Source organism: Mustelus asterias, chromosome 20, assembly GCF_964213995.1.
Source record: "Mustelus asterias chromosome 20, sMusAst1.hap1.1, whole genome shotgun sequence".
Lineage (NCBI taxonomy): Eukaryota > Metazoa > Chordata > Chondrichthyes > Carcharhiniformes > Triakidae > Mustelus > Mustelus asterias.
Window position 1 is genome coordinate 283,180 of NC_135820.1, and position 248,460 is coordinate 531,639.

Here is a 248,460-nt window from a genome sequence, read left to right on the forward strand (position 1 = left end):
GGTTATGGGGATCAGGCGGGTAAGTGGAACTGATCCACTTCAGATCAGCCATGATCTTATTGAATGGCGGGGCAGGCTCGAGGGGCTAGATGGCCTACTCCTGCTCCTATTTCTTATGTTCTTATGTTCTTAAGTTCATCCTATTTGCCTTCTTGATCACCTGTTGTACTTGCAGACTGAGTTTTTGCGACTCATGCACAAGGACCCCCAGGTCCCTTTGCACAGTGACATGTTGTAATTTTTTTCCATTTAAATAATAATCCAATTTGCTATTATTTCTTCCAAAGTGAATAACCTCGCATCTGCCAATGTTATACTCCATCTGCCAGATCCTCGCCCACTCACTCAGCCTATCCAAATCTCTCTGCAGACCTTCCGCTTCCTCCACGCAATTCACTTTCCCACTTATCTTCGTGTCGTCAGCAAACTTTGTTACCCTACACTCAGTCCCCTCCTCCAGATCATCTATGTAAATAGTAAACAGTTGAGGCCCCAGTACCGATCCCTGTGGCACGCCACTAGTCACCATCTGCCAACCAGAAAAGCACCCATTTATTCCAACTCTCTGCTTCCTCGGATAGCCAATCCCCAATCCACGCTAACACCCTACCCCCAACTCCGTGTGACCCAATCTTCTTCAGCAACCTTTTGTGAGGCACCTTATCGAACACCTTTTGGAAATCCAAAAACACCACATCTACCGGTTCCCCTCCGTCAACCGCACTAGTCACATCTTCATAAAAATCCAACAAGTTCGTCAAACACGACTTTCCCCTCATGAATCCATGCTGCGTCTGCTTGATCGAACCATTCTTATCCAGGTGCTCTGCTATTTCTTCTTTAATGATGGATTCCAGCATTTTCCCAACTACAGACGTCAAGCTAACCGGCCTGTAGTTACCCGCCTTTTGTCTACTTCCTTTTTTAAACAGTGGCGTAACAGTAGCCGTTTTCCAATCAGCCGGCACTACCCCAGAGTCCAGTGAATTTTGATAAATAATCAATTAACTTGAGGTTCGGTTGATTGGCCATGCTAAATTGCCCCAAGTGTCAGGGGGATTAGTGGGGTGAATGTGTGGGGTGACAGGGATGGGGCCTGGTGGAATTGTTGTTGGTACATTTTCGATGGGCTGAATGTCCTCCTCCTGCACTGTGAGGATTCGATGATTCAAAGGCCAAGGGAGGAGAAACACTTCATGACATTGACCCTGGATTTGGTATCAGACCAGAGGGGCATGGGAATGCTGGCTCTCGGTGGAGGCTGGTGTGGAGCAGGGACACCAGCGTGGCGCCGATGGGCTGAATGGCCTGTTTGTGCAGTGGGGCCTCGGTGTGATCTCTGGCAGTGGGCTCGGGGAGTGTCGGAACGATACAGACCGGGCGAAGCGGGGAGGGAGTGACGGTTTGATGAGGACGGCCATACGGCCCCTTCCCGGAGGCTAACCGGCTGCTGTGCTCTGGCAGGACTCGGTGCGGCTGCTGGCTGTCGAAGGTTGTGTGAGCATCGCGGAGCTCCTGAAGCGGGAGGAGGTGGAGAAGCTGGTGATGCCCACCCTGCGCCAGGCGGTGGAGGACAAGTCATGGCGCGTGCGCTACATGGTCGCAGACAAATTCACCGAGGTAAGCGGGCGGGGCGAGAGGGGAATGTTGGCATCACCATCGCGCGGGGGAAGGATTTCCGTTCAGTCACCGTCTGCAGTTTCGAACGCCGCAAGCAAACCGCCAGGTCCACTCCACGGATCCCAACCTCGAGACAATCGTCATAACCGAGCGCAAACGGCCTTCGATCTAAAAACAATTCCCAGTCCACACCGAACAATTCCCATCTCCCATTGAAATAACCGTCCATACAGCCTGTTACACAGGAACAGGAGGAGGCCATTCAGCCCCTCGAGCCTGTTACACAGGAACAGGAGGAGGCCATTCAGCCCCTCGAGCCTGTTACACAGGAACAGGAGGCGGCCATTCAGCCCCTCGAGCCTGTTACACAGGAACAGGAGGAGGCCATTCAGCCCCTCGAGCCTGTTACACAGGAACAGGAGGCGGCCATTCAGCCCCTCGAGCCTGTTACACAGGAACAGGAGGAGGCCATTCAGCCCCTCGAGCCTGTTACACAGGAACAGGAGGCGGCCATTCAGCCCCTCGAGCCTGTTACACAGGAACAGGAGGCAGCCATTCAGCCCCTCGAGCCTGTTACACAGGAACAGGAGGAGGCCATTCAGCCCCTCGAGCCTGTTACACAGGAACAGGAGGAGGCCATTCAGCCCCTCGAGCCTGTTACACAGGAACAGGAGGAGGCCCCATTCAGCCCTCTCGAGCCTGTTACACAGGAACAGGAGGAGGCCATTCAGCCCCTCGAGTCTGTTACACAGGAACAGGAGGAGGCCCCATTCAGCCCTCTCGAGCCTGTTACACAGGAACAGGAGGAGGCCATTCAGCCCCTCGAGCCTGTTACACAGGAACAGGAGGAGGCCATTCAGCCCCTCGAGCCTGTTACACAGGAACAGGAGGAGGCCCCATTCAGCCCCTCGAGCCTGTTACACAGGAACAAGAGGAGGCCCCATTCAGCCCCTCGAGCCTGTTACACAGGAACAAGAGGAGGCCATTCAGCCCCTCGAGCCTGTTACACAGGTACAGGAGGAGGCCCCATTCTGCCCCCTTGGGCCTGTCACACAGGAACAGGAGGAGGCCATTCAGCCCCCCCTCGAGTCTGTTACACAGGAACAGGAGGAGGCCCCATTCAGCCCCCCTCGAGCCTGTTACACAGGGACAGGAGGAGACCCCATTCAGCCCCTCGAGCCTGTTACACAGGAACAGGAGGAGGCCCCATTCAGCCCCTCGAGCCTGTTACACAGGAACAGGAGGAGGCCATTCAGCCCCTCGAGCCTGTTACACAGGAACAGGAGGAGGCCATTCAGCCCCTCGAGCCTGTTACACAGGAACAGGAGGAGGCCATTCAGTCCCTTGAACCTGTTACACAGGAACAGGAGGAGGCCATTCCGCCCCTCGAGCCTGTTACACAGGAACGGGGGAATGCCCCATACAACCCCCCTCCATACTCTTTCTCCAATCTATCCAATCATGGTTGATCTGTGTACAACACCCTCCGAGTTTATCACTTTCAGCCCTGGGGAACATTCTGGAAAATCTGAGCTGGCCTCACCCTCCCAGGGGGATATCCCCTTCCCAACCGGAGGGGCCCAGAGCTGGACCCAGCGACTCCGGATGCGGCAGGGGGGAATTCTCATCGAGTCATCGAGGTTTACAGCATGGAAACAGGCCCTTCAGCCCAACTTGTCCACGCTGCCCTTTTTTTAAAAACCCCTCAGCTGATCTCAATTGCCCCCGTTTGGCCCATATCCCTCTATACCCATCTTACCCATGTAACTGTCTAAATACTTTTTAAAAGACAACATTGTACCCGCCTCTACTACTACCTCTGGCAGCTTGTTCCAGACACTCACCACCCTCTGTGTTTAAAATAATTGCCCCTCTGGACACTTTTGTATCTCTCCCCTCTCACCTTAAACCTATGCTCTCTAGTTTTAGACTCACCTACCTTTGGGAAAAGATATTGACTATCTAGCTGATCTGTGCCCCTCATTATTTTATAGACCTCTATAAGATCACCCCTCAGCCTCCTACGCTCCAGGGAAAAAAGTCCCAGCCTATCCAGCCACTCCTTATAACTCAATCCATCAAGTCCCGGTAGCATCCTAGTAAGTCTTTTCTGCACTCTTTCTAGTTTAATAACATCCTTTCTATAATAGGGTGACCAGAACTGTACACAGTATTCCAAATGTGGCCTTACCAATGTCTTGTACAACTTCAACAAGACGTCCCAACTCCTGCATTTAATGTTCTGACCAATGAAACCAAGCATGCTGAATGCCTTCTTCACCACTCTGTCCACCTGTGACTCCACTTTCAAGGAGCTATGAACATGTACCCCTACATGGGCGACACAGTAGCACAGTGGTTAGCACTGCTGCTTCACAGCTCCAGGGACCTGGGTTCGATTCCTGGCTCGGGTCACTGTCTGTGTGGAGTTTGCACATTCTCCTCGTGTCTGCGTGGGTATCCTCCGGGTGCTCCGGTTTCCTCCCACAGTCCAAAAATGTCTGGGTTAGGTTGATTGGCCATGCTAAAAAAAAATTGCCCTTCGTGTCCTGAGATGCGTAGGTTAGAGGGATTAGTGGGTAAATATGTAGGGATATGGGGGTAGGGCCGGGGTGGGATTGTGGTCGGTGCAGACTCGATGGGCCGAATGGCCTCTTTCTGTACTGTAGGGTTTCTATCATTTCTATGATTTCTATGATCTCTTTGTTCTGTAACTCTCCCCAACGCCCTACCATTAACTGAGTAAGTCCTGCCCTGGTTCGATCTACTAAAATGCATCACCTCGCATTTGTCTAAATTAAACTCCATCTGCCATTCGTCAGCCCACTGGCCCAATTGATCAAGATCCTGTTGCAATCGGAGATAACCTTCTTCACTGTCCACTATGCCCCCAATCTTGGTGTCATCTGCAAACTTACTAACCATGCCTCCTAACTTCTCATCCAAATCATTAATATAAACGACAATTAACAGTGGACCCAGCACTGATCCCTGAGGCACACCGCTGGTCACAGGCCTCCAGTTTGAAAAACAACCTTCTACAACCAACCTCTGGCTTCTGTCAAGAAGTGGAGATGCCGGCGTTGGACTGGGGTAAACACAGTAAGAAATCTCACAACACCAGGTTAAAGTCCAACAGGTTTATTTGGTAGCACGAGCCACACAAGCTTTCGGAGCGCTGCTCCTTCGTCAGGTGAATGGGAATTCTGTTCACAAACAGGGCATATAAAGACACAAACTCAATTTACAAAATAATGGTTGGAATGCGAGTCTTTACAGGAAATCAAGTCTTAAAGGTACAGACAATGTGAGTGGAGAGAGGGCCAAGCACAGGTTAAAGAGATGTGTATTGTGTCCAGACAGGACAGTTAGTGAGATTTTGCAAACCCAGGCAAGTCGTGGGGGTTACAGATAGTGTGACATGAACCCAAGATCCCGGTTGAAGCCGTCCTCATGTGTGCGGAACTTGGCTATCAGTCTCTGCTCAGCGATTCTGCGTTGTCGTGTGTCGTGAAGGCCGCCTTGGAGAACGCTTACCCGAAGATCAGAGGCCGAATGTCTGTGACTGCTGAAGTGTTTCCCGACAGGGTCGCAACGGACACCTCCAGACGCTGAAAGATGCCCTCATAAGAACAGGATATGGTGCTCGACTCATCGATCGACAGTTCCGACGCGCCACAGCGAAAAACCGCACCGACCTCCTCAGAAGACAAACACGGGACACAGTGGACAGAGTACCCTTCGTCGTCCAGTCCTTCCCCGGAGCGGAGAAGCTACGACATCTTCTCCGGAGCCTTCAACATGTCATTGATGAAGACGAACGTCTCGCCAAGGCCATCCCCACACCCCCACTTCTTGCCTTCACCAACCGCACAACCTCAAACAGACCATTGTCCACAGCAAACTACCCAGCCTTCAGGAGAACAGTGACCACGACACCACACAACCCTGCCACAGCAACCTCTGCAAGACGTGCCGGATCATCGACACGGATGCCATCATCTCACGTGAGAACACCATCCACCAGGTACACGGTACATACTCTTGCGACTCGGCCAACGTTGTCTACCTGATACGCTGCAGGACAGGATGTCCCGAGGCATGGTACATTGGGGAAACTATGCAGACGCTGCGACAACGGATGAATGAACACCGCTCGACAATCACCAGGCAAGACTGTTCTCTTCCTGTTGGGAAGCACTTCAGCGGTCACGGGCATTCGGCCTCTGATCTTCGAGTAAGCGTTCTCCAAGGCGGCCTCACAACATACGACAACGCAGAGCCGCTGAGCAGAGACTGATAGCCAAGTTCCGCACACACGAGGATGGCCTCAACCAGGATCTTGGGTTCATGTCACACTATCTGTAACCCCCATGACTTGCCTGGGCTTGCAAAATCTCACTAACTGTCCTGTCTGGAGACAATACACATCTCTTTAACCTGTGCCTAACCCTCTCTCCACTCACATTGCTTTTGCTACAAATAAACCTGTTGGACTTTAACCTGGTTTTGTGGAACTTTTTATTCTGTCAAGAAGCCAATTTTGTATCCATTTAGATACCTCACCCTGGATCCCGTGAGATTTCACCTGATGCAACAACCTCCCGTACGGTTCTGACTGAGGCGGGGGTGAAGGGGGAGTGGGGGTGGGACACCAGCCAGCTCTGTCAGTGCTCGTAGTTTAACCCTTTCAGCTTTGCTGAGGGTAACGGGCGATATTCACCCTGAGGTTTAAGAGTTTCTTCTTTACTTTTCCCCCTGTTTTGTTCTCCCGCTTCCTCCCCACTCCGTGTGTGATGACTGACAGTTGCAGAAAGCCATCGGGCCGGAGATCACCAAGAAGGACCTGGTACCGGCCTTCCAGAACCTCATGAAGGACTGCGAAGCTGAGGTACGCGCCTCAGCGGCCAGCAAGGTCAAAGGTCAGTGTCCACAAAGAGGTCAAGGAAAGAACCCCTCCGCCTTTCGCAGTGAGGACGACAGAGCGAAAGGAGTTTTATTTCCACGACAGGTCACAGTTTGGAAAGCAGGAAACGCGGCAGCAAACAAGTGCACAGCAAGATCCCACAATCAGCCGTGTGATAATCATAGAATCTTTAGTACAGAAGGAGGCCATTCAGCCCATCGAGTCTGCACCAACCACAATCCCACCCAGGCCCTATCCCCGTAACCCCATGCTTTTACCCGAGCTAGTCCCCCTGACACTAAGGGGCAATTTACAATAGCCAATCCACCTGACCGACACATCTTTGGACACTAAGGGGCAATTTAGCATGGCCAATCCAACGAACCTGTACATCTTTGGACTGTGGAAGGAAACCGGAGCACCCGGAGGAAACCCACGCAGACACAGGGAGAATGTGCAAAATCTGCACAGACAGTGACCCAAGCCGGGAATCGAACCCCTCAGTACTGACCCTCTGACAGTGCGGCAGCAGTGCTAATCACTGTGTCACCGTGCCCCCGGGAATCGAACCCGGGTCCCTGGCGCTGTGAGGCAGCAGCGCTAACCCACTGTGTCACTGTGCCCCCGGGAATCGAACCCGGGTCCCTGGCGCTGTGAGGCAGCAGCGCTAACCACTGTGTCACCGTGCCCCCGGGAATCGAACCCGGGTCCCTGGTGCTGTGAGGCAGCAGCGCTAACCACTGTGTCACCGTGCCCCCGGGAATCGAACCCGGGTCCCTGGTGCTGTGAGGCAGCAGTGCTAACCACTGTGTCACCGTGCCCCCGGGAATCGAACCCGGGTCCCTGGCACTGTGAGGAAGCAGTGCTAACCACTGTGCCACCGTGCCCCCGGGAATCGAACCCGGGTCCCTGGCGCTGTGAGGCAGCAGCGCTAACCACTGTGTCACCGTGCCCCCGGGAATCGAACCCGGGTCCCTGGCGCTGTGAGGCAGCAGTGCTAACCACTGTGCCACCGTGCCCCCGCAGTGGCAGAGTAGGTTTAGCTTTATTAGCTGGACGGCTGCTTTACGATACCAACAGCGCGGGTTCGCATCCCGGACTGGCTGAGGTCACTCATGAAGGCGACGCCTTTCGCACCTTTGCCCCTCACCTGAGGTGTGGTGATCCTCAGGTTCAGTCACCACCCGTCAGCTCTGCCTCTCGAAGGAGAGAGCAGCCTCTGGTCCCCTGGGACTGCGGTGAATTTACCTCCCCTTTACTGACCCAGATCACCTGCTTTTTTTCACTGATGTTGATTGAGGGATAAATATTAGCCCCGGGACATGGGCGAGATCTCACCCCCACCCTCCTCCCCTCCGCCACTCCCAATCTTCTTCCAAATAGTGACCGTGGGATCTTTATACCACCCCGAGAGGGCAGACAGAGCCTCCATTTAATGCCTCATTCAGAAAGACAGCACCTCTGACAGTGTGGCACTCCCTCAGTACTGACCCTCTGACAGTGCGGCACTCCCTCAGTACTGACCCTCTGACAGTGCGGCACTCCCTCAGTACTGACCCTCTGACAGTGCGGCACTCCCTCAGTACTGACCCTCTGACAGTGCGGCACTCCCTCAGTACTGACCCTCTGACAGTGCGGCACTCCCTCAGTACTGACCCTCTGACAGTGCGGCACTCCCTCAGTACTGACCCTCTGACAGTGCGGCACTCCCTCAGTACTGACCCCTTGACAGTGCAGCATTCCCTCAGTACTGACCCTCTGACAGTGCGGCACTCCCTCAGTACTGACCGTCTGACAGTGCGGCACTCCCTCAGTACTGACCCTCTGACAGTGCGGCACTCCCTCAGTACTGACCCTCTGACAGTGCGGCACTCCCTCAGTACTGACCCTCTGACAGTGCGGCACTCCCTCAGTACTGACCCTCTGACAGTGCGGCACTCCCTCAGTACTGACCCTCTGACAGTGCGGCACTCCCTCAGTACTGACCCTCTGACAGTGCGGCTCTCCCTCAGTACTGACCCTCTGACAGTGCGGCACTCCCTCAGTACTGACCCTCTGACAGTGCGGCACTCCCTCAGTACTGACCCTCTGACAGTGCGGCACTCCCTCAGCACTGACCCTCTGACAGTGCGGCACTCCCTCAGTACTGACCCTCTGACAGTGCGGCTCTCCCTCAGTACTGACCCTCTGACAGTGCGGCACTCCCTCAGTACTGACCCTCTGACAGTGCGGCACTCCCTCAGTACTGACCCTCTGACAGTGCGGCACTCCCTCAGTACTGACCCTCTGACAGTGCGGCACTCCCTCAGCACTGACCGTGTGCCAGCTTGAGGGTAAAAGTCCCTTTCTGTTTTTGATGCATGAGCTTTATTGATGATTGAGTTCGCATTGAGATATTCAGCAAGAACGGAATGAGAATTACGAGTTCCTGACTGAATCCTGCTCTCTTTCAGAACTCTGCGAGAATCTGCCCCCTGACGGACGACAGCAGATCATCCTGACCAACATCCTGCCCTCTGTGAAGGTGAACCTCCACAACCCCCACAGACACCACCTCCACCTTTCCCTTGTATAACTCTGACCTGTATCTAACCCCGTGCTGTACCTGTCCTGGGAGTGTTTGATGGGGACAGTGTAGAGGGAGCTTTACTCTGTATCTAACCCCGTGCTGTACCTGTCCTGGGAGTGTTTGATGGGGACAGTGTAGAGGGAGCTTTACTCTGTATCTAACCCCGTGCTGTACCTGTCCTGGGAGTGTTTGATGGGGACAGTGTAGTGGGAGCTTTACTCTGTATCTAACCCCGTGCTGTACCTGTCCTGGGAGAGTTTGATGGGGGACAGTGTAGAGGGAGCTTTACTCTGTATCTAACCCCGTGCTGTACCTGTCCTGGGAGTGTTTGATGGGGGACAGTGTAGAGGGAGCTTTACTCTGTATCTAACCCCGTGCTGTTCCTGTCCTGGGAGTGTTTGATGGGGACAGTGTAGATGGAGCTTTACTCTGTATCTAACCCCGTGCTGTACCTGTCCTGGGAGTGTTTGATGGGGACAGTGTAGAGGGAGCTTTACTCTGTATCTAACCCCGTGCTGTACCTGTCCTGGGAGTGTTTGATGGGGACAGTGTAGTGGGAGCTTTACTCTGTATCTAACCCCGTGCTGTACCTGACCTGGGAGTGTTTGATGGGGACAGTGTAGAGGGATCTTTACTCTGTATCTAACGCCGTGCTGTACCTGTCCTGGGAGTGTTTGATGAGGGACAGTTTAGAGGGAACTTTACTCTGTATCTAACCCCGTGCTGTACCTGTCCTGGGAGTGTTTGATGGGGACAGTGTAGAGGGAGTTTTACTCTGTATCTAACCCTGTGCTGTACCTGTCCTGGGAGTGTTTGATGGGGACAGTGTAGAGGGAGCTTTACTCTGTATCTAACCCCGTGCTGTACCTGTCCTGGGAGTGTTTGATGGGGATAGTGTAGAGAGAGCTTTACTCTGTATCTAACTCTATGCTGTACCTGTCCTGGGAGGGTTTGATGGGGACAGTGTCAAGGGAGCTTTACTCTGTATCTAACCCCGTGCTGTACCTGTCCTGGGAGTGTTTGATGGGGACAGTGTAGAGGGAGTTTTACTCTGTATCTAACCCTGTGCTGTACCTGTCCTGGGAGTGTTTGATGGGGACAGTGCAGAGGGAGCTTTACTCTGTATCTAACCCCGTGCTGTACCTGTCCTAGGAGTGTTTGATGGGGACAGTGTAGAGGGAGCTTTACTCTGTATCTAACCCCGTGCTATACCTGTCCTGGGAGTGTTTGATGGGGACAGCGCTGAGGGAGCTTTACTCTGTGTCTAACCCCATGCTCTCTGTGGTGAACCACTGTAGTTGTCTGTTGATGTGATAGTTTGTGTGATGTGCCTGGACACGCCCCTGCTGCCTCAATCCGGGGCTCCGCCCTCCTCGGGGTATAAAGGTGGCTGCTCTCCGCCCCTTTTGCCTCAGTTTGGATTAGCTATCGGTTCGGGAGTGCTCCAATTCTTTGTTAATAAAAGCCTGTTCTTTCGCAACAACGAGTCTTTGCGTAATCGATGGTGCATCAATTTTCTTAACAAAAATTTTGGGCTGGAGCAACTCCTGAAATCTGACAAATTGGACTTGGACCCCCAGGCTGTTGGGGCCTCAAACGGTTTTGATCACTGGCTGCGCTGTTTCGAGACCTTCATCGCCTCCTCCTCGTAACCGACATCGACAAACTACACGTGCTCCACGCCCGCGTCAGCGCTCACGTCTTCGCGCTGATCCGAGACACGGAAACTTACCAGGAGGCAATCGATCTCCTAAAGAGCCAGTACAACCGGCAGCCGAATGAGGTCTACGCCAGACACCTGCTGGCCACTCGCAGACAGCAGCCGGGGGAATCGACTGAGCAATTCCTGCGCGAACTGCGTGCACTCGGCAGAGCCTGCAGCTGCAAGGCCGTTTCAGCCGCCCAAAACGCCGCCAACCTGATCAGAGATGCCTTTGTCGCGGGCATCAGGTCGACCGATATCCGGCAGCACCTGCTGGAACAAGGTGGGCTGGACCTGCAGAAAACTGTGGCGCTTGCCGACTCGCTGGAGGTCGCGTTCCAGAACCTCGAGGCCTCCACCCTCGACCACGAGGGCGCACCGTGGACACCGCGACCGCAGCCATCGCTGTACCCGGGAGGGCCGCAAACCTACGCCACGTCCCGTCCCGACACCGAATTGACCACTGCGGCAGTCCCCGGAGGCCCGAGGTGCAGCTTCTGCGGCCTGGAGAAGCACCCACGACGACGCTGCCCGGCAAAAGACGCGATCTGCTCTGGCTGCGGTAAGAAGGGTCATTACCTGAAAGTTTGCAGGGCAAAATCGGCCCCCAGGCCCAGCAGCGCCGCGTGCGATCCGTAGGAGGCACTGTCTTCGACGCCATCGGCCGTGTGCGATCCGCGGGTGCCGCCATTTTGGACGCCATCGGCCGCGTGCGACCCACGGAGGCCGCCATCTTGGACGTCATCAGCCACGTGCGACCCACGGGAGCCGCCACCTTGGGTGACGTCAGCCGAGTCACGGGGGCCGCCATTTTGGGAACCGTCCACGCATCGCCTAATCCGACGGTGGCCTCGGTCACGTTGGACCAGTCCAGGCCTCAGCAACTCGCCTAGTCGATGATGGACATCAAGGTAAACGGCCACACTACAAACTGCTTATTTGACAGTGGGAGTACGGAGAGTTTTATCCACCCTAACCCGGTGAGGCGCTACGCACTGCCAGTACTGCCAATGCAGCAATCAATCTCCATGGCTTCAACGTCCCAGTCGGTGAATGTCCTCGGCTACTGTGTGACAACTCTGACTGTACGGGGCACGGTGTAGCCGTACGACAAGTGCAGGCTCCTCGTGCTGCCACAGCTCTGCGCTGCCGTACTACTGGGGCTAGATTTCATGTGCCACCTTCCTAAAGTGTCTGACTCCACTATCACTGCAGGCAGTCCATTCCACACCCCAACCACTCTCTGCGTAAAGAATCTACCTCGGACATCCCTCCTATATCTCCCACCACGAACCCTATAGTTATGCCCCCTTGTAATAGCTCCATCCACCCGAGGAAATAGTCTCTGAACGTTCACTCTATCTATCCCCTTCATCATCTTATAAACCTCTATTAAATCACCTCTCATCCTCCTCCGCTCTAAAGAGAACAGCCCTAGCTCCCTCAAACTTTCCTCATAAGACCTACCCTCCAAACCAGGCAGCATCCTGGTAAACCTCCTCTGCACTCTTTCCAGCGCTTCCACATCCTTCTTTTAGTGAGGTGACCAGAACTGCACACAATATTCCAAATGTGGTCTTACCAAGGTCCTGTACAGTTGCAGCATAACCCCACAGCTCTTAAACTCAATCCCCCTGTTAATAAATGCTAACACACTATAGGCCTTCTTCACAGCTCTATCCACTTGAGTGGCAACCTTCAGAGATCTGTGGATATGGACCCCAAGATCTCTCTGTTCCTCCACAGTCTTCAGAACCCTACCTTTAATCCTGTAATCCGCATTCAAATATGTCCGACCAAAATGAATCACCTCACATTTATCAGGGTTAAACTCCATCTGCCATTTTTCGGCCCAGCTTTGCATCCTATCTATGTCTCTTTGCAGCCTACAACAGCCCTCCACCTCATCCACTACTCCACCAATCTTGGTGTCTTCTGCAAATTTACTGATCCACCCTTCAGCCCCCTCCTCCAAGTCATTGATAAAAATCACAAAAAAGCAAAGGACCAAGCACTGATCCCTGTGGTACACCGCTGGTAACTGGTCTCCAGTCTGAAAATTTTCCATCCACCACCACCCTCTGTCTTCTGTGAGATAGCCAGTTATTTATCCAATCGGCCAAATCTCCCTCTATCCCACACCTCCTGACTTTCTTCATGAGCCGACCAGAGGTACTGCTGTACCTATCCTGGGAGTGTTTGATGGGGACAGTGTAGAGGGAGCATTACTCTGTATCTAACCCCGTGCTGTACCTGTCCTGGGAGTGTTTGATGGGGACAATGTAGAGGGAGCTTTACTCTGTATCTAACCCTGTGCTGTACCTGTCCTGGGAATGTTTGATGGGGACAGTGTCAAGGGAGCTTTATTCTGTATCTAACTCTGTGCTGTACCTGTCCTGGGAGTGTTTGATGGGGACAGTGTAGAGGGAGCTTTACTCTGTATCTAACCCCGTGCTGTACCTGTCCTGGGAATGTTTGATGGGGACAGTGTAGAGGGAGCTTTACTCTGTATCTAACCCCGTGCTGTACCTGTCCTGGGTGTTTGATGGGGACAGTGTCAAGGGAGCTTTATTCTGTATCTAACTCTGTGCTGTACCTGTCCTGGGAGTGTTTGATGGGGACAGTGTAGAGGGAGCTTTACTCTGTATCTAACCCCGTGCTGTACCTGTCCTGGGAATGTTTGATGGGGACAGTGTAGAGGGAGCTTTACTCTGTATCTAACCGCGTGCTGTACCTATCCTGGGAGTGTTTGATGGGACAGTGTAGAGGGAGCTTTACACTGTATCTAACCCCGTGTTGTACCTGTCCTGGGAGTGTTTGATGGGGATAGTGTAGAGAGAGCTTTACTCTGTATCTAACTCTATGCTGTACCTGTCCTGGGAGTGTTTGATGGGGACAGTGTCAAGGGAGCTTTACTCTGTATCTAACCCCGTGCTGTACCTCTCCTGGGAGTGTTTGATCGGGGACAGTGTAGAGGGAGCTTTACTCTGTATCTAGCCCCGTGCTGTACCTGTCCTGGGAGTGTTTGATGGGGCAGTGCTGAGGGAGCTTCACTTTGTATCTAACCCCGTGCTGTACCTGTCCTGGGAGTGTTTCATGGGGACAGCGCAGAGGGAGCTTTACTCTGGGTCTAACCCCATGCTGTCCGTGTCCTGGGAGTGTTTGATGGGAACAGTGTAGAGGGAGCTTTACTCTGTATCTAACCCCGTGCTGTACCTGTCCTGGGAGTGTTTGATGGGGACAGTGTCGAGGGAGCTTTACTCTGTATCTAACCCCGTGCTGTACCTGTCCTGGGAGTGTTTGATGGGGACAGTGTCGAGGGAGCTTTACTCTGTATCTAACCCCGTGCTGTACCTGTCTTGGGAGTGTTTGATGGGGACAGTGCAGAGGGAGCTTTACTCTGTATCTAACCCCGTGCTGTACCTGTCCTGGGAGTGTTTGATGGGGACAGTGTAGAGGGAGCTTTACTCTGTATCTAACCCTGTGCTGTACCTGTCCTGGGAGTGTTTGATGGGGACAGTGTAGAGGGAGCTTTACTCTGTATCTAACCCCGTGCTGTACCTGTCCTGGGAGTGTTTGATGGGGACAGTGTAGAGGGAGCTTTACTCTGTATCTAACCCCGTGCTGTACCTGTCCTGGGAGTGTTTGATGGGGACAGTGTAGAGGGAGCTTTACTCTGTATCTAACCCTGTGCTGTACCTGTCCTGGGAGTGTTTGATGGGGACAGTGTAGAGGGAGCTTTACTCTGTATCTAACCCCGTGCTGTACCTGTCCTGGGAGTGTTTGATGGGGACAGTGTAGAGGGAGCTTTACTCTGTATCTAACCCTGTGCTGTACCTGTCCTGGGAGTGTTTGATGGGGACAGTGCAGAGGGAGCTTTACTCTGTATCTAACCCCGTGCTGTATCTGTCCTGGGAGTGTTTGATGGGGACAGTGTAGAGGGAGCTTTACTCTGTATCTAACCCCGTGCTGTACCTGTCCTGGGAGTGTTTGATGGGGGACAGTGTAGAGGGAGCTTTACTCTGTATCTAACCCCGTGCTGTACCTGTCCTGGGAGTGTTTGATGGGGGACAGTGTAGAGGGAGCTTTACTCTGTATTTAACCCCGTGCTGTACCTGTCCTGGGAGTGTTTGATGGGGGACAGTGTAGAGGGAGCTTTACTCTGTATCTAACCCCGTGCTGTACCTGTCCTGGGAGTGTTTGATGGGGACAGTGTAGAGGGAGCTTTACTCTGTATCTAACCCCGTGCTGTACCTGTCCTGGGAGTGTTTGATGGGGACAGTGTAGAGGGAGCTTTACTCTGTATCTAACCCCGTGCTGTACCTGTCCTGGGAGTGTTTGATGGGGGACAGTGTAGAGGGAGCTTTACTCTGTATCTAACCCCGTACTGTACCTGCAGTGTGAAAGGTCAGATGAGTTTCTCACCTCACTGTGTTCTGCTTTATAACAGGACCTTGTATCGGATGCGAATGAGCATGTGAAGTCCGCTCTGGCCTCTGTAATCATGGGACTGTCCCCAATGCTGGGCAAGGACCACACTGTGGAACATCTTCTGCCACTCTTCCTGGCACAGCTGAAAGATGAGGTGAGTTCCCCGGGTTCCGGAGGTCTCTCGGGTTCCGGGACCCCTGCACCCTTTGACCTGTTGAGGTGAGAGGTGCCAATGGACTGGGTCACTGTCGGTTTTCCCCCTTGATGCCCGGATGGAGCAACTGTTTACAGATGGATTCTGACTGAGGGGGAAGACACAGCTCCTGTGCGGGGGTTATGCTGAGTTCACCGGGCTATGATCCCTGTGGATTCCCCTGCTCTGGATGGGGTCTGAGTAACATTCTCATTCTCACCGCTCCCTGACCTGTACCTTACTGGGCTCCTCTTGCTGTCCCCCTCTGTTGAAAGATACTGTTGAATCTGCTTCCACTGCCCTTTCAGATCACAACAAGCTGCTGTGTGGAAACTATTGTGTCCTCACAGTGGATTGTGTCACATGGTTTAATCTTTCCTCACACACTTATTGTATCCTTTCTCCTCTGTACCTGTGTGTCTCTGCTCTCTCTTTCTCTCTCACTCCATCTCTCTCTCTGTGCTCTCTCTCTGTCTTTGTCTCTCTCCCTATCTCTCTCTCTCTGCCCTGTTTCTGTCTCTCACCCCTGTTTCTCTCTCTCTCCTGTTTTTTCTCTCTCTCTCTCTATTGGCCCGTCTCACTTTCTCTGTGTCTCTGTTTCTCTCCTTATCTATTTGCTGTCTCTCGCTGCCTTCTTGCTCTCTCTCTCTCACTCTCTCCCTCTATCTCGCACACTCTTTCAATCTTTCTCTCTCTGTCGCACTCTCTCTTCCTGAACAAGCTTTCTCTCTCTCTCTGTCTGTCTCTCTATCTCTGTGTCTTTCACTCTCTCTCATGCTGTCTGTAAAAACTCTTGTTCACCAGTTGAGGGAAAACAGCAACAGGTTTATTTACGGGTAAAGGCTGTACAGAGGCTTGTTGGTGCTGGCTCGATGGGCCGAATGGCCTCCTTCTGCACTGTCGGATTGTACTATTCTGTGATTCTATGGTTCTATTCACCCCGCAGATTAATCTGTCCCACAGCATATCATTCAAAGTGGCTCTAAAGTCGCAGCGCTCCGAGATTTGCTCGGTGATATGAGACATAATAGTTTCCCCTGGGACTCACCCCTGGAATGAAATTGAAATCTCTACAATATGATCGACGGATTCGGATGGAAATGTGACTTTATAAATTCTACGGTCTCACTCAATGACTTGGAGCCAGGGGCGCTCAGTGAGATAGCGAATCAGATTGTACCTTTGGGTCCCACACACACTCAGGTGGATTGCCTTTCTCTTCCCCGATTACATTGGCCTGAAAATAGTAACCCAAACGTTCCATTGATTGTGTCCTGTCCTCCACGGAGACACCAAAAGGATCGAACCGTCCAAATAAGGTACATATTTTTAATGACCCTTCTCCGTCTCAACTGCAACACAAACTGTCCACTCTCAGTTTGAGCCTCGATTTTACCCTCGTCGCCAATGTAATCCTTGTTCACCAGTTGAGGGAAAACAGCAACAGGTTTATTTACGGGTAAAGTTTATACAGAAGCTTCCAGCCTCGTGACTGCAGCCAGCTCCCGAGAAGGTTCCGGAACAGAAACCTGAGCTCCCCAGAGTGACTCCATAATTGGTTCCCTGGGCCATGTGACCTTTAGTCTGCAGGTTGGTCTGGAAAGGGATAATCACCACACTCTCCAAAAGACCTGCTGGTTAGGGTGCATTGGCCGTGCTAAATTCTCCCTCAGTGTACCCCAACAGGCACCGGAGTGTGGCGACTAGGGGATTTTCACAATAACTTCATTGCAGTGTTAATGTAAGCCTACTTGTGACTAATAAATAAACTTTTAAAACTTTAACTCTGTCTCTCTCTCTCTGTCTCTTTCTGTCTGTCTGTCTCTCTGTTTCTCTCTCTGTCTGTCTCTCTCTGTTTCCATCTCTCTATCTCTCTGTCTCTCTCTCTCTTCCTCTCTTTCTCTGACTCTCTCTCTCCGCCTCCCTCTCGCTCTCACTCTGTCATTATCTCACACACTCCCTGCACGCTCTCTTTCTCACTCTCCCTGCACTCTCTCTAACTCACTCTCTCTCCCCCTCTTTCTTTCACCCTCTGTCCCCCTCTGTCTCCCTTTCTCACTTTCTCTCTCACTGACTCTGTCTCACTCTCTGTTCCCCCCTCTCTCTCTCCCTCTATCTCTCTCTCTCTCTCCCTCTGTCTCTCTATCTCTCTCTCCCTCTATCTCTCTCTCTCCCTCTATCTCTCTCTCTCTCTCTCCCTCTATCTCTCTCTCTATCTATCTATCTCTCTCTCTCTCTCTCCCTCTCTCTCTCTCCCTCTCTCTCTCTCCCTCTCCCTCTCTCTCTCCCTCTATCTCTCTCTCTCTCTATCTCTCTCTCTCTCTCCCTCTATCTCTCTCTCTCCCTCTGTCTCTCTCTCTCTCTCTCTCTCCCTCTCTCTCCCTCTATCTCTCTCTCTCCCTCTGTCTCTCTCTCTCTCCCTCTATCTCTCTCTCTCCCTCTGTCTCTCCCTCTCTCCCTCTCTCTCTCTGCAGTGTCCAGAGGTCCGTTTGAATATCATTTCGAACCTGGACTGTGTGAACGAGGTGATTGGCATCAGACAGTTGTCGCAATCCCTGCTGCCCGCCATTGTTGAGTTGGCAGAAGATGCCAAGTGGCGGGTACGACTGGCCATCATCGAGTACATGCCCCTGTTAGCCGGACAACTGGTAAGCATGTGACCTGATTCCATGATTGTCAGGCATTTTTCTAGCACCTGTCCCCACCACAGGACATCTCCACTTGTTTCACAGATAATGGAGACCAGTTTTTCACCTATGGAAATGTGGCAGTCATTTTGCACAGCAAGATCCCACAAACAACAGTGAGATACGGACCCAGATAATCTGATTCTTTTATCTGTCCGTTAATCGCTGGCCAGACCCAGCATTTACCCCCCCATCCCTAACTGCCCCTTGGGAAGGGGGTGGGTGAGCCGGCCATCTTGAACCCACTGCAGTCCCCATGTGGTGTAGGTACACCCATAGTGCTGTTAGGGAGGGAATGCCAGGATTTTGACCCCAGCGACAGTGAAGGAACGGCCGATATATTTCCAAGTCGGGATGGTGAGTGACTCGGAGGGGAGCCTCCAGGTGGGGGTGTTCCCAGGTATCTGCTGCCCTTGTCCTTCTAGATGGTAGAGGTGGTGGGTTTGGAAGGTGCTGCCTAAGGAGCCTTGGTGAGTCGCTGCAGTGCATCTTGTAGATGGTACACACGGCTGTCACTGTGCGTCGGGGGTGGAGGGAGTGAATGTTTGCGGTTAGCGTGTCGATCGAGCGGGGCTGCTTTGTCCTGGATGGTGTTGAGCTTCTCGAGTGTTGTTGGAGCCGCACCCATCCAGGCGAGTGGGGAGTATTCCATCACACTCCTGACTTGTGCCTTGTAGATGGTGGACAGGCTTTGGGGAGTCAGGAGGTGAGTTACTCTCCGCAGGATTCCCAGCCTCTGACCTGCTTTGGGAGCCACAGTATTTATACGGCTGGGTCCAGCTCAGTTTCTGGTCAATGGGAACCCCCAGGATGTTGATAGTGGGGGTTTCAGTGATGGTAACCCCCAGGATGTTGATAGTGGGGGATTCAGTGATGGTAACCCCCAGGATGTTGATAGTGGGGGGGGTTCAGTGATGGTGATGCCATTAAATGTCAAGTGCAGATGTTAGATCTTGCTATTTCAGTATTAGCAAATTTAGCAACTATACCTTCAGTCCCTTCATCCAATTCATGTATATAAATGGTATAAAGCTGAGGCCCATGCGCTAAACCCTGTGACACACCACTTGTAAAATCCTGCCATGCAAAAAAGACCCATTTATGCCTGCTCTCTGCTTCCTGGTAACTATGATGTGGAGATGCCGGCGTTGGACTGGGGTAAACACAGTAAGAAGTCTAACAATACCAGGCTAAAGTCCAACAGGTTTATTTGGTAGCAAAAGCCACTAGCTTTCGGAACAGGCTGTTCCTTTGTCAGGTGGGTGGGAGACTCACCAGATTCACCATGGACTACTCTCCGCAATCGGTTGCATTCTTGGACACACGCGTCTCCATTAAGGACAGTCACCTCAGCACCTCACTGTACCGCAAGCCCATGGATAACCTCACGATGCTCCACTTCTCCAGCTTCCAACCTAAACACGTTAAAGAAGCCATCCCCTACGGACAAGCCCTCCGTATACACAGGATCTGCTCGGATGAGGAGAATCACCACAGACACCTCCAGACGCTGAAAGATGCCCTCATAAGAATAGGATATGGGGCTCGACTCATCGATCGACAGTTCCGACGCGCCACAGCGAAAAACCGCACCGACCTCCTCAGAAGACAAACACGGGACACGGTGGACAGAGTACCCTTCGTCGTCCAGTACTTCCCCGGAGCGGAGAAGCTACGGCATCTCCTCCGGAGCCTTCAACATGTCATTGATGAAGACGAACATCTCGCTAAGGCCATCCCCACACCCCCACTTCTTGCCTTCAAACAACCGCACAACCTCAAACAGACCATTGTCCGCAGCAAACTACCCAGCCTTCAGGAGAACAGTGACCACGGCACCACACAACCCTGCCACAGCAACCTCTGCAAGACGTGCCGGATCATCGACACGGATGCCATCATCTCACGCGAGAACACCATCCACCAGGTACACGGTACATACTCTTGCAACTCGGCCAACGTTGTCTACCTGATACGCTGGAGGAAAGGGTGTCCTGAGGCATTGGGGAAACTATGCAGACGCTAGGACAACGGATGAATGAACACCGCTCGATAATCACCAGGCAAGAGTGTTCTCTTCCTGTTGGGGAGCACTTCAGCGGTCACGGGCATTCAGCCTCTGATCTCCAGGTAAGCGTTCTCCAAGGCGGCCTTCACGACACACGACAGCGCAGAGTCGCTGAGCAGAGACTGATGGCCAGGTTCTGCATACATGAGGACGGCCTCAACCGGGATATTGGGTTCATGTCACACTATCTGTAACCCCCACAACTTGCCTGGATGTGCAAAATCTCACTAACTGTCCTGTCTGGAGACAGTACACATCTCTTTAACCTGTGCTTAATGCTCCCTCCACTCACATTGTCTGTACCTTTAAGACTTGATTAGCTGTAAACACTCACATTCCAATCATTATTCATGTAAATTGAGTTTGTGTCTTTGTGCCCTGTTTGTGATCAGAACCCCCACTCACCTGACGAAGGAACAGCTGTTCCGAAAGCGAGTGGCTTTTGCTACCAAATAAACCTGTTGGACTTTAACCTGGTCCTGGTAACTGACCAGTCTTCTTTCCATGTCAATATGTTACCCGTACACCATGAGCTTTAATTTTCCGCAATAACCTTGATGTGCTACCCTATCAAATGCCTTCTGGAAATCTGAGTACAGCACATCCACTGGTTCCCCTTGATCTATGTGACTCTGTCATGGAACTCCAATCGGGAATAGTTTTCAGTTCCGGATTAATGATCTGAGTTCAGGCTCCACCAGCTGCTGTGGGGGGATTTGAACCCATGACCCCAGAGCTTAAATCTGGGCCTCTGGGTTACTAGTCCAATGATGTCACTATATCACCATCTCCCCGAACAGAGTAGCTCGGCCTTTTGGCTAAGATCAAGTGTAGTATGGATTGGATGCTGCGCTTGGTTGAGGTCATTAGGTTACATTTAAGCTTCATTTTCATATGAAGCAATTTTTAAAAGCGGCATCTCGGCCTTTTGGCTAAGATGCAAATGAGCTCAAGCCTTGGAGGAGGAAACCTCCCCCTCCTCCAATCAGCTTGGCTCATGTAGATCAGGCCCAAGACAGGAGGTGAGAGCCCTGTCTTGTCAGCTTGGATCGGGAACGTCTCAACTTGTTGAGACTCTGAATTGGACTTGATTTGATTGAATTGGAAAAGTATTTTAAAAAACTCCAATAAATTAGTTAAAAATGATTTCCCTTTCACAAAACCACGTTGACTCAGCCTTTTTGTTTGGAATTTTTCTAAATGCCGTTATAACATTTTTAATAATGACTTAAATAATATGGATGGCACAATGATACTGTGGTTAGTGCAGCTGCCTCACAGCACCAAGGACCCAAGTTTGATTCTGGCCTTGGGCGAGTGTGAGGAGTCTGTACGTTCTCCCCATGTCTGTGTGGGTTTCCTCTGGATACCCTAGTTTCCTCCCACACTCCAAAGATTAAAATTTATTTTTTAGTGTCACAAGCAGGCTTACATTAACACTGCAATGAAGTTACTGTGACAATCCCTTAGTCGCCACACTCCGGCACCTGTTCGGGTACACTGAGGGAGAATTTAGCACGGCCAATGCACCCTAACCAGCACGTTTTTCAGACTGTGGGAGGAAACCGGAGCACCCGGAGGAAACCCACGCAGACACGGGGAGAACGTGCAGAGTCCACACAGACAGTGACCCAAGCCGGAAATCGAACATGTGTTTCTGGCGCTGAGGCAGCAGTGCTAACCACTGCGCCACCGAGCTGCCCATATTATTAAAGTCATTATTAAAAATGTTACAGTATGTCATATTATGGCATTTTATATTAAGAGGATTGGCTATGGTAAATTGCCCCTGAGTGTCCAAAGATGTGTAGGTCAGGTGGATTTGCCATGATAAATTGCCCCTTTACTGTCCAAAGATGTGTAGGTTAGGGTGGATTGGCCGTGCTAAATTGCCCCTTAGTGTCCAAAGATGTGTAGGTTAGGTGGATTGGCCATGCTAAATTGACCCTTAGGGGACGATTTTGCCATTTTCATTCTGAGTGCTGAATCTGGGTGCAATTCAGATCTGACTTGGAAACCTGTTCTCAGGCGCCCCCCCATACACACTCAGCCTGAAAAAAAAATCACGAGTCTGAACTGTGCTGTGGGCGGGACTTATCGCGCCCGAAACGCTGCTGCTCCGATCGGAGCCTCCAACTGCGCTTGCACAGTAAAAGAAAATTGAAAAGCGCTCCCCTGCCACATCGCGCCCGGGCCGGTTTATGCCTCCCCCTGGCCCCCACAGACATTGCCCCATCCCCACGACATAACAGACCCACTTATACCCGCCCCCCGCCCCCCCCCCCCCCGCCCGTGGAGCAGAGGAACCTTGGGGGAATGTCCATAGATCTCTGAAAGCAGCAGGACAGGTCACTGAGGTGGTGAAGAAGGCAAGTGGGATACTTGCCCTTATTAACTGAGGCAGAGAGTGTAAGAGCAGGAAGGTTATGGGGCTGTATAAAACCCTGGTTAGTCCACAGGTAGAGTACCGTCCGCAGTCCTGGTCACCACACTACAGGAAGGATGTGATTGCACTGGACAGGGTGCAGAGGGGATTCACAAGGATGCTGCTGGGGCTGCAGAGTTACAGCTATGAGGAGAGGCTGGATAGGCTGGGATTGCTTTTCCTCAGAGCAGAGGAGGCTGAGGGGGGACCTGGTCGAGGTGTGCAAAATAATATGGGACAGAGATGGGGGAGATAGGAAGGAACTTTTCCCCTGAGCAGAGGGGTCAGCAACCAGGGGGCAGAAATTATAGTGATGGGCAGGAGATTTAGAGGTGATTTAAGGAAAAGTTCTTTCAGCCAGAGGGTGATGGGAATCTGGAACTCGCTGCCTGACAGGGTGGCAGAGGTGGGAACCCTCACAATATTCAAGAAACATTTAGATGAGCTCTTGAAACACCATAGCAAACAAGGCTACTGAGCAAGTGCTGGAAAATGGGATTAGAATAGATAGGTGCTTGATGGCTAGCAGAGACTCGATGGGCTGAAGGGCCTCTCTGATGTAAAGTTCTATGACTCTATCTTTGTGATATTCAGTCCCTTCATCCAAGTCATTTAGAAATTGTGAAAAGTTGAGGCCCCAGCACTGATCCCTGAGACACACCACAGGTCACATCCAGCCAACCAGAAAAAGACCCATTTATGCCTACTCTCTGTTTCCTCTGAACCAGTCAATCTTCAGTCCATGCCAAAACATTACTCCCTACACCATGAGCTTTTGTTTTTCACAGTAAGTTGACCTTTCCACAAGGCAGACTGGTACAAAAACTAAATTCACATGAGATTCGGGATGGGGGTTGGACAGATGTATACAGAATTGGCTGGTTATAGAAGACAGAGAATAGTGGTGGAAAGGTGTTTTTCAGAATGGAGATCTGTAGCTAGTGGTGTTTCGTAGGGATCAGTGCTGGGACCTCTGGTGTTTGTAATATATATAAATCATCTGGAGGAAAATGTGGGGAGTCTGATTCGTAAATCTGCAGATGACACGAAGATTGGTGGAGTTGCTGATAGTGCCGAGGATTGTCAGAGGATACAACAGGATATCGATAGACTGGAGACTTGGGCACAGAAATGGCAGATAGAGTTTAATCCGGACAAATGCGAGGTGATGCATTTTGGAGGATTAAATTTAGGTGTAAATTATACTGTAAATGGCAGAACCCTGTGGAACATTAACACAGTTAGAAGTCTCACAACACCAGGTTAACATACAGAGGGATCCGGGCGTGCAGGTTCACAGTTCCCTAAAAGTGGCAATACAGGTGGCCAGGGTGATTAAGGCGGCATATGGCATGCTTGCCTTCATCAGCCGGAGCATTGAGTATCGGAGTTGGGAAATCATGTTGCAGCTTTATAAAACCTTGGTTAGGCTGCATTTAGAGTATTGCATGCAGTTCTGGTCACCACACTATTAGAAGGAGTTCTGTTCACAAACAGAGCATATACAGACACAAACTCAATTACAAGATAATGGTTGGAATGCGAGCCTTAACAGGAAATCAAGTCTTTACAGGTGCAGACAATGTGAGTGGAGAGAGGGTTAAGCACAGGTTAAAGAGATGTGTATTGTCTCCAGCCGGGACAGTTAGTGAGATTTTGCAAGCCCAGGCAAGTCGTGGGGGTTACAGATAGTGTGACATGAATCCAAGATCCCGGTTTAGGCCGTCCTCATGTGTGCGGAACTTGGCTATCAGTTTCTGCTCAGCGACTCTGCGCTGTCGTGTGTTGTGAAGGCCGCCTTGGAGAACGCTTACCCGAAGATGAGAGGCTGAATGCCCGTGACCGCTGAAGTGTTCCCCAACTGGAAGAGAACAGTCTTGCCTGGTGATTGTCGAGCGGTGTTCATTCATCCGTTGTTGTAACATCTGCATGGTCTCCCCAATGTACCATGCCTCGGGATATCCTTTCCTGCAGCGTATCAGGTAGACAACGTTGGCCGATTTGCAAGAGTAGGTACCGTGTACCTGGTGGATGGTGTTCTTCTCGTGTGAGATGATGGCATCCGTGTCGATGATCCGGCACGTCTTGCAGAGGTTGCTGTGGCAGGGTTGTGTGGTGCCGTGGTCACTGTTCTCCTGAAGGCTGGGTAGTTTGCTGCGTACAATGGTCTAAGGTTGTGCGGTTGTTTGAAGGCAAGTAGTGGAGGTGTTGGATGGCCTTGGTGAGATGTTCGGCTTCATTGATGACATGTTGAAGGCTCCGGAGGAGATGTCGTAGCTTCTCCACTCCAGGGAAGTACTGGACGACGAAGGGTACTCTGTCCACCGTGTCCCGTGTTTGTCTTCTGAGGAGGTCGGTGCGGTTTTTCGATGAGTTGAGCGCCATATCCTGTTCTTACGCGGGTGTTTTCCAGTGTCTGCAGGTGTCTGTTGCGATCCTCCTCATCCGAGCAGATCCTGTGTATTCGGAGGGCTTGTCCGTAGGGGATGGCTTCTTTAACGTGTTTAGGGTGGAAGCTGGAGAAGTGGAGCATCGTGAGGTTATCCGTGAGCTTGCGGTACAGTGAGGTGCTGAGGTGACCGTCCTTGATGGAGATGCGTGTGTCCAAGAATGCAACCGATTCCGGAGAGTAGTCTATGGTGAGCCTGATGGTGGGATGGAACTTGTTGATGTCACCATATAGTTGTTTCAGTGATTGTTCACCATGAGTCCAAAGGAAAAAAATGTCATCGATGTATCGAGTGTACAGTGTCGGTTGAAGGTCCTGTGTGGTGAAGAAGTCTTGTTCGAACCTGTGCATGAAGATGTTGGCATATTGAGGTGCGAATTTGGTCACCATGGCTGTTCCGTGTGTCCGGATGAAGAACTGATTGTTGAAGGTGAAGACATTGTGGTCCAGGAGGAAGCGAATGAGTTGTAGAATTGTGTCTGGAGATTGGCAGTTGTTGGTGTTGAGTACTGAGGCAGTTGCAGCAATGCCATCGTCGAGGGGGATGCTGGTGTAGAGTGCCGAGACATCCATTGTGACGAGGTGTGTTCCTGGTTCAACTGCACAGGTTCGAACAAGCCTTCTCCACCGCACAGGACCTTCAACCTACCCCAGTCCAACGCTGACAACTCCACATAATGGCTCCGTTTGAGAGGGGCCCTCGGTTTATTGTCTGATGTGAAACTCGAGTGAAGGGAGTTTTGCCGTTACCTCAGTTAGTTCCTCTTTTTACATTTAGCTGAAACATTGCAACAGTAAGTGAGTTCAAAAGCTGTCTTCCCTCGAATTTAGGAGATGAATTGGTGGTTTGATGGAAGAAGAGAACGGATCAGGGTGGAGAGAGAGAAACTATTTACACTTGTTGGGGGGAGTCTCGGACAAGGGAGCAGAGTCAAAAGTTGGGAGGCAAACCTTTCAGGAGTGAAATTAGGAAACAGTTTGGAACTCAGGATGGTCGGAACTTTCTTGTTCCATATAAGAATATTTGATGTCTCCTGTAGTGATGTAAAGAGTTTTTTCTGTTCCTTGGTTTTGGATTTCTAGGGCAGTAGAGACTGACAGTGTGATGTGGGGAGGGGGTAGTGAGACACGGCCAGTGCGATATTTAACCCGGGCGCTGATGGAAGTGAGGCCTCTAATCGTGCTGTCCCTTTACTTCCACAGGGTGTCGAGTTCTTCAATGAAAAGTTAAACTCCATCTGCATGGCGTGGCTGATAGACCACGGTGAGGGCAGGAAGAGGTGTCGCCATAAGTCATCATCATCCTCTATCGATATGGTATCATTTCATTCAGGAGGAAGCCACCCTGTGAGGGTCGTTTTGCCCGAGGCCCATCGTGTCTGTTCTGGCTTCATCCAGTCCCCCCCCCCCCCGCCGCCCCTGACCTTCTCCCCGTGGGCCAGAACATTCTTCCTGATCAGATTCCGATCCAGTTCCCTTTGGAATCCCTCGATTGAATCTGCCTCCCCCACATTCTCGGGCCGTGGATTCCCCGATCCTAACCACTCGCTGGGTGGAAAAGTTTCTCCTCGAGTCCCCCTCGCTTCTGTCTCCAATCACCTTCCATCTGCGTCCCCGTGCTTCCCGATTCCTCCACCAATGGGAACAGTTCCTCCCTCCCCCTCTGTCCCGGGCCCCCTCGTGATTTTGAACACCTCGATGAAATCTCCCTCTCCACCTTCTCCCTCCCCAGGAGAACATTCCCAACTTCTCCCATCCATCCACCGGACTGAAGTTCCTCATCCCAGGAACCATTTCCGTCAATCTTTTCCACACCCTCTCTCTCTCTCTGTGTCTGTCTCTCTCTCTCTGTCTGTCTCTCTCTCTCTCTCTCCCTCTCTCTCTCTCTCTCTGTTTCTCTCTCTCTGTCCTCCTCTCTCTCTGTCTCTCTCTCTCTCTCTGTCTGTCTCTCTCTCTCTGTCTCTGTCCCTCTCTCTCTCTCTGTTTCTCTCTCTCTGTCCTCCTCTCTCTCTGTCTGTCTCTCTCTGTCTCTCTCTCTCTCTGTCTCTCTCTCTCTCTTTCTCTCTCTCTGTCCTGCTCTCATTAGGTCTCCCCTCAGCATGGTTTTGTAAGAGGGAGGTCGTGCCTTACAAATTTGGTGGAGTTATTTGAGGAAGTGACAAAAATGATTGACGAAGGAAGGGCCGTGGATGTCGTCTATATGGATTTCAGTAAGGCATTTGACAAAGTCCCTCATGGCAGGTTGGTTAAGAAGGTTAAGGCTCATGGGATACAAGGAGAAGTGGCTAGATGGGTAGAAAACTGGCTTGGCCACAGGAGACAGAGGGTAACAGTTGAAGGGTCTTTTTCCGGCTGGAGGTCTGTGACCAGTGGTGTTCCACAGGGCTCTGTACTGGGACCTCTGCTATTTGTGATATATATAAATGATTTGGAAGAAGGTGTAACTGGTGTTATCAGCAAGTTTGTGGATGACACGAAGATGGCTGGACTTGCGGATAGCGATGAACATTGTCGGGCAATACAGCAGGATATAGATAGGCTGGAAAATTGGGCGGAGAAATGGCAGATGGAACTTAATCCAGATAAATGCGAAGTGATGCATTTTGGAAGAACTAATGTGGGGGGGAGTTATACAATAAATGGCAGAGCCATCAAGAGTATAGAAACACAGAGGGACATAGGTGTGCAAGTCCACAAATCCTTGAAGGTGGCAGCACAGTTGGAGAAGGTGGTGAAGAAGGCATATGGTATGCTTGCCTTTATAGGACGGGGTATAGAGTATAAAAGCTGGAGTCTGATGTTGCAGCTGTATAGAACGCTGGTTAGGCCACATTTGGAGTACTGCGTCCAGTTCTGGTCGCCGAACTACCAGAAGAACGTGGAGGCGTTGGAGAGAGTGCAGAGAAGGTTTACCAGGATGTTGCCTGGAATGGAGGGTCTTAGCTATGAGGAGAGATTGGGTAAACTGGGGTTGTTCTCCCTGGAAAGACGGAGAATGAGGGGAGATCTAATAGAGGTGTACAAAATTATGAAGGGTATAGATAGGGTGAACAGTGGGAAGCTTTTTCCCAGGTCGGAGGTGACGATCACGAGGGGTCACGGGCTCAAGGTGAGAGGGGCGAAGTATAACTCAGATATCAGAGGGACGTTTTTTACACAGAGGGTGGTGGGGGCCTGGAATGCGCTGCCAAGTAGGGTGGCGGAGGCAGACACGCTGGTATCGTTTAAGACTTACCTGGATAGTCACATGAGCAGCCTGGGAATGGAGGGATACAAACGAATGGTCTAGTTGGACCAATGAACGGCACAGGCTTGGAGGGCCGAAGGGCCTGTTTCCTGTGCTGTACTGTTCTTTCTTCTCTCTCTCTGTCTCTCTCTCTCAGTCTCTGTCTCTCTATATCTCTCTCTGTCTCTGTCTCTCTTTTCTCTGTTTCTTTGCCTCTCTCTGTCTCTCCCCCTCTATCTCTCTCTGTTTTTCTGTCTCTCTCTCTGTTCCTCTCTCTCTGTGTCTGTCTCTCTCTCTGTCTCTGTCCCTCTCTCTGTCTGTCTCTCTCTCTCTCTGTCTCTCTCTCTGTCTCTCATGCTCTCTCTCACACTCTCTCTCTGTCTCTTTCTGTCTCTCTCTCTCACTCTCTGTCTCTTTCTGTCTCTCTCTCTCCCTGTTTCTCTCTCTGTCTCTCTCCATCTCTCTCTCTGTCTCTCTCTGCCTCTCTCTCTGTCGCTCTCTCTCACTCTCTCTCTCACTCTCTGCCTCTCTCTCACTCTCTGTCTATCTCTGTCTCTCTGTCTCTCTCTCTCTCTGCCTCTCTCTCATTCTCTGTCTCTCTCTCTCTGTCTCTCTCTCTCTCTGTCTCTCTCTCTCACTCTCTTTCTCACTCTCTGCCTCTCTCTCTGTCTCTCTCTCTGTCTCACTCTCTGCCTCTCTCTCACTCTCTGTCTCTCTCTCTCTGTCTCTCTCTGCCTCTCTCTGTCTCTCTCTCTCTGTTTCTCTCTCTCTCTCTGTCTCTCTCTCTGTCTCTGTCTCTCTCTCTGTCTATCTCTCTCTCAGTCTCTCTCTGTTTCTCTCTCACTCTCTGTCTCTCTCTCTCTGTCTCTCTCTCTCTGTCTCTCTCTGTTTCTCTCTCTCTCTCTGCCTCTCTCTCTGTCTCTCTGTCTATCTCTCTCTCAGTCTCTCTAACTTCACATCCTTCCTCTAGTGCGGTGCCGAGAATTGGACACAATACTCTAGCTGAGGGTGAACCAGTGTTTGATATGATGTTAACACAACCTCCTTGTTCTTTTACTCTGTGTCACTGCTAATAAACCCCGGAATGCGATCTGATTTATTAACTGCTCTCTCCACCTGTCCTGATCACCTCCAATGATCTCTGTACAGATGCACCCACCTTCCTCTGCTCCCTCACCCCCTTTCAAAATTGTAACCTTATTTGGGTGGCGGAATGCTCTCCCCCAGAGGGCTGTGGGAGCTCCAGCGTCGAGTACATTCGAAGTTGGCTGAGGTGGGTTTTTGGGGATGATGGGATATGGGGAGCGGGCAGGAAGGTGAGGTCCATGCTCGACCACGATAGTATTGAGTGACGGAGCAGGCTCGATGGGCCGAATGGTCCACTCCAGATCCAACCTCTCATGCTCTGGAATTCAGTGACATGTGCTGTGTGCTCAGCGATCGGGCCTGGGACAGCGAGTACTGGCAGCCAGTCAGTGCCCCTCTCAAACCACACAAGCTCAAGACACACTGCGAGCTGGGGGGAGGATAGTGTCCGAGTTCGAGAGGACACAGAGAGGTCAGTGTCATGGCGATTAGATTGAAAGCAGGGAAATGTGACAGGGGAGTGTGAGGAAATACACTGAGGTAGGAAGAACGTGGAGAGACAATTCTCTGTGTCCTCTAGAACTCGGACACTATCCTCTCCCCAGCTCGCAGTGTGTCTTGAGCTTGTGTGGTTTGAGAGGGGCACTGACTGGCTGCCAGTACTCGCTGTCCCAGGCCCGATCGCTGAGCACACAGCACATGTCACTGAATTCCCGAGCATGAGAGGTTGGATCTGGAGTGGACCATTCAGCCCATCGAGCCTGCTCCGTCACTCAATACTATCGTGGTCGAGCATGGACCTCACCTTCCTGCCCGCTCCCCATATCCCATCATCCCCAAAAACCCACCTCAGCCAACTTCGAATGTACTCAAAGCTGGAGCTCCCACAGCCCTCTGGGGGAGAGCATTCCCACCCTCTGAATGAAGACATTTCTCCCCATCTCAGTCCAAAATGGCCACCCCCTTATCCTGAGACTGTCTCACCGCCCACCTCCGCCCCCCCCCCCCCCCCCCACCCCCCGTCCCCCCACCCTCTGTATTTTTCATTCACCGACCAGCGGAAACAATGTCTCAGTGCCCACCCTCCCAAACCCCCTGCAGCAGCTTTCAATACGATCACCTCTCATTCTCCTAAACTCCAATGCTTTGACAAAGGGTCATCTGGACTCGAAACATCAGCTCTTTTCTCTCCTTACAGATGCTGCCAGACCTGCTGAGATTTTCCAGCATTATCTCTTTTAATCTTACTCATGTAACTGTCTGAAGGTGTTTTAAAAGACAAAATTGTACCCGCCTCAACTACTACCTCTGGAAGCTTGTTCCAGACACTCACCACCCTCTGTGTGAAAGAATTGCCCCTCTGGACCCTTTTATATCTCTCCCCTCTCACCTTAAACCTATGTCCTCTAGTTTTAGATTCCCCTACCTTTGGGAAAAGATATTGACTATCTAGCTGATCTATGCCCCTCATTATTTTATAGACCTCTATAAGATCACCCCTAAGCCTCCAGAGAAAAAAGTCCCAGTCTATCCAGCCTCTCCTTATAACTCAAACCATCAAGTCCCGGTAGCATCCGAGTAAATCTTTTCTGGATTCTTTCTCGTTTAATAATATCCTTCCTATAATAGGGTGACCGGAACTGTACACAGTATTCCAAGTGTGGCCTTACCAATGTCTTGTACAACTTCAACAAGACGTCCCAACTCCTGTATTCAATGTTCTGACCAATGAAACCAAGCATGCTGAATGCCTTCTTCACCACTCTGTCCACCTGTGACTCCACTTTCAAGGAGCTATGAACTTGTACCTCTCGATCTCTTTGTTCTGTAACTCTCCCCAACGCCCTACCATTAACTGAGTAAGTCCTGCCCTGGTTCAATCGACCAAAATGCATTGCCTCGCATTTATCTAAATTAAACTCCATCTGCCATTCATCAGCCCACTTGGGCTGAGTTATAAGGAGAGGTTGGATAGACTGGGACTTTTTTCTCTGGAGCGTAGGAGGCTGAGGGGTGATCTTATAGAGGTCTATAAAATAATGAGGGGCATAGATCAGCTAGATAGTCAATATCTTTTCCCAAAGGTAGGGGAGTCTAAAACTGGAGGGCATAGGTTTAAGGTGAGAGGGGAGAGATACAAAAGGGTCCAGAGGGGCAATTTTTTCACACAGAGGGTGGTGAGTGTCTGGAACATGCTTCCAGAGGTAGTAGTAGAGGCGGGTACAATTTTGTCTTTTAAAAAGCATTCAGACAGTTACATGAGTAAGATCCCATTGCAATCCAAGATAGCCCTTTTCACTGTCCACTATGCCACCAATCTTGGTGTCATCTGCAAACTTAGTAACCATGCCTCCTATATTCTCATCCAAATCATTAATATAAATGACAAATAACAGTGGACCCAGCACCGATCCCTGAGGCACACCGCTGGTGACAAGCCTCCAGTTTGAAAAACAACCCTCTACAACCACCCTCTGGCTTCTGTCATCAAGCCAATTTTGTATCCATGCAGTACCTTCTAAGGGGAGTGAGGAGAATGTGGGACTTGCTCCCACAGGGAGTGGGGAGAATGAGGGACTCGCTCCCACGGGGAGTGGGGAGAATGTGGGGCTCATTCCCACAGGGAGTGGGGAGAATGTGGGACTCGCTCCCACAGGGAGTGGGGGAGAATGTGGGACTCACTCCCACGGGGAGTGGGGAGAATGTGGGACTCACTCCCACAGGGAGTGGGGGAGAATGTGGGACTCGCTCCCACGGCGAGTGGGTAGAATGTGGGACCCGCTCCCACGGGGAGTGGGGAGAATGTGGGACTCGCTCCCACGGGGAGTGGGGAGAATGTGGGACTCGCTCCCACGGGGAGTGGGGAGAATGTGGGACTCGCTCCCACGGAGAGTGGGGAAGAATGTGGGACTCGCTGCCATGGGGAGTGGTTGATGTGAATAGTATCGATGTGTTTATGGGGGGAAGCTGGATGAACACGTGAGGGAGAGAGGAATAGAAGGATATGGAGATGGGAGGTGGGAAATAAAGAGAGAGGGGTGGGCGGAGGCTCTTGTGGAGCATGAAGACCAGCATGGGATAGATGGGCCGAATGGCCTGTCTCTGAGCTATGGGCTTGAGGTAATAGATTTGGTGGAACTGAGTTACATTGCCTGATGTCATTATCATTATGAAGCTCTGATGTTTGGTGAGAGGTTGTGCTGATGAGAGTGCGGTACGGTGAGGGGGGTCTGGCCAGCATGGGTTCCGGATCGAGATCTGTCCCGCTGAGTTAGTCACTCTCTCCTTTTTTCCCCCTCCTTCAGTCTTTGCTGTTCGCGAGGCGGCCACCAACAACCTGAAGAAGCTCGCCCAGAGGTTTGGTAAAGTTTGGGCCCAGAACATTATCATCCCCAAGGTCCTGTCCATGTCCACTAATCCCAACTACCTGCACAGGATGACCACTCTCTTCTGTGTCAACGTAAGTTTCTACGATGGACCGGGTTGTTACCCCGCCCCCCCGCCGACTTCCCCCCATCCACAGGCCCCATATTCCCCATCCTCCCCCCGTTCCCCTGGTCGTCACTTGATAGGTCAGCATTCTTATTGCCCATCCCTATTTTCCCCTTTGGGAATGTGGTGGTGAGCCACCTTCCTGAATCTCTGCCGTCCCCCCGGTTACGGACTGTCTCGCTCAGCCATTTCAGAGGAGGCGGTTGAGAGTCAACCATATTGCTGTGGCTCTGGAGTCACATGTAGGCCAGACCGGGTAAGGACGGCAGATTTCCTTCCCTAAAGGAAACCAGATGGGTTTTTCCAACAATCGAATGATAGCTTCATGATCCCAGTTGCTGAGATTAGCTTTATAATTCCACAATATTATACAGGTTCTATTCCTGCCACGGCAGGTGGTAAAATTTGAATTTCGTGATAAATCTGGCATGAAGAATATAAGAAATAAAGAGAGGGGGGTGGGCGGAGGCCCTTGTGGAGCATGAAGACCAGCATGGGATAGATGGGCCGAATGGCCTGTCTCTGAGCTATGGGCTTGAGGTAATAGATTCGGTGGAACTGAGTTACATTGCCTGATGTTATTATCATTATGAAGCTCTGATGTTTGGTGAGAGGTTGTGCTGATGAGAGTGCGGTACGGTGAGGGGGTTCTGGCCGGCATGGGTTCCGGATCGAGATCTGTCCCGCTGAGTTAGTCACTCTCTCCTTTTTTCCCCCTCCTTCAGTCTTTGCTGTTCGCAAGGCAGCCACCAACAACCTGAAGAAGCTCGCCCAGAAGATGACCATGAAACCATTGTTGATTGTCGGAAAAACCCATCTGGTTCACTAATGTCCTTTAGAGAAGGAAATCTGCCGTCCTTATCCGGTCTGGCCTACATGTGACTCCAGATCCACAGCAATGTGGTTGACTCTCAACTGTCCTTTGAGTGAGACACTCAGTTCAAGGGCCAATTAACGATGGGCAATAAATGCCCAGCGATGCCCACCTCCCATGAATAAATAAAAATAAATTACTTGAATTTACCAGCGGCTGACGTGATGAGACTTGAACCTTGAACCTGTGTTGGCCTTCCCGGGGCGCTTGGATCACCAGTCCAGCAATCACACCACAGTCCAGCAATCACAAATCTACTTCCCCCCGCACAGTTGATCAGACCATGTGGAGGACGTTGGCTGCACCCAAGTCGTTGACATAATTATTAAATTGATTATGCAACAATCAAAGTCTCACTGACACTCCACCACTCGCAGTCTGCCAACCCTGAAAATGTCCCTGTGTTTGCAGCCCGATTGCCTTTCTGTGAACCGATTGCCGATCTGTAGCAGTCGATCGCCCCAATCCCCTGAACTCCGAACAACTTTTCCCGAGCGCTTTGTGGGACAAATTGTGAAATCACTGAGGCCACATCCGCTGGTTTACCCTTTATTGACTCTGCTGCAGACACTTCAACCAAAACCTCAGGTTAATCTCTCAACCACAGTTTCCTCTAGGAAACCGACCCTGCCTTTTACGATTTCTCCGTTGCCACATCCTCCAGTAATAGATTCTCGCATTTTCGCACTGACTGACGCGTGGCGAACAGACCTACGGTTCCTTGCGTTTTCTATCTCTCCTTTAACAGCAAAGTGACATTTTCGAACCTCCCATCTGCTGGGACCGAGGTTCCGGGATCAAGGCAGAAAACGGAAGGAATAATCCATCGTTCCAAAGCCATCAGCGTCCTGGGGTGTGGGGGTTAGCACTGTCCACAAACTGAACTGGGCCAGACGTAAATACTGTTGCGACCACAGCGAGTCAGAGGCTGGGAATCCTGCAGAGAATAACTCAACATGGGAATCCTACTGAGTGTAACTCAACATGGGAATCCTACTGAGTGTAACTCAACATGGGAATCCTACTGAGTGTAACTCAACATGGGAATCCTACTGAGTGCAACTCAACATGGGAATCCTACTGAGTGCAACTCAACATGGGAATCCTACTGAGTGCAACTCAACATGGGAATCCTACTGAGTGTAACTCAACATGGGAATCCTACTGAGTGCAACTCAACATGGGAATCCTACTGAGTGTAACTCAACATGGGAATCCTACTGAGTGCAACTCAACATGGGAATCCTACTGAGTGCAACTCAACATGGGAATCCTACCGAGAATAACTCAACATGGGAATCCTACCGAGTGTAACTCAACACGGGAATCCTACTGAGTGTAACTCAACACGGGAATCCTGCAGAAATTAACTCAACATGGGAATCCTACCGAGTGTAACTCAACATGGGAATCCTACTGAGTGTAACTCAACATGGGAATACTGCGGAGAGTAACTCAACATGGGAATCCTACTGAGAGTAACTCAACATGGGAATCCTGCAGAAATTAACTCAACATGGGAATCCTACCGAGTGTAACTCAACATGGGAATCCTACTGAGTGCAACTCAACATGGGAATCCTGCGGAGTGTAACTCAAGATGTGGAGATGCCGGCGTTGGACTGGGGTGAACACAGTAAGAAGTCTCACAACACCAGGTTAAAGTCCAACAGGTTTATTTGGTAGCAAATACCATAAGCTTTCAGAGCGCTGTTCCTTCATCAGATGGAGTGGAAATGTGCTCTCAAACAGTGCACAGAGACACAAAAAATCAAGTTACAGAATACTGATTAGAATGCGAATCCCTACAGCCAGCCAGGTCTTAAAGGTACGGACAATGTGGGTGGAGGGAGCATTAAACGCAGGTTAAAAGAGATGTGTATTGTCTCCAGACAGAACAGCTGGTGAGATTCTGCAAGGGTTACTGGTAATGTGACATAAATCCAACATCCCGGTTTAGGCTGTCCTCATGTATGCGGAACTTGGCTATCAGTTTCTGCTCAGCGACTCTGCGCTGTCGTGTGTCGTGAAGGCCGCCTTGGAGAACGCTCACCTGAAGATCCAAGGCTGTATGCCTGTGACTGCTGAAGTGCTCCCCCACAGGAAGAGAACAGTCTTGCCTGGTGATTGTCGAGCGGTGTTCATTCATCCGTTGTCATAGCGTCTGCATGGTTTCCCCAATGTACCATGCCTCGGGACATCCTTTCCTGCAGTGTATCAGGTAAACACAGTAAGAAGTTTAACAACACCAGGTTAAAGTCCAACAGGTTTATTTGGTAGCAAAAGCCACACTTCTCCAGCTACCAAAAAGCTACCAAATAAACCTGTTGGACTTTAACCTGGTGTTGTTAAACTTCTTACTGTGTTTACCCCAGTCCAACGCCGGCATCTCCACATCATGTGTATCAGGTAGACAATGTTGGCCGAGTTGCAAGAGTAGGTACCGTGTACCTGGTAGATGGTGTTCTCACGTGAGATGATGGCATCCGTGTCGATGATCCGGCACGTCTTGCAGAGGTTGCTGTGGCAGGGTTGTGTGGTGTCGTGGTCACTGTTCTCCTGAAGGCAGGGTAGTTTGCTGCGGACAATGGTCTGTTTGAGGTTGCGTGGTTGTTTGAAGGCAAGAAGTGGGGGTGTGGGGATGGCCTTGGCGAGATGTTCGTCTTCATCAATGACATGTTGAAGGCTCCGGAGGAGATGCCGTAGCTTCTCCGCTCTGGGGAAGTACTAGACGACGAAGGGTACTCTGTCCACCGTGTCCCGTGTTTGTCTTCTGAGGAGGTCGGTGCGGTTTTTCACGGTGGCGCGTCGGAACTGTTGATCGATGAGTCGAGCGCCATATCCTGTTCTTATGAGGGCATCTTTCAGCGTCTGGAGGTGTCTGTTGCGATCCTCCTCATCCGAGCAGATCCTGTGTATTCAGAGGGCTTGTCCGTAGGGGATGGCTTCTTTAACGTGTTTAGGGTGGAAGTGGAGCATCATGAGGTTATCCGTGGGCTTCCGGTACAGTGAGATGCTGAGGTGACCGTCCTTAATGGAGATGCGTGTGTCCAAGAATGCAACCGATTCCGGAGAGTAGTCCATGGTGAGTCTGATGGTGGGATGGAACTTGTTGATGTCATCATATAGTTGTTTCAGTGATTGCTCACCATGAGTCCAAAGGAAGAAAATATCATCGATGTATCTAGTGTATAGCATCGGTTGAAGGTCCTGTGCTGTGAAGAAGTCTTGTTCGAACCTGTGCATGAAGATGTTGGCATATTGAGGTGCGAATTTGGTCCCCATGGCTGTTCCATGGCCATGTTCCCCATGGCAGCGCTCCGAAAGCTTATGGTATTTGCTACCAAATAAACCTGTTGGACTTTAACCTGGTGTTGTGAGTGTAACTCAACACAGGAATCCTGCGGAGAGTAACTGAACATGGGAATCCTGTGGAGAGTAACACAACATGGGAATCCTACTGAGTGTAACTCAACATGGGAATCCTACTGAGTGTAACTCAACATGGGAATCCTACTGAGTGGAACTCAACATGGGAATCCTGCAGAAATTAACTCAACATGGGAATCCTACTGAGTGTAACTCAACATGGGAATCCTGCGGAGAGTAACGCAACACGGGGATTCTGCGGAGAGTAACTCAACATGGGAATCCTGCAGAGAGTAACTCAACATGGGAATCCTGCGGAGAGTAACAACATGGGAATCCTACTGAGAGTAACTCAACATGGGAATCCTACTGAGTGTAACTCAACATGGGAATCCTACTGAGTGTAACTCAACATGGGAATCCTACTGAGTGTCACTCAACATGGGAATCCTACTGAGTGGAATTGATGGAAAGGGTCCTTAGGGATGGGATTTACGACCATTTAGAAAGATGCGGATTAATCCGAGATAGTCAGCACGGATTCGTGAAGGGCAAGTCGTGCCTCACAAATTTGATAGAATTTTTTGAGGAGGTAACTAAGTGTGTTGATGAAGGTAGGGCAGTTGATGTCATATACATGGATTTTAGTAAGGCGTTTGATAAGGTCCCCCATGGTCGGCTTATGATGAAAGTGAGGAGGTGTGGGATAGAGGGAAAGTTGGCCGATTGGATAGGTAACTGGCTGTCTGACCGAAGACAGAGGGTGGTGGTCGATGGAAAATTTTCGGATTGGAGGCAGGTTGCTAGCGGTGTGCCGCAGGGATCAGTGCTTGGTCCTCTGCTCTTTGTGATTTTTATTAATGACTTAGAGGAGGGGGCTGAAGGGTGGATCAGTAAATTTGCTGATGACACCAAGATTGGTGGAGTAGTGGATGAGGTGGAGGGCTGTTGTAGGCTGCAAAGAGACATAGATAGGATGCAAAGCTGGGCTGAAAAATGGCAAATGGAGTTTAACCCTGATAAATGTGAGGTGATTCATTTTGGTAGGACTAATTTAAATGTGGATTACAGGGTCAAAGGTAGGGTTCTGAAGACTGTGGAGGAACAGAGAGATCTTGGGGTCCATATCCACAGATCTCTAAAGGTTGCCAGTCAAGTGGATAGAGCTGTGAAGAAGGCCTATAGTGTGTTAGCTTTTATTAACAGGGGGTTGGAGTTTAAGAGCCGTGGGGTTATGCTGCAACTGTACAGGACCTTGGTGAGACCACATTTGGAATATTGTGTGCAGTTCTGGTCACCTCACTATAAGAAGGATGTGGAAGCGCTGGAAAGAGTGCAGAGGAGATTTACCAGGATGCTGCCTGGTTTGGAGGGTAGGTCATATGAGGAAAGGTTGAGGGAGCTAGGGCTGTTCTCTCTGGAGCGGAGGAGGCTGAGGGGAGACTTAATAGAGGTGTATAAAATGATGAAGGGGATAGATAGAGTGAACGTTCAAAGACTATTTCCTCGGGTGGATGGAGCTATTACAAGGGGGCATAACTATAGGGTTCGTGGTGGGAGATACAGGACGGATATCAGAGGTAGGTTCTTTACGCAGAGAGTGGTTGGGGTGTGGAATGGACTGCCTGCAGTGATAGTGGAGTCAGACACTTTAGAAACATTTAAGCGGTTATTGGATAGGCACATGGAGCACACCAGGATGATAGGGAGTGGGATAGCTTGATCTTGGTTTCAGACAAAGCTCGGCACAACATCGTGGGCCGAAGGGCCTGTTCTGTGCTGTACTGTTCTATGTTCTATGTAATTCAACATGGGAATCCTGCGGAGAGTAACGCAACACGGGGATTCTGCGGAGAGTAACTCAACATGGGAATCCTGCAGAGAGTAACTCAACATGGGAATCCTGCGGAGAGTAACTCAACATGGGAATCCTACTGAGAGTAACTCAACATGGGAATCCTATTGAGTGCAACTCAACATGGAAATCCTGCGAAGAGTAACTCAACATGGGAATCCTGCGGAGAGTAACTCAACATGGGAATCCTCCTGAGTGCAACTCAACACGGGAATCCTGCAGAGAGTAACTCAACATGGGAATCCTGCGGAGAGTAACTCAACACGGGAATCCTGTGGAGAGTAACTCAACATGGGAATCCTACTGAGTGCAACTCAACATGGGAATCCTGCGGAGAGTAACGAAACATGGGAATCCTACTGAGAGTAACTCAACATGGGAATCCTGCGGAAAATAACTCAACATGGGAATCCTGCGGAGAGTAACTCAACATGGGAATCCTGTGGAGAGTAACTCAACATGGGAATCCTGCGGAGAGTAACTCAACATGGGAATCCTGCGGAAATTAACTCAACATGGGAATCCTGCGGAGAGTAACTCAACATGGGAATCCTACTGAGTGTAACTCAACATGGGAATCCTGCGGCGAGTAACTCAACATGGGAATCCTACTGAGAGTAACTCAACATGGGAATCCGACTGAGACTAACTCAACATGGGAATCCTGCGAAGAGTAACTCAACATGGGAATCCTGCGGAGAGTAACTCAACATGGGAATCCTACTGAGTGTAACTCAACATGGGAATCCTGCGGAGAGTAACTCAACATGGGAATCCTACTGAGAGTAACTCAACATGGGAATCCTGCGGAGAGTAACTCAACATGGGAATCCTACTGAGAGTAACTCAACATGGGAATCCTGCGGAGAGTAACTCAACATGGGAATCCTACTGAGAGTAACTCAACATGGGAATCCTGCGGAGAGTAACTCAACATGGGAATCCTACTGAGAGTTACTCAACATGGGAATCCTGTGGAGAGTAACTCAACATGGGAATCCTACTGAGAGTAACTCAACATGGGAATCCTACTGAGAGTAACTCAACATGGGAATCCTGTGGAGAGTAACTCAACATGGGAATCCTACTGAGAGTAACTCAACATGGGAATCCTGTGGAGAGTAACTCAACATGGGAATCCTACTGAGTGGAACTCAACATGGGAATCCTACTGAGTGGAACTCAACATGGGAATCCTACTGAGAGTAACTCAACATGGGAATCCTACTGAGTGTAACTCAACATGGGAATCCTACTGAGTGGAACTCAACATGGGAATCCTGCGGAGAGTAACTCAACATGGGAATCCTACTGAGAGTAACTCAACATGGGAATCCTACTGAGTGGAACTCAACATGGGAATCCTACTGAGAGTAACTCAACATGGGAATACTACTGAGTGTAACTCAACATGGGAATCCTGCGGAGAGTAACTCAACATGGGAATCCTGCGGAGAGTAACTCAACATGGGAATCCTACTGAGAGTAACTCAACATGGGAATCCTGCGGAGAGTAACTCAACATGGGAATCCTGCGGAGAGTAACTCAACATGGGAATCCTACTGAGAGTAACTCAACATGGGAATCCTACTGAGTGTAACTCAACATGGGAATCCTGCGGAGAGTAACTCAACATGGGAATCCTACTGAGAGTAACTCAACATGGGAATCCTACTGAGTGTAACTCAACATGGGAATCCGACTGAGTGTAACTCAACATGGGAATCCTGCGGAGAGTAACTCAACATGGGAATCCTACTGAGAGTAACTCAACATGGGAATCCGACTGAGAGTAACTCAACATGGGAATCCTGCGGAGAGTAACTCAACATGGGAATGCTGCAGAGAGTAACTCAACATGGGAATCCTACTGAGTGTAACTCAACATGGGAATCCTGCGGAGAGTAACTCAACATGGGAATCCTGCGGAGAGTAACTCAACATGGGAATCCTACTGAGAGTAACTCAACATGGGAATCCTACTGAGTGTAACTCAACATGGGAATCCTGCGGAGAGTAACTCAACATGGGAATCCTGCGGAGAGTAACTCAACATGGGAATCCTACTGAGAGTAACTCAACATGGGAATCCTACTGAGTGTAACTCAACATGGGAATCCTGCGGAGAGTAACTCAACATGGGAATCCTGCGCTGCATATCTCAACATGGGAATACCTTGGTGAGTAACTCACCTGACTCCCCAAAGCCTGCCCACCATCTACAAGGACAGATGTGAGGAGTTTGATGGAATACTCTTCACTTGCCTGGATGGGTGCAGCTCCAACAACACTCTGGAAGCTCGACACCACCCAGGACAAAGCAGCCCCGCTCGATCGACACGCTAACCACAAACACTCACTCCCTCCACCCCCGACGCACAGTGACAGCCGTGTGTACCATCTACAAGATGCACTGCAGCGACTCACCAAGGCTCCTTAGGCAGCACCTTCCAAACCCACCACCTCCACCATCTAGAAGGACAAGGGCAGCAGATACCTGGGAACACCCCCACCTGGAGGTTCCCCTCCGAGTCACTCACCATCCCGACTTGGAAATATATCGGCCGTTCCTTCCATCTCGCTGCGTGAATATTTTGGGACTAACAGCACTGTGGGTGTACCTACCCATACAGACTGCAGCGGTTCAGAAAGAAGGGCAATAAGTGTTGGTTTTGGCAGGGCCTGATTGAATGCTACATTGCTCTGTGACATTCACATCCCACTCGTGCCCACTGGAGGGAAACATTGTTCAGCAGGTTGAAGACTTTGTCTCTCTCTCTCTGTCTCTCCCTCCCTGCCTCTGTCTCTCTCTCTCTGTCTCCTTCTCTGTTTCTCTCTCATTCTGGCTCTTTGTCTTTCTCTCCCTGTCTTTCTCTGACTTCCGCTCTGTCTCTCCCTCTCCTTCTCTCTGTCGCTCTCTGCTTTTCTCTCCCTTTCTCTCTGTCTCTCTCTGTTTTTCTCTGTCTCACTCTCACTCTGTCTCCCTCTCTCTGTCTCTCTCTCTATATGTCTATCTCTGTCTCTTCGTCTCTTTCCCTCGGCCTCTCAGTCTTCCTTTCTCTGCCTCTCACTCTTTCTCTCCCTGCCTCGCTCACTCTCAGTCTTTCTCTCTCAGTCTTTCTCTGTCTCGCTCACTCTGTCTCTCACTCTTTCTCTCCCTGTCTCGCTCTCTCTGCCTCTCACTCTTTCTCTCCCTGTCTCGCTCACTCTGTCTCTCACTCTTTCTCTCCCTGTCTCACTCTCTCTGTCTCTCCGTCTTTCTCTCCCGGTCTCGCTCACTCTGTCTTGCTTTCCGTCTCACTTTCTGGATGGGATGTTTCCGGCCGCCTTCGCCCCAAGACTGGAAAATCCTGCCTGAGGTCAATGACCTTTGCATGGACCGTCCTGCCCGCTATGGTTCCTGTAGTGGACGGGAAAGCTCCACCCCTGTATCTCTCTGTCTCTCTCAGTCCCCCTCACTCTCTGAGTGTCTCTTTCTCTCTCTTGCTCTCTCACACTGTATCTCTCTGGCTCTCACTCTCTCTGGCTTTCTCACTTATCCTTCCTCTCTCTCCCTGCCTCTCGCTCACTTTCTCGATCTCCCTTTCTTTCTCTCTTGTTATAATTCAGGTCAGAGACTCCAAAGTGTTTCACGAGGTCTGCCTGGATCATAGGTTTTGCAATTTGAATTTGGCTGGAGAAGCTTGAGATGTTTCACTTCAGGTATGATTCAAATGACCCACTAGGGAGCTTTTATCAAACAAAGCTGACTTACGAGTATAGTTAGCATGTATAAAAATTAGCAATAACTTTTACCAATTACAAACAAAATATAACCACGATATCGGATAACCCTTAATGAATATAGGAAATGTTCCAATCAAACAAATCTCATAAACAAAACCCTTGCCACAGGTTTAACACAGCAAATACAAACGCTCACGTGATACTGGAACTTAGTCCTTTGGGTGGAGAATTGAAACCCTGGCTTCCCAGCCTTGTAACTTCGAGCAGCCTCTGGATAAACACCCAGTACATTCTGAAATCAGAACAGCTTCCCAAAACACCAGGGGAAGAGAGACTTGAGGCAAGCCAGCCACCAACGGCAGGTTCCACTCCAGGAAGGCCAGGAGACCTGCTTCCAGCTCGCCAGCAGACTCAATAATACCAGGGAGAGAGAGAAACACTGCTTTCCATCTGATGTCCACCCCCTTCTAAACTAAAACCGCTGCCAGCAACCAAATTAAAAGTGAAACCCTGAATTCACTAGGAAGAAAAAAACCAAACCTATGACCAGTCAATCCCCCTAACAATGCAGGGTCATAAAACCGATCCCAGAAAGCACCCGAGGCCCAGAATAAAAGTAAACAAAACCCCATTTAAGCCATTGAAGGAGCAATAAAAGTACTTCCAGCAGGCAGCCCGGCACAATGAGAGAAAAAAACTGAAAAGGTCTGCTTACAACTGCAGAGAACATGATTTAAAAAAAACCTTAAAGGTGCACTAACATCACACTCTCTCACACCCACTCCCATTCTCTGTCTTACTTCCTCTCTCGGTCCCCCTCAGTCTGTCTCTTTCTCTCTGACCCCTCTCTCTCTTTCTCTCTCTGTCCAGTCTCAGATTCAGAATGTCATGACTTAGAGTCCTATCTCCTGAGACTGACACTCTTAATCTAAGAAGACACTGCAGAGTGAACATGGTCAGGAAGTCTGAAAACGTTCTGTAGTATTTTAAAATACGGTTGTAATGCGGGAAACCTGACAACCAATGTATGCACAGCAAGATCCCACAAACAGCAATGTGACGATGCCACAGGTTATTTTATTTTTCTTCAGTGATGTTGGCAAAGGGATTGGTCCCGGGACACAGGGAGGGGAGAACTGTCCCCCTTCGCACAACTATCTTTCCAAATGTGACATTTTCCACATCCACCTGGGGTCTTGTTCTCAGTTTTATTTATTTTGTCACCGATTCCTGAGATTGGAGATGTTGTCTTTCAGGGGGTTCACCAAACCCGGGGTTCACCCACCGCCCCCCCCCCCCCCCCCCACCCCCGTCACCCCCCGATTGGGGAGTTAAAGATTCTGTGGGGTGGCAGATTTACAACAGAGATGGGGCGGCACGGTGGCGCAGTGGTTGGCACTGCTGCCTCAGGGCCGGGGACCCGAGTTTGATTCCCGGCTCAGCTACCTGTCTGTGTGGAGTTTTCACGTTCTGCCCATGTCTGCGTGGGTTTCCTCCGGGAGTCCAGAGATGTGTGGGTTCGATGGATTGGCCATGATAAACTGACCCGAGTATCAGGGGGATTAGTCGGGGAAATATGTGGGGTTCTCGGGATAGGGACCTGGGTGGGATTGTGGTCTCCTTCTGCTCTGTAGGGATTCGATGATTCTACTCTGTGATTCTCTGAGGAGAAGCTATTTTTCTCAAAGGGTGGTGAGTCTGGAATTCACTGCCCCAGAGTGCGGTGGTTGCTGGGACACTGAGTAAATTTAAGGAGGAGTTAGACAGAGTTTTAGTCAGTAACAGGGTGGAAGGGTGATGGGGAACGGGCAGGAAAGTGGAGTTGAGATTGCGATGAGATCAGTTGTGATCGTACTCAATGGTGGAGCAGGATCGAGGGGCTGAATGGCCTCCTGTTCCTCTAGTACTTGGGTGTATGTTCAGTAGAGAGGTGCTGCGATCGGGTGCTGGCACCCGCAGAAACATATCAACTGGATCGTGGAATCCGCTGCTGTTTGTGGGATCTTGCTGTGTGCAGATTAACCGCCACGTTTCTGCCGCCGCTTCAGGGACATCTTGAACAAGCGAGGCGTCTCTTTTCTGAGTGTGTCTCTAAATCTCCTCTCACTCCCCCACCCCCGTCCCCTTGTCGTCCCCCCCTCCCCCTCCCCCCAGGCTCTGTACGATGTGTGCGGAAAGGATATCACCACCAAGATCATGCTGCCCACTATCCTGCGGATGGGGAGTGACCCGGTGGCGAACGTGCGATTTAACGTGGCCAAAACACTGCAGAGGATCGGGCCCATCATGGATTACAAGCAAGTGGACAGCTCTGAACCGCGGCAGACACAATTTCCCCCCTCCCCTCCACAGCAACCCCCATCCCCCCCTGTCCTATCACCCTGCCCCACCCCTCTGTCCCCTCCTCTGCCCCCTTCCCAACCCTCAGACCCTGCCCCATCCCCTTGAACCCTCCTCCTGCCCCAACCCCATCCCCATCCCCCTGCCCCCTCCCTCTGCCCCATCCCCCTGCCCCATCCCCCTGCCCCCTCCCTCTGCCCTCTCCCCCTGCTCCATGCCCCCTCTCCCTGCCTTGCCCCACCCCCTCCCCCGTCCCTTCCCCCATCCCCCTGCTCCATCACCCTGCCCCATCCCCCTGAACCCTCCCCCTGAACCCTCCTCCTGCCCCTGCCCCTGGTCCATCCCCCTGCCCCATCCCCCTGCCCCCTCCCTCTCCCCCTGCCCCCTGCTCCATGCCCCCTCTCCCTGCCTTGCCCCACCCCCTCCCCCGTCCCTTCCCCCATCCCCCTGCTCCATCACCCTGCCCCATCCCCCTGAACCCTCCCCCTGAACCCTCCTCCTGCCCCTGCCCCTGGTCCATCCCCCTGCCCCATCCCCCTGCCCCCTCCCTCTCCCCCTGCCCCCTGCTCCATGCCCCCTCTCCCTGCCTTGCCCCACCCCCTCCCCCGTCCCTTCCCCCATCCCCCTGCTCCATCACCCTACCCCATCACCCTGCCCCATCCCCCTGCCCCCCATCCTGCCCCATCCCCCTCCCCCTCTCCTGCCCCATCCTCTGATTAAAGGGGCAATGCGTTCCTGTTTGGTGTGCGGTTTGAAAGCTGCCTCCTTTACCGCTTTGCTCGGTAACTATGTATGTTCCTTCCCAGTCACAGAATCCTCGTATGATGAACAATACAGGAGGAGGCCATTCGGCTCCCTCAGAGCGAACCTCACCCAGGGCCGTTCTCCCGCAGGGGCCCGCAAGCAATTGTCCATTTTGGGCCCATGATGCAGGCCAGACCGGGAAAGGGCGGCAGATTCCCTCCCAAAACAACATTGGTGAACCAGCTGGGTGTTTCCAGCAATCGATAGTTGTCGCGGTCACCATCGCTGAGATTAGTTTGAGAATTCCGAGTTGGATTTTGCTGTGGTGGGATTTGAACGCGGGTGGACAGAGTGAGGCCAGCAGCACACCATTCGTCCCGAGGGAGAGCACTGCAGTGCTGCCCTCGCCCGGCCTCAGGTCTCACACAGTCCATCAATCCCAGCTGCTCCCACTCTTTGCTGCCACCATGTCCTCAGTCACACTGGCTCCGATTCACCACCACGTTCCCTCAGCTCTGCGCCCACACAATCCAGAGCAGGGTCACAATCCTCACAACTGGCCTGTGGCCAAAACGTTGTTTCACCCCCACAAACGCTGCCAGACCTGCTGAGATTATCCAGCATTTCCTGTTATTATTACACCCCCGCACTGCACTGTCAGAGGGTCAGTACTGAGGGAGTGCCGCACTGTCAGAGGGTCAGTGCTGAGGGAGTGCCGCACTGTCAGAGGGTCAGTGCTGAGGGAGTGCCGCACTGTCAGAGGGTCAGTGCTGAGGGAGTGCCGCACTGTCAGAGGGTCAGTACTGAGGGAGTGCCGCACTGTCAGAGGGTCAGTACTGAGGGAGTGCCGCACTGTCAGAGGGTCAGTGCTGAGGGAGTGCCGCACTGTCAGAGGGTCAGTGCTGAGGGAGTGCCGCACTGTCAGAGGGTCAGTGCTGAGGGAGTGCCGCACTGTCAGAGGGTCAGTGCTGAGGGAGTGCTGCACTATCAGAGAGTCAGTACTGAGGGAGTGCCGCACTGTCAGAGGGTCAGTTCTGAGGGAGTGCCGCACTGTCAGAGGGTCAGTGCTGAGGGAGTGCCGCACTGTCAGAGGGTCAGTACTGAGGGAGTGCCGCACTGTCAGAGGGTCAGTACTGAGGGAGTGCCGCACTGTCAGAGGGTCAGTGCTGAGGGAGTGCCACACTGTCAGAGGGTCAGTGCTGAGGGAGTGCCGCACTGTCAGAGGGTCAGTGCTGAGGGAGTGCCGCACTGTCAGAGGGTCAGTGCTGAGGGAGTGCCGCACTGTCAGAGGGTCAGTACTGAGGGAGTGCCGCACTGTCAGAGGGTCAGTGCTGAGGGAGTGACGCACTGTCAGAGGGTCAGTACTGAGGGAGTGCCGCACTGTCAGAGGGTCAGTGCTGAGGGAGTGCCGCACTGTCAGAGGGTCAGTGCTGAGGGAGTGCCGCACTGTCAGAGGGTCAGTACTGAGGGAGTGCCGCACTGTCAGAGGGTCAGTGCTGAGGGAGTGCCGCACTGTCAGAGGATCAGTGCTGAGGGAGTGCCGCACTGTCAGAGGATCAGTACTGAGGGAGTGCCACACTGTCAGAGGGTCAGTACTGAGGGAGTGCCGCACTGTCAGAGGGTCAGTGCTGAGGGAGTACCGCACTGTCAGAGGGTCAGTACTGAGGGAGTGCCGCACTGTCAGAGGGTCAGTGCTGAGGGAGTGCTGCACTGTCAGAGGGTCAGTGCTGAGGGAGTGCCGCACTGTCAGAGAATCAGTACTGAGGGGGTGCCGCACTGTCAGAGGATCAGTACTGAGGGAGTGCCGCACTGTCAGAGAATCAGTACTGAGGGAGTGCCGCACTGTCAGAGGGTCAGTACTGAGGGAGTGCCGCACTGTCAGAGGGTCAGTGCTGAGGGGGTGCCGCACTGTCAGAGGGTCAGTGCTGAGGGAGTGCTGCACTGTCAGAGGGTCAGTACTGAGGGAGTGCCGCACTGTCAGAGGGTCAGTGCTGAGGGTGTGCCGCACTGTCAGAGGGTCAGTGCTGAGGGAGTGCCGCACTGTCAGAGGGTCAGTACTGAGGGAGTGCCGCACTGTCAGAGGGTCAGTACTGGGGGAGTGACGCACTGTCAGAGGGTCAGTACTGAGGGAGTGCTGCACTGTCAGAGGGTCAGTACTGAGGGAGTGCCGCACTGTCAGAGGGTCAGTGCTGAGGGAGTGACGCACTGTCAGAGGGTCAGTACTGAGGGAGTGCCGCACTGTCAGAGGGTCAGTGCTGAGGGAGTGCCGCACTGTCAGAGGGTCAGTGCTGAGGGAGTGCCGCACTGTCAGAGGGTCAGTACTGAGGGAGTGCCGCACTGTCAGAGGGTCAGTGCTGAGGGAGTGCCGCACTGTCAGAGAATCAGTACTGAGGGAGTGCCGCACTGTCAGAGGATCAGTACTGAGGGAGTGCCGCACTGTCAGAGAATCAGTACTGAGGGGGTGCCGCACTGTCAGAGGATCAGTACTGAGGGAGTGCCGCACTGTCAGAGAATCAGTACTGAGGGGGTGCCGCACTGTCAGAGGGTCAGTGCTGAGGGAGTGACGCACTGTCAGAGGGTCAGTACTGAGGGAGTGCCGCACTGTCAGAGGGTCAGTGCTGAGGGAGTGCCGCACTGTCAGAGGGTCAGTGCTGAGGGAGTGCCGCACTGTCAGAGGGTCAGTACTGAGGGAGTGCCGCACTGTCAGAGGGTCAGTGCTGAGGGAGTGCCGCACTGTCAGAGGATCAGTGCTGAGGGAGTGCCGCACTGTCAGAGGATCAGGACTGAGGGAGTGCCACACTGTCAGAGGGTCAGTACTGAGGGAGTGCCGCACTGTCAGAGGGTCAGTGCTGAGGGAGTACCGCACTGTCAGAGGGTCAGTACTGAGGGAGTGCCGCACTGTCAGAGGGTCAGTGCTGAGGGAGTGCTGCACTGTCAGAGGGTCAGTGCTGAGGGAGTGCCGCACTGTCAGAGAATCAGTACTGAGGGGGTGCCGCACTGTCAGAGGATCAGTACTGAGGGAGTGCCGCACTGTCAGAGAATCAGTACTGAGGGAGTGCCGCACTGTCAGAGGGTCAGTACTGAGGGAGTGCCGCACTGTCAGAGGGTCAGTGCTGAGGGGGTGCCGCACTGTCAGAGGGTCAGTGCTGAGGGAGTGCTGCACTGTCAGAGGGTCAGTACTGAGGGAGTGCCGCACTGTCAGAGGGTCAGTGCTGAGGGAGTGCCGCACTGTCAGAGGGTCAGTACTGAGGGAGTGCCGCACTGTCAGAGGGTCAGTACTGGGGGAGTGACGCACTGTCAGAGGGTCAGTACTGAGGGAGTGCTGCACTGTCAGAGGGTCAGTACTGAGGGAGTGCCGCACTGTCAGAGGGTCAGTGCTGAGGGAGTGACGCACTGTCAGAGGGTCAGTACTGAGGGAGTGCCGCACTGTCAGAGGGTCAGTGCTGAGGGAGTGCCGCACTGTCAGAGGGTCAGTGCTGAGGGAGTGCCGCACTGTCAGAGGGTCAGTACTGAGGGAGTGCCGCACTGTCAGAGGGTCAGTGCTGAGGGAGTGCCGCACTGTCAGAGAATCAGTACTGAGGGAGTGCCGCACTGTCAGAGGATCAGTACTGAGGGAGTGCCGCACTGTCAGAGAATCAGTACTGAGGGGGTGCCGCACTGTCAGAGGGTCAGTACTGAGGGGGTGCTGCACTGTCAGAGGGTCAGTGCTGAGGGAGTGCCGCACTGTCAGAGGGTCAGTGCTGAGGGAGTGCCGCACTGTCAGAGGGTCAGTGCTGAGGGAGTGCCGCACTGTCAGAGGGTCAGTACTGAGGGGGTGCTGCACTGTCAGAGGGTCAGTGCTGAGGGAGTGCCGCACTGTCAGAGGGTCAGTGCTGAGGGAGTGCCGCACTGTCAGAGGGTCAGTGCTGAGGGAGTGCTGCACTGTCAGAGGGTCAGTACTGAGGGAGTGCTGCACTGTCAGAGGGTCAGTACTGAGGGAGTGCCGCACTGTCAGAGGGTCAGTGCTGAGGGAGTGCCGCACTGTCAGAGGGTCAGTACTGAGGGAGTGCCGCACTGTCAGAGGGTCAGTACTGAGGGAGTGCCGCACTGTCAGAGGGTCAGTGCTGAGGGAGTGCCGCACTGTCAGAGGGTCAGTACTGAGGGAGTGCCGCACTGTCAGAGGGTCAGTACTGAGGGAGTGCCGCACTGTCAGAGGGTCAGTGCTGAGGGAGTGCTGCACTGTCAGAGGGTCAGTTCTGAGGGAGTGCCGCACTGTCAGAGGGTCAGTACTGAGGGAGTGCCGCACTGTCAGAGGGTCAGTGCTGAGGGAGTGCCGCACTGTCAGAGGGTCAGTACTGAGGGAGTGCCGCACTGTCAGAGGGTCAGTGCTGAGGGAGTGCCGCACTGTCAGAGGATCAGTGCTGAGGGAGTGCCGCACTGTCAGAGGATCAGGACTGAGGGAGTGCCACACTGTCAGAGGGTCAGTACTGAGGGAGTGCCGCACTGTCAGAGGGTCAGTGCTGAGGGAGTACCGCACTGTCAGAGGGTCAGTACTGAGGGAGTGCCGCACTGTCAGAGGGTCAGTGCTGAGGGAGTGCTGCACTGTCAGAGGGTCAGTGCTGAGGGAGTGCCGCACTGTCAGAGAATCAGTACTGAGGGGGTGCCGCACTGTCAGAGGATCAGTACTGAGGGAGTGCCGCACTGTCAGAGAATCAGTACTGAGGGAGTGCCGCACTGTCAGAGGGTCAGTACTGAGGGAGTGCCGCACTGTCAGAGGGTCAGTGCTGAGGGGGTGCCGCACTGTCAGAGGGTCAGTGCTGAGGGAGTGCTGCACTGTCAGAGGGTCAGTACTGAGGGAGTGCCGCACTGTCAGAGGGTCAGTGCTGAGGGAGTGCCGCACTGTCAGAGGGTCAGTACTGAGGGAGTGCCGCACTGTCAGAGGGTCAGTACTGGGGGAGTGACGCACTGTCAGAGGGTCAGTACTGAGGGAGTGCTGCACTGTCAGAGGGTCAGTACTGAGGGAGTGCCGCACTGTCAGAGGGTCAGTGCTGAGGGAGTGACGCACTGTCAGAGGGTCAGTACTGAGGGAGTGCCGCACTGTCAGAGGGTCAGTGCTGAGGGAGTGCCGCACTGTCAGAGGGTCAGTGCTGAGGGAGTGCCGCACTGTCAGAGGGTCAGTACTGAGGGAGTGCCGCACTGTCAGAGGGTCAGTGCTGAGGGAGTGCCGCACTGTCAGAGAATCAGTACTGAGGGAGTGCCGCACTGTCAGAGGATCAGTACTGAGGGAGTGCCGCACTGTCAGAGAATCAGTACTGAGGGGGTGCCGCACTGTCAGAGGGTCAGTACTGAGGGGGTGCTGCACTGTCAGAGGGTCAGTGCTGAGGGAGTGCCGCACTGTCAGAGGGTCAGTGCTGAGGGAGTGCCGCACTGTCAGAGGGTCAGTGCTGAGGGAGTGCCGCACTGTCAGAGGGTCAGTACTGAGGGGGTGCTGCACTGTCAGAGGGTCAGTGCTGAGGGAGTGCCGCACTGTCAGAGGGTCAGTGCTGAGGGAGTGCCGCACTGTCAGAGGGTCAGTGCTGAGGGAGTGCTGCACTGTCAGAGGGTCAGTACTGAGGGAGTGCTGCACTGTCAGAGGGTCAGTACTGAGGGAGTGCCGCACTGTCAGAGGGTCAGTGCTGAGGGAGTGCCGCACTGTCAGAGGGTCAGTACTGAGGGAGTGCCGCACTGTCAGAGGGTCAGTACTGAGGGAGTGCCGCACTGTCAGAGGGTCAGTGCTGAGGGAGTGCCGCACTGTCAGAGGGTCAGTACTGAGGGAGTGCCGCACTGTCAGAGGGTCAGTACTGAGGGAGTGCCGCACTGTCAGAGGGTCAGTGCTGAGGGAGTGCTGCACTGTCAGAGGGTCAGTTCTGAGGGAGTGCCGCACTGTCAGAGGATCAGTACTGAGGGAGTGCCGCACTGTCAGAGGGTCAGTACTGAGGGGGTGCCGCACTGTCAGAGGGTCAGTACTGAGGGAGTGCCGCACTGTCAGAGGGTCAGTACTGAGGGAGTGCCGCACTGCCAGAGGGTCAGTACTGAGGGAGTGCCGCACTGTCAGAGGGTCAGTGCTGAGGGAGTGCTGCACTGTCAGAGTGTCAGTACTGAGGGAGTGCCGCACTGTCAGAGGGTCAGTACTGAGGGAGTGCCGCACTGTCAGAGGGTCAGTACTGAGGGAGTGCCGCACTGTCAGAGGGTCAGTGCTGAGGGAGTGCCGCACTGTCAGAGGGTCAGTACTGAGGGAGTGCCGCACTGTCAGAGGGTCAGTGCTGAGGGAGTGCCGCACTGTCAGAGGGTCAGTACTGAGGGAGTGCCGCACTGTCAGAGGGTCAGTGCTGAGGGGGTGCCGCACTGTCAGAGGGTCAGTACTGAGGGAGTGCTGCACTGTCAGAGGGTCAGTACTGAGGGAGTGCCGCACTGTCAGAGGGTCAGTGCTGAGGGGGTGCCGCACTGTCAGAGGGTCAGTACTGAGGGGGTGCCGCACTGTCAGAGGGTCAGTACTGAGGGAGTGCCGCACTGTCAGAGGGTCAGTGCTGAGGGAGTGCCGCACTGTCAGAGGGTCAGTACTGAGGGAGTGCCGCACTGTCAGAGGGTCAGTGCTGAGGGAGTGCCGCACTGTCAGAGGGTCAGTACTGAGGGAGTGCCGCACTGTCAGAGGGTCAGTGCTGAGGGAGTGCCGCACTGTCAGAGGGTCAGTGCTGAGGGAGTGCCGCACTGTCAGAGGGTCAGTACTGAGGGAGTGCCGCACTGTCAGATGTGCTGTCTGTTGATGAAATATTAAACCCGATCCACGTTCAGTTCCCAACAGCAGTAAAAACAACCTGAACCAGGCCATTATCACATGGCTGTGTGTGGGATCTTGCTGTGCACCAGTTGGCTGCTGCATTCCCTGCATTACTGGTGACGAGACTGAAGCAAGCCCTTGGCTGTCTCAGGCTTTGGGATGTCTTGAGGTGGGGAGGGGCACTGGAGAAATGGGAATGTGTTCAATGGTAACTCATCACAAATGCGGGAATCCTCAAATCAAACAGAAAGTGCTGGGAGAACTCAGCAGGTCTGGCCGTGTGTGAGTGGAGAGAGAGAGAGAGAGTAACAGAGTTAGCATTTCGAGTGCAATCGGACAGGAACTTGCTGATGTTTAAAGACATTTGATTTCGGCCCTGTGGGCGATCTCACAAGATTCAGGAAGCAGTCAGTTGAAGGGCACACAGGTTATGACAGCGAGCAATGTCCGAGTGTCTGCTGTTTTCCTGCCTTTCTGCCGGGTTAATAGTTTCTCCCTCTCTGTTGTCTTTCAGCCCCTTACATAACGAGGTGAAGCCCGTGCTGGACAGACTGAGCCGTGATCAGGACATTGACGTCAAGTACTTTGCCCAGGAAGCTTTGATCGGTGAGTTATCGGCCAGGGGAGAACATTTCCCTGACATTGGGACAGGCGCTGGAGACAGCGCGGGGTGGGGTGGCGGGGGGGAATCAGTGGGTTGTGCCTTGGGGTGGAGGCTATAGGGAGGGGTAATCAGTGGTGGTCCCGGGGAGGAGGGTATGGGGGTGTACCGCACTCTGGGTGAGTGGGGAAGGATTCGGCTCTGGTTTGTTGTCCTTTCACCTTCCCTGCCTGAGAGTGCATGTCCACGTTCTTTGAGACTTGGCCCAGTCCCAGCCCTGTGCTCATGGTCAAACGCTCCTGCTGTCACCCGTTTCTCCCTCTCTCCTCACCTACATATCACATTGGGCCACTCAGTTTATGTATGAGCAACTCCTGTATGACTGTATTTCCCCCCCCCCCCCCCCACACACCCCCTTCCTCCCAGTCCCATCAAGAAGCTGACACCCATCATCTTCGGAAACTGAAAACTGAACAAAGAGCAGGGTTATGGAAAGAGTTAGAAAGACGCTACCAGCAGAATGGCAGTGTTCCAATCTGATTGAAGTCTTCAGGATTATAGAAGGGTTTTGATCGGGTCAATATATAGAGGATGTTTCCACTTGTCGGGGGGTGCGGGGAGGGAGACCAGAACTCGGAGTCCGCAATGTGTGACAGTCATTAATAAATCCAATGGGGAATTCAGGAGAAACTTCTTCACCCAGAGAGTGGGGAGAACATAGAACCTTCTCCCACAGGGAGTAGTTGAGGTAAATATTATCGATATATAAGAGGGAAGCTGGAGAAACACATGAGGGAGAAATGGACTCTAATGGATGTCTGTACTCCCAGCCAAGCCTCATCACGTGTGTTTGGCTGAGAGCCAGAAATCCATTAGACTACTGACGCACCAGAACCCCAGGGAAAACATTGCTTGATTGACAGCTCCAGCTCCCTGATCTCTTGTCAATTTCACAGTGTTGATTTACACAAGGTTAAAAGAGTTCAAGTGCTTGCAGTTTCAGCTGTTGATACTTGAACAAGTCTTAATGACTACACATTTATTGACCTTTACTAAAAATGACATTTTTATATATATCGATACTATCTGTAAGTTATCAATGAATGATTTTTATAAAGTTTTTTAAATACATCCTAATGTCACCATAGGCTTCACTGGTTCTGTACCGTGTACAGTGGGTGAATGGGCATGGCTGGAACATTGGGGTGGTACGGGAGGGACCATCGTGGGTGCATGGGGTAAATAGCACAGAGACGCTTAATGGGGAAATCTGGATAACAAAGAGGGAGAAAGGAATTCAGTGCTAAACTGATCGAGTTAAATGTGGGGATGTCCGAGAGGGCCATGGAGATAACCATGGACTCGATGGGCTGAATAGTCTGGGTCTCTCTGCCTTGATGTGGAGATGCTGGCGTTGGACTGGGGTAAGCACAGTAAGAAGTCTCACAACACCAGGTTAAAGTCCAACAGGTTTATTTGGTAGCACAAGCCACAAGCTTTCAGAGCACTGCTCCTTCGTCAGATAAATTGAGTTTGTGTCTTTATATGCCCTGTATGTGAACACAACTCCCACTCACCTGATGAAGCTCTGAAAGCTTGTGCTACCAAATAAACCTGTTGGACTTTAACCTGGTGTTGCGAGACTTCTTCCTCTCTCTGCCTTCCCATCGCGGTGCCGAGCAGGTTTCCTCTGCAGGATGATGCCTGATGTCCCGTTCTTGAATTGATCCCCCCTCCCTGAACCTTCCCTCCCTCCAGTGCTGTGCCTGAACTAAGATGGAGTGGCTGAGCCAGAGGGTCCCGATCACAGCAGCAAAACGGCCCGCAGCAGCGACGGGGTCTTCTCCTCCTCGCTGACGCACCCGTCCGAGAAGCAGGTGAACAGTCGGAGAGACTCGTCCCCTCGATTGGAAACTGCGAGTCGGCAGCGACATGGTGACGGATTTTCGATCTCACTGGAACCGCTGCCTCCTTCTCCCATTTTGTTTTTCCACTCTTGGTTCCACTTGTTCCCTGTCTTCCCTCCCTCTCCCCTTCCCTCATTCTGTCATTCCCTCCCCTTCCCTCCATCTGCCATTTCCTCCCCTTCCCTCCATCTGCCATTCCCTCCCCTTCCCTCCTGCTGCCATTCCCTCCCCTTCCCTCCTGCTGCCATTCCCTCCCCTTCCCTCCTGCTGCCATTCCCTCCCCTTCCCTCCTGCTGCCATTCCCTCCCCTTCCCTCCTGCTGCCATTCCCTCCCCTTCCCTCCTGCTGCCATTCCCTCCCCTTCCCTCCTGCTGCCATTCCCTCCCCTTCCCTCCTGCTGCCATTCCCTCCCCTTCCCTCCATCTGCCATTCCCTCCCCTTCCCTCCTGCTGCCATTCCCTCCCCTTCCCTCCTGCTGCCATTCCCTCCCCTTCCCTCCTGCTGCCATTCCCTCCCCTTCCCTCCATCTGCCATTCCCTCCCCTTCCCTCCTGCTGCCATTCCCTCCCCTCCTGCTGCCATTCCCTCCCCTTCCCTCCTGCTGCCATTCCCTCCCCTCCTGCTGCCATTCCCTCCCCTTCCCTCCTGCTGCCATTCCCTCCCCTTCCCTCCTGCTGCCATTCCCTCCCCTTCCCTCCCTCTGCCATTCCCTCCCCTTCCCTCCCTCTGCCATTCCCTCCCCTTCTCTCCCTCTGCCATTCCCTCCCCTTCCCTCCCTCCGCCATTCCACTTCCCTCGCTCTCACTCTCTTTCTTTATCTCTCCAGTTGCAACGTTGTGTTTGAAAGGTTTACTGTTGGGTTGGTTGACAGAGTGAGTTACAGATTGTTTGAGAATAAAGATGGTGTGAATGTTTCTATTAACTGTTCCCCCCTTGTCCTGACCTATTTGTGCTTCACGACACCTCACAAGACAGACCGTTTGGGTCTGACCAACTAAAGAACAAAGTACAAGAACAGGCCCTTCGGCCCTCCAAGCCCGTGCTGATCATGATGCCCCAACTAAACTAACTAAAACCTTCTGTCCTTACCCAGTCCGTATCCCTCTATTCCCTCCGTATTCACAAACCCATCCAGATGCCTCTTAAATGTTGCTAATGTTCCTGCTTCCACCACCTCCTCTGGCAGTGTGTTCCAGGCACCCACCACTCTCTGTGTGAAAAACTCCCCCCCCCACATCTCCCTGAAACTTCCCCCCTCTCACCTGGAACCTGTGCCCCCTGTGTAATTGCCACTTCCACCCTGGGGAGAAAGCCCAGGGTATCCACCCTGTCAATGCTCTCATACTTTTGTAGACCTCTATCAGGTTTCCCCTCGGCCTCCGTCTTTCCAGTGAAAACAATCCTAGTTTATTCAACCTCTCCTCATAGCCAACACCCTCGAGACCAGGCAACATCCTGGTGAACCTTCTTTGCACTTTCTCCAAAGCTTCCATGTCCTTCTGATAGTGTGGTGACCAGAACTGCACACAATGCTCCAAATGCAGCCTAACCAAGGTTTTATAAAGCTGCAACATGATTTCCCAACTCCTGTACTCAATGCTCCGGCTGATGAAGGCAAGCATGCCATATGCCGCCTTAATCACCCTGGCCACCTGTATTGCCATTTTTAGGGAACTGTGAACCTGCACGCCCGGATCCCTCTGTATGTTAATGTTCCGCAGGGTTCTGCCATAGAACAGGTTTAAAATGGTTAAAAACACAAAGGCTCTTCTCGGGAGCGATTCACAAACAGAATTTCACATCGAGACAAAGAAAGAGATAGTAAAGACAGGGGCTGGAGGAGGTTACAGAGATAGGGAGGGGTGTAGGGGCTGGAGGAGGTTACAGAGATAGGGAGGGGTGTAGGGGCTGGAGGAGGTTACAGAGATAGGGACGGGGTGTCGGGGCTGGAGGAGGTCACAGAAATAGGGAGGGTTGTAGGGGCTGGAGGAGGTTGCAGAGATAGGGAGGGGTGTAGGGGCTGGAGGAGGTTGCAGAGATAGGGAGGGATGTAGGGGCTGGAGAAGGTTACAGAGATAGGGAGGGGTGTAGGGGCTGGAGGTGGTTACAAAGATATGGAGGGGTGTCGGGGCTGGAGGAGGTTACAGAGATAGGGAGGGGTGTAGGGGCTGGAGGAGGTTACAGAGATAGGGAGGGGCTGGAGGGGGTTACAGAGATAGGGAGGGGTGTCGGGGCTGGAGAAGGTTACAGAGATAGGGAGGGGTGTCGGGGCTGGAGGAGGTTACAGAGATAGGGAGGGGTGTAGGGGCTGGAGGTGGTTACAGAGATAGGGAGGGGTGTCGGGGCTGGAGGAGGTTACAGAGATAGGGAGGGGTGTAGGGGCTGGAGGAGGTTACAGAGATAGGGAGAGGTGTAGGGGCTGGAGGGGTGTCGGGGCTGGAGAAGGTTACAGAGATAGGGAGGGGTGTAGGGGCTGGAGGAGGTTACAGAGGTAGGGAGGGGTGTAGGGGCTGGAGGAGGTTACGGAGATAGGGAGGGGTGTAGGGGCTGGAGGAGGTTACAGAAATAGGGAGGGTTGTAGGAGCTGGAGGAGGTTACAGAGATAGGGAGGGGTGTCGGGGCTGGAGGGGTTTACAGAGATAGGGAGGGGTGTCCGGGCTGGAGGAAGTTACAGCAATAGGGAGGGGTGTAGGGGCTGGAGGAGGTTACAGAAATAGGGAGGGGTTTAGGGGCTGGAGGAGGTTACAGAGATAGGGAGGGGTGTAGGGGCTGGAGGAGGTTACAGAGATAGGGAGCGTTGTAGGGGCCGGAGGAGGTTGCAGAGATAGGGAGGGGTGTAGGGGCTGGATGAGGTTGCAGAGATCGGGTGGGATGTCGGGGCTGTAGAAGGTTACAGAGATAGGGAGGGGTATAGGGGCAGGAGGAGGTTACAGAGATAGGGAGAAGTGTAGGGGCTGGAGGAGGTGACAGGGATAGGAAGGGGTGCAGGGGCTGGAAGTGGTTACAGAGATAGGGAGGGGTGTGGGGGCTGGAGGAGGTTACAGAGATAGGAAGGCGTGTAGGGGCTGTAAGTGGTTACAGAGGTAGAGAGGGGTGTAGGGGCTGGAGGAGGTTACCGAGATAGGGAGGGGTGTAGGGGCTGGAGGTGGTTACAGAGATAGGGAGGGGTGTCGGGGCTGGAGGAGGTTACAGAGATAGGGAGGGGTGTAGGGGCTGGAGGAGGTTAAAGAGATAGGGAGGGATGTCGGGGCTGGAGGAGGTTACAGAGGTAGGGAGGGATGTAGGGGCTGGAGAAGGTTACAGAGATAGGGAGGGGTGTAGGGGCTGGAGGTGGTTACAGAGATATGGAGGGGTGTCGGGGCTGGAGGAGGTTACAGAGATAGGGAGGGGTGTAGGGGCTGGAGGAGGTTACAGAGATAGGGAGGGGCTGGAGGGGGTTACAGAGATAGGGAGGGGTGTCGGGGCTGGAGAAGGTTACAGAGATAGGGAGGGGTGTCGGGGCTGGAGGTGGTTACAGAGATAGGGAGGGGTGTCGGGGCTGGAGGAGATTACAGAGATAGGGAGGGGTGTAGGGGCTAGAGGGGGTTACAGAGATAGGGAGGGGTGTAGGGGCTGGAGGAGGACACAGAGATAGGGAGGGGTGTAGGGGCTGGAGGGGGTTACAGAGATAAGGAGGAGTGTCGGGGCTGGAGGAGTTTACAGAGATGAGGAGTGTAGGGGCTGGAGGAGGTTACAGAGATAAGGAGTGTAGGGGCTGGAGGAGGTTACAGAGATAAGGAGGAGTGTAGGGGCTGGAGGAGGTTACAGAGATAAGGAGGAGTGTAGGGGCTGGAGGAGGTTACAGAGATAGGGATGCGTGTAGGGGCTGGAGGTGGTTACAGAGATAGGGAGGAGTGTCGGGGCTGGAGGAGTTTACAGAGATAAGGAGGAGTGTAGGGGCTGGAGGAGGTTACAGAGATAAGGAGTGTAGGGGCTGGAGGAGGTTACAGAGATAGGGAGGGGTGTTGGGGCTGGAGAAGGTTACAGAGATAGGGAGGGGTGTCGGGCTCGTTAAATCTATGAGGGTTTCAAGGACGAAATGAGTATTGAATCGAGGCGTTCAGAATCACGAGGGGGAGGGAGGGAGTTTGGATGGAGTGAATGAGGAGAAAGTGTTTCCAGTGACAGGAGGCTCGGTAACCAGAGGAGACACGGATTAAGACCATAAGACATAGGAGCGGAAGTAAGGCCATTCGGCCCATCGAGTCCACTCCACCATTCAATCATGGTTGATTTCAACTCCATTTACCCGCTCTCTCCCCATAGCCCTTAATTCCTCGAGAAATCAAGAATTTATCAATTTCTGTCTTGAAGACGCTCAACGTCTCGGCCTCCACAGCCCTCTGTGGCAATGAATTCCACAGACCCACCACTCTCTGGCTGAAGAAATTTCTCCTCATCTCTGTTCTAAAGTGACTCCCTTTTATTCTAAGGCTGTGCCCCCGCGTCCTAGTCTCCCCTGCTAATGGAAACAACTTCCCTACGTCCATCCTATCTAAGCCGTTCATTATCTTGTAAGTTTCTATCAGATCTCCCCTCAACCTCCTAAACTCCAATGAATATAATCCCACGATCCTCAGACGTTCATCGTATGTCAGGCCTACCATTCCTGGGATCATCCGTGTGAATCTCCGCTGGACCCGCTCCAGTGCCAGTATGTCCTTCCTGAGGTGTGGGGCCCAAAATTGCTCACAGTACTCCAAATGGGGCCTAACCAGTGCTTTATAAAGCCTCAGAAGTACATCCCTGCTTTTGTATTCCAAGCCTCTTGAGATAAATGACAACATTACATTTGCTTTCTTAATTACGGACTCAACCTGCAAGTTTACCTTTAGAGAATCCTGGACTAGGACTCCCAAGTCCCTTTGCACTTTAGCATTATGAATTTTGTCACCGTTTAGAAAATAGTCCATGCCTCTATTCTTTTTTCCAAAGTGTACGACCTCGCACTTGCCCACGTTGAATTTCATCAGCCACTTCTTGGACCACTCTCCTAAACTGTCTAAATCTTTCTGCAGCCTCCCCACCTCCTCAATACTACCTGCCCCTCCACCTATCTTTGTATCATCGGCAAACTTGGCCAGAATGCTCCCAGTCCCGTCATCTAGATCGTTAATATATAAAGAGAACAGCTGTGGCCCCAACACTGAACCCTGCGGGACACCACTTGTCACCGGTTGCCAGATTGAAGAGATTGAAGAGAATCGGGGAAAGAACCAGAGGGGGGGGGGGGGGGGGGGGAGTTTTTTTAAACCGCGAGTTGTTGTGAAATAAGGTGAAACCCCTGATGTGTTTCCCAACTGATTTGCAACAGTTTCTATTTATTGGCAGTAAAAAAACATCCGGTCAATAGGAGCGCTGCGCTCCCTCTGTCCCCACTCTGCTGTGTCCAATATTCAGCCTCCCAGTTCTCCTGGAGGTGCTGATTTACAGATCCATGTTCACTGCTTCCCGTCCGGGACACACACAGCTGCAAATCTCCGTGCACGCGGCCAGACAGATATATGTCCATGTGACTGGACTCAGACTGTGGGAACCATGGCTGCGGGCAGACAGGCGGGCAGGGGCGGGCAGGGGGGGGGGGGGGGGACAGGCGGGGTGGGGTGGGGAAGCGGGCGTTGGGCAGACAAGAGGGTGAGGTGACGGGGGGACGTGGCGAGGCGGGTTAGTGGGCAGACGGGGCATGGGGCGGAGGGAGGGCATGAGGAGGCGGGTGGGCATGGGGAGGGTGGGCAGGCAGACGGGGCACGGGGAGGCGGGAGGGCATGGGGAGGTGGGAGGGTGGGGAGGTGGGAGGGTGGGGAGGCTAGTGGATGGTCAGACGGGGGATGGCAGATGGGAGGTGGTGGGGTGGCGAGGCGGGTGGGTGGCAGACGGGGCATGGGGAGGCGGGAGGACATGGGGAGGTGGGAGGGTGGGGAGGCAGGGGGGTTGGCAGATGGGGCGGGCAGATGGAAGGTGGTGGGGTGGCGAGGCGGGTGGGTGGCAGACGGGGTGGCGGGGGGGGTGGAGGGGATGGGGAGTTCTCCTCGGTGAAGTTGGACCAATGTTTATTCCTCTCCCAAGTTCACTTGCAAATCTGGGTCACCATCACATTGTGGTTGCTGGGATCTTGCTGTGCGCAATATGATTGCCAGGTTGCCTGCATTGCGACAGTGAGCTCACACTCAGTCATTGGGACGTCCTGAGCTGGGAATGATCGCTGGAGAGATGTTAGTCTCTTTTCCCTGCTCCGATTGCGTGGTAAGCAAGCTGTCTGCGTCACCCTGCCTCCTATTCCAAGCCAATCCGTTCCAAGGTGGACTGCAGAGACTGTTTGAATGTCTCCCGGAACCTGTGTCCCAGGAAGGCGTAGATGACAGGGTTCAGGCAGCAGTTGAAGAGGACCAGGTTGCGGCTGAGAGTGAGGCCCAGACGGATGGCGGGGGTGGGGCCGGCGGCCACCTTGAGGAGTCCGAAGACGTGATAGGGCATCCAGCAGAGGAAGAAGGCAGCCACGATGGTCAGGGTGACCCTAAGGGGCCTGCCAGGGCTATCGGCCACTGCCTGCCCCCTCCGCAGCCGGACCAGGACGGCAGCGTGGCAGCCCGCGATAGCGGAGAAGGGGAGGAGGAAGGCCAGGGAGAAGCAGCTGAGGAGGAGCGCTGTCTCCCGCTGGCGGGACAGGACCCTCCCCCGCTCGTCCGGAGGGTCCCCCGGCAGGCGGTAGCAGAAGTGGCAGAGGGTGCGGTTCCCTTCCGCCGGCGCGGTATCGAGGAAGAGCAGGTAGGGGACGATGGAGAGCAGGGCGAGGCCCCAGAGGAACAGGCTGGTGCGAGCAGCTACCCGGGGGCTGAGGTGATTGCGGGCCCAGACGGGCGCACAGACGGAGGCACAGCGCTGGACACTGATAGCGGTCAGCATGAAGATGCTGCCAAAGAGATTGAGGTACTGGATGGAGACGCAGAGCTTGCACAGGGCTCTGCCAAAAGGCCAGTGAAACCCCATGGCCAGGTAGCTGAAGGAGAAAGGCAGGAAGAGGACGAAAGCAAGATCAGCGGCCGCCAGGTTGCAAGCGAACACTCTGGCCACTGTCCTCTTCATCTTGAAGCCGGCGATCCACAGCACAAGGCAGTTACCACTCAGCCCCAGCAGGAAAACCAGGAGGTGCAGGGACAGGCTCAGCCCTAACAAGGCCTGGCTGACTGAACCCCCGGTGAGGTTGGCCGTGACTCCCGCCTCGAGCGAAAGGTTGAAAGCAGCGTCTGTCTCATCGCCGTCCATGCTTATCTGAAAAGACAAAAGCACAGAAATCCGGTGCTGAGAGCTGTGACAGGAAGAGGAAACTCACATTCACACACTGTTCCATCACCTGGGAGATAGTCCCCTCAGTACTGAGGGAGTGCTGCGCTGTCGGAGGGTCAGTTCTGAGGGTGTGCCGCACTGTCAGAGGGTCAGTGCTGAGGGAGTGCCGCACTGTCAGAGGGTCAGTGTTGAGGGAGTGCTGCACTGTCAGAGGGTCAGTGCTGAGGGAGTGCTGCACTGTCAGAGGGTCAGTGCTGAGGGAGTGCTGCACTGTCAGAGGGTCAGTACTGAGGGAGTGCCGCACTGTCAGAGGGTCAGTGCTGAGGGAGTGCCGCACTGTCAGAGGGTCAGTACTGAGGGAGTGCTGCACTGTCAGAGGGTCAGTACTGAGGGAGTGCCGCACTGTCAGAGGGTCAGTGCTGAGGGAGTGCCGCACTGTCAGAGGGTCAGTACTGAGGGAGTGCCGCACTGTCAGAGAGTCAGTACTGAGGGAGTGCCGCACTGTCAGAGGGTCAGTACTGAGGGAGTGCTGCACTGTCAGAGGGTCAGTACTGAGGGAGTGCCGCACTGTCAGAGGGTCAGTGCTGAGGGAGTGCCGCACTGTCAGAGGGTCAGTACTGAGGGAGTGCTGCACTGTCAGAGGGTCAGTACTGAGGGAGTGCCGCACTGTCAGAGGGTCAGTACTGAGGGAGTGCTGCACTGTCAGAGGGTCAGTACTGAGGAAGTGCCGCACTGTCAGAGGGTCAGTACTGAGGGAACGCCGCACTGTCAGAGGGTCAGTGCTGAGGGAGTGCCGCACTGTCAGAGGGTCAGTACTGAGGGAGTGCTGCACTGTCAGAGGGTCAGTACTGAGGGAGTGCTGCACTGTCAGAGGGTCAGTACTGAGGGAGTGCTGCACTGTCAGAGGGTCAGTGCTGAGGGAGTGCTGCACTGTCAGAGGGTCAGTACTGAGGGAGTGCTGCACTGTCAGAGGGTCAGTCCTGAGGGAGTGCTGCACTGTCACAGGGTCAATATTGAGGCAGTGCCGCACTGTCAAAGGGTCAGTGCTGAGGGAGTGCCGCACTGTCAGAGGGTCAGTACTGAGGGAGTGCTGCACTGTCAGAGGGTCAGTATTGAGGCAGTGCCGCACTGTCAGTGGGTCAGTACTGAGGGAGTGCCGCACTGTCAGAGGGTCAGTACTGAGGGAGTGCTGCACTGTCAGAGGGTCAGTACTGAGGGAGTGCTGCACTGTCAGAGGGTCAGTGCTGAGGAAGTGCCACACTGTCAGAGGGTCAGTGCTGAGGGAGTGCCGCACTGTCAGAGGGTCAGTGCTGAGGGAGTGCCGCACTGTCAGAGGGTCAGTACTGAGGGAGTGCCGCACTGTCAGAGGGTCACTGCTGAGGGAGTGCCGCACTGTCAGAGGGTCAGTACTGAGGGAGTGCTGCACTGTCAGAGGGTCAGTACTGAGGGAGTGCCGCACTGTCAGAGGGTCAGTGCTGAGGGAGTGCCGCACTGTCAGAGGGTCAGTGCTGAGGGAGTGCTGCACTGTCAGAGGGTCAGTACTGAGGGAATGCTGCCCTGTCAGAGGGTCAGTACTGAGGGAATGCTGCTCTGTCAGAGGGTCAGTACTGAGGGAGTGCTGCACTGTCAGAGGGTCAGTACTGAGGGAGTGCCGCACTGTCAGAGGGTCAGTACTGAGGGAGTGCCGCACTGTCAGAGGGTCAGTACTGAGGGAGTGCTGCACTGTCAGAGGGTCAGTACTGAGGGAGTGCTGCACTGTCACAGGGTCAATATTGAGGCAGTGCCGCACTGTCAGAGGGTCAGTGCTGAGGGAGTGCCGCACTGTCAGAGGGTCAGTACTGAGGGAGTGCTGCACTGTCAGAGGGTCAGTATTGAGGCAGTGCCGCACTGTCAGTGGGTCAGTACTGAGGGAGTGCCGCACTGTCAGAGGGTCAGTACTGAGGGAGTGCTGCACTGTCAGAGGGTCAGTACTGAGGGAGTGCTGCACTGTCAGAGGGTCAGTGCTGAGGAAGTGCCACACTGTCAGAGGGTCAGTGCTGAGGGAGTGCCGCACTGTCAGAGGGTCAGTGCTGAGGGAGTGCCGCACTGTCAGAGGGTCAGTACTGAGGGAGTGCCGCACTGTCAGAGGGTCACTGCTGAGGGAGTGCCGCACTGTCAGAGGGTCAGTACTGAGGGAGTGCTGCACTGTCAGAGGGTCAGTACTGAGGGAGTGCCGCACTGTCAGAGGGTCAGTGCTGAGGGAGTGCCGCACTGTCAGAGGGTCAGTGCTGAGGGAGTGCTGCACTGTCAGAGGGTCAGTACTGAGGGAATGCTGCCCTGTCAGAGGGTCAGTACTGAGGGAATGCTGCTCTGTCAGAGGGTCAGTACTGAGGGAGTGCTGCACTGTCAGAGGGTCAGTACTGAGGGAGTGCCGCACTGTCAGAGGGTCAGTACTGAGGGAGTGCCGCACTGTCAGAGGGTCAGTACTGAGGGAGTGCCGCACTGTCAGAGGGTCAGTACTGAGGGAGTGCTGCACTGTCAGAGGGTCAGTACTGAGGGAATGCTGCTCTGTCAGAGGGTCAGTCCTGAGGGAGTGCCGCACTGTCAGAGGGTCAGTGCTGAGGGAGTGCTGCACTGTCAGAGGGTCAGTCCTGAGGGAGTGCCGCACTGTCAGAGGGTCAGTGCTGAGGGAGTGCTGCACTGTCAGAGGGTCAGTGCTGAGGGAGTGCTGCACTGTCAGAGGGTCAGTACTGAGGGAGTGCCGCACTGTCAGAGGGTCAGTACTGAGGGAGTGCCGCACTGTCAGAGGGTCAGTACTGAGGGAGTGCTGCACTGTCAGAGGGTCAGTACTGAGGGAATGCCGCACTGTCAGAGGGTCAGTCCTGAGGGAGTGCCGCACTGTCAGAGGGTCAGTACTGAGGGAGTGCTGCACTGTCAGAGGGTCAGTACTGAGGGAATGCTGCTCTGTAGGAGGGGGCAGTGGGAGTTGGAATACTCAGAAGCTTTGACTCCTAATTGTGTCCGCTTCCTCATTTTAGTTGCATTTTTGCACATTTGCTGCTTTTCTGAGTAAAAGATATCATTCAGGAAGCAATAAACCATTCAGCATCATTGGAGACAGAACACAAATGGAACTGAAATTAGCAGCAACATCAAGCAGAATCTGATTACTGTCCACTGACACTGAGAAAGACGAAGTGAACTGCAAAACAATGTACATTTCAATCAAACTCCTGATGGCTCGCCGGCTGGGCCCAGCATTAACTCCCCATCCCTAACTGCCCCTTGGGAAGGGGGTGGGTGAGCCACCATCTTGAACCCGCTGCAGTCTCCGTGTGGTGTAGGTCCACCCACAGTGCTGTTAGGGAGGGGGTTCCAGGATTTTGACCCCAGCGACAGTGAAGGAATGGACGATATATTTCCAAGTCGGGATGGTGAGTGACTCGGAGGGGAGCCTCCAGGTGGGGGTGTTCCCAGGTACCTGCTGCCCTTGTCCTTCTAGATGGTAGAGGTGGTGGGTTTGGAAGGTGCTGTTGGATGCTCCTTGCCTAAGGAATCTCTGTGGATTCTCATTGTCTAAGGAATTGTTTCTGATCCAATCCCCGTATTGTTGTATTGTTGATTCTGATGCAGGGTTGTAGACTGACTTGTCCCCAAGCTCAGCGCTGACCCTACTTCAGCAGACAAAGAACAAAGAAAAGTACAGCACAGGAACAGGCCCTTCGGCCCTCCAAGCCCGTGCTGATCATGATGCCCTAACTAAACTAAAAAAAACTTCTGCCCTTACCCAGTCCGTATCCCTCTATTTCCTCCCTATTCATGTACCATGGGTGGCACAGTGGTTAGCACTGCTGCCTCACAATGCCAGAGACACGGGTTCAATTTCCAGCTTGGGTCACTGTCTGTGTGGAGTTTGTACATTCTCCCCGTGTCTGCGTGGGTTTCCTCCGGGTGCTCCTGTTTCCTCCCACAGTCTGAAAGACGGGCTGGTTAGGTGCATTGGCGCCGGAGTGTGGTGACCAGGGGAATTTCACAGTAACTTCATTGCAGTGTTAATGTAAGCCTTACTTGTGACTAATAAATAAACTTTATCCAGATACCTCTTAACAGGCTTGAAAGGCCGAATGGCCTCCTTCTTCTCCTATCTTCTATGTTTCTGTGTAAATGTTGTTAATGTGTCTGCTTCCGCCACCTCCTCTGGCAGCGCGTTCCAGGCACCCACCACTCTCTGCGTGAAAAACTTCCCCCGCACATCTCCCTTAAACTTTCCCCCTCTCACCTTGAACCTGTGCCCCCTTGTAAATTAATACTTCCACCCTGGGGAAAAAGCCTCTGACTATCCACCCTGTCTCTGCCTCTCATCATTTTGTAGACCCTCTATCAGGTTTCCCCTCAGCCTCCGTCTTTCCAGTGAAAACAATTCTAGTTTATTCAACCTCTCCTCATAGCCAACACCCTCGAGACCCGGCAACATCCTGGTGAACCTTCTTTGCAATCTCTCCAAAGCTTCCACGTCTTTCTAACAGGTGACCAGAACTGCACACAATACTCCAAATGCAGCCTAACCAAGGTTTTATAAAGCTGCAACATGATTTCCCAACTCCGATACTCAATGCCCCAGCTGATGAAGGCAAGCATGCCATATGCCGCCTTAATCACCCTGGCCACCTGTATTGCCATTTTTAGGGAACCGTGAACCTGCACGCCCGGATCCTTCTGTATGTTAATGTTCCGCAGGGTCCTGCCATTTACAGTATAATTCACACCTAAATTTGATCCTTCAAAATGCATCACTTCACATTTGTCCGGATTAAACTCTATCTGCCATTTCTGTGCCCAAGTCTCCAATCTATCGATATCCTGTTGTATCCTCTGACAATCCCCGGCACTATCACCAACTCTACCAATCTTCGTGTCATCTGGAAACTTACTAATCAGACCCCCATATTTTCCTCCAGATGATTTATATACATTACAAACACCAGAGGTCCCAGCACTGATCCCTACGGAACACCACTAGCTACAGATCTCCATTCTGAAAAACACCTTTCCACCACTACTCTCTGTCTTCTATAACCAGCCAATTCTGTATCCATCTATCCAGCCCATCCCAAATCCCATGTGAATTTAGTTTTTGTACCAGTCTGCTATGTGGAACCTTGTCAAATGCCTTACTAAAGTCCATATTGTGAAACACATGGGCAAAGTGCCTCTAGCCTGAGCTCTGGCTGTGTTGAGAGCAAAGACATATATGCAAACTGAATATTTGACACCTTCAAACACAGCTTTGCTTCTCTATTTCAGTTATCTTGCACCTTTATCAAAGTTTCTAGCATGCTGAGAATGGACAGGAAGTGTGATGCTGAACAGTCTGTCTATTCTCGGAGCTGCTGTGTTGTCAAATGGGAAATTCTAACAACAATGAGCAGAACACACATTTCTGGCCATTCCTATCAGAGTCTGAGCATCATGGAAGCCCTACAGTGCAGAAAGAGGCCATTTGGCCCATCGAGTCTGCACCGACCACAATCCCACCCTGGCCCGACCCCCATATCCCTACATATTTACCCGCTAATCCCTCTAACCTACACATCTCAGGACACTAAGGGGCAATTTTAGTATGGCCAATCAACCTAACCCGCACATCTTTGGACTGTGGGAGGAAACCGGAGCACCCGGAGGAAACCCACGCAGACACGAGGAGAATGTGCAAACTCCACACAGACAGTGACCCAAGCCGGGAATCAAACCCAGGTCCCTGGAGCTGTGAAGCAGCAGTGCTAATCACTGTGCTACCGTGCCGCCCCCAGGCTTCACCCCCAGTTTTTACCCCGACCTCTCCACTCAACCTTGATCTCCCTTTCACTCGTCCAGTAACGCTTGAATTTTAAGATTCTTAGGTACATTGGTTAAGTCAATTGGTGAATTCTCCCTTAGTGTACCTGAACAGGACCCGGAGTGTGGCAACTATGGGATTTCCAGAGTAACTTCATTGCAGTGTTAATGTCAGTCTACTTGTGACACTAATAAAAAAAAACCTTTAAAAACTTTATTCTCATGTTCACTTTGCAATCACTCCCTTGCCCCTGCACCCCTCCCTATCTCTGTAACCTCCTCCAGCCCCTGCACCCCTCCCTATCTCTGTAACCTCCTCCAGCCCCTGCACCCCTCCCTATCTCTGTAACCTCCTCCAGCCCCTGCACCCCTCCCTATCTCTGTAACCCCTCCGACCCCTTACAACCCTCCCTATCTCTGTAACCTCCTCCAGCCCCTGCACCCCTCCCTATCTCTGTAACCTCCTCCAGCCCCTGCACCCCTCCCTATCTCTGCAACCTCCTCCAGCCCCTGCACCCCTTCCTATCTCTGTAACCTCATCCATCCCCTACACCCCTCCCTATCTCTGTAACCCCTCCGACCCCCAACAACCCTCCCCATCTCTGTAACCTCTTCCATACCCTCTAACCCTCCCTATCTCTGTCCCTATCAAAGGTGCCTGAAGACTGGAGAGTATCTAATGTTGTGCCTTTGTTTAAGAAGCGCTTCAGGGAAAAGCCTGGGAGCTACAGATCGGTGAGCCTAATGTCTGTAGTGGGTAAGTTGTTCGAAGGTACTTTGAGAGGCAAGATCTACAGGCATTTAAAGACGCAAGGACTGATTAGGGACAGTCAGCATGGCTTTGTGAGTGGAAAATCATGTCTCACAAATTTGATAAGAGTCTTTTGAAGGGGTAACCGAGAAGATAGATGAGGGCAGCGCTGTCGACATTGTCTACATGGACTTTAGCAAGGCCTTTGACAATTTACTGCATGGTAGGTTGTTGCATAAGGTTAAATCTCACTGGATCCAGGGTGAGGTAGCCAATTGAATACAAAATTGGCTTGATGACAGAAGCCAGAGGGTGGTTGTAGAGGGTTGTTTTTCAAACTGGAGGCCTGTGACCAGCAGTGTGCCTCAGAGATCAGTGCTGGGCCCACTGTTATTTGTCATTTATATTAATGATTTGGATGAGAATATAGGAGGCATGGTTAGTAAGTTTGCAGATGACACCAAGATTGGTGGCATAGTGGACAGTGAAGGTTATCTCGGATTTGCAACGGGATCTTGATCAATTGGGCCAGTGGGCTGACGAATGGCAGATGGAGTTTAGAACATAGAACATAGAACAGTACAGCACAGAACAGGCCCATGATGTTGTGCCGAGCTTTATCTGAAACCAAGATCAAGCTATCCCACTCCCTATCATCCTGGTGTGCTCCATGTGCCTATCCAATAACCGCTTAAATGTTCCTAAAGTGTCCGACTCCACTATCACTGCAGGCAGTCCATTCCACACCCCAACCACTCTCTGCGTAAAGAACCCACCTCTGATATCCTTCCTGTATCTCCCACCACAAACCCAGAGTTATGCCCCCTTGTAATAGCTCCATCCACCCGAGGAAATAGTCTTTGAACGTTCACTCTATCTATCCCCTTCATCAGTTTATAAACCTCTATTAAGTCTCCCCTCAGCCTCCTCTGCTCCAGAGAGAACAGCCCTAGCTCCCTCAACCTTTCCTCATAAGACCTACCCTCCAAACTAGGCAGCATCCTGGTAAATCTCCTCTGCACTCTTTCCAGCGCTTCCACATCCTTCTTATAGTGAGGTGTCCAGAACTGCACACAATATTCCAAATGTGGTCTCACCAAGGTCCTGTACAGTTGCAGCATAACCCCACGGCTCTTAAACTCCAACCCCCTGTTAATAAAAGCTAACACACTATAAGCCTTCTTCACAGCTCTATCCACTTGAGTGGCAACCTTTAGTGATCTGTGAATATGAACCCCAAGATCTCTCTGTTCCTCCACAGTCTTCAGAACCCTACCTTTGACCCTGTAATCCACATTTAAATTAGTCCTACCAAAATGAATCACCTCACATTTATCAGGGTTAAACTCCATTTGCCATTTTTCAGCCCAGCTTTGCATTCTATCTATGTCTCTTTGCAGCCTACAACAGCCCTCCACCTCATCCACTACTCCACCAATCTTGGTGTCATCAGCAAATTTACTGATCCACCCTTCAGCCCCCTTCTCTAAGTCATTAATAAAAATCACAAAGAGCAGAGGACCAAGCACTGATCCCTGCGGCACTCCGCTAGCAACCTGCCTCCAATCCGAAAATTTTCCATCGACCACCACCCTCTGTCTTCGATCAGACAGCCAGTTACCTATCCAATCGGCCAACTTTCCCTCTATCCCACACCTCCTCACTTTCATCATAAGCCCGACCATGGGGGACCTTATCAAACGCCTTACTAAAATCCATGTATATGACATCAACTGCCCTACCTTCATCAACACACTTAGTTGCCTCCTCAAAAAATTCTATCAAATTTGTGAGGCACGACTTGCCCTTCATGAATCCGTGCTGACTATCCCGGATTAATCCGCATCTTTCTAAATGGTCGTAAATCCCATCTCTAAGGACCTTTTCCATCAATTTACCAACCACCGAAGTAAGACTAACCGGTCTATAATTACCAGGGTCATTTCTATTCCCTTTCTTAAACAGAGGAACAACATTCGCCATTCTCCAGTCCTCTGGCACCATCCCCGTGGACAGCGAGGACCCAAAGATCAAAGCCAAAGGCTCTGCAATCTCATCCCTTGCCTCCCAAAGAATCCTAAGATACATTTCATCAGGCCCAGGGGACTTAGCGACCTTCAGTTTATTCAAAACTGCCAGGACATCCTCCCTCCGAACATCTATTTCCTCCAGCCTATTAGCCTGTAACACCTTCTCTTCCTCAAAAACATGGCCCCTCTCCTTTGTGAACACTGAAGAAAAGTATTCATTCATCACCTCGCCTATCTCTACTGACTCCATACACAAGTTCCCACTACTGTCCTTGACCGGCCCTAACCTCACCCTGGTCATTCTTTTATTCCTCACATAAGAGTAAAAAGCCTTGGGGTTTTCCTTGATCCGACCCGCCAAGGACTTCTCGTGTCCCCTCCTAGTTCTCCTAAGCCCCTTTTTCAGCTCATTTCTTGCTAACTTGTAACCCTCAATCGAGCCATCTGAACCTTGTTTCCTCATCCCTACAAAAGCTTCCCTCTTCCTTTTCACAAGACATTCCACCTCTTTCGTGAACCATGGTTCCCTCACTCGGCCATTTCCGCCCTGCCTGACAGGGACATACCTATCAAGGACATCCAGTATTTGTTCCTTGAAAAAGTTCCACTTTTCATTAGTTCCTTTCTCTGACAGTTTCTGTTCCCAACTTATGCCCCCTAATTCTTGCCTAATCGCATCATAATTACCTCTCCCCCAATTGTAAACCTTGCCCTGCCGTACGGCCCTATCCCTCTCCATTGCAATAACAAAAGATACCGAATTGTGCTCACTATCTCCAAATTGCTCTCCCACAACCAAATCTAACACTTGGCCCGGTTCATTTCCCAGTACCAAATCCAACGTGGCCTCACCTCTTGTCGGCCTATCCACATATTGTGTCAGGAAACCCTCCTGCACACACTGCACAAAAACTGCCCCATCCGAACTATTTGACCTACAAAGGTTCCAATCAATATTTGGAAAGTTAAAGTCCCCCATGACAACTACCCTGTGACCCCCAGACATATCCATAATCTGCTTAGCAATTTCTTCCTCCACATCTCTATTACTATTTGGGGGCCTATAGTAAACTCCTAACAACGTGACCGCTCCTTTCCTATTTCTAACCTCAGCCCATATTACCTCAGTGTGCAGATCCCCCTCGAAGTGCCTTTCCGCAGCCGTTAAACTATCCTTGATTAACAATGCCACTCCTCCACCTCTTTTACCAGCTTCCCTACACTTAGTGAAACATCTATACCCCGGAACGTCCAACAACCATTCCTGTCCTTGTTCTACCCACGTCTCCGTAATGGCCACAACATCGTAGTCCCAAGTACCAATCCACGCCCCAAGTTCATCGACCTTGTTCCGGATGCTCCTTGCATTGAAGTAGACACACTTCAACCCACCTTCCTGTCTACCGGTACCCACCCTTGACCCTGATACCTTCCCCAATACCTCACCACCCTCACTGACTTCTGGACTACAACTCCTTTTCCCACTCCCCTGACAAATTAGTTCAAACCCCCCTGAAGAGCCATAACAAATTTCCCTCCTAGGATATTGGTGCCCCTCTGGTTCAGGTGCACCCCGTCCTGTTTGTACAGGTCCCACCTTCCCCAGAATGTGTTCCAATTATCCATGTATCTGAAACCCTCCCTCCTACACCATCCCTGCAACCACATGTTTAACTGCACTCTCTCCCTGTTCCTCAACTCGCTATCACGTGGCACTGGCAACGTACCAGAGATGACCACATGTTTTGTCTTGGCTCTCAGCTTCCAGCCCAGCTCCAGAAATTCCTGCTTTAAATCCCCGTCCCTTCTCTTACCTATGTCATTGGTACCAATGTGTACCACGACTTGTGACTGTTTCCCCTCCCCCTTCAGAATCCGGAAAACACGGTCTGAGACGTCACGGACCTTGGCATCCGGTAGGCAACATACCATCCGTGAGTCTCTTTTGCTGCCACAGAACCTCCTATCTATCCCTCTAACTAACGAGTCCCCAATAACTATTGCCCTCCCACTCTGCCCCTTACCCTCCCGAGCCACAGAGACGGACACAGTGCTGGAGATCCTCTCACTGCGGCTCACCACTGGTATGTCAGCCCCCTCAACCGTATCCAAAGCGAAATACTTGTTGCTAAGGGGAACGACCACCGGGGATCCCTGCACGGACTGCTTCCTCCCAGCCCCTCTCACCGTCATCCATCTGTTTTCATTCCTCGGAGTAACTGTATTCCTAAAGCTTCTGTCTATGGCCACCTCTGCGTCCCTAATGATCCTAAGTTCATCCAACTCCAGCTCCAGTTCCCTAACACGGTTTTGGAGGAGCTGCAGATGGGTGCACTTCCCACAGGTGTAATCAGCAGGGACACTGTCGTCTTCCCTCACCTCAAACATAGTGCAAGAGGAACATAGCACTGCCTGCACACCCATCCCCCCTAGATACCTTGCCAGTACCAAGTAGAAAGTGCAAAAATGAATTAAACTCACCCCTGCTCGCCCTTTCCGCCTAAGCCCTGTGAGCCTAAGCCCTGTTTAATATAGATAAATTCGAGGTGATGCATTTTGGTAGATTGAACCAGGGCAGGACTTACTCAGTTAATGGTAGGGTGTTGGGGAGAGTTACAGAACAAAGAGATCTAGGGGTACAGGTTCATACCTCCTTGAAAGTGGAGTCACAGGTGGACAGAGTGGTGAAGAAGACATTCAGCATGCTTGGTTTCATTGGTCAGAACATTGAATACAGGAGTTGGGATGTCTTGTTGAAGTTGTACAAGACATTTGTAAGGCCACAGTTGGAATACTATATACAGTTCTGGTCATCCTATTATAGAAAGGATATTATTAAACTAGCAAAAATGCAGAAAAGATTTACTGGGATGCTACCAGGACTTGATGGTTTGAGTTATAAGGAGAGGCTGGATAGACTGGGACTTTTTTCCCTGGAGTGCAGGTGGCTTAGTGGTGACCTTATAGAAGTCTATAAAATAATTAGGGGCACAGATCAGTTAGATAGTAAACATCTTTTCTCAAAGGTACGGGAGTCTAAAATTCGAGGGCATAGGTTTAAGATGAGAGGGGAGAGATACAAAAGGGTCCAGAGGGGCAATTCTTTCACTCAGAGTGTGGTGAGTGTCTGGAACAAGCTGCCAGAGGTAGGAGTAGAGGCAAGTACAATTTTGTCTTTTAGAAAGCATTTAGACCGTAACATGGGTAAGATGGGTACAGAGGGATATGGGGCAAATGCGGGCATTTAGGGCGAGCTCAATGGTGAAAACTGGGCAGCATGAACAAGTTGGGCCAAAGGCCTTTCTATAATCCTCAATGATACAGGGGTGATGGGTGAATGGGACTTGGTGTGAGTTTGTACACTGGGTCATTGCTGAATTGGTTCCCAATCAGAGCTCAATAAGAATGATCTTTTACAAAGACAATTAACCATAAATCTGTCCGAACTGACGCTGATATTACCTTGGAGAAGTGACAGGCGGAAGTAAGATTTCCCGATATTTGTCCACTCCCAGATACTCCACCAACTTCTCACTCTCAAGCTCTGAAAGAGAAAGGAGTGAATGAGACCTCACCTCTTGTCCGACAGCTCTCGAGAGATCAGAACTGCATTGAGACAATGTCTTCACAGACTAGTTGGATTCTGTGTGGGATGATAGGTGCTCTGCAGAGTTACAAGGCTTTAAGAAAGAGAAACAATGAAGGACTTGCATTTCTATAGCGCCTTTCACCACCTCAGGACATCCCAAAGCTCATGTCTCTGCGCTTCCCTTATCCCTTGACCTAGAACAATATTCTGTACGACAGACTTGAGCCTCACAGCCAGATCTCAATAATCAGTAGAAATCCTTCAAAGGCATCAGTCATTGGAATCTGTCTTTATAAAGTCACAACATCAACAAAGGACAATGTTGGTCGTGGAAGTGAATTCCAATCGTTCCGTTACTTACCCAGGACCTGTCCGTCTGCTCGCCTGGGGAGTAACTGCGGTCCCGCTCTGCTTGGGCTGAATGCTCTCTTCCTAAGTCCCTTTTTGTATTTACGTAGAAGAGGTTGACTCATTCACCGTGACTCAACATGAGGATGTGGTCACTGCTTGTGAAAATGGTTCCCCTTCTGTGTTGTCAAACTGTTATCACTTGAGCTCTCCAGGCCAATGGTGACTCCAGAATAGTTAGAAACATAGAAAAACTACAGCACAAACAGGCCCTTCGGCCCCACAAGTTGTGCCGAACATATCCCTACCTTTTAGACCTACCTATAACCCTCCATCCTATTAAGTCCCATGTACTCATCCAGGAGCCTCTTAAAAGACCCTATTGAGTTTGCCTCCACCACCACTGACGGCAGCCGACTCCACTCGCCCACCACCCTCTGTGTGAAAAACTTACCCCTAACATTTCCCCTGTACCTACCCCCCCCAGCACCTTAAACCTGCGTCCTCTCATAGCAGCCATTTCCACCCTGGGAAAAAGCCTCTGAGAGTCCACCCGATCTATGCCTCTCAAAATCTTATATACCTCTATTAGGTCTCCTCTCATCCTACGTCTCTCCAAGGAGAAAAGGCCGAGCTCCCTCAGCCTATCCTCATAAGGCATGCCACTCAATCCAGGCAACATCCTTGTAAATCTCCTCTGCACCCTTTCAATCATTTCCACATCCTTCCTCTAATGAGGCGACCAGAACTGAGCACAGTACTCCAAGTGGGGTCTGACGAGGGTCTTATATAGCTGCATCATTATCCCCGGACTCCTAAACTCAATCACTCGATTGATAAAGGCCAGCACACCATACGCCTTCTTAACCACCTCCTCCACCTGTGGGGCCAATTTTAGAGTCCTATGGACCCGGACCCCAAGGTCCTTCTGATCCTCGACAGTACTAAGAGTCTTTCCCTTAATATTGTACTCCTTCATCTCATTCGACCTGCCAAAATGGACCACTGCGCATTTATCTGGGTTGAAGCCCATCTGCCACTTCTCCGCCCAGTCTTGCATCCTATCTATGTCCCTCTGTAACTTCTGACATCCCTCCAGACTATCCACAACCCCACCAACCTTCGTGTCGTCGGCAAACTTACCAACCCATCCCTCCGCTTCCTCATCCAGGTCATTTATGAAAATGACAAACAGCAAGGGTCCCAGAACAGATCCCTGGGACACACCACTGGTGACCGACCTCCATTTAGAAAAAGACCCATCTATACCCACTCTCTGCCTCCTTTGGGCAAGCCAATTCTGGATCCACGTGGCAGCAGCACCTTGGATCCCGTTCCCTCTCACTTTTTCTAGAAGCCTTGCATGGGGGACCTTATCGAACGCCTTGCTAAAATCCATATAAACCACATCTACCGCCTTCCCTTCGTCAATGTATTTCGTCACATTTTCGAAGAACTCCACCAGGCTCGTAAGGCATGATCTTCCTTTGACAAAGCCATGCTGAGTATTCTTGAGCATACTAAACCTCTCTAAATGCTCATAAATCCTGTCCCTCAGGATCTTCTCCATCAGCTTACCAACCACTGAGGTTAGACTCACCGGCCGGTAATTACCTGGGCTATCCCTATTCCCCTTCTTGAAAATAGGAACCACATCCGCAATCCTCCAATCCTCCGGCACCTCTCCAGTCTCCATCGACGACGCAAAGATCATTGCCAGAGGCTCTGCAATCTCTTCCCTCGCCTCCCACAGTAACCTGGGGTACATCCCATCCGGACCCGACGACTTATCTATCTTGATGCCATTCAAAGATTCCAGCACAACCTCTTTCTTAAAGTCCACATACTCAGTCTTTTCAGTCCACCGCAAGCCCGCAGTACATCCACCCAGGTCCTTTTCCTCTGTGAAAACCAAGGCAAAATACTCATTGAGCATCTCTGCCATTTCTACTGGTTCTGTACAGACTTTCCCGCCTTCACCTTTTATAGGCCCTTTTACTCTGAGTCTATCCAATCAGACACAGGGACTGATCCTGTGTACTCCCAGGCTCTGTTCTAAAGTTATTGTTCCCTCTTGGCAAGACCGCGGCAGTGGGTTGGAAAATATCTTTCACCAGAATTCTGTCCGAGCAACATAGCAAACGCAAACAATAAAACTGCTCTGTCCCGCTGTCCCTGAACAATGTTCTTCACATAGACAAAACACCACTTTTGTTCGTCCCTGTGTGTTACCAATATTGTAAATCCAGGGGAAATGTCTCCTCCAGTCTCTGAGAGGCAAAATGGTGAAGTTAGATCACCACCACTGGCAGGAGGATGTAATTACAATGTGACGTGTTTACATGGGAATTTTCCATTACAAGTGACGGCACTGGGTTTTTAGTAATCAGAAGGACATGGGACAACAGGAAAGGCTGCCTTGGAGATAAGAATCTCCTGTAGAGTATGAAATTTAATTTGTAAGATGTACAGAACCACCTGAGTATCTTAATCGCTTGTATCAAAAGCTGTAAAATTATAGAGAATTCATCAGCTCCTTGCAATTTGTGACAGAATGAAAACAGGTGCAACTGTTAGGGACAAGATCAGAAACTCCAAAGTATATTATGAAGTTAACCAAGACCCCAACTTTGTGTGATTTTGATATTAAAAACGGTAGTACAGTGGGGCGGCACGGTAGCACAGTGGTTAGCACTGCTGCTTCACAGCTCCAGGGTCCCGGGTTCGATTCCCGGCTCGGGTCACTGTCTGTGTGGAGTTTGCATGTTCTCCTCGTGTCTGCGTGGGTTTCCTCCGGGTGCTCCGGTTTCCTCCAACAGTCCAAAGATGTGCAGGTTAGGTTGATTGGCCAGGTTAAAAATTGCCCCTTAGAGTCCTGAGATGCGTAGGTTAGAGGGATTAGCGGGTAAATATGTAGGGGTAGGGCCTGGGTGGGAATGTGGTCGGTGCAGACTCGATGGGCCGAATGGCCTCCTTCTGCACTGTAGGGTTTCTATGATTCTATGATTAATGCGAGCATGAGGTGTTTTGTTCAATTCGATTGACCCACCCAGAAACTTTTATTAAAACAAACTTTATTTAATAACAGTTAAAATATAACAAAAAAAATTAACATAACATTCACCAATTGAAATGCTTAAAACATGAGAAGGTATAATTCTTAACGACAAGCTATTTCTAGAGTTCCAATTTAAGCAATATCCCCACAGACGCAAATCTCTCTTCAGAATCAGTTAGCACAAAACATATAGGCTCATGTGGATGCAAGACCTCCAGACTTTTAACACATCTGGACAGAGATACAGAAAGACATCTGTCCTCTGACTCCCGTACAACAGCCTCCAGAGAAAGATCTATCTTCAAACAGCAACTTCAGAGGGAGACCCATTTTTTTGGAGTCCTAAACTCCAATATCCAGAGAGAGAAAGAGAAAGACAGGGAGCTACTTCTCTCTAAAGATCCCAAGCAGCAACCAAATGTGTTTCTCTCTGTGAGCCGAGCCCCACCCAGTCACATGATGTTCCTGTCAATCAACCTAATCAAACCCCACTTTGAAAAACCCCAGGGGAAATCACTCAAATCACCAAACCTGCTTTAACCCAGATTAAAACAAACACTCCAGCAATTAGGATCAATTATGCTTCTGCAGTATCAACATGTGACTCCTGGTTACAGACAAGGTGGAACCGGGTAAATAGAACTGACTGTTAAAGACGAATCCTGCACAAGAAACATGACACAAATATATTTCTTCAAGGCACACGATCACCACAGCAGCATTCAGAAAACACACTCACAACTGACACAAAAGGTGAGCAATATCATATTTTTGTTTGTTACTATTCGACCCTATTGGCTTCACACACTCCACAGCCTCTCACCCCGTTTCACACTCAGTTTCGCTGGAATCTGATCTGTGTGTATTCCGTGCCCTCGCTCATGTGCACAGTCCCGTCATCGCTGGGCAGGTTCAAGAGGTTGATGTTGGCGTAGAGAAGATTGTCAGGATTGTCGGTGTGTCTGTGGGTAAGCGCTTGAAAGCGGGGACAGCAACTCTCATTCCAGGCACTACAGGAGAAGGAAGGTCAAAGGGAGATTGTCACAACACCCACAATATTTCCCAGTTTGCATTGGGATGCAACTGATCTACGATCCAAATTAGAATCATAGAATAGAATCTCTACAGTGCAGAAGGAGGCCATTCAGCCCATCAAACCTGCACCGACAACAATCCCACCCAGAACCTGTCCCCGTAACTCTACATACTTATCCTTCTAATCCCCCTGACACTAAGGGAAAATTTAGCACAGCCAATCAGCCCAACCTGCACATCTTCGACGGTGGGAGGAAACCGGAGCACCCGGAGGAAACCCACGCAGACACGGGGAGAACGTGCAAACTCCACACAGACAGTGACCCGAGGCCGGAATTGAACCCGGGTCCCTGGAGCTGTGAGGCAGCAGTGCTAACCACTGTGCCACCGTGCTGTCCCAAAATTGATAATGTTTAAACAGAATCAGAGAATTGTTTAGGAGCAGAGGGAGGCCATTCAGCCCATCATGTCTGCACTTACTCTCCAAATCAACCTTGTGAGTTAGTGCTATTCCCCTGCCTGTTCCCCCGTATCCCTGCAGATCGATTCTGTTCTGATAATCATCCAATGCCCTGTTGAATGCCTCGATTGAAGCTGCCTCCACCACACTTCCAGACAGAGCGTCCCAGACCCCAACCACTCGCTGTGTGAAAAAGTTTTCTCACATCACATTTGCTTCTTTTGTAAATTGCGATAAATCTGTGCCCTGTGGAACTCTCCTTTTACGAATGGGAACAGTTTCTCCCTATCTACTCAGGATTTTGAACACCCCTCTCAGATCTCCTCTTGGCCTTATCCTCCCCAAGGAGAACAATCCCAACCTCTGCAATCTATAAACAGCATGCAGAGGTTCAGGTGGTGGGCCCTGTTTTCATTGGAGTTTAGAAGAATGAGGGGCCACCTTATTGAGACGTGGAGGATTCTCAGGAGGTTTGACAGAGTAGATGCTGAGAGGGCGATTCCCCTCGTGGGAGAGTCTGGGACCAGAGGGATAATCTCAGAGTAAGGAGGTTGCCTCATTTCAGGCAGAGATGAGGAGGAATTTCTTCTCTCAGAGGGGAGTGAATCTGTGGAATTCTTTGCCGCAGAGAGCTGTAGAGGCTGGGTCGTTACGTCTGTGTGAGAAGTGGAATATTGATCATTACCCGAGATCCAAAGGGCCCAGCTGATGGAATTATTTGCACAGTGAAACCTCTCCTTCTCACATGTAAACAGGCCAAGATCCACACATTGCAGTGGTCCGTCTGAGAGCAACACCGTTAACATGTTTACCCAATCCCTGCAAGTGATCGATCTCGTGTGTCTTGTACAGTAAATAAGCCCAAAAGATTCGATAACTATAATAACAAGACATTCCTTCTGACACACTCCACTTCAGCTTGGTGCCCCCCAAAGCTCTGCAAATCTTTTCTCCTTCACATATTTCTCCAATTGCCCCTTTTGAAAGTTCCGATTGAATCTGCTTCCACCGCCCTTTCAGGCAGCGCCTTCCAGATCACAACAACTTATTAATCTTCACCTGGATCCAGGACAATGAAAGACGCGCCCTGGATCAGAAGGGACAAAGGGATCACTGGCGGAGAGGCCGATGGTGCTTAACACAAGGGAAAGAATCACTGATTAAGGAAAGAAGATTGCAGTAAATTTTTAGCAAAACATCAAGTTAAACCTTCTCACTTACTTTCTCACACACACGAAGACTAAAATTCCAACCACACAAACACTGAACATGATCCCAGCTGTGAGTGATCCTACTGGCCATTTACTGGAGTTTCTCTCTGTAAATCAGACATTAATTACTGTATTACACTTTTAGAAAGATGCTCCGATGTATCTCGAGAAGTGAGACACTCACTCAATGTTTAAATACTCATTCTCGGGGCATGTCGACATTTATTGTCCATCCCTAGTCTCCCCTGGAGAAGGGGGAGGGGGGTCTTCCTCCTGAACCACTGGATGGACACAAACTGGGAGCCCAGTTCAGAGGGCAGCATGGGAGTTAACGTGTTGGTGTCAGGAAACCTTCCACACTTGGCAAAGATCTCAGAACTGTTCAGACTGCAGGAACAGGAGGAGGCCATTCAGCCCCCTCGAACCTGTTCACCTTTCAATGAGATCATGGCTGATCTGTGACTTGGCGCCTATTCCCATTTCCAGAATACCTTTGGATAACAAGAATCTATCAATGTCAGGTTTGAAATGAACAGTGTGTCGAAGCACAGATTGTTTACAGAAAGCAATGCCAAATTTCCCCCAGCGTTCTGAGTGTCAGAGTGATTCCTAATTTCATTCCTGAAAGTTCAGCCTCTCATCTTTAGACACTGCCCTCTATTCCTAGACTCCCCAACCCATGGAAATAGTTTCACTCCATCCACCCATATCAGTTCTCATTAATATCTTGGTATAAACAACTTGTCAACCATCTAAAGTTTTTGACTTGATTTGATTTGATTTATTATTGTCACATGTAATAACATACAGTGAAAAGTATTGTTTCTTGCGCGCTATACAGACAAAACATACCGTTCATAGAGAAGGAAACAAGAGAGTGTGGAATGTAGTGTTACAGTCATAGCTAGGGTGTAGAGAAAGATCTACTTAATACGAGGTAGGTCCATTCAAAAGTCTGACAGCAGCAGGGAAAAAGCTGTTCTTGAGTCGGTTGGTACGTGACCTCAGACTTTTGTATCTTTTTCCCGATGGAAGAAGGTGGAAGAGAGAATGTCCGGGGTGCGTGGGGTCCTTGATTATGCTGGCTGCTTTGCCGAGTCAGCGGGAAGTGCAGACAGAGTCAATGGATGGGAGACTGGTTCGGGTGATGGATTGGGGTACATTCACGACCTTTTGTAGTTTCTTGCGGTCTTGGGCAGAGCAGGAGCCATACCAAGCTGTGATACAACCAGAAAGAATGCTTTCTATGGTGCATTTGTAAAAGTTGGTGAGATTCGTAGCTGACATGCCAAATTTCCTTCGTCTTCTGAGAAAGTAGAGGCGTTGGTGGGCTTTCTTAACTATAGTATCGGCATGGGGGGACCAGGACAGGTTGTTGGTGATCTGGACACCTAAAAACTTGAAGCTCTCGACCCTTTCTACTTCGTCCCGTTGATGTAGACAGGGGCATGTTCTCCTTTACGCTTCCCGAAGTCGATGACAATTTCCTTTGTTTTGTTGACATTGAGGGAGAGATTATTGTTGCCGCACCAGTTCACCAGATTCTCTATCTCATTCCTGTACTCTGCCTCGTCACTGTTTGAGATCCGATCCACTACGGTGGTGTCGTCAGCAAACTTGAATATCGAATTGGAGGGGAATTTGGCCGCACAGTCATAGCTGTATAAGGAGTATAGTAGGGGACTGAGAACACAGCCTTGTTGGGCACTGGTGTTGAGGATGATCGTGGAGGAGGTATTGTTGCCGATCCTTACTGATTGTGGTCTGTGAGTTAGGAAGTTCAGGATCCAGTCACAGAGGGAGGTGCCGAGGCCCAGGCCACGTTGTTTGGAGATGTGTTTTGTGGGAATAATAGTGTTGAAGGCTGAGCTGTAGTCAATAAATAGGAGTCTGATATAGGTGTCCTTGTTATTTAGGTGTTTCAGGGTTGAGTGCAGGGCCAGGGAGATGGTGCCTGCTGTGGACCTGTTGCGGCGGTAGGCAAACTGTAGTGGATCCAGGTAGTCCGGGGGGCTGGAATTGATTCGTGCCATGACTAACCTCTCAAAGCACTTCATAATGATGGATGTCAGAGCCACCGGACGGTAGTCATTAAGGCACGCTGCTTGGCTTTTCTTAGTTCGAGAGATCGTAGCCTCGTGTCATGATGATATGGCACATGCATGCCTGATTAATCATTAATTTCATCAACTACTCAAGATTGTTTGAACTTCTTTAATAGGATTGTTAAAGTCAAGTAAAGATACTGACTAAAGGTGACTGCCACAGATCATCTGATCACACTCAGGAAGCGTAAAGGAGAACATGCCCCTGTCTACATCAACGGGACGAAGTAGAAAGGGTCGAGAGCTTCAAGTTTTTAGGTGTCCAGATCATCTCACTCACACACACTCATATTCTCACACACACTCATATTCTCACACACACACACACACACACACTCCCTCTCACACACACACACACTCACGCACCCACACATTCACACTCACATGCACACACACACTCACACACACACATACTCACACACACACTCATATTCTCACACACACACACACTCCCTCTCACACACACTCACGCACCCACACATTCACACTCACATGCACACACACACTCACACACATACTCACACACCCATACTCACACACACTCACACACTCTCACACTAACACACACTCACACAGACACACACACACACACACTCACACTAACACACACTCACACAGACACTCACACATACTCACACACACAGACACACACACACACACACAGACATACAGACACACACAGACACACACACAGACACTCACACAGACACACACGCTCATACACACACACAGACACTCACACATACACACACACACACACACAGACACACTCACACACACTCATGGACACACAGACACACTCACACACACACACACACATACACTCACACACACGCACAGTCACACACACATGCACACACACAGTCACACACACACACACACACACACGCACTCATACACACACACACACACACACACAGTCACACTCTCCCACACACACTCACACGCACACACACTCAGACTCACACACACACTCAGGCACACACACACATTCACACACACTCACGCTCACACGACCACACACTCATACACACACATGCTCACACACACATGCACACTCACACACTTGCACACACACACTCATACACAGACACACGCACACACGTTCACACACACACATACACATGCTCACACACACACACACTCTCACACTAGCACACTCACACTCACGCACCCACAGATTCACACTCACACACCCACACATTCACACTCACATGCACACACACACTCTCACACTAACACACAATCACACAGACTCACACACACACACACACAGACACACTCACACACACTCATGGACACACACAGACACACTCTCACACACACTCTCACACACACACACACACACGCACAGTCACACACACACACTCATACACACAGACACACACACACACACTCATACACACACACACACACGCACACACACACACACAGTCACACTCTCCCACACACACTCACACGCACACACACACATTCACACACACTCACACACTCATGCTTACATGACCACACACTCATACACACACATGCTCACACACACATGCACACTCACACACAGAATCACACACACACAGCGAGTGGTTGGGGTCTGGGACGCTCTGTCTGGAAGTGTGGTGGAGGCAGCTTCAATCGAGGCATTCAAGAGGGCATTGGATGATTATCAGAACAGAATCGATCTGCAGGGATACGGGGGAACAGGCAGGGGAATAGCACTAAGTCACAAGGTTGATTTGGAGAGTAAGTGCAGACATGATGGGCCGAATGGCCTCCCTCTGCTCCTAAACAATTCTGTGATTCTGTTTAAACATTATCAATTTTGGGACAGCGCAGTGGCGCAGTGGTTAGCACTGCTGCCTCACAGCTCCAGGGACCCGGGTTCAATTCCCGGGGGCACGGTGGCACAGTGGTTAGCACTGCTGCCTCACAGCTCCAGGGACCCGGGTTCGATTCCCGGGGGCACGGTGGCACAGTGGTTAGCACTGCTGCCTCACAGCTCCAGGGACCCGGGTTCAATTCCGGCCTTGGGTCACTGTCTGTGTGGAGTTTGCACGTTCTCCCCGTGTCTGCGTGGGTTTCCTCCGGGTGCTCCGGTTTCCTCCCACAGTCAAAGATGTGCAGGTTGGGTTAATTGGCCATGCTAAATTTCCCCTTAGTGTCAGGGGGATTAGAAGGATAAGTATGTAGAGTTACGGGACAGGTTCTGGGTGGGATTGTTGTCGGCACAGGTTTGATGGGCCGAATGGCCTCCTTCTGCACTGTAGAGATTCTATTCTATGATTCTAATTTGGATCGTAGATCAGTTGCATCCCAATGCAAACTGGGAAATATTGTGGGTGTTGTGACAATCTCCCTTTGACCTTCCTTCTCCTGTAGTGCCTGGAATGAGAGTTGCTGTCACCGCTTTCAAGCACTTACCCACAGACACACCGACAATCCTGACAATCTTCTCTACGCCAACATCAACCTCTTGAACCTGTCCAGCGATGATGGGACTGTGCACATGAGCGAGGGCACGGAATACACACAGATCAGATTCCAGCGAAACTGAGTGTGAGACGGGGTGAGGGGCTGTGGAGTGTGTGAGGCCAATAGGGTCGAATAGTAACAAACAAAAATATGATATTGCTCACCTTTTGTGTCAGTTGTGAGTGTGTTTTCTGAATGCTGCTGTGGTGATCGTGTGCCTTGAAGAAATGTATTTGTGTCATGTTTCTTGTGCAGGATTCGTCTTTAACAGTGGTTCTATTTACCCGGTTCCACCTTGTCTGTAACCGGGAGTCACATGTTGATACTGCAGAAGCATAATTGATCCTAATTGCTGGAGTGTTTGTTTTAATCTGGGTTAAAGCAGTTTGGTGATTTGAGTGATTTCCCCTGGGGTTTTTCAAAGTGGGGTTTGATGAGGTTGATTGACAGGAACATCATGTGACTGGGTGGGGCTCGGCTCACAGAGAAAAACACATTTGGTTGCTGCTAGGGATCTTTAGAGAGAAGTAGCTCCCTGTCTGTCTCTGGAGATTGGAGTCTAGGACTTGCCAAACAAAAGGTCTCTTCCTCTGAAGTTGCTGTTTCAACAAAGAACAAAGAACAATACAGCACAGGAACAGGCCCTTCGGCCCTCCAAGCCTTCAAGCCTCATGTGCCCACTAGACCATTCTTTTGTATCCCTCCATTCCCAGTCTGTTCATGTGGTTATCTCGATAAATCTTAAACGATCCCAGCGTGTCCGCCTCAATCACCTTGCTTGGCAGCGCATTCCAGGCCCCCACCACCCTCTGTGTAAAATACGTCCCCCGACATCTGTGTTGTACCTTGCCCCCCTTCACCTTGAACCCGTGACCCCTTGTGTTCGTCACCTCCGACCTGGGAAAAAGCTTCCCACTGTTCACCCTATCTATGCCCTTCATAATCTTGTACACCTCTATTAGGTCACCCCTCATCCTCCGTCTTTCCAGAGAGAACAACCCCAGTTTACCCAATCTCTCCTCATAGCTAAGACCCTCCATACCAGGCAACATCCTGGTAAACCTTCTCTGAACTCTCTCCAAAGCCTCCACGTCCTTCTGGTAGTGTGGCGACCAGAACTGGACGCAGTATTCCAAATGTGGCCTAACCATCGTTCTATACAGCTGCAACATCATATGCCAACTTTTATATTCTATGCCCCGTCCAATAAAGGCAAGTATGCCATATGCCTTCTTCACCACCCTCTCCACCTGTGCTGCCACCTTTAAGGATCTGTGAACTTGTACACCCAGGTCCCTCTGTGTGTCTATACTCCTGATGGTTCTACCATTTATTGTATAGCTCCCCCTTACATTAGATCTACCAAAATGCATCACTTCGCATTTATCTGGATTAAATTCCATCTGCCATTTCTCCGCCCAATGTTCCAGCCTATCTATATCCTGCTGTATTCTCTGACAATGTTCATCACTATCCGCAACTCCAGCAATCTTCGTGTCGTCCGCAAACTTACTGATCACACCAGCTACATCTTCCTCCAAATCATTTATATAAATCACAAACAGCAGAGGTCCCAGTACAGAGCCCTGCGGAACACCACTAGTCACAGACCTCCCACCGGAAAAAGACCCCTCCACTGTTACCCTCTGTCTTCTATGGCTAAGCCAGTTCTCCACCCATCTAGCTAGCTCACCTTTTATCCCGTGAGATTTAACCTTTTGTACCAGCCTGCCATGAGGGACCTTGTCAAACGCTTTACTAAAATCCATACAGACAACATCCACGGCCCTTCCCTCGTCAATCATTTTTGTCACCTCCTCAAAAAACTCAACCAAATTTGTGAGGCATGACCTCCCTTGTACAAAACCATGCTGTCTATCGCTAATGAGATTATTCAGTTCTAAATGCGTATACATCCTGTCTCTAAGAATCTTCTCCAACAACTTCCCTACCATGGACGTCCGTGGTAGATCGATAGGTCTTTCTTTGGAGGCTGTTGTCCGGGAGTCGGAGGGCTGATGTCTTTCTGTATCTCTGTCCAGAGGTGTTAAAAGGTAGGAAGTCTGGCATCCACGTAAGCCTATATGTTTTGTGCTAACTGATTCTGAAGAGGGATTTGTGTCTGTGGGGATATTGCTTAAATTGGAACTATAGAATTAGCTCGTAGTTAAGAATTATACCTTCTCATGTTTTAAGCATTTCATTTGTTGAATGTTATGTTAATTCTTTTTGTTATATTTTAACTGTGTTATTAAATAAAGTTTGTTTTAATAAAAGTTTCTGGGTGGGTCAATCGAATTGAACAAAACACCTCATGCTCGCATTAATATCAAAATCACAAAAAGTTGGGGTCTTGGTTAACTTCATAATATACTTTGGAGTTTCTGATCTTGTCCCTAACAGTTGCACCTGTTTTCATTCTGTCACAAATTGCAAGGAGCTGATGAATTCTCTATAATTTTACAGCTATTGATACAAGCGATTAAGATACTCAGGCGGTTCTGTACATCTTTCAAAGTAAATTTCATACTCTACAGAAGATTCTTATCTCCAAGGCAGCCTTTCCTGTTGTCCCATGTCCTTCTGATTATTAAAAACCCAGTGCCGTCACTTGTAATGGAAAATTCCCATGTAAATACATTGGGCAGAATTCTCCCAAATAAATTCTCAGTGTCAAATTTGTGTAAAAACTGGAGTAAATCCTGTTGCTTTTTTCAGTTGAATTTTCAGAATGAATTTCCCACACTCTGTGCCCAGTGGAGTGCACTAGCCTCAAACTTGTGAAAAATCAGTGGTCGGGGCCTATTCCCACTGGAGAGGCCGGCAGCAGAGCGCTGAGTGGGCCACTGCACATGCGCTGATCTGTCAGAGTGGAGATCGATGCCTGTGTAGTAACCCCATACTGCTGGCCTCCTGATCACTGGCCAGCCCCGTGACCCAGCAACGCTGCCCCACCGATCACCCCACGTCCCAATTGCTGGCCCCACCGGACATGTCAGGCTCAGCCTGCGATGATCTCCTCCAACCCCCCGACCAACAGTCCCGATTCTCCCCCAACCTCCCCCACCGGCAGTCCGGTCTTCCCCTCTCCCATCCCGATGGCCAGTGCCGATCGCTGGGCTCCCTCCCTCTGTCACTGCCAAGTGCAGAGTGGCAGCGGGACCCCTCACCCCCACTGATCTCCACCCCCCCGAAGCCCTGCCCCCAATAAACCCCACACCCTCTGGCCCTGCGCCTTTGGCTCTGCCAAATACTGGTGGGCAGTGCCAAGATGCCACCTGGGCATTGCCTCTTTGCCCTGTGGGTAGTGCCAGGGGACCAGGCTGGCACTGCCATGCTGGCAATGTCTGGGTGGTCCCCCCCTCACTTCCGACCTCCTGCAGGGCCTCAATTATCCCCCATTCGCTCCAGTGGGGTCGGGCTACGAGCTGTTGTAAACCTCAGTTTGGGGGGGGGTTACACTCCTGGCCGGGTTGGTGGGGGAAGGGGGTGGGAGTCTAGCGGGCCCAGAGAATTCAGTCTGGGCTCGCTAATTAGATGCATATTCCAATTTAAATACATTAAACAGCTCTGCGCTGATTTCTGGCACGGAGCTAACGATGCCAGCAATCCGGCGCCCGGAGACACGCGGAGGCCGTGGCGTCCAGCGGGCAGCCCGCGAAACGGCCTCCCCTTGAATCTCCCTGGGAGAATCGCCCCTGTCACATTGTAATTACATCCTCCTGCCAGTGGTGGTGATCTAACTTCACCATTTTGCCTCTCAGAGACTGGAGGAGACATTTCCCCTGGGTTTACAATATTAGTAACACACAGGGACGAACAAAGGTGGTGTTTTGTCCATGTGAAGAACGCTGTTCAGGGACAGCGGGACAGAGCAGTTTATTGGTTGCGTTTGCTATGTTGCTCAGACAGAATTCTGGTGAAAGATATTTTCCAACCCACTGCCCCGGTCTTGCCAAGAGGGAACAATAACTTTAGGACAGAGCCTGGGAGTACACAGGATCAGTCCCTGTGTCTGATTGGATAGACTCCAAGAAAACCAATGCTGGGTCTTAAACCTCATGATCTTGGAACAGGCGCAGAGCGGACACCTCAGATGATGTCAAAGATCCCACGGACACTATCTGGAAAAAGAGTGGGGGTGGAGGAGGGAGGTGGGAGTGGGGGCAGAGGAGATCTCCCCAGTGTCCTGGGACCAACATTTATCCCTCAACCAACATCACCGAAACAACAGATTATCTGGGTCATCATCTCAATGCTGTTTGTGGGATCTTGCTATGCCTGCCATATTTCTAACATTAACTAACATTGACGGTGACACAAGGGAAGCCCTTTGTTGGCTGTGAAACACTTTGGGACGTCCTGATTTGCTGGAAGGAGTGAGAGAAATGTAAGATTGTCTTTCTGCAATGTGGTCGGGGTGTGGTGAGGGGAACTCTCCCCGTCCACTGCATGAAAACGGTGTTTATTCCCATGTCCTGAAGAAGAGTCACATTGGACTCAAAACCTTCACTCCATCTCTCTCTTTCTTCACACAGGCTGCCAGACCTGCTGAGGTTTTCCAGCACTTTCCGTTTTGATTCATGTTTCCTTTTGTTCAGATTCACTCTCAGCCTCCTGAATGGCTCCAATGTTTCTCACCCCCAATGTCTACCCCTCCCCTTCCCCCAAATATCAGGATCCAATCCCAGGTTTTCATCGCTCTCTGTGATCTAACTCAGTCCTGAAACCTCCCGATTCTCATCACTCCACCATTGGCGGCCGTGCCTTCAGCTACCTGGGGCCCTAAGCTCGGGAATTCCCTCCCTACACCACTCCACCTCTCTCGATCTCTCCCATTCACTCTCTCTTCTCCTTAACGATGTTCCTCAAAACACAACCTCTTTGGCTCAGAAGTCAAAATGCACAATCATTTGGCTGGAGATAGGAAATATCAAGGCAAGAAGTCATTGTTGTGGGCACAATAAGTCTCACAACACCAGGTTAAAGTCCAACAGGTTTATTTGGGAGCAAAAGCCACTAGCTTTCGGAGCGCTGCTCCTTCATCAGGTGAGTGGGAGTTCTGTTCACAAACAGGGCATATAAAGACACCAACTCAATTTACAAGATAATGGGTGGAATGGGAGTCTTTACAGGTAATCAAGTCTTAAAGGTACAGACAATGTGAGTGGAGAGAGGGTTAAACACAGATTAAAGAGATGTGTATTGTCTCCAGCCAGGACAGTTAGTGAGATTTTGCAAGCCCAGGCAAGTCGTGGGGGTTACAGATAGTGTGACATGAACCCAATATCCTGTTTGAGGCTGTCCTCATCGAACCATAGAACATTACAGCACAGAAACAGGCCTTTTGGCCCTTCTTTTTCTACCTCGTCCCACTGACCTGCACCTGGACCATATCCCTCCACACCCTTCTCATCCATGTACCTGTCCAAGTTTTTCTTAAATGTTTAAAGTGAGCCAGCATTCACCACTTCATCTGGCAGCTCATTCCACACTCCCACCACTCTCTGTGTGAAGAAGCACCCCCCCGCCTAATATTCCCTTTAAACTTTTCCCCCTTCACCCTTAACCCATGTCCTCTAGTTTTTTTCTCCCCTAGCCTCAGTGGAAAAAGCCTGCTTGCATTCACTCTGTCTATACCCACCATAATTTTATACATCTCTATCAAATCTCCCCTCATTCTTCTACGCTCCAGGGAATAAAGTCCTAACCTATTCAACCTTTCTCTGTAACTCAGTTTCTCAAGTCCCGGCAACATCCTTGTAAACCTTCTCTGCACTCTTTCAACCTTATTAATATCCTTCCTGTAATTAGGTGACCAAAACTGCACACAATACTCTAAATTCGGCCTCACCAATGTCTTACACAACCTCACCATAACATTCCAACTCTTATACTCAATACTTTGATTTATAAAGGCCAATGTACCAAAAGCACTCTTTACGACCCTATCTACCTGTGACGCCACTTTTAGGGAATTATGTATCTGTATTCCCAGATCCCTCTGTTCTACTGCACTCTTCAGTGTCCGACCATTTACCTTGTATGTTCTACCTTGGTTTGTCCTTCCAAAGTGCAATACCTCACACTTGTCTGCATTAAACTCCATCGGCCATTTTTCAGCCCATTTTTCTAGCTGGTCCAAGTCCCTCTGCAAGCTTTGAAAACCTTCCTCACTGTCCACTACACCTCCAATCTTTGTATCATCAGCAAATTTGCTGATCCAATTTACCACATTATCATCCAGATCATTGATATAGATGACAAACAACAATGGACCCAACACTGATCCCTGTGGCACACCACGAGTCACAGGCCTCCACTCAGAGAAGCAATCCTCCACTACCACTCTCTGGCTTCTTCCACTGATAGTTCTTCCATTGTTGTATAAGTTCTTCCATTGAGCCAATGTCTAATCCAATTTACTACCTCTCCATGTATACCTAGTGACTGAACCTTCCTAACTAACCTCCCATGCAGGACCTTGTCAAAGGCCTTACTGAAATCCACGGCCTTCCCTTCATCCACTTTCCTGGTAACCTCCTCGAAAAACTCTAATAGATTGGTTAAACACAAAGCCATGTCGACTCTCCCTAATAAGTCCTTGTCTATCCAAATATTTGGAGATCCTATCCCTTAGTACTCCTTCCAATAATTTACCTACTACTGACGTCAAACTTACCGGCCTATAATTTCCCGCATTACTTTTTGAGCCTTTTTTAAACAACGGAACAACATGAGCTATCCTCCAATCATCCGGCACCTCACCCGTGGATACCGACATTTTAAATATATCTGCCAGGGCCCCTGCAATTTCAATACTAGTCTCCTTCAAGGTCCGAGAGAATACCCTGTTCAGTCCTGGGGATGTATCTACTCTGATTTGCCTCAAGACAGCAAGCACCTCCTCCCCTTTAATCTGTATAGGTTCCATGACCTCCCTACTTGTTTGCCTTATTTCCATAGACTCAATGCCAGTTTCCTTAGTAAATATGGATGCAAAAAACCCATTTAATATCTTCCCCATTTCTTTTGGTTCCATACATGGCCAACCACTCTGATCTTCAAGAGGACCAATTTTATCCCTTACTATCCTTTTGCTCTTAATATACCTGTAGAAGCTCTGAGGATTATCCTTCACCTTGTCTGCCAAAGCAACCTCATGTCTTCTTTTAGCCCTCCTGATTTCTTTCTTAAGTAGTTTCTTGCACTTTTTATACTCCTCAAGCATCTTATTTGCTCCCTGTTGCCTATACATGTCATACATCTCTCTCTTCTTCTTTACCAGAGTTCCAATATCCCTCGAGAACCAAGGTTCCTTATTCTTATTCACTTTGCCTTTAATCCTGACAGGAACATACAAACTCTACACTCTCAAAATTTCTCCTTTGAAGGCCTCCCACTTACCAATCACATCCTTGCCAGAGAACAGCCTGTCCAAATCCACGCTTTTTAGATCCTTTCTCATTTCTTCAAATTTGGCCTTTTTCCAGTTTAGAACCTCAACCCGAGAACCAGATAATAAGAACATAAGAAATAGGAGCAGGAGTAGGCCATCTAGCCCCTCGAGCCTGCCCCGCCATTCAATAAGATCATGGCTGATCTGACGTGGATCAGTACCACTTACCCGCCTGATCCCCATAACCCTTAATTCCCTTACCGCTCAGGAATCCATCCATCCGCGCTTTAAACATATTCAGCGAGGTAGCCTCCACCGCCTCAGTGGGCAGAGAATTCCAGAGATTCACCACCCTCTGGGAGAAGAAGTTCCTCCTCAACTCTGTCTTAAACCGACCCCCCTTTATTTTGAGGCTGTGTCCTCTAGTTTTAACTTCCTTACTAAGTGGAAAGAATCTCTCCGCCTCCACCCTATCCAGCCCCCGCATTATCTTATAAGTCTCCATAAGATCCCCCCTCATCCTTCTAAACTCCAACGAGTACAAACCCAATCTCTTCAGCCTCTCCTCATAATCCAAACCCCTCATCTCCGGTATCAACCTGGTGAACCTTCTCTGCACTCCCTCCAATGCCAATATATCCTTCCTCATATAAGGGGACCAATACTGCACACAGTATTCCAGCTGCGGCCTCACCAATGCCCTGTACAGGTGCATCAAGACATCCCTGCTTTTATATTCTATCTTTATCCATGATCTATCTTTATCCATGATCAAGTTGAAACTAATGACGATATGATCGCTGGAACCAAAGTGTTCCCCTACACACACTTCCGTCACTTGTCCTAACTCTTTTCCTAATAGGAGATCTAATATTGCTTCCTCTCTAGTTGGTACCTCTATATATTGATTTAGAAAATTTTCCTGAACACATTTTACAAACATGTGTGCGGAACTTGGCTATCAGTCTCTGCTCTGCGACTCTGCGCTGTCGTGTGTTGTGAAGGCCGCCTTGGAGAACGCTTACCCGAAGATGAGAGGCCGAATGCCCGTGACCGCTGAAGTGTTCCCCAACAGGAAGAGAACACTCTTGCCTGGTGATTGTCAAGCGGTGTTCATTCATCCGTTGTCATAGCGTCTGCATGGTCTCCCCAATGTACCATGCCTCGGGACATCCTTTCCTGCACAATGGCACAGCGGTTAGCACTGCTGCCTCACAGCTCCAATTCAATTCCTGCCTTGGGTGACTGTCTATGTGGAGTATGCACATTCTTCCCATGTCTGTGTGGGTTTCCTCCGGGTGCTCCAGTTTCCTCCCACAGTCCAAAGGTGTGTAGATTAGGTGGATTGGCCATGCTACATTGTCCTTAGTGTCCAAAGATGTGCAGGTTCGGTGGATTAGCCATGCTAAATTGCCCCTTAGTGTCCAAAGATATGTAGGTTAGATGAATTGGCCATGCTAAATTGCCCCGTAATGTCCAAAGATGTGCAGGTTAGGTGGATTAGCCATGCTAAATTGCCCCTTTGTGTCGAAAGATGTGCAGGTTCGGTGGATTGGCCATACTAATTTTCCCCTTAGTGTCCAAAGATATGTAGGGTAGGTGGATTCGCTATTGTTCATACACAGGATTACGGCAATAGAGAGGGGAAAGGACGCGCCGTGGTAAAATGTTGTTCAGACAGTTGGTGAAGACTTGATGGGCTGAATTGCCGCCTTTTGCACTGTAGGGATTGACTGGCGACAGGTTCTCTGACAGTAGTTACACTGGGGGCAGAATATAAATCAAAAAATGATTAAAATTTGTTAGAAAGTCCCTTTATTAATAGTGGGAAAGATTAAGCCCCACACTGATTGGACAGATCAAACTGGCAAAGATAACCTCCAGCATGGGCTCACAGACTGTATTCAGGACAATTTCCGGGAACAATCCATTGTGGAACCAACTGGACAACTGGATATTTTAGACCTGGCCAGGTCTAATGAGACAATATAAAATATCACATCTCACATAAAGGATCCTCAAGTGAAGGGTGATCATAACATGTGGGAATTTCACATTCAGAGGCCCAAACACCCTCGACCACTGCTACACAAATATCAAACATGCCTATCGCTCTATCGCCCGCCCACACTTTGGCAAATCAGACCACAAGGCTGTGCTCCTGCTCCCGGCTTACAAACAAAAACTGAAGCGGGAGAATCCGTCAAAGGAAGCCGTGCAATGTTGGGCTGAGGAATCGGATGATCTCCTACGGGGCTGCCAGGAGTCAGTGGACTGGTCAGTGTTTAAAAACTCTGTGACCAGCCTGAACGGGTACGCCACTACAGTAACTGACTTCATTAGTAAGTGTGCAGAAGACTGTGTGTCAAAGAAGCAAATCCGTGTGTTCCCCAACCGGAAACCTTGGATGACCAGGGATATCCACTGCTTGCTGAAGTCCAGGTCTGAGGCGTTCAAGTCAGGCGACACTGACCGATACAAGAAAGCCAGATACGATCTAAGGAGATCCATCAAAGATGCCAAAAGACAATACTGGACCAAGCTAGAGTCCCAGGCTAGCCACACCGACTCCCATTGACTATGGCAAGGTCTGCAAGACATAACAGGCTACAAGATGAAGGCATGTAAAATCGCCGGCTCCAACGCACCCCTCCCTGATGAGCTCAATGCATTCGACGCCCATTTTGAGCAAGAGGTCAGCGAGAGCATGCCCTCCACCATGGAAGCCCTGGATGAACCTGTATCTGGGGTCACCACTGCAGATGTCACAGCAGCTTTCTTGAAGGTCAACTCACGGAAAGCAACTGGCCCGGATGGGGTACCCGGACTTGCACTCAGATCCTGCGCAGATCAGCTGGCGCGGGTATTCACAGACATCTTCAACCTCTCTTTACAACAATCTGAGGTCCCTATCTGCTTCAAGAAGATGACCATCATCCCAGTACCTAACAAAAACAAAGCAGCGTGCCTTAATGACTATCAGCCGGTGGCTCTGACATCCATCATTATGAAGTGCTTCGAAAGGTTAGTCATGGCACGAATCAATTCCAGCCTCCCGGACTAGCTGGATCCACTCCAGTTTGCCTGTCGCCGCAACAGGTCCACAGCAGACATCATTTCGCTGGCCCTGCACTCAACCCTGGAACACCTAGATAACAAGGACACCTATGTCAGACTCCTGTATATTGACTACAGCTCAGCTTCAACACTGTTATTCCCACGAACCTCATCTCCAAACTCCATGGCCTGGGCCTCGGCACCTCCCTCTGCGACTGGATCCTGAACTTCCTAACTCACAGACTGCAATCAGTAAGGATCGGCAACAACACCTCCTCCACAATCATCCTCAACACCAGTGCCCCACAAGGCTGTGTTCTCAGGCTCCTACTATACTCCTTATACACCTCTGACTGTGCGGCCAAATTCCCCTCCAATTTGATTTTCAAGTTTGCTGACGACACCACTGTAGTGGGTCAGATCTCAAACAATGATGAGACAGAGTACAGGAGTGAGTTAGAAAATCTGGTGAACTGGTGTGGCAACAATAATCTCTCCCTCAATGTCAACAAATGAAGGAGATTGTCATCGACTTCAGGAAGCGTAAAGGAGAACATGGTCCTGTCAATGGGGACGAAGTAGAAAGGGTCGAGAGCTTCAAGTTTTTAGGTGTCCAGATCACCAACAACCTGTTCTGGTTCCCCCACGCCGACACTATAGTTAAGAAAGCCCACCAACGCCTCTATTTTCTCAGAAGATGAAGGAAATTTGGCATGTCAGCTATGAATCTCACCAACTTTTACAGATGCACCATAGAAAACATTCTTTCTGGTTGTATCACTGCTTGGTCTGGCTCTTGCTCTGCCCAAGACCGCAAGAAACTACAAAAGGTCGTGAATGTAGCCCAAACTATTACGCAAACTAGCTTCCCATCCATTGACTCTGTCTACTTCGCACTGCCTCGGCAAAGCAGCCAGCATAATCAAGGACCCCACGCACCCCAGACATTCTCTCTTCCACCTTCTTCCATCGGGAAAAAGATACAAAAGTCTGAGGTCACGTATCAACCGACTCAAGAACAGCTTCTTCCCTGCTGCTGTCAGACTTTTGAATGGACCTACCTCACATTAAATTGATCTTTTTCTCCATCCTAGCTATGACTGTAACACTACATTCTGCACTCTCTCCTTTCCTTCTCTATGAACGGTATGTTTTGTCGATATAGCGCGCAAGAAACAATACTTTTCACTGTATGTTAATACATGTTGCAATAATATCTCAAATCAAATCAAAATCAAATCAGTTTAAGAGTGAGAAATTTGGGTCTGAAACTTATGACTTAAACTGAACAAAATAGAATTAAAGAACAGATAGTTGACTGAAGTCGAGTGGCAAAATGGGGAAAAGTAAGATGGTAGTTGATCAATTGAAGACATTTAAAGAGATATTTCATTATTCCCAGGACAGATACATTCCATTGTGAAAGGAATAATACATAAGAAGGATGAATCATCCAGGCCAACTGAGGAAGTTAAGGATGGAATAAAGTTGCACAAAAAAGCGCAATGTTGTGAAGATTAATGGTAGGCCAGAGATTGGGAAAAATGTTCAAACCAGCAAAAGGTGACAATAAAATAAAGAGGGAGAAATTATAACATGACAGTAAACTAGAAAAAAACACAAAAACAGAAAGGGGGTCTTAAGCAAGCACATTAAAAGCGAGGGAGTAGCTAAAGTACAAATTGGACAGAGTGAGGATGTGACTGGGGAATGAATGAAGGTAAACAAGAAATAGCAGAGACTTTGAACAAATTTTTAGTATCTGTCTTCAAAGTGGAAATCTCTCAAACCATCCCAAATAGCAGCAGAAAATCATGGAGGCAAAGGAGAGGGAGACAGAAAACAATCACAATCACCAAAGAAATTCCACAAGGAACACGAATGGAACTAAATGATAATAAGTCAGGTGACATTGACCTATACAAGAAAGCCGGATACGATCAAAGGAAATCCATCAAAGACGCCAAAAGACAGTACCGGACAAAGCTAGAGTCCCAGGCTAGCTACACAGACACCCATCGACTATGGCAAGGTCTGCAAGACATAACAGGCTACAAGATGAAGGCATGTAAAATCGCCGGCTCCAACGCACCTCTCCCTGATGAACTCAATGCATTCTACGCCCGTTTTGAGCAAGAGGTCAGCGAGAGAATGCTCTCCTCCCTGGAAGCCCTGGATGAACCTATACCTGAGGTCACCATTGCAGAGGTCAGAGCAGTTTTCTCGAAGGTCAACACACGGAAAGCGATTGGCCCGGATGGGGTGCCCGGACGAGCACTCAGATCCTGCGCGGATCAGCTGATGGGGGCATTCAACCTCTCTTTACAACAATCTGAGGTCCCTATCTGCTTCAGGAAAACAAACAAAGAACAAAGAAAATTACCGCACAGGAACAGGCCCTTCGGCCCTCCAAGCCTGCACCGACCATGCTGCCCGACTTAACTAAAACCCCCTACCCTTCCGGGGACCATATCCCTCTATTCCCATCCTATTCATGTATTTGTCCAGATGCCCCTTAAAATTCACTTCCGTATCCGCTTCCACTACCTCCCCCGGCAGCGAGTTCCAGGCACCCACCACCCTCTGTGTAAAAAATCTGCCTCGTACATCTCCTTTAAACCTTGCCACTCACACCTTAAACCTGTGTCCCCTAGTAATTGACTCTTCCACCCTGGGGAAAAGCTTCTGACTGTCCACTCTGTCCATGCCTCTCAAAATCTTGTAGACTTCTATCAGGTCGCCCCTCAATCCCCGTCGTTCCAATGAGAATAAACCAAGATTCTCCAACCTCTCCTCATAGCTAATGCCCTTCATACCAGACAACATCCTGGTAAATCTTTTCTGTGCCCTCTCCAAAGCCTCCACATCCTTCTGGTAGTGTGGCGACCAGAATTGAACACCATATTCCAAGTGCGGCCTAACTAAGGTTCTATAAAGCTGCAACGTGACTTGCCAATTTTTAAACTCAATACCCCGGCCGATGAAGGCAAGCATGCCGTATGCCTTCTTGACTACCTTCTCCACCTGCATTGCCACTTTCAGTGACCTGTGTACCTGTACACCCAGATCCCTCTGCCTATCAATACTCTCAAGGGTTCTGCCATTTACTGTATATTTCCCATCTGTATTAGACCTTCCAAAATGCATTACTGCACATTTGCCCGGTTCCCTGCCCATCATCCCGGTACCAAAAAAAAGCCAAGCAGCGTGCCTCAATGACTCATCCAGTGGCTCTGACATTCATCATTATGAAGTGCTTTGAAAGGTTAGTCATGGCACGAATCAATTCCAGCCTCCTGGACTACCTGGATCCACTACAGTTTGTCTACTGCTGCAACTGGTCCACAGCAGATGCCATCTCCCTGGCCCTGCACGCAACACCTAGATAACAAGGACATCTATGTCAGACGCCTATTTATTGACTACAGCTCAGTCTTCAACACTGTTATTTCCATGAAACTCATCTCCAAACTCCGTGGCCTGGGCCTCGGCACCTCCCTCTGCGACTGGATCCTGAACTTCCTAACCCACAGACCACAATCAGTAAGGATCGGCAACAACACCTCCTCCACGATCATCCTCAACACCAGTGCCCCACAAGGCTTGTTCTCAGCCCCCGACTATACTCCTTATACACCTATGACTGTGTGGCCAAGTTCCTCTCCAACTCAATTTTTAAGTTTGCTGATGACCCCACCATAGTGGGTTGGATCTCAAACAATGATGAGACAGAGTACAGGAATGAGATAGAGAATCTGGTGAACTGGTGCGGCAACAATAATCTCTCCCTCAATGTCAGCAAAACGATGGAGATGAAGACTAAAATGAAGACTAAGGAAATTTGGCATGTCAGCTACGACTCTCACCAACTTTTACAAATGCACCATAGAAAGCATTCTTTCTGGTTGTATCACAGCTTGGTATGGCTCCTGCTCTGCCCAAGACCGCAAGGAACTACGAAAGGTTGTGAATGTAGCCCAGTCCAAAATTGATGGTGTTGGGTGAAATATTAGAATGGATGTAGGACTGGGTAACCAGCAGGAAACAGACTCAGGACAAATGTGTCATATTCAGGTTGGCAAGCCGTAACCCAGGGAGTGTCACAGGCATCAGTGACATGGCCTCAATTATTTACAATCCACATCAATGACTTGGATGAAGGAACCAACTGGACTGGAGACAGATTTTCTGACTATGCTATCAAGATAGGCGGGAAAGACTTCATCAAGGTGGGAAAGAAAGTTGTGAGGAGGACACAAAGAGGCTGCAAAGGGATATTAATCGATTCAGTGAGTGGACAGAATATTTGTCTGATGGAATATTATGAGGGACAATGTGAGCTAATACAGTTCAGCAGGAAGAATAGAACAGCAGAATATTATTTAAATGCAGAGAGACTGCAGAATGCTGCAGTACAGAGGGATCTTGTACATGAATCACATTATATTACCACCCTGAAACAGCAAAGAATCAGGAATGCAAATGGAATGCTGTCCTTTTCTGGCAAGGGGGACGGGGTATAGAAATCAGGGAGCCTTGCTATAACCATACAGGGCATTGGTGGGACCACGCATTGAGTCCTGTGTACAGGTTTGGTCTCCTTACTATAGAAGGGATATACTCCCAGTGGTTCCATTTCAGAGAAGGTTCAATGGGGTTGGGCTGATTCCTGCGATGACGGGGTTTGTCATTTGAGGAAAGGTTGAGCAGATTTGGGTCGATATCCAATGGAGTTTAGAAGAACAAGAGGTGATCGTAGCAAAACATGCAAGATCCTCTGGGAAACTTGGCAGGGTGGGATTGAGAGGGGGTTCCCATTTGTGGTAAAATTTTGAATGAGGGGGGCACAGTTTCAGATCTCTCTTCGCAGACACAGGTGAGGAGGAATTTCTTCTCTCGGACAGTCATTAGTCTGTAGAATTCATTCCCCCAGGGGGCAGTGGAGGCTGGGCCATTGAATACATTCAAGGTTGACTTAGAGACTTTAGTGTTTAGGGAATCAAGGTTCATGGCAGAGTGGGGGTGGGTCGCAGAAAATTGGAGTTAAGGCCACAGTCGGATCAGATGTGATAGTATTGAATGGTGAAGAAGGCTTGAGGGGCTGAATGGCCATCGTCTGTTCCTGTTTTGTCCTTCTATTCTTAAATCGGCAGAGGGGTTGCTGATAGGACGAGGGTACGTGCTGTTTGCTCACTTTGATCCAACTTCCTCATTTTGTCTCTCAGTGAAACATTAACCCTTTCTAATTAAACACACAGAGGGAGCAGCACAGGAAGAGGACATTCAGCCCAAGCAGAGCGGGTCAGCAGTTACTCCCCAGGCGAGCAGACAGACAGGTCCCGGGTAAGTAACGGAACGATTGGAATTCACTTCCACGACCAACATTGTCCTTTGTTGATGTTGTGACTTTATAAAGACAGATTCCAATGATTGATGCCTTTGAAAGATTTCTACTGATTATTGAGATCTGGCTGTGAGGCTCAAGTCAGTCGGACAGAACATCTTTCTGGTTTAAGATCGAGGGAAGCGCAGAGACATGAGCTTTGGGATGTCTTGAGGTGGTGAATGGTGCTACAGAAACAAAAGTAAAGTCTTTCTTTCTTAAAGCCTTGTGTCTCTCTGCAGAGCACCTATCATCCCACACAGAATCCAATTAGTCTGTGACGACATTGTCTAAAAGCAGTTCTGATCTCTCGAGAGCTGTCGGACAAGAGGTGAGGTCTCATTCACTCCTTTCTCTTTCAGAGCTTGAGAGTGAGAAGCTGGTGAAATATCTGGGAGTGGACAATGATCGGGAAATCTTACTTCCTCCTGTCACTTCTCCAAGGTAATATCTTCGACAGCTTGGACAGATTTATGGTTAATAGTCTTTGTAAAAGATCATTCTTGTTGAGCTCTGATTGGGAACCAATTCAGCAGTGACCCAGTGTACAAACTCACACCAAGTCTCATTCACCCATCAGCTCTGTGCTCACTGATATACGCTGACTCCCTGTCTGACAGCAGAGTTAGAGGACAGCAGAGATGTTAGAGGGTTGTACTGACTGGAGGATGTTAGAGATGGGGAGGTTTGTATAGACTGGAGGATGTTACAGTGATGGGGAGGGTTGTGGCGGCTGGAGGAGGCAATAGAGATACGGAGGGTTGTTGGGGCTGGGGGAGATTACAGAGATAGAGTTGTAGGGGCTGGAGGAGAATCTTACCTTGACTTGCTGTTGGATATAGGTTAGCGAGTGGAAGTGCTGAGTAGAGAATCAGGGATAAAAACTGGGTGGAGAAGTCTATCCCGTTGCTTTGAAAGCTTGGCCTGAACTTTGTGTATTTTGCTGATTTTCATCAGAATGTTCCACGAAGACGACACAGAAGCTTCTAGAATAGACAGGTTGCTCAGCGTCACACTTCCTGTCCATTCACACCACGCTAGAAACTTCCATTAGGGTGCAAGACAACTGAAATAGAAACAGAAGAAAAACATGCGGTGTATAAATGTGTGAAATAATTTAACTTCTCATGATTGTCTCTGACCTGCTGCAAAGTTTAAATTTGCAGCTCAGAAGGAGGCGATTGATTTACTGCCTGAAAGGGTGCGAGAAGCAGATTCAATGGGAACTTTCAAAAGGCCAATTAGATCAAAACCTGATGGGGAAAAACTTGCAGCAATATGGGTGAAAGAGAGGGGGAGGGAGAATGATGACTAATCGTATAGATCTTTCAAAGAGCCAGCACAAGAATGATGGGCAGAATGGCATCCTTCTGTGTTGAATCATTTGACAATCCAATGATTTAAGATACTTACCAACAACTCTTCAGGTTCCTGCTGAAGTCATGGATCTTTCAGAAGGACAGGGAACAAGAGGGTTCTGGTCATCATGTTCGTGTTTCGCTGCCATTACAGAAGTGTACAGAGCCAATGAATCTCTGAGTCTGTAAAGCACTGAGGCAATCTGCTGGTACTCCCACATCTTGTCATGGCGACTGTGTCTGGAGTTTCTTTAATTGCTCACACTGATCTGTGGGATCGTCATTCTTCCATGTTGTTCCTGGTTTCAGTGCCCTGGATGAACTCGGATTGTACAGTGGGAGAGGAGCTGGAGTAGATCTGATTTGTCCTCAGTTTTGCCTCTTTGCCTTTGTCTGGGATGATTTCAAAGGATCCCGACTCAGAACAAATCCTCGTCACCTCGACTGGTTGCTGCGAACCTTCTGCGGGATCCTGAATGTCAAATTGTTGTCCCAACTGTAAATTTGGAATTCTGTATTCTCATTTTAATCATAAATCAGAGTCGACATGTGTTTGTGAAAAGGAATATCATGTTTGAAAGGTTGAATAGAATTCTTTGAGGATGTAACAAGCAGGGTGGAGAAAGGAGAATGAGTAGATGTGGTGTATTCGGATTTCCAAAATGCATTCAATAAAGTGCCACATAAAAGGTTACTGTGCCAGATAAAATTTGATAGTGTTGGGGGTGATATATTAAAATGGATAGAAGATTGTGTAACTAACAGGACACAGAAAGTCAGGGAGCGAGGCAGGAAAGAAAGCTGTGAGGAAGACACAAAGAAGCTGCAGAGAGATAAAAATCATTTCAGTCAGTCAGCAAAATATTTGTGGGATGGAATATAAGGAGGCAAAATGTGAGGCTGTCCACTTTGGCGGGAAGTGTTGAAAATAAGAATATTAGACACGTATGGAGTGATTGCAGAATGCTGCAGCACAGAGGGAACCTGTACATGAATCTCAAAATGTTCCCATGTTGGAACAGCAAAGAATTAAGAAGGTAAATGAAATATCGGTCTTTATTGAAAGGGGGATAGAGTGTAAAAGTAGGGAAGTCTTGCTACAACTGTACAGGCCATTGGAGGGGCCACATCTGGAGTAGTTTTTGTCTCCTTACTGAGGAGGGATGTTCTGGTATTGGAGGCAGTTCAGAGAATGTTCACTAGACTGATACCTGGGTTGAAGGGGTTTGTCTAATGAAGACATTTTGAACAGTTTGTGTCGATACTCACTGGAGTTTAGAAGAATGAGAGGTGATCGAATTGAAACATAATTGTGAGGGGTTTTGACGGAGTGGATGCTGAGGCTGATATAACTCCTCAGAGGCTGGTGTCAGAATGAGGGGTGTCCCACTGAAGAGGGAGAAGAGGAGGAATTTCCCCTCTCAGAGACTCATCAGTCTGTGGAATTCTCTCCCCCAGAGGGCAGTGCAGGTCACTTGTTAAAAGTTCATCAGCTGACTCCTGTGACTCTGCTCAGTCGCCTCCTTCCCCGTATCTGACAAAAGATAAAAGTTAGGATTTATCAGACCAGCTTCCACTCTGCTATCTGAGTTATCCAGTGGTAACATCAGTTGGAACGATAACATCACCGAGTACAACTGTTGCACACACCCTGAATATTTTAATTTCAGAGATCTTTATGGATTACGGTCTGCAATTCATTGTTGGGCCATTTCAGGATATGTGTATAAAGTGAAATATCGATCAACGCTCTTCCTCTCATTGTGCACATCACTGTCATCTTTTGGTTTGTCAATCACTTCATGTCTGTGTTTCTGTTTTCAAAGATTTCCTGTACAGTCAGCAGCTGTGATTTCAACATTCTCCGACACTGCGACTGTTGTGTTTGATCAAAGTGTCCAGGGTGGTCTCATGTTATGCCGCGTGACTGAAGGCTGTTCACCGTGTCGTACCTGTACTGAATCTTGCTCCCAGAATGTTTGACCACCGCTGAACATCATGTTGTGTTTTAATAATGATATGAAAGCACCAATCACTCATTAGGGATTGTACAAATATGTTGTTTTTTATTATTCATTTGTGGGACATGGGTGTCGCTGGCGGGCCAGCATTTACTGATCATCCCTGTTACCCTTGAAGGGCAGTTGAGAATCAACCACATTGCTGTGGCTCTGGAGGCACATGTAGGCCAGACCAGGTAAGGACGGTAGATTTCCTTCCCCAAAGGACATCAGTGAACCAGATGGGTTTTTTTGACAATCGACAATGGTTTCACGGCCAACACTAGATTCGTAATTCCAGATTTGCTTTGTAGAATTCAAATTCCACCATCTGCTGTGACGAGATTCAAATCCAGTCCCCAGAACATGAGCTGAATTTCTGGATTAATAGTCTGATGATAATACCACTAGGCCATTGCCTCCCCGAAACCCTAACCCTTTGTGGGTTCAATTATTTAGACGAGGCACATGAGAGCAGATGTACATGGATAGAAAGTTTGAAGACACCAGCAGCAGATCTGTGTGTGCTGTGTTCTGCTGACAGGCCACAGTGAAACTAAGACTGGATCACATGAAACACTTCCCCAGTAGTGATGTCATGCTGCTAATCCCTTAAAGGCAAATTACAATCAATTGGAACCGCTGTCTGAGACACTGAGGATCCAGGAAGGTGAGGCTAATGAGTGATTCATGATGGTGAAAATGGTGGGAGCTATGGGGACACCTAATCCATTGTCCTGCCTTGTCGATCAGCACTCAATGTATCTCTATTGGTGCGTCTTGTAGACATTGTGTTGGGTGGAGACTGGCTTCATTAAACAGGATCTGAGGACCGTGAGCCAATGTAGAATGAACTTGTCCACTCCAGGATTCTCTTCCATCCATTGTGAAACCTTGGGGAGTTCTTTGTGTGTCCTGTAGATGGTCCACACTGCAGCCACTGTGCACCATTGACAGAGGGGGTGGATATCGAGTCTGGTGGATCTTTGATCCAGTGTTAAATATTGATATTTCTCTCCCCAGTTGGATTGTCGCTGGAGTGGAAAGGCGACACTCCAAGTGAGATGACAGCGCAGGAAGGTTCGTGTGTGCAGATTCCCTGTCGTTACAGTTATCCATCACATTTGACAAACCAGCCGCGAATCGGAATCTGGTATAAAAATGAGGAAAGGGGAACAAAGCCTACAGCCTTTCACTCCGAGGAGCACAATAGGATATCGTCACAATTCCGCAATCGGACCCGGCTGTCTGGAGACCTGAAAGATGGCAACTGTTCCCTGATTATACACAGCGTCAGACAGGGAGATGCTGGATCTTATTATTTCAGAATAGAATTTGATGTCAAGAATAGTTACAGCTACTACCCTGTAACCCGGCTTCACGTTTCTAGTAAGTGCTGCATTATAATTACTCAACAATTCACAGCCCACACTTAATGGGAAACAACACATCCCAGTGTTTGATTTGCTTTTTGTGCCTGTGTTAACCAGTGTCAGTATATTTAATGATTTATCTATTTCTGCTCCAGATCCATGAACTTGTTGGGGGCGATTCTCCCCCCAAAATTCTAAGTATTGAATTTGTGTGAAAGCTGGAGTAAATCCCGCTGGTTTTTACAGCGGGAGTTTAAACATGAATCTCCCAGACTCTGTGCACTGCAGAGTGCACTGGAGTGAATCACATTAACATTCAGTGGGCAGGGGCTATTCCCGCTGGAGAGGTCGGCAGCATAGTGCTGAGCGGGCCACTGTGCATGCACCGATTTGTCAGCGCCGAGATAAGCGTATGCACAGTGGCCTCGCACTGCTGGCCTCCCGATCACTGGCCTCCCGATCGCCGGCCCCCCGATCACTGGCCTCCCGATCGCTGGCCTCCCGATTGCTGGCCAGCCCCGCAATCCTGCAACGCCCACCGTGCAACCACCCTGGCCCAATCGCTTGTCTACCGGACGTATACGGGCAGCCTTGACCCCTCCACCCCCCGCACAGTGCCAGTCCTCCCAACCTGCAGTCAGGACCCCCCCAGAAGGCTGCCCTCCCCCAACCTGGAATGCCAGCCACGATCACTGGCCTCCTTCCCTTCCCACCGATCCTAACTGCAGAGTGGCAGCGGGAACCCCCACCCCCATCGATCGTTCTCCCTGAGGACCCCCCATCAGACCCTGCCCCATTATGCTCCGCCTGCTTGGCACTGCCCCCTGTCTGAGGGTCAGTGCCATAGTGCCAAGGGCATTGGCAGTTTGCCCCTTGGACAGTGGCAGGAGGCCAGACTGGCACTGCCAAGGCTCCAATGCCCAGGGCCCCCCTCCCGGCGCTGGACTCTCTGGCAGGGCCTCGATTGCCCCCCTTCACTCCAGCGGGCCTGGGTCACCAGCTCCCCACAATTGGGGAGATGCTGGAGTGAAACACTCCTGGTGGGGGGCCGGGGAGGGGGTGGGGGGTGGTAGGGGGGTGAATGCGAGCGGGCCCAGAGAATTCAGTCCCGGGCCCGCTAATGGTATTTAAATTACATGCAAATTAGGTGCTGCATAATTTATTCAGCTCCCCGCCGATTTCCGACACAGAGCTGACGACATTGGAAATCCGGCGCTGGGAGATTCGCTCAGGTCCGGATGCCCAGCGGTGAGCCCGAAAATCGGGCGCTGCTAGAATCTTCCGGCCCACTGCGCTAAAAGATCAGTGCAGCGGGACGGGAGAATTGCCCCCATTGTGTTTGAACACAGCTTGTCCATGAGGGCCACCTCCTGTTCCCTCAATCCGATTCCCAGCAAACTGCTGACCGGACAACTTCCCCTCCTGGTCTCCGTGTTCGCCGATATTGTTAACAGTTCACTCTCTCTCCGCGTGCCGTCCCTCTCTCTTTCGAATCAACCTTCAATGACCTTCTCCACACAATAACAATCATTGACCCCTCTGTCCTTATAAACTCCAGTCCTGTCTCCAACCTCTCTCCCATCTCCAAAGTTCTTGAACGTGTTTTCATCTCCTGAATCCGTTCCCATCTTTCCCGGAACTCCATGGTTGAATTCCTCCAATCAGGTTGCTGCCCCGGCCACAGTACTGAAACATTTCTTATCAAAGTCACTGATGACACCCTGTGTGTCTGTGACAAAGGGAAACTTTCTCTCCTCGTCCTTCTCCACCTGTCTGCACCCTTTGACACGGTGACCGCACCATCCTCCTCCAATGAAAACCATTGTTTACAGTCCCTATTCCAAACTCCGTTCCCGAGCGACCGACTCCATCCCTCTCCCTGGAAGCTCTCTGAGATTAATCCAATCCGGTCGCAAGTTTGGTTTCCCATTTGATCCTGAGATGAGTTTCCGACCTGATATCCGTGCTATCACTGCGACCGTTTACTCCCACCTCTGGAACACCGCCCGACTTCACCCCGTCTCAGGGCATCTGATGCAGAAACCCTCATACATGCTTTCAGGACCTCCACTGTCGACTATTCCAACGCACATTCTCCCCTCCACAAACCTGAGGTCATCCAAATCACTGCTGCCCATGTTTCAACCTGCACAACATTCTCTGAATTTAAGGTGATTGGACCACTCCTTGCTCTGGAGAGGGGATGTTCCTCGGTAACGTACAGCATTGTTTGTGTTTTTTCACAGTGCATGGTGGGTTTGTAGAATGTCCCAAAGGTGGAGGTTGGCTATCCAGGGGCCCTGGCCTGTCCTGAACCTGTCCTAACCTATTTAGCAACGCGGACTCTTGCCTTGGGAGTTCAAAGCCTTGGGCCTACACCAACATTCAATAAGATCATGGCTGATCCGGTTGTGGTCTCAACTCCCACTTTTCTGTCTGCCCTCCCATAACCCTCGACTCCCTTGTTGATCAAAACTCAGTCTAACTCAGCCTTGAATATATTCAATGACCCACAGCCTCCACTGCTCTCTGGGGGAGAGAATTACGCAGACTAATGACCATCGGAGAGAAGAAATTCCTCCTCAAATTCGTCTTCAATGGGAGACCCCTTACTTTGAAACTGTGCTCCCTGAGGGGCAAACATCCTCTCAGCATTCACCCTCTCGAGCCCCCTCAGGATCTTACATGTTTCAATAAGATCACCTCTCATTCTTCTCGACTCTAATGAGTACATGCTCAAACTGCTCAACCTGTCCTCTTAAGATAACCCACTCAGCCCAAAAATCAGCCGAGTGAACCTTCTCTGAACTGTTTCCAATGGAAGTATGTTCCTCTCTAAGTAAGGAGACCAGAGCTGTGCACAGTACTCCAGGCATGGTTTCACCAATGTCCTGTACAATTGTAACAAGATGTCCCCACTTTTATATTCCATCCCCTGGTAATAAAGGCTTACATTCCATTTGTCTTCCTAAGAATGCTATATTTCCCCTTAGTGTCCAAAGATGTGTGGGTTATGTGGATTCACCGTGGTAAATGTGCAGATTTACAGGAATAAGGCGGGGTGATGGCCCTGAATAAAATGCTCTTTCTGAGGCTTGGTGCAGACTCGATGGGCCGAATAGCCTCTTTCTGCACTGTATGTTCCACGGCTCTGTCAATTGCTGTACGAGAATGCTCACAGTTTGTGGTTCATGTACAAGGACACTCAGATCCCTCTGTACTGCATTCTGCAGTCCCTCTCATTTTCAATAATATTCTGTTTTTCTCTCCATCCTGCCAAAGTGATTGATTGCGGAGCTCCTCAGTATTGACTCTCCCCCAAATTCACTCAATTCAGTACAGTTTGTGTCCAGTGGATCTATAAACTATCCAGGGTTAAATGTTGATATTTCTCTCCCCAGCTGAACTGTCAAAGAAGTGGAAATGCGACACTCCACGAGAGGTGACAGCGCAGGAAGGTTCGTGTGTACAGATTCCATGTCAGTACAGTTATCCATCGTGTCTGGGAAACCAGCCGCGAGTCGGAATCTGGTTTAATAACGAGAAACAGTCATCATCATCGATCGCCTTTCACTCCGAGGATCACAATCAGGAGGCACCACAATTCCACAATCGGACCCGGCTGTCTGGAGACCTGAAAGATGGCGACTGTTCCCTGATTATAAACAGCGTCACACGGGGAGATGCTGGATCTTATTTTTTCAGAATAGAATTTGACGGAGGGAATCGTTACAGCTACCACCCTGTAACCCGGCTTCGCGTTTCTGGTAAGTTCTGTGTTAGAATTACTCAATAATTCACATTCAAACTGTGACATTTACATATTAACACAAAACACAGCTTATTATAGAACAGTGTCTGATTATCAATAACCTGGTGATAGCTTCCAGTTCAGTCCTGAAGCAACCTCTAATACTCACTTTAATATCAATGACTAAATGCACTGACTGTGTCCATCAATGTTATCAGGTTATCCAATCCCATCAATCTCTCTAATCCTGTTTAAAAGTCATACATATCGACCTCCACACCGTAATCAAATATTGTCTTTATGGGTGACAGAGGTAATAGGGGAGGGAGGTGCTGTTGATGTAACACTCGTGAGTTTTCTATGTTCTGTAGATGGTCCACACTGCAGCCACTGTGTGCCAGTAACAGAGGGGGTGGATATCGAGTGTAGGGGATCTACAAACCATCCAGTGTTAAATATTGATATTTCTCTCCCCAGCTGAACAGTCACAGGAGTGGAAAGGTGACACTCCACGAGAGGTGACAGTGCAGGAAGGTTCGTGTGTACAGATTCCATGTCAGTACAGTTATCCATCGTGTTTGGGAAACCAGCCGCGAGTCGGAATCTGGTTTAATAATGAGAAACAGTCATCATCATCGATCGCCTTTCACTCCGGGGATCACAATCAGGAGGCACCACAATTCCGCAATCGGACCCGGCTGTCTGGAGACCTGAAAGATGGCGACTGTTCCCTGATTATAAACAGTGTCACACGGGGAGATGCTGGACCTTATTATTTCAGAATAGAATTTGACAAGAAGAATAGTTACAACTACCACCCTGTAACCCGGCTTCATGTTTCTGGTAAGTGCTGTGTTATAATTACTCAATAATTCACATTCAACTCTCAATGGAAAATAACACAAACTGTGATGTTTACAAATTAACACAAAACACAACTTATTATTAGTGTCTGGTTATCAATAACCTGGTGATAGCTTCCAGTTCTGTCCGAAATAAACCTCTAATACTCACTTAAATATCAATGATTAAATATACTGACTGCGTCCATCAATGTTATCGGGTTATCCAATCCCATCGATCTCTCTAATCCTGTTTAAGATTCTGACATATCGGCGCAAGACTCACATTTCTATAGCGCCTGTCACCACCTCAGGACATCACAAATTGATTCACAGACAATGAAATAATTCCTGAATTTCACATTCTGAACACTGTGGTAAATGAGTCCCTGCTGAATTCCAGATTGGATTTATTAGTGTCTAATTTGTGCACAGCAAGCTCCCACAGACAGCAATCTGATCAATAACCTGATTAATAACCTGAGCAAGAGGGATACAAACAGTTTACAAAGAGATGTTGATAGGTTAACTACCTGGGCAGAAAGTTGGCAAATGGAATATAATGTGGGAAAATGTGAAGTTGTTCATTTTGGAAGGGAGAACAAAGGAACAGAGTATGATTTAAATAGAGGAAAAACTGCAGAAAGCTGCAAATCAAAGGGACTTGGGGTACTTGTGAACGAAACACAGAAAGCTAGCACACAGGTACAGCAGGTAATCAAGAAGGGGAATGGGATGTTGGCCTTTATTTCAAGGGTGTTGGAGTATAAGAGTAAGGAAGTCTCGCTGCGACTGTGCAAGGTACTGGTGAGACCACATCTGGAGAACCGGGAGCAGTTCTGGTCCCCTTATTTCAGGAAAGATATATTTCATTGGAGGCGGTTTGGAGAAGGTTCACGGGGATGATCCCTGGTTATGGAGGGATTGTCTTCTGAGGACAGGTTAAACAGGTTGGGACTCTATTCATTGGAATTTAGAAGAATGAGAGGTGATCTCATTGAAACATTTAGGATTCTTAAGGTGTTTTACAGGGTAACTGTTGAGAGGATATTTCCCCTCATGGCAGAGTGTAGGAGCAGAGGGTGGAGTCTCAGAATATTGGGGCACCAATTTAAGATTGAGATGAGGATGAGTTTCTTCTCTCAGAGAGTAGTGAGTTGTTGGAACTCACTGCCACAGAGAGCTGGGGGGGGGGGGGGGGGTGGGGGGGGCAGAGTCCTTGTGTATATTTAAGGCTGGGATAGAGTTTTTATCAGTAAAGGAATCAAGGGTTATGGGGAAAGGACAGAAAAGTGGACGTGAGGAATGTCAGGTCAGCCCTGATCCTATTGAATGGTGCAGCAGGTTCCAGGGGCCAAGTTGTTCCTATTTTTTATGATCAAATCTGATGCCAGTTAAAGCAAATGACTGCAAATGCAGGATACTTGAAATAAAAACAGAAAATGCTGGGAAACCTCAGCAGGGCCGGCAGCGTCTGTGTCGAGAGAAAGTGAATTACCGTTTCCACTCCAATAGAATACTTATTCTGTTTTAGCTGTTGGTTCAGAGATAGTTTCAAACTGTTTCTGTCCGATCGCAAACAGGATTTAATTTAAATTTGGCAGGTTTTGGACAAAGTGATGAACCTGTTCTCCCCGAGCTGTGAGCTGTCCCTCCACCCTCACCCCAGTCTGGTCAAATCAAGGGTCACTGAGTGAAAGTGTATTAAGCTGCTGACAGAGTTTCAGCAAGTCTGAAAATAGGAAATTCTTTCATAATCATTGTAATCTCTCAATTCAGATTTCATCCTTGTAACAGTGCTTTCTCTTGTGGGACTGTGATTTCTATTTGAACTGATGCTTCATGTTATATTGATCTAAAAGGATCCATTCTCTGTGTGTTAGATTTCACAGATAAACCCACGATATTCCCTGCTGAAATTATTGCAGGAAAGCGTGTGGACATAAGCTGCACCTTCAACACAACGTGTAATGGAACAGCACCTGTCTTAACCTGGGACACTCCCACTGACGTACCTGGGTCAGTCTCAAACACTGTAACTCAGCATGGTGTCACTCTGACCTATACTTCTGTTCTGACCCTGATCCCATCACTCAAGCACCACGGACACAATCTCACCTGTAGAGTGAGATATCCATCTGTTTCATCGGAGTGGATCCTCGGACTGACTGTACAATGTAAGTACAGATATAATTCATTTGATATCAGGTGTAGTAGTTTCCATTCTGCACAGTAAGGCAGCACTGTGGTTTGGACTGGTGTGTCTGTCTTTAAATAGCAACTTTGCCTCGTGAGAACACTCCACCAGATCATGTCTTGGGACAAGTTATGTCCACCTCAGAGGGTAGAGGGGCAAGTTTTCAAATGTCAGATGAAAGATGACACCTCTGTTAGTGCAGCACAACCTCAGCACTGACCCTCTGTCAATGCAGCACTCCCTCAGTACTGACCCTCTGACAGTGCGGCACTCCCTCAGTACTGACCCTCTGACAGTGCGGCACTCCCTCAGTACTGACCCTCTGGCAGTGCAGCACTCCCTCAGTACTGACCCTCTGACAGTGCAGCACTCCCTCAGTACTGACCCTCTGTCAGTGCAGCACTACCTCAGTACTGACCCTCTGACAGTGCGGCACTCCCTCAGCACAGACCCTCTGACAGTGCGGCACTCCCTCAGTACTGACCCTCTGACAGTGCAGCACTCCCTCAGCACTGACCCTCTGACAGTGCGGCACTCCCTCAGCACTGACCCTCTGACAGTGCAGCACTCCCTCAGTACTGACCCTCTGACAGTGCGGCACTCCCTCAGTACTGACCCTCTGACAGTGCAGCACTCCCTCAGTACTGACCCTCTGACAGTGCAGCACTCCCTCAGTACTGACCCTCTGACAGTGCAGCACTCCCTCAGTACTGACCCTCTGACAGTGCAGCACTCCCTCAGTACTGACCCTCTGACAGTGCAGCACTCCCTCAGTACTGACCCTCTGACAGTGCGGCACTCCCTCAGTACTGACCCTCTGACAGTGCAGCACTCCCTCAGTACTGACCATCTGGCAGTGCAGCACTCCCTCAGTACTGACCCTCTGACAGTGCAGCACTCCCTCAGCACTGACCCTCTGACAGTGCGGCACTCCCTCAGTACTGACCCTCTCACAGTGCGGCACTCCCTCAGTACTGACCCTCTGACAGTGCAGCACTCCCTCAGTACTGACCATCTGGCAGTGCAGCACTCCCTCAGTACTGACCCTCTGACAGTGCAGCACTCCCTCAGTACTGACCCTCTGACAGTGCAGCACTCCGTCAGTACAGACCCTCTGACAGTGCAGCACTCCGTCAGTACCGGGATCGATCAGAAACTCCTCTGACCGGGATCGATCAGAAACCTTTTGAGATGTCTAGCACCATAAACACAGACGCCGACGCCGGAATTTCTCCTAACAGGTCTGCTACGGCTGCCACTGTTGGTGCGCCAGCCGGAATGTTTTTGTTGAGGACCCTATAGTCTATCGTGGCCCTCCAGGAGTTGTCTGGCTTCCTCACTGGCCAGAGCGGAGAGTTTACGTGGGTCGCTATTGGCCTCAGGACGCCCTGCCTGACCAGTGAACTCAGGGCAACTTCTAAGTCAGCCTCCGCTTCCCGGGGAAATTGTACTGCTTCTGCGGTCGGGACATGGGACCCCCTTCTATCCTGACCTCTGTCCCGGTGACCCTTCCACAGTCGTGCTTGTGAGTAGCAAAGGTGGCCAAATTTTGTTTCACGTATCCCTGATACTCAGTCAGGGTATTTCTCACTCGGGCATCTAGATCGTACCCCTCTCTGGGCTTCACGACACACAGAGCCCCTTTCTCTGGTGCCCTCTCAATGACCATTACCCCCTTTTCAGCCCCTTCCTCTGCTATGACCCACAAACAGTGGTTTCTCAGGTCCACTAAGACCTGATGTGTCACTATGAAGTCAGCGCCTAATATCCCTTTTCCCTCCTCTTCCCATCTCATCAGGATGCATTTCCATTGCGCCTGGAGTACTCCTAACCGAATGGACAGGGGAACAGATAAAAATCCCGCCTTCTCATTTCCCGTGAATCCGACAAGGCTATAGGGCGCCCCACTGGACAGAGGGGATGCGGGGGGATTGTCCATGTGGACAATGGTACTGGAAGCACCTGTGTCCAGCAGGTAACTCCCGACCACATCCTGGAACTCCATTCTGACCCAGGGTCTCCCACATGGGCCATATTCAAGTGGGCACAGGAAGGTGGGTTGTTTTGCTGGCAGTCATAACGGCGCTGGAGGCACGGGCACGGGTGCGCTCTGGCCTGTTGCCATGGCCACCTGTCCGGACCCTCCCGTCTTAGACTGCAGATGTGCCATTAAGTCTTTTACATCTATCGTCCCCGGCCCGGTTGCTCCCACCTCCGGGGTTGGGGCGGCTGCTACCGGGGTCGCATCCTCCACTGCTTTACTTGGGTTCCTACACTCCCTCCTGTAGTGCCCGGGCTTCCCACACCCGTAGCACACTGGCCTCCTATCGGAAGTCCGGCTGCCTTCCTGCTTCCACTCCCTCCTCTTGCGGGTTGCTGGTGTAATGCCATGCACTTTGCTGTTAGAGGGTTTTTCCTCCCCTCTCTCCCCGTTGCGGTATGCGAGAGTGGGTTTTCTGATCACCTCCGCCTCATTAAGGTTCGGGTCCATTGGGTCAAACTAATGTTTGGCCTTTGCCCTAACTCGCGGGAGGCAGTTTGCTACTAGAGTCTTCAGCCAGTGGGCGGTTCTCTCGTCCAGATTCCGCCGATCTAACGGAGTCCCACACGCTCCCTCAGACACTGCCCACAGCCTGTCTGTGAACATACCCGGGGACTCAGCCACCTGCTGCTTCGTTTCCCCCACCCTGGCGAAAGGACTACCCTGATCCAACCCCATGGCCTCCAGATCCGCTGCCTGTGCCGCTGCCCATGTTGCAGGTCTTCCCCCTTCCCTGGACGTCACTGCCTTACATAAATAGGAATCCAGGGTCATCAGCAGTAGTTTCACCCATTCCACCTCATCACAATCATTTCTGTCAGCTGCCTGCTGCACCTCCATCAAATGTAATGATGGGTCTCCTGCCCGAGTCAACCTGGGAACGTGAGCCACCATCCCCCTTAGCACGTGTGCCCCATGGGGAATGATGATGTCGCTCTCTATGGGGCCCCCTATCTGCCTGTCCCTCCGGGGGACCATATTTCCGCTGCCTTACCGGGCACATCTGCCCTACCTGGGGCTGCTGCCCCTTTAATTCTCCTACCCCTGGCTCTCCCACCATGATCGGTAACCCCACCCTCTGGTGTGCTACACATGGCTGAGACGCTGCTAACTGGGGGTGCTCTTCCCACCCCCCTTGGGCCCGTCCCTCCCTGGATGGCCCGATCCCCACCTGCCAACCCGGACCCGTTGCCGGCGCCTCAGGAGGCGATCTATTTCCCCTTGCTTCTGGGGAATCATCAGCTGTTTGGAGCCCTCTGTCTGTGGGGGACCCTCCTGATCCTACCAAATAGACCTGTCCCCTAGCCTTGGATGGAGCCTCCTCCAGCTGGTCTATCCTTGCCCTGCAAAGCCCATGATCACTGTCCCCTAGCTCGCTACAGGCCACCCTGTAAGCTGCTTGGATATCCCGGAACTTCCCCTCCAGCTCCCTGTACCCCTGCGTACTCTGAGCCAGGAGTTTTTGGGCGTTCCGTTCCCTCTCCTTATCCTCCACAGCCTGGCATTGGAGAAATTCCTGGGCATTCCTATGCGACTCCCTGGCCTGCAGGATACACTGCCTGGCCTCACTGAGTTCCTCATAGAGTCCTTCCTCTGCTCTAGCGCTTTCCTCTGCGCCGGCCCTTGCTTCCCGGAGTTGCTCTTCCAAATCCCCAATCTGCTTTTCCATCTTGGCTACCTGCTGTGATAAGCACGCTAGCCAAACTGCCTTTTCCTGTGCTTTATTATAATTTTTACTCTCCGTCCACTCTGCTGCAGCCGCTGCTCCCACCCATTGTTTGGAGAGGTTGGTTTTTTTAAACAGATAAGAGGAAATTCTTTCCTCCATCTTCCTTCTTTCTCTCACCCCCTCTGGCAAGTCGCAGAGCCCAAACCACCGAAGTCATGTCGCGGTGGCCATTTGTAGCGGGTCTGTTTCCTTTACTCCACTCACAGGCTGGTATACCGGTTCAGCAGTACCTGTGGGGTCTCTTTCCAGCGGCCTCTGAAACTTCAAAGCCGAGGAATGCCGCACTGGGGCAGTCTCCGCTGGAGAGAGCGCTGGGCCAGGCTCACTGTTTATACCTAAGCAGTAACCTGGACCTTATTCCACACCAGGTATCCTGACCACCACCAACGCCTGGGTGGTTCTCTCTCTCATTGGTGGAGCAAACGGCCACCCTGTAACCACCTCACTCAGGTAGTTTCCACGAGAGAGAGAAAGAGGGAAACTGCACTGTTTATCCCTGACCAGTCGTTTCCCCCGAGTGAGCGTTTTCGAAGCGCTCCGATCACCCTTGGTTCTCGACTCCGGATTTACGGTGAGAGCTCTTGAAATTGTGACCCCGCCAGAGTACGGATGAGAGAACAGAAAAGCAAGACGAGCTCCAAACGGGTTTCAAAGTTACAACAATTTATTCAACCAGCAAATCAACCTTCCCAACACCACACCATACAATAATAAAGCTTATACTTTAAACTATTTTCTATGGGAGGAAACACTGTCGGCACAACGTAAATTCTTACTTTTACACAGTCTTATCACACTTAACTTCACAAAACACCACCCCCTTTCAACCCTCGTCCTCTACCTTATATTGGGAACTTCAGCCGGCGGAGGTACTTACAACTTTGAGAGCGGCTTTACTTGTCTTGATGCGGGTCCGGCTGGCGGGCAGGAGCGGGACACGTGGTGCGAGAGCTGAAGAGCCAAGTGCCAGGAGGAAGAGGTGAAAAGCTAAGAGAGAGAGCGGGCACACATCGAGAGCGAGAGAGAGCGGGCACACATCGAGAGCGAGAGAGAGAGAGAGCGGGCACACATCGAGAGCGAGAGAGAGAGAGAGAGCGCGAGCCGTTACTCGCTTGTCCTTTTTAAACCTCCCCGGTGATTCTCTCACATAAAGCAATTTTTGATCACTGGTAGTTTCGACCGACTGGAACAAAGGGCCAGAACTGTCGGGGCCGCCCTTAATCGATATTATAATGTCTTTTTAATGTTTTCTGAGTCGGCCTGATTGTTTTCCCATCAGCGAGTTTGGTCTTAATGTTTTCCGTGGATGGGCTGATCTCTGTTCTCATTGTCTCGCTGCTGGGCTATTTACCCCTCGTCTGCTGGCCATGGTTTCTCCTTTGTTTCCTGTTGATTAGATCATCCCTGTCTCGACCTTCTCCTTATTCCCAGCCTCTTGCATATTCATGTGGCTGTAAAGGTTCCACCGACAGGTTTGCGCTTGGGAGTTTTGACAGCCAGCAGGCCATTTTAACAAATTGTCCATTCTCCTTATCCCTGGGTTCTTTAATCATGGAGGATTTGCCCTAAAACTTACAGATGCCCCGACGATACATTCAGACTCGCTCAGACTGTATCGTTTCAAAGTTGGTTGGCAACTCCTCCAGGCTCAGGAGCTATAAGCACCCCTGCCGGCTCCGTGAAGCTATGTACCCCGAAGACCCCCTTTAATCGTTAAACTAGACCCTCAAAGCACATTAATTACATTATACATCCAAGCAATTTGAACTCTACAGTAATACATTATGACAGTTCTCTGCAAAGGCAGGGAACACAGCTGATGTACAAACAATTATAATACGGGATACGTCCATGTTATAGTGACGAGGCTTCGTGGCGACTGCGCCTGGCTGCTCGGTACACCAGTTGTTGCAGCTTGGCCGTCTTCCTTCTCCTTCTAAATTTACACTTTGTGAATAGTAAATATACGACAATTATCATCTGACAGACAATCAGCACATGGGATGCAATGCGGACCCAGACCGGAACTTCGATCCAGGATTCCAGGTCCCACCACCTTGGAGATTTGATATCCTCAATTTCCTTGGCGATATCCAGTGTCTTTTGCTCCAAGGAGAAAAAGTGTTTGTGTGACAGCTCCACTGCCGCCAGCAGTTTCCTTAATTTCTCCTTGACTGGGGGAATATCATACCCAAAATGGGCCACATAATCATGCAAGTCTGTTATATTTTCCCGTACCGAGAGGTGAACCGAGGAAGGTTCCGGGATGGGCAATATTCGCTGGTGTGTCGCGTGGACTTCTGCCCTGGGTTTAAAACAGAAGCTGCTGTGTGGTACCGGGCACCACTGCTGTGGTCCATGCTGATACCGCTGGGCACTTGTGGTGACACAGTACGTCCCACTGGCTGTATATGCCACCTGTGGAGGGACATGGTCTGCCGCCATCGCCTCCATGGTGCAGTTTATAGGCTCTGCCCCAACAGTTCTGAACCCACACTGAGGCCTAGCCTCGGTGTCCATGTGCTGGGGACACAGGATTACCTGTGCTCCCCGGCTCCGACAACCCAAAAGGTCAATGCTTGTCACAACTTGTTCCCTCACTATGACATAGGGCGGGACCTTCCCGTAGCGGATATTTAGCCCCCCACGAACGACTCCCACGTTCTCCACTCGGTACAGAGGGGCCGGTCGTGCCGAGGTTCCCATCACCGGGATTCTCACGACCACCCCCATTATGGTGAGATTGGATTTCCCGCAATCCACTGGTGCTGGGTAGGCCTCGGAGGCCACACGAAGCTGACAAGGACTCAGAGTGCTGTTGTAAGGGTGTAGCGCTGCTAGGTGTTGGTTGCTTATCCATGAGGGGACCCGACCTTGTCTCAGGTCCTCCAGGTTGCTCCTCCCCTCCCCAAGCAACCAAGCTCCATACAGTGCACACGCCTCCTTTTGTGCAGCCTGATTGGATGCATTTCGGTCCTCTCTAATCAAAGCATTTATAGTTTTTGCGTGATTTTCCAATTGTGCTATAATCTCTTTTAGGTGAAGAGTCATTGCCACCTCTTCGTGTAACCCCGATCCTACCACCGCATTCTCATCCCCCAGAACTTTTCTTAGCTGCCCCTTTAATTGATTGATCTGCAGGGCCAGTTCCACGTTGTCCATGCTGTTAATTATGGACGTCCCTGTGTTAAATGCCGTAAAACCGTTGTTGACCACCCCTCGCCTTTGCCTTCCGGAACCCATCGAAGAATCCCCTCCCCCGCGGTACATCTCTCCTATGTCAATGTCTCGAAATCCAGATTATGGAATTTCTGGAACATATCCTTTAAAAGTGCTTGGTACAATAATTCTGTCTTGCGAGGGCACCATGCGGGCAACCGTACTTCCGTCAGGTTTAGTACTACTGAGGCCATGGCGTAATGCACCCCCTGGTACAGTACCCTTTTGGTCGAGACGAGTACTAACCCATTCTCAGGCCCCTTGGTGGTGGTTGGACAGTTGTGAGGGTCGATCGGTTGGGCTGGGGGTAGGGGCTTCTTCACCTGAACCAGCAGTTTGGTGGTTTTCATTGTCATCCCGGTGCTGGGGGCCACACATGCTTGCCCACTGTGGCCCCAATCTATCCCATTCCCGGGGTCCTGCCGCCATCTTACAAAGGTGATTGATGCCCCGAATGGGCATACCTCGGCAGACCCCCACAGGCACAAATATATCCCCTGGTCATAAACCCACCATTTCTCCCAACATACCGTGATTCCTCCTGGTGACCCCGTGATGGTCCGGTAAGTATCGTTGTCCAGTCTTTCCCAGTTCGAGGATCGATCCCTCATGTCCGGGCTCAGCTTCCTGAGCCACCACCATCTCCCTAAAGGGACGTCCCCCTTACAGGTTAAACACACCCACCTGCCCTCAGTCACCATAACCCGGTCGGTCACCACTTTAATTTCCGTGCAAGGGACTGAAACTTGCCCGTATTTAAAACTCTTGTGGCTGGAGAATCTGGTCGAGTTTGACCCCAGCCATCCGGGCCATCTTCCCTCATGGGAATAGCTGGCCTGGCCATCTGCTTCCGGGTTCCCCTGCCCGGTTGTTACAAGGGGTGCCCTGCCCCCAGAGCACCCATAGATGAAGGACTCCTCCGTGTCCCCACGACGCGCCATGCTCATTCTGAGGCACGTCACTGCTATCCACCATACGGTCGTGCGACCCATCTGTAACACAAAACAGAAACACTTCCTTGCCTTCACATCAGCAGGGGGATGAGAACCTGAATTGTAGCTCCGGTGTACAGGAGGTTGAGAGTAGTGAGGTCATGGATGAGGTTTCAGAGTCGCAGGAGTGTACTGGCAGGCAGGAAGGTGGTTTGAAGTGTGTATACTTCAACGCCAGGAGCATCTGGAATAAGGTGGGTGAGCTTGCAGCATGGGTTGGTACCTGGGATTTCGATGTTGTGGCCATCTCGGAGACATGGATAGAGCAGGGACAGGAATGGTTGTTGCAGGTTCCGGGGTTTAGATGTTTCAGTAAGTGCAGGGAAGGTGGTAAAAGAGGGGGAGGTGTGGCATTGTTAGTCAAGGACAGTATTACGGTGGCAGAAAGGACATTTGATGAGGACTCGTCTACTGAGGTAGTTTGGGCTGAGGTTAGAAACAGGAAAGGAGAGGTCACCCTGTTGGGAGTTTTTGATAGACCTCCGAAAAGTTCCAGAGATGTAGAGGAAAGGATTGCAAAGATGATTCTGGGTAGGAGCGAAAGTAACAGGGTAGTTGTACTGGGGGACTTTAACTTTACAAATATTGACTGGAAAAGCTATAGTTCGAGTACTTTAGAGGGGTCGGTTTTTGTCCAGTGTGTGCAGGAAGGCTTCTTGACGCAGTATGTAGATAGACCAACAAGAGGCGAGGCCACATTGGATTTGGTACTGGGTAATGAACCAGGCCAGGTGTTAGATTTGGAGGTAGGTGAGCACTTTGGTGACAGTGACCACAATTCGGTTACGTTTACTTTAGCAATGGAAAAGGATAGGTATATACCAAAGGGCAAGAGTTATAGCTGGGGGAAAGGAAATTATGATGCGATTAGGCGCGATTTAGCTGGCATAGGTTGGGGAAGGAAACTGCAGGGGATGGGCACAATTGTAATGTGGAACTTGTTCAAGGAACAGCTACTACGCGTCCTTGATAAGTATGTACCTGTCAGGCAGGGAGGAAGCAGATGTGTGAGGGAATCGTGGTTTACTAAGGAGGTTGAATCTCTTGTGAAGAGGAAGAAGGAGACTTATCTTAAGATGAGACGTGAAGGCTCAGTTAGGGCGCTTGAGAGTTACAAGTTAGCCAGGAAGGACCTAAAGAAAGAGTTAAGAAGAGCCAGGAGGGGACATGAGAAGTCTTTGGCGGGTAGGATCAAGGAAAACCCTAAAGCTTTCTATAGGTATGTCAGGAGTAAAAGAATGACTAGGGTAAGATTAGGGCCAGTCAAGGACAGGAGTGGGAAGTTGTGCGTGGAGTCTGAAGAGATAGGAGAGGCACTAAATGAATATTTTTCGTCGGTATTCACACTGGAGAGGGACAGTGTTGTTGAGGGGAGTACTGAGATGCTGGCTGTTGGACTGGATGGGATTGATGTTCATAAGGAGGAGGTGTTAGCAATTCTGGAAAGGGTAAAAATAGATAAGTCCCCTGGGCCGGATGGGATTTATCCTAGGATTCTCTGGGAGGCTAGAGAGAAGATTGCAGAGCCTTTGGCTTTGATCTTTGTGTCGTCATTGTCTACAGGAACAGTGCCAGAAGACTGGAGGATAGCAAATGTTGTCCCCTTGTTCAAGAAGGGGAATAGAGACAACCCTGGTAATTATAGACCGGTGAGCCTTACTTCTGTTGTGGACAAAGTATTGGAAAGGATTATAAGAGATAGAATTTATAATCACCTGGAAAGGAATAATTTGATTAGGGATTGTCAGCACGGTTTTGTGAAGGGTAGGTCGTGCCTCACAAACCTTATTGAGTTCTTTGAGAAGGTGACCAAAGAGGTGGATGAGGGTAAAGCGGTTGATGTGGTGTATATGGATTTCAGCAAAGCGTTTGATAAGGTTCCCCAGGGTAAGCTTTTACAGAAAATACAGACACATGGGATTGAGGGTGATTTAGTGGTTTGGATCAGGAATTGGCTAGCTGTAAGAAAACAAAGGGTGGTGGTTGATGGGAAATACTCATCCTGGAGTTCAGTTACTAGTGGTGTAACGCAAGGATCTGTTTTGGGGCCACTGCTGTTTGTCATTTTTATTAATGACTTGGATGAGGGCGTGGAAGGATGGATTAGTAAATTTGCGGATGACACTAAAGTCGGTGGAGTTGTAGACAGTGCGGAGGGAAGTGGCAGGTTACAAAGGGACATAGATAAGCTGCAGAGCTGGGCTGAGAGGTGGCAAATGGAGTTTAATGCGGAAAAGTGTGAGGTGATTCACTTTGGAAGGAGTAACAGGAATACAGAGTACTGGGCTAATGGTAAGATACTTGGTAGTGTGGATGAACAGAGGGATCTGGGTGTCCATGTGCATGGATCCCTGAAAGTTGGCACCCAGGTTGATAGGGTTGTTAAGAAGGCGTACGGTGTGTTAGCTTTTATTGGTAGAGGGATTGAGTTTCGGAGCCAGGAGGTCATGCTGCAACTGTACAAAACTCTGGTGCGGCCGCACTTGGAGTATTGCGTACAGTTCTGGTCGCCGTATTATAGGAAAGATGTGGAAGTGTTGGAAAGGGTGCAGAGGAGATTTACCAGGATGTTGCCTGGTATGGTGGAAAAATCGTATGAGGAAAGGCTGAGGGGCTTGAGGTTGTTTTCGTTAGAGAGAAGAAGGTTAAGAGGTGACTTAATAGAGCCATACAAGATGATCAGAGGATTAGATAGGGTGGATAGTGAGAGCCTTTTTCCTCGGATGGTGTTGGCTAGCACGAGGGGACATAGCTTTAAATTGAGGGGTGAGAGATATAGGACAGATGTTAGAGGTAGGTTCTTTACTCAGAGAGTAGTAAGGGTGTGGAATGCCCTGCCTGCAGCTGTGGTGGACTCGTCACCGTTGAGAGCGTTCAAGTGGTTATTGGATAAACATATGGATGATATTGGAATAGTGTCGATTAGAGGGGCTTTAGATTGGTACCACTGGTCTGCGCAACATCGAGGGCCGAAGGGCCTGCACTGCGCTGTAATGTTCTATGTTCTATCCACCCTTCCTGAACCCATGAAAAGGAGAGGAGCCATTCGGCCAATGGTAGCGGCTTCTGGTTTTGAAATTGCCATGTTGATGAAATTGCCAGTGGTGATCCCGGTTCCCCCGACCTGATTTTGGGGTCCGAGTGTCCGACAAAAACTTTTAGAAGTAACTTTCCGCGCCCGTCACGCAAGCATTACTAACATCCCACGCCTATTATACTAACTTATTCACACTAAGAGGAGGGAAAAAAACAAGGAGGAAAAAAGTACTATCTACAATGCCACCCGTCTCCGTGTGGCCAGCCTAGAACTTGCCTCCACCGAGCTGAGGCCATCCATCTGGTGGGTCGGTCTGCGTGGGCCAGAATTTTTCCTGCTGAGGGGCTTGACTGCCCCTCACCTCCCCTTCCCTTGTGGGGTTTTGGGACCCCCCCTACGCTCTCTGCGCCGGCTGGGTCTCCTCCAGTGGCACTCTGCAGTGCTTTATTCCTGCTACCTGCATCCCTGGCCCTTCTGTGACTGGCCCTGGTCCTGGGTGTCATTAGGGATGGGGACCATCGTACTGGGGGTTTTGAGACCCTGGTACTCCTCCACCTGACTGGGGGTTCCCACACCAGAGGTGACACTTCCACCTCCTCTACTTCTGCTATTGCTGCCTCTTTGAGACAATTTACCATGCCTGCCTGCGGGAGGCTGGAGTCTACGTCCTTTGTCGCTGTTTCCAGCCCTTGCCCTGTCGCACCGCGGGCTACCTCAGGCTGGCTAATTGTGGGCTCGCCTGGTTCCCCTCCGGCTTCCACATCTACCGGGGCCTGTTCGCGGTCCTGCGCCCCGATACGCACCCCTTTCTTACTCTTTCCTGCCCTTGTGGGGTTGAACAATTTGCTTGGTTAATGTGGAACCATTTGATTCTATGGGGAAGCTGAAGGGCATACACCATGGGGCTGGCCTTGTCCACTATGTTGTATGGGCCAGCGTACAAGGGTTCGAAAACCCCTACCCTTGCATAGCTCCTGACCATTACCTGGTCCCCCACTGCCCACTCGTGGTGTGTGTGAGGCTCCAGCAGCAGCTTGTTTCTTTGGTGCTGGGCCCCCATGTTCCTGGCAGCCTGCCAGTGAACCTGTTTGAGCTGTTCGAAAAGTCTTCTGGCGAACTTGTTGCGGTCCACTTCCCTGAGCTGTCCCTCGGTCAGGGCTGGGATCAGGACATGCATGGGGGTCCTCATGACTCGGCCCGTCATGAGTTCAGGGGGAGAGTACCCGGTACTCCTGGACTGGCTGGCCCAGATCCCCATAAGCACCAGGGGCAAAACCTCCACCCACCAGGTCTCCTTCCGCAGCCTTTCCTTTATAGTCCGGTTCAAACGTTCTACCGGAGCCGAGGACTGGGGGTTGTAGGCTACGTGCCATTTTGCTTTAATGCCCGGTACTTTAAGGGCAGACTGCATCACCTGCCCTGTGAAGTGGCTCCCTTGATCCGACTCGACATACTGTGGGAGTCCCCACCTGGAGAACACCTCCCGGACTAAGATTTTTGCCGTGCCTATCGCGGTGGCTGTTCGGCAGGGGAAGGCCTCCACCCATTTTGAAAACACATCCACCAGCACCAGGCAGTATTTGTAACCCCCTTGAGCGGTCGGAAGGGGTCCAATGTAGTCGATTTGGATCGACAGCCATGGCCCCTCCACCCTCCCGACGTGTCCAATTGAAACTTTCCTTTTCTGGGGGTCTGGGTTGTTCGCAGCACAAACTAGACAGCTTGCACAAAAGTCGCGAACGTCTTCCCTCAGCCCCGGTCACCAGCCCGCCATCTCCACACGTTGCCATGTGGTCTCTGGCCCGGTGTGTCCCGCCCCTGGACCCTCATGGGCTAGTTTCAAAAACTCCCTTCTGTAAAGGGAAGGTACTACCCATTTATCCCCTTTAAAAAGCATACCTTCCCTTACCGCTATCTCTGCTGCCCCGTACGGACCTTCTACCTTCTCCTGCCTGCGGATGGCTGCTGAGGCAGCCTTTAGAATGGGGTCCTGTGCCTGGGCCGTGGTCAGGTCCGGGGCCAAAACCACCCCCGCGCTCCCCTTTTCCCGAGGCTGCTCCCTGGCTGCTGCTATCTGTCCTTCCCCATAGGGGTCCCATGCCATCCCATTCCTGGCTCCTTCTCTAGCCAAGAGATCCGCCCTCTGATTCCCCTCGCCCCGTGGCTCCGTTTTGGAATGGGCCTTCACCTTATGGATATATCTGTCCCCGCCCGTCCCTACAGCTGCCACGATCTTTTCCAGCAGGGGTTTAGTGGCCAGGGGCTTCCCGTCCGATGAGGTGTACCCTCGGCGGGACCAGATGGCTAGATATTCTGTACAGGAATTGCAGGTGAACATGCTATCCGGGCAGATGGTGTACGGAGTGGGGAAACACTCGGGGTGAGTTATCACATACATCACTGCCGCCAGCTCGGCCTGCTGAGCGCTCAATGTATGTGGGAGTTTGAGGGCTCGGGCTATGTCCTTCTCGGGGTCCCAGATCCTGCAGCCTGCGAGCCTTATGCCCTGGGAAACGGTACTGGACCCGTCCATGTATATTTCCCTGCCTGTCGGATGTAGCCCTGCTCTAAGCCCAAAGTCCACCTCCCACACCCTTCCACTGAGCATCGGTGCGGCTCCCCTGGGTACACCAAAATGGCTGCGAGCTGGGGCTCGCATAGCCCCTTGACCCGTAATGCCATTTGGGAGAGAAGGGTCCAGCGAGCGATTCTTGCGCTACTCACGGTTTCGTCCTTGATTCGACCATCTAGCAGCATCTGGGTCGGGGTATGGTGGGTCAGGAGAGTGATGGGGGACATCCTTATGAATACCTGTACCCTCTTTACTGCCCAGTAATTGGAGTAGGACCTTTCTACCTCGGTGAGGACCCTGGAGGGGTAGACCACCGGCCTTAACTTGCCGTGCCGTTCCTGGAGGAGCACTGCACTCAGGCTATCGCTGCCTGCGGCCACCTCCAGGAAAAACTCCTCCCTGTAGTTGAGGGCTCCCAGAGCTGGGGCCTTCTGCAAGTCCTGTTTTAATCGGACGAATGCCGACTCGCACTGCTCATCCCACTCCCACTTTACCCCTTTGCGGAGCAGTCGGAGCAGAGGTGCTGCGGTTGCGGCATAATCCTCGATAAAGTCATGGCAGTAGCCCGTGACCCCCAGAAATGACCTTACCCCCCCTCACGTCCGCTGGGACCGGGAGCTCCTGCACTGCCTGCCTCCTTGCTGCATCTCTACCCCTTTCTCCGGCCCTTAGGGTCAACCCCAAGAATTTCACCTCCCTCAACCCTATCTGTGCCTTTTTTGGGTTGACTTTTAAACTGCTCTTACAGAGCAGCTCCAGCAGTTCGTTCACCAGGGGCCCATGTTCCTCACTGGTGTCGGTGAATAGTAAAATGTTGTTGTGGTGAACCATAGATGGTTACCACTATGGGTACTTGTACATATGTTACTCTTGTTACTGTTGGGGTTAGGGTTTGGGTGTTCCACCTGTTATCATTGTTCTGTGGTACACTCCGGTTGGCTCCACCTTCTTACAGGAGTATAAAGGTCACTGCTACTTCCTAGTAGCCCTTAGTCTGGGATAATATTGTTAAGTAGTGTGCTCCAATCTTGTTGTGAATAAAAGCCTTTATTCCCGGGTACGTCCTAGCCTCCCGTGTGAATCAATCGCGCATCAATTTTATTCACAACAAAATACTGAAAATTTTGTTCAAAACGAAAAAGAATGGAGCAGATGCTGAAACCCGATCGGCTAACCTTGGATCCGCGTGCCGCTGGGGCGTCGAATACTTTCGACCATTGGTTGAAGTGCTTCGAGGATTACGTTGAGGCCTCGACAGCAGTCCAGTCCAATGCCGACAGATTGCGGGTCCTCCACGCCAGGGTGAGCGACACTGTGTATGCAACAATTTGCGATTCCCAAAATTACAAAGATGCCATCGAATTACTCAAGAAGCTGTACAATAAACAGCCAAACGAAATTCATGCTCGTCACCTATTAGCCACTCGACGGCGGCAGCCCGGCGAAACTACAGGACAGTACCTGCGCGAACTTCAACAGCTAGCCAGAGCCTGCAACTGCAAGGAGGTGTCGGCTACTCAATACACCAACGATCTTATTCGGGACACGTTCGTGGCGGGAATCAGCTCATCCTATATTCGCCTGCGGCTGCTAGAGCAGGGTAACTTGGACCTGGCTAAGACGGTAGAATTGGCCGATGCAATGGAAACGGCCTCCAGAAGTCTCGAAACCTACCCCATCGACCACGTGGGAACATCATGGCAAGCATAGCCACTGCCGCAACTGTACTCGGCAGCCCTTTGGAACTGCGCGATAATGCTCCCAACTTCAGACCTGACGGCTGCGGCAGCTCCTGGAGGCCCATGGTGCTATTTCTGCGGATTGGCGAAGCATCCTCGCCAGAGATGTCCGGCCAGGACGGTGTTTTGCTCCGCCTGTGGAAAGAAAGGGCACTATGCAAAAGTGTGCCGAGCAAAGACCCCTTCCAAGCACAGCAGTGCTGCGTGCGACTCCCCAGGATCCATCTCCTCGTCTCTGGCCTCGTCGATGTCTTCAGCCACGTGCGATCCACGGGCACCGTCATTTCCTATGAGGACGACGCAAGCCACGTGCGACCTGCGGGTGCCGCCGCTTTCAACACCATCGACCACGTGCGATTCATGGGTGCAGCCATTTTGGTCGACACCGGCCGCAGAAGACCAGCAGGGGTCCTCGTCGTCGGCTATCTCAGCTGCCTGCAGTTACACTCAGGATCCAACAGTGGCGTCAATCATCCTGGACCAGGCCAAGCCTCACAGACTCGACAAGTCCATGATGAACATAGAGGTAAACGTGCGCCTGGCGCATTGCCTGTTTGACAGCGGGAGCACGGAGAGCTTCATCCATCCGGATACAGTGAAACGGTGCGCTCTCTGTGTGCAACCTGTCAGGCAGACAATCTCCAAGGCGTCGAGGTCCCGATCTGTCCTTGTTCTTGGGAGCTGTGTGGTAACCTTAACGGTGCGGGGCACAGTCTACGAGAACTTCAGGCTCCTCGTGCTACCGCACCTTTGCGCTCCGGTACTCCTGGGGCTAGACTTCATGGTCCACCTGAAGAGTGTGACCCTGCAGTACGATGGGCCACTCCCTCCACTTTCAGTGGGAGAACTGCAGCCTCCAAATTGTCCAGCACGCTCCACATGTGGTCTCTCAAAACTCAAAATTACCCCGCTTTCCCTGTTCAAAAATCTCGTGCCAGGCTGCAAGCTCATCGCGACTAAGAGCAGGCCTTACAGCGCTGAGGATCGGATCTTTATTAGACCTGAGGTTCAGCGGCTCCTCAGGGAAGGGGTCATTCAACCTAGCACTAGCCCATGGAGAGCACAAGTCGTGGTGGTTAAGACTGGAGACAAGCCCCGGATGGTCATAGACTATAGTCAGACCATTAATAGATACACGCAGCTGTGTGGTGGCTGCTGACTCTCTGTAGCCTTCAAGAGGGATCTGGTGTGGCTACTGACTGGGGGAGGGACCATGGAATCAAAGAACAATACAGCACAGGAGGCCATTCAGCCCATCGACCCTGTGCCGAATTGTTGAAAGATCTATCCAATTATTCCTCACATTTCCCCCTGCTCTTTTCCCCACAACCCTGCAAATTTTCCCCCTTCCAGTATTTCCCCAATTGCCCCTTTTGAAAGTTCCTGTTGAATCAGCTTCCAGCGCCCTTTCAGGCAGCGCCTTCCAGATCACAACAACTCGCTGTGTGTCCAAAATAAAATTCTCCTCATCTCCCCCCCTCTGGTTCTTTTCCCGATTCTCTTCAATCTGTGTGCTGATTACCGGGAGGCAGTGGAATGGTGATATTGTCACTGGGCTAGTAATCCATAAACCCAGGGTAAAGCTCTGGGGACCTGGGTTCGAATCCCACCACAGCAGATGGTAAAATTTGAATTCAATAAAAATCTGGAACAAAAGTCTGATGTTTGTTTTATTCATTTGTGGGCACTTGGGCATCGCCGGCTGGGCCAGCATTTATTGCCCATCCCTAGTTGCCCGAGGGCAGTTGAGAGTCAACCACATCGCTGTGGCTCTGGAGTCACATGTAGACCAGACCAGGTAAGGACAGCAGATTTCCTCTCTGACGAACATGAGTGAACCAGATGGCCTTTTCCAACAGTCCACAATGGTTTCATGGATCATCATTAGACTTTTAATTCCAGACAATTTTTATCGAATCCAAATTCCACCATCTGCCGTGGCGAGATTCGAACCCGGGACCCCAGAATATTCGCTGAGTTTCTGGATTAATAGTCCAGCGATAATACCATTCGGCCATCACCTTCCCTAATGATGACCTTGAAACCATTGTCGATTGTCGCAAAACCGCTTCTGGTTCACGAATGTCCCTTTTCGGGAAGGAAATCTGCCATCCTTACCTGGTCTGGCCTCCATGTGACTCCAGAGACTCAGCAATGTGGTTTCCTCTTCACTGCCCCCTCTGAAATAGTTGTGCAAGCGACTCAGTTCAAGGACAATTGGGAATGGGCAATAAATGCTGGACCACCCAGCGACTCCCATATCCCAAAGCCCCTGAAAGAATGAAAGAAAACAAGCCTCCATCCACATTCTCCGAGTGACTTTATCCATAACCCCCTCATGATTTGGAATGACTCGATCTACCTTTTAACCTTCTCTGCTCCAAGAGGAACGATCCCAGCCTCTCCCAGTCTCTCGACAGGAACTGAATTCACTCGTCACTGGAACCATTCCAGTAAATCTCTCCTGGGTCACATTATAAAAATGTGAAGTGGATTAACAGATAATTACATGGACTGTGTGGTTTCCTGCAGTGGTTTCTGATTGCCACAGGGTTGTTGGAGAGGAGATTTACAGAGTAGTTCCTCTCTCTTATTGGCCCCAGTGTTTTATCTGTGAATTAAATAGTAATTCCAGCAGAGAAACAGTCCATTTCACACATCTGCTCTGTGCTGGTGTTCCTGTTCCACACGAGCCTCCACCCACCCCATTTCATCTCACCCTCTTATCCTGTCCTTCCATTCCTCGCCCCTTCATGTGTTTGTCCAGTTTCCTCCTGAAAGGCATCGATACTATTCACCTCCCCCACTCCCCGTGGGAGCGAGTCCCACATTCTCCCCACTCCCCGTGGGAGCGAGTCCCACATTTTCCCCACTCCCCGTGGGAGCGAGTCCCACATTCTCCCCACTCCCTGTGGGAGCGAGTCCCACATTCTCCCCACTCCCCGTGGGAGCGAGTCCCACATTCTCCCCACTCCCCGTGAGAGCGAGTCCCACATTCTCCCCACTCCCCGTGGGAGCGAGTCCCACATTCTCCACACTCCCCGTGGGAGTGAGTCCCACATTCTCCCCACTCCCCGTGGGAGCGAGACCCACATTCTCCCCACTCCCCATGGGAGCGAGTCCCACATTCTCCCCACTCCCCGTGGGAGCGAGTCCCACATTTTCCCCACTCCCCGTGGGAGCGAGTCCCACATTCTCCCCACTCCCTGTGGGAGCGAGTCCCACATTCTCCCCACTCCCCGTGGGAGCGAGTCCCACATTCTCCCCACTCCCCGTGAGAGCGAGTCCCACATTCTCCCCACTCCCCGTGGGAGCGAGTCCCACATTCTCCACACTCCCCGTGGGAGTGAGTCCCACATTCTCCCCACTCCCCGTGGGAGCGAGACCCACATTCTCCCCACTCCCCGTGGGAGCGAGTCCCACATTCTCCACACTCCCCGTGGGAGTGAGTCCCACATTCTCCCCCACTCTCTGTGGGAGCGAGTCTCACATTCTCCACCCTCCCCGTGGGAGTGAGTCCCACATTCTCCCCACTCACTGTGGGAGCGAGTCCCACATTCTCCCCACTCCCCGTGAGAGCGAGTCCCACATTCTCCCCACTCCCCGTGGGAGTGAGTCCCACATTCTCCCCACTCCCCGTGGTAGTGAGTCCCACATTCTCCCCACTCCCCGTGGGAGCGAGTCCCACATTCTCCCCACTCCCCTTGGGAGTGAGTCCCACATTCTCCCCACTCCCCGTGGGGGCGAGTCTCACATTCTCCACCCTCCCCGTGGGAGTGAGTCCCACATTCTCCCCACTCACTGTGGGAGCGAGTCCCACATTCTCCCCACTCCCCGTGAGAGCGAGTCCCACATTCTCCCCACTCCCCGTGGGAGTGAGTCCCACATTCTCCCCACTCCCCGTGGTAGTGAGTCCCACATTCTCCCCACTCCCCGTGTGAGTGAGTGTCACATCCTCCGCTCTCTCTGGGCAGAGACAGGAACTGTATATGATTTGGGATGGGTATATTCTGCGGGGAAAGTCAGTCACGATCCTGCCCGATTTGCACACCTGTCTGAGATAGATTCCCACCCTGTGGTTCGTGGTTCCGGATTTTTCTCCAACACAATCCTGCAAACAGCAATGGACAGAAACATTGGACACTGAGTCAAACAGGGCAATGATCCATTCTCACCACTGATCCACGCTGAGGTGAAAGTTCAGACTGTCCACTCTCAGAGCGTTTACAATGAAAACCTTCCTGATCCATTTAATCCCAGAGGATGGATCAATATTACAGCAAGCGTGGCGGTGATATGAAGCTTGATTGTTCGGCCAGAGCGAGAGATTGAAAGCGGAGAGTAAGTGATGATTTTTTTCTGTGTGTTTTCTAGTCAATGGAGGAGAGATTCTGAACGTGATCCTGATCCTGGGAATACGAGCTGTGATATTCACTGTGGGTGTCGTTATCACTGTCGCTGGGGTTTGTGTCTGGCAGCGACAAACAGTGAAAGGAAGTGGACAGATTGTTTAAAGCTTCGTACAGTAACAATCTCGTTTGTCAGTGAAGACAAATAACATGCGCTGTTGGGTTAAGTTGCAATGAAACCACTCAGTGGTCCTGGTTAGAATCACTTTAGTGTCAAAGAGTCATTCTGGCAGTGGAGGAGGCCATTTAGCCTGTCCAGTCCATACTATCTCTCTATAGGTCAATCCAGTCATTCCCATTCCCCTCGCTCTCTCCCCGTATCGCTGCAAGTTTATTACCCTCAAGTCTCCATCCAATTTCCTTTTGAAATCATTCATCGTCTCCACTTCCACTCCCCTTGTAGGCAGCGGGTTCCAGGTCATTACCACTCGCTGGGTTAAACAGATCTTCCTCACATCACCCCCACCACATAAAAGCATTAATTCTGTGCCCCCTCCCCCAGTCCTTGCACCATCAGATACCAGCAACACCTTTTCATTGTCTGCCTTATCTAAACCTGTCACCATCCTGTACACCTCGATCAAATCCCCCCTCAATCTCTTACGTCCCAACGGGAATAACCCCAGCTTCTCCAACCCACACCTCCGAGCTAAAATCCCCTCATCCCTGGAGCCATTCTGGTAAATCCCCCTCCTCACCCTCTCAAGGACCCTCCCATCCTTCCCACAGTGAGGGACCAGAACCGGACACAATACTCCAGTTGTGCCCTAACCAGATCTTGAGAAATGTTCAGCAGAACCTCCCTGTTTTCTCCTCAATCCCTCTATTTCTGAAAAGCTTGTTCTTCCCATCAGCATAAACTGCAATTTACAAGCAGAGTGCCATCATCAGACAGCGAGCAATGGAACATCAGCATGCGTGCTTCTTAATGTACGGAGAGAAACCTGGGACCAGAGATTCTCCTTCTTCTCCTCAGCGAGCTGAAACTTTTCCTTATTCCTGCTGCTCCCCAGTCCTGCTGTGTGGACACATCATAACCAAGGCATTGCCTCACTGTGTGCAGCCAACATGGTCGAATAGTAATGAACAGAAATGTGATGTTGCTCAGCTTAGTAATCAGATCAGAATGTGCTTTCTGAAAGCTGCACCTTTTCCATGCTGGGTTCGATTGTAAGAAGCATTTGGGTTATGAACAATATTGCATTTATTAACACAAGTGATTAAATTGCTCAGGCTGTTTTGTAGCTGTTTACAAATTAAACTTCTTTTGAAGCAAAGTTCTGGCTCAGATTTGTTCCTTCCTGTTGTCACATTTTCCCGATCAATATGAATTCCTGCGTCAACTGTTACAATAGAAATTTCCCATGTAAACATGTCACGTTGTAGTTACACCCTCCTGACAGTGGTGATTACAGCCTTGCCACAGCTACAGGAGGAGATATTCCACTTGGACATGTTGTTGTTGCTGATTCACTGGCATCTAGTTCAATCTTGTAGAGTGTTTCGAATGTAACTCCCTCAGCACTGACCCTCTGACAGTGCAGCACTCCCTCAGGACTGACCCTCTGACAGTGCGGCACTCCCTCAGCACTGACCCTCTGACAGTGCGGCACTCCCTCAGTACTGACCCTCTGACAGTGCAGCACTCCCTCAGCACTGACCCTCTGACAGTGCGGCACTCCCTCAGCACTGACCTTCTGACAGTGCAGCACTCCCTCAGTACTGACCCTCTGACAGTGCGGCACTCCCTCAGTACTGACCCTCTGACAGTGCGGCACTCCCTCAGCACTGACCCTCTGACAGTGCGGCACTCCCTCAGTACTGACCCTCTGACAGTGCTGCACTCGCTCAGTACTGATCCTCCAACTGTGCGGCACTCCCTCAGCACTGACCCTCTGACAGTGCCGCACTCCCTCAGAACTGATCCTCCGACAGTGCGGCACTCCCTCAGAACTGACCCTCTGACAGTGCCGCACTCCCTCAGTACTGATCCTCCAACAGTGCGGCACTCCCTCAGTACTGACCCTCTGACAGTGCTGCACTCCCTCAGTACTGACCCTCTGACACTGCGGCACTCCCTCAGTCCTGACCTTCTGACAGTGCAGCACTCCCTCAGCACTGACCCTCTGACAGTGCGGCACTCTCTCAGTACTGACCCTCTGACACTGCGGCACTCCGTCAGTACTGACCTTCTGACAATGCGGCACTCCCTCAGCACTGACCCTCTGACAGTACAGCACTCCCTCAGTACTGATCCTCCGACAGTGAGGCACTCCCTCAGCACTGACCCTCTGACAGTGCGGCACTCCCTCAGCACTGACCCTCTGACAGTGCGGCACTCCCTCAGTACTGATTCTCTGACAGTGCGGCACTCTCTCAGTACTGATTCTCTGACAGTGCGGCACTCCCTCAGTACTGACCCTCTGACACTCTCCCTCACAGTCACACACACTCATTCACAAACATACACGAGGCACAAGTCAGGAGTGTGATGGAATACTCTCCACTTGCCTGGATGGGTGCGGCTCCAACAACACTCAAGAAGCTCAACACCATCCAGGATAAAGCAGCCCCGCTTGATTGGCACCACATCCACAAACATCCACTCTCTCCACCACAGACGCTCAGTAGCAGCAGTGTGTACCATCTACAACATGCACTGCAGGAATTCACTAAAGATCCTGAGACAGCACCTTCCAAACCCACAACCACTTTGCTGTTCCTTTGCAGTCGCTGGGTCAAAATCCTGGAATTCCCTCCCTCATGGCATTCTGGGTCAGAACAGAACATGGACTGCAGCGATTCAAGAAGGCAGCTCACCACCACCTTCTCAAGGGCAACTCAGGATGGGCAATAAATGCTGGCCAGCCAGTGATGCCCATGTCCCACGGGATTGAGGATTAGCTATCTAACAGGAAGCAGAGATTTGGAATAAATGGGTGCTTTTCTGGTTGGCAGTTGGTGACTAGTGGCGTGCCGCAGGGATCGGTGCTGGGGCCTCAACTATTTATCATATACATAGACGATCTGGAGGAGGGGACTGAGTGTAGGGTAACAAAGTTTGCGGATGACACAAAGATGAGTGGGAAAGCGAATTGCGTGGAGGATGTGGAAAGTCTGCAGAGCGATTTGGATAGGCTCAGTGAGTGGCGAGGATCTGCAGATGGAGCATAACGTTGACAAGTGTGAGGTTATCCACTTTGGAAGGAATAATAGTAAAATGGACTGTTATTTAAATGGTGAAAAATTACAACATGCTACTGTGCAGAGAGACCTGGGGGTCCTTGTGCACGAATCGCAAAAACTCAGTTTGCAGGTGCAGCAGGTGATCAAGAAGGCAAATGGAATGTTGGCCTTTATCGCGAAGGGGATGAAGTATAAAAGCAGGGAGGTCTTGCTGCAATTGTACAAGGTACTGGTGAGGCCGCAACTGGAGTACTGTGTGCAATTTTGGTCCCCTTATTTGCGGAAGGATATATTGGCCTTGGAGGGAGTACAGAGAAGGTACACCAGGTTGATACCGGAGATGAGGGGGTTAGCTTATGAGGAGAGATTGAGTAGATTGGGCCTGTACTCGTTGGAGTTTAGAAGGCTGAGGGGAGATCTTATAGAGACATATAAGATAATGAAGGGGCGAGACAGGGTAGAGGCAGAGAGATTCTTTCCACTTAGAAAGGAAACAAGAACTAGAGGACACAGCCTCAAAATAAGGGGGAGTCAGTTTAGAACAGAGTTGAGGAGGAACTTCTTCTCTCAGAGGGTAGTGAATCTCTGGAATTCTCTTCCCATTGAAGCAGTGGAGGCTACCTCGTTAAATATGTTTAAGTCACAGGTAGATAGATTTCTGATCAATAAGGGAATTAAGGGTTATGGGGAGTGGGCGGGTAGGTGGAACTAAACCACTATCAGATCAGCCATGATCTTATTGAATGGCGGGGCAGGCTCGAGGGGCTAGATGGCCTACTCCTGCTCCTATTTCTTATGTTCTTATGTTCTTATGAATGATTTAAAAATACCTCACACACACAATCTCTCACACACACAGTCTCACTCACAGTCACACACTCTCACTCACACACACTCTCACTCACACACAGACACTCACACACACACATTCTCACTCAGTCACACACTCTCACTCACACACAGTCTCACTCACACACTCTCACTCACACACACTCTCACTCACACACAGTCTCACTCACACTCTCACTCACACACAGTCTCACTCACACACTCTCACTCACACACACTCTCACTCACACACAGTCTCACTCACACACACTCTCACTCACACACAGACACACACACACACACATTCTCACTCACACACAGTCTCACACACTCACTCACACACACTCTCACTCACACACAGTCTCATTCACACACAGTCTCACACACACACTCTCACTCACACACACTCACACACACTCACACACACTCTCACTCACAGACTCACATACACACTCACACACACTCTCACTCACAGACTCACACACACACACTCACGTACAAACACTCCCACACACTCCCTCACCTGCACACATGCAGTTACACATATTCACATTTACACACACACACACTCTCTCACACACTCTCACACACAAACACACTCTCACACACTCCCTCACCTGCACACATGCAGTTACACATATTCACATTTACACACACACACTCTCTCTCACACTCTCTCTCACACACTGTCTTACACACTCACACACACTCTCTCTCACACACACACTCTCTCTCACACACACTCTCACACACACACACACTCTCACACACACACACATACTCTCTCACACACACACGCACTCACACACACACTCTCTCACACACTCTCTCACACACACACACTCTCACAGACATACACACACTCTCTCTCACACTCTCACACACATACTCTAACACACTCCCTCACCCGCGCACACGCATTTACACATATTCACATTTACACACACACACACACACACACTCTCTCTCTCACACACTCTCTCACACACACACTTACACACACACACTCACGCACACACACACACGTGCATTTACACATACTCACATTTACACACACACTCACACATGATTTTGATGTTGAAAGGGTAAAGATAGAGAGTTCACCGTTTCTGATTCCTTCGCTGGGATCTGTGGCTGAAGCTGAATTTTTCCACGGTGGTCTTCAAATTGCGCTGGAGCTGAAACTGCAATTTCTGGAGACAATCTCCTGTTTCAGTGTAACCTGTCATTTCTAAAAGTCAGTGTGATTCTTCCTAAGGAGCCTTTCGATGGGATTTCTCTCTCGCTGTGCTGGTTTCACTCTGACACTCAGAACGCTGGGGGAAATTTGGAATTGCTCTCTGTAAACAATCTGTGCTTCGACACACTGTTCATTTCAAACCTGACATTGATAGATTCTTGTTATCCAAAGGTATTCTGGAAATGGGAATAAACGCCAAGTCACAGATCAGCCATGATCTCATTGAAAGGTGAACAGGTTCGAGGGGGCTGAATGGCCTCCTCCTGTTCCTGCAGTCTGAACAGTTCTGAGATCATTGCCAAGTGTGGAAGGTTTCCTGACACCAACACGTTAACTCCCATGCTGCCCTCTGAACTGGGCTCCCAGTTTGTGTCCATCCAGTGGTTCAGGAGGAAGACCCCCCTCCCCCTTCTCCAGGGGAGACTAGGGATGGAAAATAAATGTCGACATGCCCCGAGAATGAGTATTTAAACATTGAGGGCCCTATTTTACCAAACTTTCACGCCCGTTTTTGGGTGCGAAATTGTGGTAAAGTTGGGCGTCGGGCCTTTAACGCGATCTGCACCCGATTCCGAGCAGATTGCGGCTTTACCGACACCCGATTCGGGTGGGGGTCTGGTCCGCGCCCGAATCGGGCGGCCCGACGATTTAAATGCATTAGCGTGCATTTAAATCGATTTCATGAACCGCATGCCCAACTCTACCGCCAAATCCCACTTTACCGTCTTCTGGTCCGTTCCGGATCCGCAGTTTTAGCGACCTGCAGAGTAAAACTCCGAAGCGGATTTCTATTCTGCAGGGAAAACTCCGAAGCCTTCTCTGCCCTTGTGAAGTCACCATGCTCCTCGACCATCCTTCGCAGAACCCCCCGCTAACCACTCTGGCAGACCCCCCCCCCCAACCCCTGGATCAGACCCCACTGGGAGGCAGGCCGCCCCGGCAGACCCCCCACCTTCCGGGATCGGAATCCCCTGGGAGGCAGGCCGCCCCAGCAGACCCCCCCCACCCGGATCAGGGCCCTCTGGGAGGCAGACCCCCCGGCCGACCCCCCCCCCCGGATCAGGGCCCCCTGGGAGGCAGGCCCCCCTGGCAGACCCCCCCCCCCTTCCGGAATCGGAACCCCCTGGGAGGCAGAGCCCCCTCAGCAGAGCACATCCCCAGCCTACCTCGATCGCTGGTCCCCCTCCACCATCCTTCCGACCTGCAGTCCTTTGAGTGCCTGCAGCACCTTCCTGGCCTTCCGCTGGCGTCCGCCGGGGGTGGGGTGCGGGCTCCCTGGTTGTGGAGGGGGGATGGAAATATTTTCCCAAATTTTTGACTGTCAGGTTTTTAGTTCCTGCGATTATAATTTTGACAGTATCTGTAAGGGAAATTGTATTAGATATTGTATGAGCTAGGTATGAAATTCAGATTCACAGGTTTTAGTAAAATGATATAGCAGATTTAGGTGAGTAGTGAGATGGGTATATAACCTAAAGTAACCTCGTGTGACCCGACCTAATATAATCAAGTGTAGTCGATATGATCAAAGCGGAGGAACTAGAGGAACTAGAGAAGTAATATAGCAATCACTAATTAAGGAAAGCAAACAATAGCCACCTGGGAAAACAAGGAAGACTGCTCGGTGGTTCAACTTAATAGTGGACCATAAATCAGCAGAGAGGATGTCTTTTCTTCTAAACACATTATTGGACCATAAATCAGCAGAGAGGATGTCTTTTCTTCTAAACACATTCGGCCTTAGCCTGCAAAACCACGATTATTGTACAAACAGAAAAGTTCAGATAAAAGCAAGAGTCATAACCACCATGGTTTAAGAAACAAAGAGATATAACAGGGAGCGACCAATTGCAAAGAAAACAGATAAAGGGTCAACTAAAAATAATGGTGGCCAAAGAAAGGTCGGGCTGTAGGGTAAGATAACAACCAAGGACAGGCTGTAAAAGGGAGATAAGGATCTTGAGATATGAGGCTGAAATGTACATAAAAGACTGTAAGCCCAAGGGCTCTTTGGATTGTTCCGGACATCCCGACTTTATTCTGTTGTGCTGCGAAATAAAGTCTACTGCTTGGAAGATCGCTGCTCAGACTCTCTGTTTTAATTGATGTGAATAAATTGTCGTCCTGGGGAACCACGACAAAATTGGCGCTGCGAGCAGGGTTGGTGAGAGATCGCCCAGAAAAGCATCTGGAAGGAGTGGCGGAGACGGTGGTCCGGCCGGAACCGAGAAGTCCCCAGCCGGCCTTCTGTCAACAAGGTAAGCAGACTTGCATGCATGTAAATCCTTGTTGTCAGAAAGGGGTTTTCTCGAGGCCCGGTGCGCCCGGCTCTCTGCTGGTCCTGGATCTCCCCAACCCAAAAAGATATCCTGCACAGGTAAAACCAAATTGGGTAAAAATTTTGAGAGACTGAGTCTGATCCGAAGAGCAGAATTTTTGCATGCAAAAGCGCGCTGCGAATACTGTATTGTCTGTGAATGGGTAAAAAGTGAGACGGGAAAAAGGCTGAAAGCTAAAGTAATGCAATTAGGTTAAGTCAAGCGGTTTGGAGCGGGTTTTTCAGGTCACGACTTGCCCAGAAGAGAGTAAGTGTGGGAAAATCTGCCAGTCCAAACCTACCCAGGACCTCGGGTAAGGGACGTCAACCGAGAGGGAGAGAGATCAGTGAGAGATCGCTCCAGGACCTAATACAGTAGCCAAAAGCACAGGAGTGGATTTTAACCACAGGAAAGGGGAGTAGCAGCTAGAATAGAGGAAGTAAAAGACCAATTTGAACAAACTGGTCTGAGACAACAGCGTGAAGGACAGAAATAAGAGAGAGAGTCGGAATATAGGTAGGGTAATAACTAACAACTTGAAAAATTACCCTGACAAAACTGCCTGGTGGCAAGATTGAAAATAACTAATCTTTGAATAATAACAAAAACGGAAGCAACACTGGATTGGAAAAAGATTACACACATAATTAACTTAGAGGAGATAAAGAATGAGTGGCCGTATGTAAATTGGGAAAGAGTAGTCGATAGGAATTGGATAGACGAAATAAAATTGGAAACCCTAGAGAAATTAATAAAGGGATCTGACCGATACAGGATTCTAATACACATAGACGAGCAAGTGAAAACCTACTACCCTCTGGCCCGGGAGAGGAAGATAGTGCCGGGACAGGGGACTACGGGGAAGTGGATATCGGGACCCCGGTTAGAGTTACAGATATTGGCAAAAGAAATCCAAAGGAAAGGTAAACAGGGGACTGAGCACGGAAAAACAATACAGCAAGTAATAATCACTGTAATACCTAACTCTGACAGACTAAGTGACAAAAATTGCGACAGTGATCCAAAAAGACGAGTAATGGCGCACCAAGTTAAAACACCAGTGGAGATATTAGGGGATAAGTTCCCAGCCCTCAGGGGAGATATAGAACACGTCTCTAAAAAGTGGGCCAAAAGAACAAGTAAGACCAATACACAGTGGCCGGAGGAAGGCACATGGAGCATAGAGAGGTGTGAGGACCAGAAGGGAATGATAAAGAACTATAAGATTAAGGATAAATCGAGCAAAAGAAGGGAAAAGCGAGAAAAGGAGTTAGAGATATTAGCCCTATTCCAACAAGAAGGGAAGGAGAGAAGAGGGGTGTGGAGGGGAGGTAGGATGCAGATGCCAGTACAACTTGAGGAAAAAGCAAAATTGGAAGATCCAAACGTAGCCCCACCCCCCTACTTAGAGAAACAGAGCTCCACGGGACTGTACCCAGTTATATCAGGCACAATGAATTTTGAGGGAGAATATGACATAGAACAGATGACGAAGGAGGAAAGGGCACAAAGGGAGAGAGAAAAGAGACAAGATATAGAGGAAGCGGCTAGGAAAACAGAAGAGGATTTGGATGGGCTGAACCAAAGGAGAAAGGAGTTGGAGGACGAAGTAAAGGTGGTAGAACTTTTGGAATGGGTAAAGAAGGTAATGAAAGAGGAAAAAGAACGAGAAGAGGGAGGAAAGAATGTTAGAAAAGAATATGAGGGGAAAACAGTAAATGATCTTCACGAGTGTGGAAGTGAGACATCACAGGGAAAAATAGAAGGAAAGAGAGTCGGAGTGAGCAGAGAAGAAAAAGAAAGAGAAAGGAGCGGAGAGGGGATGCGCTGGGAAGTGTGCAGAGAGCCAGACAGACAACAATGGGGGAAAGCATGGAGGTGGAAGCACCCAGAGGAAAGTAGAATGGCGAGAGAGACGGAAGGAGAAACAGAAGAAAGTAGTGAAGACGAAGAGAGCCAATCAATGTTAGGGGTGCAAAGAAAATCAAGGCGGGAAAGGCACCCACCTGTAAAGTTTCCAGATGTGGATAGGAGAGGGAAAAGGGTATTCCCGGTGATTCTGAAGGGTGGCAGACCGCAGTATATCCCTTGGTCAGGTCAGGATTTGCCTAATTTAATTAATGAATTACCCAATATTTTGGATGGAGCTGGAAGGTGGATTGGACAGTTGGAGGCAGGAATGGTGGGAAAAAGGATGGCACTGGGCGACATCAAAGCTCTCCTGACAAAGGTGCTAGGAATGGACCAAATGGCGGAAGTAATGAGACGTGCTGGCATCCCGACCGCAGCTTATGACCCAGCGGTGGATGGGATACTAATGGACCAGTACCGCCAAGACATCTGGCAGGCACTGCGGGATATGTACCCCAATCGAATGGATGTAAAAACCCTAAAGGGAGAGCCATTGGGTGAGGAGGAGAATGCAGCTGTGTATGTGGAAAATCAATTAAAAAGGTGGAGAAGGGACACGGAGAGGGACATTCTAACAGACCCACTGACCAACTCCATGTTCCGGGCTGCAATCCTAGAGGGCTTGCCAGCCCCAGCTAAGACAAGGCTGGAGGAAGTGGTGGGCTTGGACTCAAAAAATTACCGAGAATTTGTGGATTATGTTGCCCATGCAGTAGAGAGACATCGCAAAGATGAAAAGAATGCAGACAAACAGCTGAAGGAGATACAACGTAAACTCCTTCAGGCACAGTTGGAGGAGATCAAAAGCAAGGATAAACTGAAGGCAAAAGAGGATCTCGCACCCAGAAAAATAGCACCAATGATGGTGGAGCAAAAGCCAGAGGAAATACCTGCACTAATCAAAGGGGGGAGCGGAGATGGAGGCCAGCCCGTCATAACCTATAACATTTCTGCTTTCCCACTGTCCATGAATCCAGGAGCCTATAGCCTAAATTATCAAAACCCGTACACCCTGCAAAGTCAGACTGACTGGAATAAAAATGGGAAAGGACAGGGAGGTGGTAGGCCACCCTATCAGAATCAGAGAGGACAGGGACAGGTCAATTATCAGACTCCGAGACAGGGACCATTGCCTGGCCCTTCAGGTGGGTGTTGGGGGTGCGGGGAGGCAGGGCACATAAAAAGGAATTGCCCGCGAAATTTTCCCAGACAGGGAGAAAACCAGCAGCAGACAGGCCAACAACTGATCCAAGGGTCGCCAAACAGCATCCCGATGTTTCAGGGGCCGGTAAACCATCAGAATTCCCCATAGGGAGGCCCAGAGAACCCCGAAATGGTAGGACAGTACGTACAGATAACAGAAACTGCAGAGCAGGAACCTATAGTTAACGTTAGAGTAGGAGGGATCGAGGTCCCCATGATGATAGACACCGGCGCCACATGTACGTGCATGCAAACGAAATATGCGGATCACTTACCATTATCAAATCAGTTTGTAAAAACTGTGGGGTTCTCGGGGAAAGTAACATTAGCTCGAATGACGACGCCGGTGCCTGTTACCATTGGAAATAAGACAACCCATGTACCTATTTTAGTATGTGATAAAACTCCTTTAAATCTATTGGGAAGGGATGCAATCCTAGGTTTAGGACTGAAATTAGAATGCACTGAACAAGGAATTGATTTGATGGGAATGTATCCACTTGAAATACCAGGAAAGGAAGGGGCTAATGTATATTGGTTGGGAGATATAGAGGAACAAGTTAAAAAACAGATATGGGAAGTTTGGGGAAAGCTTATAAACACCTGGGTTCCACAAGCCAAATGGCCAAGAACAGAATTACACAGTACAATGATATTTGATGAAGGACAGGAACCTGAGATACAGGAGAAATGGGAAAGGGAGGCGGGACGAGAACAGGAAATAAAGTCAGGAAGTATTTTAATCGGACTAGAGGGAGTGGCCCTCACAATTGTTAGGAATGAATGGGTTAACAAATGGTTCTCTGTATCTGGGGCGGAGCCATATGTCACATTGAAAGTGAATCCGGGATACAGATCAAAAGACCTAGGACCAATGGTGTTGAGAGCACAAGATTTAGAATTTGTCCAGACAGACAATGTAGATATTTGGACGTCCAGCAATGGACAAATGACGAAAATAATTTTGGATGTTAAAATGCTTGGGAAACCGAAGCAGATAACAATAGGAGTGCAAATTGAGAAACAGGAACTGGAGTGGAGAGAGAGGTTAGAGCAGGATTTGAACTCCCTCCCGCAGGAGTTGTGGTCCAGACAGGACACGGATGTAGGGAGGGTCAAAAACGCTAATCCAGTTGAAGTCAGATTAAAGACAGGATGCCAGAGGCCGTATAGGCCGCAATACCCAATCAAGACAGAAGCAATTGAAGGAATTAGAGGAACAATTAAGGGATTGATAGAAGCAGGGGTATTAAAAGAAACCCGGAGCAGGTGTAATACACCGCTACTACCAGTGAAAAAGGCGGACGGAGAAAAATGGAGATTGGTGCATGACCTAAGGGCAATTAATGAGGTAGTGGAAGATATGCCAGCAGAGGTTCCAAACCCTTATACCTTGATGACAAATATACCACCTGAAAGTAGATGGTTTACTGTAATAGACCTATGTTCGGCATTTTTTAGTGTACCACTAGCTCAAGAAAGTCAGTATCTCTTTGCATTTACATTCGAGGGGAAACAATACACATACAATAGGATGCCCCAAGGATTTAAACATTCCCCACATGTATTCAATCAGGTGTTGAGAGCAGATTTAGAAGGAATACAGTTGGAAGGAACACTGATACAATATGTGGATGATTTATTATTATGCACAGAAACACAAGAACAGTGCAGGAAGGATAGTTTAAAACTATTGGAAAGACTAGCAGAAGGGGGCCATAAAGTTTCCAGGAAAAAGCTGCAGCTGTGCCAGAAAAAGGTAGAATACTTGGGGAGAGAAATATCAGCAGGACAGAAGGAGATAGCTTCACAGCAAATAGAAGCAGTACTGCAAGTTCCGAAACCACGGACGGTGGGACAAATGATGACATTTTTGGGAATGACAGGATTCAGTTCAGAATGGGTGGAAAGCTATGCCGAAAAAACGCAGGCACTACGAAAGATAATGAAGGAGGCAGGGTGCGAAGAATTAAAAGCCAAACTAAAATGGGATAAAGATGCTTCAGACGCATTTGAGAATATAAAGAGGGAAATGGCACAGGCACCAGCATTGGCTTTACCGACCTATGACAAGCCCTTTGACTTATTTGTGAGTAACAGAGAAGCCGGATTTGCTACAGCAATGTTAATGCAGGAAAATTGCAAGGGTAGACGAAGGCAGGCTGTAGCATATTACAGTACCAAGCTAGACGACATAGCGATGGGATACCCTCCGTGCTATCAAGGCCTGGCAGCAGCTTGGTGGGCGTACGAAAAGGCAGCTACGGTCACAATGGGATATCCGATAAACATACATGTATACCATAAGGTAGCTGAATTGATTGAGCAAGGAAAATTTGTGCTGACACCTGCTAGGATCCATCATTATCGAATGCTAACTACATTTCCAGATATCACGATAATAAAGTGCAACAGAGTAAATCCAGCTGATTACATGCCATTACCTCATGAAGGAGAAGAACATGAATGCTTAAGAGAAGCAAAAACATTTATGAAACTGAGAAAAGATTTAAGAGCAGAGGGACTAGTGACAGAAGGGAAAAGGATACTGTATGTAGATGGCTCATGTTACAGGGATCACTTAGGAAACCACGCAGGCTATGCCATAGTCGAACAAAGACCAGGAGGACTTGAAGTTATAGAAGCAGAGAAATGTGAACAGCACTGTTCAGCCCAATTAGCAGAGCTTAAAGCATTGACCAGAGCATGTGAGCTAGCAAACGGGGAAGCAGTGGAAATTTATACTGATTCGGCCTATGCCCACGGGGTCTGCCACCTGTTCGGGGCAATATGGAAGCAAAGGGGATTTATGAAAAGCGGAGGAGGACCAATACAACACGAAGGTCAAATCAGGGCTTTAATAAGGGCCATGATGGGTCCAAGGGAATTAGCCATAATTAAGTGTCAGGCGCATAAAAAGGGAGCAGACAGCGTCACACAGGGAAACACCAAAGCCGACAAGGCAGCTAAAGAAGCGTCAGGATGCATTGAGGCTACGATAGCCCCAGTAGAAATAGCAAGGCCGCACCCAGGGCCAGGTACGGGGGATATCGAACCTCAGATCACATTAGAAGATGTAGCACAGTTACAGGAGGAAACCTCTGTAGCTGAAAAGGCAATGTGGAAAGATAGAGGAGCACTACAGGGACAACATGACAGGATATGGAGAAATGGGGAGGGATTAGTCATAGCACCCACATCATTACTAACCGTACTAATTAGCGAAGCGCATGGAGTGGACCACTGTGCAAGAGGAGAAGTGGCTAGAAAGATCAAGAAGGAAGGATTCTGGTCACCATACCTGCAAAACTCGATTGACTACATACTGAGTCAGTGTGAGGTGTGTGCTCAGAATAACATCAGGAAGGGCATTACTGCCCCAATAGGGCATATCCCCATTCCTGAAGGACCATTTAAACATCTATGCATGGACTATGTGGATATGGGAAAGGTGGTAAGAGGGAAAAGATACATGCTAGTGATTATTGATAGATTCAGCAGATGGATAGAAGCAACGCCATCCAAAGATCAAGGATCTGGAACGGTGATTAACTTCCTGTCAAAAGAAATTATCCCAAGATTTGGCATACCCACGCAATTAAGTTCAGACAATGGATCTGCTTTTATAGGAAGGGCACTGAGAGAGACACTCTCGGCACTCCGAATAAAGCAGAAGTTTGGATGCGTATATCACCCTCAATCCCAAGGAATGGTGGAGAGAGCAAACGGGACCCTTAAGGCTAAAATAAGCAAAATTTGCAGTGAAACAGGGAAAAACTGGATAGATGCTCTGCCATTGGCTCTAATGCAATACAGGAGTCAGGAAAACAGAATCACACATTTGAGCCCACATGAATTGATGACAGGAAGAGTAATGCCGGTACCTAAGATCAGGGGATCAGGAGGTCCTACGCTAGAATGTTTAGATCAAAGCACAAAAGAATATATACAACAATTAACTGTTATACATAGAACTATATTTGAACAGGAAAAAGCCAAGGAGGAGGAGAATCCGGTAACAGAACATCAGATCAAGCCTGGAGATCGAGTATACATCAGAAAGTTCCGGAGACGTTGGAACGAACCGAGACGAGAAGGACCGTTTGAAGTCACCAAAGTGTCTCCCACGGCGTTGCAAGTAGAAGGCAGTACACTGTGGTATCACTTGAACCATTGTACCAGAATGGTACCAGGGGTGGGAGAGAGAAGGGAAATTGAAGAAGTACACAGAGTGGATAGAGGTGATAGCGAGGAAGAAATAGAAATACACGGGGAGAATCGTGGGGAGGAGGAACAGAGCCAAGGAAGAACAAAAAGAATAGAGGATGATGAAAGTAGTTCTGTACATGAGCTGGCTGATGATACAAATGCCCAGCCTGAGCCTATTAGTCAAGGTGCCGAGGGAGGTGAGGACAGGGAAGGGGCCCCATTCCCCACCTGGGACTTGGAAACTATTTCCCTTAGGGACTTCCGTGACCCATAGAAAAGGAGAATGGGATACAGAAGACATAAGGGTGCAGAATCAGGAAGATAGAGTATTAAGACGAACAAAACGTGAACGATTAGTGAGCACAAATACTATTTGGGAAAAAGCGCAGAAAAACAAATGGTGGAAATGGGCTGAGTATACAGGTCAGAGAAACAGTGAGGGGAAAGAGTGTGTAGTATGTGCATCAGAGAAACCTAACACCCAAGTAACTGATATACCATGGGGATCAGGAGACTGTGGAACCAGGCAACAAAGCTGGAGAAAGGAAAATTGCCGTCCATATACCACATATATACGGAATTATACGATAGGGAATCGGAACTACTCGTATGAGAAGATAAACTGTTCCGGATCCGCATGTGCTAACCTTTGTAAAGGTGAGCCGCCGCTGTGTCAATACCACTGCATCCTGTTTGCTGGGGTAAAAAGAGACATCCAAGAAGCCATCTACAATGTAACCCACAAATGTCCAAAGTGGCCAAAAACGGCAATGGACGCTGTCCCAAAGGAATGGAGGGTAGAGCCCGACTTACGAATCCAAGATTGCTATTGGAGGAGAAGCAGAACAGGAATTAGTATGGGAGAATACGCAGGGGAGTGTGTAAGGATTTGGAATACAACCGACGTCCGTAGGCTGATCATGCCAATCAAAGGGGGAACGCCACCCCCTCCTTATGTATTAGACTTTCAAGTAGAACAACTGGCCGATCTCTGGTGGCTTTGTGGCCCGGAGAAAGGACTATTGGCAAAATTACCACAGAATTGGAAGGGACTATGTGCCCGAGTTATGCTTGCCCAGAGCACTGTGATACTACCGGTGGAAAGAGAAATTAACTCACAAAGAATTAAGAGGGCATATACCCCTGACCCTACGATAAAATTGGACGCAATCGGACAGCCCCGCGGCATCCCGAATGAGTTCAAAGCTAGGAACGAAATAGCTGCAGGGTTTGAATCCCTCTTTGTTTGGATCACACCCAGCAAGAATACTGAGTGGATCAATTACATCTATTATAATCAGCAGAGGTTTATTAATTATACGAATGATGCCCTGGAGGCCTTAGGAGAGCAGTTGGATGCGACCAGCAAAATGGCGTGGCAAAATCGACAGGCGTTAGATTGGCTCCTGGCAGAGAAAGGAGGAGTGTGTGTTATGTTTGGGGATCAGTGCTGCACATTTATCCCTAATAACACTAATCCAGAAGGGTCATTTACACAAGCCATGAATAAGTTAAAAAATCTTAAGAAAGAAGTGAAAGAAAATGCTGGGTTTGGGCATGAGGTATGGAGTTGGCTGGACAGAATATTAGGAAGATGGGGGGCGTGGTTTGCCAAAGCTGGAGCTGTAGCAATCGCAACAATAATCATTCTGGGATTGATATTTTGTTGTTTTTTACCCGCCCTGAGATCCTTCCTTACCAGAATGGCAGCGCGGCAGATGGTGACGCGGGTGCTAAGCAGCTCACGCTCGAGAGAAAAAACAGAGGAATGGGAAAATCTTGAGCCGCCCCCGCTGAGTGGATTTACAATGACCTTGGTCGAAGTTGAAACTCGTCACTCTGTAAAATAACTACAATAGTGGAAGATCACCTTGTGGAAACAACAGCACCTTGCTGAAGTCCGCGCGAAACCAGGAGAGCTTAGTCTGTACACAGGAATCAGGATTTTTTCCCTTCCCTAGACAAGAGTGGGAAGGTTTTTGGCTGATGACTGTCAGGGGCAGGCAATCTGGAGGAGCAACCCAAAAATCAGAACCAGGATAGACAAATTATGATAAAGTTAGAATAGGGACACTGATCCCTGACCAAAATATTCGGCTCCTCCACATCGCCTGGAAAAAGTGATTAAAATAAAATACAAATGGGATTGAGCAAGGGGATTATTTGAGCTTGATAATTGGGATGAGGCTAGGGAAGCCTCAAAGGGGGGATTGTAAGGGAAATTGTATTAGATATTGTATGAGCTAGGTATGAAATTCAGATTCACAGGTTTTAGTAAAATGATATAGCAGATTTAGGTGAGTAGTGAGATGGGTATATAACCTAAAGTAACCTCGTGTGACCCGACCTAATATAATCAAGTGTAGTCGATATGATCAAAGCGGAGGAACTAGAGGAACTAGAGAAGTAATATAGCAATCACTAATTAAGGAAAGCAAACAATAGCCACCTGGGAAAACAAGGAAGACTGCTCGGTGGTTCAACTTAATAGTGGACCATAAATCAGCAGAGAGGATGTCTTTTCTTCTAAACACATTATTGGACCATAAATCAGCAGAGAGGATGTCTTTTCTTCTAAACACATTCGGCCTTAGCCTGCAAAACCACGATTATTGTACAAACAGAAAAGTTCAGATAAAAGCAAGAGTCATAACCACCATGGTTTAAGAAACAAAGAGATATAACAGGGAGCGACCAATTGCAAAGAAAACAGATAAAGGGTCAACTAAAAATAATGGTGGCCAAAGAAAGGTCGGGCTGTAGGGTAAGATAACAACCAAGGACAGGCTGTAAAAGGGAGATAAGGATCTTGAGATATGAGGCTGAAATGTACATAAAAGACTGTAAGCCCAAGGGCTCTTTGGATTGTTCCGGACATCCCGACTTTATTCTGTTGTGCTGCGAAATAAAGTCTACTGCTTGGAAGATCGCTGCTCAGACTCTCTGTTTTAATTGATGTGAATAAATTGTCGTCCTGGGGAACCACGACATATCTTCCAAAGGGAATTCCTCTAATTCTGTGCAATGTTCAGATGAAAACAAGATGAAAGAAAGGATCCCAGGCTGCTCCAGAGGCAGAGTAGCTGCACCCAACGTTGCCCATGCAAATCACATTCATAAGAAGGGGCACATCTGCCATGGAATGTGAGAGAAGAGTTGCCAATACAAACTTCTTTTCACTATGGTTGATTTCCCAGATTTAGTAATCTCCTTGAATCTTATTTCCAACCAAGTTCCACCATGGGGACAATTCTTCCAAGTTCACCACAGGACTCTGAACATTTGAGCACCTGGCTCATTGGAAAACAGGGACATCAACAATCCAGTTACAGATCACAAATGTATTATACAGGTCACGAATTGCTCACTAGGACACTGTAGTTTAATTACCTTTCCCATAGATAATTAGGCAACACAAAGAAGATGCTACATTATTTTTAGTTTGCAAGATTCTCCCAAGTCCATTCTCCCCCCCCAATCCTCCCCCCCGCTGCCCCCCCCCCCCTCCCCCACCCCCTCTGCTCTCTCTGCTGTGTTTTCTCGCGCCCGGGCGTGCTACTTCACATTTTTATTTGAACTGCGCATGCACAGTTCAGAGCTCCAATCGTTCCGGCAGCGCTAAGCCCCGCCCACAGCTCGGATTGGACTGGAGCCGGCAAAATGCGTATGGGCGCGCTGGAAAGAGGATTCCGGGCTCGGATCTCTATTACGCCCGGATCCGGTCCTTAGACTCCAAATGGTAAAATAGGACCCTGAGTGAGTGTATCGCTTCTCGCGATACATCGGAGCATCTTTCTAAAAGTGTCGTGCAGTAATTAATGTCTGATTTACAGAGAGAAACTCCAGTAAATGGCCAGTAGGATCACTCACAGCTGGGATCATGTTCAGTGTTTGTGTGGCTGGAATCTTAGTCTTCGTGTGTGTGAGAAAGTAAGTGAGAAGGTTTAACTTGATGTTTTGCTAAAAATTTACTGCAATCTTCTTTCCTTAATCAGTGATTCTTTCCCTTGTGTTAAGCACCATCGGCCTCTCCGCCAGTGATCCCTTTGTCCCTTCTGATCCAGGGCGCGTCTTTCATTGTCCTGGATCCAGGTGAACATTAATAAGTTGTTGTGATCTGGAAGGCGCTGCCTGAAAGGGCGGTGGAAGCAGATTCAATCGGAACTTTCAAAAGGGGCAATTGGAGAAATATGTGAAGGTGAAAAGATTTGCAGAGCTTTGGGGGGCACCAAGCTGAAGTGGAGTGTGTCAGAAGGAATGTCTTGTTATTATAGTTATCGAATCTTTTGGGCTTATTTACTGTACAAGACACACGAGATCAATCACTTGCGGGGGATTGGATAAGCATGTTGTGCTATCCTTTATTAAGACTAGGCATATGAGAACAGTAATACATAGAGGTTAAACTCAAAAACATCAGAGCTGTGTGTGTGTGCTGTGCTCAAAGTCCAAGTGAAACTAAGACTGGATCACATGACAAACAGTGACAAGAGTGACATATTTCAGTGATGTCATTCTGCTGCAAGTCATGAGCATAGTACAACTTCCCCTTTTCTTTTTAAAGATATTTTCTCCTTCCAAAGAACTTTAACCAATTACAATATACATTCAAGTTTGTTGACCATTACACAAGAGTATAGAATGGATAATCTACGAGTTTCTAATCTGTAAAGATGACCTGCCGGTATGCACAGATTTTGCAATAAGAACATAAGAAATAGGAGCAGGAGTAGGCCATCTAGCCCCTCGAGCCTGCCCCGCCATTCAATAAGATCATGGCTGATCTGAAGTGAATCAGTTCCACTTACCCGCCTGCTCCCCATAACCCTTAATTCCCTTACCAATCAGGAATCTATCGATCCGTGACTTAAACATATTCAACAAGGTAGTCTCCACCACTTCAGTGGGCAGAGAATTCCAGAGATTCACCACCCTCTGAGAGAAGAAGTTCCTCCTCAACTCTGTCCGAAACTGACCCCCCTTTATTTTCAGGCTGTGCCCTCTAGTTCTAGTTTCCTTCCTAAGTGGAAAGAATCTCTCCACTTCTACCCTATCCAGCCCCTTCATTATCTTATCTGCCTCTAAAAGATCACCCCTCAGCCTTCTAAACTCCAACGAGTACAAACCTAATCTGCTCAATCTTTCCTCATAATCTACACCCCTCATCTCCGGTGTCAACCTGGTGAACCTTCTCTGCACTCCCTCCAAGGCCAATATATCCTTTCGCAAGTAAGGGGACCAAAACTGCACACAGTATTCCAGCTGCGGCCTCACCAATGCCTTGTACAGATGCAGCAAGACTTCTCTTCTTTTATATTCTATCCCCCTCGCGATAAATGCCAACATCCCATTTGCCTTCTTGATCACCTGTTGCACCTGCAGACTGAGTTTTTGCGACTCATGCACAAGGACCCCCAGGTCCCTTTGCACAGTAGCATGTTGTAATTTTTTTCCATCTAAATAATAATCCAATTTGCTATTATTTCTTCCAAAGTGAATAACCTCGCATTTGCCAACGTTATACTCCATCTGCCAGATCCTCGCCCACTCACTCAGCCTATTCAAATCTCTCTGCAGACCTTCCTCTTCCTCCACACAATTCACTTTCCCACTTATCTTCGTGTCGTCAGCAAACTTTGATACCCTACACTCAGTCCCCTCCTCCAGATCATCTATGTAAATAGTAAACAGTTGAGGCCCCAGTACCGATCCCTGCGGCATGCCACTAGTCACCATCTGCCAACCAGAAAAGCACCCATTTATTCCAACTCTCTGCTTCCTGTTGGATAGTCAATCCCCAATCCACGCTAACACCCTACCCCCAACTCCGTGTGCCCCAATCTTCTGCAGCAACCTTTTGTGAGGCACCTTATCGAATGCCTTTTGGAAATCCAAAAACACCACATCCACCGGTTCCCCTCTGTCAACCGCACTCGTCATATCTTCATAAAAATCCAACAAGTTCGTCAAACTCGACTTTCCCCTCATGAATCCATGCTGCGTCTGCTTGATCGAACCATTCTTATCCAGATGGCCTGCTATTTCTTCTTTAATGATGGATTCCAGCATTTTCCCAACTACAGACGTTAAGCTAACCGGCCTGTAGTTACCCACCTTTTGTCTACTTCCTTTTTTAAACAGCGGCGTAACAGTAGCCATTTTCCAATCAGCTGGCACTACCCCAGAGTCCAGTGAATTTTGATAAATAACCACTAACGCATCCGCTATTACCTCTGACATTTCTTTCAGTACCCTGGGATGCATTCCATCCGGGCCCGGGGACTTGTCCACTTTCAGTCCCGTTAGTCTACCAAGCACTGCCTCTCTAGTAACAATAATTGTATTGAGTACCTCTCCTCCTACCAACACTCGATCGTTAATATTCAGTAAACTATTTGTGTCTTCCATCGTGAAGACCGACAGAAAAAACCTATTTAAAGTCTCAGCCATTTCCTCGTTTTCCACTATTAAATCCCCCCTCTCGTCCTCCAAGGGTCCAACATGCACTCTGGCCACTCTATTCCTTTTTATATATTTGTAAAAACTTTTACTATTATTTTTTATGTTTAGAGCTGGTTTAGTTTCATAATCTATCTTTCCTTTCTTTATCGCTTTCTGAGTCATTCTTTGTTGTTTTTTAAAGCTTTCCCAATCTTCTAAGTCTCCACTATTTTTGGCCACTCTGTACGCATCGGTCTTTAATTTAATACTCTCCTTTATTTCCTTCGTTATCCACGGCTGGTTATCCCTTTTCTTACAGTCCTTCTTCATCACCGGAATATATTGTTGCTGAGTACTGAAAAAGATCTCCTTAAAAATCCTCCATTGTTCCTCAGCTGTCCTACCTACCAGTCTGCTCTCCCAGTCCACCCAAGCCAATTCAGCCCTCATCCTATCGTACTACCCTCTGTTCAAGCAGAGGACATTGGTTTGGGACCCTACTTTCTCCCCCTCCATCTGCACCAGAAATCCGACATATTGTGATCACTCGATCCTTGTCTGGAGGTTTCTTTAATCATGCACAGGATTGTCATTCTTTGATCTGCTTTCATTTAGGATCTCATCCTTGATGCAATTGGACCGTACAGTGTTTGAGGAGCTGGAATGGATCTGATTTGTCCTGGGTTATTATTCATTGTTGTGTTTGTGTGTGTGATGCCCACTTTGGACCTTGGTTCTGGATAAATCTTTGTCACTTTGATTGGTTGCTACAGGCCTTCTATGGGATCCTGGATGTGAACTTGTCCCAAGTGTGGACGTGGCAATTCTGTACCCTCCTATTTATTGTGCACATTGGCCATCTTCCCTTGTGGCTGTAAAATTTGCTGTCTAATATCTGAGAGTAGAACGGCGAGGAGCAGGAAAATTGATACGCATTTGTCTGCCAAGCATGAGCTCCGCCAGTGATGGATAATTGGAATTAAAGTTGTTATCGAGTCATAGAGATTTACAGCATGGAAACAGACACTTTGGCCCAACTTGTCCATGCTGCCTAGTTTTTACCATTAATCTAGCCCCAATTGCCCGTGTTTGACCCATATCCCTCTGTACAAATCTTACCCATGTAACTGTCTAAATACGTTTTTAAAAGACAAAATTGTACCCACCTCTACTGCTATCTCTGACAGCTTGTTCCAGACACTCAGCACTCCCAATGTGAAAAAATTGCCCCTCTGGACGCTTTTGTATCTCTCCTCTCTCACCTTAAACCTATGCCCTCTAGTTTAAGACTCCCCTACCTTTGGGAAAAGACTATCTACCTCATTTAAGCCCCTTACTATGTTATAGACTTCTATAAACAGGTGTTGCTCTCAGACGGACCACTGCAATGTGTGGATCTTGGCCTGTTTACATGTGAGAAGGAGAGGTTTCACTGTGCAAATAATTCCATCAGCTGGGCCCTTTGGATCTCGGGTAATGATCAATATTCCACTTCTCACACAGACGTAACGACCCAGCCTCTACAGCTCTCTGCGGCAAAGAATTCCACAGATTCACTCCCCTCTGAGAGAAGAAATTCCTCCTCATCTCTGCCTGAAATGAGGCAACCTCCTTACTCTGAGATTATCCCTCTGGTCCCAGACTCTCCCACGAGGGGAATCGCCCTCTCAGCATCTACTCTGTCAAACCTCCTGAGAATCCTCTACGTCTCAATAAGGTGGCCCCTCATTCTTCTAAACTCCAATGAAAACAGGGCCCACCACCTGAACCTCTGCATGCTGTTTATAGATTGCAGAGGTTGGGATTGTTCTCCTTGGGGAGGATAAGGCCAAGAGGAGATCTGAGAGGGGTGTTCAAAATCCTGAGTAGATAGGGAGAAACTGTTCCCACTCGTAAAAGGCGAATTCCACAGGGCACAGATTTAAAGCAATTTACAAAAGAAGCAAATGTGATGTGAGAAAACTTTTTCACACAGCGAGTGGTTGGGTCTGGGACGCTCTGTCTGGAAGTGTGGTGGAGGCAGCTTCAATCGAGGCATTCAAGAGGGCATTGGATGATTATCAGAACAGAATCGATCTGCAGGGATACGGGGGAACAGGCAGGGGAATAGCACTAAGTCACAAGGTTGATTTGGAGAGTAAGTGCAGACATGGTGGGCTGAATGGCCTCCCTCTGCTCCTAAACAATTCTGTGATTCTGTTTAAACATGATCGATTTTGGTTCGGCACAGTGGCACAGTGGTTAGCACTGCTGCCTCACAGCGCTCTGTCTGTGTGGAGTTTGCACGTTCTCCCCGTGTCTGCGTGGGTTTCCTCCGGGTGCTCCGGTTTCCTCCCACAGTCAAAGATGTGCAGGTTGGGTTGATTGGCTGTGCTAAATTTCCCCTTAGTGTCAGGGGGATTAGAAGGATAAGTATGTAGAGTTACGGGGACAGGTTCTGGGTGGGATTGTTGTCGGTGCAGGTTTGATGGGCTGAATGGCTTCTGCACTGTAGAGATTCTATTCTATGATTCTAATTTGGATCGTAGATCAGTTGCATCCCAAAGCAAACTGGGAAATATTGTGGATGTTGTGACAATCTCCCTTTGACCTTCCTTCTCCTGTAGTGCCTGGAATGAGAGTTGCTGTCACCGCTTTCAAGCACTTACCCACAGACACACCGACAATCCTGACAATCTTCTCTACGCCAACATCAACCTCTTGAACCTGTCCAGCGATGACGGGACTGTGCACATGAGCGAGGGCAGGAATACACACAGATCAGATTCCAGTGAAACTGAGTGTGAAACGGGGTGAGAGGCTGTGGAGTGTGTGAAGCCAATAGGGTCGAATAGTAACAAACAAAAATATGATGTTGCTCACCTTTTGTGTCAGTTGTGAGTGTGTTTTCTGAATGCTGCTGTGGTGATCGTGTGCCTTGAAGAAATATATTTGTGTCATGTTTCTTGTGCAGGATTCGTTTTTAACAGTTGGTTCTATTTACCCGGTTCCACCTTGTCTGTAACCGGGAGTCACATGTTGATACTGCAGAAGCATAATTGATCCTAATTGCTTGAGTGTTTGTTTTAATCTGGGTTAAAGCAGGTTTGGTGATTTGAGTGATTTCCCCTGGGGTTTTTCAAAGTGGGGTTTGATGAGGTTGATTGACAGGAACATCATGTGACTGGGTGGGGCTCGGCTCACAGAGAGAAACACATTTGGTTGCTGCTAGGGATCTTTAGAGAGAAGTAGCTCCCTGTCTCTCTTTGGAGATTGGAGTCTAGGACTTGCCAAATAAAAAGGTCTCTTCCTCTGAAGTTGCTGTTTGAAGGTAGATCTTTCTCTGGAGGCTGTTGTACGGGAGTCAGAGGACAGATGTCTTTCTGTATCTCTGTCCAGACGTGTTAAAAGGCTGGAGGTCTTGCATCCACATGAGCCTATATGTTTTGTGCTAACTGATTCTGAAGAGGGATTTGTGTCTGTGGGGATATTGCTTAAATTGGAACTATAGAAATAGCTAGCAGTTAAGAATTATACCTTCTCATGTTTTAAGCATTTCAATTGGTGAATGTTATGTTAATTCTTTTTGTTATAAATTAACTGTTATTAAATAAAGTTTGTTTTAATAAAAGCTTCCGAGTGGGTCAATCGAATCACACATTGAACGAAACACCTCATGCTCGCATTAATATCAAAATCACAAAAAGTTGGGGTCTTGGTTAACTTCATAATATACTTTGGAGTTTCTGATCTTGTCCCTAACAGTTGCACCTGTTTTTATTCTGTCCCAACTTGCAAGGAGCTGATGAATTCTCTATAATTTTACAGCTATTGATACAAGCGATTAAGATACTCAGGTGGTTCTGTACATCTTTCAAATTAAATTTCATACTCTACAGAAGATTCTTATCTCCAAGGCAGCCTTTCCTGTTGTCCCAAGTCCTTCTGATTATTGAAATCCCAGTGCCGTCACTTGTAATGGAAAATTCCCATGTAAACACATTGGGCAGAATTCTCCCAAATAAATTCTCAGTGTCAAATTTGTGTAAAAACTGGAGTAAATCCTGTTGCTTTTTTCAGTTGAATTTTCATAATGAATTTCCCACACTCTGTGCCCAGTGGAGTGCACTAGCCTCAAACTTGTGAAAAATCAGTGGTCGGGGCCTATTCCCACTGGAGAGGCCGGCAGCAGAGCGCTGAGTGGGCCACTGCACATGCGCTGATCTGTCAGAGCGGAGATCGATGCCTGTGTAGTAACCCCATACTGCTGGCCTCCTGATCACTGGCCAGCCCCGTGACCCAGCAACGCTGCCCCACCGATCACCCCACGTCCCGATTGCTGGCCCCACCGGACATGTCAGGCTCAGCCTGTGATGATCTCCTCCAACCCCCCCCGACCAACAGTCCCGATTTCCACCCCCCCCCCCCCCCCCCGCCCCCGCAACCTCCCTCACCAGCAGTCTAGTCTCCCCCTCCCCAAACCCGATGGCCAGTCCCGAACGCTGGTCTCCCTCCCTCCGTCACTGCCAAGTGCAGAGTGCCAGCGGAACCCCCCACCCCCACCGCTCTCCATCCCCCCGAGGCCCTGCCCCCAATAGACCCCATACCATTTGGCCCTGCCCAATGCCTGGTGGGCAGTGCCAAGATGCCCCCTGGGCATTACCTCTTTGTCCTTTAGGCAGTGCCAGGGGACCAGGCTGGCACTGCCATGCTGGCAATGTCCGGGGGCACCCCCCTCACTCCCGACCTCCTGTGGGGCCTCAATTGTCCCCCCTTCGCTCCAGTGGGGTTGGGAAACGAGCTCACCGCAAGTAGGGAGCTGTTGTAAACCCCGGTGGGGGGATATACTCCTGGCCGGGTGGGGGTGGAAGAGGGGGGAGGGGTAGTCGAGCTGGAGATTTCAGTCCTGGGCCCGCTAATTAGATGCATATTCAAATTTAAATACATTTTTGGCGCGGAGCTGACGGTGCCAATAATCCGGCACCTGGAGACACGCGGAGGCCGTGGCGTCCAGCGGGGAGCCCGCGAAATGGCCTCCCCTTCAATCTCCCTGGGAGAATCGCCCCGTCACATTGTAATTACATCCTCCTGCCAGTGGTGGTGATCTAACTTCACCATTTTGCCTCTCAGAGACTGGAGGAGACATTTCCCCTGGGTTTACAATATTGGTAACACACAGGGATGAACAAAGGTGGTGTTTTGTCCATGTGAAGAACGCTGTTCAGGGACAGCGGGACAGAGCAGTTTATTGGTTGCGTTTGCTATGTTGCTCAGACAGAATTCTGGTGAAAGATATTTTCCAACCCACTGCCCCGGTCTTGCCAAGAGGGAACAATAACTTTAGAACAGAGCCTGGGAGTACACAGGATCAGTCCCTGTGTCTGATTGGATAGATTCCAAGAAAACCAATGCTGGGTCTTAAACCTCATGATCTTGGAACAGGCGCAGAGCGGACACCTCAGATGATGTCAAAGATCCCACAGACACTATCTGGAAAAAGAGTGGGGGTGGAGGGGGGGAGGTGGGAGTGGGGGCAGAGGAGATCTACCCAGTGTTTCTAACATTAACTAACATTGACGGTGACACAAGGGAAGCCCTTTGTTGGCTGTGAAACACTTTGGGACGTCCTGATTTGCTGGAAGGAGTGAGAGAAATGTAAGATTGTCTTTCTGCAATGTGGTCGGGGTGTGGTGAGGGGAACTCTCCCCGTCCACTGCATGAAAACGGTGTTTATTCCCATGTCCTGAAGAAGAGTCACATTGGACTCAAAACCTTCACTCCATCTCTCTCTTTCTCCACACAGGCTGCCAGACCTGCTGAGGTTTTCCAGCACTTTCCGTTTTGATTCATGTTTCCTTTTGTTCAGATTCACTCCCAGCCTCCTGAATGGCTCCAATGTTTCTCACCCCCAATGTCTACCCCTCCCCTTCCCCCAAATATCAGGATCCAATCCCAGGTTTTCATCGCTCTCTGTGATCTAACTCAGTCCTGAAACCTCTCGATTCTCATCACTCCACCATTGGCAGCCGTGTCTTCAGCTACCTGGGGCCCTAAGCTCGGGAATTCCCTCCCTACACCACTCCACCTCTCTCGATCTCTCCCATTCACTCTCTCTTCTCCTTAACGATGTTCCTCAAAACACAACCTCTTTGGCTCAGAAGTCAAAATGCACAATCATTTGGCTGGAGATAGGAAATATCAAGGCAAGAAGTCATTGTTGTGGGCACAATAAGTCTCACAACACCAGGTTAAAGTCCAACAGGTTTATTTGGGAGCAAAAGCCACTAGCTTTTTTTGTTTGGATTTAATCTCAATTGTTTGGGTTTAAACCCAGTTGTTGTGGGTTTAATCTCAGTTGTTTGGATTTAATCTCAGTTGTTTGGGTTTAATCTCAGTTGTTTGGGTTTAATCTCAGTTGTTTGGATTTAATCTCAGTTGTTTGGATTTAATCTCAGTTGTTTGGGTTTAATCTCAGTTGTTTGGGTTTAATCTCAGTTGTTTGGGTTTAATCTCAGTTGTTTGGGTTTAATCTCAGTTGTTTGGATTTAATCTCAGTTGTTTGGGTTTAATCTCAGTTGTTTGGGTTTAATATCAGTTGTTTGGGTTTAATCTCAGTTGTTTGGGTTTAATCTCAGTTGTTTGGGTTTAATCTCAGTTGTTTGGATTTAATATCAGTTGTTTGGATTTAATATCAGTTGTTTGGATTTAATCTCAGTTGTTTGGGTTTAATATCAGTTGTTTGGGTTTAATCTCAGTTGTTTGGGTTTAATATCAGTTGTTTGGGTTTAATATCAGTTGTTCTGGGTTTAATCTCAGTTGTTTGGGTTTAATATCAGTTGTTTGGGTTTAATATCAGTTGTTTGGGTTTAATCTCAGTTGTTTGGGTTTAATCTCAGTTGTTTGGGTTTAATCTCAGTTGTTTGGGTTTAATCTCAGTTGTTTGGATTTAATATCAGTTGTTTGGATTTAATATCAGTTGTTTGGATTTAATCTCAGTTGTTTGGGTTTAATATCAGTTGTTTGGGTTTAATCTCAGTTGTTTGGGTTTAATATCAGTTGTTTGGGTTTAATATCAGTTGTTCTGGGTTTAATCTCAGTTGTTTGGGTTTAATATCAGTTGTTTGGGTTTAATATCAGTTGTTCTGGGTTTAATCTCAGTTGTTTGGGTTTAATATCAGTTGTTTAGGTTTAATCTCAGTTGTTTTGGGTTTAATCTCAGTTGTTTGGGTTTAATATCAGTTGTTTGGGTTTAATATCAGTTGTTTGGGTTTAATATCAGTTGTTCTGGGTTTAATCTCAGTTGTTCTGGGTTTAATATCAGTTGTTCTGGGTTTAATCTCAGTTGTTCTGGGTTTAATATCAGTTGTTTGGGTTTAATCTCAGATGTTTGGGTTTAATCTCAGTTGTTTGGGTTTAATATCAGTTGTTTGGGTTTAATATCAGTTGTTTGGGTTTAATATCAGTTGTTTAGGTTTAATCTCAGTTGTTTTGGGTTTAATCTCAGTTGTTTGGGTTTAATATCAGTTGTTCTGGGTTTAATATCAGTTGTTTGGGTTTAATCTCAGTTGTTTGGGTTTAATCTCAGTTGTTTTGGGTTTAATCTCAGTTGTTTTGGGTTTAATCTCAGTTGTTTGGGTTTAATATCAGTTGTTTGGGTTTAATCTCAGTTGTTTTGGGTTTAATCTCAGTTGTTTTGGGTTTAATCTCAGTTGTTTGGGTTTAATATCAGTTGTTCTGGGTTTAATATCAGTTGTTTGGGTTTAATCTCAGTTGTTTTGGGTTTAATCTCAGTTGTTTGGGTTTAATATCAGTTGTTCTGGGTTTAATATCAGTTGTTTGGGTTTAATCTCAGTTGTTTGGGTTTAATATCAGTTGTTTGGGTTTAATATCAGTTGTTTGGATTTAATCTCAGTTGTTCTGGGTTTAATATCAGTTGTTTGGGTTTAATCTCAGTTGTTTGGGTTTAATCTCAGTTGTTTGGATTTAATATCAGTTGTTTGGATTTAATATCAGTTGTTTGGGTTTAATATCAGTTGTTTGGGTTTAATATCAGTTGTTTAGGTTTAATCTCAGTTGTTCTGGGTTTAATACCAGTTGTTTGGGTTTAATCTCAGTTGTTTGGGTTTAATCTCAGTTGTTTGGATTTAATATCAGTTGTTTGGATTTAATATCAGTTGTTTGGGTTTAATCTCAGTTGTTTGGGTTTAATCTCAGTTGTTTGGGTTTAATCTCAGTTGTTTGGGTTTAATCCCAGTTGTTGTGGATTTAATCTCAGTTGTTTGGGTTTAATCCCAGTTGTTGTGGATTTAATCTCAGTTGTTTGGGTTTAATATCAGTTGTTTGGGTTTAATCCCAGTTGTTGTGGATTTAATCTCAGTTTTTTGGGTTTAATCTCAGTTGTTTGGGTTTAATCTCAGTTGTTTGGATTTAATATCAGTTGTTTGGGTTTAATCTCAGTTGTTTGGGTTTAATCTCAGTTGTTTGGGTTTAATCCCAGTTGTTGTGGATTTAATCTCAGTTGTTTGGGTTTAATCTCAGTTGTTTGGGTTTAATCTCAGTTGTTTGGATTTAATATCAGTTGTTTGGGTTTAATCTCAGTTGTTTGGGTTTAATCTCAGTTGTTTGGGTTTAATCTCAGTTGTTTGAATTTAATCTCAGTTGTTTGGATTTAATATCAGTTGTTTGGATTTAATATCAGTTGTTTGGGTTTAATCTCAATTGTTTGGGTTTAATCTCAGTTGTTTGGGTTTAATATCAGTTGTTTGGGTTTAATCTCAGTTGTTTGGGTTTAATCCCAGTTGTTGTGGATTTAATCTCAGTTGTTTGGGTTTAATCCCAGTTGTTGTGGATTTAATCTCAGTTGTTTGGATTTAATATCAGTTGTTTGGATTTAATATCAGTTGTTTGGATTTAATCTCAGTTGTTTGGGTTTAATATCAGTTGTTTGGGTTTAATATCAGTTGTTTGGGTTTAATATCAGTTGTTCTGGGTTTAATCTCAGTTGTTTGGGTTTAATATCAGTTGTTTAGGTTTAATCTCAGTTGTTTTGGGTTTAATCTCAGTTGTTTGGGTTTAATATCAGTTGTTCTGGGTTTAATATCAGTTGTTTGGGTTTAATATCAGTTGTTTGGATTCAGTATCAGTTGTTTGGGTTTAATCTCAGTTGTTTGGGTTTAATCTCAGTTGTTTGGATTCAGTATCAGTTGTTTGGGTTTAATCTCAGTTGTTTGGGTTTAATCTCAGTTGTTTGGGTTTAATCTCAGTTGTTTGGGTTTAATCTCAGTTGTTTGGATTTAATATCAGTTGTTTGGATTTAATATCAGTTGTTTGGGTTTAATATCAGTTGTTTGGATTCAGTATCAGTTGTTTGGGTTTAATCTCAGTTGTTTGGGTTTAATCTCAGTTGTTTGGGTTTAATCTCAGTTGTTTGGGTTTAATCTCAGTTGTTTGGATTTAATATCAGTTGTTTGGATTTAATATCAGTTGATCAATCAGACGCAGCATGGATTCATGAGGGGAAAGTCGAGCTTGACGAACATGTTGGATTTTTATGAAGATGTGACGAGGGCGGTTGATGGAGGAGAACCGGTGGATGCGGTGTTTTTGGATTTCCAAAAGGCGTTTGATAAGGTGCCCCATAAAAGGCTACTGAAGAAGATTAGGGCACACGGAGTTGGGGGTAGTGTGTTAAAGTGGATTGGGGACTGGCTATCCGACAGGAAGCAAAGAGTCGGAATAAATGGGTGTTTTTCCGGTTGGAGGAAGGTAACTAGTGGCGTGCCGCAGGGATCGGTACTCGGGCCGCAACTATTTACCATTTATATAGATGATCTGGAGGAGGGGACGGAGTGTAGGGTAACGAAGTTTGCAGACGACACAAAGATAAGTGGAAAAGTGAATCGTGTGGAGGACGGAGAAGATCTGCAGAGAGATTTGGACAGGCTGAGTGAGTGGGCGAGGATATGGCAAATGGAGTACAACGTTGAGAAATGCGAGGTTATACACTTTGGAGGAAATAATAACAAATGGGATTACTATCTCAATGGAAACAAATTAAAACATGCTACCGTGCAAAGGGACCTGGGGGTCCTTGTGCATGAGACGCAAAAGCCCAGTCTGCAGGTACAACAGGTGATCAAGAAGGCAAATGGGATGTTGGCCTATATTGCGAAGGGGATAGAATATAAAAGCAGGGATGTCTTGATGCACCTGTACAGGGCATTGGTGAGGCCGCAGCTGGAATACTGTGTGCAGTATTGGTCCCCTTATATGAGGAAGGATATATTGGCATTGGAGGGAGTGCAGAGAAGGTTCACCAGGTTGATACCGGAGATGAGGGGTTTGGATTATGAGGAGAGGCTGAGGAGATTGGGTTTGTACTCGTTGGAGTTTAGAAGGATGAGGGGGGATCTTATGGAGACTTATAAGATAATGCGGGGGCTGGATAGGGTGGAGGCGGAGAGATTCTTTCCACTTAGTAAGGAAGTTAAAACTAGAGGACACAGCCTCAAAATAAAGGGGGGTCGGTTTAAGACAGAGTTGAGGAGGAACTTCTTCTCCCAGAGGGTGGTGAATCTCTGGAATTCTCTGCCCACTGAGGTGGTGGAGGCTACCTCGCTGAATATGTTTAAAGCGCGGATGGATGGATTCCTGATCGGTAAGGGTATTAAGGGTTATGGGGATCAGGCGGGTAAGTGGTACTGATCCACGTCAGATCAGCCATGATCTTATTGAATGGCGGGGCAGGCTCGAGGGGCTAGATGGCCTACTCCTGCTCCTATTTCTTATGTTCTTATGTTTGGATTTAATATCAGTTGTTTGGGTTTAATATCAGTTGTTCTGGGTTTAATCTCAGTTGTTCTGGGTTTAATCTCAGTTGTTTGGTTTAATCTCAGTTGTTTGGGTTTAATCTCAGTTGTTTGGGTTTAATCTCAGTTGTTTGGGTTTAATCTCAGTTGTTTGGGTTTAATCCCAGTTGTTTGGGTTTAATCTCAGTTGTTTGGATTTAATCTCAGTTGTTTGGGTTTAATCTCAGTTGTTTGGATTTAATATCAGTTGTTTGGATTTAATATCAGTTGTTTGGATTTAATATCAGTTGTTTGGGTTTAATATCAGTTGTTCTGGGTTTAATCTCAGTTGTTCTGGGTTTAATATCAGTTGTTTGGTTTAATCTCAGTTGTTTGGGTTTAATCTCAGTTGTTTGGGTTTAATCTCAGTTGTTTGGGTTTAATCTCAGTTGTTTGGGTTTAATCTCAGTTGTTTGGGTTTAATATCAGTTGTTAATATCAGGGATTTGTTCCCAGGAGCAGGCTGAGGGTAAGAGAGTGGGTTTTCTGACTTTAATTAATTATTTATTTTTTTGTTTCCTTACACTCTTATTAACTTTTCACTGTCTTACTTGACATAAAGTGTCCAGTATGAGTGTGAAACCAGTGTGTTGTTCCCAGTGTAGGATGTGGGAGGTCCTGGAGGCATCTGGCCTCCCGGACATCCACATCTGTGAGGGGTGTGTCGAGCTGCGGTTCCTGAGGGACCGTGTTAGGGAGCTGGAACTGCAGCTCGAGGATCTTAGGCTGATGAGGGAGAATGAGGAGGTGATAGACAAGAGCTATCATCAGGTGGTCACACCAGGGCAACGGGAGGAGGCCAAGTGGGTGATGGCCAGGAAGGGTAAGGCTAGGGTGGTTGAGAGCACCCCAGTGGATTTGCCCCTGCACAACAAGTACTCCTGCTTGAGTACTGCTGGGGGGGACAGCCCGCCTGGGGGAAGCAGCAGTGGCCGTGTCTCCGCAGTGGAGTCCAGCCCTGTAACTCAGAGGGCTAAGGAAAAGAGGAGGAAGGCGGTATTAATCGGGGACTCGATGGTGAAGGGGACAGACAGGCGTTTCTGCGGAGGTAGGCGGGATTCTCGCATGGTGGTCTGCCTCCCTGGGGCCGGGATCCAGGATGTCGCTAGTCGCGTCCCGGAAATCCTGAGGTGGGAGGGAGAGGAGCCTGAGGTAGCGGTACATATTGGTACCGCTGATGTGGGTAGGAAGGGAGAAGGGGTCATGAAAAGGGAGTACAGGGAATTAGGGAGACAGCTGAGAAAGAGGAAAGCAAAGGTAGTAATCTCAGGATTACTGCCTGTGCCACGGGAAGGTGAGGGCAGGAATGGAGTGAGGTGGAAGATGAATGTGTGGCTGAGGGACTGGTGCAGGGGGCAGGGATTCAGGTTCCTGGACCATTGGGACCTCTTTAGGGGCAGGGGTGATCTGTATACAAAAAACGGGTGGAACTTGAATCACACGGGGACCAATATCCTGGCCGGTAGGTTGGCTAAGGTTACTGGGGAGAATTTAAACTAGATAGGTTGGGGGGAGGGGAGCTAGAAGAGTTGACTAGGATCAAGGAACTAATTGATGGGGTGGAGGATGCAGGGGTAAGGGGAATTACAAAATTAATGGTAGAGGAGAGGGTGCAAGTGAATGAAGGCGGTAATTTAGATAAGGGAGTAGAGGGAGAGGGTGTTCGCGACTCATCAAAGCGGGTCCAGATAAAAGCTGGAATAAGGACACTTTGCCTGAATGCACGAAGCATTCGGAACAAGGTAAATGAGTTGATGGTGCAAATCAGCACGAGTGGGTACGATCTAGTGGCCATTACAGAAACGTGGCTGAAAGGTGACCAGGACTGGGAGATGAATATCCAGGGGTATCAGGCGTTTAGGAAGAATAGACAGGAAGGAAAAGGTGGTGGGGTCGCGCTATTAATAAGAGATAATATCAGGGTAGTACTGAGGGATGACATAGGCTCTGAGGAACAAAACGTGGAATCATTATGGGTAGAGATGAGGAATAGTAGAGGGAGAAAGACACTAGTAGGTGTGGTATATAGGCCCCCAAATAATAATGTTGAGGTAGGGAGGGCTATAAACAAGCAGATAAGGGATGCGTGTAAAAACGGAACGGCAATAATCATGGGGGACTTCAACATGCACATTGACTGGCAGACTCAAGTCGGTAAGGGTGGAATGGAGGAAGAGTTCTTAGAATGCTGTCGGGATAGTTTCCTTGAACAGCATGTTACGGAACCGACGAGGGAACGAGCTATTTTGGATCTGGTATTGTGTAATGAGGTAGGTAGAATTAAGGATCTTATTGTGAAGGACCCTCTTGGGTCTAGTGACCACAATATGGTCGAATTTCTGATTCAGATGGAAGAGGAGAAAGTTTGGTCCCAAACCAGTGTCCTCTGTTTGAACAGAGGGAAATATGATAGGATGAGGGATGAATTGGCTAAGGTAGACTGGGAGAGCAGGCTGGCAGGTAGGATAGCTGAGGAACAGTGGAGGATTTTTAAGGAGATCCTTTTCAGTTCTCAGCAAAAATATATTCCAGCAAAAAACAAGGATTGTAAGAAAAGGGAGAACCAGCCGTGGATAACGAAGGAAATAAAGGAGAGTATTAAAATAAAAACAGCTGCGTACAGAGTGGCCAAAAATAGTGGAGAAACAAGTGATTGGGAAAAATTTAAGAAACAACAAAGAGAGACTAAGAAAGCGATAAAGAAAGGAAGGATAGACTATGAAGCTAGGCTAGCAATTAATATAAAAAATGATAGTAAAAGTTTTTATAAATATATAAAAAGGAATAGAGTGGCTAGAGTGAATGTTGGACCCTTGGAGGATGAGAGGGGGGAGTTAATAGTGGGAAATGAGGATATGGCTGAGTCTTTAAATAAGTTTTTTGTGTCGGTCTTCACGGTGGAGGACACAAATAGTTTGCCAAATATTAACGATAGAGGGTTGGCAGCAGGAGAAATACTTAATACAATTAATGTTACCAGAGAGGCAGTGCTGGGTAGACTAATGGGACTGAAGGTGGATAAGTCCCCGGGTCCGGATGGAATGCATCCCAGGGTATTGAAAGAAATGTCAGAGGTAATAGTGGATGCGTTAGTGATTATTTATCAAAACTCGTTGCATTCTGGGGTAGTGCCGGTTGATTGGAAAACGGCTAATGTTACGCCGCTGTTTAAAAAAGGAAGGAGACAAAAGGCGGGTAACTATAGGCCGGTCAGCTTAACGTCTGTAGTAGGGAAAATGCTGGAATCCATTATTAAAGAGGAGATAGCAGGGCATCTGGATAGAAATGGTTCGATCAATCAGACGCAGCATGGATTCATGAGGGGAAAGTCGTGCTTGACGAACATGTTGGATTTTTATGAAGATGTGACGAGGGCGGTTGATGGAGGAGAACCGGTGGATGCGGTGTTTTTGGATTTCCAAAAGGCGTTTGATAAGGTGCCCCATAAAAGGCTACTGAAGAAGATTAGGGCACACGGAGTTGGGGGTAGTGTGTTAAAGTGGATTGGGGACTGGCTATCCGACAGGAAGCAAAGAGTCGGAATAAATGGGTGTTTTTCCGGTTGGAGGAAGGTAACTAGTGGCGTGCCGCAGGGATCGGTACTCGGGCCGCAACTATTTACCATTTATATAGATGATCTGGAGGAGGGGACGGAGTGTAGGGTAACGAAGTTTGCAGACGACACAAAGATAAGTGGAAAAGTGAATCGTGTGGAGGACGGAGAAGATCTGCAGAGAGATTTGGACAGGCTGAGTGAGTGGGCGAGGATATGGCAAATGGAGTATAACGTTGAGAAATGCGAGGTTATACACTTTGGAGGAAATAATAACAAATGGGATTACTATCTCAATGGAAACAAATTAAAACATGCTACCGTGCAAAGGGACCTGGGGGTCCTTGTGCATGAGACGCAAAAGCCCAGTCTGCAGGTACAACAGGTGATCAAGAAGGCAAATGGGATGTTGGCCTATATTGCGAAGGGGATAGAATATAAAAGCAGGGATGTCTTGATGCACCTGTACAGGGCATTGGTGAGGCCGCAGCTGGAATACTGTGTGCAGTATTGGTCCCCTTATATGAGGAAGGATATATTGGCATTGGAGGGAGTGCAGAGAAGGTTCACCAGGTTGATACCGGAGATGAGGGGTTTGGATTATGAGGAGAGGCTGAGGAGATTGGGTTTGTACTCGTTGGAGTTTAGAAGGATGAGGGGGGATCTTATGGAGACTTATAAGATAATGCGGGGGCTGGATAGGGTGGAGGCGGAGAGATTCTATCCACTTAGTAAGGAAGTTAAAACTAGAGGACACAGCCTCAAAATAAAGTGGGGTCGGTTTAAGACAGAGTTGAGGAGGAACTTCTTCTCCCAGAGGGTGGTGAATCTCTGGAATTCTCTGCCCACTGAGGTGGTGGAGGCTACCTCGCTGAATATGTTTAAAGCGCGGATGGATGGATTCCTGATCGGTAAGGGAATTAAGGGTTATGGGATCAGGCGGGTAAGTGGTACTGATCCACGTCAGATCAGCCATGATCTTATTGAATGGCGGGGCAGGCTCGAGGGGCTAGATGGCCTACTCCTGCTCCTATTTCTTATGTTCTTATGTTCTTTCGGAGCGCTGCTCCTTCATCAGGTGAGTGGGAGTTCTGTTCACAAACAGGGCATATAAAGACACCAACTCAATTTACAAGATAATGGGTGGAATGCGAGTCTTTACAGGTAATCAAGTCTTAAAGGTACAGACAATGTGAGTGGAGAGAGGGTTAAACACAGATTAAAGAGATGTGTATTGTCTCCAGCCAGGACAGTTAGTGAGATTTTGCGAGCCCAGGCAAGTCGTGGGGGTTACAGATAGTGTGACATGAACCCAATATCCTGGTTGAGGCTGTCCTCATCGAACCATAGAACATTACAGCACAGAAACAGGCCTTTTGGCCCTTCTTTTTCTACCTAGTCCCACTGACCTGCACCTGGACCATATCCCTCCACACCCTTCTCGTCCATGTACCTGTCCAAGTTTTTCTTAAATGTTTAAAGTGAGCCAGCATTCACCACTTCATCTGGCAGCTCATTCCACACTCCCACCACTCTCTGTGTGAAGAAGCACCCCCCCGCCTAATATTCCCTTTAAACTTTTCCCCCTTCACCCTTAATCCATGTCCTCTAGTTATTTTCTCCCCTCGCCTCAGTGGAAAAAGCCCGCTTGGATTCACTCTGTCTATACCCACCATAATTTTATACACCTCTATCAAATCTCCCTTCATTCTTCTACGCTCCAGGGAATAAAGTCCTAACCTATTCAACCTTTCTCTGTAACTCAGTTTCTCAAGTCCCGGCAACATCCTTGTAAACCTTCTCTGCACTCTTTCAACCTTATTAATATCCTTCCTGTAATTAGGTGACCAAAACTGCACACAATACTCTAAATTCGGCCTCACCAATGTCTTACACAACCTCACCATAACATTCCAACTCTTGTACTCAATACTTTGATTTATAAAGGCCAATGTACCAAAAGCACTCTTTACGACCCTATCTACCTGTGACGCCACCTTTAGGGAATTATGTATCTGTATTCCCAGATCCCTCTGTTCTACTGCACTCTTCAGTCTCCGACCATTTACCTTGTATGTTCTACCTTGGTTTGTCCTTCCAAAGTGCAATACCTCACACTTGTCTGCATTAAACTCCATCGGCCATTTTTCAGCCCATTTTTCTAGCTGGTCCAAGTCCCTCTGCAAGCTTTGAAAACCTTCCTCACTGTCCACTACACCTCCAATCTTTGTATCATCAGCAAATTTGCTGATCCAATTTACCACATTATCATCCAGATCATTGATATAGATGACAAACAACAATGGACCCAGCACTGATCCCTGTGGCACACCACGAGTCACAGGCCTCCACTCAGAGAAGCAATCCTCCACTACCACTCTCTGGCTTCTTCCACTGATAGTTCTTCCATTGTTGTATAAGTTCTTCCATTGAGCCAATGTCTAATCCAATTTACTACCTCTCCAGTATACCTAGTGACTGAACCTTCCTAACTAACCTCCCATGCAGGACCTTGTCAAAGGCCTTACTGAAATCCACGGCCTTCCCTTCATCCACTTTCCTGGTAACCTCCTCGAAAAACTCTAATAGATTGGTTAAACATGACCTACCACGCACAAAGCCATGTCGACTCTCCCTAATAAGTCCCTGTCTATCCAAATATTTGGAGATCCTATCCCTTAGTACTCCTTCCAATAATTTACCTACTACTGATGTCAAACTTACCGGCCTATAATTTCCCACATTACTTTTTGAGCCTTTTTTAAACAACGGAACAACATGAGCTATCCTCCAATCATCCGGCACCTCACCCGTGGATACCGACATTTTAAATATATCTGCCAGGGCCCCTGCAATTTCAACACTAGTCTCCTTCAAGGTCCGAGAGAATACCCTGTTCAGTCCTGGGGATGTATCTACTCTGATTTGCCTCAAGACAGCAAGCACCTCCTCCCCTTTAATCTGTATAGGTTCCATGACCTCCCTACTTGTTTGCCTTATTTCCATAGACTCAATGCCAGTTTCCTTAGTAAATACGGATGCAAAAAACCCATTTAATATCTTCCCCATTTCTTTTGGTTCCATACATGGCCAACCACTCTGATCTTCAAGAGGACCAATTTTATCCCTTACTATCCTTTTGCCCTTAATATACCTGTAGAAGCTCTGAGGATTATCCTTCACCTTGTCTGCCAAAGCAACCTCATGTCTTCTTTTAGCCCTCCTGATTTCTTTCTTAAGTAGTTTCTTGCACTTTTTATACTCCTCAAGCATCTTATTTGCTCCCTGTTGCCTATACATGTCATACATCTCTCTCTTCTTCTTTACCAGAGTTCCAATATCCCTCGAGAACCAAGGTTCCTTATTCTTATTCACTTTGCCTTTAATCCTGACAGGAACATACAAACTCTGCACTCTCAAAATTTCTCCTTTGAAGGCCTCCCACTTACCAATCACATCCTTGCCAGAGAACAGCCTGTCCAAATCCACGCTTTTTAGATCCTTTCTCATTTCTTCAAATTTGGCCTTTTTCCAGTTTAGAACCTCAACCCGAGAACCAGATCTATCTTTATCCATGATCAAGTTGAAACTAATGACGATATGATCGCTGGAACCAAAGTGTTCCCCTACACACACTTCCGTCACTTGTCCTCACTCTTTTCCTAATAGGAGATCTAATATTGCTTCCTCTCTAGTTGGTACCTCTATATATTGATTTAGAAAATTTTCCTGAACACATTTTACAAACATGTGTGCGGAACTTGGCTATCAGCCTCTGCTCTGCGACTCTGCGCTGTCGTGTGTTGTGAAGGCCGCCTTGGAGAACGCTTACCCGAAGATGAGAGGCCGAATGCCCGTGACCGCTGAAGTGTTCCCCAACAGGAAGAGAACACTCTTGCCTGGTGATTGTCAAGCGATGTTCATTCATCCGTTGTCATAGCGTCTGCATGGTCTCCCCAATGTACCATGCCTCGGGACATCCTTTCCTGCACAATGGCACAGCGGTTAGCACTGCTGCCTCACAGCTCCAATTCAATTCCTGCCTTGGGTGACTGTCTATGTGGAGTATGCACATTCTTCCCATGTCTGTGTGGGTTTCCTCCGGGTGCTCCAGTTTCCTCCCACAGTCCAAAGGTGTGTAGATTAGGTGGATTGGCCATGCTACATTGTCCTTAGTGTCCAAAGATGTGCAGGTTCGGTGGATTAGCCATGCTAAATTGCCCCTTAGTGTCCAAAGATATGTAGGTTAGATGAATTGGCCATGCTAATTAGCTATTGTTCATACACAGGATTACGGCAATAGAGAGGGGAAAGGACGCGCCGTGGTAAAATGTTGTTCAGACAGTTGGTGAAGACTTGATGGGCTGAATTGCCGCCTTTTGCACTGTAGGGATTGACTGGCTATAGGTTCTCTGACAGTAGTTACACTGGGGGCAGAATATAAATCAAAAAATGATTAAAATTTGTTAGAAAGTCCCTTTATTAATAGTGGGAAAGATTAAGCCCCACACTGATTGGACAGATCAAACTGGCAAAGATAACCTCCAGCATGGGCTCACAGACTGTATTCAGGACAATTTCCGGGAACAATCCATTGTGGAACCAACTGGACAACTGGATATTTTAGACCTGGTCAGGTTTAATGAGACAATATAAAATATCACGTCTCACATAAAGGATCCTCAAGTGAAGGGTGATCATAACATGTGGGAATTTCACATTCAGAGGCCCAAACATCCTAGACCACTGCTACACAAATATCAAACATGCCTCCCGCTCTATCGCCCGCCCACACTTTGACAAATCAGACCACAAGGCTGTGCTCCTGCTCCCGGCTTACAAACAAAAACTGAAGCGGGAGAATCCATCAAAGAGAGTCGTGCAATGTTGGTCTGAGGAATCGGATGATCTCCTACGGGCCTGCTTGGAGTCAGTGGACTGGTCAGTGTTTAAAAACTCTGCGACCAGCCTGAACGAGTACGCCACTACAGTAACTGACTTCATTGGTAAGTGTGCAGAAGACTGTGTGTCAAAGGAGCAAATCCGTGTGTTCCCCAACCGGAAACCATGGATGACCAGGGATATGCACTGCTTGCTGAAGTCCAGGTCTGAGGTGTTCAAGTCAGGTGACCCTGACCTATACAAGAAAGCCAGATACGATCTAAGGAGATCGATCAAAGATGCCAAAAGATAATACTGGACCAAGCTAGAGTCCCAGGCCAGCCACACCGACCCCCGCCGACTATGGCAAGGTCTGCAAGACATAACAGGCTACAAGCTGAAGGCATGTTAAATCGTCAACTCCAACACACCCCTCCCTGATGAGCTCAATGCATTCGATGCCCATTTTGAGCAAGAGGTCAGCGAGAGCATGCCCTCCACCATGGAAGCCCTGGATGAACCTGTATCTGGGGTCACCACTGCAGATGTCAGAGCAGCATTCTTGAAGGTCAACTCACGGAAAGTGACTGACCCGGATGGGGTACCCGGACTTGCACTCAGATCCTGCGCAGATCAGCTGGCGCGGGTATTCACAGACATCTTCAACCTCTCTTTACAACAATCTGAGGTCCCTATCTGCTTCAAGAAGATGACCATCATCCCAGTACCTAAGAAAATCCAAGCAGCGTGCCTTAATGACTATCAGCCGGTGGCTCTGACATCCATCATTATGAAGTGCTTCGAAAGGTTAGTCATGGCACGAATCAATTCCAGCCTCCCGGACTACCTGGATCCACTACAGTTTGCCTACCGCCGCAACAGGTCCACAGCAGACATCATTTCGCTGGCCGTGCACTCAACCCTGGAACACCTGGATAACAAGGACTCCTATGTCAGACTCCTATTTATTGACTACAGCTCAGCTTTCAACACTATTATTCCCACGAACCTCATCTCCAAACTCCGTGACCTGGGCCTCGGCACCTCCCTCTGCGACTGGATCCTGAACTTCCTAACTCACAGACTGCAATCAGTAAGGATAGGCAACAACACCTCCTCCACGATCATCCTCAACACCAGTGCCCCACAGTGTTCTCAGGCTCCTACTATACTCCTTGTACACCTCTGACTGTGCGGCCAAATTCCCTTCCGATTTGATTTTCAAGTTTGCTGACGACACCACTGCAATAATATCTCAAATCAAATCAAAATCAAATCAGTTTAAGAGTGAGAAATTTGGGTCTGAAACTTATGACTTAAACTGAACAGAATAGAATTAAAGAACAGATAGTTGACTGAAGACGAGTGGCAAAATGGGGAAAAGTAAGATGGTAGTTGATCAATTGAAGACATTTAAAGAGATATTTCATTATTCCCAGGACAGATACATTCCATTGTGAAAGGAATAATACATAAGAAGGATGAATCATCCAGGCCAACTGAGGAAGTTAAGGATGGGATAAAGTTGCACAAAAAAGCGCAATGTTGTGAAGATTAATGGTAGGCCAGAGATTGGGAAAAATGTTCAAACCAGAAAAGGGTGACAATAAAATAAAGAGGGAGAAATTATAACATGACAGTAAACTAGAAAAAAACACAAAAACAGAAAGGGGGTCTTAAGCAAGCACATTAAAAGTTAGGGAGTAGCTAAAGTACAAATTGGACAGAGTGAGGATGTGACTGGGGAATGAATGAAGGTAAACAAGAAATAGCAGAGACGTTGAACAAATTTTTAGTATCTGTCTTCAAAGTGGAAATCTCTCAAACCATCCCAAATAGCAGCAGAAAATCATGGAGGCAAAGGAGAGGGAGACAGAAAACAATCACAATCACCAAAGAAATTCCACAAGGAACACGAATGGAACTAAATGATAATAAGTCAGGTGACATTGACCTATACAAGAAAGCCGGATACGATCGAAGGAAATCCATCAAAGACGCCAAAAGACAGTACCGGACAAAGCTAGAGTCCCAGGCGAGCTACACAGACCCCCATCGACTATGGCAAGGTCTGCAAGACATAACAGGCTACAAGATGAAGGCATGTAAAATCGTCAACTCCAACGGACCTCTCCCTGATGAGCTCAATGCATTCGAAGCCCGTTTTGAACAAGAGGTCAGCGAGAGCATGCTCTCCACCCTGGAAGCCCTGGATGAACCTATACCTGAGGTCACCATTGCAGAGGTCAGAGCAGTTTTCTCGAAGGTCAACACCCGGAAAGCGATTGGCCCAGATGGGGTGCCCGGACGAGCACTCAGATCCTGCGCGGATCAGCTGATGGGGGCATTCAACCTCTCTTTACAACAATCTGAGGTCTCTATCTGCTTCAAGAAAACAAACAAAGAATAAAGAAAATTACCGCACAGGAACAGGCCCTTCGGCCCTCCAAGCCTGCACCGACCATGCTGCCCGACTTAACTAAAACCCCCTACCCTTCCGGGGACCATATCCCTCTATTCCCATCCTATTCATGTATTTGTCCAGATGCCCCTTAAAATTCACTTCCGTATCCGCTTCCACTCCCTCCCCCGGTAACGAGTTCCAGGCACCCACTACTCTCTGTGTAAAAAATCTGCCTTGTCCATCTCCTTTAAACCTTGCCACTCACACCTTAAACCTGTGCCCCCTGGTAATTGACTCTTCCACCCTGGGAAAATGCTTCTGACTATCCACTCTGTCCATGCCCCTCATAATCTTGTAGACTTCTATCAGGTCTCCCCTCAACCCCCGTCGTTCCAATGAGAATAAACCAAGATTCTCCAACCTCTCCTCATAGCTAATGCCCTCCATACCAGGCAACATCCTGGTAAATCTTTTCTGTACCCTCTCCAAAGCCTCCACATCCTTCTGGTAGTGTGGCGACCAGAATTGAACACTATATTCCAAGTGCGGCCTAACTAAGGTTCTATAAAGCTGCAACATGACTTGCCAATTTTTAAACTCAATACCCCGGCCGATGAAGGCAAGCATGCCGTATGCCTTCTTGACTCCCTTCTCCACCTGCATTGCCACTTTCAGTGACCTGTGTACCTGTACACCCAGATCCCTCTGCCTATCAATACTCTTAAGGGTTCTGCCATTTACTGTATATTTCCCATCTGTATTAGACTTTCCAAAATGCATTACCGCACATTTGCCCGGTTCCCTGCCCATCATCCCGGTACCAAAAAAAAGCCAAGCAGCGTGCCTTAATGACTCATCCGGTGGCTCTGACATCCATCATTATGAAGTGCTTCGAAAGGTTAGTCATGGCACGAATCAATTCCAGCCTCCCGGACTGCCTGGATCCACTACAGTTTGTCTACTGCTGCAACAGGTCCACAGCAGACGCCATCTCCCTGGCCCTGCACTCAACACCTAGATAACAAGGACATCTATGTCAGACGCCTATTTATTGACTACAGCTCAGTCTTCAACACTGTTATTTCCATGAAACTCATCTCCAAACTCCGTGGCCTGGGCCTCGGCACCTCCCTCTGCGACTGGAACCTGAACTTCCTAACCCACAGGCCACAATCAGTAAGGATCGGCAACAACACCTCCTCCACGATCATCCTCAACACCGGTGCCCCACAAGGCTGTGTTCTCAGCCCCCGACTATACTCCTTATACACCTATGACTGTGTGGCCAAGTTCCTCTCCAACTCAATTTTTAAGTTTGCTGACGACCCCACCATAGTGGGTTGGATCTCAAACAATGATGAGACAGAGTACAGGGATGAGGTAGAGAATCTGGTGAACTGGTGCGGCAACAATAATCTCTCCCTCAATGTCAGCAAAACGATGGAGATGAAGACTAAAATGAAGACTAAGGAAATTTGGCATGTCAGCTACGACTCTCACCAACTTTTACAAATGCACCATAGAAAGCATTCTTTCTGGTTGTATCACAGCTTGGTATGGCTCCTGCTCTGCCCAAGACCGCAAGGAACTACGAAAGGTTGTGAATGTAGCCCAGTCCAAAATTGATGGTGTTGGGTGAAATATTAGAATGGATGTAGGACTGGGTAACCAGCAGGAAACAGACTCGGGACAGATGTGTCATATTCAGGTTGGCAAACCGTAACCCAGGGAGTGTCACAGACATCAGTGATATGGCCTCAATTATTTACAATCCACATCAATGACTTGGATGAAGGAACCAACTGGACTGGAGCCAGAATTTCTGACTATGTCATCAAGATAGGCGGTAAAGATTTCATCAAGGTGGGAAAGAAAGTTGTGAGGAGGACACAAAGAGGCTGCAAAGGGATATTAATCGATTCAGTGAGTGGACAGAATATTTGTCTGATGGAATATTATGAGGGACAATGTGAGCTAATACAGTTCAGCAGGAAGAATAGAACAGCAGAATATTATTTAAATACAGAGAGACTGCAGAATGCTGCAGTACAGAGGGATCTGGGTGTCCTTGTACATGAATCACATTATATTACCACCCTGAAACAGCAAAGAATCAGGAATGCAAATGGAATGCTGTCCTTTTCTGGCAAGGGGGGTGGGGTATAGAAATCAGGGAGCCTTGCTATAACCATACAGGGCATTGGTGGGACCACGCATTGAGTCCTGTGTACAGGTTTGGTCTCCTTACTATAGAAGGGATATACTCCCAGTGGTTCCATTTCAGAGAAGGTTCAATGGGGTTGGGCTGATTCCTGCGATGACGGGGTTTGTCATTTGAGGAAAGGTTGAGCAGATTTGGGTCGATATCCAATGGAGTTTAGAAGAACAAGAGGTGATTGTAGCAAAACATGCAAGATCCTCTGGGAAACTTGGCAGGGTGGGATTGAGAGGGGGTTCCCATTTGTGGTAAAATTTTGAATGAGGGGGGCACAGTTTCAGATCTCTCTTCGCAGACACAGGTGAGGAGGAATTTCTTCTCTTGGACAGTCATTAGTCTGTAGAATTCATTCCCCCAGGGGGCAGTGGAGGCTGGGCCATTGAATACATTCAAGGTTGACTTAGAGACTTTAGTGTTTAGGGAATCAAGGTTCATGGCAGAGTGGGGGTGGGTCGCAGAAAATTGGAGTTAAGGCCACAGTCGGATCAGATGTGATAGTATTGAATGGTGAAGAAGGCTTGAGGGGCTGAATGGCCATCGTCTGTTCCTGTTATGTCCTTCTGTTCTTAAATCGGCAGAGGGGTTGCTGATAGGACGAGGGTACGTGCTGTTTGCTCACTTTGATCCAACTTCCTCATTTTGTCTCTCAGTGAAACATCAACCCTTTCTAATTAAACACACAGAGGGAGCAGCACAGGAAGAGGACATTCAGCCCAAGCAGAGCGGGACCGCAGTTACTCCCCAGGCGAGCAGACGGACAGGTCCTGGGTAAGTAACGGAACGATTGGAATTCACTTCCACGACCAACATTGTCCTTTGTTGATGTTGTGACTTTATAAAGACAGATTCCAATGATTGATGCCTTTGAAAGATTTCTACTGATTATTGAGATCTGGCTGTGAGGCTCAAGTCAGTCGGACAGAATATCTTTCTGGTTTAAGATCGAGGGAAGTGCAGAGACATGAGCTTTGGGATGTCTTGAGGTGGTGAATGGTGCTACAGAAACGAAAGTAAAGTCTTTCTTTCTTAAAGCCTTGTGTCTCTCTGCAGAGCACCTATCATCCCACACAGAATCCAATTAGTCTGTGACGACATTGTCTAAAAGCAGTTCTGATCTCTCGAGAGCTGTCGGACAAGAGGTGAGGTCTCATTAACTCCTTTCTCTTTCAGAGCTTGAGAGTGAGAAGCTGGTGAAATATCTGGGACTGGACAATGATCGGGAAATCTTACTTCCTCCTGTCACTTCTCCAAGGTAATATCATCGACAGCTTGGACAGATTTATGGTTAATAATCTTTGTAAAAGATCATTCTTGTTGAGCTCTGATTGGGAACCAATTCAGCAGTGACCCAGTGTACAAACTCTCACCAAGTCCCATTCACCCATCAGCTCTGTGCTCACTGATATACGCTGACTCCCTGTCTGACAGCAGAGTTAGAGGACAGCAGAGATGTTAGAGGGTTGTACTGACTGGAGGATGTTAGAGATGGGGAGGTTTGTATAGACTGGAGGATGTTACAGTGATGGGGAGGGTTGTGGCGGCTGGAGGAGGCAATAGAGATACGGAGGGTTGTTGGGGCTGGGGGAGATTACAGAGATAGAGTTGTAGGGGCTGGAGGAGAATCTTACCTTGACTTGCTGTTGGATATAGGTTAGCGAGTGGAAGTGCTGAGTAGAGAATCAGGGATTAAAAACTGGGTGGAGAAGTCTATCCCGTTGCTTTGAAAGCTTGGCCTGAACTTTGTGTATTTTGCTGATTTTCATCAGAATGTTCCACGAAGACGACACAGAAGCTTCTAGAATAGACAGGTTGCTCAGCGTCACACTTCCTGTCCATTCACACCACGCTAGAAACTTCCATTAGGGTGCAAGACAACTGAAATAGAAACAGAAGAAAAACATGCGGTGTATAAATGTGTGAAATAATTTAACTTCTCATGATTGTCTCTGACCTGCTGCAAAGTTTAAATTTGCAGCTCAGAAGGAGGCGATTGATTTACTGCCTGAAAGGGTGCGAGAAGCAGATTCAATGGGAACTTTCAAAAGGCCAATTAGATCAAAACCTGATGGGGAAAAACTTGCAGCAATATGGGTGAAAGAGAGGGGGAGGGAGAATGATGACTAATCGTATAGATCTTTCAAAGAGCCAGCACAAGAATGATGGGCAGAATGGCATCCTTCTGTGTTGAATCATTTGACAATCCAATGATTTAAGATACTTACCAACAACTCTTCAGGTTCCTGCTGAAGTCATGGATCTTTCAGAAGGACAGGGAACAAGAGGGTTCTGGTCATCATGTTCGTGTTTCGCTGCCATTACAGAAGTGTACAGAGCCAATGAATCTCTGAGTCTGTAAAGCACTGAGGCAATCTGCTGGTACTCCCACATCTTGTCATGGCGACTGTGTCTGGAGTTTCTTTAATTGCTCACACTGATCTGTGGGATCGTCATTCTTCCATGTTGTTCCTGGTTTCAGTGCCCTGGATGAACTCGGATTGTACAGTGGGAGAGGAGCTGGAGTAGATCTGATTTGTCCTCAGTTTTGCCTCTTTGCCTTTGTCTGGGATGATTTCAAAGGATCCCGACTCAGAACAAATCCTCGTCACCTCGACTGGTTGCTGCGAACCTTCTGCGGGATCCTGAATGTCAAATTGTTGTCCCAACTGTAAATTTGGAATTCTGTATTCTCATTTTAATCATAAATCAGAGTCGACATGTGTTTGTGAAAAGGAATATCATGTTTGAAAGGTTGAATAGAATTCTTTGAGGATGTAACAAGCAGGGTGGAGAAAGGAGAATGAGTAGATGTGGTGTATTCGGATTTCCAAAATGCATTCAATAAAGTGCCACATAAAAGGTTACTGTGCCAGATAAAATTTGATAGTGTTGGGGGTGATATATTAAAATGGATAGAAGATTGTGTAACTAACAGGACACAGAAAGTCAGGGAGCGAGGCAGGAAAGAAAGCTGTGAGGAAGACACAAAGAAGCTGCAGAGAGATAAAAATCATTTCAGTCAGTCAGCAAAATATTTGTGGGATGGAATATAAGGAGGCAAAATGTGAGGCTGTCCACTTTGGCGGGAAGTGTTGAAAATAAGAATATTAGACACGTATGGAGTGATTGCAGAATGCTGCAGCACAGAGGGAACCTGTACATGAATCTCAAAATGTTCCCATGTTGGAACAGCAAAGAATTAAGAAGGTAAATGAAATATCGGTCTTTATTGAAAGGGGGATAGAGTGTAAAAGTAGGGAAGTCTTGCTACAACTGTACAGGCCATTGGAGAGGCCACATCTGGAGTAGTTTTTGTCTCCTTACTGAGGAGGGATGTTCTGGTATTGGAGGCAGTTCAGAGAATGTTCACTAGACTGATACCTGGGTTGAAGGGGTTTGTCTAATGAAGACATTTTGAACAGTTTGTGTCGATACTCACTGGAGTTTAGAAGAATGAGAGGTGATCGAATTGAAACATAATTGTGAGGGGTTTTGACAGAGTGGATGCTGAGGCTGATATAACTCCTCAGAGGCTGGTGTCAGAATGAGGGGTGTCCCACTGAAGAGGGAGAAGAGGAGGAATTTCCCCTCTCAGAGACTCATCAGTCTGTGGAATTCTCTCCCCCAGAGGGCAGTGCAGGTCACTTGTTAAAAGTTCATCAGCTGACTCCTGTGACTCTGCTCAGTCGCCTCCTTCCCCGTATCTGACAAAAGATAAAAGTTAGGATTTATCAGACCAGCTTCCACTCTGCTATCTGAGTTATCCAGTGGTAACATCAGTTGGAACGATAACATCACCGAGTACAACTGTTGCACACACCCTGAATATTTTAATTTCAGAGATCTTTATGGATTACGGTCTGCAATTCATTGTTGGGCCATTTCAGGATATGTGTATAAAGTGAAATATCGATCAACGCTCTTCCTCTCATTGTGCACATCACTGTCATCTTTTGGTTTGTCAATCACTTCATGTCTGTGTTTCTGTTTTCAAAGATTTCCTGTACAGTCAGCAGCTGTGATTTCAACATTCTCCGACACTGCGACTGTTGTGTTTGATCAAAGTGTCCAGGGTGGTCTCATGTTATGCCGCGTGACTGAAGGCTGTTCACCGTGTCGTACCTGTACTGAATCTTGCTCCCAGAATGTTTGACCACCGCTGAACATCATGTTGTGTTTTAATAATGATATGAAAGCACCAATCACTCATTAGGGATTGTACAAATATGTTGTTTTTTATTATTCATTTGTGGGACATGGGTGTCGCTGGCGGGCCAGCATTTACTGATCATCCCTGTTACCCTTGAAGGGCAGTTGAGAATCAACCACATTGCTGTGGCTCTGGAGGCACATGTAGGCCAGACCAGGTAAGGACGGTAGATTTCCTTCCCCAAAGGACATCAGTGAACCAGATGGGTTTTTTTGACAATCGACAATGGTTTCACGGCCAACACTAGATTCGTAATTCCAGATTTGCTTTGTAGAATTCAAATTCCACCATCTGCTGTGACGAGATTCAAATCCAGTCCCCAGAACATGAGCTGAATTTCTGGATTAATAGTCTGATGATAATACCACTAGGCCATTGCCTCCCCGAAACCCTAACCCTTTGTGGGTTCAATTATTTAGACGAGGCACATGAGAGCAGATGTACATGGATAGAAAGTTTGAAGACACCAGCAGCAGATCTGTGTGTGCTGTGTTCTGCTGACAGGCCACAGTGAAACTAAGACTGGATCACATGAAACACTTCCCCAGTAGTGATGTCATGCTGCTAATCCCTTAAAGGCAAATTACAATCAATTGGAACCGCTGTCTGAGACACTGAGGATCCAGGAAGGTGAGGCTAATGAGTGATTCATGATGGTGAAAATGGTGGGAGCTATGGGGACACCTAATCCATTGTCCTGCCTTGTCGATCAGCACTCAATGTATCTCTATTGGTGCGTCTTGTAGACATTGTGTTGGGTGGAGACTGGCTTCATTAAACAGGATCTGAGGACCGTGAGCCAATGTAGAATGAACTTGTCCACTCCAGGATTCTCTTCCATCCATTGTGAAACCTTGGGGAGTTCTTTGTGTGTCCTGTAGATGGTCCACACTGCAGCCACTGTGCACCATTGACAGAGGGGGTGGATATCGAGTCTGGTGGATCTTTGATCCAGTGTTAAATATTGATATTTCTCTCCCCAGTTGGATTGTCGCTGGAGTGGAAAGGCGACACTCCAAGTGAGATGACAGCGCAGGAAGGTTCGTGTGTGCAGATTCCCTGTCGTTACAGTTATCCATCACATTTGACAAACCAGCCGCGAATCGGAATCTGGTATAAAAATGAGGAAAGGGGAACAAAGCCTACAGCCTTTCACTCCGAGGAGCACAATAGGATATCGTCACAATTCCGCAATCGGACCCGGCTGTCTGGAGACCTGAAAGATGGCAACTGTTCCCTGATTATACACAACGTCAGACAGGGAGATGCTGGATCTTATTATTTCAGAATAGAATTTGATGTCAAGAATAGTTACAACTTCGACCCTGTAACCCGGCTTCACGTTTCTAGTAAGTGCTGCATTATAATTACTCAACAATTCACAGCCCACACTTAATGGGAAACAACACATCCCAGTGTTTGATTTGCTTTTTGTGCCTGTGTTAACCAGTGTCAGTATATTTAATGATTTATCTATTTCTGCTCCAGATCCATGAACTTGTTGGGGGCGATTCTCCCCCCAAAATTCTAAGTATTGAATTTGTGTGAAAGCTGGAGTAAATCCCGCTGGTTTTTACAGCGGGAGTTTAAACATGAATCTCCCAGACTCTGTGCACTGCAGAGTGCACTGGAGTGAATCACATTAACATTCAGTGGGCAGGGGCTATTCCCGGTGGAGAGGCTGGCAGCATAGTGCTGAGCGGGCCACTGTGCATGCACCGATTTGTCAGCGCCGAGATAAGCGTATGCACAGTGGCCTCGCACTGCTGGCCTCCTGATCGCTGGCCTCCTGATCGCTGGCCTCCCGATCGCTGGCCACCCGATCGCTGGCCTCCCGATCACTGGCCTCCCGATCACTGGCCTCCCGATCGCTGGCCTCCCGATCGCTGGCCTCCCGATCGCTGGCCTCCCGATTGCTGGCCACCCGATCGCTGGCCTCCCGATCGCTGGCCTCCCGATCGCTGGCCTCCCGATCGCTGGCCTCCCGATCGCTGGCCTCCCGATCGCTGGCCTCCCGATTGCTGGCCAGCCCCGCAATCCTGCAACGCCCACCGTGCAACCACCCTGGCCCAATCGCTTGTCTACCGGACGTATACGGGCAGCCTTGACCCCTCCACCCCCCGCACAGTGCCAGTCCTCCCAACCTGCAGTCAGGACCCCCCCAGAAGGCTGCCCTCCCCCAACCCGGAATGCCAGCCACGATAACTGGCATCCTTCCCTTCCCACCGATCCTAACTGCAGAGTGGCAGCGGGAACCCCCACCCCCATCGATCGTTCTCCCTGAGGACCCCCCATCAGACCCTGCCCCATTATGCTCCGCCTGCTTGGCACTGCCCCCTGTCTGAGGGTCAGTGCCATAGTGCCAAGGGCATTGGCAGTTTGCCCCTTGGGCAGTGGCAGGAGGCCAGACTGGCACTGCCAAGGCTCCAATGCCCAGGGCCCCCCTCCCGGCGCTGGACTCTCTGGCAGGGCCTCGATTGCCCCCCTTCACTCCAGCGGGCCTGGGTCACCAGCTCCCCACAATTGGGGAGATGCTGGAGTGAAACACTCCTGGTGGGGGGCCGGGGAGGGGGTGGGGGGTGGTAGGGGGGTGAATGCGAGCGGGCCCAGAGAATTCAGTCCCGGGCCCGCTAATGGTATTTAAATTACATGCAAATTAGGTGCTGCATAATTTATTCAGCTCCCCGCTGATTTCCGACACAGAGCTGACAACATTGGAAATCCGGCGCTGGGAGATTCGCTCAGGTCCGGATGCCCAGCGGTGAGCCCGAAAATCGGGCGCTGCTAGAATCTTCCGGCCCACTGCGCTAAAAGATCAGTGCAGCGGGGCGGGAGAATTGCCCCCATTGTGTTTGAACACAGCTTGTCCATGAGGGCCACCTCCTGTTCCCTCAATCCGATTCCCAGCAAACTGCTGACCGGACAACTTCCCCTCCTGGTCTCCGTGTTCGCCGATATTGTTAACAGTTCACTCTCTCTCCGCGTGCCGTCCCTCTCTCTTTCGAATCAACCTTCAATGACCTTCTCCACACAATAACAATCATTGACCCCTCTGTCCTTATAAACTCCAGTCCTGTCTCCAACCTCTCTCCCATCTCCAAAGTTCTTGAACGTGTTTTCATCTCCTGAATCCGTTCCCATCTTTCCCGGAACTCCATGGTTGAATTCCTCCAATCAGGTTGCTGCCCCGGCCACAGTACTGAAACATTTCTTATCAAAGTCACTGATGACACCCTGTGTGTCTGTGACAAAGGGAAACTTTCTCTCCTCGTCCTTCTCCACCTGTCTGCACCCTTTGACACGGTGACCGCACCATCCTCCTCCAATGAAAACCATTGTTTACAGTCCCTATTCCAAACTCCGTTCCCGAGCGACCGACTCCATCCCTCTCCCTGGAATCTCTCTGAGATTAATCCAATCCGGTCGCAAGTTTGGTTTCCCATTTGATCCTGAGATGAGTTTCCGACCTGATATCCGTGCTATCACTGCGACCGTTTACTCCCACCTCTGGAACACCGCCCGACTTCACCCCGTCTCGGGGCATCTGATGCAGAAACCCTCATACATGCTTTCAGGACCTCCACTATCGACTATTCCAACGCACATTCTTCCCTCCACAAACCTGAGGTCATCCAAATCACTGCTGCCCATGTTTCAACCTGCACAACATTCTCTGAATTTAAGGTGATTGGACCACTCCTTGCTCTGGAGAGGGGATGTTCCTCGGTAACGTACAGCATTGTTTGTGTTTTTTCACAGTGCATGGTGGGTTTGTAGAATGTCCCAAAGGTGGAGGTTGGCTATCCAGGGGCCCTGGCCTGTCCTGAACCTGTCCTAACCTATTTAGCAACGCGGACTCTTGCCTTGGGAGTTCAAAGCCTTGGGCCTACACCAACATTCAATAAGATCATGGCTGATCCGGTTGTGGTCTCAACTCCCACTTTTCTGTCTGCCCTCCCATAACCCTCGACTCCCTTGTTGATCAAAACTCAGTCTAACTCAGCCTTGAATATATTCAATGACCCACAGCCTCCACTGCTCTCTGGGGGAGAGAATTACGCAGACTAATGACCATCGGAGAGAAGAAATTCCTCCTCAAATTCGTCTTCAATGGGAGACCCCTTACTTTGAAACTGTGCTCCCTGAGGGGCAAACATCCTCTCAGCATTCACCCTCTCGAGCCCCCTCAGGATCTTACATGTTTCAATAAGATCATCTCTCATTCTTCTCGACTCTAATGAGTACATGCTCAAACTGCTCAACCTGTCCTCTTAAGATAACCCACTCAGCCCAAAAATCAGCCGAGTGAACCTTCTCCGAACTGTTTCCAATGGAAGTATGTTCCTCTCTAAGTAAGGAGACCAGAGCTGTGCACAGTACTCCAGGCATGGTTTCACCAATGTCCTGTACAATTGTAACAAGATGTCCCCACTTTTATATTCCATCCCCTGGTAATAAAGGCTTACATTCCATTTGTCTTCCTAAGAATGCTAAATTTCCCCTTCGTGTCCAAAGATGTGTGGGTTAGGTGGATTCACCGTGGTAAATGTGCAGATTTACAGGAATAAGGCGGGGTGATGGCCCTGAATAAAATGCTCTTTCTGAGGCTTGGTGCAGACTCGATGGGCCGAATAGCCTCTTTCTGCACTGTATGTTCCACGGCTCTGTCAATTGCTGTACGAGAATGCTAACAGTTTGTGATTCATGTACAAGGACACTCAGATCCCTCTGTACTGCATTCCGCAATCCCTCTCATTTTCAATAATATTCTGTTTTTCTCTCCATCCTGCCAAAGTGATTGATTGCGGAGCTCCTCAGTATTGACTCTCTCCCAAATTCACTCAATTCTGTACGTTTTGTGTCCAGTGGATCTATAAACTATCCAGGGTTAAATGTTGATATTTCTCTGCCCAGCTGAACCGTCACAGGAGTGGAACAGTGACACTCCACAAGAGGTGACAGTGCAGGAAGGTTCGTGTGTGCAGATTCCATGTCATTACAGTTATCCATTGTGTCTGAGACACCGACCACGAGATGGAGTCTGGTTTAATAACAAGGAACAGATTCCCAATGCTCCCGTAGTCTTTCACTCCAAGGATCACAAGAGTATATCATCACGGTTCCGCCATCGGACCCGGCTGGCTGGAAACCTGAAAGATGGCGACTGTTCCCTGATTATTACCAACATCAGACAGGAAGATGCGGGACCTTATTATTTTAGAATCGAATTTGACAATGGTCCCAGCTATAGTTATCGCCCCGTAACCCGGCTTCACGTTTCTGGTAAGTGCTGTGTTATAATTATTCAATAATTCACATTCAAACTGTGACATTTACATATTAACACAAAACACAGCTTATTATAGAACAGTGTCTGATTATCAATAACCTGGTGATAGCTTCCAGTTCAGTCTTAAAGCAACCTCGAATACTCACTTTAATGTCAATGATTAAATGCACTGACTGCGTCCATCAATGTTATCAGGTTATCCAATCCCATCAATCTCTCTGATCCTGTTTAAAAGTCGTACATATCGACCTCCACACCGTAATCAAATATTGTCTTTATGGGTGACAGAGGTAATAGGGGAGGGAGGTGCTGTTGATGTAACACTCGTGAGTTTTCTATGTTCTGTAGATGGTCCACACTGCAGCCACTGTGTGCCAGTAACAGAGGGGGTGGATATCGAGTGTAGGGGATCTACAAACCATCCAGTGTTAAATATTGATATTTCTCTCCCCAGCTGAACTGTCAAAGGAGTGGAAAGGCAACACTTCACGAGAGGTGACAGTGCAGGAAGGTTCATGTGTACAGATTCCATGTCAGTACAGTTATCCATCGTGTTTGGCAAACCAGCCGCGAGTCGGAATCTGGTTTAATAATGAGGAATATTCATCATCATCGATCGCCTTTCACTCCGAGGATCACAATCAGGAGGCAGCACAATTCCGCAATCGGACCCGGCTGTCTGGAGACCTGAAAGATGGCGACTGTTCCCTGATTATAAACAGCGTCACACGGGGAGATGCTGGACCTTATTATTTCAGAATAGAATTTGACGGAAGGAATCGTTACAGCTACCACCCTGTAACCCGGCTTCGCGTTTCTGGTAAGTTCTGTGCTATAATTACTCAATAATTCACATTCATCACTCAATGGGAAATAACACAAACTGTGATGTTTACAAATTAACACAAAACACAGCTTATTATAACACAGTGTCTGGTTATCAATAACCTGGTGATAGCTTCCAGTTCAGTCCTGAAGCAACCTCCAATACTCACTTTAATATCAATGATTAAATGTACTGACTGCGTCCATCAATGTTACCGGGTTATCCAATCCCATCGATCTCTCCAATCCTGTTTAAGATTCTGACATATCGGCGCAAGACTCACATTTCTATAGCGCCTGTCACCACCTCAGGACATCACAAATTGATTCACAGACAATGAAATAATTCCTGAATTTCACATTCTGAACACTGTGGTAAATGAGTCCCTGCTGAATTCCAGATTGGATTTATTAGTGTCTAATTTGTGCACAGCAAGCTCCCACAGACAGCAATCTGATCAATAACCTGATTAATAACCTGAGCAAGAGGGATACAAACAGTTTACAAAGAGATGTTGATAGGTTAACTACCTGGGCAGAAAGTTGGCAAATGGAATATAATGTGGGAAAATGTGAAGTTGTTCATTTTGGAAGGGAGAACAAAAGAACAGAGTATTATTTAAATAGAGGAAAAACTGCAGAAAGCTGCAAATCAAAGGGACTTGGGGTACTTGTGAACGAAACACAGAAAGCTAGCACACAGGTACAGCAGGTAATCAAGAAGGGGAATGGGATGTTGGCCTTTATTTCAAGGGGGTTGGAGTATAAGAGTAAGGAAGTCTCGCTGCGACTGTGCAAGGTACTGGTGAGACCACATCTGGAGAACCGGGAGCAGTTCTGGTCCCCTTATTTCAGGAAAGATATATTTCATTGGAGGCGGTTTGGAGAAGGTTCACGGGGATGATCCCTGGTTATGGAGGGATTGTCTTCTGAGGACAGGTTAAACAGGTTGGGACTCTATTCATTGGAATTTAGAAGAATGAGAGGTGATCTCATTGAAACATTTAGGATTCTTAAGGTATTTTACAGAGTAAATGTTGAGAGGATATTTCCCCTCATGGCAGAGTGTAGGATCAGAGGGTGGAGTCTCAGAATATTGGGGCACCAATTTAAGATTGAGATGAGGATGAGTTTCTTCTCTCAGAGGGTAGTGAGTTGTTGGAACTCACTGCCACAGAGAGCTGGGGGGGCAGAGTCCTTGTGTATATTTCAGGCTGGGATAGATTTTTACCAGTAAAGGAATCAAGGGTTGTGGGGAAAGGACAGGAAAGTGGATGTGAGGAATGTCAGGTCAGCCCTGATCCTATTGAATGGTGCAGCAGGTTCCAGGGGCCAAGCGGCCGACTGCTGTTCTTATTTTTTATGATCAAATCTGATTCCAGTAAAAACAAATGACTGCAAATGCAGGATACTTGAAATAAAAACAGAAAATGCTGGGAAACCTCAGCAGGGCCGGCAGCGTCTGTGTCGAGAGAAAGTGAATTACCGTTTCCACTCCAATAGAATTCTTATTCTGTTTTAGCTGTTGGTTCAGAGATAGTTTCAAACTGTTTCTGTCCGATCGCAAACAGGATTTAATTTAAATTTGGCAGGTTTTGGACAAAGTGATGAACCTGTTCTCCCCGAGCTGTGAGCTGTCCCTCCACCCTCACCCAGTCTGGTCAAATCAAGGGTCACTGAGTGAAAGTGTATTAAGCTGCTGACAGAGTTTCAGCAAGTCTGAAAATAGGAAATTCTTTCATAATCATTGTAATCTCTCAATTCAGATTTCATCCTTGTAACAATGCTTTCTCTTGTGGGGCTGTGATTTCTATTTGAACTGATGCTTCATGTTATATTTATCTAAAAGGATCCATTCTCTGTGTGTTAGATTTCACAGATAAACCCACGATATTCCCTGCTGAAATTATTGCAGGAAAGTGTGTGAACATAAGCTGCACCTTCAACACAACGTGCAATGGAACAGCACCTGTCTTAACCTGGGACACTCCCACTGACGTACCTGGGTCAGTCTCAAACACTGTAACTCAGCATGGTGTCACTCTGACCTATACTTCTGTTCTGACCCTCATCCCATCACTCAAACACCACGGACACAATCTCACCTGTAGAGTGAGATATCCATCTGTTTCATCAGAGCGGATCCTCGGACTGACTGTACAATGTAAGTAAAGATATAATTCATTTGATATCAGGTGTAGTAGTTTCCATTCTGCACAGTAAGGCAGCACTGTGGTTTGGACTGGTGTGTCTGTCTTTAAATAGCAACATTGCCTCGTGAGAACACTCCATCAGATCATGTCTTGGGACAAGTTATATCCACGTCAGAGGGTAGAGGGGCAAGTTTTCGAATGTCAGATGAAAGATGACACCTCTGTCAGTGCAGCACCACTTCAGTACTGACCCTCTGACAGTGCGGCACTCCCTCAGCACTGACCCTCTGACAGTGCGGCACTCCCTCAGTACTGACCCTCTGTCAGTGCAGCACTCCCTCAGTACTGACCCTCTCACAGTGCAGCACTCCCTCAGTACTGACCCTCTGACAGTGCAGCACTCCCTCAATACTGACCCTCTCACAGTGCGGCACTCCCTCAGTACCGACCCCCTGACAGTGCAGCACTCCCTCAATACTGACCCTCTGACAGTGCAGCACTCCCTCAACACTGACCCTCTCACAGTGCGGCACTCCCTCAGTACTGACCCCCTGACAGTGCAGCACTCCCTCAGTACTGACCCTCTGACAGTGCAGCACTCCCTCAGCACTGAGCCTCTGACAGTGCGGCACCCCCTCAGTAATGACCCTCTGACAGTGCAGCACTCCCTCAGCACTGACCCTCTCACAGTGCGGCACTCCCACAGTACTGACCCTCTGACAGTGCGGCACTCCCTCAGTACTGACCCTCTGACAGTGCGGCACTCCCTCAGTACTGACCCTCTGGCATTGCAGCACTCCGTCAGTACTGACCCTCTGACAGTGCGGCACTCCCTCAGTACTGACCCTATGACAGTGCTGCACTCCCTCAGTACTGACCCTCTCACAGTGCGGCACTCCCTCAGAACAGACCCTCTGACAGTGCGGCACTCCCTCAGTACTGACCCTCTGACAGTGCGGCACTCCCTCAGTACTGACCCTCTGACAGTGCGGCACTCCCTCAGTACTGACCCTCTGACAGTGCGGCACTCCCTCAGTACTGTCCCTCTGACAGTGCGGCACTCACTCAGTACTGACCCTCTGACAGTGCAGCACTCCGTCAATACTGAGTCTCTGACAGTGCGGCACTCCCTCAGCACTGACCCTCTGACAGTGCAGCACCCCCTCAGTACTGACCCTCTGACAGTGCAGCACTCCCTCAGTACTGACCCTCTGACAGTGCAGCACTCCGTCAATACTGAGTCTCTGACAGTGCGGCACTCCCTCAGCACTGACCCTCTGACAGTGCAGCACCCCCTCAGTACTGACCCTCTGACAGTGCAGCACTCCCTCAGTACTGACCCTCTGACAGTGCGGCACTCCCTCAGTACTGACCCTCTGACAGTGCGGCACTCCCTCAGTACTGACCCTCTGACAGTGCGGCACCCCCTCAGTACTGACCCTCTGACAGTGCAGCACTCCCTCAGCACTGACCCTCTGACAATGCGGCACTCCCTCAGTACTGACCCTCTGACAGTGCGGCACTCCCTCAGTACTGACCCTCTGACAGTGCGGCACTCCCTCAGCACTGACCCTCTGACAGTGCGGCACTCCCTCAGTACTGACCCTCTGACAGTGCAGCACTCCCTCAGCACTGACCCTCTGACAGTGCGGCACTCCCTCAGTACTGACCCTCTGACAGTGCGGCACTCCCTCAGTACTGACCCTCTGACAGTGCGGCACTCCCTCAGTACTGACCCTCTGACAGTGCGGCACTCCCTCAGTACTGACCTTCTGGCAGTGCTGCACTCCCTCAGTACTGACCCTCTGACAGTGCAGCACTCCCTCAGTACTGACCCTCTGACAGTGCGGCACTCCCTCAGTACTGACCCTCTGACAGTGCGGCACTCCCTCAGTACTGACCTTCTGGCAGTGCAGCACTCCCTCAGTACTGACCCTCTGACAGTGCAGCACTCCCTCAGTACTGACCTTCTGGCAGTGCAGCACTCCCTCAGTACTGACCCTCTGACCGGGATCAATCAGAAACCTTTTGAGATGTCTAGCACCATAAACACAGACGCCGACGCCGGAATTTCTCCTAACAGGTCTGCTACGGCTGCCACTGTTGGTGCGCCAGCCGGAATGTTTTTGTTGAGGACCCTATAGTCTATCGTGGCCCTCCCGGAGTTGTCTGGTTTCCTCACTGGCCAGAGCGGAGAGTTTACGTGGGTCGCTATTGGCCTCAGGACGCCCTGCCTGACCAGTGAACTCAGGGCGACTTCTAAGTCAGCCTCCGCTTCCTGGGGAAAATTGTACTGCTTCTGCGGTCGGGACATGGGATCCCCTTCTATCCTGACCTCTGTCCCGGTGACCCTTCCACAGTCGTGCTTGTGAGTCGCGAAGGTGGCCAAATTTTGTTTCACGTATCCCTGATACTCAGTCGGGGTATTTCTCACTCGGGCATCTAGATCGTACCCCTCTCTGGGCTTCACGACACACAGAGCCCCTTTCTCTGGTGCCCTCTCAATGACCATTACCCCCTTTTCAGCCCCTTCCTCTGCTATGACCCACAAACAGTGGTTTCTCAGGTCCACTAAGACCTGATGTGTCACTATGAAGTCAGCGCCTAATATCCCTTTTCCCTCCTGTTCCCATCTCATCAGGATGCATTTCCATTGCGCCTGGAGTACTCCTAACCGAATGGACAGGGGAACAGATAAAAATCCCGCCTTCTCATTTCCCGTGAATCCGACAAGGCTATAGGGCGCCCCACTGGACAGAGGGGATGCAGGGGGATTGTCCATGTGGACAATGGTACTGGAAGCACCTGTGTCCAGCAGGTAACTCCCGACCACATCCTGGACCTCCATTCTGACCCAGGGTCTCCCACATGGGCCATATTCAAGTGGGCACAGGAAGGTGGGTTGTTTTGCTGGCAGTCATAACGGCGCTGGAGACACGGGCACGGGTGCGCTCTGGCCTGTTGCCATGGCCACCTGTCCGGACCCTCCCGTCTTAGACTGCAGATGTGCCATTAAGTCTTTTACATCCATCGTCCCCGGCCCGGTTGCTCCCACCTCCGGGGTTGGGGCGGCTGCTACCGGGGTCGCATCCTCCACTGCTTTACTTGGGTTCCTACACTCCCTCCTGTAGTGCCCGGGCTTCCCACACCCGTAGCACACTGGCCTCCTATCGGAAGTCCGGCTGCCTTCCTGCTTCCACTCCCTCCTCTTCCGGGGTGCTGGTGTAATGCCATGCACTTTGCTGTTAGAGGGTTTTTCCTCCCCTCTCTCCCCGTTGCGGTATGCGAGAGTGAGTTTTCTGATCACCTCCGCCTCATTAAGGTTCGGGTCCATTGGATCAAACTAATGTTTGGCCTTTGCCCTAACTCGCGGGAGGCAGTTTGCTACTAGAGTCTTCAGCCAGTGGGCGGTTCTCTCGTCCAGATTCCGCCGATCTAACGGAGTCCCACACGCTCCCTCAGACACTGCCCACAGCCTGTCTGTGAACATACTCGGGGACTCAGCCACCTGCTGCTTCGTTTCCCCCACCCTGGCGAAAGGACTACCCTGATCCAACCCCATGGCCTCCAGATCCGCTGCCTGTGCCGCTGCCCATGTTGCAGGTCTTCCCCCTTCCCTGGACGTCACTGCCTTACATAAATAGGAATCCAGGGTCATCAGCAGTAGTTTCACCCATTCCACCTCATCACAATCATTTATGTCGGCTGCCTGCTGCACCTCCATCAAATGTAATGATGGGTCTCCTGCCCGAGTCAACCTGGGAACGTGAGCCACCATCCCCCTTAGCACGTGTGCCCCATGGGGAATGATGATGTCGCTCTCTATGGGGCCCCCTATCTGCCTGTCCCTCCGGGGGACCATATTTCCGCTGCCTTACCGGGCACATCTGCCCTACCTGGGGCTGCTGCCCCTTTAATTCTCCTACCCCTGGCTCTCCCACCATGATCGGTAACCCCACCCTCTGGTGTGCTACACATGGCCAAGACACCGCTGACTGGGGGTGCTCTTCCCACCCCCCTTGGGCCCGTCCCTCCGCGGATGCCCCGATCCCCACCTGCCAACCCGGACCCGTTGCCGGCGCCTCAGGAGGCGATCTATTTCCCCTTGCTTCTGGGGAATCATCAGCTGTTTGGAGCCCTCTGTCTGTGGGGGCCCCTCCGGGTCCTATCAAATAGACCTGTCCCCAAGCCTTGGATGGACCCTCCTCCAGCTGGTCTATCCTTGCCCTGCAAAGCCCATGATCACTGGCCCCTACAGGCCACCCTGTAAGCTGCTTGGATATCCCGGAACTTCCCCTCCAGCTCCCTGTACCCCTGCGTACTCTGAGCCAGGAGTTTTTGGGCGTTCCGTTCCCTCTCCTTTGCCTCCACAGCCTGGCATTGGAGAAATGCCTGGGCATTCCTATGCGACTCCCTGGCCTGCAGGATACACTGCCTGGCCTCACCGAGTTCCTCATAGAGCCCTTCCTCTGCTCTAGCGCTTTCCTCTGCACCGGCCCTTGCTTCCGAGTTGCTCTTCCAAATCCCCAATCTGCTTTTCCATCTTGGCTACCTGCTGTGATAAGCACGCTAGCCAAACTGCCTTTTCCTGTGCTTTATTATAATTTTTACTCTCCGTCCACTCTGCTGCAGCCGCTGCTCCCACCCATTGTTTGGAGAGGTTGGTTTTTTTAAACAGATAAGAGGAAATTCTTTCCTCCATCTTCCTTCTTTCTCTCACCCCCTCTGGCAAGTCGCAGAGCCCAAACCACCGAAGTCATGTCGCGGTGGCCATTTGTAGGGGGTCTGTTTCCTTTACTCCACTCACAGGCTGGTATCGGTGTTCAGCAGTACCTGTGGGGTCTCTTTCCAGCGGCCTCTGAAACTTCAAAGCCGAGGAATGCCGCACTGGGGCAGTTTCCGCTGGAGAGAGCGCTGGGCCAGGCTCACTGTTTATACCTAAGCAGTAACCTGGACCTTATTCCACACCAGGTATCCTGACCACCACCAACGCCTGGGTGATTCTCTCTCTCGTTGGTGGAGCAAATGGCCACCCTGTAACCACCTCACTCAGGTAGTTTCCACGTGAGAGAGAGAAAGAGGGAAACTGCACTGTTTATCCCTGACCAGTCGTTTCCCCCGAGTGAGCGTTTTCGAGGCGCTCCGATCACCCTTGGTTCTCGACTCCGGAGTTACGGTGAGAGGTCTTGAAATTGTGACCCCGCCAGAGTACGGATGAGAGAACAGAAAAGCAAGACGAACTCCAAATGGGTTTCAAAGTTACAACAATTTATTCAACCAGCAAATCAACCTTCCCAACACCACACCATACAATAATAAAGCTTATACTTTAAACTATTTTCTATGGGAGGAAACACTGTCGGCACAACGTAAATTCTTACTTTTACACAATCTTATCACACTTAACTTCACAAAACACCACCCCCTTTCAACCCTCGTCCTCTACCTTATATCGGGAACTTCAGCCGGCGGAGGTACTTACAACTTTGAGAGCGGCTTTACTTGTCTTGATGCGGGTCCGGCTGGCGGGCAGGAGCGGGACACGTGGTGCGAGAGCTGAAGAGCCAAGTGCCAGGAGGAAGAGGCGAAAAGCTAAGAGAGCGGGCACACATCGAGAGCGAGAGAGAGAGAGAGCGGGCACACATCGAGAGCGAGAGAGAGAGAGAGCGGGCACACATTGAGAGCGAGAGAGAGACACAGCGGGCACACATCGAGAGCGAGAGAGAGACACAGCGGGCACACATCGAGAGCGAGAGAGAGCGGGCACACATTGAGAGCGAGAGAGAGACACAGCGGGCACACATCGAGAGCGAGAGAGAGAGAGAGCGGGCACACATTGAGAGCGAGAGAGAGAGAGAGAGCGGGCACACATCGAGAGCGAGAGAGAGAGAGAGCGGGCACACATTGAGAGCGAGAGAGAGACACAGCGGGCACACATCGAGAGCGAGAGAGAGACACAGCGGGCACACATCGAGAGCGAGAGAGAGAGAGAGAGCGCGAGCCGTTACTCGCTTGTCCTTTTTAAACCTCCCCGGTGATTCTCTCGCATAAAGCAATTTTTGATCACTGGTAGTTTCGACCGACTGGAACAAAGGGCCGGAACTGTCGGGGCCGCCCTTAATCGATATTATAATGTATTTTTTAATGTTTTCTGAGTCGGCCTGATTGTTTTCCCATCAGCGAGTTTGGTCTTAATGTTTTCTGTGGATGGGCTGATCTCTGTTCTCATTGTCTCGCTGCTGGGCTATTTACCCCTCGTCTGCTGGCCATGGTTTCTCCTTTGTTTCCTGTTGATTAGATCATCCCTGTCTCGACCTTCTCATTATTCCCAGCCTCTTGCATATTCATGTGGCTGTCAAGGTCCACCGACAGCTTTGCGCTTGGGAGTTTTGACAGCCAGCAGGCCATTTTAACAAATTGTCCATTCTCCTTATCCCTGGGTTCTTTAATCATGGAGGATTTGCCCTAAAACTTACACAATGCAGCACTCCCTCATTACCGTCCCTCTGACAGTGCGGCACTCCCTCAGCACTGACCCTCTGACAGTGCAGCACTCCCTCAGTACTGACCCTCTGACAGTGCAGCACTCCCTCATTACCGTCCCTCTGACAGTGCAGCAACCCTCAGCACTGAGCCTCTGACAGTGCGGCACTCCCTCAGTACTGACCCTTTGACAGTGCAGCACTCCCTCAGTACTGACCCTCTGACACTGCGGCACTCCCTCAGCACTGACCCTCTGACAGTGCGGCACTTCCTCAGTACTGACCCTCTGACAGTGCAGCACTCCCTCAGCACTGACCCTCTGACAGTGTAGCACTCCCTCAGTACTGACCCTCTGACAGTGCGGCATTCCCTCATTACCGTCCCTCTGACAGTAAAGCACTCTCTCAGCACTGACCCTCTGACAGTGCAGCACTCCCTCAGTACTGACCCTCTGACAGTGCAGCACTCCCTCAATACTGACCCTCTGACAGTGCAGCACTCCCTCAGTACTGACCCTCTGACAGTGCAGCACTCCCTCATTACCGTCCCTCTGACAGTGCAGCACTCCCTCAGCACTGACCCTCTGACAGTGCGGCACTCCCTCAGTCCTGACCCTTTGACAGTGCAGCACTCCCTCAGTACTGACCCTCTGACACTGCGGCACTCCCTCAGCACTGACCCTCTGACAGTGCGGCACTCCCTCAGTACTGACCCTTTGACAGTGCAGCACTCCCTCAGTACTGACCCTCTGACACTGCGGCACTCCCTCAGCACTGACCCTCTGACAGTGCGGCACTCCCTCAGTACTGACCCTCTGACAGTGCAGCACTCCCTCAGCACTGACCCTCTGACAGTGTAGCACTCCCTCAGTACTGACCCTCTGACAGTGCGGCATTCCCTCATTACCGTCCCTCTGACAGTAAAGCACTCCCTCAGCACTGACCCTCTGACAGTGCAGCACTCCCTCAGTACTGACCCTCTGACAGTGCAGCACTCCCTCAGTACTGACCCTCTGACAGTGCAGCACTCCCTCAGTACTGACCCTCTGACAGTGCAGCACTCCCTCATTACCGTCCCTCTGACAGTGCAGCACTCCCTCAGCACTGACCCTCTGACAGTGCGGCACTCCCTCAGTACTGACCCTTTGACAGTGCAGCACTCCCTCAGTACCGACCCTCTGACACTGCGGCACTCCCTCAGCACTGACCCTCTGACAGTGCGGCACTCCCTCAGTACTGACCCTCTGACAGTGCAGCACTCCCTCAGCACTGACCCTCTGACAGTGTAGCACTCCCTCAGTACTGACCTTCTGACAGTGCGGCACTCCCTCAGTCCTGACCCTCTGACAGTGCGGCACTCCCTCAGTACTGACCCTCTGACAGTGCGGCACTCCCTCAGTACTGACCCTCTGACAGTGCGGCACTCCCTCAGGTCTGACTCTCTGACAGTGCAGCACTCCCTCAGTACTGACCCTCTGGCAGTGCGCCACTCCCTCAGTACTGACCCTCTGACAGTGCGGCACTCCCCCAGTCCTGACCCTCTGACAGTGCGGCACTCCCTCAGTCCTGACCCTCTGATAGTGTGGCACTCCCTCAGTCCTGACCCTCTGACAGTGCGGCACTCCCTCAGCACTGACCCTTTGACAGTGCGGCACTCCCTCAGCACTGACCCTCTGACAGTGCGGCACTCCCTCAGTACTGACCCTCTGACAGTGCGACACTCCCTCAGTTCTGACCCTCTGACAGTGCAGCACTCCCTCAGTACTGACCCTCTGGCAGTGCGCCACTCCCTCAGTACTGACCCTCTGACAATGTAGCACTCCGTTAGTACTGAATTGTCTGTCTGGTTTCCCTGCTTTGTGGTGAAGGAACCTACATTCATATCACACCTTCACATTCTCAGAGTCTTTCAAAGTAATTCACAGTCCATGTAAGTTAACTGATCTTCATTTCTTTTTAGATGCACCGCAGAATCTTTCAATAACTTTGTTTGATATGTTTGATGCTTCCTGGATCAATATAACTGAGGGGAATTCGACAGTGATAATCTGCTCTGTCGAGAGCTTCCCAGCTTCTAACCTGACCTGGAGACATCTTAATGTCACAATGAACAGAACAAGATCCATCAATGAGCTGTGGTTGGTGATTCCTCACATTACGTCCAGGGACACTGGAGACTATCAGTGTGTGGCAGAGAATGAACATGGAGCAGTGGAGGGGTCCATCACCATCGCTGTGGAACGTGAGTGTACACAGACTGCAACATCTCTCTCTCACACACAAACACTCAAACACACACACACTCAATATTATTTGTATGAATGTTACATTGGAAAGGAAAAGTTGCATTCATATGGTGATGAGATCATCCTGAAACACTTTATAGCCAATGAAATACATTTGAATCATCATCATGTTCACTTTCAGAAAGAGGTTGTGCTGGAATCTTTGAATGGCATCAAGATAGATAAGTCGCCGGGTCCGGATGGGATGTACCCCAGGTTACTTTGGGAGGCGAGGGAAGAGATTGCAGAGCCTCTGGCAATGATCTTTGCGTCGTTGATGGAGACGGGAGAGGCGCCGGAGGATTGGAGGATTGCGGATGTGGTTCCTATTTTCAAGAAGTGGAATAGGGATAGACCAGGAAATTACCGACCGGTGAGTCTAACCTCAGTGGTTGGTAAACTGATGGAGAAGATCCTGAGGGACAGGATATATGAGCATTTAGAGAGGTTTAGTATGCTCAAGAATACTCAGCATGGCTTTGTCAAGGGCAGATCGTGCCTTACGAGCCTGCTGGAGTTCTTCGAAAATGTGACGAAACACATTGACGAAGGGAAGGCGGTAGATGTGGTTTATATGGATTTTAGCAAGGCGTTCGATAAGGTTCCCCATGCAAGGCTTCTAGAAAAAGTGAGAGGGCATGGGATCTAAGGGGCTGCTGCCCGGTGGATCCAGAACTGGCTTGCCCAAAGGAGGCAGAGAGTGGGCATAGATGGGTCTTTTTCTAAATGGAGGTCGGTCACCAGTGGTGTGCCCCAGGGATCTGTTCTGGGACCCTTGCTGTTTGTCATTTTCATAAATGACCTGGATGAGGAAGTGGAGGGATGGGTTGGTAAGTTTGCCGACGACACGAAGGTTGGTGGGGTTGTGGATAGTCTGGAGGGATGTCAGAAGTTACAGAGGGACATAGATAGGATGCAAGACTGGGCGGACAAGTGGCAGATGGACTTCAACCCAGATAAATGCGTCGTGCTCCATTTTGGTAGGTCAAATGGGATGAAGGAGTACAATATAAAGGGAAAGACTTTCAGTACGGTAGAGGATCAGAAGGACCTTGGGTTCCGGGTCCATAGGACTCTGAAATCGGCCCCGCAGGTGGAGGAGGTGATTAAGAAGGCGTATGGTGTGCTGGCCTTTACCAATCGAGGGATTGAGTTTAGGGGTCCAGGGATAATGATGCAGCTATATAAGACCCTCGTCAGACCCCACTTGGAATACTGTGCTCAGTTCTGGTCGCCTCACGATAGGAAGGATGTGGAAAAGATTGAAAGGGTGCAGAGGAGATTTACAAGGATGTTGCCTGGATTGAGTGGCATGCCTTATGAGGATAGGCTGAGGGAGCTCGGTCTTTTCTCCTTGGAGAGACGAAGGATGAGAGGAGACCTAATAGAGGTGTATAAGATGTTGAGGGGCATAGATCGGGTGGACTCTCAGAGGCTTTTTCCCAGGGTGGAAATGGCTGCTACGAGAGGACACAGGTTTAAGGTGCTGGGGGGTAGGTACAGGGGAGATGTTAGGGGTAAGTTTTTCACACAGAGGGTGGTGGGCGAGTGGAATCGGCTGCTGTCAGTAGTGGTGGAGGCAAACTCAATGGGGTCTTTTAAGAGACTCCTGGATGAGTACATGGAGCTTAATAGGATGGAGGGTTATAGGTAGGTCTAGGAGGTAAGGATGTGTTCGGCACAACTTGTGGGCCGAAGGGCCTGTTTGTGCTGTAGTTTTTCTATGTTTCTATGTTTTCTATGTTATAATATGGAAGCATGGCCATCAATTTGTGCACAGCAAGATCCCAAACTACAATGTAATAGTGATCTGAAAATCCATTATCTCATTGAATTTTGTTGATCTGTATCTTGAGATTACACATACAAGGCGGTCACTAATAACTCTTTGGGAAGGAAACCTGGCAATTTTAATGGGTCAGGGGTGAATAGGTGGCTCCAGCCTCAAACACCAATGTGGTTAACTCTTAACTGCCCCCTGAACTGGTCTCTCAGTTTGTGTCAAACCAGTGGTTCAGAAGGAAGAACCCCCCCACCCCCCCCCCCGTCCCCCCCCGTCCCCCCACCCCTCCATCTTCTCCAGGGGAATAAATGGACAATAAATGTTGACATTGCCCGAGGATGAGTATTTAAAAATTGAGTGTCTCGCTTCTCGAGATACATCGGGGCATCTTTCTGAAAGTGTAATACAGTAATGAATGTCTGTTTCTACAGAGAGAAACTCTAGTAAATGGACAGCAGGATTACTCACAGCTGGAATCATGTTGGGCATTTTCCTGGCTGGAATCTTAGTCTTCATGTTTGTGAGGAAGTAAGTGAGAACGTTTAACTTGATATTTTTCTAAATATTTACTGCAATCTTTCCTTAAGTCAGTGATTCTGTCTCTTGGATTAAGCAGCATCAGCCCCCACCCACAAGAGGTTTCTTTGTCCCTTCTGATCCAGGGCGTGTCTTTCATTGTCCTGTATCCAGGTGAAGACTAATAAGTTGTTGTGATCCAGAAGGCGCTGCCTGAAAGGGCGCTGGAAGCAGATTCTATCGGAACATTCAACAGGAGCAACTGGACACATATTTGAATGGGAAAAATTGCAGAGATAAGGGGGGAGAGTAAGGCCAAGGCAGAGTGGGAGATGGTGGGGAGACATGGGGGCAAGAAGAAATGTCTTGGACTTATTTACTGAGCAAGGCACGAGGCACCCCTCACTTGCAGAGACTGGGTAGACACGTCGTGGGTTCATTTTTCATACCATGCACATGAGGACAGTTACACATAGCGGTAAAGCGTGAAGACGATAGAGGTGTGTGTGTGTGTGTATGTATGTGTGTGTGTGTGACTGTGTGAGACTGTGTGTGTGTGTGTATGTGTGTGACTGTGTGAGTGCGTGAGAGAGTGTGTGTGAGTGTGTGTGTGAGAGAGTGTGTGTGTGTGAGTATGTATGCGACTGTGTGACTGTGTGAGAGTGTGAGAGTGTGAGAGTGTGTGTGTGTGTGACTGTGTGAGAGTGTGAGAGTGTGTGTGTCTGTGTGACTGTGTAAGAGTGTGTGTGTGTGAGTGAGAGTGTGAGAGTGTGTGTGTGAGAGTGTGTGTGTGTGTGTGTGAGAGAGAGTGTGGGAGTGTGTGTGTGAGAGTGTGGGAGTGTGTGTGTGAGTGTGAGAGCGTGTGTAAGTGTGAGAGTGTGTGTGTTTGTGAGAGTGTGTGTGCGTGTGTTGGGGTGTGTGTGTGAGAGTGTGTGTGAGAGTGTGTGTGAGAGTGTGAGTGTGTGAGAGTGTGTGAGTGTGAGAGTGTGTGTGTGAGTGTGTGAGAGTGTGTGTGTGTGTGTGTGTGTGTGACTGTGTGTGTGAGAGTGTGAGAGAGTGTGTGTGTGTGACTGTGTGTGACTGTGTGTGTGTGACTGTGTGTGTGTGTGTGTGAGAGAGTGTGTGAGATTGTGTGTGTGTGTGAGAGTGTGTGAGAGTGTGTGAGTGTGTGTGTGTGAGAGTGTGTGTGAGAGTGTGTGTGAGAGTGTGTGTGTGTGTGTGTGTGAGTGTGTGTGAGAGTGTGTGTGAGAGTGTGTGTGTGTGTGAGTGTGAGAGAGTGTGAGAGTGTGTGTGTGGGTGTGTGACTGTGTGTGTGTGTGTGACTGTGTGTGTGTGTGTGTGAGAGAGTGTGCGAGAGTGTGTGTGTGAAAGTGTGTGAGAGTGTGAGAGTGTGTGTGCGAGTGTGTGAGAGTGTGTGAGAGTGTGTGTGTGAGAGTGTGTGAGAGTGTGAGTGTGTGTGTGAGTGTGTGTGTGAGAGTGTGTGTGCGAGTGTGTGAAAGTGTGTGTGAGAGTGTGTGAGAGTGTGTGTGTGAGAGTGTGTGTGTGAGAGTGTGTGAGAGTGAGTGTGTGTGTGTGAGAGTGTGTGTGTGAGAGTGTGAGAGTGTGTGTGTGAGAGTGTGTGTGTGTTCTGTTCAAATCAAAAGTTCAAATAAGACTGGGTCAGATGACAAATTTCAGCGGTTTTGTGCTGATATTCCTTAAAGGCAAATTGCAAATTTCCCCTTTCTTTTCAAAGATTATTACCCTATTTCAAAAAACTATAACTATTTACAATACACATTCATGTTTAGCCACCATTGCAATAGTTCACATAAATGATGAATCTACGAGGCTCTAAACTGTAAAAGTAAACCTTTGGTCACCCAGGTTTTGCAATTCTTGTTTGGGGAATTCTTTATTCATGCGCAGTGATCTGGGGGATCCTCATTCTTGTTAATTCGTTTTAACAAATGAGGCCACAACATGTCTGCACAGTCCCTAATGAATGATTGTTGTCTTTATAGCAGCACAACATTCATCACTACATCCTGTCGCACATGGATATTGTTCCTGGGTGCATTCGGGATCTCACCCTGGATGTAATAGGATTCCACAGTGGCTGAGGGACAGGAATGGATCTGATTGGTCCTCCCCATTGTGCTTTAGTTTGTAATGATTTCTGAGGATCTTGGATCTGAACAAATCCTTGACACCTCGACTTTGCCACAAACCTTCTGTGCGATCCTGGACGTGAACGTACTGTAAGCCTGGCAATTCTAGACCTGCATTTTTATCATGCACATTGTTCATCTTCTCTTAGTTTCAAAAATTGATCTCGAGTTTCTGAAACAGTAGAACAGTAGTAGGACTGGTAACTACCAGTAAATTTGTACACACCTGTCTACCAGTGATGGAATTGTTGCATTTAAAGGTGTTGTTCTCAGACATAACATTATAATATGTAGATAAAAACAAAATACTGCAGATGCTGGAATCTGAAAGAAAAACAGAAAATGCTGGAAAATCTCAGCAGGTCTGACAGCATCTGTGGAGAGAGAATAGAACCAACGTTTCGAGTCTGAATGACCCTTCATCAGCGCTGAGAGGAAAGAGAGTGAGCACATATTTATACTATGAGGGTAGGGAGGGGTGGTGGAATTGGGCAAAGGGAATGTCAATAAGCATGCAGAAGGCTGAGGGAGTGTTAAAAGTGTCCATTAAGTGATCAGAATGCGTGAATAGCAAAACAAAGGTACAGCTTCATCAATTCTCCATTTTATCGCTCTCCTTTCCACTGCCTCCCCCGCCCCCCGCACTCTCATTCTTCAGGCCAACTGCTTCTGCCTTTGTTTTGCTATTCACGCATTCTGATCACTTAATGGACACTTTTAACACTCCCTCAGCCTTCTGCATGCTCATTGACATTCCCTTTGCCCAATTCCACCACCCCACCCTCCCCTCATAGTATAAATCTCTGCTCACTCTCTTTCCTCTCAGCGCTGATGAAGGGTCATCCAGCCTCGAAACGTTGGCTCTACTCTCTCTCCACAGATGCTGTCAGATCTGCTGAGATTTTCCAGCATTTTTTTGTTGATTATAATATGTAGATGTTGATTTCTCTACATTTGAGAATTAGATATCACCATGCAAATTATTAATTCAGCTAGGCCATTATGTGAAGGGTAAGGAGGAGAAGTAGTCGTGTGAACAATAGTCCACTTCTCACACAGATCCTGAAATACCTTACCAATAAATTGTGGCCTCTTTTCTGAAATGATCTCTCCAGATACACCAAATGAACTGAAAATACCTCCCAGAGAATGCACGACACTTGTTCTTGATGTATTGTGCAATTGTTGAATAATGGAGTTCTTGGTAAAGTAGGAAACAATCAAAATGACGTCAGTGCCATGGATTTGAAAGAGGTCAGATGGGATTTTGGACCAATGATGGGCAGGAACCTCCTGCGCACTCAGTGGTTCTTTGTGCTGACTTGACATATGCGCTTGACATGCCCCGTACTTCTTGATGACCTCTACGTCATTGTTCATGCCCGGTCAATAGACTCTCTCTTGTATGTCTGCTCTATGTCCATGTATGAGTGATCATGTTGAAGAATATCAGGCCACAAATATTCCAGTATGGTGACCTGGCTGCCTTTAACAATAATTCTCTGGTAGATGCCTAGCAAGGCACTGGTAGTCTCCATGTGACAGGAAAGACACATCGTTTCTCAATAATTACCTTAGAAAGGATGATATTTTGAGCAAAATTGGGAATGTCTTGAGCATGTCTTTAATATCCTCTCTTTTGCTTGGATTGGGATATATGTCAACACTGGAATGAGTAGAACTGAAGAAATTGTCCTGCTGTACATTGATGTTACATTTCAGACCGCTGATCACCAATTCTTCATTGATGCATCCTGACGCAGATAAATACAGATTGCGGTCATGTTCTTGCTTCGATCTTCCCACACCAGCTCTGTCATGGACACACAGATGTATTCTGATACAGTGCAGTTAATGTGGTTCATCTGAGCTTGAAATATATCCTGGTGAAAAGACAGCCTCGAAATAAATCCTTGAAAACAGTATGTTCCAAATGTGGTAAGAAATGTAGTCAGCTCTTGGGACTTTTCTCCGCGATGGACTGACCAGTAACCATGCTTGGCATCAAGATTTGAGAAGAATTTTGAACCCCCAAATCTTTGAGTTAACTCTTTAAATGTGGAGATTTTGCCAGGGCAATGTTACAAAGCTGCATTTAAAGGCTGTGAATCAATGACCTGTCCTCATTTATGACAAGACCTTGAGCTGCACCACTCTGTCTTGTCTTGGAGACTTTGATTGATCCCATATTTCTCTCATTTGTCTCACTCAATGTCCATTCCTTTCCGTGTGTAGATGCAGCAATTACGTGCTGCATTAATTGGTGGACTTGCATTCTCTTGCAAGTGTAATGTTGCAGTTTCCTCGAAACCTCCAACTGTGTTGAAACATTCTGGATATTTTGATGTTAAGTGAAGGGATAGGAGTCGTTTCTGAGGCTGATCTACCTTGTGCTGTCTGACTGATTCTATGAATTGTCACTAGAGTGAGGTCACAATGTACCGGCAGACCTGCGATTGCTGAGCCTTTAGTTTCCACGATGTAGAACACCTGTGACATGCAGGAGGTTTAATTGTACTATGGATCCTGCACATGGGACTAATGAACAGTTGTACACTGGAAGTTTCACAGCAGCAGGTTTTGACATGACCGTCGGTGTTTGTGGATACATGCATGTTAAAATTTGCAGGGTGGGGGTTATGTAAACATTTAACCCTGTGTCAATCTTGGCCACTAATGAGTAATTACCAACTTTCTAAGTGCAGATGGTTTGATCTTTGAGAAACCCCTTGGACAGTGAGATGGCATCTCTGCTTTCAAAGAACAATACAGCTCAGGAACAGGCCCTTCGGCCCTCCAAGCCTGCGCCGCTCACGTGCCCACTAGACCATTTTTTTGTATCCCTCTATTCCCAGTCTGTTCATGTGGTTATCTAGATAAGTCTTAAACGATCCCAGCATGTCCGCCTCAATCACCTTGCTTGGCAGTGCATTCCAGGCCCCCACCACCCTCTGTAAAATACGTCCCCCTGACATCTGTGTTGAACCTTGCCCCCTCACCTTGAACCCGTGACCCCTTGTGTTCGTCACCTCCGACCTGGGAAAAAGCTTCCCACTGTTCACTCTATCTATGCCCTTCATAATTTTATACACCTCTATTAGGTCGCCCCTCATCCTCCGTCTTTCCAGGGAGAACAACCCCAGTTTACCCAATCTCTCCTCATAGCTAAGACCCCCCATACCAGGCAACATCCTGGTAAACCTTTTCTGTACTCTCTCCAAAGCCTCACGTCCTTCTGGTAGTGTGGCGACCAGAACTGGACGCAGTATTCCAAATGTGGCCTAACCATCGTTCTATACAGCTGCATCATCATATGCCAACTTTTATATTCTATGCCCCGTCCAATAAAGGCAAGCATGCCATATGCCTTCTTGAACATCCTCTCCACCTGCGCTGCCACCTTTAAGGATCTGTGGACTTGTACACCCAGGTCCCTCTGTGTGTCTATACTCCTGATGGTTCTGCCATTTATTGTATAGCTCCCCCTTACATTAGATCTACCGAAATGTATCACTTTGCATTTATCTGGAATAAATTCCATCTGCCATTTCTCCGCCCAATGTTCCAGCCTATCTATATCCTGCTGTATTCTCTGACAATGTTCATCACTATCCGCAACTCCAGCAATCTTTGTGTCGTCCGCAAACTTACTGATCACACCAGCTACATCTTCCTCCAAATCATTTATATATATCACAAACAGCAGAGGTCCCAGTACAGAGCCCTGCAGAACACCACTAGTCACAGACCTCCAACCGGAAAAAGACCCCTCCACTGCTACCCTCTGTCTTCTATGGCTAAGCCAGTTCTCCACCCATCTCGCTAGCTCACCTTTTATCCCATGAGATTTAACCTTTTGCGCCAGCCTGCCATGAGGGACCTTGTCAAACGCTTTACTAAAATCCATATAGACGAAATCCACGGCCCTTCCTTCGTCAATCGTTTTTGTCACCTCCTCAAAAAACTCAACAAAATTTGTGAGGCATGACCTCCCTCGTACAAAACCAGGCTGTCTATCGCTAATGAGATTATTCAGTTCTAAATGTGCATATATCCTATCTCTAAGAATCTTCTCCAACAACTTCCGTACCACGGACGTCAAGCTCACCGGCCTATAATTACCCGGGTTATCCTTGCTACCCTTCTTAAATAACGGGACCACATTTGCTATCCTCCAATCCTCTGGGACCTCACCTGTGTCCAGTGAAGAGACAAAGATTTCTGTTAGAGGCCCAGCAATTGCATCTCTCGCCTCCCTGAGGAGTCTAGGATAGATGCCATCTGGCCATGGGAATTTGTCTGTCTTAATGTTTCCTAAAAAACCTAACACTTCCTCCCTTGTAATTGAGATTTTTTCTAACAGGTCAATACATCTCTCTAAGACACTACCAGTCAACATGTCCCTCTCCTTTGTGAATACTGATGCAAAGTATTCGTTTAGGATCTCACCTACTTCCTTTAGTTCTAAGCATAATTCCCCTCCTTTGTCCCTGAGAGGTCCGATTCTTTCCCTAACAACCCGCTTGTTCGTAACGTATGTATAAAATGCCTTAGGATTCTCCTTAATCCTGTCTGCCAAGGACATTTTGTGACCCCTTTTTGCCCTTCTAAGTCCCTGTTTGAGTTCTTTTCTACTTTCTCTGTATTCCTCCAGTGCTCCATTTGTTTTTAGCTGCCTGGACCTCATGTATGCCTCTTTTTTCTTTTTGATTAGACCCACAATTTCACTGGTTATCCATGGCTCTCGAATCCTACCTTTCCTATCCTTCCTCTTTACAGGCACATGCCTGTCCTGCAGTCCGATCAACTGCTCCTTAAAAGACTCCCACATGCCTGATGTGGATTTACCCTCGAACAGCTTCTCCCAATCAACAGCCACCAAATCCTGCCTAATCCGGCTGTAGTCAGCCTTCCCCCAATTCAGCACCTTACCCATGGGACAACACTCATCTTTTTCCATTACTATCCTAAAGTTTACAGAATTGTGGTCACTATTTGCCACATGTTCCCCGACTGCAACTTTGATGACCTGACCGAGCTCATTCCCCAGTATTAGGTCCAGTATAGCCCCCTCTCTAGTTGGACTGTCAACATATTGTTCCAAAGAGCCTTCCTATACGCATTTTATAAATTCTTCCCCGTCCAGGCCCCCAGCCCTAAGCGATTTCCAATCTATGTGAGGGAAATTAAAGTCTCCCACTACAACAACCCTATTTTTTCTGCACCTGTCCAGAATCTCCTTACATATCCGTTCCTCAACTTCCCGTGGGCTGTTGGGAGGCCTGTAGTATACCCCCAGCATAGTGACTGCGCCCTTCCTGTTTCTGAGTTCCACCCACAGTGACTTGTTACCTGACCCTCCATATTGTCCACCCTCTGTACCGCTGTAATATGCTCTCTAACCAGCATTGCTACTCCCCCACCTCTCCTCGTCCCACTCTGTCTCACCTAAAACGCTTGTACCCCGGAATATTCAGCTGCCAGTCCTAGAACATAGAACATAACAGCGCAGTACAGGCCCTTTGGCCCTCGATGTTGCGCCGACCAGTGACACCAAAAAGCCCCTCTAATCTACACTATTCCAATATCATCCATATGTTTATCCAGTAACCATTTGAATGCTCTTAATGTTGACGAGTCCACTACTGCTGCAGGCAGGGCATTCCACACCCTTACTACTCTCTGAGTAAAGAACCTACCTCTAACATCTGTCCTATATCTCTCACCCCTCAATTAAAAGCTATGTCCCCTCATGTTAGCCATCACCATCTGAGGAAAAAGGCTCTCACTATCCACCCTATCTAATCCTCTGATTATCTTGTATGCCTCTATTAAGTCACCTCTTAACCTTCTCTCTAATGAAAATAACCTCAAGTCCCTCAGCCTTTCCTCATACGATCTTCCCACCATACCAGGCAACATCCTGGTAAATCTGCTCTGCACCCTTTCCAACACTTCCACATCTTTCCTATAATGTGTCGACCAGAACTGTACGCAATACTCCAAGTGCGGCCGCACCAGAGTCCTGTCCTTCTTTTAACCAAGTCTCCATCACTGCAACCACATCCAAGTTCCGCGCAAGCATTAAGGCTCTAAGCTCGTCTGTCTTGCCCGTGACGCTCCTTGCATTGAAGCAGATGCACTCCAGACCTCCAGGCCCACTGAGGTCATCTTCCCCCAGAATGCACTTCCTCTTAGATAGCCTTGTCTTGGTCCCAACCTCGTCCCCAGCCTCTATGCTTATTGACCTATTGTTCTGATCCCCACCCCCCGCCACATTAGTTTAAATCTACCCGAACCACACTAACAAAACTCCCAGCTAGGATATTCGTACTCCTCCAGTTTAGGTGCAACCCGTCCTTCTTGTACAGGTGCCATCCTCTCTTGAAGACTTCCCAGTGATCTACGAATTTGAAATCCTCCCTCCGGCACCAGTCCTTTAGCCATGCGTTCAGCTGTGCAGTCTCCCTGTTCCTCGCCTCACTAGCACGTGGTACTGGGAGTAGTCCAGAGATCGCTACCCTAGAGGCCCTGCTTTTTAACCTCCTACCCAACTCCCTGAATTGCTCTCTCAGGACCTCCCTGCTCTTTCTGCCTACGTCATTTGCACCAATGTGGACAATGACGTCTGTCTGGTTACCCGTCTTTTTTAGGATGCTTCCTACCCGCTCAGAGACATCCAGGACGCCGGCACCAGGGAGGCAAACTACCATCCTGGAGTCTCGTTCACGCCCACTGAACCGCCTGTCTGTGCCTCTAACCACGGCGTCCCCCACTACTATTGCTCTCCTGGTTCCCCTCTTTCCCTTCTGAGCCACAGAGCCCGATTCCGTGCCAGTGACCTGGTCACCGTGGCTTACCCCTGGAGGGTCATCCCCCCCCACAGTATCCAAAACGGTATACTTATTTTGGAGGGGGACAACCACAGGGGATACCATCACTGACTGCTCTCTCCCCTCCTCTCTCCCATCTGACACCCATCCCTTACTGTTAAGGGGGACAACCACCAGGGCACTCTGTGGTACGTGACCTTTACCCTTCCTAACCGTAACCCACGTGCCTTCCTCCCGTGGCCCTGGTGTGACGATCTGCCTGTAACTTCTATCTATTAACTTCTCATTTTCCCTGACTAGACTAAGGTCATCGAGCCGCAGCTCCAGTTCCCTAACGCGGTCTCTCAGGAACTGCAGTTTGACGCACCTGGCGCAGATATGGACTTCCGGGAGGCTAGGCGAGATTGATGATGTGAAATGTGTTTGCCGCCTTTCGTCACATTGTGCACCTCATCATCATCTTCTGGTTTGTCAATCACCCCGTGTATATGTTTCTGATTGGACAGCGGAAGGTTATTCTTATTGATTGAAGGTCCCCATTCTGTACACACTGTTTGGATCAGTGCATGGCTCTTTTTAGCTGTGTCAGTCTTTGCTCTGGTGCACTGTTGCTGATAATGGTCTTCTCTGCCTTGCAGAATTGATGGAAAGCTGGGCACTTCCTTGTTGCATCGCAAAGACCACATCTTCCACATGTCTTGCTTGGTTTGGTGTTTGAGGGAGTGCATCAACAATTGGGGTTGTACTCCAGATCTGTAAGCTTTCCTGATCTGCATGTATCTCTTCACACATACATCTATCCTTGAGTAGCTCTTCGATGTTGTACGTTTTAGGCTTGTCTAGCGGATCTTTCTAGAACACTTCCATGGGAGTGCATACGATTAGCAACTCAACAATTCTGCCTGTCAGCTCTGCCTTTGGAAAGACATTGGATGGACCCTTTTCTCTGCATCTGCTGATAAAGTGGTTGATGGATTCTATAGGCTGTTGTTGAAGTGACATGGAATCTAGCCAATAGAATTTGAATTTTAACCTGAATCTGAACGGGTCTTACAATGTAGTCCATTTCTTTTAGGGATCTTTTAGCTCCTGGTGTTTTCAGCCTGTATAAACTTTCATTCCTAATTTTGTGGTTTGCTTTTCTGGTTCAGATAAAACAGAATTAAGAAACCACAGCTCTGTACGGTTTAAACATTCTGAATTCAGAGAGTAGATCAGATACAATTCATTCTAAATGGTGGACGTTATTGGACATTTTAACTATCTCCCTTTGACCTTCCTTCTCCTGTAGTGCCTGGAATGAGAGTTGCTGCAGCTGCTTTCACGCACATATCCATGGACACACCGACAGACCCGACAACCTTCTCTACGCCAACATCAACTTCTTGGTGCTGCCCAGCAGTGATGGGACTGTGCACAGGAGCGAGGTCACGGAATACGCACAGCTCAGATTCCAGCGAAATTGAGTGTTAAGTGGGGCGAGGGGCTGTGGGGTGTGTGAAGCAAATAGGGTAGAATAGTAATGAACAAAAATATAATGTTGCTGAAATTTTGAACAGTCCTGAACGTACTTTCTGAATGCTGCAACTTTTTTCATGCTTTCAAAGACTGCAAGAAACTGATGAATTCGGTATAATTTTTCACCTATCAATACAGATAGTTAAAATGCTCAGATGGTTCTTTACGCTTTCTAACATTAAATATCATACTCTGGTGAATGATTCCTATCTCCAAAGCATCATTTTCTGTTGCCACAAGCCCTTTTTTATTATGTAAATTCCTGTGTCTTCATTTGTAATGTAAAATTCCCATGTAAACATGTCACGCTGTAATTACATCCTCCTGCCAGTGGTGGTGTTCTAGCATCACCATTCTGCGTCTCAAAGACTGGGGAGCAAATTTTCCCATTCCGCCCGCCATGGGAATTGGAGTGGGCAAGGGGCGGATCACGGAAAGGTCCATTCACCTCGGGCATGATTTTCCGGTTTTGGACGAGAGTGGCTGGAAAATCCCACTCCAGAGTTACATTTCCTCTATGTTTAAAATATTGGCAACACATCAGCTGGCACTTTGTCCATGGTTGTGATATTGGTAATCCGAGCGGTTTTATTAGCTGCGTTTGCCATGTTGCTCAGAAGAAATTTGGTGAAAGGTGTTTTCCAACCCACCATCCCTCTCATGCCAAGAAGTAACAAGGGGCGGAATTCTCCCCCAAAAATTCTCAGCGTTGAATTTGCCTGAAAACTGCAGTAATTCACACTGTTTTTTTCCAGTGGGACTTCAGAGACGAATCTCCCACACTCTGTGCACTGCAGAGGCCACCACCGTGAATATCATTACATTTCAGGGGGTGGGGCCTATCCCCGCTAGTGTCACTAAATAGAGTGATCCTTGGGGACTGTGTCACTAAATAGAGTGATCCTTGGGGACTGTGTCACTAAATAGAGTGATCCTTGGGGATTGTGTCACTAAATAGAGTGATCCTTGGGGATTGTGTCACTAAATAGAGTGATCCTTGGGGATTGTGTCATTATTTAGAGTGATCCTTGTGGATTGTGTCACTATTTAGAGTGATCCTTGTGGATTGTGTCACTATTTAGAGTGATCCTTGGGGATTGTGTCACTATTTAGAGTGATCCTTGGGATTGTGTCACTATTTAGAGTGATCCTTGGGGATTGTGTCACTATTTAGAGTGATCCTTGGGGACTGTGTCACTAAATAGAGTGATCCTTGGGGATTGTGTCACTATTTAGAGTGATCCTTGGGGATTGTGTCACTATTTAGAGTGATCCTTGGGGATTGTGTCACTATTTAGAGTGATCCTTGGGGATTGTGTCACTATTTAGAGTGATCCTTGTGGATTGTGTCACTATTTAGAGTGATCCTCTAAATTAGTGACACTCTATTTAGTGAAAGCAGCGCGCTGAGTGGGCCACTGTGCATGTGCCAATCTGTCAGTGCCGAGATCGACATATGAGCAGTGCCCCCACGCTGCCGGCCTCTCGATCGCTGGCCAGTTTGATCGCTAGCCAGTCCCACGACCTCTGCAATGCCAGCTCTCTGCACCCCCCCCCCTCCACCCCCCGCGGCCCGATCGCTGGCCCCCCTGACTATTCCCAAGCCCAACACCCCCACCGATTTGCCCCCCTGACAGTAAACCTCCCCCTCCCCGCACCCCCCCCCTCCCCCCCTCCCCCCCCCCCCCCCCCCCCCCCCCCCGGCCATAAGCAGGCAGACCACATCCCCCTCCCCGGCTAACCCCTGATGGGCAGTGCCAAGATGCTCCCTGAGCATTGGCACTTTGCTCCTTGGACAGTGCCAGAGGGCACAGGCTGGCACTGCCAAGGTGCCAATGTCCAGGGAGCACCCCCTGCCGCCCGACCCTTTGGGGGGTTCCGATTGCCCCCCTTCACTCCAGCAAGGTCGAGCCGCGAATTCCCGGTTTGTGGGGAGCTTGTGTTATCCCCACTGGAGTGAACAAGAACAAAGAACAATACAGCACAGGAACAGGCCCTTCGGCCCTCCAAGCCCGCGCCGCTCCCTGGTCCAAACTAGACCATTCTTTTGTATCCCTCCATTCCCACTCCGTTCATATGGCTATCTAGACAAGTCTTAAACGTTCCCAGTGTGTCCGACTCCACCACCTTGCCCGGCAGCGCATTCCAGGCCCCCACCACCCTCTGTGTAAAATACGTCCTTCTGATATCCGTGTTAAACCTTGCCCCCCTCACCTTGAACCTATGACCCCTCGTGAACGTCACCACTGACCTGGGAAAAAGCTTCCCACCGTTCACCCTATCTATGCCTTTCATAATTTTATACACCTCTATTAGGTCACCCCTCATCCTCCGTCTTTCCAGTGAGAACAACCCCAGTTTACTCAATCTCTCCTCATAACTAAGCCCCTCCATACCAGGCAACATCCTGGTAAACGTCCTCTGCACTCTCTCTAAAGCCTCCACGTCCTTCTGGTAGTGCGGCGACCAGAACTGGACGCAGTATTCCAAATGCGGCCGAACCAACGTTCTATACAACTGCAACATCAGACCCCAACTTTTATACTCTATGCCCCGTCCTATAAAGGCAAGCATGCCATATGCCTTATTCACTACCTCCTCCACCTGTGACGTCACCTTCAAGGATCTGTGAACTTGCACACCCAGGTCCCTCTGTGTATCTACACCTTTTATGGTTAACATAGAACATAGAACAGTACAGCACAGAACAGGCCCTTCGGCCCACGATGTTGTGCCGAGCTTTATCTGAAACCAAGATCAAGCTATCCCACTCCCTATCATCCTGGTGTGCTCCATGTGCCTATCCAATAACCGCTTAAATGTTCCTCGAGTGTCTGACTCCACTATCACTGCAGGCAGTCCATTCCACACCCAACCACTCTCTGCATAAAGAACCTACCTCTGATATCCTTCCTATATCTCCCACCACGAACCCTATAGTAATGCCCCAATGGTTCTGCCATTTATCGTATAGCTCCCCCCTACATTAGTTCTACCAAAATGCATCACTTCGCATTTATCTGGATTGAACTCCATCTGCCATTTCCTTGCCCAAATTTCCAGCCTATCTATATCCTTCTGTAGCCTCTGACAATGTTCCTCACTATTTGCAAGTCCAGCCATTTTCGTGTCGTCCGCAAACTTACTGATCACCCCAGTTACACCTTCTTCCAGATCGTTTATATAAATCACAAACAGCAGAGGTCCCAATACAGAGCCCTGCGGAACACCACTAGTCACAGGCATCCAGCCGGAAAAAGACCCTTCCACCACCACCCTCTGTCTTCTGTGACCAAGCCAGTTCTCCACCCATCCAGCCACCTCCCCCTTTATCCCATGAGATCCAACCTTTTGCACCAACCTACCATGAGGGACTTTGTCAAACGCTTTACTAAAGTCCATATAGACGACATCCACAGCCCTTCCCACGTCAACCATTCTAGTCACTTCTTCAAAAAACTCCACCAGGTCAGTGAGGCATGACCTCCCTCTCACAAAACCATGCTGACTATCGTTAATGAGTTTATTCCTTTCTAAATGCGCATACATCCTATCTCTAAGAATCCTTTCCAACAACCTCCCTACCACGGACGTCAAGCTCACCGGCCTATAATTTCCCGGGTTATCCTTCCTACCCTTCTTAAATAACGGGACCACATTAGCTATCCTCCAATCTTCTGGGACCTCACTTATGACGAGACAAAGATTTGCGTCAGAGGCCCAGCGATTTCATCTCTCGTCTCCCTGAGCAGCCTTGGATAGATTCCATCAGGCCCTGGGAATTTGTCAGTCTTTATATTCCCTAAAAAACCTAATACTTCCTTCCCTGTAATGGAGATTTTCTCTAACAGGTCAACACTCCCCTCCGAGACACTCCCAGTCAACACATCCCTCTCCTTTGTGAATACCGACGCAAAGTATTCATGTAGGATCTCCCCTACTTCTTTGGGCTCTCAGCATAATTCCCCACTTTTGTCACTGAGAGGTCCGATTTTTTCCCTGACACCCCTTTTGTTCCTAACGTATGATTAAAATGCCTTGGGATTCTCCTTAATCCTGTCTGCCAAGGACATTTCGTGACCCCTTTTTGCCCTTCTAATTCCTCGTTTGAGTTCTTTCCTACTTTCTTTGTATTCCTCCAGAGCTCCCTCCGTTTTTAGCTGCCTGGATCTAACGTACGCCTCTCTTTTCTTTTTGACCAATCCCTCAATTTCCCTGGTTATCCACAGTTCTTGAATCCTACCCTTCCTATCCTTCTTTTTTACAGGCACATGCCTATCCTGCAGCCCTAACAACTGTTCCTTAAAAGACTCCCACATGCCAGCTGTGGATTTACCCTCAAACAGCCTCTCCCAATCAACAGCTGCCAATTTCTGCCTAATCCCACTAAAGTTAGCCTTCCCCCAATCCAACACCTTACCCTTGGGACTCCACTCATCCTTTCCCATCACTATCCTAAAGCTAACAGAATTGTGGCCACTATTTGTCACATGTTCCCCGACCGAAACTTTGAAGACCTGACCGGGCTCATTCCCCAGTACTAGGTCCAGTATAGCCCCCTCTCTAGTCGGGCTATCTCCATATTGTTCCAACAACCTTCCTGTATGCATTTTACAAATTCCTCCCCATTCAGACTCCCAGCCCTAAGCGATTTCCAGTCTATACCAGGGAAATTGAAGTCTCCCACTACAACAACCCAATTTTCCCGGAACCTATCCATTATCTCCTGACATATCCGTTCTTCCACTTCCCTTGGGCTGTTGGGGGGCCTGTCGTATACCCCCAACATAGTGACTGCGCCCTTCCTGTTTCTGAGCTCCACCCACAGTGACTCGGTACACGACCCCTCTGAATTGTCCTCCCTCTGCCCTGCTGTAATATGCTCTCTAACTAATACTGCTACTCCCCCACCTCTTTTGGCCCCTCCTCTGTCTCGTCTAAAACACTTGTACCCCGGAATATTCAGTTGCCAGTCCTGTCCCTCTTTCAACCAAGTCTCTGTCAGCGCAACCACATCCAAGTTCCTCGTAAGCATTAAGGCCCTGAGTTCGTCTGTCTTACCTGCTACGCTCCTTGCATTGAAGTAGATGCACTCCAGACCTCCAGACCCAGTGAGGTCATCCTCCCCCAGACTGCTCTTCTTCTTTGCCAGTCTTGTCCTGGCCCCAAGCTCGTCCCCAGCCTCTACACTTGTAGACATAATTTTTTGATCCCCACCCCCCTGCCATATTAGTTTAAACCCACCCGAACTGCACGAGCAAAACTCCCAGCCAAGATATTCGTGCCCTTCCAATTTAGTTGTGACCCGTCCTTCTTGTACAGGTGCCCTCCTCTCTTGAAAACTTCCCAGTGATCCAGGAATATGAAGCCCTCCCTCCTGGACCAGAGTGAACCACTCTGGCCGGGGAGCGGGGAGGGAAGCGGGCCTGGAGACTTCAGTCCCGGGCCCACTAATCTCATTTAAATTATATTCAAATGACCATTTAAATGGTCTTTGTGTCTCCCCCTGATTTCCGGTGTGGAGAGGATGCTGCCAGAAATCCGGCACTGGGAGATGCTGGCAGGGCATGAACCCCATGAATCACCCACCGCAGGATTCTCCCGGCCTGTTGTGGGAAAACATTAGTGCAGCAGATGGCAGAATCGCCCCCAGTAACTTTAAGACAGAGCCTGGAAGGATGCAGAATCAGTCCCTATGTCTGATTGGATAGACTCAGAATGAAACCAATGTTGGGTCTTAAACCTCATGATCCTGGAACAGGCGCAGAGCGGACACCTCAGATGGATGTCAAAGATCCTCCGGACACAGTCTGGAAGCAGAGGAGGGGTAGCGGGGGTCAGGGGAGTTCTCCCCGGTGTCCTGTGACCAATATTTACCCTCTATGAACATCACTGAGAAAAACAGATAAAGGGGAGCATGGTGGCATGGTGGTTAGCACTACTGCCTCAACAGTGGCAAGTTCAATTCCAGCCTTGGGTGACTGTCTGTGTGGAGTTTGCACATTCTCATCCTGTCTGCATGGGTTTCCTCCATGGGCTCCTGTTTCCTCCCACAGTTCAAAGATGTGCAGTTTGGTGGATCGACCATGCTAAATTGCCCCTTAGTGTCCAAGGATGTGTGGGTTCGGTGGATTGGCCATGCTAAATTGCCCCTTTGTATCAAAAGATGTGCCGGTTGGGAGGATTTGCTATGGCAAATTGCCCCTTAGTATCCAAAGATGTGCCGGTTGGGAGGATTGGCCACGGTAAATGTGCAGGGTTGTGGGGAATTAGCGAGGTTCGGGCTGGGTGGGATGCTCTTTTGGACAGTTGGTGGGAGTTCGGTGGGCTGGATGGCCTCTTTCTGCACTGCAGGGATTCCATGGTTCTATCTGGGCCAGTATCTCATGACTGTTTGTGGGATCTTGCTATGCACCAATTGCCTGCCACCTTTCTAACATTACAATATTGATGCCGCCACAAGCTGTGACTTTTAGGTGGATTAGCCATGGTAAATGTGCGAGGTTATGGAGATCGGGTCTGGGGGCCTGGTCCTGGGTAAAACGTACTTCGGAGAGTCAGTGCAGACTCAATAAGCTGAATGACCTCACTCTGCACAGTCAGGATTCTATGGCTATAGGCTCTCTGAGATTCGTTACTCTGGGCGGGGGGCAGAGTCTAAATCAATTTATGACCTTTCTGAGAAAGATACTTTCATAATAGTGGAAAAGATTAATCCTCATATTGATTGGACAAATCAAACTGGCAAAGATAAACTTCAGCATGGGTTCGGAGACTGTATTCAGGACAGTTTCTTGTGGAACATGGGGAATACAAATCAGGGAGTTTTGTTATTACTGTACAGGGCATTGGTGAGACTGAACCTGGAGTACTGTGTACAGTCTTGTTCTCCTTGCTCACTTATTTAAGAAGGGATATACTTACATTGGGTGCATTTCAGAGGTTCACTGGGCTGATTCCTGGGATGAAGGGGGTTCGTCTTGTGTGGAAAGGTTGAGCAGATTTGGGCCCATATCCAATGGAGTTTAGAAGAACACGAGGTGATCGTATCAAAACATACACGATCCTCCGGGAAACTTGACAGGATGGGATTGAGAGAGTGTTTCCTGTTATGGTAAATGTTAGAACAAGAGGAACACAGATTCTGAATGAGGGGTCTCCCATCGCAGACGGAGATGAGGAGGAATTCCTTCTCTCGGACAGTCATTAGTCTGTAGAATTCAATCCACCAGAGAGCAGTGGAGGTTAAGTTAGAGTCTTTAGCGTTTAGGGAATCAAGGTTTATGGGGGTGAAGTGGGTTGGTGGGATCGTATAAAGCTGGAGTTAAGGACACAATCAGATCAGGCGTGATAGTATTGAATGGTGGAGAAGGCTTGAGAAGCTGAATGGTCATCTCCTGTTCCTGTTATGTTCTTATATTCCTAAAATGCCACAGGGTTCGCTGAAAGGACAAGGCAATGTGCGGTTTTCTCACTTTGATCCAACTTCCCCATTTTGACACATCAACTCTTTCTAATTAAACACACAGAGGGAGCAGCACAGGAAGAGGGCATTCAGCCCAAACACAGATGGTCAGCTTCTCCAACCCGAACCTCAGAGCTAAAATCCCCTCATCCCTGGAGCCATGCTGGTAAATCTCTCTCCTCACCCTCTCAAGGACCCTCCTATCCTTCCCAAAGTGAGGGACAAGAACTGGACACAATACTCTCGTTGTGACCGAATCAGAGCTTCAGAAATGTTCAGCATAACCTCCCTGTTTTCTCCTCAATCCCTCTATTTCTGAAAAGCCTATTCTTCCCATCAGCATAAACTGCAATTTACAAGCAGAGTGCCATCATCAGACAGCGAGCAAGGGAACATCAGCATGCGTGCTTCTTAATGTACGGAGAGAAACCTGGGACCAGAGATTCCACTTCTTCTCCTCAGCGAGCTGAAACTTTTCCTTATTCCTGCTGCTCCCCAGTCCTGCTGTGTGGACACATCATAACCAAGGCATTGCCTCACTGTGTGCAGCCAACATGGTCGAATAGTAATGAACAGAAATGTGATGTTGCTCAGCTTAGTAATCAGATCAGAATGTGCTTTCTGAAAGCTGCACCTTTTCCATGCTAGGTTCGATTGTAAGAAGCATTTGGGTTATGAACAATATTACATTTATTAACACAAGTGATTAAATTGCTCAGGCTATTCTGCAGATATTTATAAATTAAACTTCTTTTGAAGCAAAGTTCTGGCTCAGATTTGTTCCTTCCTGTTGTCACATTTTCCCCATCAATATGAATTCCTGTGTCCACTATTAAAATACAAATTTTCCATGTAAACATGTCACGTTGTAGTTACACCCTCCTGGCAGTGTATCCTGGTGCTGTATCATCACAGCCTTGCCACAGATACAAGAGGAGATATTCCACTTGTGGACATGATGACTGGCATCTGGTTCAATCTTGCAGTCTTACAGTGTTTATAAGCTCGTGCAACGCTTTTTCACAACAGACCCTCCAAAAGTGAGTGCGGCACTCCCTCAGCACTGACCCACCGACAGTGAGACACTCCCTCAGCACTGACCCACCGACAGTGCGGCACTCCCTCAGCACTGACCCACCGACAGTGAGACACTCCCTCAGTACTGAGCCTCTGACGGTGCAGCACTCCCTCAGCACTGACCCACCGATAGTGAGACACTCCCTCAGTCCTGACCCACCGACAGTGAGACACTCCCTCAGTACTGACCCTCTGACAGTGTGGCACTCCCTCAGTACTGACCCTCTGACAGTGCAGCACTCCCTCAGTACTGACCCTCTGACAGTGAGACACACACTCAGTCAGTAGAGATAGGTGAGGTGATGAATGAATACTTTTCTTCAGTGTTCACCAAGGAGAGGGGCCATGTTTTTGAGGAAGAGAAGGTGTTACAGGCTAATAGGCTGGAGGAAATAAATGTTCGGAGGGAGGATGTACTGGCAGTTTTGAATAAACTGAAGGTCGATAAGTCCCCTGGGCCTGATGAAATATATCCTAGGATTCTTTGGGAGGCAAGGGATGAGATTGCAGAGCCTTTGGCTTGATCTTTGGGTCCTCACTGTCCACGGGGATGGTGCCAGAGGACTGGAGAATGGCGAATGTTGTTCCTCTGTTTAAGAAAAGGAATAGAAATGACCCTGGTAATTATAGACCGGTTAGTCTTACTTCAGTGGTTGGTAAATTGATGGAAAAGGTCCTTAGGGATGGGATTTACGACCATTTAGAAAGATGCGGATTAATCCGGGATAGTCAGCACGGATTCGTGAAGGGCAAGTCGTGCCTCACAAATTTGATTGAATTTTTTGAGGAGGTAACTAAGTGTGTTGATGAAGGTAGGGCAGTTGATGTCATATACATGGATTTTAGTAAGGCCTTTGATAAGGTCCCCCATGGTCGGCTTATGATGAAAGTGAGGAGGTGTGGGATAGAGGGAAAGTTGGCCGATTGGATAGGTAACTGGCTGTCTGATCGAAGACAGAGGGTGGTGGTGGATGGAAAATTTTCGGATTGGAGGCAGGTTGCTAGCGGAGTGCCACAGGGATCAGTGCTTGGTCCTCTGCTCTTTGTGATTTTTATTAATGACTTAGAGGAGGGGGCTGAAGGGTGGATCAGTAAATTTGCTGATGACACCAAGATTGGTGGAGTAGTGGATGAGGTGGAGGGCTGTTGTAGGCTGCAAAGAGACATAGATAGGATGCAAAGCTGGGCTGAAAAATGGCAAATGGAGTTTCACCCTGATAAATGTGAGGTGATTCATTTTGGTCGGACTAATTTAAATGTGGATTACAGGGTCAAAGGTAGGGTTCTGAAGACTGTGGAGGAACAGAGAGATCTTGGGGTCCATATCCATTGATCTCTAGACGTTGCCACTCAAGTGGACAGAGCTGTGAAGAAGGCTTATAGTGTGTTAGCTTTTATTAACAGGGGGTTGGAGTTTAAGAGCCGTGGGGTTATGCTGCAACTGTACAGGACCTTGGTGAGACCACATTTGGAATATTGTGTGCAGTTCTGGTCACCTCACTATAAGAAGGATGTGGAAGCACTGGGAAGAGTGCAGACGAGATTTACCAGGATGCTGCCTGGTTTGGAGGGTAGGTCTTATGAGGAAAGGTTGAGGGAGCTAGGGCTGTTCTCTCTGGAGCAGAGGAGGCTGAGGGGAGACTTAATAGAGGTTTATAAAATGATGAAGGGGATAGATAGAGTGAACGTTCAAAGACTATTTCCTCGGGTGGATGGAGCTACTACAAGGGGACATAACTATAGGGTTCGTGGTGGGAGATACAGGAAGGATATCAGAGGTAGGTTCTTTATGCAGAGAGTGGTTTGGGTGTGGAATGGACTGCCTTCGACAGTGATAATCTGCTCTGTCGAGAGCTTCCCAGCTTCTAACCTGACCTGGAGACATCTTAATGTCCCAGTGAACAGAACAAGATCCAACAATGAGCTGTGGTTGGTGATTCCTCACAGTCTCCAGTGTCCCTGGATGTAACATCAGTGTGTGGCAGAGAATGAACATGGAGCAGTGGAGGTGTCCATCACCATCACTGTGGAACGTGAGTATACATAGGCCTTAACATCAAATACACACATGCATGTGAGCGCACACCAGCGCGCACGCATGCACACTTTCTAAACCAATTCCTCGACTGTCAAATCCTGGTCAAAATCATGATAATGGGAAAGGCATTTTCTTTTCATCTAGCCCGACAGTGTCTCCTGTGGTGGAAGGATGCAATTACAGTGTGACAATTTCATATCTGCATGCAGCAACACCCGAACAACCATCAACTTGGGCTAAGTGTCAAGTAATGCTCATGCCACACAAGCATTAGGCAGCGGCCATTTCCAACAAGAGAGAATCAACCATCCTGTGAATGAGCAAAAATAAACACACAGGCAGCGTCCATTATAAATGCTGTCATTGGAAATTACAATGGGGAAAAAAGCCTTGAAACACACGGGGACATTTTGATTAGATTTGATTTATTATTGTCACATGTATTGGGATACAGTGAAAAGTATTGTTTCTTGCACGCAATACAGACAAAGCATACCATTCATAGAGAAGGGAACGAGAGAGTGCAGAATGTAGTGTTACAGTCATAGCTAGGATGTAGTGACTTAATGCAAGGAGGGTCCATTCAAAAGTCTGTTGGCAGCAGGGAAGAAGCTGTTCTTGAGTCAGTTGGTACGTGACCTCAGACTTCTGTATCTTTTTCCCAATGGAAGAAGGTGGAAGAGGGAATGTCCGCAGTGTGTGGCGTCCTTAATTATGCTGATTGCTTTGCCGAGGCAGCGGGAAGTGTAGACAGAGTTAATGGATGGGACGCTGGTTTGCGTGATGGATTGGGCTACATTCACGACCGTTCGTAGTTTCTTGCGGTCTTGGGCAGAGCAGGAGCCCCATACCAAGCTGTGATACAACCAGAAAGAATGCTTTCTATGGTGCATCTGTAAAAGTTGGAGAGAGTTGTAGCTGACATACCAAATTTAATTAGTCTTCTGAGAAGGTAGAGGTGTTGGTGGGCTTTCTTAACTATAGTGTCGGCATGGGGGGACCAGGTTGGTGATCTGGACACCTAAAAACATGAAGCATTCGACCCTTTCTACTTCCTCCACATTGATGTCGACAGCGGCATGTTCTCCACTACGCTTCCTGAAGGCAATGACAATCTCCTTCGTTTTGGTAACATTGAGGGAGAGATTATTGTCGCTGCACCAGTTCACCAGATTCTCTATCTCATTCCTGTACTCTGTCTCGACATTGTTTGAAAGCCGACCCGCTACGGTGGTGTCATCAGCAAACCTGAAAATCAAATTGGAGGGGAATTTGGCCACACAGTCATAGGTGTATAAGGAGTATAGTAGGGGGCTGAGAACACAGCCTTGTGGGGCACTGGTGTTGAGGATGATCGTGGAGGAGGTGTTGTTGCCTATCCTCACTGATTGTGGTCTGTGAGTTAGGAAGTTCAGGATCCAGTCGCAGAGGGGAGAAATAATTAATGAAGTCTCACAATAATATATTTATTTGCTTTTAGATGCATCACAGAATCTCCCAATTGCTTCTCCTGATGTGATTAATGCTTCATGGATCAATATATCTGAGGGGAATTCGACGGTGATAATCTGCTCTGTCGAGAGCTTCCCAGCTTCTAACCTGACCTGGAGACAGCTTAATGTCACAATGAACAGAACATGTTCCAACAATGAGCTGTGGTTGGTGATTCCTCACGTTACATCCAGGGACACTGGAGACTATCAGTGTGTGGCAGAGAATGAACATGGAGCAGTGGAGGGGTCCATCACCATCACTGTGGAACGTGAGTGTACATAGATTTCAACATCACAAATGCACGTGTGCACACATGCAGACACACACATACACACACGCACACAAATCGATAATTTGTCTGTGATACCTCCTTAGGTGACACTGTGACAGAATGGAGGGAAAATTGCCACCAATTTATGCACAGCAAGATCCCAAACAACCATGTGATAGTGATTTGACAATCGATCATTTAGTGAGTTGGGTTGATCCATATGTAGAGATTACATGTATAAGGTGGGTGACTAATTACTCTCTTGGGAAGGATTCCTGCTAATTGTGTACGTGACTCCAGTCTCAAACACCAACTTGTCTGTGGGATTCTATGGTGACTTTTTTTGGGGAGGAAACCTGCCAAGTCTGGGTGAACAGACGACTCCAGCCTCAAACATCAATGTGGTTAACTCTTAACTGCCCTCTGAGCCAGTTTGTATGAAGTCAGTGGTTCAGGAGGAAGACACTCTCCACCATCTCGAGGCAAAACTAGGGATGGATAATAAATACTGACATTGCCCGAGAATGAGTATTTAAAAATTGAGTGACTGTATTACTTCGAGATACATCGGAGCAAGGGTAAGGCTAGGGTGGTTGAGAGCACCCCAGTGGATTTGCCCCTGCACAACAAGTACTCCTGCTTGAGTACTGCTGGGGGGGACAGCCCGCCTGGGGGAAGCAGCAGTGGCCGTGTCTCCGCAGTGGAGTCCAGCCCTGTAACTCAGAGGGCTAAGGAAAAGAGGAGGAAGGCGGTATTAATCGGGGACTCGATGGTGAAGGGGACAGACAGGCGTTTCTGCGGAGGTAGGCGGGATTCTCGCATGGTGGTCTGCCTCCCTGGGGCCGGGATCCAGGATGTCGCTAGTCGCGTCCCGGAAATCCTGAGGTGGGAGGGAGAGGAGCCTGAGGTAGCGGTACATATTGGTACCGCTGATGTGGGTAGGAAGGGAGAAGGGGTCATGAAAAGGGAGTACAGGGAATTAGGGAGACAGCTGAGAAAGAGGAAAGCAAAGGTAGTAATCTCAGGATTACTGCCTGTGCCACGGGAAGGTGAGGGCAGGAATGGAGTGAGGTGGAAGATGAATGTGTGGCTGAGGGACTGGTGCAGGGGGCAGGGATTCAGGTTCCTGGACCATTGGGACCTCTTTAGGGGCAGGGGTGATCTGTATACAAAAAACGGGTGGAACTTGAATCACACGGGGACCAATATCCTGGCCGGTAGGTTGGCTAAGGTTACTGGGGAGAATTTAAACTAGATAGGTTGGGGGGAGGGGAGCTAGAAGAGTTGACTAGGATCAAGGAACTAATTGATGGGGTGGAGGATGCAGGGGTAAGGGGAATTACAAAATTAATGGTAGAGGAGAGGGTGCAAGTGAATGAAGGCGGTAATTTAGATAAGGGAGTAGAGGGAGAGGGTGTTCGCGACTCATCAAAGCGGGTCCAGATAAAAGCTGGAATAAGGACACTTTGCCTGAATGCACGAAGCATTCGGAACAAGGTAAATGAGTTGATGGTGCAAATCAGCACGAGTGGGTACGATCTAGTGGCCATTACAGAAACGTGGCTGAAAGGTGACCAGGACTGGGAGATGAATATCCAGGGGTATCAGGCGTTTAGGAAGAATAGACAGGAAGGAAAAGGTGGTGGGGTCGCGCTATTAATAAGAGATAATATCAGGGTAGTACTGAGGGATGACATAGGCTCTGAGGAACAAAACGTGGAATCATTATGGGTAGAGATGAGGAATAGTAGAGGGAGAAAGACACTAGTAGGTGTGGTATATAGGCCCCCAAATAATAATGTTGAGGTAGGGAGGGCTATAAACAAGCAGATAAGGGATGCGTGTAAAAACGGAACGGCAATAATCATGGGGGACTTCAACATGCACATTGACTGGCAGACTCAAGTCGGTAAGGGTGGAATGGAGGAAGAGTTCTTAGAATGCTGTCGGGATAGTTTCCTTGAACAGCATGTTACGGAACCGACGAGGGAACGAGCTATTTTGGATCTGGTATTGTGTAACGAGGTAGGTAGAATTAAGGATCTTATTGTGAAGGACCCTCTTGGGTCTAGTGACCACAATATGGTCGAATTTCTGATTTAGATGGAAGAGGAGAAAGTTTGGTCCCAAACCAGTGTCCTCTGTTTGAACAGAGGGAAATATGATAGGATTAGGGATGAATTGGCTAAGGTAGACTGGGAGAGCAGGCTGGCAGGTAGGATAGCTGAGGAACAGTGGAGGATTTTTAAGGAGATCCTTTTCAGTTCTCAGCAAAAATATATTCCAGCAAAAAACAAGGATTGTAAGAAAAGGGAGAACCAGCCGTGGATAACGAAGGAAATAAAGGAGAGTATTAAAATAAAAACAGCTGCGTACAGAGTGGCCAAAAATAGTGGAGAAACAAGTGATTGGGAAAAATTTAAGAAACAACAAAGAGAGACTAAGAAAGCGATAAAGAAAGGAAGGATAGACTATGAAGCTAGGCTAGCAATCAATATAAAAAATGATAGTAAAAGTTTTTATAAATATATAAAAAGGAATAGAGTGGCTAGAGTGAATGTTGGACCCTTGGAGGACGAGAGGGGGGAGTTAATAGTGGGAAATGAGGATATGGCTGAGTCTTTAAATAAGTTTTTTGTGTCGGTCTTCACGGTGGAGGACACAAATAGTTTGCCAAATATTAACGATAGAGGGTTGGCAGCAGGAGAAATACTTAATACAATTAATGTTACCAGAGAGGCAGTGCTGGGTAGACTAATGGGACTGAAGGTGGATAAGTCCCCGGGTCCGGATGGAATGCATCCCAGGGTATTGAAAGAAATGTCAGAGGTAATAGTGGATGCGTTAGTGATTATTTATCAAAACTCGTTGCATTCTGGGGTAGTGCCGGTTGATTGGAAAACGGCTAATGTTACGCCGCTGTTTAAAAAAGGAAGGAGACAAAAGGCGGGTAACTATAGGCCGGTCAGCTTAACGTCTGTAGTAGGGAAAATGCTGGAATCCATTATTAAAGAGGAGATAGCAGGGCATCTGGATAGAAATGGTTCGATCAATCAGACGCAGCATGGATTCATGAGGGGAAAGTCGTGCTTGACGAACATGTTGGATTTTTATGAAGATGTGACTAGGGCGGTTGATGGAGGAGAACCGGTGGATGCGGTGTTTTTGGATTTCCAAAAGGCGTTTGATAAGGTGCCCCATAAAAGGCTGCTGAAGAAGATTAGGGCACACGGAGTTGGGGGTAGTGTGTTAAAGTGGATTGGGGACTGGCTATCCGACAGGAAGCAAAGAGTCGGAATAAATGGGTGTTTTTCCGGTTGGAGGAAGGTAACTAGTGGCGTGCCGCAGGGATCGGTACTCGGGCCGCAACTATTTACCATTTATATAGATGATCTGGAGGAGGGGACGGAGTGTAGGGTAACGAAGTTTGCAGACGACACAAAGATAAATGGAAAAGTGAATCGTGTGGAGGACGGAGAAGATCTGCAGAGAGATTTGGACAGGCTGAGTGAGTGGGCGAGGATATGGCAAATGGAGTATAACGTTGAGAAATGCGAGGTTATACACTTTGGAGGAAATAAGAACAAATGGGATTACTATCTCAATGGAAACAAATTAAAACATGCTACCGTGCAAAGGGACCTGGGGGTCCTTGTGCATGAGACGCAAAAGCCCAGTCTGCAGGTACAACAGGTGATCAAGAAGGCAAATGGGATGTTGGCCTATATTGCGAGGGGGATAGAATATAAAAGCAGGGATGTCTTGATGCACCTGTACAGGGCATTGGTGAGGCCGCAGCTGGAATACTGTGTGCAGTATTGGTCCCCTTATATGAGGAAGGATATATTGGCATTGGAGGGAGTGCAGAGAAGGTTCACCAGGTTGATACCGGAGATGAGGGGTTTGGATTATGAGGAGAGGCTGAGGAGATTGGGTTTGTACTCGTTGGAGTTTAGAAGGATGAGGGGGGATCTTATGGAGACTTATAAGATAATGCGGGGGCTGGATAGGGTGGAGGCGGAGAGGTTCTTTCCACTTAGTAAGGAAGTTAAAACTAGAGGACACAGCCTCAAAATAAAGGGGGGTCGGTTTAAGACAGAGTTGAGGAGGAACTTCTTCTCCCAGAGGGTGGTGAATCTCTGGAATTCTCTGCCCACTGAGGTGGTGGAGGCTACCTCGCTGAATATGTTTAAAGCGCGGATGGATGGATTCCTGATCGGTAAGGGAATTAAGGGTTATGGGGATCAGGCGGGTAAGTGGTACTGATCCACGTCAGATCAGCCATGATCTTATTGAATGGCGGGGCAGGCTCGAGGGGCTAGATGGCCTACTCCTGCTCCTATTTCTTATGTTCTTATGTTCTTATCATTCTGAAAGTGTAGTGCAGTAATTAATGTCTGTTTTTACAGATAGAGACACCTGTAAATGGACAGTAGGATTGCTCACGGCTGGAATCATGTTCGGTATTTGCCTGGCTGGAATCTTCATCTTTGTGTATGTGAGAAAGTAAATGAGAAAATTTCAATTGATTTTAAATTAAATATTTACTTCAACGCTCATTCCTTAATTCAGTGACCGTTTCTCTTGGGATCACCAGAAGACACCTCTCCTGCAAGTGGCCCCCGTGTCCCGATAACCAGAGTGCATCTTGCTTGTCCTTGGTTGTCATGTACCCAGGTAAATGATAACGAGACCCAGAGATTCCTCACTCTGCACGATTACTCCTGGATTGTATCAGATCACTTTGTGATTCCACACAACCAGAGTGACTACACCCCAATAAACGGTTCATTCATCAGGAACCACTTTGCAAGGTTCTGAGACTCGAATAAATAATTGCACGTTTGTGTGTGTGTGTGCCTCTCTCTGATTTAGATTCACTGGGATGATATCAGAACCGAGTGTTTATAACATCAGGGAAGATTGAACAGGATGTGTAGCCTGTTAATTGAATTAATTGGATAATTTCTCTGAAGAGCTGGTACAGTGATCATAGAGTCATAGAGGTTTACAGCATAGAAACAAGCCTTTCGGCCCCACCTGTCAACGGCGCCCTTTTTTTAACGACTAAGCTAGTCCTAATTGCCCGCTTTTGGCCCATATCCTTCGATAGCCATCCTACCCATGTAACTGTCTAAACGTTTTTTAAAAGACAAAATTGTACCCGCCTCTACTACTACCTCTGGCAGCTTGTTCCAGACACTCACCACCCACTCTGTGAAAAAATTGCCCCTCTGGACCCTTTTGTATCTCTCCCCTCTCACCTTAAACCTATGCCCTCTAGTTTTAGACTCCCCTACCTTTGGGAAAAGATATTGACTATCTAGCTGATCTATGCCCCTCATTATTTCACAGATCGCTATAAGATCACTCCTAAGCCTCCTCCCCTCCAGAGAAAAAAGTCCCAGTCTATCCACCCTCTCCTTATAACTCAAACAATCAAGTCTTGGTAGCATCCTAGTAAATCCTAGTAAATCTTTACTGCACTCTGTCTAGTTTAATAATATCCTTTCTTTAATAGGGTGACCAGAACTGTACACATTATTCCAAATGTGGAAACCACGGAGGTTCCTTTGACAGGGTGTATATGCGGTGGACGGGCAGTAAATGCATTGCAGGACAACAAATGAGCATGTCCTTTGTGCCAGGTGCCCCCAGTCCTGCTGTGTGAACACATCATAACCGAGAGATTGACTCTGCGTGCAGCCAACATGGTCGAATAGTAATGAACAGAAACATAGAGCCACTGAGCTTTGTTATTAGATCTGAATGAGCTTTCTGAAAGCTGCACCTTGTTCATCCTGTGATAGATTGCAGACATTTTTATATTTAACATCTTACTCTGGGGAAAACTTGCTGCTCCAAACCATTAATTCATGTTATTACATTTTCCCACCAAATTCTGTAAATTCCAGTGTCCACAATGAAGGTGAAAATTTCCCATGTGAACATGACGCCCGGTAGTTATACTCTCCTAACAGAGGTGGTGCTGTAGCCTCCCCATTGTCCTTCTCGGAGACTGCAGGATATCTCCCAATTGTTCTTTGTGATATCATTGATGTACAGGGAATGGGGGCAATCTTCACGCTGTGGTTATGATGTTGTTAATACAGAGAGTTGGTGAAACCTCCCCTCCTCCCCAGAATTGATGGCAGGGTTAGTTCTGACTGTGAGGCTCCTACATTCATCTCATAATGCCTCTTCTTTTGATCATCCCTGCTCTAAGTTATCATTTTTAGACAAGACCATCGATAGAGCAATACTGGCCCTCTGACAGTGCGGCACTCCCTCAGCACTGACCCTCTGACAGTGCAGCACTCCCTCAGTACTGACCCTCTGACAGTGCGGCACTCCCTCAGCACTGACCCTCTGACAGTGCGGCACTCCCTCAGTACTGACCCTCTGACAGTGCAGCACTCCCTCAGTAATGACCCTCTGACAGTGCGGCACTCCCTCAGTACTGACCCTCTGACAGTGCGGCACTCCCTCAGCACTGACCCTCTGACAGTGCGGCACTCCCTCAGTACTGACCCTCTGACAGTGCAGCACTCCCTCAGTACTGACCCTCTGACAGTGCGGCACTCCCTCAGTACTGACCCTCTGACAGTGCGGCACTCCCTCAGCACTGACCCTCTGACAGTGCGGCACTCCCTCAGTACTGACCCTCTGACAGTGCGGCACTCCCTCAGTACTGACCCTCTGACAGTGCGGCACTCCCTCAGCACTGACCCTCTGACAGTGCGGCACTCCCTCAGCACTGACCCTCTTACAATGCGGCACTCCCACAGTACTGACCCTCTGACAGTGCGGCATTCCCTCAGTACTGACCCTCTTACAATGCGGCACTCCCACAGTACTGACCCTCTGACAGTGCGGCATTCCCTCAGTACTGACCCTCTTACAATGCGGCACTCCCACAGTACTGACCCTCTGACAGTGCGGCATTCCCTCAGTACTGACCCTCTGACAGTGCGGCACTCCCTCAGTACTGACCCTCTGACAGTGCGGCACTCCCACAGTACTGACCCTCTTAGAGTGCAGTGTTCCCTCATTTTGACCCTCATACAATCCAGCGCTGCTTCAGTACTGACCCTTCAGAATTTCCCACGAAGACAACACAACAGCTCCTAGAATAGACAGGCCGTTCAGCGTCACACTTCCTGCCAATTTTCACCATGCTAGAAACTCAAAAAAGGTGCAAGATAACTGAAAAAGGGGAAGGAACACAAAGCAGCCAGTGTATAAATGTGTGAAATAATTCGACTTCTGATAGTACTCGCTGACCTGCTGCAAAGTTTAAATTTCACAGGAAATCTGAACTTTGCAGCTCAGAAGGAGGCGATTGATTCACTGCCTGAAAGGGTGCGGGAAGCAGATTCAATAGGAACTCCCAAAATGCCAATATTATAAGCAGATAAATTGGCAGGGCTGTAGGGTGTTGCGGGCTTTGATGTGAGTGTTTCAATTGATTACAACTTTATCCTTCAAGTAACCAGACCAGGCCATGGAGTTCTCTCGAAGAGCTGTTTCATGCAAGCAAGATAGCAAGGTCCCCAGAAAGTCATAGGCCGGTAACGAGCCTCAGCACAGCATTCAGGAATACACAAGCAGTTATATTTTCAAATTTGCTTACAAGTAATTAGCATATACCAATCAAAGTATAGGAATTATCTCTATCCACTCAGAGTTATTTAAGATTACATCATGCACATGGTGCATATATTAAAACCAATGCCAATCACCTCATGCTTGCTTAATTATAATATCCAGTCAGCATGAAGGTTTAATCATGTTCGCTGACCTAATTCATCATTGTTAGAAGTTAACATTGATGTCCCAGTTTGTGCTGCATCTGTGAATGTCACTGCCTTCTTCCAGTTCCAAATGTCTAAGTTAATTCATTCCCTCAGACAAAAGGCCTTGGTGCTAATCTGTGAAGTCTTTTATGAAGATTTTTTTTTTCTCTTGACAGCTGATGTGATTGTTAAACTTGTGTGATTATTAACTCTTTTAGGGGGAAAGAGCAGGGGAGAAAGTAGAGACAAATTGTATAGATCTTTCAATGTGCCAGCATAGGAAAAATGGGCTGAATGGCCTCCTTCTGTGCTGCATCATTCTATAATCTGATGAGGTAAGATCTTATGAGCAACTCTTCAGATTCCTGCTGAACTCAGAAGAACCTTGAAAGTGTCACCCAGCATTCCCTTCGATCCTTCCTTCAGCATCTGCCCAGCTCGCTCGTTTGAAGCTGGATGAAAAGTTGCAGTACGTGCATGGCATATTCCACACTCTGCATAAACTCTTGAAATAAATCACTTGTAAATGTTGCCCCAATATCTGAAACAAGTGAATCTGGTAAGCCATGACTTGCAAAAACTTGGCACGGGAGAGTGGCACAGTGGTGAGCACTGCTGCCTCACAGTGCCAGGGACCCGGGTTCGATGCACGGTGGCACAGTGGTTGGCACTGCTGCATCAATGCCAGGGACCCGGGTTCGATTCCCGGCAGCACGGTGGTTAGCACTGCTGCCTCACAGTGCCAGGGACCCGGGTTCAATGCATGGTGGCACAGTGGTTAGCACTGCTGCCTCATGGCGCCAGGGACCCAGGTTCGATTCCCAGCTTGGGTCACTGTCTGTGCGGAGTCTGCACATTCTCCCTGTGCATGCGTGGGGTTCTTCCGGGTGCTCCTGTTTCCTCCCATAGTCCAAAAGACATGCTGGTTAGGTGCTTTGGTCATGCTGACTTCTCCCTCAGTGTACCTGAACAGGCACCGGAGTGTGGCGACTAGGGGATTTTCACAGTAACTTCATTGCAGTGTTAATTTAGCCTACTTGTGACACTAATAAATAAGCTTAAAAAAAAAACTATGGCACTGGGAGCTGTAATGTTGCTCAAGATGTGTACTTCTTACCACTTCGAATGCGTGCCCATGATAACTAAAAACATGTGGCCCATAAAAGGTCCTGCAAAACCCACATGAAGACTCGACCAAGGGTGATCAGGCCACTCCCAAAGATATAGTGGTGCTGGTTCCACCAGCCTCTGGTTAAACTGACATGCAGAACAGGATTTCACTTTGTTCTCCAAATTTTGATCCACATTAGACCACCAAACATACGAAATTGCCAGACTTTTCATTCGGGAGACACCTGGGTTCTAGTTATGGACTAGGGCGGCACGGTAGCACAGTGGTTAGCACTGCTGCTTCACAGCTCCAGGGACCTGGGTTCGAATCCTGGCTCGGGTCGCTGTCTGTGTGGAGGCTGCACATTCTCCCTGTGTCTGCGTGGGTTTCCTCCGAGTGCTCTGGTTTCCTCCCACAGTCCAAAGATGTGCGGGCTAGGTTGACTGGCCATTCTAAATTGCCCCTTAGTGTCCCGGGATGCATAGGTTAGAGGGGTTAGTGGGTAAATATGTTGGGATATGTGGATAGGGCCTGGGTGGGATTGTGGTTGGTGCGGACTCGATGGGCCGAATGGCCTTTTTCTGCACTGTAGGATTCTATGATTCTATGACTTCATCCACAACTTGCAAACAACCTGAGGGTGGAACTATTACTCGAGACCCCCAAAGAATGCAAGCATCACGCACATTTAGTTCATCTTTCCCCTTTACGTATGGTCTCAGCTCATCTCCCTCTACAACCATTGGCCATCCCTCCATCAGTAATTTCTTCACCTGAGACAAGATAGGATGTCTACCCACTGTTTAATTTCCTTAGCACTCACTGGAGAATGTGAAAGTCTCTCAAGTAAGGAAATTGCCTCCGGAGGGAATAACATGTCAGGTAAAGGAAGATGACTCAATGCATCTGTATTTCCATTGTCCTTCCTCACCCTGTACACAATGTTATACTGGTGGGCTGACAATGTGAGAACCCAGCGCTGTATTCTCACCGAAGAAGGATGCATTAAGATTCACTGAAAACTCTTATCAATGGCTTGTGGTCGGTACAGAGAGTTTCACAGCAAAAACAGCTAGAAACATAAAACATAGAAAATAGGAGGAGTCGGCCATTCAACCCTTCGAGTCTTTTCCGCCATTTAGTATGATCATGGCTGATCATCCAATTCAATAACCTGTTCCCCTTTTCCCCTCAAATTCTTTGATTCCCTTCACCTCAAGAGCTATATCCAACTACTTCTTGAAAATATTCAATGTTTTGGCCTCAACTACTTTCCGTGGTAACAAATTCCACAGGCTAACCACTTTCTGGGTGTAATAAGTCTTCGGAGACAGAAGGCCCTTCACCAAAATCCCTTTATTTACAACTCCAACAGCAATACACAAGAGTGCTATCAGTCAGCAATCTACCTTTGGGAGTGCCAGAGGAACTGACAGTCCTGGTTAAATACAAGGAACAGACTCCCTGATTGGCCCACCAATTGACTCCTTAATATTCCAATAGGCCAACCTCAATGGCCTGATTGAAGTCATTACACTGGGTAAAGAAATTTCTCCTCACCTCTGTCCTAAACCATTTACCCTGTATCCTCAGAATGTGACCCCTGGTTCTGGAATCCCCCACCATCAAGAACACCCTTCTTGCATCTACACTGTCTAGCCCTGTTAGAATTTTATTGGTTTCTATGAGAAGCCCCCTCTTATTCTTCTGAACGCCAGCTAATACAATCCTAACCGACTCAATCTCTCCTCATATGTCAGGCCCACCATCCCAGGAATCAGTCTGGTAAACCTTCTCTGCACTACCTCTGGAGCAGAACATCCTTCCTCAGATAAGGCTAGACCTTCCTTGTCTAACTGTGAATATCCCTTCTTAGCGGAGGTGACACAAACCAATGGGTTTTTCTGATCCGTCCTCCACCATATGAGAGAGCTGTGCCCCAAAACCATAAGGCAAGGCATCACACAACAGGGTGAGATCCCTGTCTTGATCAAAGCGAACCAGCAGATTAGCTGATCATAGCAGCACCTTTACACGTTAAAAACAGAGTCTGTTCTATCAGACGTTTCTCACCCGGAAAATACAACGTTCACATTGAAACACTGTACTGTACACGTGCAGCTCTGTGTAATCCCAGCTGCAATAACCTGCAATATAAAATACACCAGCAAATATAAAATAAATACTGTATAAATTCAGAATCGGTAACACTCACCAGTCTCTGTTCTTCTCAGGCAGTTCCTCGGGATCGAGGGTGACTTGTTTCCACTCCTGTTGGATGGATTCCGGGATAGCTGCTTCAGTCCAATGCATCATCTGCAGACTCTGTCCCGTGGGGGGGGCAGGAGGTGTTTGGAGGATCAAAGCGGTTGGGAGCGTTTGTTTGCCCTCTCTCCTGAATTTGCACGTTCCTTGGGGCGGCACGGTGGCGCTGCTGCCTCACAGCGCCAGGGACCCGGGTTCGATTCCCAGCTAGGGTCACTGTCTGTGCGGAGTCTGCACATTCTCCCTGTGTCTGCGTGGGTTTCCTCCGGGTCCTCCGGTTTCCTCCCACAGTCCAAAGACATGCTGGTTAGGTGCATTGGCCATGATAAATTCTCCCTCAGTGTACCCGAACTGGTGCCGGAGTGTGGCGATCAGGGGATTTTCAGTCACATCATTGCAGTGTTAATGTAAGCCTACTTGTTATTAATAAATAAACTCCTTGCTCTACACTCGGTGACTTCCGGCTGAAACTGCTCCCGTTTTGGTCACTCAGCTGGAGTCTGCCGGAATGCTTCGAGGACATCCACAAGACGTTTCGATGGAAGTGGCTTTGAGAGATTGGCGCCTCAATGCTGAGCTTGTTAAACTGTGTGGAAGATGGCATCTCTGCCCCACCGCAAAAAGGGTCAGTCACGGGCTGTAACATTGGTCAGAGTCACCCAAACACGCCCTGAGACAAGGTGAGCAGTTTGACCTGTACCTGAGCTAATGTCCTCTGAACTTTGCCCCTTGAACGGTGAACACTCCCCCCACTCCCAGCTCCCCTCCCTTTGGTCACTGGAGGTGAGTGCCCTCAGCGAGGCCAGGCCATGACCACTGGACGCTGCCCACCCGTTGGTCAACATCTGGGCAGCCTCCAGTACATTGATAATTGACAAAAGGACATGAAGGGACATGTTTGCCTTTTTTGTGGGGTTGGGTTGAGCCCAGTCAGGGTTTGGCTCAGGAAATTCCAGTTGCAATCGGTGCCAGTGGAGATTCCGGGAGGGTTGGCAACCAGTTTGGGCGGGAACGGTCGATCGTCCCTGCAGTTCGGCCCTGGAGTGCGCACGCGCGGGCAACCAACCGCCAACGGCTGTCCCGCGAGACGCTGGCGCGTGAGACGCGCATGCATTGTGTGCCGCTACCCGGCAGCAGGCACGTGCGTGCCTGTCTTTTTTCAGCGGGGTGGGAGGAACAAATCGGCTGGTGGGCGGGTCAAAGGCACGACCACTCCGCTGCGGGGGGGGGGGGGGGGGGAGGGAAGGGGCAGGACACGCCCTCTTGGGCGCCGATAAACGCCCCCCCCAAGATCGAAACATAAATCAACGCACTCAGTCAGACCCCGCCCCTCACGACCAAGCCCCGCCCCCGTCGCTGACCCCCACACATCACACAATGGCCGGGGAGGGGCCGGGCTTGAGGGGGCGGGGCCTAGTGAAAGTGGCGTGACTTGACATGTTGGGCGGTGCTTATGAAAACAGGTGTTGTGTCCTCAACGCCGCTATTGCTGATTATCCTCCCGCCCCGAGGCGCCTCGCGCCGGCCAGCGGCACCTCCACGCATGCGCGCCAGCCTCCTGCGCCTCGCGCGGCGGCGGTTGGTGGTGCTCGCACGTGCAGCCAAGCCGAGCTTTCCCGCCCAGCCGGGTTTCCAACGCTCCCGGGTTTTCCAACGGCGCCAATGGAGTTTCCTCAGCGGACCCCGCCTGGGAAGAAAGTTGCCCATCACTCATAGCCACCTCCACCCACCCACAACTCCTTGTGGGGGGGTTATTGTCCTTAAAACATCTCTGAAAAGGTCACACTTGCCCACCGACTGCCGGTGAGACGGCCATGGGCGAAGAATCGGGCGGGAGGTCACTGAACACAGAGAAAGAGACATGGTTAGGAAGATGCCAAGTCAAGGGTGACCACTCTGCCCGTCCAGACACCACCTGCCCCACACTGAGGTGGGGGCGGGCTTGATTGACGCATACAAAATTGTCAGGGACTTTGGTAGGGTGGAGAGAATGGAACATTTCCCCTGAGCAGAGTGGTTAATAACCATGGGGGGGGGGGGCATAGATTTAAGGTCAGGGGCAGGAGATTTAGGGGGGCAAACTGTGGCAGATGGAGTTTAACGTGGAAAAGTGTGAGGTTATCCACTTTGGTAGGAAAAATTGCAAGGGCAACTTATCTAAATGGAGAGAATCTTCATAGTGCTTCGGTGCAGAGGGATCTGGGCGTCCTTGTGTATGAACCACAGAAAGTTAGTACAGTATGCAGGTACAGCGGGTAATAAGGAAGGCAAATGGAATCTTGGTATTTATTGCTAAAGCAATATAATATAAAAGTAGTAAAGTGTACTGTACAAGGCATTGGGGAGACCGCATTTAGAATATTGTGTACAGTTTTGGTCTCCTTGAGGGTGGCACGGTGGCACAGTAGTTAGCACTGCTGCCTCAGCGCCAGGTACCCGGGTTTGATTCCCAGCTTGAGTCACTGTCTGTGCGAAGTCTGCATGTTTTCCCCGTGTCTGCGTGGGTTTCTTCTGGGTGCTCCGGTTTCCTCCCACAGTCCAAAGATGTGCAGGTTAGGTGGATTGGCCAGGTTAAACTCTCCATCAGTCCGACATGTGGAGTTTTTTCAAGGAGCAGCTACTGCGAGTCTGTGATAGGTATGTCCCTGTCAGGCAAGGAGGAATTGGTAGGGCTAGGGAACCGTGGTGCACCAAAAAAGTTTCTTTGTTGGTTAAAAAGAAAAAGGAGGCTTATGTTCGGATGAGACGTGAGCACTCGGGTAGTGCACTAGAAAGCTTTAGATTGGCTAAGAGGGAGTTGAAGAGCGAGCTTAGAAGGGCTAAAAGGGGACATGAGAAGACTTTGGCGGATAGGGTTAAAGAGAATCCTAAGGCGTTCTATAGGTATGTCAAGAACAGAAGGTTGGTTAGGGCAAGTTTAGGGCCAGTTATAGATGGCAGAGGGAAGTTATGTGTGGAACCGGAGGAGATTGGTGAAGCATTGAACCAATATTTCTCTTCGGTGTTCACGCAAGGGGACATGAATATAGCTGAGGAGGACACTGGGTTGCAGGGGAGTAGAATAGACAGTATTACAGTTGATAAGGAGGATGTGCAGGATATTCTGGAGGGTCTGAAAATAGATAAATCCCCTGGTCCGGATGGGATTTATCCAAGGATTCTCTGGGAGGCAAGAGAAGTGATTGCAGCGCCTCTGGCTCTGATCTTCAGGTCGTCGTTGGCCTCTGGTATAGTACCAGAAGATTGGAGGTTAGCGAATGTTGTCCCATTGTTTAAGAAGGGGAACAGAGACTTCCCCGGGAATTATAGACCGGTGAGTCTCACTTCTGTTGTCGGCAAGATGTTGGAAAAAATTATAAGGGATAGGATTTATAGTTATTTGGAGAGTAATGAATTGATAGGTGATAGTCAGCATGGTTTTGTGGCAGGTAGGTCGTGCCTTACTAACCTTATTGAGTTTTTTGAGAAAGTGACCAAGGAGGTGGATGGGGGCAAGGCAGTGGACGTGGTATATATGGATTTTAGTAAGGCGTTTGATAAGGTTCACCATGGTAGGCTTCTGCAGAAAATGCAGATGTATGGGATTGGGGGTGATCTAGGAAATTGGATCAGGAATTGGCTAGCGGATAGGAAACAGAGGGTGGTGGTTGATAGTAAATATTCATCATGGAGTGCGGTTACAAGTGGTGTACCTCAGGGATCTGTTTTGGGGCCACTGCTGTTTGTAATATTTATTAATGATCTGGATGAGGGTATAGTTGGGTGGATTAGCAAATTTGCTGATGACACCAAAGTCGGTGGTGTGGTAGACAGTGAGGAAGGGTGTCGTAGTCTGCAGGAAGACTTAGACAGGTTGCAAAGTTGGGCCGAGAGGTGGCGGATGGAGTTTAATGCGGAGAAGTGTGAGGTAATTCACTTTGGTAGGAATAACAGATGTGTTGAGTATAGGGCTAACGGGAGGACTTTGAATAGTGTGGAGGAGCAGAGGGATCTAGGTGTATGTGTGCATAGATCCCTGAAAGTTGGGAATCAAGTAGATAAGGTTGTTAAGAAGGCATATGGTGTCTTGGCGTTTATTGGTAGGGGGATTGAATTTAGGAGTCGTAGCGTTATGTTGCAACTGTACACAACTCTGGTGCGGCCGCACTTGGAGTACTGTGTGCAGTTCTGGTCCCCACATTACAGGAAGGATGTGGAGGCTTTGGAGAGGGTGCAGAGGAGGTTTACCAGGATGTTGCCTGGTATGGAGGGGAGATCCTATGAGGAGAGGCTGAGGGATTTGGGATTGTTTTCGCTGGAAAGGCGGCGGCTAAGAGGGGATCTTATTGAAACATATAAGATGATTAGAGGTTTAGATAGGGTGGATAGTGATAGCCTTTTTCCTCTGATGGAGAAATCCAGCACGAGGGGGCATGGCTTTAAATTGAGGGGGGGTAGTTATAGAACCGATGTCAGGGGTAGGTTCTTTACCCAGAGGGTGGTGAGGGATTGGAATGCCCTGCCAGCATCAGTAGTAAATGCGCCTAGTTTGGGGGCGTTTAAGAGATCCGTAGATAGGTTCATGGACGAAAAGAAATTGGTTTAGGTTGGAGGGTCACAGTTTTTTTTTTTAACTGGTCGGTGCAACATCGTGGGCCGAAGGGCCTGTTCTGCGCTGTAATGTTCTATGTTCTATGTTCTATAAGGAGGATTAGCAGGGTCAATATATGGGGTTACAGGGATAGAGCCTGGGTGGGGTCATTGTTGCTGCAGGCTTGATGGGCCTCCTTCTGTACTGTGGGGATTCTAGGATCCGAAGGAGGTAGTTGCATTGGAGGTAGTTCAGAGGAGGTTCACTGGATTGATTCCAGAGATGAGTTTGTCTCACACTATACTCGCGAGACTTTAAAAGAATAATGGGAGATCCAATTGAGGTGTACAGAATGATGAGGAGGATTGCTGAAGTAGATGTGGAGAGGATGTTTCTGCTTGTGGGGCAATCTAGAACAAGTAGTTTTAGGATGAGGGGTAGCAGATTTAAAACAGAGATGAGGAGAAATGATTTATCTCAAAGGTTGGTGAATCTATGGAATTCACTGCCCCAGAGCATGGTGGATGCCGAGAGATTGAGTAAATTTAAGGACGAGGTGGACAGATTTTTAATTAGTGAGGGTTTGAAGGGTTATGGTGAACGGACAAGTGAATGTAGATGAGGCCGAGATGAGATCAGCGATGATCGTATTGAATGCTGGAACAGGCTCAAGGGGCTGGAATGCTTACCCCTGTTCCTAATTCTTATGATTTAGAGAGGATTTGAGGAAAAACATTTTCACTCAGAGGGTGGTGAGAATTTGGAACTCACTGCCTGAAAGGGAGGTGGAGACAGAAACCCGCACAACATTTAAGAAGCATTTAGACTAGCATTTGAAATGCTATAGCATACAAGGCTACAGGCCAAATGTTGGAAAGTTGGATCAGAATAGATAGGTACTTGATGGACAGTGCGGACACAATGGGCTGAAGGGCCAACTTCCGTGCTGTAAAACTCTATGACACTATGTCTATGACGTGGCAGAATCATAGAACATAGAACATAGAACATTACAGCGCAGAACAGGCCCTTCGGCCCACGATGTTGCACCGACCAGTTAAAAAAAAAAATCTGCAGAGCACTGGCAGTGCAGAAAGAGACCATTCGGCCCATCGAGTCTGCACTGACTCTCTGAAACAGCATCCCACCTAGCCCTCCTCCCCCACTTGCCCTTCCTTATCCCTGTAACCCCAAGCATTTACCATGGTCAATCCACCTAAGCTACACATCTCTGGATAATGCATTTGACTTGAGCAGCCATCCCGGAATCCATCCAACAGGAGTGGAAACAAGTCACGCTCGATCCCGAGGAACTGCCTGAGAAGAACAGAGACTGGTGCGTGTTACCGATTCTGAATTTATACAGTATTTATTTTATATTTGCTGGTGTATTTTATATTGCAGGTTATTGCAGCTGGGATTACACAGAGCTGCACGTGTACAGTACAGTGTTTCAATGTGAACATTGCATTTTCCGGTGAGAAACGCCTGATAGAACAGACTCTGGTTTTAACACAGATTCCTGCGGGAACACATGATTCACTTAAAGTTGTTTCACTTAAAGTCACCATTTTCAGGAATGTGACTGTAACTTTAAGTGAGGATTCCCTGTACCTGTGATCAATTCTGGGCCCTGAACCTTAGGAAGGATTCAGCAGAATGATCCCGGGGCTAAAAGGGTTAAATTTAAGGGAGGCCAGGTTAGGTGGAAGAGCTCCCGAAACGTGTACAGATTCAGTATCCATGGTAACCTTGCGGGCAGTCATTCTGCCGCACCATGCCCGGAGCATCCAGAGGAGCGCTCTGTTTACAATGTCAGGGCCACATAACAATTGGAAAATGTTCACCCCTGCACTTTATTCTCCTTGTGTTGGGTGTGTATCCATTCCCGGTGTTTGCCGCTATAGCCATCCTATTTCTGTGTCAATTGTAGTTAATGTTAACATGCACAGAGCAGGGAAACCAGCAAGAGTTGAAGAGCAGGGCAGTAATGTACTTTCCTGATCCATAACCCAAGAGTTTGGTGAAATCTTTCAACCCAACACAGACCAGGACCTGTATCCATATATGGTGCAGCACAGTTCCACCTCAACCCTCAGCCATCAGGGCAAATGGGAATTGAACATCCAACCAGTGAATTCTCACTGTAATTCACTCTGTTATCAAAGCTTTTTCACCCTGCTATGACACACAAAACATCTGCAAGTGAACATTCCCAGTATAAGTTGCACTGGTTACAATAACATCATGTCTCCCAGTTCCTCAGTCTGAATAGCATTGTCTCTACTAATTCTACAACCAATTTCAACACCTTGTCTTTGAAATCCTTTCGTTTTATAGAACCAAGGCTGAGAATTAGGAATCAAAAGTATGATATGAAAAGATGGGAACAATGCATGATGGTAAAATGGTGAGGAAATTATACTGAACTGGATTAATTATGTTCTCAGCCTTCTTTCCCCGAACAACACACTTCACAATCACCGTTCTGTAAACACTCATATTGAACAACAGAATGAAAATTGACTCAAATACGCAGACAGCAACTCATGGTAACTGAGTAGCTGAACACTATACAGCATCAAAAAATGTTTCGAAGGCACAGTATGAAGCACATTTAATCAAAGTTAACAATTTGGTACTGTAAAAAGACAGCGCTGCACTATCAGAGGGTCAGTGCTGAGGGAGTGCCGCACCATCAGAGGGTCAGTACTGAGGGAGTGCCGCACTGTCAGAGGGTCAGTACTGAGGGAGCACTGCACTGTGAGAGGGTCAGTACTGAGGGAGTGCCGCATTGTCAGTGGGTCAGCACTGAGGGAGTGCCGCACTATCAGAGGGTCAGTACTGAGGGAGTGCCGCACTGTCAGAGGGTCAGTACTGAGGGAGTGCTGCACTGTCAGAGGGTCAGTACTGAGGGAGTGCTGCACTGTCAGAGGGTCAGTACTGAGGGAGTGCCACACTGTCAGAGGGTCAGTACTGAGGGAGTGCCGCACTGTCAGAGTGTCAGTACTGAGGGAGTGCCGCACTGTCAGAGGGTCAGTACTGAGGGAGTGCCGCACTGTCAGAGGGTCAGTACAGAAAGTGCTGCACTGTCAGAGGGTCAGTACAGAAAGTGCTGCACTGTCAGAGGGTCAGTACAGAAAGTGCTGCATTGTCAGAGGGTCAGTACAGAAAGTGCTGCACTGTCAGGGGGTCAGTCTGGAGGGAGCGCTGCAATGTTGGGGGCCTGTTACTGATGGCCTTTTGTTGGAGCTTGTTGTGCACAATTTGGCTGCTACCACGACTCCATTACGACAGTGACCAAAATTTAAACACACTTAATTGGCTGTGAGTGCTTCGGGATGTGCTGAGGTGGTGAAAGGCTATCGAAAAATGCAAATCTTTCTGTTCTGGGCATCAAACAACTGAATGTGTTCAAAGAACAAACAGCCTAAAGCTTAATCAAAGAGGAGGTCGTCCCAAGGGGCCTCTTAAAGGAGGAGGGAAGAGAGAAAGGTTCAGGATGTAAAGGTTTTCCTTGAGGAGAGGATCGATGAAAGTTGATCTGAAAGAGAGAGGGATGACACGCAAAGAGAAAGAGAGTGCCTTTAACAATATCGGCTGACTTGGAAACCAGGAGGCGAAGTTGTGCAGTCAACAGTTTACTGGGAAAAGGGTGGAGGGAACAGGAGTTGGCCCTCATGGACAAGCTGTGTTCAGAGAGCGAATGGAGTTGGCCCTCATGGACAAGCTGTGTTCAGAGAGCGAATGAGAGGAGAATGGAGAGAGGTTGTGGAAAGATGAGAGTTCAGGGCTCGGGCCGGGGTGGGATGGGGAGGGGGAGGTTTGGCCCAGTGGGCTCGTGAATGGGATTGAATTTGTCCGTTCTGTCCTGGTGGATCATCGATCAATACCAAAAGACATTTCCAATCAGAATGGAGAGAAGGAGTTTTCCAGCAGTGAGGAACAACCTGAAGGAGGAGGGACAAACTGAAAGACAGAGAATCATCTCAGAGAGATCATTTCAAAGATATCAGATTATAACAAGAGCTTTAAAGCTGGTTCATGGGACTGAGACCCTGTGGATTTTTGGAAAGTAAATGGGAGTTTTGAATGATTCTCACGCTCTGTGTTCTCCCCACACTGCGGGTGTCTCTTTCTCGCTCAGTTTATACATTCCCATAAATAGCATCCTCAGAAAAGTCACAGTTTGCATAAAGATCATCTTCTGGGTCAGGACTGAGGCTGTGTTTAGATTCCATTTCCAGAACCTTCCCATCTTTCTTCTGTAATAGAAACAGAAATGATCAGAGAGATAATCAGAGTGATCTGTGTTTAGTATAATTGATCCAAATTGAAACTTCCACCCACACGAGACATTAATTATTGATTCTGAACAGAGTTTGATTATTGATACTGAATGGAGTTTGATTATTGCTACTGAACGGGGTTTGAGTATTGACACTGAACGGGGTTTGATTATTACTACTGAACTGAGTTTGATTATTGATACTGAATGGGGTTTGGTTATTGACACTGAACGGTGTTTGCTTACTGATACTGAACGGAGTTTGATTATTGCGACTGAACGGGGTTTGATTATTGACACTGAACGGAGTTTGATTATTGATACTGAACAGAGTTTGATTATTGCTACTGAACGGGGTTTGGTTATTGACACTTAACGGTGTTTGATTATTGATACTGAACCGGGTTTGATTATTGATACTGAACGGGGTTTGATTATTGACACTGAACGGGGTTTGATTATTGATACTGAACGGGGTTTCATTATTGACACTGAACGATGTTTGATTATTGACACTGAACGGGGTTTGATTGTTGACACTGAACGGGGTTTGATTATTGATATTGAACGGTGTTTGATTATTGATACTGAATGGGGTTTGATTATTGATACTGATCGGGGTTTGATTATAGATACTGAACGGGGTTTGATTATTGACACTAAACAGTATTTGATTATTGCTACTGAACGGTGTTTGATTATTGCTACTGAATGGGGTTTGATTATTGATATTGATCGGGGTTTGATTATTGCTACTGAACGGGGTTTGATTATTGATACTGAACGGTGTTTGATTATTGACACTGAACGGGCTTTGATTATTGACACTGAACGCTGTTTGATTATTGACACTGAACGGGGTTTGATTATCGATACGAATCGGGGTTTGATTATCGATACGAAACGGGGTTTGATTATTGATACTGAATGGGGTTTGATTATTGATACTGAACGGGGTTTGATTATTGATACTGAATGGGGTTTGATTATTGATACTGAATGGGGTTTGATTATTAATACTGAACGATGTTTGATTATTGATACTGAACGGGGTTTGATTATTAATACTGAACGGGGTTTGATTATTGACACTGAATGGGGTTTGATTATCGATACGAAACGGAGTTTGATTATCGATACTGAACGGGGTTTGATTATCGATACGAAACAGGGTTTGATTATTGCTACTGAACGGTGTTTGATTATTGCTACTGAACGGTGCTTGATTATTGATACTGAACGGGGTTTGATTATTGATACGAAACGGGGTTTGATTATTGATATTGAACAGGGATTGATTATTGATATTGAACGGGGTTTGATTATTAATACTGAATGGGGTTTGATTATCGATATGAAACGTGGTTTGATTTGATAATTAATACCGAATATTTGGCAGCCTCGAAGATTTCATAAAGATTCTCATCTGAATCAGGACTGAGGCCGTGTTTAGATTCCATTTCCAGAACCTTCCCATCATTCTTCTGTAATAGAAACAGAAATGATCAGAGAAATAATCAGAGTGATCTGTGTTTAGTATAATTAATCCAAATTGAAACTTCCACCCACACGAGACGTTAATTATTGACACTGAACGGAGTTTGATTATTGACACTGAACGGGGTTTGATTATTGACACTGAATGGGGTTTGATTATTGACACTGAACGGGGTTTGATTATTGATACTGAACAGGGTTTGATTATTGATACTGAACAGGGTTTGATTATTGACACTGAACAGGGTTTGATTATTGACACTGAACGGGTTTTGATTATTGACACTGAACGGGGTTTGATTATTGATACTGAACGGGGTTTGATTATTGATACTGAACGGGGTTTGATTATTGATACTGAACGGGTTTTGATTATTGATACTGAACGGGGTTTGATTGTTGACACTGAATGGGGTTTGATTATTGATACTGAACGGGGTTTGATTATTGATACTGAATGGGGTTTGATTATTGATACTGAACGGGGTTTGATTATTGACACTGAACGGAGTTTGATTATTGACACTGAACGGAGTTTGATGATTGATACTGAACGGGGTTTGATTATTGATACTGACTGGAGTTTAATTATTCACACTGTGCCTTTGAGAAATGTATTTGTAGCATGTTTGTTGTGAAGGGACTGTTTTATTTTTCAGCCCTGATTACGGCGCTGACTGTTTCCGACCGGCAACCCACGTGCTGAGCATGCAGAAGGATAATCGCTCCGAGTTATTGGAGTGTTTGTTTTAATTTGGGTGAATGCAGTTTTGTTACTTTTTGGGGTTGTTCTTTGGGGTTTCATAGTGGGGTTTAATTAGCCTGCCTGACAAGAAGAGATAGTCATATGAGTGGGCGGAGATAGGCTTCCAGAGAGCAGGCAGTTGGTGTTTGAATTTAAGCGGAGCAGCAACTCTTTTTCTCTCTCCTCTTTTTGGAAATTGAAGTCTGAGACCTGCTGGAAAATATGTATCAGTGGGAGGTTACTTAGGAGTAAGTAAAACTCAGATGGGGCAATTTTACCTTTTTTTATTCTAAGTGCTGGGCGGACCTGAAACTGGGCGAGTTTCAGATCTGTCTTCTGGGCATGTTCTCAGGCCCCCCTCCCCCCCATATGTACTCTGCCTGCAAAAATATCAGCAAGCCTGTTGCTCACTGCAGAAGCCTGTGGGCGGAGCTTAACACACGTGAAAGCATGTAGAGGGAGGTAGTGCTCATGTGCAGGCCTCTGATGCTGCACATGCGCAATAGCAGTAACAGGGGTTTGACAGACAAAGAGAGCTGTCAGGCCCCTGCTCGTGCAGGCGGCCTGAAGCAGTCCCCCCTGCAATCACGGTGGCCCAAGATAAAGCCCCTGCCAACCCCCCAACCCCAGCAATCGTGGACCTGCTGCCCTCCCCCCACCGATCGCTGCAGAGTGGCAGCGGACCCCTCTCCCCCCCTCCCCCCACCGATTCCTGCAAAATGGCAGCGGGCTCCTGCCCCCCATTAGTCCTGCCCCCTGGCACTGCCCAGTGGGCATTGTCCAGGTGCCCGGTGGGCATTGCTCAGGTGCCAGGGTGACACTGCCAAATTGGCACTGCCCAAGGGGTACTCCCCTTGGCCTCCCCGGGGGGCCTCAATGGTCTCCGGTTCAACCGGCGAGGCCAAGTCTGACTGCTCTCTGTTCATGGGGAGCATGTCTATTCCTCTCCGGCGTGAACCTTGCCCGGCGAGGTCACAAAGGGGGGGGCGGGCCCGGACAATTGAACGCTAGGCTCACGAAGCAGATGTCAAATAGCATTATCATAAATCTCTGTATATTAACCTGCCTCCTGCCCATTTCCAGCGAGAGGCTGACCGTGCCGGAAATCCGGCACTCGCGAAAACTGGTGCCAATCATGCAAAGTGCTTGACGCCCAACTTTACCACTGCGTCGTGCCCGAAAACTGGTGCAACGCGATGGTAAAACCATCCCCAGAGTGTGTCATGTGAATATGCTCAAACAGTATAAAGCAAATTACATCGGTTGCTGGAATCTGAAACCAAAAGAGAAAATTCTGGAAAATCTCAGCAGGTCTGGCAGCATTTGTAAGGAGAGAAAGAGCTGACGTTTTGAGTCCAGATGACCTTTTGTCTGTCATGTGGACTCGAAACGTCGTACTTTTCTCTCCTTACAGATGCTCAAACGGTATTTTGATAGGGATAAAAAGCAGAAGAAGGATGTGTTGGTGGTTACAATGCAGAGTGAAAAAGAACTAGATTATTCTGAAACTGACATTCCTCAAATTGGATTGGACAATGAGGAAGTAATCAAATATTGGGATTTACATACTGAGTTACTTTCAGAAAAAAATCAAAATGAACTGAAAGAGTTATTACATTCACATGGAGATATATGTGGGAATGTACTGGGAAAAACTAAAATAAGTGTGCTTGATGTAGAAAATGCTGTTCCAGTTGAGCAATATTTGTCCAGACTTAATCCACTGAAGCTGTCACAGGTTCAGAAGGAAAAGCTGACATTTGCTTGGCCTGAGATGCAGCAGTTGAAAGTCTCAATCAAACACTACGAAGGGCTGGTGGATAGTTACAAATCTCAGTTAATGAAGACTCGAATGGAGGCAGATGAGTGCAATGTAAAACTGGTGAAGGCAAAAGAGGAGAATCAGTTAGTGGACAATGATTGATTAAGGAAAGTGAGCCGGAGCGGAGACAAATGCAAGAAAAGTTGACTGATTTGGAAGCTGTTCCTGAGTTGTTGAACGTCAGCTGCAGGACTGTTAAAAACAACTCATCATCGAGGAGAGGAAAAATGTCGATGAATGAACAGTTATGTGTGATCGCAAAATGGAGATTGAGGAGTATTTTACGACTGCAGGCGAAAGTAAAGGACAACGACGTGAGGTGAGACAGTTTGATGAAACAGTACCATCGTTTGAAATGAACTGCTGGAATAATGAATCGATACAGCTTGTACAGATGTGAATACCAA

General features: G+C 49.0%; 4 protein-coding genes across 4 annotated transcripts in view; 3 read left to right on the plus strand and 1 right to left on the minus strand.

The window, feature by feature from the left end:
* The window catches only part of LOC144508703 (uncharacterized), a 66,700-nt gene extending 11,751 nt beyond the window's left edge, over positions 1 to 54,949 (plus strand). The window contains exons 6-14 of the mRNA XM_078237013.1: positions 1,465 to 1,620; positions 6,428 to 6,542; positions 8,980 to 9,050; positions 15,248 to 15,382; positions 17,896 to 18,069; positions 26,254 to 26,314; positions 32,668 to 32,822; positions 44,834 to 44,976; positions 54,919 to 54,949. Coding sequence (XP_078093139.1) covers positions 1,465 to 1,620; positions 6,428 to 6,542; positions 8,980 to 9,050; positions 15,248 to 15,382; positions 17,896 to 18,069; positions 26,254 to 26,314; positions 32,668 to 32,822; positions 44,834 to 44,976; positions 54,919 to 54,949 — 1,041 coding nt within the window. The remainder of the gene's footprint in view (positions 1 to 1,464; positions 1,621 to 6,427; positions 6,543 to 8,979; positions 9,051 to 15,247; positions 15,383 to 17,895; positions 18,070 to 26,253; positions 26,315 to 32,667; positions 32,823 to 44,833; positions 44,977 to 54,918) is intronic.
* Positions 54,950 to 61,378: 6,429 nt separating this feature from the next.
* Positions 61,379 to 62,368, minus strand: LOC144508705 (chemerin-like receptor 1). The gene has a single exon (XM_078237014.1). The coding sequence runs from the start codon at positions 62,366 to 62,368 to the stop codon at positions 61,379 to 61,381; it is 990 nt and encodes a 329-aa protein (XP_078093140.1).
* A 38,642-nt stretch (positions 62,369 to 101,010) lies between these two features.
* Positions 101,011 to 156,486, plus strand: LOC144508706 (uncharacterized). The gene is made up of 12 exons (XM_078237015.1): positions 101,011 to 101,055; positions 101,458 to 101,539; positions 105,477 to 105,842; positions 109,228 to 109,593; positions 110,055 to 110,420; positions 112,303 to 112,596; positions 116,636 to 116,754; positions 118,631 to 118,777; positions 126,955 to 127,012; positions 151,083 to 151,179; positions 151,267 to 151,341; positions 156,297 to 156,486. The coding sequence occupies exons 2-12, from the start codon at positions 101,500 to 101,502 to the stop codon at positions 156,484 to 156,486; spliced, it is 2,118 nt and encodes a 705-aa protein (XP_078093141.1). The 5' UTR covers positions 101,011 to 101,055; positions 101,458 to 101,499.
* A 21,662-nt stretch (positions 156,487 to 178,148) lies between these two features.
* On the plus strand, positions 178,149 to 219,839 carry LOC144508364 (sialic acid-binding Ig-like lectin 12). The gene is made up of 10 exons (XM_078236218.1): positions 178,149 to 178,340; positions 178,743 to 178,824; positions 182,763 to 183,128; positions 186,694 to 187,062; positions 187,524 to 187,889; positions 189,765 to 190,058; positions 198,490 to 198,771; positions 201,029 to 201,125; positions 211,388 to 211,564; positions 219,144 to 219,839. Exons 2-9 carry the CDS (start codon positions 178,785 to 178,787, stop codon positions 211,560 to 211,562), a joined length of 1,989 nt encoding a protein of 662 aa, XP_078092344.1. The 5' UTR covers positions 178,149 to 178,340; positions 178,743 to 178,784; the 3' UTR covers positions 211,563 to 211,564; positions 219,144 to 219,839.
* The last annotated feature ends 28,621 nt before the right edge of the window (positions 219,840 to 248,460 follow it).

Coding starts and splice junctions, on each gene's coding strand:
- LOC144508706 (XM_078237015.1), top strand. CDS start 101,500: ATGATCGGGAAATCTTACTTCCTCCTGTCACTTCTCCAAG. Junction 110,421..112,302: donor AACCCGGCTTCATGTTTCTG/GTAAGTGCTGTG, acceptor TCTGTGTGTTAG/ATTTCACAGATAAACCCACG. Junction 118,778..126,954: donor TGGGCACTTGTGGTGACACA/GTACGTCCCACT, acceptor CTGCTCTTACAG/AGCAGCTCCAGCAGTTCGTT.
- LOC144508705 (XM_078237014.1), bottom strand. CDS start 62,368: ATGGACGGCGATGAGACAGACGCTGCTTTCAACCTTTCGCTCGAGGCG.
- LOC144508364 (XM_078236218.1), top strand. CDS start 178,785: ATGATCGGGAAATCTTACTTCCTCCTGTCACTTCTCCAAG. Junction 190,059..198,489: donor CCTCGGACTGACTGTACAAT/GTAAGTAAAGAT, acceptor ATTTCTTTTTAG/ATGCACCGCAGAATCTTTCA. Junction 198,772..201,028: donor CATCACCATCGCTGTGGAAC/GTGAGTGTACAC, acceptor CTGTTTCTACAG/AGAGAAACTCTAGTAAATGG.